A 288,358-nucleotide genomic window follows, 5' to 3' on the forward strand; every position below is an offset into this window, starting at 1 on the left:
CCAGGGGAGGATTACTACAGGGGGAACTACCAGGGGGGATTACTACAGGGGGAACTACCAGGGGAGTATTACCACTGGGGGAACTACCAGAGGGCGATTACCACTGGGGGAACTACCAGGGGGGGATTACTACAGGGGGCACTAAAAGGGGGGATTACCACTGGGGATACTACCAGGGGGGGATTACTACAGGGGGCACTAAAAGGGGGGATTACCACTGGGGGAACTACCAGGGGAGGATTACTACAGGGGGAACTACCAGGGGAGTATTACCACTGGGGGAACTACCAGGGGGGGATTACTACAGGGGGCACTACCAGGGGAGGATTACTACAGGGGGCACTAAAAGGGGGGATTACCACTGGGGGCACTACTAGGAGGGATTCCTACTGGGGGCACAACCAGGGGGAATTAGTACTGGGGGCACTACCAGCTGCTGCCATTTCCCACCCTAGGCTTATACTCGAGTCAATAAGTTTTCCCAGTTTTTTGTGGTAAAAGTAGGTACCTCGGCTTATATTCGGGTCGACTTATACTCGAGTATATACGGTAAGTATTTTTCTTTTGTTTCATTTTAGTGTGTATTTCGGAGGGGGGGCGCTCTATTACAAAGAAGGGGACTACTACTGGGGACACTACTGGGGGGATACTACTGTGGGCACTGCTTCAGGTGGGGGGGGACCAGTACTGGGGACTACTACTGGGTGGGAGATACTACTGGGGGCACTGCTTCGGGGGGGGACCACTACTGGGGGGGATACTACTGAAGGCACTGCCTCGGGGGGGACCACTACTGGGGGGGATACTACTGAGGGCACTGCTTCAGGGGGGACCACTACTGGGGGGGATATTACTGTGGGCACTGCATCGTGGGGGACCACTACTGAGGACTACCATTGGGGGGGATACTACTGTGGGCACTGTGTCATGGGGGACCACTACTGGAGACTACTACAGGGGGCACTGCATCAAGGGGGACTCCTACTGGTGGAACTATATAAAGGGCACTGTATAGGAGGGACTACTACTGGGGGCACTATATAAGGGGCTCACTACTGGGGGCACTGCACAGTGGGGACCACTACAGGGGGCACTGAAAAGGGAGAACCACTACAGGGGGCACTGCATAAGGGGGACAACTACTGGGGGCACTGTATAAGGGGCACTGTATATGGGGGATCACTACTGGGGGCCTGCATATGAGGGATCACTACTGGGGGCACTGTATAAGGGGAACTAGTGGGGGGCTGCTTAAGGGGGACCACTACAGGGGGCACTGTGTAAGGGGCACTGCATATGGGGGACCACTACTGGGGGCCTGTATAAGGGGAACTAATGGGGGGCTGCTTAAGGGGGACCACTACAGGGGGCACTGTGTAAGGGGCACTGCATAAGGGGGACCACTACTAGGGGCACTGCATAGGGTGGGACTGTATTAGGGGCACTGCATTAAGGTGCAAATGGAAAGAAATGTTCCCAGTGACAAGAAAGGGGTGTGTGTCATGTTGACACGCCCGATTTTTCAGTGGCCACCCCCATTTTTTTTGATGCGCGCGCCTGCGGGGCGCACACATATTTGGGGGGAGGGGCTCCATTTTCAAATTTGCCCTGGGGCTCCAAATACCCTAGTTACGCCACTGACTAAGGGGGAGGCTTAGGCACTAAGGGGGAAGAGTTCGGTTTTGGCACTTACCAGGAGGGTTAGGGTGCAGGTAGGGAGAGTTTGTAGTAGGGTACAAAAAACAAGGGTTAGGGTTAGGGGGTTAATAGGACAGGGGAACATTACTCACCGTTCCCCTGTCGGGATTTGAAACATTGGGATGCCGCTGTCAGTGTACTCACAGCCGGCACCCCATCCATCGGTATTTTGTACCGATTCCCTATTTTGTGCTAAGGGGAGATTATGATCTGGGGGAGGGGGGATCTGCTGTACTAGGGGGAGATGATCTATATAATTGGGGGTGGGTCTGCTGTACTAGGGGGAGATGTGGGGGGGGGGGCGGGGGATCTGCTGCACTAGGGGGAGATGATCCGTCTGTGGGGGGGGATCTGCTGTACTAGGGGGAGATGATCTGTCTGTGGGGGGGATCTACTGTACTAGGGGAGATGATCTGTATATGGGGGGGTCTGCTGTACTAGGGGGAGATGACCTGTCTGTGGGGGGGTCTGCTGTACTAGGGGAGATAATCTGTCTGGGGGGGGAATCTGCTGTACTAGGGGGAGATGATCTGTCTGTGGGGGATCATCTGATGTACTAGGGGGAGATGACCTGCCTGGGGGGGGGCGGGGGATCTGCTGCACCAGGGGGAGATGACCTGTCAATGGGGGGATCTGCTGTACTAGGGGGAGATGACCTGTCTATGGGGAGATCTGCTGTACTAGGGGGAGATAATCTGTCTGTGGGGGGGGATCTGCTGTACTAGGGGGAGATGATCTGTCTATGGGGGGAACTGCTGTACTAGGGGAAGATGATCTGTCTGTGGGGGGTAATCTGCTGTTCTAGGGGGAGATGATCTGTCTGTGGGGGGAATCTGCTGCACTAGGGGGAGATGATCTGTCTATGGGGGGGATCTGCTGTACTAGGGGGAGATGATCTGTCTGTGGGGGGGATCTGCTGTACTAGGGGGAGATGATCTGTCTGTGGGGGGGAATCTGCTGTACTAGGGGGAGATGATCTGTCTATGGGGGGGATCTGCTGTACTAGGGGGAGATGATCTGTCTATGGGGGGATCTGCTGTACTAGGGGGAGATTATCTGTCTGTGGGGGGGGGATCTGCTGTACTAGGGGGAGATGATCTGTCTATGGGGGGGATCTGCTGTACTAGGGGGAGATGATCTGTCTATGGAGGGGTCTGCTGTACTAGGGGGAGATGATCTGTCTGTGGGGGGGATCTGCTGTACTACGGGGAGATGATCTATCTGTGGGGGGGATCTGCTGTACTAGGGGGAGATGATCTGTCTGTGGGGGGGATCTGCTGTACTAGGGGGAGATGATTTGTCTGTGGGGGGGATCTGCTGTACTAGGGGGAGATAATCTGTCTGTGGGGGGGGATCTGCTGTACTAGGGGGAGATGACCTGTCTGTGGGGGGGGATCTGCTGTACTAGGGGGAGATGATCTGTCTATGGGGGGGATCTGCTGTACTAGGGGGAGATGATCTGTCTATGGGGGGGATCTGCTGTACTAGGGGGAGATGATCTGTCTGTGGGGGGATCTGCTGTACTAGGGGGAGATGGTCTGTCTGTGGGGGGATCTGCTGTACTAGGGGGAGATGATCTGCCTGGGGGGGGATCTGCTGTACTGGGGGAGATGATCTGTCTGTGGGGGGGATCTGCTGTTCTAGGGGGAGATGACCTGTCTGTGGGGGGATATGCTGTACTAGGGGGAGATGACCTGTCTGTGGGGGGGATCTGCTGTACTAGGGGGAGATGATCTGTCTGTGTGGGGGGGATCTGCTGTACTAGGGGAGATGATCTGTATATGGGGGGGGGATCTGCTGTACTAGGGGGAGATGACCTGTCTGTGGGGGGGATCTGCTGTACTAGGGGAGATAATCTGTCTGGGGGGGGGGGATCTGCTGTACTAGGGGGAGATGACCTGTCTGAGGGGGGATATGCTGTACTAGGGGGAGATGACCTGTCTATGGGGGGGATTTGCTGTACTAGGGGGAGATGATCTGTCTGTGGGGGGGATCTGCTGTACTAGGGGGAGATGATCTGTCTATGGGGGGGATCTGCTGTACTAGGGGGAGATGACCTGTCTGTGGGGGGATATGCTGTACTAGGGGGAGATGACCTGTCTGTGGGGGGGATCTGCTGTACTAGGGGGAGATGATCTGTCTGTGTGGGGGGGGATCTGCTGTACTAGGGGAGATGATCTGTATATGGGGGGGATCTGCTGTACTAGGGGGAGATGACCTGTCTGTGGGGGGGATCTGCTGTACTAGGGGAGATAATCTGTCTGGGGGGGGATCTGCTGTACTAGGGGGAGATGACCTGTCTGAGGGGGGATATCCTGTACTAGGGGGAGATGACCTGTCTATGGGGGGGATTTGCTGTACTAGGGGGAGATGATCTGTCTGTGGGGGGGATCTGCTGTACTAGGGGAGATAATCTGTCTGGGGGGGGAATCTGCTGTACTAGGGGGAGATGATCTGTCTGTGGGGGGGAATCTGCTGTACTAGGGGGAGATGATCTGTCTATGGGGGGGAATCTGCTGTACTAGGGGGAGATGACCTGTGTGTGGGGGGGGATCCGCTGTACTAGGGGAAGATGACCTGTCTGAGGGGGGATCTGCTGTACTAAGGGGAGATGATCTGCCTGTGGGGGAGGGTGATATTGTTTGCTAAGGGAACATAATGTGAGAGAAAGGGGGCCTATTCTGCGCTAGGGCAGGAGGACGTCACTGGGGAGGTGCAGAGTGTATGAACAAATATATTTTATTAAGATAAAATTGTTTGATATGGGAAATCCCCACTTTGTCCTGCCCCAAAACGTCTGTTACTATGTATTATCTGGTTGAACCTTTGTTGCATGATGATGACATTGGCTTTATTCCTACGCAAACAGAATAGTGAATACCGACTCAAGACACTGCCTGTCCAGGAAGGATCAATTTCTCCAGAGGTTCCGGCTGCAGAGGAACCATATGGGTAAGAAAATGCACATTCACATGCTCGCTGTGCTTATGACTGGGGGCATGGCTATCAGCTCCTGGAGCGGTGGGCATGCCCCCAGCATGAGAAAATGGGGGGAGTGGCTTGCGAGCGTGGAATTTTACAGTAGGACACACCCCTTGCAACTAGGCCCCACCCACTTTTTCACCTGCGCCTACGGCGCGCGGACCTCTTCCACAGTTTTTTCCAGGGCCACTTTAATTCCCAATCTGCCCCTGTACTGTGTATGTATGTGTGTATATATATATATATATATATATATATATATATATACACAAATCCTGCGTTTGTCCCTAAATACTGTGACCATTATCTCATATTGAGACGTTAATTAAATACAGGACTGTTTGTTTCAGACTGATTTGTAATAATCATATTTATATTTTTAAATATTTGCCTAAACTACAGTGAAAACAATAAAACATCTATTTGATATCAGATGTTTCCCACATCTGAGTATATAACGCGCATGAATTCAATAAACACGCAAACGTCTCTTCTGATTTTCTGCTGTGCGTCCTGGTGCCAGGAATGTGAACGATCCCATCTGTCCTGAGATCTGTAGAACAAAGAGAACTATTTATGTCTAAGAGAATGTATACTATTTTGTGTGTGTTCATCTATTAGGTTGCGTTCTATATTTACCCATTGTTTCGTGTGTCGTGGGTTATGCCAGGCAGCAAGTTGACTTACAAGTCAATTCAATATACTGTATACTATGATTATAGAAATAAATGGAAACATTGTAAAAGTAAACATTTTGAAATTGACAAATAACCATAATATAAGGCCCTGAATAACTAGTAACAATCCACCAATTATATAGTCCAGTGGATTCCAATAGCAGGCTAATATATTTATTAAAGACTTTGTATGTAGCCCCTGTGTACTATGCCACGCTTTACAGACAATATTTATTTATTCGCATCATTCCTTGCACAAGTGATACTTAGAATCTATTTCCCACACACATGGGATCATTTTATCAGAAGCCAATTAATCTATCAGTATGTGTCTGGAGTGTGGGAGGTAACACACACATGATGAGAACATACAAAATACACACAGAAAAGGTCCTGGTTGGGATTGAACTCCAGGGGGTTCATTTACTAATGATCGATATTGGATTTTGTTTGATTTCCATTCGATTTTGATATTAGAGATGTACTAAAGCCAAAATCGAATGTCAAATCGAACAGAAAACTGAATTTCACTCAAAATCGAATACAGGCAAAACATCGGTGATTTCCCATAGTAGAATATAGGATCCCTTCATTTACTAACATTTCATTTGCAAATCGAACGTAAATCGAACTTCAAATCCCCAAATGACTAGAATAAGAGAGACAGTCGATTTGAGCTTCTAAACACCCTCTTGTTCGCTGGAAATTGATTGTGATGCCCTTAACAGTTCCCAAAAGCATTTGGGGCAGCCTGACTGTATGAATAATGGTGTAATGGGGTGTAACTAACTCTCTGGGGGCCACATAGCAAAGGTGCATACAGGCCATACCCCCCCCCCCCCCCCACAATGGTGGGGTTCAGCCGACATAGCCTGGGTGAACAAAAAAAAGTTTTTTACAAAATTTTATGTATTTCCTGATGTATTCAATATATATATACAGGATATATATATATATATATATATATATTCATATAAATGTATATATACACATATATAGTGCAATCAATCCAAAGCGGCTCTCAGTGACTCAGTAGATAGATGTATTCTTTAATCCTGTAAAGAATACATCTATCTACTGAGTCGCTGAGTGCCGCCTTGGATTGATTGCACTACGTAGGGAATTATACCCCATGGAGGGCACCAGCACAAGTACTTTCCTTTAAAACTGACGGGAGGAGTGCCAGGGACTTGTTATACATATTATACACATTATATATATATATATATATATATATATATATATATATATTTATATATTTATATTGGTTATATAAACTACCCTTATCCTGCACTTATACAGAGAACTAAACCTAGCAGCTACTCATACAGAATACCCTGTTAGTGGGACAGGATATTATAGATAGAAAAAGGCATGTGAGAGAACACTTACGTAACTTTGCAGTTTATACTGGAGAATTAGGAAAAGGATAAACGCTTCAAAATACAACTATTGAAGTATAAAAACATTCACATATAAAAATCTAGTAGTTTTTGTGGACAAAAAGCTGTTGACACCCTTATAAAAACATAATACAATTTATTACAATAAAAAACATTTTGTACAGTACCAATACAATTTTAGACGTTGCTGATTAGGTTACAGGGTATTGTAAAACCCCTCTTTGGCCATAATAGTTATTTCTATTCTTAACTTGACAGTCTCATAGTTATTACTGTCCATAACTTCACAAATTCTTTAGCTCCTTCTAAAATGTTGTGACTCTCAATTCCTATTAATATCAATGTAAATAATTTTATGTATAGTATGTTGTTAAACTGTATATTGGAAATAAGTGGATAAAGGCCCTCATTCAGAGCCGTACGCTCTGAGCAGAGCGCACGCTCTGAATGAGGGCCGGCCTCCATGAAAATGGAGCGTCCTCCTGGACGCTCGTATAGCTGTGGGTCACCACCCACAGGCTATATGAGCGTGCATTTTGATGGCCGCGATGGTCGTGACCATCGCGACCATCGAAACTGCGAGCCGGAGCCTGCGGTTGAGGTTTTCAACCGCAAGCTCCGGAGTGATTTTGGCTCTATCAGAGCCAAAATCACTCCCACTGACATCACTAGTGATGTCAGTGGGCCGGCTTCTGACGGGAGGCGTTCCCATGGGAACGCCCCCGTCAGGGAGGCACGCCCCCGGCACGCCTACCAAAGGGGGCATGCTGTCAATCAACATCGACAGCACGCCCCCTTTGATCAGACACAGCGAGCGAAGGACTTTCCTTCGCTCGTCGCGTCTGGCGCATGCGCACGACGGAGCTCCCTCCGTCGTGCGCATGCTCAGTCCAGAACATCGATCCACTTGCGAGCGGACAGCCGCTCGCGAGTGGGTCTGAATCAGGCCCAATGTTCCTACTATTTGCATAATGTTCTGAATAAGGTTGTAAATTCCCTGTATGCAATAATTTGTGTGACACCCTTCTTATGGACTTTTTATGTTTAATTTTTAAGATTAACCCCTGAAGAAGTCTCCAAGGAGATGAAACGTGTAGGGTAACTATTTTTGATCTTAATTCTACATCACTACGAATACATGCTTTAAACCTAAGGGTGAATCATCCATGTTCAAGTTTTGGAACCCTGTAAACCTATTCGGCAACGTCTAAAATTGTATTGGTACTGTGCAAAATGTTTTTTTATTGTAATAAATTGTATTATGTTTTTATAAGGGTGTCAACATGTTTTTGTCCACAAAAACTACTAGGTTTTTATATGTGAATGTTTTTGTACTTCAATAGTAGTATTTTGAAGTATTTATCCAGAATGGCCTTTTCTTCATTCTCCAGTATAAACTGTAAAGTTACTGAAGCACTCTCTCAAAGACCTTATATATATATATATATATATATATATATATATATATATATATCCAAAAATGACCTGGACTCACATCAACTTCTTCGGGGTGCTACCCAAGGACCTATGTGGCCCCATAAATAATAACAAATTTCCGTAGAGGAAGGAAGCACTCGCCAATTAAAGTAATATATGTCCTTTATTGGTAATTGTAGTTCATCATATGTGAATGGATATAGCCATAGGTCTGGTCGACGTTTCGGTTCCAGATCGAACCTTTTTCAAGACATGAGTTAATGGCTCAAAGAAGCCAACCACATAAGTAACAATATTTAGATCTGTGGACAAGGAAAGAACACAATTGACAATGTCTACCAGGCTCCAATATATAATCATAAAAAAATGACTAACCATACACAGACAGATACAGAAACAGTGCACACATACATCCTGGGAACCGCAAAGCGTGCTATATAGCCGGCAATCCAATACCAAATGTATACTCCATAGTGTGAAACAAGTCCCAAATGAGAATAAGTTTAAATAGAAAATAATAAATAACCGCAATACACCAACTATAGTGTATTTAACATAAACACTAACCAAATAACATATGCAAGACTTACTACAGAATTTACCTTGACAACTGATCCAAAGGTAGATATCCTATGAAAAAATTATCTGTAAATACAAAGTAAATGACACTGGTAACCATCGAGGTCTACATATTAGAGGCACATACCGGAAAGGAGTATGATAATCATACCTGTGTGTATTTAAGGTGAACATAATGTATTTATGAAGAAATTATAAATCACTTTCACTTTTCTAGAGTGTGCACAAGTGTTTCCATTCTTTCCCCGTGTTAATTAGTGTGCATGTGATACACTTGGCCCAATAGGAAGTAATGAGGTTGAGTTCGATTTTGCATTCTATTTTAATGGGGATTTGAGGTTCGATTTTGGAAGGGATTTTATAAACTGAACACAAAATCCCTTCTTAAAATTGACCAAAATTGAATTTGATTTGAAAATCGACTGCAAAATAGTAAATGAGGGATTTGTTAAGGGATTTTGCAGTTCAATTTAAATTCGATTTCAGTCAATTGTATCAATTCATAAAATCGAATACCAAATCGAACTTTAGTAAATTTACCCCTAGGACTGTAAACCAACAGTGTTGAAAATCATGCACATAGCCCAAATCAAACAGTCACAGTTTGCTGGTAAACCTTGTTTCTATGATTCTTGTTGTAAATTGAACAGGAGTACAATGAAAAACACAAAGATTGAAAACAAATAGTCAGTCAATGCCAGGGGATAAGGACTTGGAGACTTGCCAGCCAATGCCAGGGGATAAGGACCAGAGGAACATCAAGCCAGTGCCAGGGGATAAGGACCAGGAGACTTGTCAGCCAATGCCAGGGGATAAGGACCAAAGGAACATCAAGCCAGTGCCAGGGGATAAGGACCAGGAGACTTGTCAGCCAATGCCAGGGGATAAGGACCAGAGGAACATCAAGCCAGTGACAGGGGATAAGGACCAGGAGACTTGTCAGCCAATGCCAGAGGATAAGGACCAGAGGAAAATCAAGCCAGTGCCAGGGGATAAGGACCAGAGGAATATCAAGCCAGTGCCAGGGGATAAGGACCAGGAGACTTGTCAGCCAATGCCAGGGGATAAGGACCAGAGGAACATCAATCCAGTGCCAGGGGATAAGGACCAGGAGACTTGCCAGCCAATGCCAGGGGATAAGGACCAGAGGAACATCAAGCCAGTGCCAGGGGATAAGGACCAGGAGACTTGTCAGCCAATGCCAGGGGATAAGGACCTGGAGACTTGCCAGCCAATGCCAGGGGATAAGGACCAGAGGAAAATCAAGCCAGTGCCAGGGGATAAGGACCAGGAGACTTGTCAGCCAATGCCAGGGGATAAGAACCAGGGGAACATCAAACCAGTGCCAAGAGGTAAGAACCAGGAGATATTCAAGCAAGTGCCAGGGGGTAAAAATCAGGACACTTGTCAGCCAATACCAAGGGATAAAAACCAGAAGAGCTGCCATCCAATGCCAGGTTATTAGAACCAGAAGAGCTGTCATCCAATGCCAGGTCATTAGAACCAGAAGAGCTGCCATCCAATGCCAGGTCATTAGAACCAGAGGAGCTGCCAGTCAAAGCCAGGTCATTAGAACCAGAAGACCTGCCATCCAATGTCAGGTTATTAGAACCAGAAGAGCTGCCAGCCAATGCCAAGTCATTAGAATCAGAAGAGATGCCAGCCAATGTCAGATCATTAGAACCAGAGGAGCTGCCAGCCAGTGCAAAGGATCCAGATGAGGCAGCCATTCTATGCCCACTACACTGGACAGAATAGGCAATGCCTGGAATTAGTGACACATAATGGGGGAAATAAAAATACCAGGCACTGAAAGTGAATAAGTGATAAGCCCAGGATTAATGCCAGTAGTATAGGACTAATACACTTCACGCATTTTACCTGTGTTGCATTGAGAGATGTTTGCCCAGGTAGGATAAACTTTATCATAGGGAAAACCACACAATAAAGCGTTGGATACACTGGAGATTTACCTAGTGGGTATGATCTGAAATCAGTGCTCTCTTCCATGTCACGACTCCCCCTAATCTGTCTTTTCTACATCATGTCTTAATATTTCTCCCAAAATAATGTGAAGTTTTCCTTTTACCGGACTCAGAGTTTAGATTCCTTCCTGTTATTAGCAAGTTCCATTTACACCGACAATGGATGTTTCCACAGCACTAATTAATTAAACCAACAAAATGGGATTTTAAGACCGCGTGGTAAATTTACACACCGCGTTTTGCTTTTAATATCATTGGCAATTTCAATTTTAGGGTTAAAACACGCTGAGACCAGTGGTTCAGTGGGGCATTTATTACCAAACTGCGGAGGGACCAGTAATACACTTAGGGGAAGATATAGGGGAGATTTAGGGCCTGATTCAGAGACATACGCAATGGTGATTTTCACGCAGATCCAGCTATAGTTTGCGCTTGTGCATGCGTAAAAGCCGCACTGCGCACGCCCTGCTATTGTCTTGAATTTCCGCATGCACAGAGAACCCATTTGCAAAGTGAGTGACAAGTAGTCAGTGTTTGGTGAAGGTAACGGGAGGTGATTAGAAAAACGCAGGCGTGTCCTACCATTTAAATGCCGCTACATGGGCATGCATATATTAGCCACTGCAATTACCTACACAGCATGAGAGCCCCCTGCGTGTCAGGAAAGTTCCAGATAAGGGCGAGATAGCTGCTCAATGTGCATCGATGTTACCGATATTTACGCAGGTAGGCGACGTCATACGCAGATGAGAAGGCAGCGGTGGGCGTCCTTATGCTCTGATAAGCTTTGGAACTATTAGCATATTTTCGCAATTGCATTCTGTGCGTAATTGCAGCTGTGATCGCATTAGCTTTCATCTCTAAATTAAGGTCCTTAGTTACATTTTGTTCTGAAGTTAAAAATGCCCCAAAATATCCATAAGAAATCATAAATTAATTTGTCAGAGACACCAATCTATAAAAAAATTAGTTCTGGAATCAGGCACATTTACTCTGCTGAGCAAAACAAAAGTTTTTCACATTCATTTGAATAAGCAATGTATTTCAGGGGGAGTACAAGACCCTTAGAAGCACAGATCCCGTAAAAAATTTATAGGAAAAGCTCTGTCACGGTTAGTGCTTGAGAATCACCTGACTCAGGTGTTGAACTGGATTCAGCGGAGACCGGCTTGCCTGGAACCATGGATGATGTAAATAGCTCTATTTGCATATGAATTATATGGCAGTGAGAACTGTCTTTGATGATAAATGACAGGAACAGGAAACTTGTAACGTTGGAGTGGAACCAGTAGAAAACTTGGAGGAACCGGACTGAGACCGGCAGGAAGGCTTGCTGAGCTGGACGGGGTACCAGTAGGTAGTCTTGCAGAATTGGACTGAGAACAAGTAGGATTTCCAGATGCACCAGGAATAGCTATTAGCAGGATTGCTGATTGAACTGGTCTGGAAACCAGCAGGATTTCTGGATGCAGCAGGTATAGCTATTAACAGGATTGCTGAATGAACTGGTCTGGGAACCAGCAGGATTTCTGGATATGCCAGTTATAGCGGTTTGCAGGATTACTAGATGAACTGGTCTGGGAACCAGCAGGTTTTCTGGATATGCCAGGTATTGCTATTAGCAGGATTGCAGAATGAACTGGTCTGGGGACCAGCAGGATTTCTGGATATGCCAGGTATTGCTGCCAGCAGGATTACTGGATAAACTGGTCTGGGAACCAGCAGGATTTCGTATGCACCAGGGTTTGCTGCCAGCAGAAGCCTGGGATATACTTGTACACAGGGAGACAGAAGTAGCACAATCTGTACATCACAGGAAGTAATAAGATGCTCAGGCCCAGAATGCTATTAGAGGAGGGTGTATATACCCAGGGTCTGGCAGGAATTGGTGGATACAGTTAGGTGGTCTGGCAGAAGCACTCAGTGGTGGAGGCACAACATGCAAAGGGAGCAATCATCTCTGCAGTACTGAGAGTCAGAACTACTCCTTTGATTCCAATCAAGACTAGCAGTGTTCACAGACAGGAAAGGACCCAGGTGAATAATCACTGTGGAAAGGAGAGCACAGTCCAAATGTATACACAGAAGTGTTGCAGCCAGCATGATCAGGACAGATCTCCCAGGTGAATTACACATACAGATCCACGGGACAGTTGACAGGGGTAAGTCTCAAGGCAAAAGGTGAAAAACTAGCTAGAGTTGTCCCAATCACAAGCAAGTTTTACATACTGGCCACTTATGATTGGTTGTGCAGGACTGACCTTCAAGCCATCTGAAAACAACGGAATGGGTGGAAAAGCAAGAAAATGCTACTATGTGTGTGTGTGGTGGGGAAAGTAGTGTTGGAGAGGAGTGCACTCCTGTGCTATCATCTCCTCTGTGCTGTGACCCTGCAGGATGATGTCATGGCGCATGCATTACCATGTGTTGAGTGTCACAGCGCTGAACATCTGTGAAGTACTTAGAAACTGATTACTGCTGTATATTACCTGCATTACTGCTGATATAACCACCGCTTTTTTCACTCCTGTGTACCTCCATTTCACATTACAACAAGTGGAAGTTCACTATGCAGATGCAGTTGAAGCGGGAGAACCAGTGGAAAATCACAAGTGATCCAGGTGACAATCCAATCCTAATGAAGTGGATAGGGCCATGGGTATCATAGGTCTAGTGATTGAACAGCATGTGCATTCCATAATTCACAGGAAAGTGTCAGCACATGACATGTGGATAGCCCTACGGGCAGCATATGAAGATAAAAATCTTAGGAGGAGGATAAACTTGAGATGGACACAGTACAGTACCAAACTGCATGCAGAGACATGAACAAGTACACTGACAAGATGTCTATACAGTATCTCAACAATTAACATCTGTAGGTTTCCAGGAGTGAGCACGTGTGACCCTATAACAGTCCTTACAGCCACAAAAGTTGGTACAATCACAGTACATCTGAAAATGAAAGGTGAAACCAAATCCAGAGACATTCAGAATGTGTTATTCGTACCAGATTTGTGGACAAACCTCATTTTCATAAGTGTCCTAGAAGATAAATAATTAAAGGTCAAGTTCACAGAGGACAAGTGTGTTGTGCAAAATAAAAGAGGGACTGTGATAGGAACAACACCCCGATACCAGCAACTATACATCCTAGACATAGAGGAGTGTTATGCAATGGAGGTCTATGATTCAAGCCAATCTACAGTATGGAGCTGTGGCACTGAAGCTAGGCCAGCTGGGGTATGATACTGTCCAGAATCTTCTTGATGGTATGGTCACAGGAATAGCTGTGAATGATACAGAGACCGGCATCTGAGGGCTGTATAATGGGTTATCAAACCTGTCCCTTCCCAAAGTCAGCAACCAGAGCTGAGGCACCACTAGCATTGGTGCATACAGATGTGTGTGGTCCAATGGAGGTAAAATCAATGAGTGGATATCGATATTTCCTGACATTTATAGATGACTTCATGAAAATGACACTTTTACTTAATCAAAGTCAGAAGTGAGGTAGTAAATAAAATTGCAGACTACAAGAGTTTGGTGGAAAATCAAATAAGTCAGAAGCTGAAAAATCTGACAATGGTGGTGAGTAAGAAGACAGCTAAATTATTAATTTTCATAAAGACATATATATGGCATTGAGCAACAGCTAACCATTGCATACACGCAAAATCAGAATGGTGTCAGTGAGCGTGCCAACCGTACATTTGTGGTGAGAGCACAGACTAAGCTGAGTGATGCAGGGCTAGAAATGTGTTTTTGCCTAAAAGCAGTGTCTACTGAAGTATACCTGAACAGTGCACCCACAGGAGCTGTGAAAAGGAAAACACAGCTAAACACATGATCTTAAAGTAAGCCAAACATCAATATTCTTAGAGTCTTTGGGTGTAGAGTGTATACACATATTTCTAAGTAGAAAAGTTATAAGCTGGATCCCAAGTCACTGGAGTGTATTATGCTGGGATACTGCCAAGAAAGTAAAGGATACAGACTATGGGACATTACAAACAAAAAGCTTATAAAATCCAGATATGTGGTGTTCCATGAAACAGCACCAACTAACATGAAGTTGGAATAAGAATTACATAAGAACATAAACATGTTACCCTGAAGAAACCAACAGATGGAAGTGTATCTGAGTAAGAGACTGCCAGTGTGAATACTCAATCACAGGGCATGAGTTCTGTCAGAAACAATTTAAGGAAACCCCCCTAGCAATTAATATGAGGAGTTTGCAAATATTGCTTTCTGTGAACCACAATGTATCCAAGATGCAAAGGTAAGCAAAGGAATGGAAATCAGCAATATTTAAAGAAATGTCATAATTTCATGACAGTGGTACATATACTGTTGTTAACAGGCTGAGTCACCGCAAGACAGTCAAGAACATGTTGGTCTTTTGTAAATTTTTAAATGCAGACAGAACCATTGGCCATTATAGAGCCCGTCTTGACTCAGAATTCTGAGTTGAAATCTTCTGGTCTGTGGCAAGCTACAGTACATTAAGTACATGCCATATCTGTCATGCATGATTTATCTTGTACCAATTAGGCTTTGACTTTCTTAAATGGAGAGTTAATTGAAGATATTTATAATGGAACCTCGAGAGTGTTACAATAAGGACATGTTTCAAGAGGGAAAAGTCTGTTTATTGAAGAAAGCATTGTATGATCTAAAGCTAAGTGGTGATTATTGGTGCATTAAGCTAGATGCTGTACTATTAGAGATGGAATTTGTGCGTTCAGAGTCTAATCACTGTCCATACAACAAAACAGTAGAGCAGAAACTGTTTATCATAGTCATGTACAGTATGTGGATGATCTGTTGCTAGAAAGTCAGGAGAAGGACATAGTCAGAGTCAATATCTTTTACAGCAAAAATTCAAGTTAAAAGACCTAGGACCTGCACATCACCTGTCAGGCTTAAGAACCTTACAACACTTGGAGACAGGAACTGTCACATTTGATCATCAGGGATATATTAAAGCAATACTTGCAAAGTATGCAATGTCAGATGCAAAAACAGTCAGTACTCCCATTGCCAAAGGCACAAAACTAACAAAGGCCATGCCACCAAAAAGTGAGGCAGAGATAGAGGACATGAGAAAAATTTCTTATCAGAGCACTGTTGGAAGTTTAATGTATACAAGTATAGGAACTCATCCAGACATGACACATGCAGTGAGTTGGGTGAACCTACAGTATATGCCACTAACCTTGGGAGACAATACTGGGCTGCAGTTAAAAACTCTGAGGGGTATATTTACTAAAGTGAGAGTATTTAGAAATGGAGATGTTGCCCATAGCAACCAATCAGATTCTACTTATTATTTATCTAGCACCTTCTAATAGATAATAGCTAGAATATGATTGGTTGTTATGGGCAACATCTCCACTTCCAAAAACACTCACTTTAGTAAATATACCTCCTAAAGTACCTAAATGGTTCAACTTCCTTGAATTTTTTTTTCAAAGTCTAGGAATTCTACATTTAATCTTTCAGTAATGCCACCTATGGATCAGATGAGGATGACCGTCTCCATACACGGGATGCTTGTTTGTACTGGCAGGTACAGCTGTCAGTTGGGCAAGCAGAAAGCAACCCACAGTTGCCCTACCCATCACTGGCGTGGAATACATGGCACTAACAGAAACTGCCAAGGAAGCACTATGTGAAAAAGGGGATTTAATTATGTGACACAATCCTGACACCGGAACGCCGGCTTAGGATTTATGACAGGCGTCAAGATACGGCCCTGCTAGTATATATATTGCGCATGCTTGATTAATGCCCAGGAGCATTTTATCAGAGGAGTGGGTCCGCGGGCAGTCTCTGTTGAGGCCCGACCCCCCTGGAAAGAAGAATTGCGCTGGTGCATGCAGAGAAGGCTCTGGTAATGTGGCATGTGTGCATGCCCGGTATCTCCGGTAAAATGGTTCTGACGCCTTTTTTTTCGGTGATATGACCCCGGCATCTGAAAGTCAAGTAAATTCTGTGGAATAGAAATGCCAGTTCCGAACCGGGAGAGACCCTTTTCCACCACGTTGCCGATCCAGATTATTCTCAGATCTGCGCCATTCACGCTGTAGACGGGTGCAGTGCCGCTGCTTGGAGATGACATCATCTCCTCCTTGTGCTGGAGTGCGGCTCTCCCTGCGCTGTAAACGGGACCAGGGTCGGACCCGTTTACACTGCAGCTCACCCTGGTCCTTCCCGTGTAAAACCCTGCTAGGTATCCGGGATGGATTCCTGGGTGACTGGACCCTGGTGAAGATGTTTCCACTGACGTAAATCCCGGATAGTTGCGCATTCATGTCCAATAACCCGGGGTCTTCAAGTCAGTGGAAAAGTGGTGTAAGAAGAAGCAGGAAAAGAGCTTTGGGCTCTTTGCCGATTAGTAATAGACACATATGATTGTTGCAGCTTTGTTTAAAATTGTTACATTCATGTATAAATTATAACAAGCGTTACAGACGGATGGTGTGTCTGAATAATATCTCAGTGTATCTCGTGACTGAAGAAAGCAAAGTCCTCCTGTCCCAACTTTGGACTTTGTAAAAATTGCATCATTGAAGGAGTAATTTAGACCAAAACGTTAGCAGAACTGTATGTTTTAGCAGCAGTGGTGAGTCCGGCCGTGCAGCCGGTGATCACAGCTGAAAGCCATCGTCACGAAGCATGAACTGAACTGGAAAATGTAAAAAAATAAAATATCAATGACATAAAAAGTATTTTATCTCATGATCTTAATATCACATTAACAGAATCTCCAAAAATAATGGAACGCACTCTGGGCGTGATTCAGAGCCGGACGCTATTTGCGGATGGTCGTTCCAAAAAAGGGGCCGGCTATTTAAATTTAGCGCTCGCTCTTTGCGGTTTGTTGATGCCTCTATGTCTGAGCGAGCGAACGGAAAATGCGCTCACTATTTTGCAAAGACGCCCCTTTGCCGTTCGCAACACACGTCATCTCCGCTATTTATTAGATTAATCTGGTACATCGAAAGGCATCTGAACTGCTCGCAGTGCTTGTGGTAGCTTTTTCTTACCGCTATCACTGCGAGCAGTTCAGGCTAAAAGACAACCAAGTGACGTGGTCGATGACGCTCCTTTACTAATTATGCACTCCCATTAAACGCCCTTTTGACCATTTGGCACGCCTGCGTTCGGATCTCCACTCCTCCGTTTTCAAGCACCTTCCCCTGTTACCACCCACAAACGGTACATTCTGTCAAACTAGCAGCCCCTCGCTGTTTTACGAGCGCACGACTTCCGACAGAAATGACTGGTTTGCGCATGCGCATTACGACCCATACGCATGCGCAGTTGTGCGAACATCTCATAGCGAACGAGCGGCCGCTTACGAACGGCTCTGAATCAGGCCCTCCATTCTATCCAGTTTATGTTCCTTAAATATACTGCTTTTCCACCGCCTCTGGCTGACATCTATTTAGTTTCTCAACTCTGTTTGCCGCTAAGATTCTACCAGACCCCACATGGGCAGATTTTCTATTACATCTGCCACAGTCCAGACAGTATGGGAACATTGATGGTGGAGCATTGATGTCAGAGACAACGTTATAACTTCCTATGTGTGCTATAAACAAGCCGCTCCATACAGCAGTTCTATGGAATCACTTAACTAAGACTGTTGTTCTTACAGACAAAGAGATTCTCAGCATATTCTGGTAACAAAGGGGTTAACAGGGCCCCAGGCCCCAGATGTTTACCTGCTAAAGCCCAGTTGCCTCTTCAGTCTGTTGCTGGGATGGGGATGGCCTGAGCCAGCTGCCCACAGTCTTGTGTGCTTAGCTCCATATTAATGCGCTGGTTACCCACGATACTCGGGTAGCTGATGTCAGCGTATCAGTAGGGTCCCTGGAGCGTGTCTGGACAAAGCCCATTATAGTGACGATTTGAAGACAGGTTTTTAAAAACAATAGTGACAGAATTAAACAAATGAATGGCGCGCATGGCTAGGTCCTTAGCTGTTCTCTTCCAAACAAAAGAAAATGCGCATATGGAGAAAGGCACGCTTTAATTAATCCGATGATCCCTTATTAAAGCTGCAGTCCCACTTACTGAAGCTGGCATACGCTGCCACTGACTTGCACGGAAAGCACTGGGAAGTGTCAGACCATTCTGGAGGCATATTAACCGTTCGCCACATCCTGGTGGTTCAGATGCTGATGATGCTGATGATAATAAAACTAAAGCTGACTAATTCAATTCATTTTGAAAGGTGCAGCACAGATAAATTGGAGTATTTTTATCCCATAAACCGTTCCATTGAATTATTTTATTCTGTAGAAAACGAAATCTTGTTTTTGTCGCTCTCCTCCACCCCCTGATTCAGTGCCGCTCGTAAGCGGACGCTCATTCGTTCCGAGCGATGTTTGCACAACTGCGCATGCGTACGGATCGTAATACGCATGCGCGAACCAGTCAGTGCGGCCGAAAATCGTTTGTTCGCTAAATAGCGAATGCCTGCTATTTTGAATGACAGGAGGAGGCGTATGTGGGTGGTAACAGGGGAAGGTGCTTGAAAATGGGGAGTGGAGATCCGAACGCAGGCGTGCTTAAAGGTCAAAACGGGCGTTTTATGGGTGTGCATAATTAATACAGCAGCGTCATTGACCACGTCACTGGGTTATTTTATAGTCAGAACTGCTCGCAAGATTGCGGTAGGGAAAACCAACCACAAGAATAGCGAGCAGTTCATACGCTGGTCGATGTACTCGATTAATCTAATAAATAGCGGACATGACGTAGGATGCGAGCGGCCAGGGGGCGTAGTTTTCCAAAAAACGACCGCAAGTTTTGTTCACTCGTTCAGACCTAGAGGCGTGAACAGACCGCAAAGAGCGAACGGTTCATTTGAATAGCCACCCCTTTTTTTTGAACGAGCGAGCGCAAATAGCGTCCGGCTCTGAATCAGGCCCTGATTTCTTACAGAAAATAAAAACACATATTTTGCACGACCTGCAGAAAATATGATGTCATTATGTCACGTTACAACTGAGGGTGAGATGTGCTGGGAGCTCGTTTTGTAAATACACCCCCAGCGTGTTTCAATTCTTATTCCTACACCCATTGCAACATCTAAAAGCAGCAAATCACTCTATAGACCAGTGGTCGGGGACCAGGGGTAAATTACCCCACATGGGGTAAAAATGAAGTTCCTGGGGGTAATGGACGGACAGCCGGGCATGCATATGATATATAATATAATAATATAGAATCAGTGGCAAACACAGGATTTTGAAAGGGGGGTTTCCAAATAATCAAGTGTTGTCAAAAAGAGGGTGTGGCCTCACTGTAAGGGGTGTGGTCTCACAATAAGGCATGTGGCCTCAAGCGGAAAGACTACCTTATGACTAAATTACATTAACATAACCATAGGTTCCAGATTTCCTAGTTGGTGCCCAGGGGTATTTATTACTGGCTGACACATGTTAAAGTATCCACAGATGGTGCTAATTATTTAATTTGTGATACTGAGAAGAACATGTAGCACTAGAACATTCTATTATATTACTATTTCTATTGTGGTTATGGCGTGGGCTGGGGAGGGGGTTTCCAGGCAGCCAGAAACCCCCCCGCGTTTGCCTATGAGAATGATTCATATGCATGCCCGGCTGTGCCGTAGGAAGGCTCTAAGCTGGAAGGGCTCCTTCCCTGCAGCGCCGCGTTAGCTGGAGGCTGGAGTTCTCTTCTGAACTCCAGCTTGCGCCTCTCTCCATGCGCACTATGGGCCTGATTCAGACCCAATCGCGAGCGGCTGTCCGCTCGCAAGTGGATCGATGGTGTGCACTGCGCATGCGCGAGACGCGACGAGCGAAGGACTTTCCTTCGCTCGTTGTGTCTGATCAAAGGGGGCGTGCTGTCGATGTTGATTGACAGCACGCCCCCTTTGGTGGGCGTGCTGGGGGCGTGCCTGCCAGATGGAGGCGTTCCCAAGGGAACGCCTACCGTCAGAAGCCGGCCCCACTGACATCACTAGTGATGTCAGTGGGAGTGATTTTGGCTCTGATAGAGCCAAAATCACTCCTGGCCTTGCGGTTGAGAAACTCAACCGCAGGCTTCTGCTCGCAGTGGCGATGGTCGCGATGGTCAAGACCATCGCGACCATCATCCTGCACGCTCGTATAGGCTGTGGGTGGTGACCCACAGCTATACGAGCGTCCAGGAGGATGCTCCATATTTATGGAGGTGGGCCCTGATTCAGAGCGAGCGCTCTGGTCAGAGCGTCCGGCTCTGAATCAGGGCCTATGTTCCCCCATATCTCCCATAGTTCCGAGGAGCAGCCGGACGTACAGGACGGTGGCGGATGCAGGAGCGGGGATTAAGGTAAGTGTTTTTTTTTTTGTACAAGCGGCACTACAGGGGCATTATATGGGGGCACTACTACAGTGGCATTATATGGGGGCACTACTACAGGGGCATTATATGGGGGTACTACTACAGGGGCATTATATGGGGGCACTACTATATGATTTCCTTACTTTTAAATCAAGGAGGTAACGTCGGCGTATCTAAATATATTTTGGGGTAAAAGGTAAAAAAGTTCCCTGACTCCTACTCTAGACAGATACCTGCATATATGTCTTCTGAGTTTGACCAAGACTGAACAGTGGGAGACAGACTCCGAATACCTGATTCATCTTAGGATGGAACTACAATGTTGCACACAAGCAGCTTTGCAATTCCAACCTTGTAATTAAGGTAATGCAGCATACGCCTCCTGCTTCCATTACTTATCCCAGCTGCGTTGTACAACGCAGCACAGGATAATCTGCAGAAACATTGGCCGGCTGAGTGACCCACGGGGTCACACAAGCCGCCCGCCGCAGATGAGAGAGAGAGGCCAGGAAATCTCCATCAGCCAATGTAGATCCTGGAATCCACCCCCCCCCCCCAATGACGGCAACACGCCATGGGAAACGGAGGCTGTCGCCACCCCCTCCTGCCCACAAATGGCAGCAGACTGTCGATCACTAAAAGTCTGCTGCCGCTCTGCATGCGCACGCGCAGGACCTGTAATGCGCAGTACGAGTCAGGCCGACCATCGCGAATCTGCGTTCACTGCTAAATCGGGCAAACTGCTCCCAGTGGGCGATATAAAGAGACACCTGTACAGTACATAGCGGGACTGAGAGGACATGTCGGCGGAGATATCAGATAAGCTGTTAGTGTAAGGGGTTATACGGCAAGGGGTTGTACGGCAAGGGGTTATACGGCACTGCACAATGTGAAAACGGCTTCAACATGGACATACAAATGTTTCATTAGTGCAACACAATACAACCATTCATTACAGGTTAGTCTGGTTATTCATTTGTTAATTTTCATGTTGTTTTCGCATTGTACAGAGCCTCTAATTTTTTTTTCTATGGAATCCTGTTTTCCATGTGTGTGTTTAGTATATATATATATATATATATATATATATATATATATATATATATATATATATATATATATATATAGAAAAAAGGGCACTCACCAGGTAGAAAATAAAGATAAAATCACATCTTGGGAACTTCATTAAAATTATCACCATAATGTCGAAGTTTCGATCCTCCCAGGGACCGTCATCAGGACAACTCAATCCAATGTGAACAGAACAACACCACAAAGCATTCTTAGTACCCACTGTCCCGTGCCTCTGATATACCCACTGTCCCGTGCCTCAGAGGCACGGGACAGTGGGTACTCAGCATGCTTTGTGGTGTTGTTCTGTTCACATTGGATTGAGTTGTCCTGATGACGGTCCCTGGGAGGATCGAAACGTCGACATTATGGTAATAATTTTAATGAAGTTCCCAATAAAGATGTGATTTTATCTTTATTTTATACCTGGTGAGTGCCCTTTTTTCTATTTTTGTATTTTTGATTCTGTTGCATCTTGAAGGAGCACCGCCTTCATATGTGACTCACAGTTAAAGCCTGGAGTGCGGACTTATGGAATTATATATATTATATATATATAAATTTAGTAATAGATTTATAATATATATAAGTTTCCGTATGTGCATTGTATAGTTAGAGTATTGACAATCTGACTGTCTGGTTGTGAATTGTGATCTCTGGCCCTGATTCAGAGCCGGACGCTCTGACAGAGCGCTCACTATGAATCAGGGCCGGTCTTTTTTTTTTTTTTCGAACGGCCTCCTGGCTGCTCGCATAGTTGTGGGTGACCACCCACAGCTATAGCGAGCGGCCAGGAAGATGGTCGCGATGGTCAAGACCATCGCAACCATCGGGCGAGACCCTTGTGGTAGGGTCTCGTTGCCACAAGCCCCAGAGAGATTTCAGCTCAAACAGAGCCGAAATCTCTCTCACTGACTTCACTCGTGAGGTCAGTGGGGCCGGCCCCAAACGGAAGCGTTCACATGGCAACGCCTCCGTATGGGCAGCCACTCCCCCGGCCCGCCCACCAAAGGGGACGTGCTGTCACTCAACATCGATAGCACGCCACCTTTGGTACGAGACCCGGAGCGTCGGATTGCCTATCGCTATCCGGGTCTCGCGCATGCGCACGACAGAGCCGGCTCCATCGTGCGCATGTGCTCTGGGCCACCATCGACCCAGTTGCGAGCGCTCAGTGCTTGCGACCAGGTCTGAATCAGGCCCTCTGTCTAAAGTTCTTGTCAACTTCTTCATTTCCTTCACAAATTCCTTATGGAGCTCAACAGAGGCCACTGGAGAACCATGATCTTCTGCCACTATAAGAGTGGTCTGCGACAGCAGGAGATTTTTGACCGACTGCGAGCTGCTTTTGGAGAGGAAGCACTGTCCTGTACTACTGTGTTTCTGTGCTTTGCAAAATTTTGGCACGGGAGACGGTCCCTGGAAGATGAGGAGCACTACGGCCGACCTGTGTCCGCCATCACCGAGGACAACATTGCTGGCGTGCAGGCTATAGTTGAGGTGGTCACCAGGGTGACTGTGGCCCAGTTAGAGAAAGAGGTAGGCATCTCATCTGGATTCTTTCACTCGATACTCCATGAAAAGCTTGTCCTGGACAAGGTTTCTGCACGCTGGGTGCCCCATCAGCTGACTAGAGAGCAGAAGGAATGCTGGCCAGGTTTGATGGCAGTCTCTCAAACTCTGTCTGGAAGATCATCAGTGGTGATGAATCCTGGACAATGCCGGCGATATTCTGTGCTGCACCAAGCACCATCCTGTGTTGCTGCCTCTTCCCTCCTCCGCTCCCTCCCCCTGAGCGTTTATCATCTGAATAACACCGGGTGGGAGGGAGGGCTTTTCCTGCACCCGCCGTATCCCATGGTGCTCTAGGGGCGACAGACCAGCTTGCCCATGCCTGGAGCCGCTACTGATCCTGCGCCGACAGCAGTTGGCACAGTGGACCCCCTGTTGGGGGTGCACCCCCACAGAAATTTCCACATGAGCGCAGCATGGCCAAGCAGATGGTGGCTGTTTTTGTGGCCAAGACTGCTCATGTAGCTACCATACCACTTGTGCAGCCGTGCACCATTACTGCCTGCCGTTTCCAGGCACCGTCCAAGAACTCGCACTCGTGGTGCCCTTCTCCATAACGACAATGCACCTGCCCACAAGTGGTGGATTTTCTCGCCCATGAATGCATTCAGGAGCTTGGTCATCTGCCGTACAGTCCAGACCTGGGCCCCTGCGACTTCTTCGTGTACCCACAAATCAAGCACAAGATGCATGGGATTAATTTTAAGTCCCCGGAAGCTGCAATGGAGACCTTCATCCAGCATGTAGAAGACATACCTGCTTTGGACTGGTCCAGCTGCTTCACCAAATGGTTTGAGTGCATGCAACTTTGCAGAGTTTACTCTGGTGAATACTTTGAAAAAATGTAATGTTCCCTTTGATTGTAAATATATATAATATTTATTTTGGTGCTGCTCATTGGATGCCAACATCAGCAGCCACAATGCATAACATAGAATCTGGAGTCTGGGAGGAGGGCACTCACTGCATCGTCACTGATAATACATAGCTGATTCAATTAAGCATTGTCCATACTGCAGCCTAGCAAAGTCGACACTTCGATTCCACCTGCATCTTCTTCAGGGTGGCTAAATGTTCAGCATAGCAGCAAAGATACAATATTATGGGCTCTAGTTACTACAATCCGCATATTGAATGCGGATTGTAGTGTGATATTACCGAGTGAATTCGCATTGCGAATTCAGGCAATATCACAGGGATTTACTATAAATCCCTTGCAGGGACAGAGCTTGCAATAAAGCTCTGTCCCTGCGGATCCCATCTGCACTCTAGTCGCGGTATTTTCGGAAAAAATACCGCGACTAAGAGCTCGCGCATGCGCCGACCCACCGTTGCTGCTACCCCCACCGACGCTAAGCCCCGCCCCCCGCAATTGCGGACCCCCGCGACCCCCTCCCTTCATTCATTACACTTACCTGCATCCTCCTGGCCTCCGGTGATCTTCTCCGGGCTTCCCGATCAGGTGATCTCCCATACTGCACTGGGGCCCAATCACCTGATGACCGGGCAGCAGTGCACTGTGGAAGACCAGCTGACCGGAGAGGAGCCATCACCGGAGGCCCGATCACCGGTCCCTGGATTCAGGTAAGGAAAAAAAAAATATTTACATTTTTTTTTCTTTTTTTTACAGCAATCAGATTGCGGTCTGTTTAGACCACACAGCTGATTACTGGTACCGGCTCCCGCCTCTGCTCTCCCCGTTAGAGCAGAGTGGGAGCCCAGTAACCGGGGGAGACCCTGGATAACGCCACCTCCAGGTGGCGTTATTATCACAGGGCTTCCCCCAGTATATTTTTACATTTTATTTTTAGTAACTTTGGTCGGATCACATTTCCCATTACAGTTATGGGAAATGCGATCTGCTTTACTAAAAATAAGTGATAATTAGGGGTTGGAGTAGAATTTTACTAATTCTACTCCAATTGCCCTGTAATAACCATAGGTGATACTAAAATAATGTGAAAACACAAAACTACCTTTATCACTTTATTTTAGTAAAAATAATGTTAATAAATAGAGCCCTATGGCACACATAAACATAGAAACATAGATTTTGACGGCAGATAAGAACCTCTTGGCCCATCTAGTCTGCCCCATTTTTAAACATACTGTTACCTCAACCCTTATTGATCCTTACTTCTTCTGAAGGATATCCTTATGTCTATCCCATGCATGTTTAAATTGCTCTACTGTCTTAGCCTCTACCACCTCAGTCTTAGCCTCTACCACCTCTGAAATCCTGATGAAGATTCATGTGGAGTTGAAATGTTGACTATGACCTGGAATAAATTTATGTAACCAAGAAAAATTAGGATTTGCTAATACAGGCCCTTCCCCGAAATGGAGGTAACCGAAAACTTTAGCTCAAAGAAGAGCAGAGAAAGTGGTGTTACATTGATATTAATTATTCCCATGCTCCGTCAGCACCAACTCTTGTGGTCGCCCAACCCAATGCGCCTTCATGCTAAATGTCCATTCCAAGGCAAGTATGGCGGAATAGAGAAGGAATAGTGGTGATTCTGTCGATGTCTAGTCCCAGGCAATATAAATAGAGGCAGAACAAGTTGTGTCACAGCCTCTGAAAGTCTGTGCCTGGTCATCTCTTACACCAGACACTCGCTGCACAGTGGTCTGTAGTGAGTAGGGCGTGAACTCGGCTACTCAACCTTGTGTCCCCTTGTTTATGTTGGTCAGTTTTCTACACTCTCTGGTGCTGCGGAGCACTTTGGTGCCTTCAATTCAACAACAACAATAAGAAGAATATTTATATCACCTCTAATGCTTGACTCATTTAGAACAAATGTATTACTTCTCTAAGCAATTAGAAGGTTGCTAGTGTGTTAAACATTCCAGCCATCATCCTTCCAAGGGCCTGAGGCCTGGCCAGATTAGTGTGTTGAAGCCTATCATCATGCCTAGCCAATGGAGATGCTTTCTCTGCCCCTTTCTCTTATTACTTTGACTCTGTATATTTTTTATTTATTTTTCTGTTTTCTTTTATTTTCTGTGCTCTATATGTTTGTAATTTGCAAAATATGCTGTAAGGGAGGAACTCCATTTCCATATAATGCGGGAGAGCTGAGCCTAGCTTAGGGCCATTCGTTTATTGCCCTGGTCATCTATGTAGTCTTTAAAATTCTTTATTTGGGTTGGAAGGGTTTTGGTAGTGTTTAGTGTAGCTTAGGGGGTTAGGGAGGGTATTTTTCTATTTAGGGATCCAAGTATGCCTGGATTGGATTTAGGCCATACAGGGTGGGGGGTTTCGGGGGTGGTTTGATTTATTTATTTTTTTTCATTTATTTTATGTATTCTATGATTTTTATATTAAGTTTGGTAATGTCGGGGTATCTGTACTATTTGTTATCATATTTGCATACTGTATTTCTTATATCTACGGATCTACAGACCTGAATGGCGCCTTCAGGTCGTTTTTGCTTTATATTTTGTGTTGAGAAGTACTCAACTTATCCTGTTATGTATGTACTATATTCTATATTTCACATTTGCCTCAATTCAATTATTCTGTACTTTATTTTATTTTTTTTTATTTTTTATTTATTTTTTTATTTTACTTTTGTTGATGGGTGTAAGTATCAAAAATGTCAATAAAAAAACTCAATTTAAAAAAAAAACATTCCAGCCATAAATGGCACTGGTTTCATTGATTGCTAGTATATTCTTTTGCATTCAGTGCTGGTTTTGCCTGTTAGGGGCATGGTGTGACCGGGGTAGGTCTATCATCATTTCAGGGTTTATTTTTGGATGATAAAATCATTCATTGGTAGGTACAAGTAGCTATTGAGGAGAGTAAGCTTCTGCATAGATCAGACTTCCCTGATGAAACAGCTTATTGATTAAAGGCGGAGAAACGCGTCAAGTTGGCGCTCACCAATCTGCTGTTCACCACAGTACTTTTTAGCACCCAAAGAGTTGCTATTTGGCTGTGCCACTTAGGGGGTGTTGGCAGCTGTAGCCTATAGACTACATTTTGCAAATTTAGCAGGAGATGGTTCCTCTCCTAGTAAATTACAGCCACCCATGCATGGTCAGTGGACCACTTATGCACAGTAGCATGCCGGGGGTCCCAATATAGTAGTGTAGTGACCACTAATATGATCATTTCACTACTAATACATCGCAGGGGCAGGCTCCTTTCGGAACCCCCGACCCTACATGTAATAATGTACAGTTATCGGGTCTAAAACCCCTTAATGTAGGTTTACGGGTGGAATTTTAACTATGGAGGTAGAGATATTGCAGATTGGTTTGTCTATCTCTCATTCGCTGTACAATTGGCATATCAGCAGCTGGGGGGACACAGAAGACTGGAAAACGTTAAAGTTTGCTTCCTGTAAGCAGCTGTGCTCCCTTGTTTATAAGCTAATACTAACATTGAGATACCGGAGAATTGCTTAAAGCCTAATCTTGCCATCTGCTTTCCTTGATTACTAATACCTGAGCATACCCGCCACGCCGTATGCGTGTAACACTCCAAGCCGCCATATGTGTGCCCGAGTTGTTAACATCTGCTCTGCTGGCATTTTTATTTTGTAGCCGTGATTATTCGTGGGTTGATTTTTAGGATATTGATTGGGTGACTACTGTGGCAAAATTATTTTTATATAGGATATTATAAAAAATAATGTAATTACACCAGATGCGCATTTATAATATATTGTGTATAATAAAATATTTTTCGCCTGACTGACAGCGCTTTTGTCCATACTGACCAGTCCGTGGCTTTTGATGTCACTGGAAAAGGTTTAGCCGTTTTCCATTGGTCTTTATTATTATTATTATTATCATTTATTTATATAGCGCCACAAGTGTTCCGCAGCGCCTTACAAAGTACATAAAGAAATAGGTGACCAGTACAATACAATACAGGACAAGGACATGGATAATATACATTGCTACATTAGCAATCATAACACCCAGATAAGCATCAGAGAATAAGCAACCAAGTGTTAGGTGCCCTGGTGGGGAGTAAGAAGTAGATGAAAGTGAAGTAGGGAGAAGCACAAGAGGGTAGCGGGCCCTGCTTGTAAGAGCTTACATTCTAAAAGGGGAGGGGCAGACAGACAGGGGTGACACAGATGGGGTAGACAGGGAGGAAGGAGCAATAATATTGTTTTGTTAGAAAATAATAATCATCATCTGGTCACATAGATACAAAATAAATGGTTAAGGCTGGCTACACAGGATGATACAACATGCTTGTGCAATTGGGCTGGCGTTGCACTCATTTTGCAGGTGTGACTCAAACACCGCCGCCAGTCCGTCAGAACTCGGAGCCACTGTCATTTTCAGGTTGCCATTAAGTCTGTAATCCTACTTACAATACACCACAAAAAAGTCCAATCTTTGGCTGGGCAATACCAATATCTGCTGCCGGTTACCATGGGAGCCAGTAATATTAGTGCTGCCACTGTCCATCCTGTCTATACAGTACATGGGAGCCAGTAATATTAGTGCTGCCACTTTCTATACTGTCTATACAGTACATGGGAGCCTGTATTATTAGTGCCGCCACTGTCCATCCTGTCTATACAGTACATGGGAGCCAGTAATATTAGTTACGCCACTGTCTATCCTGTCTATACAGTACATGGGAGCCAGTAATATTAGTGCTGCCACTGTCTATCCTCTCTATACAGTACATGGGAGCCAGTAATATTAGTGCCGCCACTGTCTATCCTGTCACTACAGTACATGGGAGCTAGTAATATTAGTGCCGCCACTGTCTATCCTGTCTATACAGTACATGGGAGCCAGTAATATTAGTGTTGCCACTGTCTATCCTGTGTATACAGTACATGGGAGCCAGTAATATTAGTGCTGCCACTTTCTATACTGTCTATACAGTACATGGGAGCCAGTAATATTAGTGTCGCCATTGTCTATCCTGTCTATACAGTACATGGGAGCCAGTAATATTAGTGTCGCCACTGTCTATCCTGTCTATACAGTACATGGGAGCGAGTAATATTAGTGCCACCACTGTCTATCCTGTCTATACAGTACATGGTAGCCAGTAATATTAGTGCTGCCACTTTCTATCCTGTGGATACAGTACATGGGAGCCAGTAATATTAGTGCTGCCACTTTCTATCCTGTGGATACAGTACATAGGAGCCAGTAATATTAGTGCTGCCACTGTCTATCCTGTCTATACAGTACATGGGAGCCAGTAATATTTGTGTCGCCACTGTCTATCCTGTCTATACAGTACATGGGAGCCGGTAATATTAGTGCTGCCACTGTCTATCCTGTGTATACAGTACATGGGAGCCAGTAATATTAGTGTCGCCATTGTCTATCCTGACTATACAGTACATGGGAGCCAGTAATATTAGTGCTGCCACTGTCTATCCTGTCTATACAGTACATGGGAGCCGGTAATATTAGTGCTGCCACTGTCTATCCTGTGTATACAGTACATGGGAGCCAGTAATATTAGTGTCGCCATTGTCTATCCTGTCTATAGAGTACATGGGAACCAGTAATATTAGTGCTGCCACTGTCTATCCTGTCTATAGAGTACATGGGAACCGGTAATATTAGTGCTGCCACTGTCTATCCTGTCTATAGAGTACATGGGAACCGGTAATATTAGTGCTGCCACTGTCTATCCTCTCTATACAGTACATGGGAGCCGGTAATATTAGTGCTGCCACTGTCTATCCTGTGTATACTGTACATGGGAGCCAGTAATCTTAGTGCTGCCACTGTCTATCCTGTGTATACTGTACATGGGAGCCAGTAATATTAGTGTCGCCACTGTCTATCCTGTCTATACAGTACATGGGAGCCAGTAATATTAGTGCTGCCACTGTCTATCCTGTGTATACAGTACATGGGAGCCAGTAATATTAGTGCAGCCACTGTCTATCCTGTCTATACAGTACATGGGAGCCAGTAATATTAGTGCAGCCACTGTCTATCCTGTCTATACAGTACATGGGAGCCAGTAATATTAGTGCCGCCACTGTCTATCCTGTCTATACAGTACATGGGAGCCAGTAATATAAGTGCTGTCACAGTCTATCCTGTCTATACAGTACATGGGAACCAGTAATATTAGTGCTACCACTGTCTATCCTGTGTATACAGTACATGGGAGCAAGTAATATTAGTGCTGCCACTGTCTATCCTGTGTATACAGTACATGGGAGCCAGTAATATTAGTGCTGTCACTGTCTATCCTGTCTATACAGTATATGGGAGCCAGTAATATTAGTGCTGCCACTGTCTATCCTGTCTATACAGTACATAGGAGCCAGTAATATTAGTGCTGCCACTGTCTATACTGTCTATACAGTATATGGGAGCCAGTAATATTAGTGCTGCCACTGTCTATCCTGTCTATACAGTACATGGGAGCCAGTAATATTAGTGCTGTCACTGTCTATCCTGTCTATACAGTATATGGGAGCCAGTAATATTAGTGCTGCCACTGTCTATCCTGTGTATACAGTACATGGGAGCCAGTAATATTAGTGCTGTCACTGTCTATCCTGTCTATACAGTATATGGGAGCCAGTAATATTAGTGCTGCCACTGTCTATCCTGTCTATACAGTACATGGGAGCCAGTAATATTAGTGCCGCCACTGTCTATCCTGTCTATACAGTACATAGGAGGCAGTAATATTAGTGCCGCCACTGTCTAGCCTGTCTATACAGTAGATAGGAGCCAGTATGTCACAGTTGGTGCTAGCGAGTTACCTGTATCAGGTGATGAGCTGGAATCACTGGAGACCGGCTGGACTGGAACCATGGTTAACATGAATAGCTCTTTATTATAAGAAGTGGGTAGCAGTGAGAACTGCCTTTGGTGATGAGTGACTGGAACTGGAAACTGGAGACGTTGGAATGAGACCAGAAGGAACTTGGAGGGACCGGACTGGGACCGGCAGGTAGGCTGACTGAGCTGGTCGGGGTACCAGTAGATGAGCCTGCAGATGGATGGTAGCACGGAAGCTACTTGGTACAGCTAACGAGCTGTGAGGTGAGTGGGCTTGGAGGAACCGGACTGGGACCGGCAGGAAGACTGGTATCTGGATGGCTACGTGGAGCGGCCGGTTAACCGTGGGTAGACGCTGGTAGCTGGGTGGCTACGTGGAGCGGCTGGATAGCCGTGGGTAGACGCTGGTAGCTGGGTAGCTACGTGGAGCGGCTGGATAGCCGTGGGTAGATGCTGGTAGCTGGGTGGCTACGTGGAGCGGCTGGATAGCCGTGGGTAGACGCTGGTAGCAGACTGGCTACGTGGAGCGGCTGGATAGCCGTGGGTAGACGTTGGTAGCTGGATGGCTTTGGGGAGCGGCTGGATAGCCGTGGGTAGACGCTGGTAGCATGGAAGCTACTTGGTGCGGCCTGGGAGCCGTGGGTGAGAGATGGTAGCGTGAAAGCTACTTGGTGCGGCCTGGGAACCGTGGGTGAGAGATGGTAGCGTGAAAGCTACTTGGTGCGGCCTGGGAACCGTGGGTGAGAGATGGTAGTGTGGAAGCTACTTGGTGCGGCCTAGGAGCCGTGTGGAGAAGCTGGTAGCGTGGAAGCTACTTGGTGCGGCCTGGGAACCGTGGGTGAGAGATGGTAGTGTGGAAGCTACTTGGTGCGGCCTAGGAGCCGTGTGGAGAAGCTGGTAGCGTGGAAGCTACGTGGAGTGGCCTGGGAGCCGTAGGTGAGAGTCTGGTAGCGTGGATAGCTGAATGCAGCAGGCTTACGGATAGCACTGGTCTAGGAACCAGCAGGAGCCTGGGACATGCTGGCACACAGAGGAACAGCTATAGCACAAGCAGTACACCACGGAACGTAACACGATGTTCAAGCACTGAGTGCTATTAGAGGAGGATCTATATACCTAGAGTCTGGCAGCGATTGGTGGATACAGACAGGTGGTCTGGCAGTGGCATTCAGAGTGGAGCAAGGCACAGCATGCAGAGGGAGTATTCATCTCTGCAGCTCTTGAGAAACAGGACCACACCTGTGATTCCAATTAAGACTAGCAATGCTCACAGACAGAGCAGGGTCCAGGTGTTTAATCAGTGTAGGGGTAGAACAGTCTGCACACACAGAGATGTTACAGCCAGCATGATTCAGCCAGAGCTGATGTCCCAGGAGAATTACAAACACAGATCCATGGAGCAGCTGGCAGAGGTAAGTCACAAAAGGTAAAAACTAGCCAGGATTGTGACAGTACCCCCCTCTTCAAGGGTGGACTCCGAACACCCAAATAAATACATAGGAGAACATGAAAAAATGAGACGCCCAGGAAACTGAAAAAGTTTCTTCCAAACATGACATTACAGGAGCTTCAAACATAGGAACACCATCACTCTAGAAACATCTCTTTAGACATCTTCTTAATTCTGCATTATTGGGATACCAGAAGTGGAAATTCTTCAAAGGGGATGATTCAAGACCTTAGTCGATTCTTCTTTCTGCTGCGAGAACGTTTTGTGCCAACCAATGGACATGGGATCTCTGGTAACTCCTGTGGAAACACATGACTGGAAAGGACAGGGTCAAATGGCAGATGGTTTTCAGGGAATGGAGAATTATCATATGCAGGATCAAGTTCAGACTCCGAGTCAGTATCTAAAGGTAAAATCGAAGGTTTAGTAGGACTTGAACATTGATAGGACTCCTGGGAGGAACTAAGTGAAATATAACCAATTTTGATGGTGTTTTGGGAGTTACCGCAGTATGAAGAGGACAAGGAGGTGGCCGCACATCTCATGTTCAGGGAAGTGGAGGACTCAGCAGAGGATGATTCTTTAGTAGCACCAACAGACTGCTTGGACCGATTTTCAGAACTAGAATTTCGTTTGACAGGTTTTAGACCAAATTCTTTAATAACAGCTTCACTGAAAGTCTTTGTTTTTAGAAGCACAGGATCTTTAGACTCGATGAGAGGATTGGCCCAGTCCAATGCCTTACCTCTAAAGGAAGAGAGAAGGTACTTAGTAAGGTTGGTAGGAGTGATACCACAAGCTGGATCTGCTTCCATGATTGCAGCATATTGCGTCAGTAATGCAAAGTATTGCGATAAGTCCCCATCAAAATATATGTATCCTGGAGTATCCAATGAAGTTTGTGTGTTCGAGGATTGTGGAGCACATTCAGGTGCAGGGCTGGAAGAGACTTGAGGATGCTCTGATTGTTGAGGAATCAAAACAACTGAAGTTGACAGCTGTTCGGTACTTGGACCAACTAAAGGAACTGGAAGGAGTCCTGAAGAGCCAGAGACAGCAGCTTCAACATTCGAGGCTGAGAACAGGCTACAGAAACTGTCATCCTCTGGAACGATATTTTCAGGAGATGCTGAACAGGAGCCATGATCAGGATTAGTAGTACATGACACTTCTCCCTGGGAACTGGAACCTGGACCCCACTCCTGGGGCATGAGACTTGAGACCACCTCCTGGGGTGCGATACTTGAGGCCCCTTGCTGGGGTGCGAGACTTGAAACCCCCTCCTGGGGTGCAAGACTTGAGACCCCCTCCTGGGGTGCGAGACTTGAGACCCCTTCCTGGGGTGCGAGACTTGAAACCCCCTCCTGGGGTGCGCGACCTGAGACCCCTTCCTGGGGTGCGAGACTTGAGACCCTCTCCTGGGGTTCGAGACTTGGGACCCCCTCTTGTAGTGAGAGACTTGGGACCCTCTCTTGGGGTGCGAGACTTGGGACCCCCTCTTGGGGTGCGAGACTTGGGACCCCCTCTTGGGGTGCGAGACTTGGGATCCCCTCTTGGGGTGAGAGACTTGGAACCCCCTCTTGGGGTGCGAAACTTGGGACCTCCTCTTGTGGTGTGAGACTTGGCACCCCCTCTTGGGGTGCGAAACTTGGGACCCCCTCTTGGGGTGTGAGACTTAAGGTCCCCTCCTGGAGTACAGAACTTGACACTCCCTGTTGGAGTATGGGACCCAAAATCCCCTTCTGGGGAAGCTGACTCGACTTTTCCTTTTGGGGTATGGAACATGAACCCCCCTTTTGGGATGCGAGGACAGAGACTTCCTCCTGGGATGAGTGACTCAAAACCCCTTCTTGGGTTACGAGACTTGAGGACCCTCCTGGGGTAGCCAACTGAAGTCCCCTACCAGACCAGACAGAATCCGGGTTGGGTCCGGAACAGGCAAAATCCGGGCTTGGACCGGAACAGGCAAAATCCGGGCTTGGACCGGAACAGGCAGAATCCGGGCCGGGACCGGAACAGGCAGAATCCGGGCCGGGACCGGAACAGGCAGAATCCGGGCCGGGACCGGAACAGGCAGAATCCGGGCCGGGACCGGAACAGGCAGAATCCGGGCCGGGACCGGAACAGGCAGAATCCGGGCCGGGACCGGAACAGGCAGAATCCGGGCCGGGACCGGAACAGGCAGAATCCGGGACGGGACCGGAACAGGCAGAATCCGGGACGGGACCAGAACAGGCATTGAGATGTTGACACATAGTTATACTGCTGGAATTGCAAAGGGGACAGCCTTTGAGAAAGTGGTCAAAAGCTCCACAATAGCGACAGAGATGTAAATCTTTACGCCGCTGGCGTTCAGCCACAGAGAGCTTGGAGCGCGGGTAACTTCAATGTCTCACTTTACTTGGCAAGGAAGAATCTTTGGTTCTTAGAGATTCCAAGACAGAGTTTTTAGTTGAGACAGAGGTAGCTCTAAGAAATTCAGGAATGATCTGAAAGATTTTGTTGAGTAGAGCCTGTAGCTGTTCCAGCAGTTGATGGAAAGTAGTTAGGGGTTCAGGTAAGATTTGGGTATCATCTAGCCGGTTAGTCAGAATTTGCAGAAGCTGTAGTACTTGATGCTGTACCGCCTCCTGTGAATCCAAACGAGTGATTAGGTTACGGAAAGCACTTGATCCAGGATTAAGTGCTTGATCCGCTACCATCGTTAGGCTTGAACATACTGTCACAGTTGGTGCTTGCGAGTTACCTGTATCAGGTGATGAGCTGGAATCACTGGAGGCCGGCTGGACTGGAACCATGGTTAACATGAATAGCTCTTTATTATAAGAAGTGGGTAGCAGTGAGAACTGCCTTTGGTGATGAGTGACTGGAACTGGAAACTGGAGACGTTGGAATGAGACCAGAAGGAACTTGGAGGGACCGGACTGGGACCGGCAGGTAGGCTGACTGAGCTGGTCGGGGTACCAGTAGATGAGCCTGCAGATGGATGGTAGCACGGAAGCTACTTGGTGCAGCTAAGAAGCTGTGAGGTGAGTGGGCTTGGAGGAACCGGACTGGGACCGGCAGGAAGACTGGTATCTGGATGGCTACGTGGAGCGGCCGGTTAGCCGTGGGTAGACGCTGGTAGCTGGGTGGCTACGTGGAGCGGCTGGATAGCCGTGGGTAGATGCTGGTAGCTGGGTAGCTACGTGGAGCGGCTGGATAGATGCTGGTAGCTGGGTGGCTACGTGGAGCGGCTGGATAGCCGTGGGCAGACGCTGGTAGCTGGGTGGCTACGTGGAGCGGCTGGATAGCCGTGGGTAGACGCTGGTAGCTGGGTGGCTACGTGGAGTGGCTGGATAGCCGTGGGTAGACGCTGGTAGCTGAGTGGCTACGTGGAGCGGCTGGATAGCCGTGGGTAGACGCTGGTAGCTGAGTGGCTACGTGGAGCGGCTGAATAGCCGTGGGTAGACGCTGGTAGCTGGGTGGCTACGTGGAGAGGCTGGATAGCCGTGGGCAGACGCTGGTAGCTCGGTGGCTACGTGGAGTAGCTGGATAGCCGTGGGTAGACGCTGGTAGCTGGGTGGCTACGTGGAGCGACTGGATAGCTGTGGGTAGACGCTGGTAGCTGAGTGGCTTCGTGGAGTGGCTGGATAGCCGTGGGCAGACGCTGGTAGCTGAGTGGCTACGTGGAGCGGCTGGATAGCCGTGGGTAGACGTTGGTAGCTGGATGGCTTTGGGGAGCGGCTGGATAGCCGTGGGTAGACGCTGGTAGCGTGGAAGCTACTTGGTGCGGCCTGGGAGCCGTGGGTGAGAGATGGTAGCGTGAAAGCTACTTGGTGCGGCCTGGGAACCGTGGGTGAGAGATGGTAGTGTGGAAGCTACTTGGTGCGGCCTAGGAGCCGTGTGGAGAAGCTGGTAGCGTGGAAGCTATGTGGAGTGGCCTGGGAGCCGTAGGTGAGAGTCTGGTAGCGTGGATAGCTGAATGCAGCAGGCTTACGGATAGCACTGGTCTAGGAACCAGCAGGAGCCTGGGATATACTGGCACACAGAGGAACAGCTATAGCACAAGCAGTACACCACGGAACGTAACACGATGTTCAAGCACTGAGTGCTATTAGAGGAGGATCTATATACCTAGAGTCTGGCAGCGATTGGTGGATACAGACAGGTGGTCTGGCAGTGGCATTCAGAGTGGAGCAAGGCACAGCATGCAGAGGGAGTATTCATCTCTGCAGCCCTTGAGAAACAGGACCACACCTGTGATTCCAATTAAGACTAGCAATGCTCACAGACAGAGCAGGGTCCAGGTGTTTAATCAGTGTGGGGGTAGAACAGTCTGCACACACAGAGATGTTACAGCCAGCATGATTCAGCAAGAGCAGATGTCCCAGGAGAATTACAAACACAGATCCATGGAGCAGCTGGCAGAGGTAAGTCACAAAAGGTAAAAACTAGCCAGGATTGTGATACAGTAATATTAGTGCCGCCACTGTCTATCCTGTCTACACAGTACATGGGAGCCAGAAATATTAGTGCTGTCACTGTCTATCCTGTCTATACAGTACATGGGAGCCAGTAGTATTAGTGCTGCCACTGTCTATACAGTACATGGGAGCCAGTAATATTAGTGCTACCACTGTCTATCCTGTCTATACAGTACATGGGAGCCAGTAATATTAGTGCTGCCACTGTCTATCCTGTGTATACAGTACATGGGAGCCGGTAATATTAGTGCTGCCACTGTCTATCCTGTGTATACAGTACATGGGAGCCAGTAATATTAGTGCTGCCACTGTCTATCCTGTCTATACAGTACATGGGAGCCTGTAATATTAGTGCAGCCACTGTCTATCCTGTCTATACAGTACATGGGAGCCAGTAATATTAGTGCTGCCACTGTCTATCCTGTCTATACAGTACATGGGAGCCAGTAATATTAGTGCTGTTACTGTCTATCCTGTCTATACAGTATATGGGAGCCAGTAATATTAGTGCTGTCACTGTCTATCCTGTCTATACAGTATATGGGAGCCAGTAATATTAGTGCTGCCACTGTCAATCCTGTCTATACAGTACATGGGAGCCAGTAATATTAGTGCCGCCACTGTTTATACTGTGTATACAGTACATGGGAGCCAGTAATATTAGTGCCGCCACTGTCTATCCTGTCTATACAGTACATGGGAGCCAGTAATATTAGTGCCGCCACTGTCTATCCTGTCTATACAGTACATGGGAGCCAGTAATATTAGTGCCGCCACTGTCTATCCTGTCTATACAGTACATGGGAGCCAGTAATATTAGTGCCGCCACTGTCTATCCTGTCTATACAGTACATGGGAGCCAGTAATATTAGTGCCGCCACTGTCTATCCTGTCTATACAGTACATGGGAGCCGGTAATATTAGTGCTGCCACTGTCTATCCTGACTATACAGTACATGGGAGCCAGTAATATTAGTGCCGCCACTGTCTATCCTGTCTATACAGTACATGGGACAGTACATGGGAACCAATAATATTAGTGCCGCCACTGTCTATCCTGTGGTGTTTTTCAGTCATGATGGTGGTTGGGGGGGAGGGACAGAGGGATTTTTCTTGAGACTGCAATCATTTAAAAGGTTATGACTCCTATAACTGGGGCTGTGGGTGAGTGGGTTCATCAGTAATGGCTTAGATACAGAATATGGCCCAATATTACTCCAGGTTATCACTACTACAAAGTCTATATGACACATGACTGCAGAGTTACCTGCTCACGTCATGTCACCTTGCACAATGCCAATATAACAACACATTAATGCATACTAGCCAACTCTCCCTCATTGTCGGGGAGACTCCCTGCAATAGTAACAATCTGAACATAGGAAACAGAAAATTGCCCCCCAGCACACTGCAGATAAATCAAAAATACTTGAATCCTACATGATAATAGAAATTCAGATGTATTTGTTTATATACATTTGCAAATATATGAATAAGCGCTTGGCCGACGTCAAGGCTCCTCTATACCAGCATCCCTAACATTAAGGGGTTCACGTCTTAGAAGCAAGGCACCCCAAAAACTTCCAGCCAAGGACCATCCCCAGGGCATCACAGGTCCTTGGCTGGAATTTTTTGGGGTGCCTTGCTTCTCGGACAGGAACCCCTTAATGTTAGAGATGCTGGTATAGAGGAGCCTTGACGTCGGCCCAGCGCTTATTCATATATTTGCAAATGTATGTAAAAACCAATACCTCTGAATTTGTATTATCATGTAGGATTCAAGTATTTTTGATATATCTGCAGTGTGCTGGGGGTGATAAGGTACCAGCCAATCAGCTCCTAACTGCCATCTCACAGGCAGTGTTTGAAAAATGACAGTTGGGAGCTGATTGGCTGGCACCTTATCACTTTTCACTCTGTCTCCTAACACTGCTTAGTATCTAGACCCCTGTATTTCACAATTAAAAAGAAACCGAATATATAACAATATAATAAATCATTTCTTCATAGATCGGTTTTCAGAAATCGAGGTTATATTGTTTTGGTGACTCATTTTAATCATGTGGTGCATACAATGACAGAATCCGCCATTTGCACAGTGCGTTGCGTGTAATAAGCTAGTACTGTAATATGGGCACATTAAGGTTCCTTAGGGCAGCAAAATTATTCCTGTAAATGTGTCACACATTTCTTGGAAAGTAATAACTTCACTAAGTTAATTTGGGCGTTTCAGACAATAGTTACAGAATTACTGGGTCATCGCTGCATCAGCTAATGTATCACAATAAATATTTCCCCATGGCAGAGACTAGAAGTTGTATAACCATTAGGTGGCGCTAAGTGACTGTCCTTCACCTACCCAGCACAAGGAGATGAGCCAGGCAGATGGGGACCTTGAGATACTGACATCTTTTGTTAGAATCTGGAAGCATGGAGACTGCTATTATTCACACATACTGTATATCTACATAGCTATTACACTGCTATTATTCACACATACTGTATATCTACATAGCTATTACACTGCTATTATTCACACATACTGTATATCTACATAGCTATTACACTGCTATTATTCACACATACTGTATATCTACATAGCTATTACACTGCTATTATTCACACATACTGTATATCTACATAGCTACTACACTGCTATTATTCACCCACACTGTATATCTACATAGCTACTACACTGCTGCATTACCAACCCCAACGTAATACACTCTGGATCAACATACATTTATCTATCTATCTATCTATCTATCTATCTATCTATCTCATATCTATCTATCTATGTCATATCTATCTATCTATCTATCTATCTATCTATCTATCTATCTATCTATCATATATATATATATATATATATATATATATATATGTACTGTATATTAGATATGTGGAATACGTGACACTACCCATGTAGCTATGGAGCAGCAGTATATATAAGAATCCTGCACAGTAGCCGGGGCTGTCATGCATCACCTAATATACATGTCATAGCTTCTGTAGGTGCCTGACCTGCAGCATAGATTGTAATAGACATACGGTATATACATTAAACATATATAAATATCATTATAGAGTCTGCATATGACAGAAGATTACGCAGGATCTCAGCACCCAGCCAGCCTGTGCCAGCAGCACTGCCCCTTCTCATGCCAGCAGCACTGCCCCTTCTCATGCCAGCAGCACTGCCCCTTCTCATGCCAGCAGCACTGCCCCTTCTCATGCCAGCAGCACTGCTCCTTCTCATGCCAGCAGCACTGCTCCTTCTCATGCCAGCAGCACTGCTCCTTCTCATGCCAGCAGCACCTCCCCCTTCTCATGCCAGCAGCACTGCTCCTTCTCATGCCAGCAGCACCTCCCCCTTCTCATGCCAGCAGCACCTCCCCCTTCTCATGCCAGCAGCACCTCCCCCTTCTCATGCCAGCAGCATCTCCCCCTTCTCATGCCAGCAGCATCTCCCCCTTCTCATGCCAGCAGCATCTCCCCCTTCTCATGCCAGCAGCACTGCCCCTTCTCATGTCAGCAGCACCTCCCCCTTCTCATGCCAGCAGCACTGCCCCTTCTCATGTATCATCTATCTATCTATCTATCTATCTATCTATCTATCTATCTATCTATCTATCTATCTATCTCATATCTATCTATCTCATATCTATCTATCTATATCATATCTATCTCATATCTATCTATCTATCTCATATCTATCTATCTATATCATATCTATCTCATATCTATCTATCTATCTATCTAATATCTATCTCATATCTATCTATCTTCTATCTATCTATCTATCTATATCATATCTATCTATCTATCTATCTATCTATCTATCTATCTATCTATCTATCTATCTATCTCATATCTATCTATCTATATCATATCTATCTATCTTCTATCTATCTATATCATATCTATCTCATATCTATCTATCCATCTTCTATCTATATCATATCTATCTCATATCTATCTATCTAATATCTATCTCATATCTATCTATCTTCTATCTATCTATCTATCTCATATCTATCTATCTAATATCTATCTCATATCTACCCGCATACACACTACAAATATCGGGAGGGGGATCCGCTGATATCGGGCAGATCGTCTGGATAATTGTATAGTGTATGCCCGGCATTAGCCTTGGATGGAGATAAAGTGGACGGAGATAAAGTACTAACCAATCAACTCCTGTCATTTTTCAAACACAGCATGTGACATGGCAGTTAGGAGCTGATTGGCTGGTACTTTAGCTCTGTCCACTTTATCTCCAACCAAGGCTTAGGACATAGGGCCTGATTCAGCGAGGAACGCACGCTAGCAGATGTACGCACCCGTCCGCTGTGAGAATATGCTAATCAATGCATACGCACGGAGATCGCAGCAGCACAAGATGCAGACGCCCAGCCCCATACTAAGCCGCCCATCTCCCTTTACTCACAGCCTGAGCAGTACGCAAGATCGGGTAAACATCAGTAACATCGAGAACCATCGGACTCATACGCACAATAGTGGTTGACCAGACCTGCCGCAGGATTTTGGCACACTGCGTGCAGTCTGCGTACCATAACCCGATCGCACTGGCTAGTTCACGCACGCGCAGTGCGATGCATGCACAGAGCAAAAACATTGGCCAAGTGCGTGCGTTCTCTCCTTTGCGTTCCTCGCTGAATCAGGCGCATAGTCACCCACCTGCACTCCCAGTGGCACGTTCCTGCTCCACCCCTGCCAGGCTAGGATCTACGCCATCTCCCTAGCAGTGGGAGCCTTTGGGGGCGGCGGGGGGCTCGGCTGCCTCTGGCACGCATGTTGGAGACCGGACAGCAAATTATTATATAAATATGACTAGGTGCAACCAGGCTTGGACTGGGCTGCCGGGAAATTGGGTAATTTCCCAGTGGGCCCCATTATGTAGTGGCCATGCCCCTTATTGTTAGGGGGTGGGGCTTAGCAGGCCCCTGCTCCAGACTGGTGTGCCCAGGGCCGACGAGAGCCGTGCCGGGTCCAGATGACAGGGGGCGTGGCCTATTCACGGGAGGCGAATAGAAAAAAAAACTATTATTTCAGCGCCGCAAAGCAGCGCTGCGTGCTGGGGAGGGGCGCGCTGTGTGCGTGCCCCTCAGCCCGGCACACAGCCAGTAGGGGAAGCGATCAGTGTGATCGCTTCCCCATAGGCATAGGAGACTGCTCCAGCTGCTGCTTTAGCAGCCATGAGCAGTCTCCCAGTGCAGTCCAGCACACAGCTGCATGTGCTGGGCTGCTGTGACTTAAGAGGTAGGGGGAGCGGTGTCAGACCCAGGCTTCTGCAGCAAGTCTGGATAATTTGTACCCGGTCCCCACCCCTCTCGGCGCCCCTGGCGGTGCCCTGCCAATTCTGCCCTCGGCAGTACTAAGTCTCACCCATGGCCAATTAAGCCCACTCACAGGCAGCTGAAGCTCCGCCCACTCACAGGCAGCTGAAGCTCCGCCCACTCACAGGCAGCTGAAGCTCCGCCCACTCACAGGCAGCCGAAGCTCCGCCCACTCGCAAAGGCCAAAGCTCCTACTGTTTACCCCCCACAGTCTTCCATCTGCAAACGAGCTGCAAACAACAAGTGATAAAACCCGCTGTGTGTGATAATGGTGCTCCAGCCAATCAGCTCCCAACTGTCATCTGTTTGATGAAAGTCAGGAGCTGATTGGCTGGAGCACCATTTATCATATGAAACAAGTTTTATCACTTGATGTGAATTATAAATCCCGTTGATAAATGAGGCCCAAGGTATGAATTTGTGCTACACAGAGCACAGAATCAGCGGCAGCCAGCACGGGCTCTGAAGCGCTGAAAGTTCCAGACGTGTTTAAACACAGTGCGTATTTTCAATAAATCGTTCTGCGCAGCAGCATCATGGGACACTTGTGGGTAGGGGGCCTGATTGAGCACAGATCGTAAATGCAACAGTGTTCACAGATCGAGCAATTGTTATCCACTGCGCATGCGTATAAGTAGCAATGTGTGCGCGCTGCGATCGCACTGCGGTTATGCATGCAGAGTGGAGTTCATCGCAGAATGAGTGACAGGCAGTCAGACTGTGTTCGGAAAAACGCAGGCGTACCTGTCCGTTTGAACACCGTTACATGGGCGTGCATAAATTAGCCACTGCAGCAGCATACGTAGCTTGTGTACTCATTGCGTGCGACGTAGCTTGTGTACTCATTGCGTGCGACGTAGCTTGCAGTTTCTGCAGCAGGTCAGAGCTGTTTTAAATGTGCGTGGCGGTCCGATGTGCGACGATGGTACCGATGTTTACGTAGAAGTGCGAAGGTGGACGGATGTGAGAAAGCAGAAGTCTTTATGCTGGCTGGGTTGTGGTAGGTATCAGCATTTTTTTTCACAGCTGCGTTGCGTACGAATTTGTAGTTGCGATCGCAATTTTGTTCCGCACTGACTTAGGCGCAGAGTCCAGAAGAAGGCGGAAGGAACAGGACAGACACAGGCGGCATAGAGAAACCAGTGTCTCAAGTTTAGTTAGAGTTGGGGACTAAGGACATTTATAAGACCCGCCAGGCACATACACATATTCCACATCCTCAGTGTTATTGTTACTGACATAAGAACTAACAACACAATGTATCATTTTGGGCTGTTTTGCAATTTATTGTGTCAACTCTTTCTTTGTGATTCCAAGCTGGCGATTCAGAAGTCTACGGGGTTAATCCAATTATACGCAATGTACTCGGTGGTGACGCGCCCTTGCCAGCTGAAGCACTGCGTCTAACTAACGTCGCTTGTTAAGGGGTTAATATATGTGCTGTGCTTTAAGCTTAGTGTCCTGAAACCCTTTGACTGTGACTCCTGCTCTGTCTGTGGCTGCAGCTGCCTGCATCAGTGTGCAAGGGTTGGTATAATGATATTATAAGACTATTAGGGGCATATTTATCACAATCCGCATCTCGGATTGTGTGTAATTGACTCTTCTCCTATAAATTATAGTAGTTGAAGGTAAGCTCTAACTATACCTGCCCCCCCTCATGAAACTAGCCACACCCCATGGGACAAACCACACCCCTTGTACTGACCACACCACACAGCACTGGTCCCGCACCCACATCACTAGTCACACCCCCTGTACTGACCACACCCACACATCACTAGTCACACCCCCTGTACTGACCACACCCACACATCACTAGTCACACCCCCTGTACTGACCACACCCACACATCACTAGTCACACCCCCTGTACTGACCACACCCACACATCACTAGTCACACCCCCTGTACTGACCACACCCACACATCACTAGTCACACCCCCTGTACTGACCACACCCACACATCACTAGTCACACCCCCTGTACTGACCACACCCACACATCACTAGTCACACCTCTACACAATAGGCCCTTAATAAATCGCAGCTCCAGGCCCATGTGGAACTTAGGCCCGCATTCAGAGCCACTCGCTATTTGCGGTCGTTCGTTCTAAAACAAGGGGTGGCTATTCAAATGAACCGTTCGCTAATTTCGGTCTGTTCACGCCTCTAAGTCTGAACGAGCAAGCAAAACTTGCAGTTGTAATTTTGAAAAATACGCCCCCTTGCCGCTCGCACCATACGTCATGTCCGCTATTTATTAGATTAATCGAGTACATCGAACAGTGTATGAACTGTTCGCTATTCTTGTGGCTGGTTTTTTTCAACCGCTATTTTGCGAGCAGTTCTGAGTAAAAAAAAAAACAAGTGACGTGATCAGTGACGCTGCTGTATTAATTATGCACTCCCTTAAAACGCCCGTTTTGACCTTTAAGCACGCCTGCGTTCGGATCTCCACTCCCCGTTTTCAAGCACCTTCCCCTGTTACCACCCACATACGCCTCCTTCTGTCACTCAAAATAGCAGGCATTCGCTATATAGCGAACAAACGATTTTCGGCCTCACTGACTGGTTCGCGCATGCGTATTAATATCCGTACGCATGCGCAGATGTGCGAACATCGGTCAGAACGAACGAGCGGCCGCTTACGAGCGGCTCTGAATTAGGGCCTTAATCTGGCACTGATCAGTACAAACCTTTCTCTAGTGTTTTAGAGGACTATCAGTCTATCGCTGGGTAGCTCCTCCTTCATCTATTTGCATATATTATTGCCACGCCTTTCTATTCACTGGGTACACACACTTTGGCAGATGGTTACACCCCTTCAGCAGTCTCCTACTATTGCAATCCCCTGGTGGGCGCTTCATGCCCCAGTCCGACACTGGGTGCAACTATTCTGTGATGCTGAAAACTAGAATTTGTATACTGTATACAACACCAGGCTGCAGCTTTTACACACACTAAGGTTCTCTGTGGCTCAGGCAGATGTGTGCATTTATTCCATGCACTGAGTGGTATGGTTGGGCTATGACAAGGACAAATTTAGCTAGCCAAACTTGCAAATGTTGATCGCGGGTTGCAATAATCGTCGGTAAGTTGATGGTGTGCTGGGTGTTCGATATCAATCATCCAACACACCAGGGAGGGTGCAGGACGATCAGCCATCAATATCGTATCGCTGGCTGATCGCTCCGTGTGTACAGAGCTTTACACAATCCAAGGTAAGTATTTTACAGAACAGTTTTGAAAATGTTGCTAATAGTAACAATGTGGCATCAAAGTTCAGTAACTAATTAAATAGCATTTTCAACCAAGTGAACATACAGACTCCCAGTGTGCTGTAAAACAATCATCGAATAAGTGAAGAGTATCGCGAGCGCAGCTAGACACCTCCAGAATGTGATGGTAGCATGAACCTATTATATTGTGCTCCAAACAAATCACTCTGGTTGGTTGTCAGGAGGGAATAAACACTGATCCATTTAACCCCTAATCGGAGAACAACCTCTTTCCTCACCTGGTGAAATGAGTTATACTGTAGAAGCAAAGAATATTCATCTGTATTTTATAATACATGAAAAATAACAAATAAAAACCAGTAACAAGTTATCAGACATTGATAAGTATGTATATGAAGGTTTGCATAAATATAAATAAAATCCAATAATAACCAAAATTTTAAATGAGTGTGAATAATCAAATTTAAAACACAGTTTAGATTTGAAATATCGACAGAATTAGTTTTTTTTTTAAAGTAGACTGGAGCACAGGAGCAGAATGCTATGAAGCAATACTAGAGCAGGTTTTCTGGATAGCACTGGAGCAGAATGCTGTGAAGCAATACTGGAGCAGGTACTGAACCAGGAGTCAGAGTACTGATTCTCAGAGAGAGCTGTTGTACTGGCAATGTGCTGTCAGCGGTTCCTGGTTTAAATAGGGCACCCTGACTGATGATAGGCTGTGTAAGACATGTGACAGGAGTGCTGGGGGCTGGTTAGACAAAATGCGTTATGTATACAGTCCAAGATGGTGGCACCCATGATGCAGAACAGCAGGAAAGGTGGGAGTGGAGCACCAGTCACATTTATGTGGGCCATACATCTACGCCCCCGATTCCCTATTCTGCCAATCCGACGTGCCGATCAAAAATGTAGATCCGCGGACATCGATGGTCGGTGATCTGATGGTGGATCGAGGGAAAACAGCATGTTAAAAATCCCAGACTCGCTGATATCGATAATTTGTTGGTCTGGTTCAGTAAATTGAGGATTTTCAACATGTAGGATTTTCATGATTCCCCAACCCCGGTAGAATTGAGAAATGGGACAATACATCTCAGATGTATGGGCCCCATTATAGAAAAGTGACCACAGGTCTTAGGAATGCCACATGCTGCCAACAGGGACACAGATGGCAATTAGGTGGCACCATCGGACGCAGTAACGGACACCCGGACCCCGATGTGTAACAAGCACCCACACTTTGAGGGCACTGTGCTCCTCATGAATACTGATCTAGGCACTGTTACTGTGGGTCTAATTCAGACCCGGTCGCAAGCACCCGGTCGATAGTTAGCCCTGCGCACGCGCAGCGGCCGCACTGCGTGTGCGCAAGCCCCGGAGCAAGAGAGAAACTCTCTTGCTCCGGAGCTCTCTACAAAAGGGGCGGCTGTCAATGTTGATCGACAGTTCGCCCCGTTTTGTAGGCAGGCCGGGGGGGTGGTTTCCAAAATGGAGACGTTCCTTAACGAACGCCTACCATTTTGTGGGTGGCCGCACTGACAGCGTCAGTGATGTCAGTGGGGAGTTTCCTGCTTTTTCAGAGCAGGAAGCTCCCTGGTGCTTGCGGCTGCCGAGACCCAACCTTAGGGTCTCCTCGCAAGCCCCAGTGGTCGTGATAGTGTTCACCATCGCGACCATCAACCTGGTCGGTCGTTAAGCTGTGGGTGGTAACCCACAGCTTACCTAACGACCAGGAGGCCACACTTCAAAAATGAAGAGGCCGCCCTCATTCAGAACGAGCGCTCGTTTCTTGTGACCGCCTCTGAATGAGGACCTGTATCCCCAAAAGTAGAGAGTGCCAGAAGTGGTTCTCCAATATTGTTACATAATATCCTTACGTTACAGTGTTTTGGGGACTAATGCAAGTTTAATACATTTCTATATTTGGATGAAGAAAAACTTGGAAGATATTAACACCATGCACAGAAATTCAATTTAGCCTAACCTTGACTATTTTAAAATGAACTGAATCCTAAATCGGCTCCACAAAGTTAGTACCTGCTTAATTGCACCAGCATAAATTAGTGAGAGAACATGATTCGATTCCCCACAGGATATTATAGCATTTAGAGGGCATTTTATAGGTGATTTTTGCACCAAATACTGTAAACCATGTTTGTCTCTGTTATTCCACAATAGGTTTCAGTATGTTTTGTCGACAATCACGTCAACAGTCATTATATAGACGCCATAATGTCGACGCTGTCAAAATCACAGGTGCATATTGTCTACACCTAATTAGACTCTTTATCAAGATACCGCCTTGATAAAGAGTCTAAGACTCGAAACACATTGACATTTGCAGGAATATTGCTGACCAGAACCAAAGTGACTTTAACAAAGGACACAAGGAAGGAGATTCCAAGTCTCACCAGCCTTTAAATTATACCGACAGGAAGGAGATTATGAGTCTCCCCAGCCTTTAATTTATACCGACAGGAAGGAGATTCCGAGTCTCCCCAGCCTTTTTATTATACGACAGGATGGAGATTCCGAGTCTCCCCAGGCATTATATTATACAGACAGGAAGTCGATTCTGAGTCTCCCCAGCCTTTAATTTATACAGACAGGAAGGAGATTCCGAGTCTCCCCAGCCTTTTTATTATACGACAGGAAGGAGATTCCGATTCTCTCCAGCCTTTATATTATACAGACAGGAAGGAGATTCTGAGTCTCCCCAGTTTTTATATTATACTGACAGGAAGGAGATTCCGAGTTTCCCCAGCCTTTATATTATACAGACAGAAAGGAGATTCCGAGTTTCCCCAGCCTTTATATTATACAGACAGAAAGGAGATTCCGAGTTTCCCCAGCCTTTATATTATACAGACAGAAAGGAGATTCAGAGTCTCATCAGTCTTTATATTATACAGACAGGAAGGAGATTCTAAGTCTCCCCAGCCTTTATATTATACAGACAGAAAGGAGATACCGAGTCTCCCCAGCCTTTATATTATACCGACAGGAAGGAGATACCGAGTCTCCCCAGCCTTTATATAATACAGACAGAAAGGAGATTCAGAGTCTCCCCAGCCTTTATATTATACAGACAGGAAGGAGATTCTAAGTCTCCCCAGCCTTTATATTATACAGACAGAAAGGAGATACCGAGTCTCCCCAGCCTTTATATTATACAGACAGAAAGGAGATACCGAGTCTCCCCAGCCTTTATATTATACCGACAGGAAGGAGATTCAGAGTCTCCCCAGCCTTTATATTATACAGACAGAAAGGAGATTCCGAGTCTTCCCAGCCTTTATATTATACCGACAGGAAGGAGATTCCGAGTCTCCCCAGTTTTTATATTATACTGACAGGAAGGAGATTCAGAGTCTCCCCAGTTTTTATATTATACTGACAGGAAGGAGATTCAGAGTCTCCCCAGCCTTTATATTATACTGACCCTTTGAAACTTTGCTCTGAAAATTCCTAATTGGTACTGTCTGAAATGAATCAATCCTGTCTATCTGTTTAAAACACATTCTACAAAAGCTATAAGTAAACATACCAACAGCAGGCTTGCAATATACCTTGAAACCTAATATTTTGTCAACCCAATATAATATTGGAGTTTTATTGGTTGTTATAAACTGTATTACAGATATTTAACTGTGTGCCAAGTGGTACACATCTACACATTCACACTATGCCTATCCATCTGCTTGTTGCAACAGTCATCATCATTATCAGCATCACGGTTCCACCAACCCTATACCCTGTCCAAGAGATCCATCTGAAATCAGGCAGATGGCTACGTGTGCACAGCTCAGCCTGTTTACAAATCCTCCACACAACTTAGGCTACGTGTGATCCCCATTCCCACGCAGATGAGCCCCAAGTGGAATGGTGGCTGAGACCTGTAAGACAGTAGATACGCATGCACTGTGCAAAAAGAAAAACAAATCACATGATCTGCCATCAAAATGGACGTACATTCAACTGGGCCTCTAATTGTGTTAACAGCACAACGGGGTCTAAACACATTGCACATTTAATATTTGTCCATGTTAATAATAGTATGCTACATTTGGAAAGGTCCTGTGGTATCTGCAGGCTATCTCTCCCTGGTACCAATCTGGTATTTATTTATAAAAATTTTTTTTAAAGTTGTCCCAAAATGATACAATGAAATAGTGCCCATGTGTGTCTGTCATAGCACCAACTCGCTCGGCAATATCAACTGAAGTGTTATCCATGTGCCGAGTGCGGAGACTCACCATGTATCACTAAGCACAGGTATATATGTGTTTAATTTTTTCCTGTCAGGGGCCATTGTGTTTTATTGCTTTACTATGGGGGCCAACGTGTTTTATTTATTTTTCCTGTTGGGGTAATTGTGTTTTTATTTTTATTTTTACTGTGGGGGCCAATGTGTTGTATTTATTTCCCTACTAGGGCCAATGTGTTTTATTTATTTCCTATCACGGCCAATGTGTTTTATTTATTTCTCTATTGGGGTCAATGTGATTGTTTGTTTCTTTTTTTCTTATTGGGGCCTATGTGGTTTTTTTTTTTTACTGTGAGGGGCCATTTTGTTTTAGTTTGTTTCCTATTTTTTTTTTTTCCTATCGGGGTCAGTGTGTTTTATTTTTTTCTGTGCTGGCTAATGTGTATTATTATTATTATTATTATTATTATTATTATTATTATGTATTCCTTATGGATATAGATGGGGGGGGCAAAATTAAATGCACAGGGAACTAACTGTTCATTTTATTCAATGATCAGAGGTTATTGTATCAGTTACATTATGTATGTGTTGATTTCATGGTATTTCAATAAAAAACAAAATAAAAAAAAAAAATGCACAGGGAACTTGTAGCCTTGGGGTCGGGGCTGTAACAGGGCCTTAATGTGCCCTGTGCCAGCCTCCTCTTTGTGTACGACATCATGATGTTGCGAATAGAGGGCGTGGCCATCCAGCAGTGCGCGGAGCATTTAGGAGAAGCTCTGTGCAGCGGTATACACGGCAGCACTTGCCTTTATCTCTCGGCAGACGCCTGGAGAGGCTCTGCTGCTGTGTTACTGGCTGCAGGGTGCCCCCCCAGGCAGTGCCTACATAGCTCTGCATTCTCTGCGACGCCACTGGTTGCACAACCCTAGTTACGGTCCTGTCCTGGGGCCAGCACTGATAGAGTCTATGGGCCGGCTTCTGAGTTAAGCAAAAAAATGGCAGTAACTTGGCACCATGGCAAAACCATGTTGTGCTGCAGGAGGGAGGGGAGGGGGGGGGGGGGGGGGTCAGATGTAAAATGTGCAGAGAGATTTGCTCTTTTTTGCTTTACTACCAGCTCACTTATTGCCAGTACACCTATGTATTGGTGAAAGGGTTAAAGCACTTAGATCAGGGACATCATACTTTGATCTCAGTTATAAAAGTGGGATCTGTAAGAAACAGCCTAATGGTGCATACACACGATCAGATTTTTCCTTCAGATATGAACGATAACGATTTAAAAATCGTTCAGTCGTTCATATCTGAAGGAAAATCGTTCATATCTGACATGCCTGAACGATGGACGATCAACGATGCGCGTTCCCGATGGTCAGATAACGATTTCTGACATCTGATGTGTTTGCAGTCAGACTTGGACGATTCCATTCATTTTAATGCAGTCAAAAATCGTTCAATCGTTCAAGTCGTTCATCTGACAAATCTGACAAGTCTGACAAATCTGACCGTGTGTATGCTCCATAAGACTGCAAAATGACTACTGTACATGGAGGGATAAAATATAATCTTGGGTAAGGAGCTTAGTGAATGAAGCGTGTGTCTCTAATATAGTCTTTGTTATCTGAGCCGCAGTGCTCCGGACTTACTTGTCTGACTTCCAGTTTTACAGATAATATGAATCAGGCATTTTAGTGGTGACGCGTTGGGGACATTTCCCATCCAAATCTTCTATAAGGCCCAAAGCCCCACGATGTACAGAGTCCGACATTCGGGCCAAACACTGCTGATTCCAGTTCCGCTGGGTGCGTAGGATTCATCAAACAGTTCTGAACCCTAATAGTAATATGATTTTATGGCATCAAGCGTTAGGTGGCGCATTCCTCATAGCTGCTAAAATGCTAATAATCATGCATTCAGTTTTAAATTTAAGGGGGGGAAATAATGGAGATAAAATAAGATGCTTAAAATATTTTGCTTTGAAGAATTTCCCTAAGTTCCTCGGAGTGGTTGCTCTCCACCTCTTGCCGAATCCAGTGCCGGCAGAGCGTTTATCTCATCACACCACGGGACATATAAAACACGGTAAGTAGCATCGCGATTTCTGGTTCAGCACAACCCCATATGTACTGTATGTAACATAGGGCCTGATTCAGACCCGGTTGCAAGCGCTGAGTGCCCGCAACCGGGTCGATGGTGGCCCAGAGCGCATGCGCGAGACCCGGATAGTGACGGGCAATCCGTCGCTCCGGGTCTCGCACCAAAGGGGCGTGTTGTCGATGTTGAGAGACACCACGCTCCATTTGGTGGGCGGGTCAGGGAAGTGGCTGCCCAGACGGAGTAGTTCCCATGGGAACGCCTCCCTTTGGGGCCGGCCCCACTGACATCACAAGTGATGTCAGACATCTCGCTGGGGCTTGCGGCAACGAGACCCTACCACAAGGGTCTCGTCGCAAGCCCGATGATGGTGTTGACCATCGCGATCATTATCATGGCCGCTCGCTATAGCTGTGGGTCACCCACAGCTATGCGCACGGCCAGGGGGCCGTTCTTAAAAAAAAAAAAAAAAAAAAAAAAAAAAAAAAAGGACCGGCCCTGATTCAGACTGACTCTGAATCAGGCCCATACAACACAGCAGAACTGACTTCCTCCACCTCACACTTGCCAACTCTCCCTGATTGTCAGGGGACTCACTTAAATAGTAGCAATCTCCCTAACAAGTCTAATAATCTCCCTGAATACACCGCACACCCATTATGTAGCTGTTATACAAAAAAGATAACAAAGTTCAAAAAGTGTAAATGGGATCATTAGTATCATTTTCCTGCATGGGGTATTAGGCACAATGATCCCTATGGTTAGATGTATTTTCTGATAAGTATAAGTGTGTTTTCATCAGAAAGTGGATCTTACTATCTGCTTTGGGGCTCATTTACATTTGGATGTAAGTCAGGTTTATGACACGCCTCTCAGATGTAGCAGTACACACCTATCACATGTATGACACGCCTCTCAGATGTAGCAGTACACGCCTATCACATGTATGACACGCCTCTCAGATGTAGCAGTACACACCTATCACATGTATGACATGCCTCTCAGATGTAGCAGTACACGCCTATCACATGTATGACACAACTCTCAGATGTAGCAGTACACACCTATCACATGTATGACACGCCTCTCAGATGTAGCAAGACATGCCTATCACATGTATGACACGTCTCTCAGATGTAGCAGGACATGCCTATCACATGTATGACACGCCTCTCAGATTTAGCAGTACACGCCTATCACATGTATGACACGCCTCTCAGCTGTAGCAGTGCATGCCTATCACATGTATAACATGCTTCTCAGATGTAGCAGTACACGCCTATCACATGTATGACATGCCTCTCAGATGTAGCAGGACAAGCCTATCACATGTATGACATGCCTCTCAGATGTAGCAGGACACGCCTATCACATGTATGACACGTCTCTCAGATGTAGCAGGACATGCCTATCACATGTATGACACGCCTCTCAGATGTAGAAGTACACGCCCACTTTACCACTGCGCTCATAAGTGCTGCTTTCACAATGTCCCTGAAATGCTTTTTCAAAATTAGGCAAGTATGCTCCACCTTTAATTTGTTACTGGATATGTCACCTCATTACCATGCGTGTGCCGCAGCGCTACCCTGCACTCAGCTGCTAAAATGACAGTTAGTAGCTGATTGGTTGCCCTGGGCAACTTCTCTACTTTATCTCTTTTTTTGATACATTTCCCCTATAGAGAGGTCAGGTAGGCGGCTTCTGTAGGCTGGCGGGAATAATATTTAGAGAACAAAAATGTAAAAAAATAAGTGTAACCCAGGTGGATATGTGTTTTTATTTATATATATATATATATATATATATATATATATATATGTGTGATTATATATCCTTATGTGTATCATACTCTATGTAAGAGGGTGGGTTGTATTCCCAGAGTGAGTGATTAAAAATTCCCCATTCAATTCATTTCAATAGGAATATACTATAAGGGGCGCATGGGAGAGAGGGAGCCTCGCGTGGGAAGCAGCGGGGAGAACCGTTAGCTGGACAGTTGGAGGACTAACGGCAATCTGAGTGAGCGCTACGGGTCCCCCACCAACGGGTCCTATAAGCTTTCCGGAGTTTCAGGGAAAAAGAAGAAACTTATAGCAGGGACGGGGATTAACCCACCTTTAAAGCCCACGGACGCAGTTGCCTAGCCTCGCAAGCCAGCCAGCCTGAGTGAGCCGTCATCTGGCTGGCGGCCCGGCACCATCCACCATCGCGACTGTTATCCCAGCCTGCGACCTCGGTCTCAGGTGCTCTGGGCCCCCCAAAGGCTTAATCTGGCCCTGGTGTAAAATTAAAGTTGTCCGGAATTTACCCTGCATGCAAAATAAATACATTCGTACCCCTTGCATTGCAGCATGGTTTGTTCCCGACGCAAACTGAATTACTCTCAACTCTGAACGAAATAGAGAGGGAGAGGGGGGGAGAGGGGGGGAGAAGGAGGGAGGGAAAGGGGGGGAGAGAGAGAGAGAGAGGGGAGAGGGAGAGGGTGGGGGAGAAGGAGGGAGGGATTGGGGGGAGAGAGAGGGGGAGGGGGGAAGAGGGGGGAGAGGGACAGAGGGAGAGGGGTGGAGAGAGAGGGAGAGGGGGGGAAAGAGGGAGGGAGAGGGAGGGGGGGAGAGAGAGATTAACTGAGGAGCAGTGATGAATATTCTGCATAAATAGAAAATAAAGGCAAATGCAATAGTCAAGAAAAGCAAACAAACAGCTTTACAGATTTGTTAATATGTAAGTACATCTGTTTCTAGACAGTTTTATAAAGATTCTCGGAGGCTGAATCACTGTATGAATTATTGAGATTAGGAAAAAGTGGCTACTTTTGTAAATGTATAATAACCATAGCATTCTATTTATTAATAATAATAATAATAGCAATAATAATAATAGTATTAATAGCAATAATAATAATAATAATAATAGCAATAATAATAATAGTATTAATAGCAATAATAATAATAATAGCAATAATAATAATAGTATTAATAGCAATAATAATAATAATAATAATAGTATTAATAATAATAATAGCAATAATAATAATAGTATTAATAATAATAATAATAATACTACTACTACTAGTAATAATAATAATAATAGTAATAATAATAATAATACTGCAGTATTATAATGTGTTTCTAATTCCATGCGTATAGTATTAAAGCAAATGGACAAATAGCCAAAAAGCTTGTAGGATATAAGAGTGCAGAGCAGATGTCACTCGGAGGGAATATTGTCATCTGCCTTCAGGCTGCCTTTGTTTAGGTCATGTGGAAAGGGTTACCAATAATTAATTGCAGTATTTTCTGCTATAAACTGTATATAGAGCACATTAATGTGTGTACTATAGTTTTATATTTAAATAATAGATGCATATATCATATATATTTATGACTCTCCTCTTACTGTGCGCATAATGTCCCCTCTGCTTTCTGAATGTAACAATAGAATTCAGATACCTCGGGCCCAGCTTTGCCCTATGGTTAGACTTAGGGCCGTGATTATAAAATGGATTAGTCAGGAATTGTAGGCAGAATAACCCCTTCATTTATGAAGGTAAGAATGGCGGCTTTAAAGAAAAATACCACACATCCATTTTATAGACAGAGAACGAAACCAGGTCTAGTTTACAGGACAAATAAAACATTCTTACATTAAACTAAAACAAAAAAAATTATATTCTATTGAGTTTCATGTTCTGTTGTCTTAAATAGGAGCTCAGGACGTGATTCAGAGCCGCTCGTAAGTGGCCGCTCGTTCGCTCCGAGCGATGTTCGCACAACTGCGCATGCGTATGGGTCGTAAATAATGCACATGCGCCAACCAGTCATTGCGGTCGGAAATCGTGTGTTCGCAAAATAGCGAGTGCCTGCTAATTTGAGTGACAGGATGAGGCGTTTGTGGGTGGTAACAGGGGAAGGTGCTTGAAAACGGGGAGTGGAAATCCGAACGCAGGCGTGCCAAACGGTCAAAACGGGCGTTTTAAGGGTGTGCATAATTAACAAAGCAGCGTCATCGACAACGTCACTTGGTTGTTTCTTAGCCTGAACTGTTCGCATGATTGCGGTAGGAAAATCCAACCATGAGCACTGCGAGCAGTTCAGACGCCTTTCGATGTACTCGATTAATCTAATAAATAGCGGAGATGACGTAGGATGCGAGCGGCCAGGGGGCGTCTTTACAAAATAGCGATCGCATGTTTCGTTCGCTCGCTCAGACATAGAGGCGTCAACAGACCGCAAAGAGCGAGCGCTCAATTTAAATAGTCGGCCCCTTTTTCTGAACGAGCGAGCGCAAATAGCGTCCGGCTCTGAATCAGGCCCTCTGTGCGGATGTGGCAGATAATAAATTGCCATCCCGGGTAGATGGAGAGTTGCATTTTATTATACAGTGAATTGTCCTCAATACTTACATTTTAGGTTTTAGATAAGTTTTTTACATTTTGGGTACATTCTTATTGGGTAAGTTCCCCTTCAAAATATATTGTAAAAGTAATTGAAGGAAAGTGATAAAAACAAAAAACAAAAACTTTACAAGATGAACCACAACTCACCAATGACACTTGGGGGTAAATGATTTATTAACTGGTGGGTTTTCAAAGTTACCGCAAATTGGTTACGTTGACCGATAGATTCAAAATAGCAATAAATGCTAAATCTTGCATAGCATTTATTTCTATTGTCATTTCAGGTCTATCTGTCAAAGGGGCCAGTTCAGCATTGCACGCAGATTCCTCATTATCGGGAATCTGCGCGTGCGCAGGACCCATTCTGTGAATGTGTGGAACGGGTCCTGCGTGGATGCATGCAGCCCCTTCTATGCCTCTGCCTGATTGACAGGAGAGCTGCGGGGGCAGGAACGGCCGGCGTTTCTGAAAATGTGGGCGTGTCCGCGCAGTTTTGCGGGAGTGGCAAGGCCAGGGGCTGCATCTGCGGATGTAGTTTCCTGGCCTCGCAAGCCAGCCAGCCTGAGTGAGCTGAGGCATAGTCAGCTGGCTGGCGCCATTCACCATCGCGACCATTATCCCAGCCTGTGACCTCGGTCGCAGTGCTGGGATCGCAAATGCAGCATGGGGTGTCAGACAGGGGGTGTCAGACAGGGGGTGTCAGACAGGGGGTGTCAGACAGGGGGTGTCAGAGGGTGTCAGACAGGGGGTGTCAGATAGGGGGTGTCCTACACTTCTTGCTGCATTTGCATGTTTGCAAGGACGAAATTGCAAAGCTGCCTGCGTGCAGTACTGAATCACCCAAAAAAGTCGCTGATGCAAAAGCAGCTTTGACTACCTTCTGGTTAGTACATATAACCCTAAAGGTGTCACATAGATGAAGACATTTATAGGATGGTACAAGCAGTATTTTAATAGAAACATATTAAAGTCTATATATAGAGGGAGATGCATTAAGCTCTGAGAGAGTTAAAGTGGAGCAACCAAAGCAGCTTCTGTCACGTCATAGACTGTACTAGATAAATGACTGTAAAACATTTAAAACCTGAAACACATTATACAAGTCTCCTTCATTACATGAGTGTTGTGTTTTACAATTTTGCAATATTTAGGAAAAAATGCGAATAATTCCCAGTGGTAGATTTACTGAGCACCAACTTATTTAACGGTTTGCAAACTGCCAAAGATTAGACGCGTTTATCAGAACCAAACTATGAGGAATGTTCAATAAGTAGGGTAGCAAAACCTCCGACGTGTGTAATGTTCTCTATCTCATTCTAACTTCCCACCAGGTTAGCCACCGCTTCCCCTCATGGCTATTAGGCAGTTCCTCATATCAGTCATACTGTCCCCACATCAGCTGTAAGATGGCGGGGCTGGCGGACACATGGTCACACATTGAGGTGCGTAATGTGATCAGATTTCTGCGTCCACTCTAAAGTGCACATCAGCAGCTGAAATTCACCGCCGACTTGTCCCAGTGTACTGTGATAACGTCATGTCATGGAAACAGGTTTGGTGCACTGCCTTTGATAATGGCAGGACAGATGTTTAAGATGTGCAAAGATCTGGCCGGCCAAGCACGTCCACCACAGATAATCTGTGCTGCACTGAAGGTCTGATTCAGGACAGACACAGTTGAGTTAGTGATATTGCTGAGGAACTGAACATCTCAGTGGCTGCTGTGCACAACATCGTTCATGAGCAACTTGGGTACAGGAAAAAGTGCTTATGCTGGGCCCCAAAGCAACTCACAGACGTTCACAAAACCAATAGGATGGGATTGTCTCTCGTGCACTTGACGCGGTACCTTGAGGAGAGAATGCATCTCCTGCAGCATATTGTTACAGGCGATGAAATGGGGGAGCATCATGTGACACCGGAGATGAAGCATCCATTAAACACTCATCCTCCCAGCTACAAAGAAATTCAAACCAACGCTGTGTTTTGGGACCACAAGTGCGTTTTTCTGGTTGATTTCTTCACCAAGGGAGATGCTGTGAATGCTGACCGCTATTGTGGCACATTGAGTCGGTTGCAGAGGGCAATTCATCAAAAATGGCCTGGGTTGCTGCAAACAGGCATCGAATTGCTACACAATGACGCCAAGCCACACTCACCCAGTTGCATGCGTGAGTTTTTACAGCGCTACCATTGGGAGGCACTGGTCCATCCTGCCTCCAGCCCAGATCTGGCACTGAGTGATTTCCATCTCTTTGGACCATTGAAGAAGCACCTGGGTGGAAGGTGATTCGCAACCAGTGGTGAAGTTCAGCAAGCCATCATGACCTGGATTCAGGGACTTGACACTGATTTCCTCTGTGTTAGGATAGATGCCTTGGTGTACCATTGGAACAAATGCTTAGACAAGTATGTGGAAAATAATCTGTACTAAGACCATACTATTGATTATATGTATATGTACGCATTGAATAAATTTGAGGTCTTGTTCCCTTATTTATTGAACCACCCTCGTACATTTACAGTCCTGAGGTTTGTAGGCTGAGAACTCAACCTACATCACTGCTTACAGAATTTATTGGAGATTACTAGATGACTGACAGTGCTTAACGAACGTATTGAGGATTACAGGATGGCTGACAATGCTTTCCGATCTTATTGGGGACTACTGGATTGCTGACACTGCTTACCGAACCTATTGGGGACTACTGGATGGCTGACACTACTTACAGAACCTATTGTGGAACACTGGACGGCTGACAGTGCTTACCGAACCTATTGAGGACTACTGGATTGCTGACACTGCTTTCAGATCCTATTGGGGACTACTGGATTGCTGACACTGCTTACCAAACCTATTGGGGACTACTGGATGGCTGACACTACTTACAGAACCTATTGGGGAACACTGGACGGCTGACAGTGCTTACCGAACCTATTGAGGACTACTGGATTGCTGACACTGCTTTCAGATCCTATTGGGGACTACTTGATTGCTGACACTGCTTACCTAACCTATTGGGGACTACTGGATGGCTGACACTACTTACAGAACCTATTGGGGAACACTGGGCGGCTGACGCTGTATACCATACCTATTGGGGACTACTGGATTGCTGACACTGCTTTCGGATCCTATTGGAGACTACTGGATGGCTGACACTGTTTACAAATCCTATTGGGGAACACTGGATGGCTGACGCTGCTTACTGTACCTATTGGGGACTACTGGATTGCTGATACTGCTTACCGAACCCATTGGGGACTACTGGAAGGCTAGCACTGCTTACAGATCCTATTGGGGACTACTGGACGGCTGACACTGCTTACAGATCCTATTGGGGACTACTGGATTGCTGACACTGCTTACAGATCCTATTGGGGACTACTGGATTGCTGACACTGCTTTTGGATCCTATTGGGGACTACTGGATGGCTGACTATGCTTACAGAACCTATTGGGGACTACTGGATGGCTGACACTGCTTACAGAACCTATTGGTGACTACTGGATGGCTGACACTGCTTACAGATCCTATTGGGGACTACTGGATGGCTGACACTGCTTACAGAACCTATTGGTGACTACTGGATGGCTGACACTGCTTACAGATCCTATTGGGGACTACTGGATGGCTGCCACTGCTTTCGGATCCAATGGGGGACTACTGGATGGCTGCCACTGCTTACAGATCCTATTGGGGACTACTGGATTGCTGACACTGCTTACAAAACCATATTATTCTTTTGGTACAAGACTGTGTATACTGTAGACGAGCACACTATTTATTATTAACTGGTAGATTTTCAAAGTATTTAAAACACAAATTTGAAGGGCAATTTTATGAAAAAAATACTTCATTGTGATCTACCATCTCCGCCTTTAAAACCACCCATACCGCATTATCCTACATTATCTTGAAGACAAGTTTAAATTTTAAAATTCTACCAAAATACCCCCCCCCCCCCCCCCCTTCCTTTCTCTCTTCCCCAACTAATAGAAATGCTGGGTGTGCCGCCATGGTAGACCTGCTTACCTGCACTGGAATTGGCTGCTTATCCTGTTTGGTGTAATCTCCTGCATGTACCGAGCTGAGGCTGCAAATTAGTCCCCTCTCGGTGCAGAGTGTAATATGACCCTTGTTTACCAAGCTCCAAAGAGCTTTGCATCTTAGATCTTGGCCCCCTTGTGCCTATGGAGGCAATATCACCGGCAGCCTCCATCCTCCTGCCCATCGTATTTTTCGTGTGCAAATGTGCAGTGTCCAAGCTGGCAGTACAGTGATGGCGACAGCTTCTAGTCGGGATAGTCTCTGCCAGGGTCGCTGCCCCAGCAAGAGCTTTTTAATTAATTGAAATAACAAAAATAAGAATAAAATTTCCTTATCTCCGCAAAAGGGAATGATAGATTATAGGGTCTACTTGCGGGGAAATGATAATTATGCCACTTAGGGATAAATTTACTAAAGTGAGAGTTTATAGAAGTGGAGATGTTGCCCATAGCAACCAATCAGTTTCTAGTTATTATCTTCTAGAAGGTGCTAGTTAAATGTTAAGTAGAATCTGATTGGTTGCTATGGGCAACATCTCTACTTCTAAAAACTCTCACTTTAATAAATTTCCCCCTTGGGGTCTGAGGGCCTGATTCAGCAAGGAACGCAGTTGCTGATATGCACGCCATCAGCCGATTGTTGCGTACTGCGCGTGCATCGCAGTGTGCGTGCGCAAACTAGCCATTGCAATCGGGACCGCGATCTCAGGGGCTACGCAGACCCATGGGAGAGTGGCAGGAAGTGTAGTTTGTGGGTGGTAACGGGTGGGGGGTTGGTCGGGTGAACGTAGACGTGCCAGTACGTTGGGACGGCGTTGCATGGGCGTGCATAAATTAGCCACTGCGATGCTATACGCAGTCTGAGGCCTCATAGCGTGCGCAGAAGTAACTCCTGAGTGAGGTCTGACCTTCCTTACCTGTGTGTATGGGTCCGATGTTACCGATTATTTAGCTATGTTACCCTGGTATACGGATGTGAGTAAGGGGAAGTGGGCGTCCTTATGTCAGGCTGCGATTGCAATGCGAATGCAAACATTTACATATCACCGCTGATATTAGCACCTGCGCTGCGTGCGTATTAGCAGAATAGCGATCTGTAGTGAATCAGGCCCTGAGTCAGATGCAACGGCGTTCCTGCCTATGGGCCTGATTCAGAGCCGGTCGCTATTTGCGGTCGTTCGTTCAACAAAAAGGGGGTGGCTATTCAAATGAACCGTTCGCTGTTTGCGGTCTGTTGACGCCTCTATGTCTGAACGAGGGAACAAAACTTGCGTTTGTAATTTTGAAAAAGACGCCCCCTGGCCGCTCGCATCCTACGTCATGTCCGCTATTTATTAGATTAATCGAGTACATCGCCCAGCGTATGAACTGCTCGCTATTCTTGTGGTTGGTTTTTGCTACCACAAATTTGCGAGCAGTTCTGGCTATAAAATAACCCAGTGACGTGGTCAGTGACGCTGCTGTATTAATTATGCACACCCATAAAACGCCCGTTTTGACCTTTAAGCACGCCTGCGTTCGGATCTCCACTCCCCGTTTTCAAGCACTTTCCCCTGTTACCACCCACATACGCCTCCTCCTGTCACTCAAAATAGCAGGCATTCGCTATATAGCGACCAAATGATTTTTGGCCACACTGACTGGTTCGCGCATGCGTATTAAAAAACCGTACGCATGCGCAGATGGGCGAACATCGCTCGGAACGAGCGTACTGCCGCTTACGAGCAGCTCTGAATCAGGCCCTATGTCTTTTGCCACACGCACGTCTGCGACCTTATGCAAATGCCACTACAGACCCCTTCCATGGTTTATGGATGTGCCAGTGTCTATAGAAGCTGAATTACCATTTGGAGCGCCTTTGATTCTTGCACCAGCAGGTGCAGATTTACCATCCGTGTATGGCCTTCAGTGTGAGCGAGTAAGCAGCAGTGCATGCAATCACGCCATTAACACGCCTGTAACACGCCCATAACACGCCTGTAAGATGGTCCATCTCCAAGCATCTGAATAGCCAGGAACTTCCCAGTACTTATCCGTGTGTGCTCCTGAAATAGCAACTGCTACTCTGTACGAACACAATCGGAACGCATGCACTGTGCGACTTAAGCAATTATTTTGCTTCTGCGCACGTGTCTTACTCCATGAGAATCACAATTGCCCCCGACTCGGAATCAGGCCGTTAGTATCCCCAACGCCAGATTCTATTAGTTATGGAGTTTTTAGGAAGTTTATTGACAGTTTTTTGTTGCTATTCTATTTGCTTTGAGCTCTGTGTAGAACAGACCTGCTCTGACTATAAGGAAACACCTCCCGGTAGCTCCACGAACGCTAGCTCTTATAGGAAATTGTGGTGATTATCACTAGGTACTGACACGCGATGACACCTCTCACGCCTATCACTTGTCCACTGTCATCTCCAGCTGACACGTAGCTGTCCCAGTGCCCGTCACTAGCAGTAATCAGTGCGGCTCTTGGCTAAGGCCAGAGGACTGGATGGCAGGAGAATAAATGGTTACCTTTGGAGATGTTGCTCTAGTTTATAGGTTCTTTATGGGAAAATCGATAAACGGCAGAAAGAGGTTAGATGCAATATAGATAACAGGATTATTTAGGTAGGGGAAAGGATTAAATAGATAAGAGCATTATAGTCATGTACAATATAGGATTATACAGCTCAAGAGATAATAGACAGTGAGTGATAGTATTAGTGGGACGGTCAGTGTGATACTGGAGATGGGTTACCCGTCCAGTGTTTGGTTGCACACATAGGCAAACGCAGGGGGGGTTTCCGTCTGCCTGGAAACCCCCCTCCCCAGCACACACCATGACCACAGTAGAAATAGTAATATAATACAAGGTTACTAGAGCTGCATGTTCTTCTCAGTATCACAAATGAAATAATTAGCACCACCTGTGGATCTTTTAACATGTATCAGCCAGTAATAAATACACCTGTGCACTAACGGTATGGAAAACATGCACTGTTAGGGGTGCACTGCTATAGACCACCAATAGGGTTAATTATTAATACTGTATAATAATACACTGTCCAGTGCATAATGAGACCAATATGTACATCTATGACCAGGGCAGTGCTAGGGTCTTCTGCTGCTCCCCCAGACTCCCAGACTTGCTCCAATGCTCTGGAATGGTGACACATCTAAAATAAATATATTCAGCTCAGACAGGATGGTCCTACTGCCGCATCTAATGGCTTACTGTGATCACTGGTCCTGTATATGCTGGAATTATGACACACAATACACTATGTATGACACATATAATGGGTTACTGTGATCACTGGTCCTGTATATGCTGGAATTATGACACACAATACACTATGTATGACACATATAATGGGTTACTGTGATCACTGGTCCTGTATATGATGGAATTATGACACACAATACACTATGTATGACACATATAATGGTTTACTGTGATCACTGGTACTGTATATGCTGGAATTATGACACACAATACACTATGTATGACACATATAATGGGTTACTGTGATCACTGGTCATGTATATGCTGGAATTATGACACACAATACACTATGTATGACACATATAATGGCTTACTGTGATCACTGATCCTGTATATGCTGGAATTATGACACACAATACACTATGTATGACACATATAATGGGTTACTGTGATCACTGGTCCTGTATATGCTGGAATTATGACACACAATACACTATGTATGACACATATAATTGGTTACTGTAATCACTGGTCCTGTATATGCTGGAATTATGACACACAATACACTATGTATGACACATATAATGGGTTACTGTGATCACTGGTCATGTATATGCTGGAATTATGACACACAATACACTATGTATGACACATATAATGGCTTACTGTGATCACTGATCCTGTATATGCTGGAATTATGACACACAATACACTATGTATGACACATATAATGGGTTACTGTGATCACTGGTCCTGTATATGCTGGAATTATGACACACAATACACTATGTATGACACATATAATGGGTTACTGTAATCACTGGTCCTGTATATGCTGGAATTATGACACACAATACACTATGTATGACACATATAATGGGTTACTGTGATCACTGGTCCTGTATATGCTGGAATTATGACACACAATACACTATGTATGATACATATAATGGGTTACTGTGATCACTGGTCCTTTATATGTTGGAATTATGACACACAATACACTATGTATGACACATATAATGGGTTACTGTGATCACTGGTCCTGTATATGTTGGAATTATGACACACAATACACTATGTATGACACATATAATGGGTTACTGTGATCACTGGTCCTGTATATGCTGGAATTATGACACACAATACACTATGTATGACACATATAATGGGTTACTGTAATCACTGGTCCTGTATATGCTGGAATTATGACACACAATACACTATGTATAACACATATAATGGGTTACTGTGATCACTGGTCCTGTATATGTTGGAATTATGACACACAGTACACTATGTATGACACATATAATGGGTTACTGTGATCACTGGTCCTGTATATGCTGGAATTATGACACACAATACACTATGTATGACACATATAATGGGTTACTGTGATCGCTGGTCCTGTATATGCTGAAATTATGACACACAGTACACTATGTATGACACATATAATGGTTACTGTGATCGCTGGTCCTGTATATGCTGGAATTATGACACACAATACACTATGTATGACACATATAATGGTTACTGTGATCGCTGGTCCTGTATATGCTGGAATTATGACACACAATACACTATGTATGACACATGTAATGGGTTACTGTGATCACTAATCCTGTATATGCTGGATATATGACACACAATACACTATGTATGACACATGTAATGGGTTACTGTGATCACTGGTCCTGTATATGCTGGAATTATGACACACAATACACTATGTATGACACATATAATGGGTTACTGTGATCACTGGTCCTGTATATGCTGGAATTATGACACACAATACACTATGTATGACACATATAATGGGTTACTGTGATCACTGGTCCTGTATATGCTGGAATTATGACACACAATACACTATGTATGACACATATAATGGGTTACTGTGATCGCTGGTCCTGTATATGCTGGATATAAGACACACAATACACTATGTATGACACATATAATGGGTTACTGTGATCACTGGTCCTGTATATGCTGGAATTATAACACACAATACACTATGTATGACACATATAATGGGTTACTGTGATCCCTGGTCCTGTATATGCTGGAATTATGACACACAATACACTATGTATGACACATATAATGGGTTACTGTGATCCCTGGTCCTGTATATGCTGGAATTATGACACACAATACACTATGTATGACACATATAATGGGTTACTGTGATCCCTGGTCCTGTATATGCTGGAATTATGACACACAATACACTATGTATGACACATATAATGGGTTACTGTGATCACTGGTCCTGTATATGCTGGAATTATGACACACAATACACTATGTATGACACATATAATGGGTTACTGTGATCGCTGGTCCTGTATATGCTGGAATTATAACACACAATACACTATGTATGACACATATAATGGGTTACTGTGATCGCTGGTCCTGTATATGCTGGAATTATAACACACAATACACTATGTATGACACATATAATGGGTTACTGTGATCACTGGTCCTGTATATGCTGGAATTATGACACACAATACACTATGTATGACACATATAATGGGTTACTGTGATCACTGGTCCTGTATATGCTGGAATTATGACACACAATACACTATGTATGACACATATAATGGGTTACTGTGATCACTGGTCCTGTATATGCTGGAATTATGACACACAATACACTATGTATGACACATATAATGGGTTACTGTGATCACTGGTCCTGTATATGCTGGAATTATGACACAATACACTATGTATGACACATATAATGGGTTACTGTGATCACTGGTCCTGTATATGCTGGAATTATGACACACAATACACTATGTATGACACATATAATGGGTTACTGGGGAGGCAATCGGGAAGCCGACTGCCTAAATACCGGCAGCCGGCTTCCCGACTGTCTTATCCCGGCATGGGTGAAATGCCGGGCGTCTAGATATAGACGCCCGCTTTTCCCCGACGCTGGGAGACCGGCGCCCGGCATCACGATCGTACTGATGCCGGGCGCCGCGAGCGGACAGCCGCGGGGGGGAGGGTTAGGTTTAGGGGGAGGGAGGGTTAGGGTTAGGCACCCCCGGGGGGGACTTAGGGTTAGGCACCCCCCCGGGGGACTTAGGTTTAGGCAGCGGGGAAGGGGGTGGTTAGGGTTAGGCACTTAGAGGGGGGATTAGGGTTAGGCACTTAGAGGGGGGATTAGGGTTAGGCACTTGGGTGGGAAGTTAGGGTTAGGCACCCCTAAGGAGGGTTAGGGTTAGGGGGGTTAGGTTAGGTTAGTGGATACTTACCTATCCACGATCGGGATTTCCAGCGCTGTCGGCCTTCCGCTGCATCGCACTCTGCTTCTGTCGGGCTGCCGCTGACAGGAATCGAACCGCCGGCCATGCGGCTGACGGTATTTCATACCAATTCCGGTTACTGTGATCACTGGTCCTGTATATGCTGGAATTATGACACACAATACACTATGTATGACACATATAATGGTTACTGTGATCGCTGGTCCTGTATATGCTGGAATTATGACACACAATACACTATGTATGACACATATAATGGTTACTGTGATCGCTGGTCCTGTATATGCTGGAATTATGACACACAATACACTATGTATGACACATATAATGGTTACTGTGATCGCTGGTCCTGTATATGCTGGAATTATGACACACAATACACTATGTATGACACATATAATGGTTACTGTGATCACTGGTCCTGTATATGCTGGAATTATGACACACAATACACTATGTATGACACATATAATGGGTTACTGTGATCACTGGTCCTGTATATGCTGGAATTATGACACACAATACACTATGTATGACACATATAATGGGTTACTGTGATCACTGGTCCTGTATATGCTGGAATTATGACACACAATACACTATGTATGACACATATAATGGGTTACTGTGATCACTGGTCCTGTATATGCTGGGATTATGACACACAATACACTATGTATGACACATATAATGGGTTACTGTGATCACAGGTCCTGTATATGCTGGAATTATGACACACATTACACTATGTATGACACATATAATGGGTTACTGTGATCACTGGTCCTGTATATGCTGGAATTATGACACACAATACACTATGTATGACACATATAATGGTTACTGTGATCGCTGGTCCTGTGTGTGCTGGAATTATGACACACAATACACTATGTATGACATATATAATGGGTTAATGTGATCACTGGTCCTGTGTGTGCTGGAATTATGATACCCAATACACTATGTATGACACATAGAATAGGTTACTGTGATCACTGGTCCTGTATATGATGGAATTATGACACACAATACACTATGTATGACACATATAATGGGTTACTGTGATCACTGGTCCTGTATATGCTGAAATTATGACACACAATACACTATGTATGACACATATAATGGCTTACTGTGATCGCTGGTCCTGTATATGCTGGAATTATGACACACAATACACTATGTATGACACATGTAATGGGTTACTGTGATCGCTGGTCCTGTATATGCTGGAATTATCACACACAATACACTATGTATGACACATATAATGGTTACTGTGATCACTGGTCCTGTATATGATGGAATTATGACACACAATACACTATGTATGACACATATAATGGGTTACTATGATCACTGGTCCTGTATATGATGGAATTATGACACACAATACACTATGTATGACACATATAATGGGATACTGTGATCACTGGTCCTGTATATGCTGGAATTATGACACACAATACACTATGTATGACACATATAATGGGTTACTGGGGAGGCAATCGGGAAGCCGACTGCCTAAATACCGGCAGCCGGCTTCCCGACTGTCTTATCCCGGCATGGGTGAAATGCCGGGCGTCTAGATATAGACGCCCGCCTTTCCCCGACGCTGGGAGACCGGCGCCCGGCATCACGATCTTACTGATGCTGGGCGCCACGAGCGGACAGCCGCGGGGGGGAGGGTTAGGTTTAGGGCTCCCGGGGGGGACTTAGGGTTAGGCACCCCCCCCCGGGAGGGTTAGGGTTAGGCTAGGGGGAGGGAGTTTTAGGGTTAGGCACCCCCGGGGGGGACTTAGGGTTAGGCACCCCCGGGGGGGACTTAGGTTTAGGCAGCGGGGAAGGGGGTGGTTAGGGTTAGGCACTTAGAGGGGGGATTAGGGTTAGGCACTTGGGGGGGAAGTTAGGGTTAGGCACCCCTAAGGAGGGTTAGGGTTAGGGGGGTTAGGTTAGGTTAGTGGATACTTACCTATCCACGATCGGGATTTCCAGCGCTGTCGGCCTTCCGCTGCATCGCACTCTGCTTCTGTCGGGCTGCCGCTGACGGGAATCGAACCGCCGGCCATGCGGCTGACGGTATTTCATACCAATTCCGGTTACTGTGATCACTGGTCCTGTATATGCTGGAATTATGACACACAGTACACTATGTATGACACATATAATGGTTACTGTGATCACTGGTCCTGTATATGCTGGAATTATGACACACAGTACACTATGTATGACACATATAATGGTTACTGTGATCACTGGTCCTGTATATGCTGGAATTATGACACACAATACACTATGTATGACACATATAATGGTTACTGTGATCACTGGTCCTGTATATGATGGAATTATGACACACAATACACTATGTATGACACATATAATGGGTTACTATGATCACTGGTCCTGTATATGATGGAATTATGACACACAATACACTATGTACGACACATATAATGGGTTACTGCGATCCCTGGTCCTGTATATGCTGGAATTATGATACACAATACACTATGTATGACACATATAATGGGATACTGTGATCACTGGTCCTCTATATGCTGGAATTATGACACAATACACTATGTTTGATACATATAATGGGTTACTGTGATCACTGGTCCTGTATATGCTGGATATATGACACACAATACACTATGTATGACACATATAATGGGTTACTGTGATCGCTGGTCCTGTGTATGCTGGAATTATGACACATAATACACTATGTATGACACATATAATGGGTTACTGTGATCGCTGGTCCTGTATATGCTGGAATTATTACACACAATACACTATGTATGACACATATAATGGGTTACTGTGATCGCTGGTCCTGTATATGCTGGAATTATGACACACAATACACTATGTATGACACATATAATGGGTTACTGTGATCGCTGGTCCTGTATATGCTGGAATTATTACACACAATACACTATGTATGACACATATAATGGGTTACTGTGATCGCTGGTCCTGTATATGCTGGAATTATTACACACAAATTCAATACACTATGTATGACACATATAATGGCTTACTGTGATCACTGATCCTGTATATGCTGGAATTATGACACACAATACACTATGTATGACACATATAATGGCTTACTGTGATCACTGATCCTGTATATGCTGGAATTATGCAACACAATATACTTTGTCTGTAACATATTAAAGCTGGATAAGTGCTAATTCTACCCTCTTCATGGACTCGCCACACTTGCTCTAAAATCCAGTATTTGGAAACCCCCCTCTAGAAATCCTGCGTTTGCCACTGGCACAGGCACTTTTTTGTGGACCAATGATGCATTTAGACATTAATGTAATTCGTCTTCCATCCCAGTAATTCTCTATACATTTTCTTAGTAAACAGATAATCTGTGGGCGTTGTATAAAATCAGGTCGTCGGGAGAGATGGCCACGGTCCCGCTAAACGTTTTATACTGTGGAGTTTCCTTACAGTAATAATACACTTGCACAAATAGCCATGTACTGTATACAGAATAAAACTTCATTAAAGAACAGACGGAACCATATGATCATATAATGTCTGATTGCGCTGTGAAGGAATTACCTGCGCACAGACCCAGATGTCTGGGGAAGCCATAACTGCCAGGGGGGCAGGGTTTATGGTATGCGCTCCATGTTGGGTACATATAGTATAAACATGAATTTGTTCCATGGAGAATTTTTTTTTTTAAAACTGCGTATAGCACTTCTATTAATTCGTCATATTGGTGACTATTATTTTTCCTGGGTTTGTGGAAAAGTCACATAGGATCGGGACTGGGGATTAGTCATAGTTGCCTATTCTTCCGAACGTTGCGGCAGGCTCACGAAATTTCAGGTAACCCCTCCACACCCCCAGAAGAGTAGACATATCTCCTGCATCCTGCCCCTTTCTAGTGAAGTGGGCAGGATGGGGAGATTTTATGGGGAGTTTTCGGGTCCTTCATTAGGGGGCAGGACTAAAATGACGCAAATCTCGTCATTTAGTCCCATCCCCTACTCATGGACCCGCGAATCGCTGCCTTTTCCCCACCCCCCGGAGATGTCAACAGAATCTCATCTCTGGGCTTCTCCCGGGGAGGAGATTTGTAACGTCGGCAGTATGGGGTCAGGGGTCAGTGTTAGGTGATTTTGGCCACTCACATCAGCCCCTGCCCAGTGGAGCTTACACTCTAAATTCCCTAACAAATGGACACACACATACACACTAGGGTTAATTATTTTGTCATAAACCAATGAACCTGTCAGCAGGTTTTGGAAATGTGGAGGAAATCGAAACATGCACAGGGAAACATACAAACTCCTCACAGATAGTGACTTGCAGGGGAGATGTATCAAACCTTGGAGAGAGATAAAGTGGAGAAGTTGCCCAAAGCCACCAATCAGCTCTAAACTTACATAGACTGTTCTAGATAAATGACAGAAGCTGATTGGGCAATTTCTCCAATGTATCTCTCTCCGAGGCTTGATAGATCTCCCCCTTTGGGCTCTATTTATCAACATTATTTTTACTAAAATAAAGTGATAAAGGCTGTTCTGTGTTTTCATACCCTTTTCACATTATGTTAGTATCACCTATAGTTATTACAGGGCAATTGGAGTAGAATTCATAAAATTCTACTCCAAGCCCTAAGTTTCACTTATTTTTAGTAAAGCAGATCACATTTCCCATAACTGTAATGGGAAATGTGATCTGACCATAGTTACTAAAAATAAATTTGGAAAAAAAAACGGGGAAAGCCCTGTGATAATAACGCCACCTGGAGGTGGCGTTATCCAGGGTCTCCGCCGGTTACCGGCCTCCTGCCCTGCTCTAACGGGGAGAGCAGAGCCGGGAGTCGGTCCCTGTAATCAGCTGTGTGGTCTAAACAGACCGCAAGCTGATTACTGTAAAAAAAATAGTAAAAAAAAAAATTACTTACCTGGCTCCAGGGACCGGTGATCGAGCCTCCGGAGATGACTCCCCTCCGGTCAGCTGGTCTCCCATAGTGCACTGCTGCCCGGTCATCAGGTGATCGGGCCCCAGTGCAGTATTGGAGATCACCTGAACGGAGGAATGGAGAACATCACCGGAGGCCCGGAACATGTAGGTAAGTGTAAGTAAGGGAGGGGGGGTTGCGGGAGGGGGAGGGTCGCGGGGGGTCCGTGATCGTGGGGGGCGGGGCTTAGCGCCAGGGGCGTAGCAGTGGCGACCGGTCGGCGAATGCGCGGGCACTTAATCATGGTATTTTTTGCAAAAATATCGTGATAAGGCTCCGAAGGGGATTAACAGGGACAGAGCTTTATCGCAAGGTCTGTACCTGTAAGGGATTTGTAGTAAATCCCTGTGATATTGCCTAAATTCACAATGCGAATTCACTCTGTAATATCACACTACAATCTGCATTACCAATGAGGATTGTAGTAAATAGAGCCCTTTATGAGAATTAAACCCAAGACCTTGGTGCTGTGAGGCAGTAGTGTTATCCATTGCACCACTATACTGTCTAATAATAATAAATAATAATATTTATTATCATTATTATTATAAACATGCATACATGGTGAATATAAAGCTGGTTGATTTCTCTATATATTACTTCTATTGTAAAGTGATATGGGGGCCTATTCATCAACACTAAAATAACGTTTTTAAGGACATTTTCCTTAATTAAGACACTTAACACAGGATATATCACTGATATCTCCTGGCTAAGTCCGCCCGCGTTAATTTGCACACTCCCCATACATTAGTACATTAGTACGGGGACATTAGTATGGGGACATTAGTATGGGGATATTAGTACATTAGTACGGGGACATTAGTACGGGGACTTTAGTATGGGGATATGGAAATTCTGGTATTCAGCAAATTCTGAAAATTATGTATTTTCGGAATTTGATGGTGTTACTATCCGCCAGTGTGAGGTGACGTAGAGCGGGTTATACTTACCTGCTGTCAGCTGCGCAGGTCCTCCTCAGCTCCCTTCGCAGCTGTAGGCAGTACTGCGTATGCCCTGCTTTTACGGATGTAACAGCGCATGCGCAGCACTGATTACAGCTGCGGTAAGTTAGAGAAGATAGAGAAAAGTATCTATTTACCGAAAAGCTGTCATCGCAAAAATGACAGCTTTTCGAAATAGTTATAGGAAGGAGGAATGATGATCTCCATGCGAGTTCTAAACCTAATTACCTCCATCAAATGTTTAGTAATGATGAATAGGCCCCATAGTGTTATTATGGAGACGGTGCAGACGGACTATACAGATGAAAAGAAAACAAGGCTTAGGAGGTGGAATATGTAAATCCAGTGAAGTTGTTACCCCTTGTGCTCCAGTGTTTCACTTGGCCCAGACCGTTATATTACACACGCTCCTGTATTACGCAAACAAAACATTATTCAGACACAAGTAACATAAGCACAAGTGGAAATGCAGAGAAAGGTTAGTTCTGAAATATAAATATACTGTATATATAATAGGCAGGGCCGTAACTAGGGTGGTGCGGCTGGTGCCACCACACAGAGCGCAGGATGCCCTGAGACGGAAATGGCCAGCCACCCACCAACATTTTTATTTGCCGAGCCCCCCGCTGCTATGTATATCACGGGCCAGTTCCTTCACAGTAGCCCCTGCCTGTCTGTCATTTTGCCTCAGCTCCGCCTCCCCTTCCTACTCCGCCTCCTACTTCCTGTAGGGTATGGGAGACATCATGAAGTCTCCTCTCCGCACTCCCACAGTGGCGCTGGCAAGAATAAGGAGCAGTTGTATCTGGGCACACAGGGACAGCGCCAAGCAGGGTCCGGTCCAGGTAGTACTCCAGTGACACTGACAGTGTCAGTCCAACTCCGGGAGGGGGCAGTCAGGTTGGGCAAGCAGGGGGGCATGGCATGGTAGAGGGGGGGGCGCGGCCGGGGATACAACCCGACAATGGGGGTGGAACTGGGGGCGTGGCAACGGAATCACGGCATTTTAACCCTGGCACAGCTACACATTGACAAGATTTTCGGCATTGTGAAACGGGGCAGAGTCATGATGACCCGATTCAGCGCGATCGGTGGCCGGCCGGGAAGTTTAAATAATTTACCGGGGGGCCGGGAGTTGCACCCATTTTTCGGGAGGCTCCCGGCCAAATCAGGAGAGTAGGTAAGTATGCGCCAAACACAGGTGTCAGTCACTCAGCCTGAGCCTGGTCATAGAGTCCTATTAACCAGGTGATTGCTGCTAACTGCATATAGGAGAGAGACCCAGGGAGCGGGGAGGGGGAGGGGGTTACAACAATAACATCATCATATTTAAATTAAAACACAGGATCATCTTGTGTCCTCATTTAAATAAGCTTGGCAAACAAGAAGACATTGGCCCTCATTCTGAGCCGTACGCTCTGAGCAGAGCGCACGCTCTGAATGAGGGCCGGCCTCCATGAAAATGGAGCGTCCTTCTGGACGCTCGTATAGCTGTGGGTCACCACCCACAGGCTATACGAGCGTGCATTTTGATGGCCGCGATGGTCGAGACCATCGCGACCATCGAAATTGCGAGCCGGAGCCTGCGGTTGAGGTTTTCAACCGCAAGCTCTGGAGTGATTTTGGCTCTATCAGAGCCAAAATCACTCCCACTGACATCACTAGTGATGTCAGTGGGCCGGCTTTTGACGGGAGGCGTTCCCGTGGGAACGCCCCCGGCAGGGAGGCACGCCCCCGGCACGCCTACCAAAGGGGGCGTGCTGTCAATCAACATTGACAGCACGCCCCCTTTGATCGGACACAACGAGCGAAGGACTTTCCTTCGCTCGTCGCGTCTGGCGCATGCGCACGACGGAGCTCCCTCCGTCGTGCGCATGCTCAGTCCAGAACATCGACCCACTTGCGAGCGGACAGCCGCTCGCGAGTGGGTCTGAATCAGGCCCATTGTTCTATATTTGGTTGTCAACTGCTACATTATATCCTTATACTTAGCACAGTATGGATAATTTTAATATTGATATAATATCTCGCACAGGCACCGGAATGTCTACTTACGGCTCTGATAATAGGTTACTGACACTTTATCACTGGATCAGTTTTAAAAAGTAACCCACTGTATCCGGGCCATGAGATCTATATACAGTATGTATATGGATTGTCCAGTCCTTGCGGAAATCCTTAACTAATGGTATTGATCACCTGAGTGTTTAGAGATGAGCGATTGGCTGGTAACGATGCTGCCATTATACGCGCAGTCCTGCACAAGACGGATTGTACTATATCGGAGAAATCTGCTCCTGTGTTACCTATTGATCGTGGGAATGGCTGATTCACTGTATATATTTATAGCTCATTTGTATTACAGAGAAGTGGTATAATGAGCCGCCCAAACTCTAATCATAATCACTACCAAATGCCTATGCAGTTAAAAATAAATAATGCAACGCCGCAAATCAGTAACAAAAAGATCAAGGGCCTGGATTTTTCCGCAGCGCGATGGCGTCTTCATGCTAATGTTGCGGCCAATGGATTTCGCACACAGACGCCCACTGTCTTTGGCGCTAATCCGCCGCTGTGCATAAAAAGATGCAGCATTGCAGATTGCACCAGCCTTATGAAGGCGCAGAATGTCCGTTATAATATTGTCTCCGAAATCAGCTCAACTGCGCAAAGAAGCAGCATTAGTGTAGAGTAAAATTCTGAATAAGCCCCACATAGTGTAATGATTTGCTACAAACATGTATCAACCTCCAGCCCACCTAAGGATCACGACACTGGTTTCCTTTAGGTGCCTTTAGATTAAAAAATACATTGCTGCAGGAATTGAATCAGCATAGGGGACATAACTCATCTTACATGACCCCTAAAGGACAAGGACACTGGGAACGCATCCAAAGTAATATAAAGGAAACCATGGCAATGTATATCTAAGGCCATCTCATAAACTACCGGTGATTGGTCTAAGTCACACATCTCATTACTTAGCAACAGCAATGAACTGTATGCAGCTACCGTCATCCCTACCAGCATGGTCATGTTACACCTGTGTTCACCTATCTCATATCACACGATCACGGACCTATAGTATTAGTCTCTGTTCGCATTATTTTATAAAGCACTAGGCGTATTGCATGGCCCGAATCATGATATAACAGTAAAGATGTCTAAGAGGTAAACTGCCAGCGTTGTAATAGTGTTTGCAGATTGCTGTACAAGCGTCACTGTGGCAGGAGGGTATAGAGTACACATAACACGTGTCAGACGTTGTAGCGTAGACAAAGTCTTTGTTTAAGGTAAATTAGACTGAATATATATTTTGGCTGTAAATCGAGCACTCTCTCAATTTGGGCCATATTCAATTAGAGGCGAAAAGTCAGAATCCGCGGAAAAGTATCGCTAATGACATCATTTCGCCAGGCGGAAAGTTTCCTCCGCCTTCAATTCCAAAGATTTTTAGTGTACGCGAAAAGTAAATGCTATGTAATCGGTGGAAAAGTTTCGCCTATGAATAGCAGGCGGAAAAAAGTGCAGAATTGCGGTTTTGGGGTGCAAACTTCGGGAAACCCCCCTGCACCCTTGGGGCAGTCACCCATAGATAAACTGTGTCAAAAAAAATTAAAAATACTTTCGAACACCCCAAAAAAGTACTTTCATTCTGGGGGCGAAAAAGTTCAAAGTTGGGAGTCAAACTTAAAAACTAGCGAAACAGACTTCTGGAGGGTCCCCAAGTATGGGGCAGGTGTTTTTTTTTATTGCAGGTGCTTGCGGAAGGTGGATTTTTACGTCATTTAAATCTTCACTTTAGCAACTTAAAAATATGCTAGCACCCATTTTCATGTACCCCAAAATTGCTGGGTGTACTTATTTTCACAAAAAAATACTGCTTAATGCTATTATTCACCACTTGTGTTACTGCGCTAATTGGCACCAATTGACACAACTTAAGTACCCCAAATACCTTCATTAGGGCTAATCTGGGACATCTATAGTGATTCCCAATGTTAGTGCATCTTTTGGGGGCTGTCAGGCTGAGTTCCCCATTTTTTACAGGACTTTTCACCTGTTTCAGTTTCGCCAGGTGCCGTTTTCGAATCCTTTCTAATTGAATACAGCGAATAGCGGGAGCGTGCCCGATACTTTTCGGCATGCAAAACACGTGATGTAGGTGAAAAGTCCGGCATGCGAAAAAGTATCGCAGGTGCGAAACTAATTGACTACGGCCCTTTGTTGGCTAAAACAGGGGAACTCCCCCATGATTATACAGGTAATTGTTCTGCAACGCCAAAATCAAAACATACACTGGCCATTAGGGAGTACGGCTGCTTTGCTGTCATAGGCATTTAGGAAGCGAATCCGGAGGTGCGCTACACAACACCACGGTTCTGCACCAGTGCACCGCGATGCTCAGACCTGCGTCTTTGTAATTAGCGAGAAACATCCGCAAACTTAGAGGCGCTGGGCCAGAATTGGTAGGAAAATTGGAGTTAATTACGCACAAAATAACTGCACAGAAAACGATCATATTTCCGTACATACACAGAGCTGCATTTCTACATGCGTCTGCTTCTGCGGCTGCACATCCGCATATTTGTGCATTTGCTTTCTGAGCAGATTATATTGCAAATATACGTTGCGCGCATCAGACCCAAAGGGGCCTATTTATAAAATAATATTTGTGGGATATTTGCAGCAAATATTAAGGTTCCCCCGAATGTAACATGGAGTGACTGCAGCGTTTAGCTCCAATATCTGCCGTGCTCCATCCATGTCTGACAGCAGAATCAGCCCCAATAGGTTTCCAAGCCTCAGATGTTATCAGTCTATAGGCTACAGATTGCAGAAGTGACCAGGAGAGAATTCCCGTAGGAACCGTCCTGGCAGTGGGCGCTGCACATGTGCGTCAGCAAGTGTACATGCTCAGTAGCGCTGCGGGGTCCAGAAATAGGAGTGCGGTGCTTGTATTAGCGACCCCTTCACGTCTATCACATCGCCAGTGCCACTGCCAGTGCCTCCCCAGCCATTTACCTCACCGCACGTCACTGCCAGTGCCTCCCCAGCAATTTACCTCACCGCACCTCACTCCCAGTGTCTCCTCAGCCATTTACCTCACCACACCTCACAGCCAGTGCCTCCCCAGCCATTTACCTCTCCGCACATCACTGCCAGTGCCTCCCCAGCCATTTACCTCACCACACCTCACTGCCAGTGCCTCCCCAGCCATTTACCTCACCGCACATCACTGCCAGTGCCTCCCCAGCCATTTACCTCACCGTACGTCACTGCCAGTGCCTCCCCAGCCATTTACCTCACCGCACGTCACTGCCAGTGTCTCCTCAGCCATGTACCTCACCACACATCACTGCCAGTGCCTCCCCAGCCATTTACCTCACCGCACGTCACTGATTTTTACATGTGCCTGCACGCTTTGCGGCAGTGGGTAAATGCCCTACAACACTATATAATAATAACACAACTAAATGCGCACTGTGGTAGTTCTCTACAGCAGGACGCAGTGAAATACATCTCGCCATGAATAGCCCCTTATCACACAGATCAGCCCGGAATGTAGCACTCCCTGACCTGCTTAATCTGGCATGAACAATATCTGCTAATGGTACAGTTGTGGGCACCAATATAAGCTCTGCATTGTGTCGCTTTAGTATAAGTGGAAACAAGGGGTAGAATTTATCTCGTTGCCTCAGGCCGGAGCCTGGCGTGGAGCAAACCTGAGAGGAAACAGCTGCTCTGGGTGACTTTACAGAAGGGCGACTGCGTACACTTGGCAGCACCACCCTGCGCCCATAACGCAGCATCCTAATGCCAGTTGCCCCTTAAAGATTTCCCCGCAACGGCCCCAATTAACAGATTGGAGAGTTTCTCTGGCACTAAGAGGGGCTTAAACCCAGGACGATTTTTTTCCTTTTTATTTTCCGTGTGTAATTCCGCAGCGCAGGAAAAACAGAATAGTTCATAAAATAAAGTCACACGGGGATTATGACAATAAAATAAATAGAGTGTGCGCCAAAAGCCAAACAAGCCGCTTTCTGCTCCTACCTGCTCCATTTATTTTAACTAGTGCGGTATTTATAGAACACAAAACAGCAGGGAGTGGGGGATGGAAATGCGTTCCCACTCGTTAGGGAATGACTAAATGACTCATAAACGCAGAAATTAAATACACTCTCTGCCTGTTAGAGGCTGGAGCTGCCATCAGATATTCTGCTACAAGCAGCCTGTTATCTGGGGTTGGCAGAAGTATTGTGCGGCCTCTGTTACAGAGAATTGTTTCGCTCCCCTGGCGTCTCCTTCCACCTTACTGTGCCTAATCTTTTGTCTGGCAGCCTTTGTTCCGTCCAGCGTCCCTGCGCCTGCTTGTGTCTGTCTGTTCTGCTTTGGGTTTGACTTTTTCATCTCCCTTTGTCTCTAGTTGTCTCTTCTGAATGTGACAGTCATTGTGTCCGCCTCCTGTTCCCTCATTACTCTCTTCGCGTGGTGTTAATCTCTTTCCTAGCTGTCTCTTTTCCTATCGCCCCTTCTGCCTGTTTTCCTGCTGGATTAAAGTCATGATTTTCTTGCCCCTTATATTCCTGGTGTGGCTTTATTTTATCCCCAGTGGGAGCTTCGCAAAGGGTCACTTGCGAAAGTTACAAAATGCACGCCCACAGCGCAGATACAAGCCCAATAGGCAGGGGTGTAACACAATCAGGCCCATTTATCATGGTGTATTTGAGGAATAATCCCCGATAACACCTCAAATACTAAGTATTCCCCGTATGTATTAAGGAGGGACCGCAGCAGCTACCGCTGGCAGCCGCATCCCCGATAGGTTTCTATGGGGGATGCGATGCTGCCAAATTTACCAATATCCAGAATGCAATGCTTTCCCCATATTGGCTCCCGCAGCTAACACCAACTGAAGATGACTTTAGCCGCTGTAGCCTATGGGCTACAGCACGCGCTATTAGTCGGAACCCTCCCCGGCTATGGCGGATTCACGGGACTGCGCATGCGCACCACCCCCTGCACTGGCTGGCAGCTCTCCGGAGACATCTCCTTGCATGACCTGAATGGTACATCGCCCATGAATGCGATCATGGGCGTTACTGGCAAAATGGGCGCCAATGTCTCATACTGGGAGGAGCTTGCCCGATTGGGGAGAACCTCTGTGGATGTGTCCTTGGCGCATGAGCTTAATTTAATTTTGATTCGTTGAATATTTAAATACATATGTATTGAAAAGACACAATAGCAGCAGTACTAGCATACGGACTAGTTTTACCCATGCGAGCTGCTGCGATAAAGAAGTATCTAATCTCTAAACAGTTACCCAGCACTCAAATTAAAATATTCCCTGATAAGAAGGTGGATAACTTGTGGGAAGGAGAAGGACACTAAATGAACTTAACAAAGTTTATAGAGTACAACCTGGGCATAATAGAAATAATGTATACGCCTTGCTTAGAACAAGTCACAGGGCCTTCCACTGTGCAGCTCCAGTACTGACAGGTGTGAACACTGAGGGGCTCATTCTATGTCGGTCATACGTCCAGTCCGTAAGCACAAAGTGCACTCTTCAGTGCTGCACCTGGGGCCCATAGTCAATTGGCCAATTCCGATTCACGCTCTCCAATTCAACGATCTTCAAAAATCCAACATGTTAGGAATCCCAGATTCACTGATTACAATTTTTGGGTCGGAATCCTCGAATTGATCATTTCCAACATGTCAGATTTTGACTATTGTTGGATACAATCATCCGGAAAAGCGGAGCATTGTGCCGATATAGATTCTTGATGTAGGAGCTCCTTAAAGGTCATATTAACTCTGCAGTATTCCCTAGGGGGATCAAGCCTGTGTATGAACAAAATGCCCCCCTCCCCGCCGGTCCTGGGACTACCTGTCCCGTGCTGCCAGCACTAGGGCTATTCTCACAGCACTCTACAGTAGGTGTGTGGGTTTGTCCCTGGCACGCCAGTGCCGCAGCATCACGGCTCGCCCTACCATCTCCTGCCCACAGTGATGTCACTGAACAGCGGGCAGGGACCTGGATACTGAGAGCTGTGCACATCTTAATGATGGGCGGCCGTGGCTCTCCTGGCTGCCTCCTGGGGGGTATTTGGTCTCTTCAGTCCATGTCGGCAACCAAATGTTCTTTTTTTACATTGGCCGAATCATAGTCTAGTGCATATTCAGTCCTCAGGACTCCAAGCAGTGCATGTTTTCCAGGTCTCCTCACAGAATCACAAGTGAGATATTAGCTCCACCTGTAGATCTTTTAAAATGTGTCAGTGACTAATGAATACACCTGTGCTCCTGATGGGTGACCTGCAAAACGTGACCTGAGTGGGTTCCTGAGGACCGTGTTTGAGAACCACTGGTCTAGCGTATGGTATGTTATCACGTATCTTACAATATAAGCTTACCTTACACATATTCTAACTAGGGATGAACGTGCAAACTCGAACCTATCCGAGCCTGCACATCCCTACTTCTAACAGCATATTACGCAAATTACATATCTTATCATCACCGTTTATAACTATATATTGGTGATAAATTGCATCCGAAACTACATGAGTGCCCTGTATATAGGAGTCTAAGCATGTTCTAAGTTTGGAGCGTTCACAGAAAGCGTATATAAAGGTTCATCCCTGAAGCAACCACGGTCCTTAAATTTCCTTGAAGATGGGATTGGATCCTATCTGCACTGACAATTGTGAGGGTGCTCAAGTCTCTAGTATCAGCCTAATTTATTGCCTGCATAGCGGTCTGGGACTCCTGGTTTCTACTACTGCGCTCAACAACGACGAATCGCCTCTAATGTGCTTCCTGCTTCTGTCGCATTTACCTGGGTAACAAGGGTCCATTTATGGCAGCTATTGGCGCTGAACACTGACATCTACCCGTGTAAGGATCTGTATGACCTGGATTCACATCTCAGCTGATCATGTGAATTGGACGTGTCTATTTGCATTAATCCCTGGTTTTGAGAACTATACTTTTATATACAGAGGGCGGATGTACTAAGCATTGCATTATGGATGCGGTACATCCCACCACTTATCTGGTACATACCGGAGTTAATAACGCAGATATGAACCTAGAATTGCAATTATATATATATATATATATTAGTTTTATGGTTCAATAATAATGTATGTTTTATTATATTTTTTACCGTCTGACTCCCTGAGTTCATTATAATTTATTTATATTAAGTTACCACAGCGCCATCTACTTTAGTTTTATCTATTTTCTAAAGACACTTTAAGGAGGTATTCCACAGATACTGTTCTTACACCAGAAAGACTTGTGGGTACATGTAATAGCCTGCGCCATCCAGGCATCCGACAGTTTCCGGCAGGTCTGCCCCCATGTTTTAAAGGGGAAATCGTTTAAATGGCAAAACCAGGGTATCACTATGTACATTTCACCCAAATTAATAGGAATATTCAAACTCTCAAAGGTGATTAATTCTAAAAATATAAATATCATTCTGCGATGCTGTACAGCAAATCCTGTCTGCATCATTATCGTTTTACATGTAATCATCTATATACAGCTGGTTTCTGATCCATGTAATATTTACACATATTACTTTATGGTATTTTTATACCTCTCTTCCAATAAATTATCTCTATTAACACTTATTTATCCCATCATCATTCTTTGCCTCCTCTTAGGGTGAACACTCATGGGCGCTCAGTGTGTGCCAGTGGTACAATCAGGGTGGCGGTGTTTGCTTGTAGTACAGAGATGTCTGTGCCCAGCTTCAGCACATGTGCGGTGTGTATACACCAAGACAGTGACCGTTCTGGCAAGTGGCGTAGGTCAAATCTGCACCATCACCGTAGTATCCAAGCAGTGTTCCTCACTCCTATGACAGGTGCATAATACTTCAGTGAAGATCTTATATTTGGGCTGTTTTTGCCGCTATCTCTAAACTAAATTTCCTCTATATGACGGCAAAAAAAGTAGCAAAATTGTAGGAAATAACTGTATCGGTCATTGTTGGTGAAATGCGTTGTAACTGCTGGTGAAATGCGTCGGTCACTGCCAGTACAACATGCCTATTTTACATGCTGGCCACACATTGTGGGGCTGCATTGAGATTAGGGGGTCCTGGGGATGGCGAGGCCCAGGGGGTCCTGGTGAGAGACAAGGGGGCCTGGAGAAGGAGAGACATGGGGCCCTGGAGACAAAGAGACACAGAGAGCCTGGAGAACCACAGGGAGGGCCTAGGGATGGAGACAGTGGGGGGGTCTGGAGTAACACAGGGGAGCCTGGAGAGACACAGAGAACCTGGAGAACCACAGGGGGGCCTAGGTATGGAGACATTGGGGGGCCTAGGGATGGAGACATTGGGGGGGTCTGGAGTAACACAGGGGAGCCTGGAGAGACACAGAAGTTTGATCAGGGAAATTCACATTTTTCCTGCACAAAAGCTTCTGTGACTACAGTATATATTATCTGGTTATGATGGTGACATTAGTTATATTTCTACATAAACAGGCATCTTCCAGACAATGTGATCTCCTACATGAGTAGTGAATACCGGCTGAAGACACTGCCCAGTGAGGCTCATATTCCTCAGAGGTTCCCCGTTGCGGAGAAACCACCATATTGGTAAGAAAAGACTTTCAAACTGACTGGGGCCCCAAAAACCCTCTGAGGGGTGACACCAAGGTGACAGGAGCCGGGTGCTGCATTGTAGCATTAAGTGCAGCACTCTGCTCCTGACAGTGTGAGGGAGCCGGCACTGCACAGTGCTCACCCGTACTCCTGGTACCCCCCCACCACACCGGACCACTGGGGTTCGGGTGGCAAGGCCACACCACTTCCCAAGTAACCACGCCCCTTGTCCATGAGGCCACGCCCCCTTTCCAGCGGCCACACAAGCTCCCTCCCCACACAGAGTAACACCATGGGGACAGATGCCACTGGTGTGTGTGTGTGATACTGTTTTCCAAGAAATAGCAACACAATATCTGACATGCTAAACCTGGGACCACCCATTACCAGAGCTCTAGTTTCGCCTATAGTGGTAGAGAACAATGACTAATAACTGATTTAGGTCTACATAACCCATGGTCACAAATTCAAAGCTTCTCAATCAGTCCACACAGCTACAGTAAGCACTCCTATATACACTATGCTGCTGCGGCTAAATACTGACAACATGGACTAAAATATATATTAATACAGTCATTATTCCCTACCTTGGTTCCTTTGGGGCCTATTCATCAACACTAAAATAACGTTTTTAAGGACATTTTCCTTAAATAACGTTATTTTAGTGTTCATGAAGCCACTTAGCACAGGAGATATCACAGATATCTCCTTGCTAAGTTCCTCTGCGTTAATTTTCACACTCCCCAAACATTAGTACATTAGTATGGGGGATATGGAAATTATGGTATTCATCAAATTCCGAAAATTATGTATTTTCGGAATTTGATGGAGTTACTATTCGCCACTGTGAGGTGGCAAATAGCAGGACAGACTTACCTGCTTCCAGCTGTGCAGGTCCCCTGGCGTCTCCTTCCGGCGCTCTGGTGCATCCTCTGGCTCCGTCTGCAATGCTGACATTGGCCCTCATTCAGAGCCGTACGCTCTGAGCAGAGCGCACGCTCTGAATGAGGGCCGGGCTCCATTTTCATGGAGCATCCTCCTGGACGCTCGTATAGCTGTGGGTCACCACCCACAGGCTATACGAGCGTGCATTGTGATGGTCGCGATGATCGAGACCATCGCGACCATCGAATTTGCGAGCCGGAGCCTGCGGTTGAGGTTTTCAACCGCAAGCTCCGGAGTGATTTTGGCTCTATCAGAGCCAAAATCACTCCCACTGACATCACTAGTGATGTCAGTGGGCCAGCTTCTGACGGGAGGCGTTCCCGTGGGAACGCCCCCGTCAGGGAGGCACGCCCCCGGCACGCCCACCAAAGGGGGCGTGCTGTCAATCAACATTGACAGCACGCCCCCTTTGATCGGACACAACGAGCGAAGGACTTTCCTTCGCTCGTCGCGTCTGGCGCATGCGCACGACGGAGCTCCCTCCGTCGTGCGCATGCTCAGTCCATAACATCGACCCACTTGCGAGCGGACAGCCGCTCGCGAGTGGGTCTGAATCAGGCCCATTGTGTTCTACCAGCAGAACACAATAAAGTTTAGAAGAAAAAAAAATTTTTTTTTTTTTTCTAAACTGTACTGTGTGCTGCTGGGAGACCACATGACAGACCAGCAGGACGGAGCCGGAGGCGCTGCAGCGGGCAGGTAAGTGCTGGACGGGGGGAGGTGAGAGGAGGGGGGAGGTGGCGCGCACAAACTTACCGCAGCTGTAAGTAGTGCTGCGCATGCGCTGGGTTTACGATTGTAACAGCGCATGCGCAGCACGGATTCCAGCTGCGGTAAGTTAGTGTAGAGAGGGATAACTGTCTATTTCCTGAAAAGCTGTCATCACAAAAATGACAGGTACCGGAATATATAGTTATGGAGAGGAGGAATGATGTATCCTCCGGTAATTAGGTAGAACTCCATGTCAATTCTAAACCTAATTACCTCCCTCGATATTTTAGGTATGATGAATAGGCCCCTTTGTGAGATTTAGGTAAAAGTTTTATAATATTTCTATGCATTACATATAACGTTGATGGAGTGTTATATAGTTATTATATTATCTGATGGTTTACAATAGTGACTATTACTATTATTATCTAATTTATGCACAGATGTGTCCTCATACATACATTGCTGCAGTCCTGCCATGTAGCCCCTCTTGGCGCACCATGTTCTGTGCTTGCAGCCGGGATCTTTATTTCACCTTTTTTGCCGAAAATGCATCTTAGTCGCAATGCGCTGTACTAGGGCGCACCAGGAGACCTTACTGATTAAGTTCATATGCAACACTTATATATCTGTGTGCAACTGAGTCTGTATAATGAAGAACAATTGAACTTGGCGTGGAAAAGAGAAGCGTCCGCTGCATCGTAGCACTTCACATAGATTCAGAGACTTAGGGCCTGATTCAGACCTGTTCGCTATCTGCGTACACTCGCTGGATGTGTACGCAAATTTGTCAAAGTGATGCCACGGGAAGCGAAGGCTCGCCAAGGCATAAGCACGCCCACCATGTCTTAGCGAGCAGCCACTTTGTCTGAGCATACGCCCACCAGCACACGTCATCTCCAGGGAGTGTATTAAAACATTGGTACATCGAGCACCATCGGATGTGAACGCAGTGCTTGCGGTAGCTTTACCCTACCGCAATCATTGTGAGGAAATCAGTGTAATAAAAATGGCTGGTGACGTGTACTATGACGCTGCCTGTTAATTATGCACGCCTCTAAAACGGCGTTAGAACACTCAGGCACGCCTGCGTTCGCAAATCCAACCCCCCGTTATTAGTGTCCTGCTCCGGTTACCCGGAGTGGGGGGCACCAAATCACAATACTTACTTCTCCTTCAGTGCCGCAGATATCACCAGGAACATGGCGCTGGCACCATGTTTTCAGAGATCACTGGCACAGTACCAACGGTACTACTCCATCTGCACTGCTACTGTTTAGTTTATATAATATTCCGGGAGAGATGTACTAAGTATTGTCTCCGCGATGCGGTACATCCCCCCTGACTTCGCATACATACCGCGGTTCATTACCGCGGTATGTACCAAGGATTTCGCAAAGGACAGCTCTCCCGATAAGAGCTGTTCTGTGCGTTGCTGCCGGGGGAGGAACTCTCGGGAAGAACACCCAGAAGTCCTTCTGCGCATATGCTGAAGGCCGCGGGCTGCGGGGGCTCATGGGAGGGATCCGATTGGATCCCTCCCAGCCAGGAGCGTCGCATTAAGAAGCCCATGGGCTTCTCTTGGGCAATACCACCTGAAGATGGCGTTAGTTACTTAGCGGTGCGAAGCAGCAGAATGCTTAGTAAATACGGGCAATGTGGTAAAACCCCGCATTTTCCCCTTTAGTACATCTCTCCCTCCTCATGGGAGACAAAAAAAATGTCACCGTGTTGGCACATGTATGTCAGACCTAATGTGTATGGCGCACATCACTGTTTACCTCAAATGTCATTAGCAGTCTAGTTAATATATATATATATATATTCACACATCTATATTTTTTATTTTTAAGAAAATATCATACATGATCTAAATATTTTAATATACACATTTATAATTTACACATATATTTATATACTGTACATATATGTATACACAAACACTGCATATATATATACACACACACACACACACACACACACAGTATATATATATAAATTAGGGGTGAGCGGGTTCGGATTTCTGAAATCCGAACCCCCCCGAGCCCCCCCGATCCCAGGCAGATCCGAGTCAGGCTCGACTTTTCCCGCCTGACTCGGATCTGAAATCGAGGCAAAACGTCATCATCCCGCCTTCCGAGTCTCGAGGGTTTTGGATCCTATATAAGGTACCCGCGTCGGCGCCATTTTCTCACTCGGCTGTGGACAGTGAAGAGGGAGGGTGGGAGTTAGCTCTGGCTGGGCTGTGTAGAGTAGTGCAGAGTAGTGTTGTGCTGCGCTGTGCTGCTGTTGTCCACTACTTCAAAGTCCATAGGGGCTGGCTGTGTTGTGTTGTGCAGTCAGTTCTCCATAGGGGCTGTGTCCACTCCAAAGTCCTGTGCAGTGTCCCAGTCCTAAAGGGGTGCTGTAGCATTGTCCAGGGGGTGATCGGTCCATCAGGGGTGCTCCCCCCAAGTGCTAAAAAAATAATATTTTTTGTGTGTTTGTGAATTGTGTGTGCAGTAGCCGCACGTGCATCAACAAAGTAGTGCCAAGCGTGCGCCTGTGTCATAAGTAAAGGGCCGGCTGGCTTGACCGTTAAAGGGTGCTGTAACCCCCAAAGTACACTCCAAACCAAATAACAAAATATTTTTTCTGTGTTTGTGAATTGTGAGCGCAGTAGCCACACGTGCATCAACAAAGTAGTGCCAAGCGTGCGCCTGTGTCATAAGTAAAGGGCCGGCTGGCTTGACCGTTAAAGGGTGCTGTAACCCCCAAAGTACACTCCAGTCCAAACCAAAAAAAAAATTATTTTCTGTGTTTGTGAATTGTGTGCGCAGTAGCCGCACGTGCATCAACAAAGGAGCAGCGCCAAGCGTGCGCCTGTGTCCCATAAGTAAAGAGCCGGCTGGCTCATTTCTTAAAGGCTGGTGTAACCCACAAAGTGCACTACTCTCCAGCAAAAATAAAAAAATATTTTCTGTGTTTAGCCGCACGTATATATCAAATCGATATAACATAAATGGAGGACCAAACTTTCTCTGATAAAAATAAAATAGAGAAAGATCAAGAACCACTTCCTCCTAGTGCTGAAGCTGCTGCCACTAGTCATGACATAGACGATAACATGCCATCAACGTCGTCTGCCAAGGCCGATACCCAATGTCATAATAGAGGGCACATACAATCCCAAATGACAAAGTTCAGGAAAATGACCTTGAAAAAAACTTTTAAATCAGCTGAAGAGAAACGTAAACTTGCCAATATGCCATTTACGACACGGAGTGGCAAGGAACGGCTAAGGTCGATCCCTAGTATGTTCATGACTAGTGGTTCAGCTTCACATGACGATGGAAGCCCTCCTCCCACTAAAAAAATCAAAAGAGTTAAGCTGGCAAAAGCACAGCGAAGAACTGTGCTTTCTAAGAAGATATCACAAATCCCCAAGGAGTGGTGGTTGCGAAGCCTGACCTTCCCAGCACTGGACGGGAAGAGGTGGCTCTTTCCACCATTTGCACTCCCCCTGCAAGTGCTGAAAGGAGCACCCACAGTCCACTTGCTGATATGCAAATTGAAGATGTCACTGTTGAAGTACAACAGGATGAGGATACTGGTGTAGCTGGCGCTGAGGAGGAAGTTGGCGAGGAGGATTCTGATGGTGATGTGGTTTGTTTAAATCAGGCTCCGGAGGAGACAGTTATTGTCCGTGGGATGAAAAAGCCCATCACGGTCATGCCTGGGCAGAAGACCAAACATTCCACCTCTTTGGTCTGGCAATATTTCTATCCAAATCCGGACAACAACTGTCTTGCCATATGTACCTTAAAGGTGGAATAAGTAGGGGTAGGGACGTTAACCATCTAGGAACATCCTCCCTTATACGGCACCTGCAGCGCGTTCATAATAAGTTACTGTCAAGTTCAGAAACTTTGGCTAAGACCGTAAGCAGTCCAGGGACACCTAAATCCTATTGTCCTGTTATATCCAAGCGCCTGCAAACCACACCTTCAACTCCCTCCTCGTCAATTTCCTCCTTAGTCAGGATCGGAAGTAGTCCTGCAGGCCATGTCACTGGCATGACTGACTCTCCTATCGGGGATTCCTCCGAAGGATCCTGCATTGCTACACCTCCTGCTGCCTTGCTGGAGGTAGTGTGTCCCCGGTTCCAAATCCCGTCTAGATTCCACTTCACTAGGCAGGCGATACCGAGACTGTACAGAAACGTCAGAAAAAGTGTCCTCAGTGTCCTGAAAAATGCCATGGTACCCAATGTCCACTTAACCACGGACATGTGGACAAGTGGAACAGGGCAGACTAAGGACTATATGACTGTGACAGCCCACTGGGTAGATGTATCACCTTACGCAGCAACAGCAGCAGCGTCACCAGTCGCAGCATCTCAGAAACGCCAGCTCGTTCCAAGGCAGGCTACGCTGTGTATCACCGGTTTCAGTAAGAGGCACACCACCGACAACCTCTTAGAGAAACTGAGGGAAATCATCGCCCAGTGGCTTACCCCACTTAGACTCTCCTGGGGATTTGTGATATCTGACAACGCCACCAATATTGTGCGGGCATTACATCTGGGCAAATTCCAGCACGTCCCATGTTTTGCTCACACAATAAACTTGGTGGTGCAGAATTTTCTGAAAAGCGACAGGGGCATGCAGGAGACGCTTTGGGTGGCCCGAAAAATTTCTGGCCACTTTCGCCATTCAGCGACTGCGTGCCGAAGACTGGAGCGCCAGCAAACACTCTTGAACCTGCCCCGCCATCACCTGAAGCAAGAGGTTGTGACGCGGTGGAACTCAACCCTCTATATGCTTCAGAGGATGGAGGAGCAGCAAAAGGCCATTCAAGCCTATACATCCACCTATGACATAGGCAAAGGAGGGGGTATGCACCTGACTCAAGCGCAGTGGAGAATGATTTCCGTGTTGTGCAAGGTTCTCCAGCCCTTCGAACTTGCCACACGTGAAGTCAGTTCAGACACTGCCAGCTTGAGTCAGGTCATTCTCCTCATCAGGCTTTTGCAGAAGCAGCTGGAGAAAGTGAAGGAGGAGCTAAGACGGAGCGATTACGCTCGGCATGTGGGACTTGTGGATGAAGCCCTTCATTCGCTTTGCCAGGATTCCAGGGTGGTCAATCTGTTGAAATCGGACCACTACATTTTGGCCACCGTGCTCGATCCTAGGTTTAAAGCCTATGTGGTGTCTCTCTTTCCGGCCGACACAAGCCTGCAGAGGTGCAAAGACCTGCTGGTGAACACACTGTCAGCTGAAGCGGAACGTGACATGTCAACAGCTCTTTCTTCATTTTCTCCCGCAACTGGGGCTGCCAGGAAAAAACTTAGGTATCCTAAGCAACCCGCTGGTGGTGATGCAGGGCAGGCAGGACCAAGTTTGGACATCTGGTCTGGACTGAAGGACCTGACAACAATTTCTGACATGTCTACTGTCACTGCATATGATACTGTCACCATTGACAGAATGGTGGAGGATTACATCGGTGACAGCATCCAAGTAGGCATGTCAGACAGTCCATACCTGTACTGGCAGGAAAAAGAGGCAATTTGGAGGCCCCTGTACAAACTGGCTCTATTTTACCTGAGTTGCCCCCCCTCCAGTGTGTACTCCGAAAGAGTGTTTAGTGCAGCCGGGAACCTTGTCAGCGAAAGGCGTAGGAGGTTGCTTCCACAGAATGTGGAGAAGATGATGTTCATCAAAATGAATTATCAGCTCTTCCAGGGAGACCAGCCTCCAGAACGTACAGAGGGACCTGTGGTGGTGGATTCAAGTGGGGACGAGTTAATACTTTGTGAGGATGAGGATGTACACACTGAAGAGGGAGAGGAATCGGTGGATGAGGAGGATGAGGATGACATCTTGCCTCCGTAGAGCCAGTTTGTGCAGGGACATGTTAATTGCCAGCTTGTTTTGTGGGGGCCCAAACGAACCAATCATTTCAGCCACAGTTGTGTGGCAGACCCTGGCGCTGAAATGATTGGTTTGTTAAAGTGTGCATGTCCTGTTTATACAACATAAGGGTGGGAGGGAGGCCCCAAGGACAATTCCATCTTGCACCTCTTTTTTTTCTTTGCACTATGTACAGTTTGGGGCCTAGTTTTTCAAACTGCCATTCTGTCTGCCACTGCAGTGTCACTCCTAGATGGGCCACGTGTTTGTGCCGCCCACTCGTGTCGCTTAGCATAGTCATCCAGCTACCTCGGTGCAACCTTTTGGACATAAAAACACTATTGTGAGGTGTGAGGTGTTCAGAATAGACTGGAAATGAGTGGAAATTAAGGTTATTGAGGTTAATAATAGCATAGGGGCAGAAAAACCTACAAATTCTGTGATTTTAGCTGTTTTTATGCTTTTTTTCAAAAAAATACAGATCCAAAACACAAAACCCAGAACCCAAAACACGGAAGGGTGGTTTTGGCAAAACCAATCCAGATCCAAAACACGAAGAAAGATCCAGATCCAAAACCAAAACACAAAACACGAAAAGTGGCCGGTGCACACCCCTAATATATATATATATATATATATATACACACACACACACACAGTATATATATATATATATATATATATACACACACACACACACACACACACACACACACTCACTATATATATATATTTCAGCCTCAGTCTGCAGTGCATTGCATCTTAACATTGAATATATATGTATAACAGCAGCAATCAGCAGGGCTGCCCGCTCACCTCTAGAGTCTGTCACCCTGCCAGCTCCTTCGTGGAGCTGCTCAGCTGATCCTGCAGGACGCGGTAATAGCGGGGCTGCAGTGGCACCTTTCTGAGCAGCTGCACAGAGGAGGCACCAGGTCACTAGTGTGCAGCGCAGGGAGGTGAAGCATTCCACTGCGCTGCCATGTTTATGCATTATATCATGACGGCGGCAAACTTTGCTGCGGCTGGGAGGGTGGGGGGGGTCGAGGCTCGTCCCTGGGGGCGGGGCTTCAGACGTCAAACTGACAGAGTGCGGTTTACAATAACTGGATAGCTGGGGGGAAGGCCGACTATTCTCCCTGCACGCTGGGTGTGCTGGCGGCCCCGCTGTAGTACAATTGTACCGGCCCGGGGGGCAGATGGCACCCTGCCCCCCAGCCCGCCACTGGACTGGGGGCAGCTTTTCAGGCATACGCTGCGCTTGTGGGACTGGGGGCAGCTTTTCAGGCATACACTGCGCTTGTGGGACTGGGGGCAGCTTTTCAGGCATATACTGCGCTTGTTGGACTGGGGGCAGTTTTTCAGGCATACACTGCGCTTGTGGGGCTGGGGGCAGCTGTTCAGGCATACACTGCGCTTGTGGGACTGGGGGCAGCTTTTCAGGCATACACTGCGCTTGTGGGACTGGGGGCAGCTTTTCAGGCATACACTGCGCTTGTGGGACTGGAGGCAGCTTTTCAGGCATACACTGCGCTTGTGGGACTGGGGGCAGCTTTTCAGGCATACACTGCGCTTGTGGGGCTGGGGGCAGCTGTTCAGGCATACACTGCGCTTGTGGGACTGGGGGCAGCTTTTCAGGCATACACTGCGCTTGTGGGACAGGGGGCAGCTTTTCAGGCATACACTGCGCTTGTGGGAGTGGGGGCAGCTTTTCAGGCATACACTGCGCTTGTGGGAGTGGGGGCAGCTTTTCAGGCATACACTGCGCTTGTGGGACTGGGGGCAGCTTTTCAGGCATACACTGCGCTTGTGGGACTGGGGGCAGCTTTGCAGGCATACACTGCGCTTGTGGGACTGGGGGCAGCTTTTCAGGCATACACTGCGCCTGTGGGACTGGGGGCACCTTTTCAGGCATACACTGCGCTTGTGGGACTGGGGGCAGCTTTTCCGGCATACACTGCGCTTGTGGGACTGGGGGCAGCTTTTCAGGCATATACTGCGCTTGTGGGACTGGGGGCAGCTTTTCCGGCATACACTGCGCTTGTGGGACTGGGGGCAGCTTTTCCGGCATACACTGCGCTTGTGGGACTGGGGGCAGCTTTTCAGGCATACACTGCGCTTGTGGGACTGGGGGCAGCTTTTCAGGCATACACTGCGCTTGGGGGACAGGGGGCAGCTTTTCAGGCATACACTGCGCTTGGGGGACAGGGGGCAGCTTTTCAGGCATACACTGCGCTTGTGGGAGTGGGGGCAGCTTTTCAGGCATACACTGCGCTTGTAGGACTGGGGGCAGCTTTTCAGGCATACACTGCGCTTGTAGGACTGGAGGCAGCTTTTCAGGCATACACTGCGCTTGTGGGGCTGGGGGCAGCTGTTCAGGCATACACTGCGCTTGTGGGGCTGGGGGCAGCTGTTCAGGCATACACTGCGCTTGTGGGACTGGGGGCAGCTTCTCAGGCATACACTGCGCTTGTGGGACTGGGGGCAGCTTTTCAGGCATACACTGCGCTTGTGGGACTGGGGGCAGCTTTTCAGGCATACACTGCGCTTGTGGTACTGGGGGCAGCTTTTCAGGCATACACTGCGCTTGTGGTACTGGGGGCAGCTTTTCAGGCATAAACTGCGCTTGTGGGACTGGGGGCAGCTTTTCAGGCATACACTGCGCTTGTGGGACTGGGGGCAGCTTTTCAGGCATATACTGCGCTTGTGGGACTGGGGGCAGCTTTTCAGGCATACACTGCGCTTGTGGGACTGGGGGCAGATTTTCAGGCATACACTGCGCTTGTAGGACTGGGGGCAGCTTTTCAGGAATACACTGCGCTTGTAGGACTGGGGGCAGCTTTTCAGGAATACACTGCGCTTGTGGGACTGGGGGCAGCTTGCAGGCATACACTGCGCTTGTGGGACTGGGGGCAGCTTTTCAGGCATACACTGCGCTTGTGGGACTGGGGGCACCTTTTCAGGCATACACTGCGCTTGTGGGACTGGGGGCAGCTTTTCCGGCATACACTGCGCTTGTGGGACTGGGGGCAGCTTTTCAGGCATATACTGCGCTTGTGGGACTGGGGGCAGCTTTTCCGGCATACACTGCGCTTGTGGGACTGGGGGCAGCTTTTCAGGCATACACTGCGCTTGTGGGACTGGGGGCAGCTTTTCAGGCATACACTGCGCTTGTGGGACTGGGGGCAGCTTTTCAGGCATACACTGCGCTTGTGGGACTGGGGGCAGCTTTTCAGGCATACACTGCGCTTGTGGGACTGGGGGCAGCTTTTCAGGCATACACTGCGCTTGTGGGACTGGGGGCAGATTTTCAGGCATACACTGCGCTTGTGGGACTGGGGGCAGCTTTTCAGGCATACACTGCGCTTGTGGGACTGGGGGCAGCTTTTCAGGCATACACTGCGCTTGTGGGACTGGGGGCACCTTTTCAGGCATACACTGCGCTTGTGGGACTGGGGGCAGCTTTTCCGGCATACACTGCGCTTGTGGGACTGGGGGCAGCTTTTCAGGCATATACTGCGCTTGTGGGACTGGGGGCAGCTTTTCCGGCATACACTGCGCTTGTGGGACTGGGGGCAGCTTTTCAGGCATACACTGCGCTTGTGGGACTGGGGGCAGCTTTTCAGGCATACACTGCGCTTGTGGGACAGGGGGCAGCTTTTCAGGCATACACTGCGCTTGTGGGACTGGGGGCAGCTTCTCAGGCATACACTGCGCTTGTGGGACTGGGGGCAGCTTTTCAGGCATACACTGCGCTTGTCGGACTGGGGGCAGCTTTTCAGGCATACACTGCGCTTGTCGGACTGGGGGCAGCTTTTCAGGCATACACTGCGCTTGTGGGACTGGGGGCAGCTCTTCAGGCATAAACTGCGCTTGTGGGACTGGGGGCAGCTTTTCAGGCATACACTGCGCTTGTGGGACTGGGGGCAGCTTTTCAGGCATACACTGCGCTTGTGGGACTGGGGGCAGCTTTTCAGGCATATACTGCGCTTGTGGGACTGGGGGCAGCTTTTCAGGCATACACTGCGCTTGTGGGACTGGGGGCAGCTTCTCAGGCATACACTGCGCTTGTGGGACTGGGGGCAGCTTCTCAGGAATACACTGCGCTTGTGGGACTGGGGGCAGCTTTTCAGGCATACACTGCGCTTGTGGGACTGGGGGCAGCTTTTCAGGCATACACTGCGCTTGTGGGACTGGGGGCAGCTTTTCAGGCATACACTGCGCTTGTGGGACTGGGGGCAGCTTTTCAGGCATACACTGCGCTTGTGGGACTGGGGGCAGCTTTTCAGGCATACACTGCGCTTGTGGGACTGGGGGCAGCTTTTCAGGCATACACTGCGCTTGTGGGACTGGGGGCAGCTTTTCAGGCATACACTGCGCTTGTGGGACTGGGGGCAGCTTTTCAGGCATACACTGCGCTTGTGGGACTGGGGGCAGCTTTTCAGGCATACACTGCGCTTGTGGGACTGGGGGCAGCTTTTCAGGCATACACTGCGCTTGTGGGACTGGGGGCAGCTTTTCAGGCATACACTGCGCTTGTGGGACTGGGGGCAGCTTTTCAGGCATACACTGCGCTTGTGGGACTGGGGGCAGCTTTTCAGGCATACACTACGCTTGTGGGACTGGAGGCAGCTTTTCAGGCATACACTGCGCTTGTGGGACTGGAGGCAGCTTTTCAGGCATACACTGCGCTTGTGGGACTGGAGGCAGCTTTTCAGGCATACACTGTGCTTGTGGGGCTGGGGGCAGCTGTTCAGGCATACACTGCGCTTGTGGGACTGGGGGCAGCTTTTCAGGCATACACTGCGCTTGTGGGACTGGGGGCAGCTTTTCCGGCATACACTGCGCTTGTGGGACTGGGGGCAGCTTTTCCGGCATACACTGCGCTTGTGGGACTGGGGGCAGCTTTTCAGGCATACACTGCGCTTGTGGGACTGGGGGCAGCTTTTCAGGCATACACTGCGCTTGTGGGACTGGGGGCAGCTTTTCAGGCATACACTGCGCTTGTGGGACAGGGGGCAGCTTTTCAGGCATACACTGCGCTTGTGGGACTGGGGGCAGCTTCTCAGGCATACACTGCGCTTGTGGGACTGGGGGCAGCTTTTCAGGCATACACTGCGCTTGTCGGACTGGGGGCAGCTTTTCAGGCATACACTGCGCTTGTCGGACTGGGGGCAGCTTTTCAGGCATACACTGCGCTTGTGGGACTGGGGGCAGCTCTTCAGGCATAAACTGCGCTTGTGGGACTGGGGGCAGCTTTTCAGGCATACACTGCGCTTGTGGGACTGGGGGCAGCTTTTCAGGCATACACTGCGCTTGTGGGACTGGGGGCAGCTTTTCAGGCATATACTGCGCTTGTGGGACTGGGGGCAGCTTTTCAGGCATACACTGCGCTTGTGGGACTGGGGGCAGCTTCTCAGGCATACACTGCGCTTGTGGGACTGGGGGCAGCTTCTCAGGAATACACTGCGCTTGTGGGACTGGGGGCAGCTTTTCAGGCATACACTGCGCTTGTGGGACTGGGGGCAGCTTTTCAGGCATACACTGCGCTTGTGGGACTGGGGGCAGCTTTTCAGGCATACACTGCGCTTGTGGGACTGGGGGCAGCTTTTCAGGCATACACTGCGCTTGTGGGACTGGGGGCAGCTTTTCAGGCATACACTGCGCTTGTGGGACTGGGGGCAGCTTTTCAGGCATACACTGCGCTTGTGGGACTGGGGGCAGCTTTTCAGGCATACACTGCGCTTGTGGGACTGGGGGCAGCTTTTCAGGCATACACTGCGCTTGTGGGACTGGGGGCAGCTTTTCAGGCATACACTGCGCTTGTGGGACTGGGGGCAGCTTTTCAGGCATACACTGCGCTTGTGGGACTGGGGGCAGCTTTTCAGGCATACACTGCGCTTGTGGGACTGGGGGCAGCTTTTCAGGCATACACTGCGCTTGTGGGACTGGGGGCAGCTTTTCAGGCATACACTACGCTTGTGGGACTGGAGGCAGCTTTTCAGGCATACACTGCGCTTGTGGGACTGGAGGCAGCTTTTCAGGCATACACTGCGCTTGTGGGACTGGAGGCAGCTTTTCAGGCATACACTGTGCTTGTGGGGCTGGGGGCAGCTGTTCAGGCATACACTGCGCTTGTGGGACTGGGGGCAGCTTTTCAGGCATACACTGCGCTTGTGGGACTGGGGGCAGCTTTTCAGGCATACACTGCGCTTGTGGGACTGGGGGCAGCTTTTCCGGCATACACTGCGCTTGTGGGACTGGGGGCAGCTTTTCAGGCATACACTGCGCTTGTGGGACTGGGGGCAGCTTTTCAGGCATACACTGCGCTTGTGGGACTGGGGGCAGCTTTTCAGGCATACACTGCGCTTGTGGGACTGGGGGCAGCTTTTCAGGCATACACTGCGCTTGTGGGACTGGAGGCAGCTTTTCAGGCATACACTGCGCTTGTGGGACTGGAGGCAGCTTTTCAGGCATACACTGCGCTTGTGGGAGTGGGGGCAGCTTTTCAGGCATACACTGCGCTTGTGGGAGTGGGGGCAGCTTTTCAGGCATACACTGCGCTTGTAGGACTGGAGGCAGCTGTTCAGGCATACACTGCGCTTGTGGGGCTGGGGGCAGCTGTTCAGGCATACACTGCGCTTGTGGGACTGGGGGCAGCTTTTCCGGCATACACTGCGCTTGTGGGACTGGGGGCAGCTTTTCAGGCATACACTGCGCTTGTGGGACTGGGGGCAGCTTTTCAGGCATACACTGCGCTTGTGGGACTGGGGGCAGCTTTTCAGGCATAAACTGCGCTTGTGGGACTGGGGGCAGCTTTTCAGGCATACACTGCGCTTGTGGGACTGGGGGCAGCTTTTCAGGCATACACTGCGCTTGTGGGACTGGGGGCAGCTTTTCAGGCATATACTGCGCTTGTGGGACTGGGGGCAGCTTTTCAGGCATATACTGCGCTTGTGGGACTGGGGGCAGCTTTTCAGGCATACACTGCGCTTGTGGGACTGGGGGCAGCTTTTCAGGCATACACTGCGCTTGTGGGGCTGGGGGCAGCTTTTCAGGCATACACTGCGCTTGTGGGGCTGGGGGCAGCTTTTCAGGCATACACTGCGCTTGTGGGACTGGGGGCAGCTTTTCAGGCATACACTGCGCTTGTGGGGCTGGGGGCAGCTGTTCAGGCATACACTGCGCTTGTGGGACTGGGGGCAGCTTTTCAGGCATACACTGCGCTTGTGGGACAGGGGGCAGCTTTTCAGGCATACACTGCGCTTGTGGGACAGGGGGCAGCTTTTCAGGCATACACTGCGCTTGTGGGAGTGGGGGCAGCTTTTCAGGCATACACTGCGCTTGTGGGAGTGGGGGCAGCTTTTCAGGCATACACTGCGCTTGTGGGACTGGGGGCAGCTTTGCAGGCATACACTGCGCTTGTGGGACTGGGGGCAGCTTTGCAGGCATACACTGCGCTTGTGGGACTGGGGGCACCTTTTCAGGCATACACTGCGCTTGTGGGACTGGGGGCAGCTTTTCCGGCATACACTGCGCTTGTGGGACTGGGGGCAGCTTTTCCGGCATACACTGCGCTTGTGGGACTGGGGGCAGCTTTTCCGGCATACACTGCGCTTGTTGGACTGGGGGCAGCTTTTCCGGCATACACTGCGCTTGTGGGACTGGGGGCAGCTTTTCAGGCATACACTGCGCTTGTGGGACTGGGGGCAGCTTTTCAGGCATACACTGCGCTTGTGGGACTGGGGGCAGCTTTTCAGGCATACACTGCGCTTGTGGGACTGGGGGCAGCTTTTCAGGCATACACTGCGCTTGTGGGACTGGGGGCAGCTTTTCAGGCATATACTGCGCTTGTGGGACTGGGGGCAGCTTTTCCGGCATACACTGCGCTTGTGGGACTGGGGGCAGCTTTTCAGGCATACACTGCGCTTGTGGGACTGGGGGCAGCTTTTCAGGCATACACTGCGCTTGTGGGAGTGGGGGCAGCTTTTCAGGCATACACTGCGCTTGTGGGACTGGAGGCAGCTTTTCAGGCATACACTGCGCTTGTGGGACTGGGGGCAGCTTTTCAGGCATACACTGCGCTTGTGGGGCTGGGGGCAGCTGTTCAGGCATACACTGCGCTTGTGGGACTGGGGGCAGCTGTTCAGGCATACACTGCGCTTGTGGGACTGGGGGCAGCTTTTCAGGCATACACTGCGCTTGTGGGACTGGGGGCAGCTTTTCAGGCATACACTGCGCTTGTGGGACTGGGGGTAGCTTTTCAGGCATTTACTGCGCTTGTGGGAGTGGGGGCAGCTTTTCAGGCATACACTGCGCTTGTGGGACAGGGGGCAGCTTTTCAGGCATACACTGCGCTTGTGGGAGTGGGGGCAGCTTTTCAGGCATACACTGCGCTTGTGGGACAGGGGGCAGCTTTTCAGGCATACACTGCGCTTGTGGGACTGGGGGCACCTTTTCAGGCATACACTGCGCTTGTGGGACTGGGGGCACCTTTTCAGGCATACACTGCGCTTGTGGGACTGGGGGCAGCTTTTCCGGCATACACTGCGCTTGTGGGACTGGGGGCAGCTTTTCAGGCATACACTGCGCTTGTGGGTCTGGGGGCAGCTGTTCAGGCATACACTGCGCTTGTGGGACTGGGGGCAGCTGTTCAGGCATACACTGCGCTTGTGGGACAGGGGGCAGCTTTTCAGGCATACACTGCGCTTGTGGGACTGGGGGCAGCTTTTCCGGCATACACTGCGCTTGTGGGACTGGGGGCAGCTTTTCAGGCATACACTGCGCTTGTGGGACTGGGGGCAGCTTTTCCGGCATACACTGCGCTTGTGGGACTGGGGGCAGCTTTTCCGGCATACACTGCGCTTGTGGGACTGGGGGCAGCTTTTCAGGCATACACTGCGCTTGTGGGACTGGGGGCAGCTTTTCAGGCATACACTGCGCTTGTGGGACTGGGGGCAGCTTTTCAGGCATACACTGCGCTTGTGGGACTGGGGGCAGCTTTTCAGGCATACACTGCGCTTGTGGGACTGGGGGCAGCTTTTCAGGCATATACTGCGCTTGTGGGACTGGGGGCAGCTTTTCCGGCATACACTGCGCTTGTGGGACTGGGGGCAGCTTTTCAGGCATACACTGCGCTTGTGGGACTGGGGGCAGCTTTTCAGGCATATACTGCGCTTGTGGGACTGGGGGCAGATTTTCAGGCATACACTGCGCTTGTGGGACTGGGGGCAGATTTTCAGGCATACACTGCGCTTGTGGGACTGGGGGCAGATTTTCAGGCATACACTGCGCTTGTGGGACTGGGGACAGCTTTTCAGGCATATACTGCGCTTGTGGGACTGGGGGCACCTTTTCAGGCATACACTGCGCTTGTGGGACTGGGGGCAGCATTTCAGGCATACACTGCGCTTGTGGGACTGGGGGCAGCTTTTCAGGCATACACTGCGCTTGTGGGACTGGGGGCAGCTTTTCCGGCATACACTGCGCTTGTGGGACTGGGGGCAGCTTTTCCGGCATACACTGCGCTTGTGGGACTGGGGGCAGCTTTTCAGGCATACACTGCGCTTGTGGGACAGGGGGCAGCTTTTCAGGCATACACTGCGCTTGTGGGACAGGGGGCAGCTTTTCAGGCATACACTGCGCTTGTGGGACTGGGGGCAGCTTCTCAGGCATACACTGCGCTTGTGGGACTGGGGGCAGCTTTTCAGGCATACACTGCGCTTGTGGGACTGGGGGCAGCTTTTCAGGCATACACTGCGCTTGTCGGACTGGGGGCAGCTTTTCAGGCATACACTGCGCTTGTCGGACTGGGGGCAGCTTTTCAGGCATACACTGCGCTTGTGGGACTGGGGGCAGCTTTTCAGGCATACACTGCGCTTGTGGGACTGGGGGCAGCTTTTCAGGCATACACTGCGCTTGTGGGACTGGGGGCAGCTTTTCAGGCATACACTGCGCTTGTGGGACTGGGGGCAGCTTTTCAGGCATACACTGCGCTTGTGGGACTGGGGGCAGCTTTTCAGGCATACACTGCGCTTGTGGGACTGGAGGCAGCTTTTCAGGCATACACTGCGCTTGTGGGACTGGAGGCAGCTTTTCAGGCATACACTGCGCTTGTGGGACTGGGGGCAGCTTTTCAGGCATACACTGCGCTTGTGGGGCTGGGGGCAGCTGTTCAGGCATACACTGCGCTTGTGGGACTGGGGGCAGCTGTTCAGGCATACACTGCGCTTGTGGGACTGGGGGCAGCTGTTCAGGCATACACTGCGCTTGTGGGACTGGGGGCAGCTTTTCAGGCATACACTGCGCTTGTGGGACTGGGGGTAGCTTTTCAGGCATTTACTGCGCTTGTGGGAGTGGGGGCAGCTTTTCAGGCATACACTGCGCTTGTGGGAGTGGGGGCAGCTTTTCAGGCATACACTGCGCTTGTGGGACAGGGGGCAGCTTTTCAGGCATACACTGCGCTTGTGGGAGTGGGGGCAGCTTTTCAGGCATACACTGCGCTTGTGGGACAGGGGGCAGCTTTTCAGGCATACACTGCGCTTGTGGGACTGGGGGCACCTTTTCAGGCATACACTGCGCTTGTGGGACTGGGGGCACCTTTTCAGGCATACACTGCGCTTGTGGGACTGGGGGCAGCTTTTCCGGCATAGACTGCGCTTGTGGGACTGGGGGCAGCTTTTCAGGCATACACTGCGCTTGTGGGTCTGGGGGCAGCTGTTCAGGCATACACTGCGCTTGTGGGACTGGGGGCAGCTGTTCAGGCATACACTGCGCTTGTGGGACAGGGGGCAGCTTTTCAGGCATACACTGCGCTTGTGGGACTGGGGGCAGCTTTTCAGGCATACACTGCGCTTGTGGGACTGGAGGCAGCTTTTCAGGCATACACTGCGCTTGTGGGACTGGAGGCAGCTTTTCAGGCATACACTGCGCTTGTGGGACTGGGGGCAGCTTTTCAGGCATACACTGCGCTTGTGGGGCTGGGGGCAGCTGTTCAGGCATACACTGCGCTTGTGGGACTGGGGGCAGCTGTTCAGGCATACACTGCGCTTGTGGGACTGGCGGCAGCTTTTCAGGCATACACTGCGCTTGTGGGACTGGGGGCAGCTTTTCAGGCATACACTGCGCTTGTGGGACTGGGGGTAGCTTTTCAGGCATTTACTGCGCTTGTGGGAGTGGGGGCAGCTTTTCAGGCATACACTGCGCTTGTGGGAGTGGGGGCAGCTTTTCAGGCATACACTGCGCTTGTGGGACAGGGGGCAGCTTTTCAGGCATACACTGCGCTTGTGGGAGTGGGGGCAGCTTTTCAGGCATACACTGCGCTTGTGGGACAGGGGGCAGCTTTTCAGGCATACACTGCGCTTGTGGGACTGGGGGCACCTTTTCAGGCATACACTGCGCTTGTGGGACTGGGGGCACCTTTTCAGGCATACACTGCGCTTGTGGGACTGGGGGCAGCTTTTCCGGCATACACTGCGCTTGTGGGACTGGGGGCAGCTTTTCAGGCATACACTGCGCTTGTGGGTCTGGGGGCAGCTGTTCAGGCATACACTGCGCTTGTGGGACTGGGGGCAGCTGTTCAGGCATACACTGCGCTTGTGGGACAGGGGGCAGCTTTTCAGGCATACACTGCGCTTGTGGGACTGGGGGCAGCTTTTCCGGCATACACTGCGCTTGTGGGACTGGGGGCAGCTTTTCAGGCATACACTGCGCTTGTGGGACTGGGGGCAGCTTTTCCGGCATACACTGCGCTTGTGGGACTGGGGGCAGCTTTTCCGGCATACACTGCGCTTGTGGGACTGGGGGCAGCTTTTCAGGCATACACTGCGCTTGTGGGACTGGGGGCAGCTTTTCAGGCATACACTGCGCTTGTGGGACTGGGGGCAGCTTTTCAGGCATACACTGCGCTTGTGGGACTGGGGGCAGCTTTTCAGGCATACACTGCGCTTGTGGGACTGGGGGCAGCTTTTCAGGCATATACTGCGCTTGTGGGACTGGGGGCAGCTTTTCCGGCATACACTGCGCTTGTGGGACTGGGGGCAGCGTTTCAGGCATACACTGTGCTTGTGGGACTGGGGGCAGCTTTTCAGGCATATACTGCGCTTGTGGGACTGGGGGCAGATTTTCAGGCATACACTGCGCTTGTGGGACTGGGGGCAGATTTTCAGGCATACACTGCGCTTGTGGGACTGGGGGCAGATTTTCAGGCATACACTGCGCTTGTGGGACTGGGGGCAGCTTTTCAGGCATATACTGCGCTTGTGGGACTGGGGGCACCTTTTCAGGCATACACTGCGCTTGTGGGACTGGGGGCAGCTTTTCAGGCATACACTGCGCTTGTGGGACTGGGGGCAGCTTTTCAGGCATATACTGCGCTTGTGGGACTGGGGGCAGCTTTTCCGGCATACACTGCGCTTGTGGGACTGGGGGCAGCTATTCCGGCATACACTGCGCTTGTGGGACTGGGGGCAGCTTTTCAGGCATACACTGCGCTTGTGGGACAGGGGGCAGCTTTTCAGGCATACACTGCGCTTGTGGGACAGGGGGCAGCTTTTCAGGCATACACTGCGCTTGTGGGACTGGGGGCAGCTTCTCAGGCATACACTGCGCTTGTCGGACTGGGGGCAGCTTTTCAGGCATACACTGCGCTTGTCGGACTGGGGGCAGCTTTTCAGGCATACACTGCGCTTGTGGGACTGGGGGCAGCTTTTCAGGCATACACTGCGCTTGTGGGACTGGGGGCAGCTTTTCAGGCATACACTGCGCTTGTGGGACTGGGGGCAGCTTTTCAGGCATACACTGCGCTTGTGGGACTGGGGGCAGCTTTTCAGGCATACACTGCGCTTGTGGGACTGGGGGCAGCTTTTCAGGCATACACTGCGCTTGTGGGACTGGGGGCAGCTTTTCAGGCATACACTGCGCTTGTGGGACTGGAGGCAGCTTTTCAGGCATACACTGCGCTTGTGGGACTGGAGGCAGCTTTTCAGGCATACACTGCGCTTGTGGGACTGGGGGCAGCTTTTCAGGCATACACTGCGCTTGTGGGGCTGGGGGCAGCTGTTCAGGCATACACTGCGCTTGTGGGACTGGGGGCAGCTGTTCAGGCATACACTGCGCTTGTGGGACTGGGGGCAGCTTTTCAGGCATACACTGCGCTTGTGGGACTGGGGGCAGCTTTTCAGGCATACACTGCGCTTGTGGGACTGGGGGTAGCTTTTCAGGCATTTACTGCGCTTGTGGGAGTGGGGGCAGCTTTTCAGGCATACACTGCGCTTGTGGGAGTGGGGGCAGCTTTTCAGGCATACACTGCGCTTGTGGGACAGGGGGCAGCTTTTCAGGCATACACTGCGCTTGTGGGAGTGGGGGCAGCTTTTCAGGCATACACTGCGCTTGTGGGACAGGGGGCAGCTTTTCAGGCATACACTGCGCTTGTGGGACTGGGGGCACCTTTTCAGGCATACACTGCGCTTGTGGGACTGGGGGCACCTTTTCAGGCATACACTGCGCTTGTGGGACTGGGGGCAGCTTTTCCGGCATACACTGCGCTTGTGGGACTGGGGGCAGCTTTTCAGGCATACACTGCGCTTGTGGGTCTGGGGGCAGCTGTTCAGGCATACACTGCGCTTGTGGGACTGGGGGCAGCTGTTCAGGCATACACTGTGCTTGTGGGACAGGGGGCAGCTTTTCAGGCATACACTGCGCTTGTGGGACTGGGGGCAGCTTTTCAGGCATACACTGCGCTTGTGGGACTGGGGGCAGCTTTTCAGGCATACACTGCGCTTGTGGGACTGGAGGCAGCTTTTCAGGCATACACTGCGCTTGTGGGACTGGGGGCAGCTTTTCAGGCATACACTGCGCTTGTGGGGCTGGGGGCAGCTGTTCAGGCATACACTGCGCTTGTGGGACTGGGGGCAGCTGTTCAGGCATACACTGCGCTTGTGGGACTGGGGGCAGCTTTTCAGGCATACACTTCGCTTGTGGGACTGGGGGCAGCTTTTCAGGCATACACTGCGCTTGTGGGACTGGGGGTAGCTTTTCAGGCATTTACTGCGCTTGTGGGAGTGGGGGCAGCTTTTCAGGCATACACTGCGCTTGTGGGAGTGGGGGCAGCTTTTCAGGCATACACTGCGCTTGTGGGACAGGGGGCAGCTTTTCAGGCATATACTGCGCTTGTGGGAGTGGGGGCAGCTTTTCAGGCATACACTGCGCTTGTGGGACAGGGGGCAGCTTTTCAGGCATACACTGCGCTTGTGGGACTGGGGGCACCTTTTCAGGCATACACTGCGCTTGTGGGACTGGGGGCACCTTTTCAGGCATACACTGCGCTTGTGGGACTGGGGGCAGCTTTTCCGGCATACACTGCGCTTGTGGGACTGGGGGCAGCTTTTCAGGCATACACTGCGCTTGTGGGTCTGGGGGCAGCTGTTCAGGCATACACTGCGCTTGTGGGACTGGGGGCAGCGTATCAGGCATACACTGCGCTTGTGGGACAGGGGGCAGCGTATCAGGCATACACTGCGCTTGTGGGAGTGGGGGCAGCTTTTCAGGCATACACTGCGCTTGTGGGAGTGGGGGCAGCTTTTCAGGCATACACTGCGCTTGTGGGAGTGGGGACAGCTTTTCAGGCATACACTACGCTTGTGGGGCTGGAGGCAGCTTTTCAGGCATACACTGCGCTTGTGGGGCTGGGGGCAGCTGTTCAGGCATACACTGCGCTTGTGGGACTGGGGGCAGCTGTTCAGGCATACACTGCGCTTGTGGGACTGGGGGCAGCTGTTCAGGCATACACTGCGCTTGTGGGACTGGGGGCAGCTTCTCAGGCATACACTGCGCTTGTGGGACTGGGGGCAGCTTTTCAGGCATACACTGCGCTTGTGGGACTGGGGGCAGCTTTTCCGGCATACACTGCGCTTGTGGGACTGGGGGCAGCTTTTCCGGCATACACTGCGCTTGTGGGACTGGGGGCAGCTTTTCCGGCATACACTGCGCTTGTGGGACTGGGGGCAGCTTTTCAGGCATACACTGCGCTTGTGGGACTGGGGGCAGCTTTTCAGGCATACACTGCGCTTGTGGGACTGGGGGCAGCTTTTCAGGCATACACTGCGCTTGTGGGACTGGGGGCAGCTTTTCAGGCATACACTGCGCTTGTGGGACTGGGGGCAGCTTTTCAGGCATACACTGCGCTTGTGGGACTGGGGGCAGCTTTTCAGGCATACACTGCGCTTGTGGGACTGGGGGCAGCTTTTCAGGCATACACTGCGCTTGTGGGACTGGGGGCAGCTTTTCAGGCATACACTGCGCTTGTGGGACTGGGGGCACCTTTTCAGGCATACACTGCGCTTGTGGGACTGGGGGCAGCTATTCAGGCATACACTGCGCTTGTGGGACTGGGGGCAGCTTTTCCGGCATACACTGCGCTTGTGGGACTGGGGGCAGCTTTTCCGGCATACACTGCGCTTGTGGGACTGGGGGCAGCTTTTCAGGCATACACTGCGCTTGTGGGACTGGGGGCAGCTTTTCCGGCATACACTGCGCTTGTGGGACTGGGGGCAGCTTTTCAGGCATACACTGCGCTTGTGGGACTGGGGGCAGCTTTTCAGGCATACACTGCACTTGTGGGACTGGGGGCAGCTTTTCAGGCATACACTGCGCTTGTGGGAGTGGGGGCAGCTTTTCAGGCATACACTGCGCTTGTGGGACAGGGGGCAGCTTTTCAGGCATACACTGCGCTTGTGGGAGTGGGGGCAGCTTTTCAGGCATACACTGCGCTTGTGGGACAGGGGGCAGCTTTTCAGGCATACACTGCGCTTGTGGGACTGGGGGCACCTTTTCAGGCATACACTGCGCTTGTGGGACTGGGGGCACCTTTTCAGGCATACACTGCGCTTGTGGGACTGGGGGCAGCTTTTCCGGCATACACTGCGCTTGTGGGACTGGGGGCAGCTTTTCAGGCATACACTGCGCTTGTGGGTCTGGGGGCAGCTGTTCAGGCATACACTGCGCTTGTGGGACTGGGGGCAGCTGTTCAGGCATACACTGCGCTTGTGGGACAGGGGGCAGCTTTTCAGGCATACACTGCGCTTGTGGGACTGGGGGCAGCTTTTCAGGCATACACTGCGCTTGTGGGACTGGAGGCAGCTTTTCAGGCATACACTGCGCTTGTGGGACTGGAGGCAGCTTTTCAGGCATACACTGCGCTTGTGGGACTGGGGGCAGCTTTTCAGGCATACACTGCGCTTGTGGGGCTGGGGGCAGCTGTTCAGGCATACACTGCGCTTGTGGGACTGGGGGCAGCTGTTCAGGCATACACTGCGCTTGTGGGACTGGGGGCAGCTTTTCAGGCATACACTTCGCTTGTGGGACTGGGGGCAGCTTTTCAGGCATACACTGCGCTTGTGGGACTGGGGGTAGCTTTTCAGGCATTTACTGCGCTTGTGGGAGTGGGGGCAGCTTTTCAGGCATACACTGCGCTTGTGGGAGTGGGGGCAGCTTTTCAGGCATACACTGCGCTTGTGGGACTGGGGGCAGCTTTTCAGGCATACACTGCGCTTGTGGGACTGGGGGCAGCTTTTCAGGCATACACTGCGCTTGTGGGACTGGGGGCAGCTTTTCAGGCATACACTGCGCTTGTGGGACTGGGGGCAGCTTTTCAGGCATACACTGCGCTTGTGGGACTGGGGGCAGCTTTTCAGGCATACACTGCGCTTGTGGGACTGGGGGCAGCTTTTCAGGCATACACTGCGCTTGTGGGACTGGGGGCACCTTTTCAGGCATACACTGCGCTTGTGGGACTGGGGGCAGCTATTCAGGCATACACTGCGCTTGTGGGACTGGGGGCAGCTTTTCCGGCATACACTGCGCTTGTGGGACTGGGGGCAGCTTTTCAGGCATACACTGCGCTTGTGGGACTGGGGGCAGCTTTTCCGGCATACACTGCGCTTGTGGGACTGGGGGCAGCTTTTCAGGCATACACTGCGCTTGTGGGACTGGGGGCAGCTTTTCAGGCATACACTGCACTTGTGGGACTGGGGGCAGCTTTTCAGGCATACACTGCGCTTGTGGGAGTGGGGGCAGCTTTTCAGGCATACACTGCGCTTGTGGGACAGGGGGCAGCTTTTCAGGCATACACTGCGCTTGTGGGAGTGGGGGCAGCTTTTCAGGCATACACTGCGCTTGTGGGACAGGGGGCAGCTTTTCAGGCATACACTGCGCTTGTGGGACTGGGGGCACCTTTTCAGGCATACACTGCGCTTGTGGGACTGGGGGCACCTTTTCAGGCATACACTGCGCTTGTGGGACTGGGGGCAGCTTTTCCGGCATACACTGCGCTTGTGGGACTGGGGGCAGCTTTTCAGGCATACACTGCGCTTGTGGGTCTGGGGGCAGCTGTTCAGGCATACACTGCGCTTGTGGGACTGGGGGCAGCTGTTCAGGCATACACTGCGCTTGTGGGACAGGGGGCAGCTTTTCAGGCATACACTGCGCTTGTGGGACTGGGGGCAGCTTTTCAGGCATACACTGCGCTTGTGGGACTGGAGGCAGCTTTTCAGGCATACACTGCGCTTGTGGGACTGGAGGCAGCTTTTCAGGCATACACTGCGCTTGTGGGACTGGGGGCAGCTTTTCAGGCATACACTGCGCTTGTGGGGCTGGGGGCAGCTGTTCAGGCATACACTGCGCTTGTGGGACTGGGGGCAGCTGTTCAGGCATACACTGCGCTTGTGGGACTGGGGGCAGCTTTTCAGGCATACACTTCGCTTGTGGGACTGGGGGCAGCTTTTCAGGCATACACTGCGCTTGTGGGACTGGGGGTAGCTTTTCAGGCATTTACTGCGCTAGTGGGAGTGGGGGCAGCTTTTCAGGCATACACTGCGCTTGTGGGAGTGGGGGCAGCTTTTCAGGCATACACTGCGCTTGTGGGACAGGGGGCAGCTTTTCAGGCATATACTGCGCTTGTGGGAGTGGGGGCAGCTTTTCAGGCATACACTGCGCTTGTGGGACAGGGGGCAGCTTTTCAGGCATACACTGCGCTTGTGGGACTGGGGGCACCTTTTCAGGCATACACTGCGCTTGTGGGACTGGGGGCACCTTTTCAGGCATACACTGCGCTTGTGGGACTGGGGGCAGCTTTTCCGGCATACACTGCGCTTGTGGGTCTGGGGGCAGCTGTTCAGGCATACACTGCGCTTGTGGGACTGGGGGCAGCGTATCAGGCATACACTGCGCTTGTGGGACAGGGGGCAGCGTATCAGGCATACACTGCGCTTGTGGGAGTGGGGGCAGCTTTTCAGGCATACACTGCGCTTGTGGGAGTGGGGGCAGCTTTTCAGGCATACACTGCGCTTGTGGGAGTGGGGGCAGCTTTTCAGGCATACACTACGCTTGTGGGGCTGGAGGCAGCTTTTCAGGCATACACTGCGCTTGTGGGGCTGGGGGCAGCTGTTCAGGCATACACTGCGCTTGTGGGACTGGGGGCAGCTGTTCAGGCATACACTGCGCTTGTGGGACTGGGGGCAGCTGTTCAGGCATACACTGCGCTTGTGGGACTGGGGGCAGCTGTTCAGGCATACACTGCGCTTGTGGGACTGGGGGCAGCTTCTCAGGCATACACTGCGCTTGTGGGACTGGGGGCAGCTTTTCAGGCATACACTGCGCTTGTGGGACTGGGGGCAGCTTTTCCGGCATACACTGCGCTTGTGGGACTGGGGGCAGCTTTTCCGGCATACACTGCGCTTGTGGGACTGGGGGCAGCTTTTCCGGCATACACTGCGCTTGTGGGACTGGGGGCAGCTTTTCAGGCATACACTGCGCTTGTGGGACTGGGGGCAGCTTTTCAGGCATACACTGCGCTTGTGGGACTGGGGGCAGCTTTTCAGGCATACACTGCGCTTGTGGGACTGGGGGCAGCTTTTCAGGCATACACTGCGCTTGTGGGACTGGGGGCAGCTTTTCAGGCATACACTGCGCTTGTGGGACTGGGGGCAGCTTTTCAGGCATACACTGCGCTTGTGGGACTGGGGGCAGCTTTTCAGGCATACACTGCGCTTGTGGGACTGGGGGCAGCTTTTCAGGCATACACTGCGCTTGTGGGACTGGGGGCAGCTTTTCAGGCATACACTGCGCTTGTGGGACTGGGGGCAGCTTTTCAGGCATACACTGCGCTTGTGGGACTGGGGGCAGCTATTCAGGCATACACTGCGCTTGTGGGACTGGGGGCAGCTTTTCCGGCATACACTGCGCTTGTGGGACTGGGGGCAGCTTTTCAGGCATACACTGCGCTTGTGGGACTGGGGGCAGCTTTTCCGGCATACACTGCGCTTGTGGGACTGGGGGCAGCTTTTCAGGCATACACTGCGCTTGTGGGACTGGGGGCAGCTTTTCAGGCATACACTGCGCTTGTGGGACTGGGGGCAGCTTTTCAGGCATACACTGCGCTTGTGGGACTGGGGGCAGCTTCTCAGGCATACACTGCGCTTGTGGGACTGGGGGCAGCTTTTCAGGTATACACTGCGCTTGTGGGACTGGGGGCAGCTTTTCAGGCATACACTGCGCTTGTGGGACTGGGGGCAGCTTTTCAGGCATACACTGCGCTTGTGGGACTGGGGGCAGCTTTTCAGGCATACACTGCGCTTGTGGGACTGGGGGCAGCTTTTCAGGCATACACTGCGCTTGTGGGACTGGGGGCAGCTTTTCAGGCATACACTGCGCTTGTGGGACTGGGGGCAGATTTTCAGGCATATACTGCGCTTGTGGGACTGGGGGCAGCTTCTCAGGAATACACTGCGCTTGTGGGACTGGGGGCAGCTTTTCAGGCATACACTGCGCTTGTGGGACTGGAGGCAGCTTTTCAGGCATACACTGCGCTTGTGGGGCTGGGGGCAGCTTTTCAGGCATACACTGCGCTTGTGGGGCTGGGGGCAGCTGTTCAGGCATACACTGCGCTTGTGGGGCTGGGGGCAGCTGTTCAGGCATACACTGCGCTTGTGGGGCTGGGGGCAGCTTTTCAGGCATACACTGCGCTTGTGGGGCTGGGGGCAGCTTTTCAGGCATACACTGCGCTTGTGGGGCTGGGGGCAGCTGTTCAGGCATACACTGCGCTTGTGGGACTGGGGGCAGCTTTTCAGGCATACACTGCGCTTGTGGGACTGGGGGCAGCTTTTCAGGCATACACTGCGCTTGTGGGGCTGGGGGCAGCACAGTGGATGTGAGTGATGAGCAGGGTGAGCAGGACTGGAGGGAGTGGATGAGGGGGGAGGCACTACGCTAGTGAGACATAAGTAAGAGGATGCACAAGCAGCACATTCTGCGACAGCCCACAGAGGGTCGGGGGTGTTACACATGATTAGTTGTGTATAAAAAGCTGCCCTATCCCACGGTCTCACCTCTTAGTGAAATGTTGGGACAGCGTGCAAAGCTATGGAGGTCACAAAATGGGGAACAAATCTGAACATGATATTATTTTTCCCAAGAAGCGGACCTGTGCATCACCTGAACTCCTCTGCCACACAATGTGGGAGGCTGCCCAGTGCAGTGCATCACCTGACCTCCTCCGCCACACAATGAGGGAGGCTGCGCAGTGCTGTGCATCACCTGACCTCCTCCGCCACACCTGACCTCCTCCGCCACACATTGAGGGAGACTGCGCAGTGCTGTGCATCACCTGACCTCCTCCGCCACACAATGAGGGAGGCTGCTCAGTGCTGTGCATCACCTGACCTCTTCCGCCACACAATGAGGGAGGCTGTGCAGTGCTGTGCATCATCTGATCTCCTCTGCCACAAAATGAGGGAGGCTGCTCAGTGCTGTGCATCACCTGACCTCCTCCGCCACACAATGAGGGAGGCTGCGAAGTGCTGTGCATCACCTGACCTCCTCCGCCACACAATGAGGGAGGCTGCGCAGTGCTGTGCATCACCTGACCTCCTCCACCACACAATGAGGGAGGCTGCGCAGTGCTGTGCATCACCTGACCTCCTCCGCCACACAATGAGGGAGGCTGCTCAGTGCTGTGCATCACCTGACCTCCTCCGCCACACAATGAGGGAGGCTGCGCAGTGCTGTGCATCACCTGACCTCCTCCGCCACACAATGAGGGAGGCTGCGCAGTGCTGTGCATCACCTGACTTAATCCGCCACACAATGAGGGAGGCTGCGCATGGCTGTGCAACACCAGACCTCCTCCGCCACACAATGAGGGAGGCTGCGCAGTGCTGTGCATCATCTGACCTCCGCCACACAATGAGGGAGGCTGCTCAGTGCTGTGCATCACCTGACCTCCTCCGCCACACAATGAGGGAGGCTGCGCAGTGCTGTGCATCACCTGACCTCCTCCGCCACACAATGAGGGAGGCTGCGCAGTGCTGTGCATCACCTGACTTCCTCCGCCACACAATGAGGGAGGCTGCGCAGGGCTGTGCATCATCTGACCTCCGCCACACAATGAGGGAGGCTGCGCAGTGCTGTGCATCACCTGACCTCCTCCGCCACACAATGAGGGAGGCTGCTCAGTGCTGTGCATCACCTGACCTCCTCCGCCACACAATGAGGGAGGCTGCGCAGTGCTGTGCATCACCTGACCTCCTCTGCCACACAATGAGGGAGGCTCCTCAGTGCTGTGCATCACCTAACCTCCGCCACGCAATGAGGGAGGCTGTGCATGGCTGTGCATCACCTGACCTCCTCCGCCACACAATGAGGGAGGCTGCTCAGTGCTGTGCATCACCTGACCTCCTCCGCCACACAATGAGGGAGGCTGCGCAGTGCTGTGCATCACCTGACCTCCTCCGCCACACAATGAGGGAGGCTGCGCAGTGCTGTGCATCACCTGACCTCCTCCGCCACACAATGAGGGAGGCTGCTCAGTGCTGTGCATCACCTAACCTCCTCCGCCACACAATGAGGGAGGCTGCGCAGTGCTGTGCATCACCTGACCTCCTCCGCCACACAATGAGGGAGACTGCGCAGTGCTGTGCATCATCTGACCTCCTCCGCCACACAATGAGTGAGGCTGCTCAGTGCTGTGCATCACCTGACCTCCTCCGCCACACAATGAGGGAGGCTGCGCAGTGCTGTGCATCTCCTGACCTCCTCCGCCCCACAATGAGGGAGGCTGCTCAGTGCTGTGCATCACCTGACCTCCTCCGCCACACAATGAGGGAGGATGCGCAGTGCTGTGCATCACCTGACCTCTTCCCCACACAATGAGGGAGGCTGCGCAGTGCTGTGCATCACCTGACCTCCTCCGACACACAATGAGGGAGGCTGCGCAGTGCTGTGCATCACCTGACCTCCTCCGCCACACAATGAGGGAGACTGCGCAGTGCTGTGCATCATCTGACCTCCTCCGCCCCACAATGAGTGAGGCTGCTCAGTGCTGTGCATCACCTGACCTCCTCCGCCACACAATGAGGGAGGCTGCGCAGTGCTGTGCATCACCTGACCTCCTCCGCCCCACAATGAGGGAGGCTGCTCAGTGCTGTGCATCACCTGACCTCCTCCGCCACACAATGAGGGAGGCTGCGCAGTGCTGTGCATCACCTGACCTCCTCCGCCGCACAATGAGGGAGGCTGCTCAGTGCTGTGCATCACCTGACCTCCTCCGCCACACAATGAGGGAGGCTGCGCAGTGCTGTGCATCACCTGACCTCCTCCGCCACACAATGAGGGAGGCTGCTCAGTGCTGTGCATCACCTAACCTCCGCCACGCAATGAGGGAGGCTGTGCATGGCTGTGCATCACCTGACCTCCTCCGCCACACAATGAGGGAGGCTGCTCAGTGCTGTGCATCACCTAACCTCTGCCACGCAATGAGGGAGGCTGTGCATGGCTGTGCATCACCTGACCTCCTCCGCCACACAATGAGGGAGACTGCGCAGTGCTGTGCATCATCTGACCTCCTCCGCCACACAATGAGTGAGGCTGCTCAGTGCTGTGCATCACCTGACCTCCTCCGCCACACAATGAGGGAGGCTGCGCAGTGCTGTGCATCACCTGACCTCCTCCGCCACACAATGAGGGAGGTCGCTCAGTGCTGTGCATCACCTAACCTCCGCCACACAATGAGGGAGGCTGTGCATGGCTGTGCATCACCTGACCTCCTCCGCCACACAATGAGGGAGGCTGCTCAGTGCTGTGCATCACCTGACCTCCTCCGCCACACAATGAGGGAGGCTGCGCAGTGCTGTGCATCACCTGACCTCCGCCACACAATGAGGGAGACTGCGCAGTGCTGTGCATCATCTGACCTCCTCCGCCACACAATGAGTGAGGCAGCTCAGTGCTGTGCATCACCTGACCTCCTCCGCCACACAATGAGGGAGGCTGCGCAGTGCTGTGCATCACCTGACCTCCTCCGCCACACAATGAGGGAGGCTGCGCAGTGCTGTGCATCACCTGACCTCCTCCGCCACACAATGAGGGAGGCTGCTCAGTGCTGTGCATCACCTGACCTCCGCCACACAATGAGGGAGGCTGTGCATGGCTGTGCATCACCTGACCTCCTCCGCCACACAATGAGGGAGGCTGCGCAGTGCTGTGCATCACCTGACCTCCTCCGCCACACAATGAGGGAGGCTGCTCAGTGCTGTGCTTCACCTGACCTCCTCCGCCACACAATGAGGGAGGCTGTGCAGTGCTGTGCATCACCTGACCTCCTCCGCCACACAATGAGGGAGGCTGCTCAGTGCTGTGCATCACCTGACCTCCTCCGCCACACAATGAGGGAGGCTGCGCAGTGCTGTGCATCACCTGACCTCCTCCGCCACACAATGAGGGAGGCTGTGCAGTGCTGTGCATCACCTGACCTCCTCCACCACACAATGAGGGAGGCTGCGCAGTGCTGTGCATCACCTGACCTCCTCCGCCACACAATGAGGGAGGCTGCGCAGTGCTGTGCATCACCTGCCCTCCTCCGCCACACAATGAGGGAGGCTGCGCAGTGCTGTGCATCACCTGACTTCCTCCGCCACACATTGAGGGAGGCTGCTCAGTGCTGTGCATCACCTGACCTCCTCCGCCACACAATGAGGGAGGCTGCGCAGTGCTGTGCATCATCTGACCTCCTCCGCCACACAATGAGGGAGGCTGCGCAGTGCTGTGCATCACCTGACCTCCTCCGCCACGCAATGAGGGAGGCTGCGCAGTGCTGTGCATCACCTGACCTCCTCCGCCACACAATGAGGGAGGCTGCGCAGTGCTGTGCATCACCTGACCTCCGCCACACAATGAGGGAGGCTGCGCAGTGCTGTGCATCACCTGACCTCCTCCGCCACACAATGAGGGAGGCTGTGCATGGCTGTACATCACCTGACCTCCTCCGCCACACAATGTGGGAGGCTGCGCAGTGCTGTGCATCACCTGACCTCCTCCGCCACACAATGAGGGAGGCTGCGCAGTGCTGTGCATCACCTGACCTCCTCCGCCACACATTGAGGGAGGCTGCGCAGTGCTGTGCATCACCTGACCTCCTCCGCCACACAATGAGGGAGGCTGCTCAGTGCTGTGCATCACCTGACCTCCTCCGCCACACAATGAGGGAGGCTGCTCAGTGCTGTGCATCACCTGACTTCCTCCGCCACACAATGAGGGAGGCTGCGCAGTGCTGTGTATCACCTGACCTCCGCCACACAATGAGGGAGGCTGTGCATGGCTGTGCATCATCTGACCTCCTCCGCCACACAATGAGGGAGGCTGCGCAGTGCTGTGCATCACCTGACCTCCTCCGCCACACAATGAGGGAGGCTGCGCAGTGCTGTGCATCACCTGACCTCCTCCGCCACACAATGAGGGAGGCTGCGCAGTGCTGTGCATCTCCTGACCTCCTCCGCCACACAATGAGGGAGGCTGTGCATGGCTGTACATCACCTGACCTCCTCCGCCACACAATGTGGGAGGCTGCGCAGTGCTGTGCATCACCTGACCTCCTCCGCCACACAATGAGGGAGGCTGCGCAGTGCTGTGCATCACCTGACCTCCTCCGCCACACATTGAGGGAGGCTGCGCAGTGCTGTGCATCTCCTGACCTCCTCCGCCCCACAATGAGGGAGGCTGCTCAGTGCTGTGCATCACCTGACCTCCTCCGCCACACAATGAGGGAGGCTGCTCAGTGCTGTGCATCACCTGACCTCCTCCGCCACACAATGAGGGAGGCTGCGCAGTGCTGTGCATCACCTGACCTCCTCCGCCACACAATGAGGGAGGCTGCGCAGTGCTGTGCATCACCTGACCTCCTCCGCCACACAATGAGGGAGGCTGCTCAGTGCTGTGCATCACCTAACCTCCTCCGCCACACAATGAGGGAGGCTGCGCAGTGCTGTGCATCACCTGACCTCCTCCGCCACACAATGAGGGAGACTGCGCAGTGCTGTGCATCATCTGACCTCCTCCGCCACACAATGAGTGAGGCTGCTCAGTGCTGTGCATCACCTGACCTCCTCCGCCACACAATGAGGGAGGCTGCGCAGTGCTGTGCATCTCCTGACCTCCTCCGCCCCACAATGAGGGAGGCTGCTCAGTGCTGTGCATCACCTGACCTCCTCCGCCACACAATGAGGGAGGATGCGCAGTGCTGTGCATCACCTGACCTCTTCCCCACACAATGAGGGAGGCTGCGCAGTGCTGTGCATCACCTGACCTCCTCCGACACACAATGAGGGAGGCTGCGCAGTGCTGTGCATCACCTGACCTCTTCCGCCACACAATGAGGGAGGCTGCTCAGTGCTGTGCATCACCTGACCTCCTCCGCCACACAATGAGGGAGGCTGCGCAGTGCTGTGCATCACCTGACCTCCTCCGCCACACAATGAGGGAGACTGCGCAGTGCTGTGCATCATCTGACCTCCTCCGCCCCACAATGAGTGAGGCTGCTCAGTGCTGTGCATCACCTGACCTCCTCCGCCACACAATGAGGGAGGCTGCGCAGTGCTGTGCATCACCTGACCTCCTCCGCCCCACAATGAGGGAGGCTGCTCAGTGCTGTGCATCACCTGACCTCCTCCGCCACACAATGAGGGAGGCTGCGCAGTGCTGTGCATCACCTGACCTCCTCCGCCACACAATGAGGGAGGCTGCTCAGTGCTGTGCATCACCTGACCTCCTCCGCCACACAATGAGGGAGGCTGCGCAGTGCTGTGCATCACCTGACCTCCTCCGCCACACAATGAGGGAGGCTGCTCAGTGCTGTGCATCACCTAACCTCCGCCACGCAATGAGGGAGGCTGTGCATGGCTGTGCATCACCTGACCTCCTCCGCCACACAATGAGGGAGGCTGCTCAGTGCTGTGCATCACCTAACCTCTGCCACGCAATGAGGGAGGCTGTGCATGGCTGTGCATCACCTGACCTCCTCCGCCACACAATGAGGGAGACTGCGCAGTGCTGTGCATCATCTGACCTCCTCCGCCACACAATGAGTGAGGCTGCTCAGTGCTGTGCATCACCTGACCTCCTCCGCCACACAATGAGGGAGGCTGCGCAGTGCTGTGCATCACCTGACCTCCTCCGCCACACAATGAGGGAGGTCGCTCAGTGCTGTGCATCACCTAACCTCCGCCACACAATGAGGGAGGCTGTTCATGGCTGTGCATCACCTGACCTCCTCCGCCACACAATGAGGGAGGCTGCTCAGTGCTGTGCATCACCTGACCTCCGCCACACAATGAGGGAGGCTGCGCAGTGCTGTGCATCACCTGACCTCCGCCACACAATGAGGGAGACTGCGCAGTGCTGTGCATCATCTGACCTCCTCCGCCACACAATGAGTGAGGCAGCTCAGTGCTGTGCATCACCTGACCTCCTCCGCCACACAATGAGGGAGGCTGCGCAGTGCTGTGCATCACCTGACCTCCTCCGCCACACAATGAGGGAGGCTGCGCAGTGCTGTGCATCACCTGACCTCCTCCGCCACACAATGAGGGAGGCTGCTCAGTGCTGTGCATCACCTGACCTCCGCCACACAATGAGGGAGGCTGTGCATGGCTGTGCATCACCTGACCTCCTCCGCCACACAATGAGGGAGGCTGCGCAGTGCTGTGCATCACCTGACCTCCTCCGCCACACAATGAGGGAGGCTGCTCAGTGCTGTGCTTCACCTGACCTCCTCCGCCACACAATGAGGGAGGCTGTGCAGTGCTGTGCATCACCTGACCTCCTCCGCCACACAATGAGGGAGGCTGCTCAGTGCTGTGCATCACCTGACCTCCTCCGCCACACAATGAGGGAGGCTGCGCAGTGCTGTGCATCACCTGACCTCCTCCGCCACACAATGAGGGAGGCTGTGCAGTGCTGTGCATCACCTGACCTCCTCCACCACACAATGAGGGAGGCTGCGCAGTGCTGTGCATCACCTGACCTCCTCCGCCACACAATGAGGGAGGCTGCGCAGTGCTGTGCATCACCTGCCCTCCTCCGCCACACAATGAGGGAGGCTGCGCAGTGCTGTGCATCACCTGACTTCCTCCGCCACACAATGAGGGAGGCTGCTCAGTGCTGTGCATCACCTGACCTCCTCCGCCACACAATGAGGGAGGCTGCGCAGTGCTGTGCATCATCTGACCTCCTCCGCCACACAATGAGGGAGGCTGCGCAGTGCTGTACATCACCTGACCTCCTCCGCCACACAATGTGGGAGGCTGCGCAGTGCTGTGCATCACCTGACCTCCTCCGCCACACAATGAGGGAGGCTGCGCAGTGCTGTGCATCACCTGACCTCCTCCGCCACACATTGAGGGAGGCTGCGCAGTGCTGTGCATCACCTGACCTCCTCCGCCACACAATGAGGGAGGCTGCTCAGTGCTGTGCATCACCTGACCTCCTCCGCCACACAATGAGGGAGGCTGCTCAGTGCTGTGCATCACCTGACTTCCTCCGCCACACAATGAGGGAGGCTGCGCAGTGCTGTGTATCACCTGACCTCCGCCACACAATGAGGGAGGCTGTGCATGGCTGTGCATCATCTGACCTCCTCCGCCACACAATGAGGGAGGCTGCGCAGTGCTGTGCATCACCTGACCTCCTCCGCCACACAATGAGGGAGGCTGCGCAGTGCTGTGCATCACCTGACCTCCTCCGCCACACAATGAGGGAGGCTGTGCATGGCTGTGCATCACCTGACCTCCTCCGCCACACAATGAGGGAGGCTGCGCAGTGCTGTGCATCACCTGATCTCCTCTGCCACACAATGAGGGAGGCTGCGCAGTGCTGTGCATCACCTGACCTCCTCCGCCACACAATGAGGGAGGCTGCGCAGTGCTGTGCATCACCTGACCTCCTTCGCCACACAATGAGGGAGGCTGCTCAGTGCTGTGCATCACCTGACCTCCTCCGCCACACAATGAGGGAGGCTGCGCAGCGCTGCGTAGCCCATACTCTGCGGGACGGAAACACATTACTCCCACTTACTCTATTAAAGCAAAGAAAGTCACACTGTATGCAAGAAGCTCCTGTTATACACCAGTGTCTTTTTTTGTTGCACTTACACTTGTGAACTGACATTATCCACCTTAGAGCCAACAGTAAGTACAACCGGGCGATGGAGGGAAATCTCTCTGCAGGTGAGAAATATGTCCACCCAGAGGTCGCACTGAATTGTCACATCTGTAATGCTGGGTAAACATTGGGCGATATATCAGGGGTTCAATTGGACGCCCGATATACAGTATCATGTGTGCGCCGGTCACTGTGTACAGACAATGGCAGATATATCTGCTCACCTTGCTGTGTGTACGGGCGGCCAGCTGATCACTCGTACACTTGCTGCAGAAGCCGCCGGGAATGGGGTCACGATGCAACCCCCGGCCAGTGGGACCGCAGCTGATGGTTGTTCAGTGTGTATAAACAACTATTATCTGCAGATATATCTGTCAGGTGTGTACAATGTGGCAGTGAAATGGTTAAATAACTCTCTTTATAAAGGCGCCATGTTGACTCCCACAGTATGCCCTACTGTTGCTATGGAACCAGCACCAGCAATAAAAAGAGAATAGGAAATGTAACCGGCCTTTTATCACATCAATCTCTTCCTTGAGAAGACCCAAGGTTATAAACATCTTCATATGCAAGGAACTATCTGCCCTTGCCCTAGAATGACAAGCAGTGCATTTCAGCATCGCCATCTCACTATGAGATGAAACATGAAAATACACAGGTAAAACAACAGCCGACCGTTCATTTCCTGCAGACTAATCCTGTATCTAGGGGTGAGGGCTGCTTGGCAAAGTGAGAGAGTTCATCAAAATGTCTAGACTGCTGCGTTGTGATGTCATGATGCACTTCTTGGCCAAAACATCATGGAGGCTCCCTAACGGAGACCAGAGCCCGGACATAAGGCAAGGCTGGGGCAGTTTGCAGAGAGCCTTCCCCAGCGTCGCGCGTACACAGGTTTAACATTTGTGCCCAGTTACAGCCCTTCTGCAGACTTCACACTCGGGAACTAAATGTCTAGTTTCACCTATGGCAGGGAGTTAGGGCTAGGCATTAGGGGGAAGGTTAGGGTTAGGCTATGGGAGGGGAGGGTTTGGCTGCAGCAGGGGGAAGTTTAGTGTTAGGCTACGGGAGGGGAGGGTTAGGCTGCAGCAGGGTGGAGTTTAGTGTTAGGCTACGGGAGGGGAGGGTTTAGCTGCAGCAGGGGGGAGTTTAGTGTTAGGCTACGGGAGGGGAGGGTTTGGCTGCAGCAGGGGGGAGTTTAGTTCTAGACTACAGGAGGGGAGGGTTAGGCTGTAGCAGAGGGAAGTTTAGTGTTAGGCTACGGGAGGGGAGGGTTTGGCTGCAACAGGGGGGAGTTTGGCTGCAGCAGGGGGGAGTTTAGTGTTAGGCTATGGGAGGGGAGAGTTTGGCTGCAGCAGGGGGGAGTTTAGTGTTAGGCTATGGGAGGGGAGGGTTTGGCTGCAGCAGGGGGAAGTTTAGTGTTTGGCTACGGGAGGGGAGGGTTAGGCTGCAGCAGGGTGGAGTTTAGTGTTATGCTACGGGAGGGGAGGGTTTGGCTGCAACAGGGGGGAGTTTAGTGTTAGGCTATGGGAGGGGAGGGTTTGGCTGCAGCAGGGGGGAGTTTAGTGTTAGGCTACGGGAGGGGAGGGTTTGGCTGCAGGGGGGAGTTTAGTGTTAGGCTATGGGAGGGGAGGGTTAGGCTTCAGCAGAGGGAAGTTTAGTGCCATAATATTAGTATTTTGGATTAGTCATTCACCAGGTTGCTAGCTATTGTGCAGAGATTTTGCTTCTCTCTTCTACTCTCCCCCCGTTATCATTTTTTCCTATCTCCCCCTGTTATTCCCTGTTTCTACTATCTCCCTGTTACAAGCCTCCGCTGCGTCTTGTTGGACAATAGTGCTCTGGCAGTTCTCTCAAGATCATTGCTAGGAGACATAAACGCCGCCTTGCTACTCCATGAAGTCCTCCTACCTGGCTGCTTCATCATCTCTGCCTTGACTGGATTTGTTCCATCTCCTTTTTCTTGTCCGCTTGTTGGTAGCTCAGATGACGGTGATACCGTCCAGTACGTGCCTTCCGGTTCCTGTATGCAGAGATCATACTCGTGTGTCTTCTCCATTCCAGCCTGTGTCCCAGCAGTGTCAGCTTCTTGCCAGTCTTGAGCGGTATAGCGGCTACCAACATCTCGGCAGCTTCTACCGCACCTTTGCATCGGAGTGTTCCATCTACTACCAGCAACAGCGGCAGTCTCAGTTGCACTCCAGCGTCTGAGTGGACAATCTCTCATTTTCATCTTCACAGTTTCAGCCACAACACTGTGCCCATGTACTCTTGTTTGGCCTCTCTTCAGTCTCAGCCACACCTCAGTGTCTGAGTGCCCATTCTGGTATTACGTCACGGCGGTCACTATCACCTACCAGCAGCAAGATAGACTTTTTATTATCTAAATCCCTGCTGCATCAGCCCTCAAGGCTGCAACCAGCCAAGTACACATCAGCCCTCAAGGCTGCAACCAGCCAAGTACACATCAGCCGTCAAGGCTGCAACCAGCCAAGTACACATCCACCCTCAAGGCTGCAACCAGCCAAGTACACATCAGCCCTCAAGGCTGCAGCCAGCCAAGTACACATCAGCCCTCAAGGCTGCAACCAGCCAAGTACACATCAGCCCTCAAGACAGCAACCAGCCAAGTATTTTTCTGCCCTCAAGGAAGCACCCAGCCAAGTACACATCAGCCCTCAAGGCTGCAACCAGCCAAGTACATATCTGCCCTCAAGGCAGCACTCAGCCAATTACATATCAGTTCTCAAGGCTGCAACCAGCCAAGTACACATCAGCTTTCAAGGTTGCAAGTTGGCCATCAGGCCACACTCCAGTCAAGTACACTCCAGTCCTCAAAGCCTCTTTATTAATTGACTCAATCAATCAAATCTTCTAAGCTTCTATATCAATTGACTTTTCAAAGCTTCATTATCAATAGACCCCTCAAAGCTTCCTATCAATTCACACCTCTAATCATGAGCTTTTTATTCCTGATAAACTATCTCCAGTAAATCATTACATTATCACCGGCACACTACAGGAATAGAGAAGCCATATGTTGATATCATGGAGCCCACTCAAAATCCGGCCCAAGTCCTTGCTGCACAGATTCAGGCTTTAACCCAAAAGAACTTTCTCTCCAGGTTGAAGATTCACGAGCAACTTCCGCTTAGGCTGCCATTTGTGAACCCAAATTGAATTTGCCTGATCGTTTTTCTGGTAAACGCAAAGACTTTTTGAACTTTAAAGAGAGCTGAAAGCTATAATTCAGGCTGTGACCAAGATCTTCCGGTTGTGGAGCCCAACGAGTGGGTATTGTTATGTCTCTGCTCCAAGGAGATCCTCAAACCTGGGCCTTTGGTCTCCCCTCCACTCATGTAGCGCTTCAATCTGTGGACTCTTTCTTCTTTACACTTGGGCTTCTTTATGATGATCCTGCTATGGCTGAAACTAGCCTTCGATCCTTACAACAGAAACAGAGAGCAGCTGAAGACTATTGCACAGAATTTTGCAAGTGCTCAGTTGATTGTGGATGGAACGATTTCGCGCACCAGAGTCAGTTTAATTTGGGTCTCCAGTAAAGTACACTCCAGTCCTCAAAGCTTCTTTATTAATTGACTCAATCAATCGAATCTTCTAAGCTTCTATATCAATTCACACCTCTAATCATCAAATTTTTATTCCTGGTAAACTTTCTCCACTAAATCATTACATTACCCGTGTTATTCCCCTGTTTCTCCTATCTCCCCCCTGTTATTCCCCTGTTTCTCCTTTCTCCACCTGCTATTCTCGTTTCCCCTATCTTCCCGTTATTCCCTTGTTTCTCCTATCTCTCCCTTTTATTCCTCTGTATCTATTCTATCACCCGATGTTATTCCCGTTTCTCCTGTCTCCCTGTTATTCCCTTGTTTCTCCTATCTCCCCCCTGTTATTCCCCTGTATCTCCTATCTCCCCCCTGTTATTAACCTGTTTCTCCTCTCTCCCTGTTATTCCCGTTTCTCCTATCTCCCTGTTATTCCTCTGTTTCTCCTACCTCCCCCTTTTATTCCTGTTTCTCCGCTCTCCCCCTGTTATCCCCATTTTTTCCTCTTTCCCCGTTATTCCCATTTCCCCTATCTTCCCGTTATTCCCTTGTTTCTTATATCTCTCCCTTTTATTCCTCTGTCTCTTCTATCTCCCCGTTATTCCCGTTTCTCCTATCTCCCAATGTTATTCCTCTGTTTCTCCTATCTCCCCAGTATTCCCCTATCTCCCCCTGTTATTCCCGTCTCCCCTATTTCCCTGTTATTCCCTTGTTTCTCCTAACTCTCATTTTATTCCTCTGTTTCTTCTATCTCCTGTTATTCTTGTTTCTCCTCTCCCCCGTTATTCCTGTTTCTCCTATCTTCCAATGTTATTCCCTTGTTTCTCCTATCTCCCCCCTGTTATCCCCCTGTTTCTCCTATCTCCCCCCGTTATTCCTGTTTCTCTTCTCTCCCCCATTATTCCCCTGTTTCTCCCATCTCACACCTGTTATTCCCATTTCTCCTCTCTCCCCCGTTATTCCCGTTTCTCCTATCTCCCCCCTGTTATTCCCGTTTCTCCCATCTCACCCCTGTTATTCCCCTGCTTCTCCTACCTCCCCCCTGTTATTCCCGTTTCTCCTCTCCCACCTGTTATTCCCCTGTTATTCCCCTATTTCTCCTATCTCCCCCCTGTTATTCCCATTTCTCCCATCTCACCCCTGTTATTCCCCTGTATCTCCTATCTTCCCCGTTATTCCCCTGTTTCTCCTCTCCCCCTCTTATTCCCCTGTTTCTCCTCTCCCCCTGTTATTCCCCTGTTTCTCCCATCTCCCTCTGTTACTCCCCTGTTTCTCCCATCTCACCCGTTATTCCCCTGTTTCTCCTATCTCCCCGTTATTCCCCTGTTTCTCCTATCTCCCCCTGTTATTCCCGTTTCTCCTCTCCCCCTCATTCCCCTGTTTCTCCTCTCCCCCCTTTTATTCCCCTGTTTCTCCTATCTCCCCCTGTTATTCCCGTTTCTTCTCTACCCCCTGTTATTCCCCTGTTTCTCCTCTCCCCGTTATTCCCCTGTTTCTCATCTCCCCCTGTTATTCCTGTTTCTCCTGTCTCCCCCCTGTTATTCCCCCATTTCTCCTCTCCCCACTGTTATTCCCCTGTTTCTCCTCTCCCCCTGTTATTCCCCTGTTTCTCCTCTCCCCCCTGTTATTCCCGTTTCTCCTCTCCCCTGTTATTCCCCTTTTTCTCCTATCTCCCCCTGTTATTCCCCTGTATCTCCTATCTCCCCCTTGTTCCCCTGTTTCTCCTATCTCCCCCTGTTATTCCCCTGTTTCTCCTCTCCCCCTGTTATTCCCCTGTTTCTCCTATCTCCCCCCTGTTATTCCCCTGTTTCTCCTCTCCTCCCTGTTATTCCTGTTGTTCCTCTCTCCCCCCTGTTATTCCCCTGTTTCTCCTCTCCCCCTGTTATTCCCCTGTTTCTCCTCTCTCCCCCATTATTCCCCTGTTTCTCCTATCTCCCCTCTGTTATTCCCCTGTTTCTCCTCTCCCCCCTGTTATTTCCCTGTATCTCTTATCTCCCCCTGTTATTTCCCTGTATCTCCTATCTCCCCCGTTATTCCCCTGTTTCTCCTCTCTCCCCCCTGTTATTCCCCTGTTTCTCCTCTCCTCCCTGTTATTCCCGTTTCTCCTCTCTCCCCCCTGTTATTCCCGTTTCTCCTCTCCCCCTGTTATTCCCTTGTTTCTCCTCTCCCCCTGTTATTCCCCTGTTTCTCCTCTCTCCCCCATTATTCCTCTGTTTCTCCTATCTCCCTACTGTTATTCCCCCGTTTCTCCTCTCCACACTGTTATTCCCGTTTCTCCTATCTCCCCCCTGTAATTCCCCTGTTTCTCCCATCTCCCCCCTGTTATTCCCCCATTTCTTCTCTCCCTACTGTTATTCCCGTTTCTCCTCTCCCCACTGTTATACCCGTTTCTCCTATCACTCCCTGTTATTCCCCCGTTTCTCCTATCTTCCCCACGTTCCCGTTTCTCCTCTCTCCCTTGTTATTCCCATTTCTCCTCTCTCCTACATTACTCCCCTGTTTCTCCCTTCTCACCCTGTTATTCCCCTGTTTCTCCTCCCCCCTGTTATTCCCCTGTTTCTCCTCTCCCCCGTTATTCCCGTTTCTCCTATCTCCCCCCGTAATTCTTGTTTCTCCTCTCCCCACTGCTATTCTCCTGTTTCTCCTCTCCCCCCTGTTATTCCCCTGTATCTCCTATCTCCCCCCTGTTGTTCCCCTGTTTCTCCAACTCCCCCCTGTTATTCCCCTGTTTCTCCTCTCCTCCCTGTTATTACCATTTCTCCTCTCTTCCCCCTGTTATTCCCGTTTCTCCTCTCCCCCTGTTATTCCCCTGTTTCTCCTCTCCCCCTGTTATTCCCCTGTTTCTCCTCTCTCCCCCATTATTCCCCTGTTTCTCCTATCTCCCCCCTGTTATTCCCCCGTTTCTCCTCTCCACACTGTTATTCCCGTTTCTCCTATCTCCCCCCTGTTATTCCCCTGTTTATCCCATCTCCCCCCTGTTATTCCCCCATTTCTCCTCTCCCTACTGTTATTCCCGTTTCTCCTCTCCCCACTGTTATTCCCCCGTTTCTCCTATCTCCCCACGTTGTTCCCGTTTCTCCTCTCTCACCCGTTATTCCCGTTTCTCCTCTCTCCCCCATTATTCCCCTGTTTCTCCCTTCTCCCCCTGTTATTCCCCTGTTTCTCCTCCCCCCTGTTATTCCCCTGTTTCTCCTCTCCCCCCTGTTATTCCCCTGTTTCTCCTATCTCCCCCCGTTATTCCCCTGTTTCTCCTCCCCCCTGTTATTCCCCTGTTTCTCCTCTCCCCACTGTTATTCCCCTGTTTCTACTCTCCCCCCTGTTATTCCCCTGTTTCTCCTATCTCCCCCCTGTTATTCCTGTTTCTCCTCTCCCCCCTGTTATTCCCCTGTTTCTCCTATCTCCCCCCTGTTATTCCCCTGTATCTCCTCTCCCCCCTTGTTATTCCCCCACTTCCCCTCCCCCCGTTATTCCCGTTTCTTCTCTCTCCCCGTTATTCCCCTGTTTCTCCTCTCCCCCCTGTTATTCCTGTTTCTCCTCTCTCCCCCATTATTCCCCTGTTTCTCCTATTTCCCCCCTGTTATTCCCCTGTATCTCCTATCTCCCCCCTGTTATTCCCCTGTTTCTCCTCTCTCTCCCCCCCATTATTCCCCTGTTTCTCCTCTCCCCCCCGTTATTCCCCTGTATCTCCTATCTCCCCCCTGTTATTCCCCTGTTTCTCCTCTCTCCCCCCCCCTGTTATTCCCCTGTTTCTCCTCTCTCCCCCCCGTTATTCCCCTGTTTCTCCTCTCTCCCCCCTGTTATTCCTGTTTCTCCTATCTCCCCCCCATTATTCCCGTTTCTCCTCTCCCCCCCGTTATTCCCCTGTTTCTCCTATCTCCGCCCTGTTATTCCCCTGTTTCTTCTCTCTCCCCCCTGTTATTCCTGTTTCTCCTCTCTCCCCCATTATTCCCCTGTTTCTCCTATTTCCCCCCTGTTATTCCCCTGTATCTCCTATCTCCCCCCTGTTATTCCCCTGTTTCTCCTCTCTCTCCCCCCCATTATTCCCCTGTTTCTCCTCTCCCCCCCGTTATTCCCCTGTATCTCCTATCTCCCCCCTGTTATTCCCCTGTTTCTCCTCTCTCCCCCCCCTGTTATTCCCCTGTTTCTCCTCTCTCCCCCCCGTTATTCCCCTGTTTCTCCTCTCTCCCCCCTGTTATTCCTGTTTCTCCTATCTCCCCCCCATTATTCCCGTTTCTCCTCTCCCCCCCGTTATTCCCCTGTTTCTCCTATCTCCGCCCTGTTATTCCCCTGTTTCTTCTCTCTCCCCCCTGTTATTCCTGTATCTCCTATCTCCCCCCTGTTATTCCCCTGTATCTCCTATCTCCCCCCTGTTATTCCTCTGTTTCTCCTCTCTCTCCCTCCGTTTTTCCCCTGTTTCTGCTCTCTCCCCCCATTATTCCCCTGTTTCTCCTCTCCCCCCGTTATTCCTGTATCTCCTATCCCCCTCCTGTTATTCCCCTGTTTCTCCTATCTCCCCCCTGTTATTCCCCTGTATCTCCTATCTCCCCCCAGTTATTCTTCTGTTGCTCCTCTCTCCCCCCCCTGTTATTCCCCTGTATCTCCTATCTCCCCCCTGTTATTCCCCTGTTTCTCCTCTCTCTCCCCCCGTTATTCCCCTGTTTCTCCTCTCTCCCCCCGTTATTCCCCTGTTTCTCTTCTCTCCCCCCTGTTATTCCCCTGTTTCTCCTATCTCCCCCCTGTTATTCCCCTGTATCTCCTATCTCCCCCCTGTTATTCCCCTGTTTCTCCTCTCTCCCCCCGTTATTCCCCTGTTTCTCCTCTCTCCCCCCCCGTTATTCCCCTGTTTCTCCTCTCCCCGTTATTCCCCTGTTTCTCATCTCCCCCTGTTATTCCCGTTTCTCCTATCTCCCCCCTGTTATTCCCCCATTTCTCCTCTCCCCACTGTTATTCCCCTGTTTCTCCTCTCCCCCTGTTATTCCCCTGTTTCTCCTCTCCCCCCTGTTATTCCCGTTTCTCCTCTCCCCTGTTATTCCCCTTTTTTCCCCCTATCTACCCCTGTTATTCCCCTGTATCTCCTATCTCCCCCTTGTTCCCCTGTTTCTCCTATCTCCCCCTGTTATTCCCCTGTTTCTCCTCTCCCCCCTGTTATTCCCCTGTTTCTCCTATCTCCCTGCTGTTATTCCCCTGTTTCTCCTCTCCTCCCTGTTATTCCTGTTTCTCCTCTCTCCCCCCTGTTATTCCCGTTTCTCCTCTCCCCCTGTTATTCCCCTGTTTCTCCTCTCCCCCTGTTATTCCCCTGTTTCTCCTCTCTCCCCCATTATTCCCCTGTTTCTCCTATCTCCCCCCTGTTATTCCCCCGTTTCTCCTCTCCACACTGTTATTCCCATTTCTCCTATCTCCCCCCTGTAATTCCCCTGTTTCTCCCATCTCCCCCCTGTTATTCCCCCATTTCTCCTCTCCCTACTGTTATTCCCGTTACTCCTCTCCCCACTGTTATACCTGTTTCTCCTATCACTCCCTGTTATTCCCCCGTTTCTCCTATCTTCCCCCGTTGTTCCCGTTTCTCCTCTCTCCCTCGTTATTCCCGTTTCTCCTCTCTCCCCCATTACTCCCCTGTTTCTCCCTTCTCCCCCTGTTATTCCCTTGTTTCTCCTCCCCCCTGTTATTCCCCTGTTTCTCCTCTCCCCCCTGTTATTCCCATTTCTCCTATCTCCCCCCGTTATTCTTGTTTCTCCTCTCCCCACTGTTATTCCCCTGTTTCTCCTCTCCCCCCTGTTATTCCCCTGTATCTCCTATCTCTCCCCTGTTGTTCCCCTGTTTCTCCTATCTCCCCCCTGTTATTCCCCTGTTTCTCCTCTCCTCCCTGTTATTCCCATTTCTCCTCTCTCCCCCCTGTTATTCCCGTTTCTCCTCTCCCCCTGTTATTCCCCTGTTTCTCCTCTCCCCCTGTTATTCCCCTGTTTCTCCTCTCCCCCCCGTTATTCCCCTGTTTCTCCTATCTCTGCCCTGTTATTCCCCTGTTTCTTCTCTCTTCCCCCTGTTATTCCTGTATTTCCTATCTCCCCCATGTTATTCCCCTGTATCTCCTATCTCCCCCCTGTTATTCCCCTGTTTCTCCTCTCTCTCCCCCCGTTATTCCCCTGTTTCTCCTCTCTCCCCCCATTATTCCCCTGTTTCTCCTCTCTCCCCCGTTATTCCTGTATCTCCTTTCTCCCCCCTGTTATTCCCCTGTTTCTCCTATCTCCCCCCTGTTATTCCCCTGTATCTCCTATCTCCCCCCTGTTATTCCCCTGTTGCTCCTCTCTCCCCCCCCTGTTATTCCCCTGTATCTCCTATCTCCCTCCTGTTATTCCCCTGTTTCTCCTCTCTCTCCCCCCGTTATTCCCCTGTTTCTCCTCTCTACCCCCATTATTCCCCTGTTTCTCCTCTCTCCCCCCTGTTATTCCTGTATCTCCTATCTCCCCCCTGTTATTCCCCTGTTTCTCTTATCTCCCCCCTGTTATTCCCCTGTATCTCCTATCTCCCCCCTGTTATTCCCCTGTTGCTCCTCTCTCCCCCCCTGTTATTCCCCTGTTTCTCCTCTCTCCCCCCCGTTATTCCCCTGTTTCTCCTCTCTCCCCCCCCGTTATTCCCCTGTTTCTCCTCTCCCCCCCCCCGTTATTCCCCTGTTTCTCCTATCAGTTACCGCCATTTCTCACATCTTAGAATATGCAGAGAGTCTGCTAACAACATACTCTGACCGGTTCTACCAGAACTATAAGTCACTTGCCAGATCCACTATATATGTACTTTATTTGTGCTCTGGGCAGGGGGGGGGTGTATTGGCTGAATAATACATCACCTATGCTATATGGATGATAAGATTACAAGGGTGTTGTAAAATAAGAGAAGTTATTAATATGCCGGCTGGCGGCTGCCCCAACCCTTCCCTTCTGCTTAATTGAGTTCAGCGTGACAGTGCTGAGCCAATATCCCCCAGATGTCAGTGTTTGCTCTCCCCTTTTATATTATTACGATGTGCAGACATGTTGGAATTGGTACCTTAGGTTAGAAGTATTTTTAGAATGATTGATTAATGACATCACATAACTGACCAGACCTCACTGATTGCTGCACAGTAAGATTAAGTTTTGCTCATATGTTACAATGAATATGAGACCGGCAGGACCTTATGTGATGATTGGATTCTTGTGACAGGGCTGTTTAACTTGGAAAGTCACAGCAATCTGCCAGTTAGATGCATTTCTAGAACATAATGTCACTTACACACACACACACACACACACACACACACACACACACACACACACACACACACACACACACACACATATTGTGATAGAAGCACTGGAGAAGTTAGGGATGGCGTGTATGCGTGTCCCCGGGTTTTGTCATATATGTTTTAAACTCCCAGGAAAAGTCTGTTGTACCAAACAGATTTGAGTGTTGGCTTCTGGTAAAAGCTGGATAATGGGTCCTGGGGGTGTGGTTGTGAGAGAGATGGGAGGGCTCCATCCACAGGGCCGCTTTGGGTGTTGGGACTTTCAGCCTGAGAGCAGGCTAATGAGTGATTACACCTGGAAGTGGCTCATAAGAGCTATATAATGTCTTGGTGCAGTATCTCACACCTGGGAGAGCAGGCCCGCAGGTTAGCTTGCTCTGAGACACTGGGCCTGATTCAGACACGCTCGCGAGCGCTCGCAAGCAGGTCGATGGCGGGTCGCAAGCGGGTCTCATGCGCAAGACCCGTATAGCGACGGACAAGCCGTTGCTCCGGGTCTCGTACCAAAGGGGACGTGCTGTCAATGTTGAGTGACTGCACGCCCTTTGGTGGGTGGGCCGGGGTTGTGGCTGGCCAGACGGAGGCGTTCCCATGGGAACACCTACCGTCTGGGGTCGGCCCCACTGACATCACAAGTGATGTCAGTGGGAGTGCTTTCAGCTCTGGTAGAGCCAAAAGCACTCTAGGGCTTGCGGCAACGAGACCCTACCATAAGGGTCTCGTCGCAAGCCCGATGGTCGCGATGGTCTTGACCATCACGACCATCTTCCTGGCCGCTCGCTATAGCTTTGGGTGGTCACCCACAGCTATGGGAGTGGCCAGGAGGCCGCTCTAAAAACACCGAAGGCTGGCCCTGATTCAGAGCGAGCGCTCTGTCAGAGCGTCTGGCTCTGAATCAGGCCCACTGTTTGATACAAACCTGAAGGTATTGTGGACGTGAACTTGTTTTAGTGTTCTGTTAGTGAGGGAACCTACTGTCTAATTAGAGCCCACATGGGATAGGATTTATTTTATGTTTTGTATATTTGATTATTGGTGTTGCACAATAAAAACTGGCGCCAACCAGCTTGCACGAAAACCCACGACTGGAATGCTGTTTCCTGGCCGCTGTGTGTAAGGAGGTGTCCATCTACCCCAGGAGAGGGACCCCCTTCCCTGATCATATCACAATATATATGTATTGAAGAAATGAAACAATTCTGATGTTTATGTAATATAATAAGAATAATGGTAATAGTTATAATATTTGTATAGCATTTTTCTCCCAATAGGACTCAAAGTGCTTTACATTTGCATACAAAAGCACAAGATACAAAATAAGCTTAACAGAAAGAGAATTGTATTTTATAATTTAAAGTGACAATAGTGAAACGCGTTAGAAACAGGTGAGTTTCTAAGTCTGTTTTTAAGGTTTCTGGTGTGGAGTCCTCTCTAACTGCAACCCCTAAATGAATGAAGATAGATTGTAGATACTGCTAATCAGTGATATGCGCTGAGGTCAATGGTTAGTATCGTAGCCAGATTTACTGCATATACCAAACCATATACAGGCCATCCCCTCTGCAAGCAACACAGTAATGGGCAGCAATCACGGCCTTATAGGCGGACAGTCCTGAGATTAAATTACCAAAGCAGTAACACAGGGCTCACAGTGCGAGGGGCAGGCGCAGAGATGTTTACCCCCCACGCTATCTCCCAGCCTCTAGCAGATGATGCTGAGTCTAGACTGGAGGGGAGGAAAGATTGGAAAGATAGAGAGTGGGTACAGACCCAGGGAGTGTGAGAGGATGGAACCAGATAGAGGGTAGATAACAGAACCCTAGAGGACATAAAACTGAGAGAGGAAGAGGGGTATAGGGGAGGGGGAGAGGAGTCAGACTGTGGAATGTGAGGGAAGAGAGTGGCAGAGTGTGTGTGTGAAGTGAGGAGAGATGGAGGGGTTCACCAGTAACGAAATAGATGCACAATGTAAAATGTTTATAGCCCCTTTGGAAATGTTTAGGCATGGGCAGGTCTCAGAACAGCTTTTAATGAGGAGGAGCCCGAGTGGTTGCTGTGGGTCCAGGGTTCACATCTCATGCTACAATCTCTTCCCATAGTGCTTCTGCCGACCAATCACACTGACCCCTCCCGCTGCTCCAATTGCAGGCAGAGTAGCGTGGGCTCAAGGCACCCCCCCTCTCAGTGAGGCAGTGCAATAGCTGCCTCCCCTACTGCATTTCTTTTTTAGCAGACTTATTGGCCATAGTGCGACCCCACCTCGCGATCCACACACTTTCTGCCAACCAGAGGGGAGGCACAGCTGGTCATTGCCTCACCTCTCATCTCTTCCTGGAGCACCGCAAATTGTGCAAGTTTTGATTATAAAAATTATTACATTCATACAAAGAAAATATTTATAATTTATAATTATCTTCTTTGTATTATTGTAATCAATTCTTATAAAGTTAGAAATATCATCTTTGTATTATTCTAATCATTTTTAAAGTCAAATCTCTGAAGTAGGACAGGTGAGGCTCTGCCTCCCCTGCTTACCCGGAACTGTACGTCACTGCTGCTAATAGTCCTTCATCTGCAAATAGAAGAAAGCGAGCAGGGGCAGTAAGGAATCAGAAGCTGCGTCAGGTACCTTGGACCCTGGTTATGTTGGGCTTTGAAAGTAAGTAAGCCAATCCTGAAATAGATCCTCCATCTTACAGGCAGTAATGAAGAAAGTAGTGAATAGGTGTATGTGTGAGGTCTTGGGTTCGATTCCCACTATGGCCCTAACTGTCTGGAGTTTGTATATTCTCCCTGTGCTTGCGTGGGTTTCCTCCGGGAGCTCCGGTTTCCTCCCACACTCCAAAAATATACTGGTAGGTTAATTGGCTCCCCACAAAATTGACCCTAGTGTGTGTGAGCATGTGATAGGGAATATAGAGTGTAAGCTCCACTGGGGCAGGGGCAGATGTGAGTGGTATATAAATAACTGGTAATAATAATAATAATAATAATAATAATAATAATAATAATAATAATGTGTCAGAAACGGGACTGGTTAGGTAACAGCCTGGCCGCTGCCATCTGTACCAGCTGCAAGCGGTGCAATTCTTCTACTGGTAGACCCAGGTAGAGGGCGTTGCAGTAGTCTAGGCGTGATGATACAGATGCATGTATGTTGTAGGCAGATCAACGGAGGGAATTAAGCGCTTGATTCTGGCTGTGTTCCTCAGATGAAAGAATGAGGATTTGATTGTGGCTAATACCTGATGTTTCCGTGTTTTGTAAATCTGAACCACAATTGTAAGTCCTGCAGGTTGGCTATGCTGCAGCCTTGTCCTTTGATTGTGAGCTACTACCATAAGGACCTCTGGCCCTGATTCAGACCCGGACGCTCTGACAGAGCGCTCGCTCTGAATCAGGGCCGTCCCTCCTTCATTTTGGAGCGGCCTCCTGGCCGCTCGCATAGCTGTGGGTGACCACCCACAGCTATAGCGAGCGGCCAAAATGATGGTCGCAATGGTCAAGACCATCGCGACCATCGGGCATTTGCGACGAGTCCCTTGCGGTAGGGTCTCACTGCCGCAAGCCCTGGAGTGCTTTTGGCTCTATCAGAGCCAAAAGCACTCCCACAGACATCACTAGTGATGTCAGTGGGGCCAGACCCAGACGTTAGGCGTTCCCATGGGAGGACCAAAGTGCCGACCCCCCCTCAGTGACAGGAGCTGGGTGGTGCACTGTACTATTACATGCAGCACTAGGCTCCTGACACAGTGAGGGAGCCGGCACTGCACACAGAGTGGTCCCCCCCTCGGAGTGATTACAACGGGGGTTCAGGCTGTGAGCCCACTCCCCCTAGTTGTGAGGCCACACCCCCTACCCACGAGGCAACACCCCTTTATGCAGGCAAGAAACGGTAATCTATTACTTTTGTTTGTCACAGTATTGCTCTTTAGATGGCGAGATCAATGCGGTTCCCATTGCTGGCATTGCTGGCCGCAGCGAAACCTTCCAGGCACTGACGGGTCCCCGCCGGGTGAACGTGTTGCGCACAGATGGACCTCGCGCATGCGCATTACACAGAAACCCTTCGTTGAGCGGAGGACCTCGCCGATGAGAGGAGGACTTCGCTGGACCTTGCCGGAGGGGTAGGTATTGATGAATACCAGTGGCATTTTCGTGTTTTGGTTTTGGATCTGGATCTTTCTTCGTGTTTTGGATCTGGATTGGTTTTGCCAAAACCACCCTTCCGTGTTTTGGGTTCTGGGTTTTGTGTTTTGGATCTGTATTTTTTTTTAAAAAAGCATAAAAACAGCTTAAATCACAGAATTTGTAGGTTTTTCTGCTCCTATGCAATTATTAACCTCAATAACCTTCATTTCCACTCATTTCCAGTCTATTCTGAACACCTCACACCTCACAATATTGTTTTTATGGCCAAAAGATTGCACCGAGGTAGCTGGATGACTATGCTAAGCGACACGAGTGGGCGGCACAAACACGTGGCCCATCGAGGAGTGACACTGCAGTGGCAGACAGGATGGCAGTTTGAAAAACTAGGCCCCAAACAGTACATAGTGCAAAGAAATAAAAGAGGTGTGAGATGGAATTGTCCTTGGGCCCTCGCACCCACCCTTATGTTGTATAAACAGGACATGCACACTTTAACAAACCAATAATTTCAGCGCCAGGGTCTGCCACACAACTGTGGCTGAAATGATTGGTTCGTTTGGGCCCCCACAAAACAAGCTGGCAATTAATGTGTCCCTGCACAAACTGGCTCTACAGAGGCAAGATGTCGTCCTCATCCTCCTCATCCACCGATTCCTTGGATAAAACAGGAAAAACGGATTTAGGTGTCCCTGGACTGCTTACGGTCTTAGCCAAAGTTTCTGAACTTGACAGTAACTTTTTATGAACGCGCTGCAGGTGCCGTATAAGGGAGGATGTTCCTAGGTGGTTAACGTCCCTACCCCTACTTATTTCACCTTTACATATGGTACATATGGCAAGACAGTTGTTGTCCGGATTTGGATAGAAATATTGCCAAACCAAAGAGGTGGAATGTTTGGTCTTCTGCCCAGGCATGACCGTGATGGGCTTTTTCATCCCACGGACAACAACTGTCTCCCCCGGAGCCTGATTTAAACAAACCACATCACCATCAGAATCCTCCTCGCCAACTTCCTCCTCAGCGCCAGCTACACCAGTATCCTCATCCTGTTGTACTTCAACAGTGACATCTTCAATTTGCATATCAGCAAGTGGACTGTGGGTGCTCCTTTCAGCACTTGCAGGGGGCGTGCAAATGGTGGAAAGAGCCACCTCTTCCCGTCCAGTGCTGGGAAGGTCAGGCATCGCAACCTCCACCACACTTGGACTCTCCTTGGGGATTTGTGATATCTTCTTAGAACGCACAGTTCTTTGCTGTGCTTTTGCCAGCTTAACTCGTTTGATTTTTTTAGCGGGAGGAGGGCTTCCATCGTCATGTGAAGCTGAACCACTAGTCATGAACATAGGGAAAGACCTTAGCCGTTCCTTGCCACTCCGTGTCGTAAATGGCATATTGGCAAGTTTACGTTTCTCTTCAGATGATTTAAATGTTTTTTTCAAGGTCATTTTCCTGAACTTTGTCATTTGGGATTGTATGTGCCCTCTATTATGACATTGGGTATCGGCCTTGGCAGACGACGTTGATGGCATGTTATCGTCTATGTCATGACTAGTGGCAGCAGCTTCAGCACTAGGAGGAAGTGGTTCTTGATCTTTCCCTATTTTATTTTTATCAGAGACAGTTTGGTCCTCCATTTATGTTATATTGATATATACGTGCGGCTAAGGCGCACACAAACACAGAAAATTATTTTTTATTTTTGTTGGAGACTAGTGCACTTTGTGGGTTATACCACCCTTTAAGAAATGAGCCAGCCGGCCCTTTACTTATGGGACACAGGCGCACGCTTGATGCTGCTCCTTTGTTGATGCACGTGCAGCCACAGTGCACACAATTCACAAACACAGAATTTTTTTTTTTATTTTGTTTGGAGTGCCCTTTGGGGGTTACAGCACCCTTTAACGGACAAGCCAGCCGGCCTTTTACTTATGGGAAACAGGCGCATGCTTGGCGCTGCTCCTTTGTTGATGCACGTGCAGCCACAGTGCACACAATTCACAAACACAGAAAAATTTTTTTTATTTTGTTTGGAGTGCCCTTTGGGGGTTACAGCACCCTTTAGCGGTCAATCCAGTCGGCCCTTTATTTATGGGACACAGGCGCACGCTTGGCACTACTTTGTTGATGCACGTGCGGCTACTGCGCACACAATTCACAAACACAAAAAAATATTATTTTTTTTTGCACTTGGGGGGAGCACCCCTGATGGACAGAGCACCCCTTTAGGACTGGGACACTGCACAGGACTTTGGAGTGGACACAGCCCCTATGGACAACTGACTGCACAACACAGTCCAGCCAGCCCCTATGGACTTTGAAGTAGTGGACACAGCCCCTATGGACAACAGAAGCACAGCGCAGCACAGCACTACACTACACTACACAGCCCAGCCAGCCCTAACTCCCACCCTCCCTCTTCACTGTCCACAGCCGAGTGAGAAAATGGCGCCGACGCGGGTATCTTATATAGGATCCAAAACCCGCGAGACCCGGAAGGCGGGATGATGACGTTTTGCCTCAATTTCAGATCTGAGTCAGGCGGGAAAAGTGGAGCATGACTCGGATCGGCCTCGGATCGGGGGGGCTCGTGGGGGGTTCGGATTTCAGAAATCCGAACCCGCTCACCCCTAATAAAAACTGACGCTGGTATTAAGCTTTTTAGTTAAATGAGGTCCTTTATCTGCAAACTCATTGCAACCTGACTGGGAGAGGGTTTCATCAGATGGCAGATATACTGTTTAGCAAAGCATTCCCGCTTTATGATAAAGCTGAGCTGGCCTATGCCATCATCTTACTTGACAGGAGCTCTGTTTTCTTACCGATGATTGTGGATTGGTATTCTTCAATATGAATGATTAGTTTTAGCTTATCCTCCACCAGGATAGTCTTCCTCCATCATCTTTCAAGTCTACGACTGTCGTTTTTACAGCGCCAGACCCCCCGGCCGACGTGGGACCCAGGAGAGGTGAGTAATACTATTTGTGCAGGGTGTGCGGTGCGGGGCCCCCCTGGACCCAGGGGCCCGTGTGCCCCACACACCCTGCACCCATTATAGATACGCCCCTGCCACGGAGAGATCCAGATTTGTTACAAGAGCCAGGAGAGTCATACTCTTTCTTGAAGGATCCCTGGTCAACCCCATGGGCAAAGCTCTGTTTTGAGGGGTTGTGACTGAGAACCAATTTGAGTGGTGGTCTGACCGCGTAATCCATTCTTAGAGAACACTTGCATTATCCCACATACGTTCTGAGGAGACCGGGGGGTAAATTTACTAAAGTGCAGGGTTATAATAGTAGAGCTGTTGTCCATAGCAACCAATCAGATTGGAGCAATCATTTAAAAGGCGCATTCTAGATAATGTCAGTTAGAATCTGACAATGAAGATACTTATTCAGTCTCAGCGCTGGATGTTCTGATCCTTGCTGAATCAGGCCCATAGCGCTATTGGGAAGATTGTCTGCAAAATGGGGGCAAATGTATATAGCAATATATAGATAAAATTTGGGGAAACCCTGGTGCAAGCTGCAGGCCTTCGGTGCAGACATACTGTTTATTTAATCAGAATAATAACCAAAAGCGTCTGACATAGAACTCACTGCAGTGGCTTCAACAAGAAAGAGAAAGTCCTGCATTGGACCAGTCGGTATGCACTCGGGAAGCCGGCAGACCTAATCCCGACAGCTGGCTTCCCGACTGTCATATCCCGGCAAAGGTCTAAAGACAGGCGTCGATATGCCGACGCCTGTCATTAGACATACGCCGGGATCCCGATCGAAGGGACGCCGGGCGCGGATAGCCGCGCTTAGGTTTAGGGTTCCCGGGGGGGACTTAGGGTTATGCACCCCCCCGGGAGGTTAGGTTTAGGCTAGGGGAAGGGGGGGTTAGGGTTAGGCACCCCCCCGGGAGGTTAGGTTTAGGCTAGGGGAAGGGGGGGTTAGGGTTAGGCACCCCCGGGGGGAGGTTAGGGTTAGGCACCCCCCGGGGGACTTATGTTTAGGCAGCGGGGAAGGGGGGTTTAGGTTTAGGCACTTAGAGGGGGGATTAGGGTTATGTACTGGTGGAGAGGTTAGGGTTAGGCACCCCTAAGGGAGGATTAGGGTTAGGGGGTAGAATTAGGTTAGCTAATACTTACCTGAGGACGATTGGGATTTCCACTGCTGCCAGGATGCTGGTGTCGGGATTGCGTCCGGCAGTAAATTATACCGATTCCGACCAGTCCACACCTCAATCCCACTGACAGCCTTTGGAAAAAAACAATTATTGCTACTAACCATTAAACCTAATGGTGCCTGAGCAATATATCAGAGAAGAATGAATGAAAATTGCATTGTCCACACATGTAACACTAGTAGAAAGAAATGTACCCAAATATCCAAATTATCCAAAGGCTCATCTGTAATTATATCTAAAGATTAGACAACTAAGGCATAAAAGAAGGGGTGATTACTTATTCTTGGCACTTCTCTTATACAGTGTATGTTAAATGATGTAGGCCAGTGGTTCCCACACCTTTTCAGTTCAAGACACACTGGGCCTGATTTAGACCCGCTCGCAAGTGGGTCGATGGCCTGGCAGTGCGCACATGCGGCATGCGCACTGCACATGCCCCTGAGCGAGTGAGAAATCACTCGCTCCGGGGCTCGCAGTAAAACGGGGCGGCTGTTGATGTTGATCGACAGCTCGCCCCGTTTTGTAGGCGGGGTGGGGGGGGTGGCTGGACAAACTGAGGAGTTCCCGAAGGAACACCTGCCTTTTTGTGGGCGGCCCTACCGACATCACAAGTGATGTCAGTATTGAGGTTCCGGCTCTATTAGAGCCGGAAGCTCACTGGGGCTTGCGGCAGACGACACAAGAGTCTCGTCGCTAGCCCGATGGTCGCGATGGTTGCGACCATCTCAACCATCACCTGGCCGCTCGCAAAAGCTGTGGGTGGTCACCCACAGCTTAGCGAGCACCCAGGTTGCCGGTTTTAAAAGAAAAGGCGGCCGTCCTGATTCAGAGCGAGCGCTTGCTTTTTGCGAGCGGCTCTGACTCCGGTCCACTGTGCGCTGCGGAGGCCACTCTGGAACATTTATTGAAGAGACTAAACTGATATTTGATTCCTACCTTTATTAACTTCTAAACACAAACCTCTAACAAGGGGGTCAAACACTGGGTACACTTGGAGATCATTCCCCAAGTGTACCCATTTAGGGTTTAATTGCCTCCATGCTACAACCTTCAGTTACTAGTTTTGCTTAATGACGTAACGTTGGTATCAGAAATAATTAAATAAAAGCAACTACATGCAGATCCGCACACATATAAATATAAAGCAAGCAAATAAGTCAGAGCAGTGACAAAGAGATATAAACCCTGTAATAAATAATAAATAACATGGCTGCAAATGTTTCAATATAAATTCTAGGCAGAGGTTGCCGGCTATACACCGGTGTGTACACATAATAATGGCTGCTTTATAATGTATATTATCCTTCAATGATAGGGCTGGCACAAGGGCCCACTCGCAACGGTGACAGCTACGAAACCAAGTACGGTTCGGGGAAGCTATCAACATTTAGGTGTAGATGTATCAAAGCTTGGAGAGATGAAGTGGAGAGAGATAAAGTACAAACCAATCAGCTCCTGTCATTTTTCAAACGCAGCCTATGAGAAGACAGCTGGAAGCAGATTGGCTGGCAGCTTATCACTTTTCACTCTGTCTCCTAACACTGCTTAGTAAATAGACCCCAAAGTACCAATCAATCAGCTCTAAACTGTCATTTTTAAGGCTGTGCTTGAAAATGGACAGTTAAAAGCTGAATGGTTGGTACTTTATTTCCACTTTATCTTTCTACAAGGTTTGATAAACCTTCCCCATAGTTCATTATCTATATGCAGAAATGAGCTTTTGTATTGCAGGTGGAGATATGTAAATTAACGTTGAAGAGCAGATATATCACGTTTAGGAGAGTCTTCCAGTTTTAGCAGGGGGAAGCAGAGCTTATTTTCCCCTACAAAGTTACCTGACTCAGAGCTGGATTAAGGAAGGGGGGGGGCAGGGGCCAAAGCATGTCAGGGCCGGCATTGCTGGAGGAGAGTGTGGGTTCAGGCTGATGACCCCTCGGATCTCCCAGCCAGTGATCCAAGGAGTCTGAAATCAGTTGAACCGCCTGTTACCTCAGACTCCTCGGATCACTGGCTGAGAGATCTAAGGAGTCATCAGGTGTCTCCGCCCCTCCCCAGTGTTCAGCTTCTCCTGTCCTTCAGTCCAGCAGCAGTCAGCAGCTGGCTCTGCAGCGGCCACAGAAGCTGACAACCGGCATTACACGGGCACCACAGTCAGACTCAGAGGAGCCAGCTTTGAACCTGTGAGTGCTGCCTGGGGGTGAAGGGGGGGGAGGGAAGGGGGGATCAGCCAACGGGGGGAGTGGTGCTGATTGTGGAGGGGTAAGAAACAGCAGCAGTGGAGCATGAGTGGTAGAAAGGAAGCACTAAGCACAGACCCTATGGGATGTCTGTGAATGGGGAAACAGGGGAACAAACATTAAACATCCACTGCCTCTCTCTAGTCACCTATTACCTCTCCCTAGTGACCCTCTGCCTTCCCCTGTCACCCTCTGCCTCCCACTGCCTCTATCTAGTCACCTATTACCTCTCCCTAGTGACTCTCTGCCTTTCTCTGCTGCCCTCTGCCTTCCCCTGTCACACTCTGCCTCCCACTGCCTCTCCCTGCCTCCCACTGTCTCTCCCTGCCACCCACTGCCTCTCCCTGCCTCCCACTGTCTCTCCCTGCCACCCACTGCCTCTCCCTGCCACCCACTGTCTCTCCCTGCCACCCACTGCCTCTCCCTGCCTCCCACTGTCTCTCCCTGCCACCCACTGCCTCTCCCTGCCTCCCACTGTCTCTCCCTGCCACCCACTGCTTCTCCCTGCCACCCACTGTCTCTCCCTGCCACCCACTGCCTCTCCCTGCCTCCCACTGCCTCTCCCTGCCTCCCACTGTCTCTCCCTGCCACCCACTGTCTCTCCCTGCCTCCCACTGTCTCTCCCTGCCACCCACTACCTCTCCCTGCCACCCACTGCCTCTCCCTGCCTCCCTGCCTCCCACTGCCTCTCCCTGCCACCCACTGCCTCTCCCTGCCTCCCACTGTCTCTCCCTGCCTCCCACTGCCTCTCCCTGCCTCCCACTGCCTCTCTCTAGTCACCTATTACCTCTCCCTAGTGACTCTCTGCCTTTCTCTGCTGCCCTCTGCCATCCCCTGTCACACTCTGCCTCCCACTGCCTCTCCCTGCCTTCCACTGTCTCTCCCTGTCACCCACTGTCTCTCCCTGTCACCCACTGCCTCTCCCTGCCTCCCACTGTCTCTCCCTGCCACCCACTGCCTCTCCCTGCCTCCCACTGTCTCTCCCTGCCACCCACTGCCTCTCCCTGCCACCCACTGTCTCTCCCTGCCTCCCACTGCCTCTCCCTGCCTCCCACTGTCTCTCCCTGCCACCCACTGCCTCTCCCTGCCACCCACTTCCTCTCCCTGCCTCCCTGTCTCCCACTGCCTCTCCCTGCCTCCCACTTCCTCTCCCTGCCTCCCACTGCCTCCCCCGCCTCCCACTGCCTCTCCCTGCCACCCACTGCCTCTCCCTGCCACCCACTGCCTCTCCCTGCCACCCACTGTCTCTCCCTGCCTTCCACTGTCTCTCCCTGCCTCCCACTGTCTCTCCCTGCCTCCTACTGCCTCTCTCTGCCTCCCACTGCCTCTCCCTGCCTCCCACTGTCTCTCCCTGCCATCCACTGCCTCTCCCTAGTCACCTATTACCTCCCTAGTGACTCTCTGCCTTCCCCTGTCACACTCTGCTGCCCCCTGCCTCCCTTTATCACCCACTGCCGCCCTCTGCCTCCCTTTATCACCCACTGCCACCATCTGCCTCCCTTTATCACCCACTGCCTCCCTCTGCCTCCCTTTATCACCCACTGCTGCCCTCTGCCTCCCTTTATCACCCACTGCCACCATCTGCCTCCCTTTATCACCCACTGCCACCATCTGCCTCCCTTTATCACCCACTGCCACCCTCTGCCTCCCTTTATCACCCACTGCCACCATCTGCCTCCCTTTATTACCCACTGCCTCCCTCTGCCTCTCTTTATCACCCACTGCCGCCCTCTGCCTCCCTTTATTACCCACTGCCTCCCTCTGCCTCCCTTTATCTCCCACTGCCGCCCTCTGCCTCCCTTTATTACCCACTGCCACCTCTGGGCCCTGTCACATCCTGTTCTGTTTTAATTCTTTCTATATCCTGTTACTTTTTGTAATGTAGTACAGATAAGATACAGGAAGTCAACTTTTAATCTAACTTCAAGTGCTATTAGCCCCCCCCCCCCCCCCCAGTAATTTGATTAGTATACAAGGTGCTGACAAGGGGGAATTCCAGAGGAATGGGGGCAGGCCCCCTTATCATAAGTGCACGGGCCCACTGAAGGCTTAATCCGGCCCTGACCTGACTTGTGTATGTTGTCCAAGCATCGGCCTATGTCTTCCTCACCAACATGGTGCACTTTATCTGCGCACAAATAGCTATGTAATAAAGAATATTACAATGGACGAATGTGACATGTAAGGACAGCCACAATACCCAATTGCTCTCATGACTCAACACATAATGAAGAGACAAAGCCAAATTTGGGACTAACTGTAGCCCAAAAGTCATTGTAGGCAGAACTTTGGCATTTGTTCTATAGCCGGAATTAGCATTACACAAGCCAGAAAGTGAGGATGTTTCTTCTTGTAATGTGCCTGATGGACAAATAGGTGCATTTAACCAAAAAGAAATTTACAGCATCATTAATGATCTTTATTGTTGTCATACAAGCATTGGGGGAATAATGCCTGTACTAGCTTTTAGGTAATATAATATATAACACACTTGCAGATTCCTTTCCTAATAATAAATAATACACTTGTAGATTCCTTTCCTAATAATATATAATAAACTTGCAGATTCCTTTCCTAATAATATATAATAAACTTGTAGATTCCTTTCCTAATAATATATAATAGACTTGTAGATTCCTTTCCTAATAATATATAACACACTTGCAGATTCCTTTCCTAATAATATATAACACACTTGTAGATTCCTTTCCTAATAATATATAATACACTTGCAGATTCCTTTCCTAATAATATATAATAAACTTGCAGATTCCTTTCCTAATAATATATAATACACTTGCAGATTCCTTTCCTAATAATATATAACACACTTGTAGATTCCTTTCCTAATAATATATAATAAACTTGCAGATTCCTTTCCTAATAATATATAATAAACTTGCAGATTCCTTTCCTAATAATATATAACACACTTGCAGATTCCTTTCCTAATAATATATAATACACTTGCAGATTCCTTTCCTAATAATATATAATACACTTGTAGATTCCTTTCCTAATAATATATAATAAACTTGCAGATTCCTCTCCTAATAATTAATAATACACTTGTAGATTCCTCTCCTAATAATATATAATAAACTTGCAGTTTCCTTTCCTAGACATAAAAATCCACTGATTGGATTGATATAGGAAGTGGACCTCAGACTGCACACCTTGAACATATATATACATAATCGGAGGTGCTACCTGTGGAGACAATTGATATATGCGCAAAAAGAAGAAATACAAATGCTCAACTCCAAATTAACTAATTGTATATAAATAAATACATTTTTGCAGTGAATAGAGGTTTTTGGCATAATCTTGGCCAAGGTTATGGGCCTACCCACCACATCCGGGTAACCTCTGTCGGGTAGGTCCCTAACATACTAAGATTCGAATCCAGAGCGCAGGATACCCCCAAACTGACCCCGCTAAGCCACCCCAGGGCACCGCCATAGTTAGAAAAGTGCAGTGTAAAAGAGATAGGGCTTTGGACCTGCGATCACATGGATAGGATAGGCTACATAGCAGTCTGTGCACAGGGCACACAGTGACATTGGTGTGAGTGGTGGGTGAATAGGATAGGTTACATAGCAGTCTGTGCACAGGGCACACAGTGACATTGGTGTGAGTGGTGGGTGAATAGGAGAGGTTACATAGCAGTCTGTGCACAGGGCACACAGTGACATCGGTGTGAGTGGTGGATGAATAGGATAAGTTACATAGCAGTCTGTGCACAGGGCACACGGTGACATAGGTGTGAGTGGTGGGTGAATAGGATAGGTTACATAGCAGTATGTGCACAGGGCACACAGTGACATTGGTGTGAGTGGTGGGTGAATAGGAGAGGTTACATAGCAGTCTGTGTACAGGGCACACAGTGACATAGGTGTGAGTGGTGGGTGAATAGGATAAGTTACATAGCAGTCTGTGCACAGGGCACACAGTGACATTGGTGTGAGTGGTGGGTGAATAGGATAGGTTACATAGCAGTATGTGCACAGGGCACACAGTGACATTGGTGTGAGTGGTGGGTGAATAGGAGAGGTTACATAGCAGTCTGTGCACAGGGCACACAGTGACATTGGTGTGAGTGGTGGGTGAATAGGAGAGGTTACATAGCAGTCTGTGCACAGGGCACACAGTGACATTGGTGAGATAGGTGTGGCACCATGCGTGTGGCTGGTAAGGGGTGGGGGGAGACGTGCTTTGTGCCCAACGGTCACATGAATAGGATAGGCTACATAGCAGTCTGTGCACATGGCACACAGTGACATTGGTGAGAGTGGTGGGTGAAGGTGCTGCTGCCACCAGTCTGTATAGCGCTGTTGGTCACGACGGCCACTCCCGTGACAGGACCGCTATGCAGAGCAATACAACTAGAACACCTCAAATTATATTTTTTAAGCAGAAGCGATTTAATCATGGACAAAGCCCCCGACAACAGCTAGTAAATAATATGTATGCTCTGAGTTTTAGAAATCTTATTTTACAATAAGAAAGTGAAAGAACTGTGACTTACCTGTGAAGACGAGCAGTCTGCCTTCATAATTTACTCCAGTATTTCACCCTGGCTGGATACTGTTAAAAGGATGTAGAAACAGTAACAATGGTAATGGGCAGGGACGCAGCTCTCAGGCTGACTCACACCTGCATGTGCCCATTATAAGCTCAGGTCCATTTGCCAGTAAGGATCTCTGCTATTGGTTTAGTCTTGCGTGCCATCACTCAGCGTGTACACACATAACACAGTAAGTGACTGTTACTAGTGTCTAAATGCTAAATGAAGAGGAGAGATCATATATTTTGGACACTGCTGTGTTACTCCAGATACTGCAGGTGAGTATTAGTTTTTTTGGGCCTTATTCAGTAAGGATCACGATTACGCACACAGGGCCTGATTCAGAGCCGCTCGTAAGTGGCCGCTTGTTCACTCTGAGCGATGTTCGCACATCTGCGCATGCGTATGGGTCATAATGCGCATGCGCCAACAAGTCAGTGCAGTCAGAAATCGTGTGTTCGCAAAATTGCGAGTGCCTGCTAATTTGAGTGACAGGATGAGGCGTTTGTGGGTGGTAACAGGGGAAGGTGCTTGAAAACGGGGAGTGGAGATCCGAACGCAGGCGTGCCAAACGGTCAAAATGGGCGTTTTAAGGGTGTGCATAATTAACAAGGCAGCATCATCGACCACGTCACTAGGTTGTTTCTTAGCCTGAACTGCTCGCATGATTGCGGTAGGAAAATCCAACCACAAGCACTGCGAGCAGTTCAGACGCCTTTCGATGTACTCGATTAATCTAATAAATAGCGGAGATGACGTAGGATGCGAGCGGCCAGGGGGCGTCTTTACAAAATAGCGAGCGCATGTTTCGTTCGCTTACTCAGACATAGAGGCGTCAACAGACCGCAAAGAGCGAGCGCTCAATTTAAATAGCCGGCCCCTTTTTCAGAACGAGTGAGCGCAAATAGCGTCCGGCTCTGAATCAGGCAAACAGTCTCACTGCGAACATATGCTAATGATTGCAATCGCTATGCCATCGCAGCACTGCACAAGGACACCCACCTTACCTTACACACATCCGTAATACTTAGCAAGACCTAGATACCATCAGTAACATGGAGTACCATCACAGCCGCTCGCGAGTGGGTCTGAATCAGGCCCTCTGACCTTACTCAGGAATTACTAACCTCATCACACGCAGTGACTACACAAGACTGAGACACCATCAGTAACATGGAGTACCATCACATCCTCACACACACTTACACAGGCTCTGACCTTACTCAGGAATTACTAACCTCATCACACGCAGTGACTACACAAGACTGAGATACCATCAGTAACATGGAGTACCATCACAGCCTCACACACACTTACACAGGCTCTGACCTTACTCAGGAATTACTAACCTCATCACACACAGTGACTACACAAGACTGAGACACCATCAGTAACATGGAGTACCATCACATCCTCACACACACTTACACAGGCTCTGACCTTACTCAAGAAATACTAACCTCATCACACACAGTGACTACATAAGACTGAGACACCATCAGTAGCATGGAGTACCATCACATCCTCACACACACTTACACAGGCTCTGACCTTACTCAGGAAATACTAACCATCACACGCAGTGATTACACAAGACTGAGACACCATCAGTAACATGGAGTACCATCACATCCTCACACACACTTACACAGGCTCTGACCTTACTCAGGAATTACTAACCTCATCACACACAGTGACTACATAAGACTGAGACACCATCAGTAACATGGAGTACCATCACAGCCTCACACACACTTACACAGGCTCTGACCTTACTCAGGAATTACTAACCTCATCACACACAGTGATTACACAAGACTGAGAAACCATCAGTAACATGGAGTACCATCACATCCTCACACGCACTTACACAGGCTCTGACCTTACTCAGGAATTACTAACCTCATCACACGCAGTGACTACACAAGACTGAGACACCATCAGTAACATGGAGTACCATCACATCCTCACACTCACTTACACAGGCTCTGACCTTACTCAGGAATTACTAACCTCATCACACGCAGTGACTACACAAGACTGAGACACCATCAGTAACATGGAGTACCATCACATCCTCACACACACTTACACAGGCTCTGACCTTACTCAGGAATTACTAACCTCATCACACACAGTGAATAAATAAGACTGAGACACCATCAGTAACATGGAGTACCATCACAGCCTCACACACACTTACACAGGCTCTGACCTTACTCAGGAATTACTAACCTCATCACACACAGTGACTACATAAGACTGAGACACCATCAGTAACATGAAGTACCATCACAGCCTCACACTCACTTACACAGGCTCTGACCTTACTCAGGAATTACTAACCTCATCACACACAGTGACTACACAAGACTGAGACACCATCAGTAACATGGAGTACCATCACAGCCTCACACACACTTACACAGGCTCTGACCTTACTCAGGAATTACTAACCTCATCACACACAGTGATTACACAAGACTGAGAAACCATCAGTAACATGGAGTACCATCACAGCCTCACACACACTTACACAGGCTCTGACCTTACTCAGGAATTACTAACCTCATCACACACAGTGACTACACAAGACTGAGATACCATCAGTAACATGGAGTACCATCACAGCCTCACACACACTTACACAGGCTCTGACCTTACTCAGGAATTACTAACCTCATCACACACAGTGACTACACAAGACTGAGACACCATCAGTAACATGGAGTACCATCACATCCTCACACACACTTACACAGGCTCTGACCTTACTCAGGAATTACTAACCTCATCACACACAGTGACTACATAAGACTGAGACACCATCAGTAACATGGAGTACCATCACAGCCTCACACACACTTACACAGGCTCTGACCTTACTCAGGAATTACTAACCTCATCACACACAGTGATTACACAAGACTGAGAAACCATCAGTAACATGGAGTACCATCACATCCTCACACGCACTTACACAGGCTCTGACCTTACTCAGGAATTACTAACCTCATCACACGCAGTGACTACACAAGACTGAGACACCATCAGTAACATGGAGTACCATCACATCCTCACACACACTTACACAGGCTCTGACCTTACTCAGGAATTACTAACCTCATCACACGCAGTGACTACACAAGACTGAGAAACCATCAGTAACATGGAGTACCATCACATCCTCACACACACTTACACAGGCTCTGACCTTACTCAGGAATTACTAACCTCATCACACACAGTGAATAAATAAGACTGAGACACCATCAGTAACATGGAGTACCATCACAGCCTCACACACACTTACACAGGCTCTGACCTTACTCAGGAATTACTAACCTCATCACACACAGTGACTACATAAGACTGAGACACCATCAGTAACATGAAGTACCATCACAGCCTCACACTCACTTACACAGGCTCTGACCTTACTCAGGAATTACTAACCTCATCACACACAGTGATTACACAAGACTGAGAAACCATCAGTAACATGGAGTACCATCACAGCCTCACACACACTTACACAGGCTCTGACCTTACTCAGGAATTACTAAGCTCATCACACACAGTGACTACACAAGACTGAGACACCATCAGTAACATGGAGTACCATCACAGCCTCACACACACTTACACAGGCTCTGACCTTACTCAAGAATTACTAACCTCATCACACACAGTGACTACACAAGACTGAGACACCATCAGTAACATGGAGTACCATCACATCCTCACACACACTTACACAGGCTCTGACCTTACTCAGGAATTACTAACCTCATCACACACAGTGACTACATAAGACTGAGACACCATCAGTAACATGGAGTACCATCACAGCCTCACACACACTTACACAGGCTCTGACCTTACTCAGGAATTACTAACCTCATCACACACAGTGATTACACAAGACTGAGAAACCATCAGTAACATGGAGTACCATCACAGCCTCACACACACTTACACAGGCTCTGACCTTACTCAGGAATTACTAACCTCATCACACACAGTGAATAAATAAGACTGAGACACCATCAGTAACATGGAGTACCAACACAGCCTCACACACACTTACACAGGCTCTGACCTTACTCAGGAATTACTAACCTCATCACACACAGTGAATAAATAAGACTGAGACACCATCAGTAACATGGAGTACCATCACAGCCTCACACACACTTACACAGGCTCTGACCTTACTCAGGAATTACTAACCTCATCACACACAGTGACTACATAAGACTGAGACACCATCAGTAACATGAAGTACCATCACAGCCTCACACTCACTTACACAGGCTCTGACCTTACTCAGGAATTACTAACCTCATCACACACAGTGACTACACAAGACTGAGACACCATCAGTAACATGGAGTACCATCACAGCCTCACACACACTTACACAGGCTCTGACCTTACTCAGGAATTACTAACCTCATCACACACAGTGATTACACAAGACTGAGAAACCATCAGTAACATGGAGTACCATCACAGCCTCACACACACTTACACAGGCTCTGACCTTACTCAGGAATTACTAACCTCATCACACACAGTGACTACACAAGACTGAGATACCATCAGTAACATGGAGTACCATCACAGCCTCACACACACTTACACAGGCTCTGACCTTACTCAGGAATTACTAACCTCATCACACACAGTGACTACACAAGACTGAGACACCATCAGTAACATGGAGTACCATCACATCCTCACACACACTTACACAGGCTCTGACCTTACTCAGGAATTACTAACCTCATCACACACAGTGACTACATAAGACTGAGACACCATCAGTAACATGGAGTACCATCACAGCCTCACACACACTTACACAGGCTCTGACCTTACTCAGGAATTACTAACCTCATCACACACAGTGATTACACAAGACTGAGAAACCATCAGTAACATGGAGTACCATCACATCCTCACACGCACTTACACAGGCTCTGACCTTACTCAGGAATTACTAACCTCATCACACGCAGTGACTACACAAGACTGAGACACCATCAGTAACATGGAGTACCATCACATCCTCACACACACTTACACAGGCTCTGACCTTACTCAGGAATTACTAACCTCATCACACGCAGTGACTACACAAGACTGAGAAACCATCAGTAACATGGAGTACCATCACATCCTCACACACACTTACACAGGCTCTGACCTTACTCAGGAATTACTAACCTCATCACACACAGTGAATAAATAAGACTGAGACACCATCAGTAACATGGAGTACCATCACAGCCTCACACACACTTACACAGGCTCTGACCTTACTCAGGAATTACTAACCTCATCACACACAGTGACTACATAAGACTGAGACACCATCAGTAACATGAAGTACCATCACAGCCTCACACTCACTTACACAGGCTCTGACCTTACTCAGGAATTACTAACCTCATCACACACAGTGATTACACAAGACTGAGAAACCATCAGTAACATGGAGTACCATCACAGCCTCACACACACTTACACAGGCTCTGACCTTACTCAGGAATTACTAAGCTCATCACACACAGTGACTACACAAGACTGAGACACCATCAGTAACATGGAGTACCATCACAGCCTCACACACACTTACACAGGCTCTGACCTTACTCAAGAATTACTAACCTCATCACACACAGTGACTACACAAGACTGAGACACCATCAGTAACATGGAGTACCATCACATCCTCACACACACTTACACAGGCTCTGACCTTACTCAGGAATTACTAACCTCATCACACACAGTGACTACATAAGACTGAGACACCATCAGTAACATGGAGTACCATCACAGCCTCACACACACTTACACAGGCTCTGACCTTACTCAGGAATTACTAACCTCATCACACACAGTGATTACACAAGACTGAGAAACCATCAGTAACATGGAGTACCATCACAGCCTCACACACACTTACACAGGCTCTGACCTTACTCAGGAATTACTAACCTCATCACACACAGTGAATAAATAAGACTGAGACACCATCAGTAACATGGAGTACCAACACAGCCTCACACACACTTACACAGGCTCTGACCTTACTCAGGAATTACTAACCTCATCACTCACAGTGACTACATAAGACTGAGACACCATCAGTAACATGGAGTACAATCACAGCCTCACACACACTTACACAGGCTCTGACCTTACTCAGGAATTACTAACCTCATCACACACAGTGACTACACAAGACTGAGACACCATCAGTAACATGGAGTACCATCACATCCTCACACACACTTACACAGGCTCTGACCTTACTCAGGAATTACTAACCTCATCACACACAGTGAATACATAAGACTGAGACACCATCAGTAACATGGAGTACCATCACAGCCTCACACACACTTACACAGGCTCTGACCTTACTCAGGAATTACTAACCTCATCACACACAGTGATTACACAAGACTGAGAAACCATCAGTAACATGGAGTACCATCACAGCCTCACACACACTTACACAGGCTCTGACCTTACTCAGGAATTACTAACCTCATCACACACAGTGACTACACAAGACTGAGAGACCATCAGTAACATGGAGTACCATCACATCCTCACACACACTTACACAGGCTCTGACCTTACTCAGGAATTACTAACCTCATCACACACAGTGATTACACAAGACTGAGATACCATCAGTAACATGGAGTACCATCACATCCTCACACACACTTACACAGGCTCTGACCTTACTCAGGAATTACTAACCTCATCACACACAGTGATTACACAAGACTGAGAAACCATCAGTAACATGGAGTACCATCACAGCCTCACACACACTTACACAGGCTCTGACCTTACTCAGGAATTACTAACCTCATCACTCGCAATGACTACACAAGACTGAGACACCATCAGTAACATGGAGTACCATCACATCCTCACACACACTTACACAGGCTCTGACCTTACTCAGGAATTACTAACCTCATCACACGCAGTGACTACACAAGACTGAGAAACCGTCAGTAACATGGAGTACCATCACAGCCTCACACACACTTACTCAGGCTCTGACCTTACTCAGGAATTACTAATCTCATCACAGGCAGTGATTACACAAGACAGAGAAACCATCAGTAACATGGAGTACCATCACATCCTCACACTACTAACCTCATCACACGCAGTGACTACACAAGACTGAGACACCATCAGTAACATGGAGTACCATCACATCCTCACACACACTTACACAGGCTCTGACCTTACTCAGGAATTACTAACCTCATCACACACAGTGACTACATAAGACTGAGACACCATCAGTAACATGGAGTACCATCACAGCCTCACACACACTTACACAGGCTCTGACCTTACTCAGGAATTACTAACCTCATCACACACAGTGATTAAATAAGACTGAGACACCATCAGTAACATGGAGTACCATCACAGCCTCACACACACTTACACAGGCTCTGACCTTACTCAGGAATTACTAACCTCATCACACACAGTGACTACATAAGACTGAGACACCATCAGTAACATGAAGTACCATCACAGCCTCACACACACTTACACAGGCTCTGACCTTACTCAGGAATTACTAACCTCATCACACACAGTGATTACACAAGACTGAGAAACCATCAGTAACATGGAGTACCATCACAGCCTCACACACACTTACACAGGCTCTGACTTTACTCAGGAATTACTAACCTCATCACACACAGTGACTACACAAGACTGAGAGACCATCAGTAACATGGAGTACCATCACATCCTCACACACACTTACACAGGCTCTGACCTTACTCAGGAATTACTAACCTCATCACACGCAGTGACTACACAAGACTGAGACACCATCAGTAACATGGAGTACCATCACATCCTCACACACACTTACACAGGCTCTGACCTTACTCAGGAATTACTAACCTCATCACACGCAGTGACTACACAAGACTGAGATACCATCAGTAACATGGAGTACCATCACAGCCTCACACACACTTACACAGGCTCTGACCTTACTCAGGAATTACTAACCTCATCACACACAGTGACTACACAAGACTGAGACACCATCAGTAACATGGAGTACCATCACATCCTCACACACACTTACACAGGCTCTGACCTTACTCAGGAATTACTAACCTCATCACACGCAGTGACTACACAAGACTGAGACACCATCAGTAACATGGAGTACCATCACATCCTCACACACACTTACACAGGCTCTGACCTTACTCAGGAATTACTAACTTCATCACAAGCAGTGACTACACAAGACTGAGATACCATCAGTAACATGGAGTACCATCACAGCCTCACACACTTACACAGGCTCTGACCTTACTCAGAAATTACTAATCTCATCACACACAGTGACTACACAAGACTGAGACACCATCAGTAACATGGAGTACCATCACATCCTCACACACACTTACACAGGCTCTGACCTTACTCAGGAAATACTAACCATCACACGCAGTGATTACACAGGACTGAGACACCATCAGTAACATGGAGTACCATCACATCCTCACACACACTTACACAGGCTCTGACCTTTCTCTGAAAATACTAACCTCATCACACACAGTGACTACACAAGACTGAGACACCATCAGTAACATGGAATACCATCACAGCCTCACACACACTTACACAGGCTCTGACCTTACTCAGGAATTACTAACCTAATCACAGGCAGTGATTACACAAGACTGAGACACCATCAGTAACATGGAGTACCATCACATCCTCACACACACTTACACAGGCTCTGACCTTACTCAGGAAGTACTAACCTCATCACACGCAGTGACTACACAAGACTGAGACACCATCAGTAACATGGAGTACCATCACATCCTCACACACACTTACACAGGCTCTGACCTTACTCAGGAATTACTAACCTCATCACACGCAGCGACTACACAAGACTGAGAAACCATCAGTAACATGGAGTACCATCACAGCCTCACACACACTTACACAGGCTCTGACCTTACTCAGGAATTACTAACCTCATCACACACAGTGAATAAATAAGACTGAGACACCATCAGTAACATGGAGTACCATCACAGCCTCACACACACTTACACAGGCTCTGACCTTACTCAGGAATTACTAACCTCATCACACACAGTGACTACATAAGACTGAGACACCATCAGTAACATGAAGTACCATCACAGCCTCACACACACTTACACAGGCTCTGACCTTACTCAGGAATTACTAACCTCATCACACACAGTGATTACACAAGACTGAGAAACCATCAGTAACATGGAGTACCATCACAGCCTCACACACACTTACACAGGCTCTGACCTTACTCAGGAATTACTAACCTCATCACACACAGTGACTACACAAGACTGAGAGACCATCAGTAACATGGGGTACCATCACATCCTCACACACACTTACACAGGCTCTGACCTTACTCAGGAATTACTAACCTCATCACACGCAGTGACTACACAAGACTGAGACACCATCAGTAACATGGAGTACCATCACATCCTCACACACACTTACACAGGCTCTGACCTTACTCAGGAATTACTAACCTCATCACACGCAGTGACTACACAAGACTGAGATACCATCAGTAACATGGAGTACCATCACAGCCTCACACACACTTACACAGGCTCTGACCTTACTCAGGAATTACTAACCTCATCAAACACAGTGACTACACAAGACTGAGACACCATCAGTAACATGGAGTACCATCACATCCTCACACACACTTACACAGGCTCTGACCTTACTCAGGAATTACTAACCTCATCACACACAGTGACTACATAAGACTGAGACACCATCGGTAACATGGAGTACCATCACAGCCTCACACACACTTACACAGGCTCTGACCTTACTCAGGAATTACTAACCTCATCACACGCAGTGACTACACAAGACTGAGATACCATCAGTAACATGGAGTACCATCACATCCTCACACACACTTACACAGGCTCTGACCTTACTCAGGAATTACTAACCTCATCACACACAGTGATTACACAAGACTGAGAAACCATCAGTAACATGGAGTACCATCACAGCCTCACACACACTTACACAGGCTCTGACCTTACTCAGGAATTACTAACCTCATCACACACAGTGACTACATAAGACTGAGACACCATCAGTAACATGGAGTACCATCACAGCCTCACACACACTTACACAGGCTCTGACCTTACTCAGGAATTACTAACCTCATCACACACAGTGATTACACAAGACTGAGAAACCATCAGTAACATGGAGTACCATCACAGCCTCACACACACTTACACAGGCTCTGACCTTACTCAGGAATTACTAACCTCATCACACACAGTGTATACACAAGACTGAGAGACCATCAGTAACATGGAGTACCATCACATCCTCACACACACTTACACAGGCTCTGACCTTACTCAGGAATTACTAACCTCATCACACACAGTGATTACACAAGACTGAGATACCATCAGTAACATCGAGTACCATCACATCCTCACACACACTTACACAGGCTCTGACCTTACTCAGGAATTACTAACCTCATCACACACAGTGATTACACAAGACTGAGAAACCATCAGTAACATGGAGTACCATCACAGCCTCACACACACTTACACAGGCTCTGACCTTACTCAGGAATTACTAACCTCATCACTCGCAATGACTACACAAGACTGAGACACCATCAGTAACATGGAGTACCATCACATCCTCACACACACTTACACAGGCTCTGACCTTACTCAGGAATTACTAACCTCATCACACGCAGTGACTACACAAGACTGAGACACCGTCAGTAACATGGAGTACCATCACAGCCTCACACACACTTACTCAGGCTCTGACCTTACTCAGGAATTACTAACCTCATCACACACAGTGACTACACAAGACTGAGATACCATCAGTAACATGGAGTACCATCACAGCCTCACACACACTTCCACAGGCTCTGACCTTACTCAGAAATTACAAACCTCATCACACACAGTGACTACACAAGACTGAGACACCATCAGTAACATGGAGTACCATTACATCCTCACACACACTTACACAGGCTCTGACCTTACTCAGGAAATACTAACCATCACACGCAGTGATTACACAAGACTGAGACACCATCAGTAACATGGAGTACCATCACATCCTCACACACACTTACACAGGCTCTGACCTTTCTCTGAAAATACTAACCTCATCACACACAGTGACTACACAAGACTGAGACACCATCAGTAACATGGAGTACCATCACATTCTCACACACACACTTACACAGGCTCTGACCTTACTCAGGAATTATTACCCTCATCACACGCAGTGACTACACAAGACTGAGACACCATCAGTAACATGGAGTACCATCACATCCTCACACACACTTACACAGGCTCTGACCTTACTCAGGAATTGCTAACCTCATCACACACAGTGACTACACAAGACTGAGACACCATCAGTAACATGGAGTACCATCACAGCCTCACACACACTTACACATGCTCTGACCTTACTCAGGAATTACTAACCTCATCACACACAGTGATTACACAAGACTGAGAAACCATCAGTAACATGGAGTACCATCACAGCGTCACACACACTTACACAGGCTCTGACCTTACTCAGGAATTACTAACCTCATCACACGCAGTGACTACACAAGACTGAGAGACCATCAGTAACATGGAGTACCATCACATCCTCACACACACTTACACAGGCTCTGACCTTACTCAGGAATTACTAACCTCATCACACGCAGTGACTACACAAGACTGAGACACCATCAGTAACATGGAGTACCATCACATCCTCACACACACTTACACAGGCTCTGACCTTACTCAGGAATTACTAACCTCATCACACGCAGTGACTACACAAGACTGAGATACCATCAGTAACATGGAGTACCATCACAGCCTCACACACACTTACACAGGCTCTGACCTTACTCAGGAATTACTAACCTCATCACACACAGTGACTACACAAGACTGAGACACCATCAGTAACATGGAGTACCATCACATCCTCACACACACTTACACAGGCTCTGACCTTACTCAAGAAATACTAACCTCATCACACACAGTGACTACATAAGACTGAGACACCATCAGTAACATGGAGTACCATCACAGCCTCACACGCACTTACACAGGCTCTGACCTTACTCAGGAATTACTAACCTCATCACACACAGTGACTACACAAGACTGAGAGACGATCAGTAACATGGAGTACCATCACATCCTCACACACACACTTACACAGGCTCTGACCTTACTCAGGAATTACTAACCTCATCACACACAGTGACTACACAAGACTGAGATACCATCAGTAACATGGAGTACCATCACAGCTTCACACACACTTACACAAGCTCTGACCTTACTCAGGAATTACTAACCTCATCACACACAGTGACTACACAAGACTGAGACACCATCAGTAGCATGGAGTACCATCACATCCTCACACACACTTACACAGGCTCTGACCTTACTCAGGAAATACTAACCATCACACGCAGTGATTACACAAGACTGAGACACCATCAGTAACATGGAGTACCATCACATCCTCACACGCACTTACGCAGGCTCTGACCTTACTCAGGAATTACGAACCTCATCACACGCAGTGACTACACAAGACTGAGACACCATCAGTAACATGGAGTACCATCACATCCTCACACACACTTACACAGGCTCTGACCTTACTCAGGAATTACTAACCTCATCACACGCAGTGACTACACAAGACTGAGAAACCATCAGTAACATGGAGTACCATCACAGCCTCACACACACTTACACAGGCTCTGACCTTACTCAGGAATTACTAACCTCATCACACACAGTGAATAAATAAGACTGAGACACCATCAGTAACATGGAGTACCATCACAGCCTCACACACACTTACACAGGCTCTGACCTTACTCAGGAATTACTAACCTCATCACACACAGTGACTACACAAGACTGAGACACCATCAGTTACATGGAGTACCATCACAGCCTCACACACACTTACACAGGCTCTGACCTTACTCAGGAATTACTAACCTCATCACACACAGTGATTACACAAGACTGAGAAACCATCAGTAACATGGAGTACCATCACAGCCTCACACACACTTACACAGGCTCTGACCTTACTCAGGAATTACTAACCTCATCACACACAGTGACTACACAAGACTGAGATACCATCAGTAACATGGAGTACCATCACAGCCTCACACACACTTACACAGGCTCTGACCTTACTCAGGAATTACTAACCTCATCACACACAGTGACTACATAAGACTGAGACACCATCAGTAACATGGAGTACCATCACAGCCTCACACACACTTACACAGGCTCTGACCTTACTCAGGAATTACTAACCTCATCACACACAGTGATTACACAAGACTGAGAAACCATCAGTAACATTGAGTACCATCACATCCTCACACGCACTTACACAGGCTCTGACCTTACTCAGGAATTACTAACCTCATCACACGCAGTGACTACACAAGACTGAGACACCATCAGTAACATGGAGTACCATCACATCCTCACACACACTTACACAGGCTCTGACCTTACTCAGGAATTACTAACCTCATCACACGCAGTGACTACACAAGACTGAGAAACCATCAGTAACATGGAGTACCATCACATCCTCACACACACTTACACAGGCTCTGACCTTACTCAGGAATTACTAACCTCATCACACACAGTGAATAAATAAGACTGAGACACCATCAGTAACATGGAGTACCATCACAGCCTCACACACACTTACACAGGCTCTGACCTTACTCAGGAATTACTAACCTCATCACACACAGTGAATAAATAAGACTGAGACACCATCAGTAATATGGAGTACCATCACATCCTCACACACACTTACACAGGCTCTGACCTTACTCAGGAATTGCTAACCTCATAACACACAGTGACTACACAAGACTGAGACACCATCAGTAACATGGAGTACCATCACAGCCTCACACACACTTACACATGCTCTGACCTTACTCAGGAATTACTAACCTCATCACACACAGTGATTACACAAGACTGAGAAACCATCAGTAACATGGAGTACCATCACAGCGTCACACACACTTACACAGGCTCTGACCTTACTCAGGAATTACTAACCTCATCACACGCAGTGACTACACAAGACTGAGAGACCATCAGTAACATGGGGTACCATCACATCCTCACACACACTTACACAGGCTCTGACCTTACTCAGGAATTACTAACCTCATCACACGCAGTGACTACACAAGACTGAGACACCATCAGTAACATGGAGTACCATCACATCCTCACACACACTTACACAGGCTCTGACCTTACTCAGGAATTACTAACCTCATCACACGCAGTGACTACACAAGACTGAGATACCATCAGTAACATGGAGTACCATCACAGCCTCACACACACTTACACAGGCTCTGACCTTACTCAGGAATTACTAACCTCATCAAACACAGTGACTACACAAGACTGAGACACCATCAGTAACATGGAGTACCATCACATCCTCACACATACTTACACAGGCTCTGACCTTACTCAGGAATTACTAACCTCATCACACACAGTGACTACATAAGACTGAGACACCATCGGTAACATGGAGTACCATCACAGCCTCACACACACTTACACAGGCTCTGACCTTACTCAGGAATTACTAACCTCATCACACGCAGTGACTACACAAGACTGAGATACCATCAGTAACATGGAGTACCATCACATCCTCACACACACTTACACAGGCTCTGACCTTACTCAGGAATTACTAACCTCATCACACACAGTGATTACACAAGACTGAGAAACCATCAGTAACATGGAGTACCATCACAGCCTCACACACACTTACACAGGCTCTGACCTTACTCAGGAATTACTAACCTCATCACACACAGTGACTACATAAGACTGAGACACCATCAGTAACATGGAGTACCATCACAGCCTCACACACACTTACACAGGCTCTGACCTTACTCAGGAATTACTAACCTCATCACACACAGTGATTACACAAGACTGAGAAACCATCAGTAACATGGAGTACCATCACAGCCTCACACACACTTACACAGGCTCTGACCTTACTCAGGAATTACTAACCTCATCACACACGGTGACTACACAAGACTGAGAGACCATCAGTAACATGGAGTACCATCACATCCTCACACACACTTACACAGGCTCTGACCTTACTCAGGAATTACTAACCTCATCACACACAGTGATTACACAAGACTGAGATACCATCAGTAACATCGAGTACCATCACATCCTCACACACACTTACACAGGCTCTGACCTTACTCAGGAATTACTAACCTCATCACACACAGTGATTACACAAGACTGAGAAACCATCAGTAACATGGAGTACCATCACAGCCTCACACACACTTACACAGGCTCTGACCTTACTCAGGAATTACTAACCTCATCACTCGCAATGACTACACAAGACTGAGACACCATCAGTAACATGGAGTACCATCACATCCTCACACACACTTACACAGGCTCTGACCTTACTCAGGAATTACTAACCTCATCACACGCAGTGACTACACAAGACTGAGACACCGTCAGTAACATGGAGTACCATCACAGCCTCACACACACTTACTCAGGCTCTGACCTTACTCAGGAATTACTAACCTCATCACACACAGTGACTACACAAGACTGAGATACCATCAGTAACATGGAGTACCATCACAGCCTCACACACACTTCCACAGGCTCTGACCTTACTCAGAAATTACAAACCTCATCACACACAGTGACTACACAAGACTGAGACACCATCAGTAACATGGAGTACCATTACATCCTCACACACACTTACACAGGCTCTGACCTTACTCAGGAAATACTAACCATCACACGCAGTGATTACACAAGACTGAGACACCATCAGTAACATGGAGTACCATCACATCCTCACACACACTTACACAGGCTCTGACCTTTCTCTGAAAATACTAACCTCATCACACACAGTGACTACACAAGACTGAGACACCATCAGTAACATGGAGTACCATCACATTCTCACACACACACTTACACAGGCTCTGACCTTACTCAGGAATTATTACCCTCATCACACGCAGTGACTACACAAGACTGAGACACCATCAGTAACATGGAGTACCATCACATCCTCACACACACTTACACAGGCTCTGACCTTACTCAGGAATTGCTAACCTCATCACACACAGTGACTACACAAGACTGAGACACCATCAGTAACATGGAGTACCATCACAGCCTCACACACACTTACACATGCTCTGACCTTACTCAGGAATTACTAACCTCATCACACACAGTGATTACACAAGACTGAGAAACCATCAGTAACATGGAGTACCATCACAGCGTCACACACACTTACACAGGCTCTGACCTTACTCAGGAATTACTAACCTCATCACACGCAGTGACTACACAAGACTGAGAGACCATCAGTAACATGGAGTACCATCACATCCTCACACACACTTACACAGGCTCTGACCTTACTCAGGAATTACTAACCTCATCACACGCAGTGACTACACAAGACTGAGACACCATCAGTAACATGGAGTACCATCACATCCTCACACACACTTACACAGGCTCTGACCTTACTCAGGAATTACTAACCTCATCACACGCAGTGACTACACAAGACTGAGATACCATCAGTAACATGGAGTACCATCACAGCCTCACACACACTTACACAGGCTCTGACCTTACTCAGGAATTACTAACCTCATCACACACAGTGACTACACAAGACTGAGACACCATCAGTAACATGGAGTACCATCACATCCTCACACACACTTACACAGGCTCTGACCTTACTCAAGAAATACTAACCTCATCACACACAGTGACTACATAAGACTGAGACACCATCAGTAACATGGAGTACCATCACAGCCTCACACGCACTTACACAGGCTCTGACCTTACTCAGGAATTACTAACCTCATCACACACAGTGACTACACAAGACTGAGAGACGATCAGTAACATGGAGTACCATCACATCCTCACACACACACTTACACAGGCTCTGACCTTACTCAGGAATTACTAACCTCATCACACACAGTGACTACACAAGACTGAGATACCATCAGTAACATGGAGTACCATCACAGCTTCACACACACTTACACAAGCTCTGACCTTACTCAGGAATTACTAACCTCATCACACACAGTGACTACACAAGACTGAGACACCATCAGTAGCATGGAGTACCATCACATCCTCACACACACTTACACAGGCTCTGACCTTACTCAGGAAATACTAACCATCACACGCAGTGATTACACAAGACTGAGACACCATCAGTAACATGGAGTACCATCACATCCTCACACGCACTTACGCAGGCTCTGACCTTACTCAGGAATTACGAACCTCATCACACGCAGTGACTACACAAGACTGAGACACCATCAGTAACATGGAGTACCATCACATCCTCACACACACTTACACAGGCTCTGACCTTACTCAGGAATTACTAACCTCATCACACGCAGTGACTACACAAGACTGAGAAACCATCAGTAACATGGAGTACCATCACAGCCTCACACACACTTACACAGGCTCTGACCTTACTCAGGAATTACTAACCTCATCACACACAGTGAATAAATAAGACTGAGACACCATCAGTAACATGGAGTACCATCACAGCCTCACACACACTTACACAGGCTCTGACCTTACTCAGGAATTACTAACCTCATCACACACAGTGACTACACAAGACTGAGACACCATCAGTTACATGGAGTACCATCACAGCCTCACACACACTTACACAGGCTCTGACCTTACTCAGGAATTACTAACCTCATCACACACAGTGATTACACAAGACTGAGAAACCATCAGTAACATGGAGTACCATCACAGCCTCACACACACTTACACAGGCTCTGACCTTACTCAGGAATTACTAACCTCATCACACACAGTGACTACACAAGACTGAGATACCATCAGTAACATGGAGTACCATCACAGCCTCACACACACTTACACAGGCTCTGACCTTACTCAGGAATTACTAACCTCATCACACACAGTGACTACATAAGACTGAGACACCATCAGTAACATGGAGTACCATCACAGCCTCACACACACTTACACAGGCTCTGACCTTACTCAGGAATTACTAACCTCATCACACACAGTGATTACACAAGACTGAGAAACCATCAGTAACATTGAGTACCATCACATCCTCACACGCACTTACACAGGCTCTGACCTTACTCAGGAATTACTAACCTCATCACACGCAGTGACTACACAAGACTGAGACACCATCAGTAACATGGAGTACCATCACATCCTCACACACACTTACACAGGCTCTGACCTTACTCAGGAATTACTAACCTCATCACACGCAGTGACTACACAAGACTGAGAAACCATCAGTAACATGGAGTACCATCACATCCTCACACACACTTACACAGGCTCTGACCTTACTCAGGAATTACTAACCTCATCACACACAGTGAATAAATAAGACTGAGACACCATCAGTAACATGGAGTACCATCACAGCCTCACACACACTTACACAGGCTCTGACCTTACTCAGGAATTACTAACCTCATCACACACAGTGAATAAATAAGACTGAGACACCATCAGTAATATGGAGTACCATCACATCCTCACACACACTTACACAGGCTCTGACCTTACTCAGGAATTGCTAACCTCATAACACACAGTGACTACACAAGACTGAGACACCATCAGTAACATGGAGTACCATCACAGCCTCACACACACTTACACATGCTCTGACCTTACTCAGGAATTACTAACCTCATCACACACAGTGATTACACAAGACTGAGAAACCATCAGTAACATGGAGTACCATCACAGCGTCACACACACTTACACAGGCTCTGACCTTACTCAGGAATTACTAACCTCATCACACGCAGTGACTACACAAGACTGAGAGACCATCAGTAACATGGAGTACCATCACATCCTCACACACACTTACACAGGCTCTGACCTTACTCAGGAATTACTAACCTCATCACACACAGTGACTACACAAGACTGAGACACCATCAGTAACATGGAGTACCATCACATCCTCACACACACTTACACAGGCTCTGACCTTACTCAGGAATTACTAACCTCATCACACGCAGTGACTACATAAGACTGAGACACCATCAGTAACATGGAGTACCATCACAGCCTCACACACACTTACACAGGCTCTGACCTTACACAGGAATTACTAACCTCATCACACGCAGTGACTACACAAGACTGAGATACCATCAGTAACATGGAGTACCATCACATCCTCACACACACTTACACAGGCTCTGACCTTACTCAGGAATTACTAACCTCATCACACACAGTGACTACACAAGACTGAGACACCATCAGTAACATGGAGTACCATCACATCCTCACACACACTTACACAGGCTCTGACCTTACTCAGGAATTACTAACCTCATCACACGCAGTGACTACACAAGACTGAGACACCGTCAGTAACATGGAGTACCATCACAGCCTCACACACACTTACACAGGCTCTGACCTTACTCAGGAATTACTAATCTCATCACAGGCAGTGATTACACAAGACAGAGAAACCATCAGTAACATGGAGTACCATCACATCCTCACACTACTAACCTCATCACACGCAGTGACTACACAAGACTGAGACACCATCAGTAACATGGAGTACCATCACATCCTCACACACACTTACACAGGCTCTGACCTTACTCAGGAATTACTAACCTCATCAAACACAGTGACTACACAAGACTGAGAGACCATCAGTAACATGGAGTACCATAACATCCTCACACACACTTACACAGGCTCTGACCTTACTCAGGATTTACTAACCTCATCACACACAGTGACTACACAAGACTGAGACACCATCAGTAACATGGAGTACCATCACATCCTCACACACACTTACACAGGCTCTGACCTTACTCAGGAATTACTAACCTCATCACACACAGTGACTACACAAGACTGAGAAAGCATCAGTAACATGGAGTACCATCACAGCCTCACACACACTTACACAGGCTCTGACCTTACTCAAGAATTACTAACCTCATTACACGCAGTGATTAGACAAGACTGAGATACCATCAGTAACATGGAGTACCATCACATCCCCACAGACACTTACACAGGCTCTGTCCTTACTCAGAAATTACTAACCTCATCACACTCAGTGACTACACAAGACTGAGAAACCATCAGTAACATGGAGTACCATTACATCCTCTCACACACTTACACAGGCTCTGACCTTACTCAGGAATTACTAACCTCATCACACACAGTGATTACACAAGACTGAGACACCATCAATAACATGGAGTACCATAGCATCCTCACACACACTTACACAGGTTCTGACCTTACTCAGGAATTACTAACCTCATCACATGCAGTGATCACACAAGACTGAGACACCATCAGTAACATGGAGTACCATCACAGCCTCACACACACTTCCACAGGCTCTGACCTTACTCAGAAATTACAAACCTCATCACACACAGTGACTACACAAGACTGAGACACCATCAGTAACATGGAGTACCATTACATCCTCACACACACTTACACAGGCTCTGACCTTACTCAGGAAATACTAACCATCACACGCAGTGATTACACAAGACTGAGACACCATCAGTAACATGGAGTACCATCACATCCTCACACACACTTACACAGGCTCTGACCTTTCTCTGAAAATACTAACCTCATCACACACAGTGACTACACAAGACTGAGACACCATCAGTAACATGGAGTACCATCACATTCTCACACACACACTTACACAGGCTCTGACCTTACTCAGGAATTATTACCCTCATCACACGCAGTGACTACACAAGACTGAGACACCATCAGTAACATGGAGTACCATCACATCCTCACACACACTTACACAGGCTCTGACCTTACTCAGGAATTGCTAACCTCATCACACACAGTGACTACACAAGACTGAGACACCATCAGTAACATGGAGTACCATCACAGCCTCACACACACTTACACATGCTCTGACCTTACTCAGGAATTACTAACCTCATCACACACAGTGATTACACAAGACTGAGAAACCATCAGTAACATGGAGTACCATCACAGCGTCACACACACTTACACAGGCTCTGACCTTACTCAGGAATTACTAACCTCATCACACGCAGTGACTACACAAGACTGAGAGACCATCAGTAACATGGAGTACCATCACATCCTCACACACACTTACACAGGCTCTGACCTTACTCAGGAATTACTAACCTCATCACACGCAGTGACTACACAAGACTGAGACACCATCAGTAACATGGAGTACCATCACATCCTCACACACACTTACACAGGCTCTGACCTTACTCAGGAATTACTAACCTCATCACACGCAGTGACTACACAAGACTGAGATACCATCAGTAACATGGAGTACCATCACAGCCTCACACACACTTACACAGGCTCTGACCTTACTCAGGAATTACTAACCTCATCACACACAGTGACTACACAAGACTGAGACACCATCAGTAACATGGAGTACCATCACATCCTCACACACACTTACACAGGCTCTGACCTTACTCAAGAAATACTAACCTCATCACACACAGTGACTACATAAGACTGAGACACCATCAGTAACATGGAGTACCATCACAGCCTCACACGCACTTACACAGGCTCTGACCTTACTCAGGAATTACTAACCTCATCACACACAGTGACTACACAAGACTGAGAGACGATCAGTAACATGGAGTACCATCACATCCTCACACACACACTTACACAGGCTCTGACCTTACTCAGGAATTACTAACCTCATCACACACAGTGACTACACAAGACTGAGATACCATCAGTAACATGGAGTACCATCACAGCTTCACACACACTTACACAAGCTCTGACCTTACTCAGGAATTACTAACCTCATCACACACAGTGACTACACAAGACTGAGACACCATCAGTAGCATGGAGTACCATCACATCCTCACACACACTTACACAGGCTCTGACCTTACTCAGGAAATACTAACCATCACACGCAGTGATTACACAAGACTGAGACACCATCAGTAACATGGAGTACCATCACATCCTCACACGCACTTACGCAGGCTCTGACCTTACTCAGGAATTACGAACCTCATCACACGCAGTGACTACACAAGACTGAGACACCATCAGTAACATGGAGTACCATCACATCCTCACACACACTTACACAGGCTCTGACCTTACTCAGGAATTACTAACCTCATCACACGCAGTGACTACACAAGACTGAGAAACCATCAGTAACATGGAGTACCATCACAGCCTCACACACACTTACACAGGCTCTGACCTTACTCAGGAATTACTAACCTCATCACACACAGTGAATAAATAAGACTGAGACACCATCAGTAACATGGAGTACCATCACAGCCTCACACACACTTACACAGGCTCTGACCTTACTCAGGAATTACTAACCTCATCACACACAGTGACTACACAAGACTGAGACACCATCAGTTACATGGAGTACCATCACAGCCTCACACACACTTACACAGGCTCTGACCTTACTCAGGAATTACTAACCTCATCACACACAGTGATTACACAAGACTGAGAAACCATCAGTAACATGGAGTACCATCACAGCCTCACACACACTTACACAGGCTCTGACCTTACTCAGGAATTACTAACCTCATCACACACAGTGACTACACAAGACTGAGATACCATCAGTAACATGGAGTACCATCACAGCCTCACACACACTTACACAGGCTCTGACCTTACTCAGGAATTACTAACCTCATCACACACAGTGACTACATAAGACTGAGACACCATCAGTAACATGGAGTACCATCACAGCCTCACACACACTTACACAGGCTCTGACCTTACTCAGGAATTACTAACCTCATCACACACAGTGATTACACAAGACTGAGAAACCATCAGTAACATTGAGTACCATCACATCCTCACACGCACTTACACAGGCTCTGACCTTACTCAGGAATTACTAACCTCATCACACGCAGTGACTACACAAGACTGAGACACCATCAGTAACATGGAGTACCATCACATCCTCACACACACTTACACAGGCTCTGACCTTACTCAGGAATTACTAACCTCATCACACGCAGTGACTACACAAGACTGAGAAACCATCAGTAACATGGAGTACCATCACATCCTCACACACACTTACACAGGCTCTGACCTTACTCAGGAATTACTAACCTCATCACACACAGTGAATAAATAAGACTGAGACACCATCAGTAACATGGAGTACCATCACAGCCTCACACACACTTACACAGGCTCTGACCTTACTCAGGAATTACTAACCTCATCACACACAGTGAATAAATAAGACTGAGACACCATCAGTAATATGGAGTACCATCACATCCTCACACACACTTACACAGGCTCTGACCTTACTCAGGAATTGCTAACCTCATAACACACAGTGACTACACAAGACTGAGACACCATCAGTAACATGGAGTACCATCACAGCCTCACACACACTTACACATGCTCTGACCTTACTCAGGAATTACTAACCTCATCACACACAGTGATTACACAAGACTGAGAAACCATCAGTAACATGGAGTACCATCACAGCGTCACACACACTTACACAGGCTCTGACCTTACTCAGGAATTACTAACCTCATCACACGCAGTGACTACACAAGACTGAGAGACCATCAGTAACATGGAGTACCATCACATCCTCACACACACTTACACAGGCTCTGACCTTACTCAGGAATTACTAACCTCATCACACACAGTGACTACACAAGACTGAGACACCATCAGTAACATGGAGTACCATCACATCCTCACACACACTTACACAGGCTCTGACCTTACTCAGGAATTACTAACCTCATCACACGCAGTGACTACATAAGACTGAGACACCATCAGTAACATGGAGTACCATCACAGCCTCACACACACTTACACAGGCTCTGACCTTACACAGGAATTACTAACCTCATCACACGCAGTGACTACACAAGACTGAGATACCATCAGTAACATGGAGTACCATCACATCCTCACACACACTTACACAGGCTCTGACCTTACTCAGGAATTACTAACCTCATCACACACAGTGACTACACAAGACTGAGACACCATCAGTAACATGGAGTACCATCACATCCTCACACACACTTACACAGGCTCTGACCTTACTCAGGAATTACTAACCTCATCACACGCAGTGACTACACAAGACTGAGACACCGTCAGTAACATGGAGTACCATCACAGCCTCACACACACTTACACAGGCTCTGACCTTACTCAGGAATTACTAATCTCATCACAGGCAGTGATTACACAAGACAGAGAAACCATCAGTAACATGGAGTACCATCACATCCTCACACTACTAACCTCATCACACGCAGTGACTACACAAGACTGAGACACCATCAGTAACATGGAGTACCATCACATCCTCACACACACTTACACAGGCTCTGACCTTACTCAGGAATTACTAACCTCATCAAACACAGTGACTACACAAGACTGAGAGACCATCAGTAACATGGAGTACCATAACATCCTCACACACACTTACACAGGCTCTGACCTTACTCAGGATTTACTAACCTCATCACACACAGTGACTACACAAGACTGAGACACCATCAGTAACATGGAGTACCATCACATCCTCACACACACTTACACAGGCTCTGACCTTACTCAGGAATTACTAACCTCATCACACACAGTGACTACACAAGACTGAGAAAGCATCAGTAACATGGAGTACCATCACAGCCTCACACACACTTACACAGGCTCTGACCTTACTCAAGAATTACTAACCTCATTACACGCAGTGATTAGACAAGACTGAGATACCATCAGTAACATGGAGTACCATCACATCCCCACAGACACTTACACAGGCTCTGTCCTTACTCAGAAATTACTAACCTCATCACACTCAGTGACTACACAAGACTGAGAAACCATCAGTAACATGGAGTACCATTACATCCTCTCACACACTTACACAGGCTCTGACCTTACTCAGGAATTACTAACCTCATCACACACAGTGATTACACAAGACTGAGACACCATCAATAACATGGAGTACCATAGCATCCTCACACACACTTACACAGGTTCTGACCTTACTCAGGAATTACTAACCTCATCACATGCAGTGATCACACAAGACTGAGACACCATCAGTAACATGGAGTACCATCACAGCCTCACAAACACTTACACAGGCTCTGACCTTACACAGGAATTACTAACCTCATCACATACACTGAGTACACAAGACTGAGAGTCTATCAGTAACATGGAGTACCATCACAGCCTCACACACACTTACACAGGCTCTGACCTTACTCAGGAAATACTAACCATCACACACAGTGACTACACAAGTCTCAGAGACCATCAGTAACATGGAGTACCATCACATCCTCACACACACTTACACAGGCTCTGACCTTACTCAGGAATTACTAACCTCATCACACACAGTGACTACAAAAGACTGAGAAACCATCAGTAACATGGAGTACCATCGCAGCCTCACACACACTTACACAGGCTCTGACCTTACTTAGGAATTACTAACCTCACCACATGCAGTGATTACACAAGACTGAAAACCCATCAGTATCATGGACTACCATCACAGCCTCACACACTTACACAGGCTCTGCCCTTACTCAGGAATTACTAACCTCATCACACACAGTGATTACACAAGACTGAGACACCATCAGTAACATGGAGTACCATCACTTCCTCACACAGTGAAACAGGTTCTGACCTTACTCAGGAATTACTAACCTCATCACACACAGTGATTACACAAGACTGAGACACCATCAGTAACATGGAGTACCATCACTTCCTCACACAGTGAAACAGGTTCTGACCTTACTCAGGAATTATTAACCTCATCACACACAGTGACTACACAAGACTGAGAAACCATCAGTAACATGGAGTACCATCACATCCTCACACACACTTACACAGGCTCTGACCTTACTCTGGAATTACTAACCTCATCACACGCAGTGATCACACAAGACTGAGACACATTCAGTAACATGGAGTACCATCACAGCCTCACACACACTTACACAGGCTCTGCCCTTACTCAGGAATTACTAACCTCATCACACACAGTGATTACACAAGACTGAGACACCATCAGTAACATGGAGTACCATCACAGCTTCATACACACTTACACAGGCTCTGACCTTACTCAGGAATTACTAACCTCATTACACGCAGTGAGTGCACAAGCTGCGCATGGCATCACCACCCCCAAATGGTACTTCCTGTCAGAGTAGAAAGCTTGTTGCACGGTACCTCCCTGTGAGAGGCACATGTGTTCCAATGTAAATATTAAATAAATAAATAAAAATACATCAGCTCATCATCCAGGTCATTATTCATAGAGAATAAAGGTGCAAAATGAGTGCAGGATATGCGCCTGTGTTTATCTGCGCCACCGCCATTGTCCCGCCTACCACATCCAACATAGGAGGGGAAATGCATGATGAGGGAGGATGTGGATGATGGGAGGGGAGGAGAAGCTATTTGGGGTGAGAAGTTGTGGTGCAAAAGGAAAATTAATAGTGGGGGCAGATGGGATGGGAGGACACAAACACAAGGTGGGTGGACCAATAATGTGGAAACAGATGCTCAGGAAAAATTAGTGATCAGAGAGAAAAACACATGGGGAGAGAGATGGGGAGACATTGATATACATACACAAAGGGTACAGGGCAGAGACACGCCTGGGAATCAGAGGCAAACATGGGGAGCCTGATAGAGGCATATACAGTATGAGGAGGCACGCAGAGGCACTTTTGGGGGTAGAGTCACATATAGGGAGGCAGGGGAAGACACAAATTGGGAAGGTGAAGGAAGACGCATGTAAAAATCAGCATGGCCACACACATCACTAGGGGTATGACCACACATCACTAGGGGCATGGCCACACATCACTAGGGGCATGGCCATGCTGCAATGGGCACCTCTGCTCAACACCTCCATTTTCTAGGCACTCTTGGTGCATGCCCAGCATTCGGAGAGCTGTTGGGCTGCCCCTGATCACTCACAAGCCGGCACCGGTAGCCAGGGTACATCACTGTACAGTATCTGCCACATTCCCCTTCCCTGCTTCCAGACTCTGCATCTGCCACACTCCCCTTCCCTGCTTCCAGACTCTGCATCTGCCACACTCCCCTTCCCTGCTTCCAGACGCTGCATCTGCCGCACTCCCCTTCCCTGCTTCCAGACTCTGCATCTGCCACACTCCCCTTCCCAGCTTCCAGACTCTGCATCTGCCACACTCCCCTTCCCTGCTTCCAGACGCTGCATCTGCCGCACTCCGCTTCCCTGCTTCCACGCTCTGCATCTGCCGCTCTCCCCTTCCCCGCTTCCAGACTCTGCATCTGCCGCACTCCCCTTCCCCGCTTCCAGACGCTGCATCTGCCGCACTCCGCTTCCCCACTTCCACACTCTGCATCTGCCGCACTCCCCTTCCCCGCTTCCACACACTGCATCTGCCGCACTCCCCTTCCACGCTTCCAGACTCTGCACCTGCCGCACTCCCCTTCCCCGCTTCCAGACTCTGCACCTGCCGCACTCCCCTTCCCCGCTTCCAGACTCTGCACCTGCCGCACTCCCCTTCCCCGCTTCCAGACTCTGCACCTGCCGCACTCCCCTTCCCCGCTTCCAGACTCTGCACCTGCCGCACTCCCCTTCCCCGCTTCCAGACTCTGCACCTGCCACACTTCCCTTCCCCGCTTCCAGACTCTGCACCTGCCACACTCCCCTTCCCCGCTTCCAGACTCTGCACCTGCCACACTCCCCTTCCCTGCTTCCAGACTCTGCACCTGCCACACTCCCCTTCCCTGCTTCCAGTCTCTGCACCTGCCACACTCCCCTTCCCTGCTTCCAGACTCTGCACCTGCCACACTCCCCTTCCCTGCTTCCAGACTCTGCACCTGCCACACTCCCCTTCCCTGCTTCCAGACTCTGCATCTGCCACACTCCCCTTCCCTGCTTCCAGACTCTGCATCTGCCACACTCCCCTTCCCTGCTTCCAGACTCTGCATCTGCCACACTCCCCTTCCCTGCTTCCAGACTCTGCATCTGCCACACTCCCCTTCCCTGCTTCCAGACTCTGCATCTGCCGCACTCCCCTTCCCGCTTCCACACTCTGCATCTGCCGCACTCCCCTTCCCCGCTTCCAGACTCTGCACCTGCCGCACTCCCCTTCCCCGCTTCCAGACTCTGCACCTGCCGCACTCCCCTTCCCCGCTTCCAGACTCTGCACCTGCCGCACTCCCCTTCCCCGCTTCCAGACTCTGCACCTGCCGCACTCCCCTTCCCCGCTTCCAGACTCTGCACCTGCCGCACTCCCCTTCCCCGCTTCCAGACTCTGCACCTGCCACACTTCCCTTCCCCGCTTCCAGACTCTGCACCTGCCACACTCCCCTTCCCCGCTTCCAGACTCTGCACCTGCCACACTCCCCTTCCCTGCTTCCAGACTCTGCACCTGCCACACTCCCCTTCCCTGCTTCCAGTCTCTGCACCTGCCACACTCCCCTTCCCTGCTTCCAGACTCTGCACCTGCCACACTCCCCTTCCCTGCTTCCAGACTCTGCACCTGCCACACTCCCCTTCCCTGCTTCCAGACTCTGCATCTGCCACACTCCCCTTCCCTGCTTCCAGACTCTGCATCTGCCACACTCCCCTTCCCTGCTTCCAGACTCTGCATCTGCCACACTCCCCTTCCCTGCTTCCAGACTCTGCATCTGCCACACTCCCCTTCCCTGCTTCCAGACTCTGCATCTGCCGCACTCCCCTTCCCTGCTTCCACACTCTGCATCTGCCGCACTCCCCTTCCCTGCTTCCACATTCTGCATCTACCAGGTGTAGCCTGAATGTCAGTGCAGTGGCAGCTCATTTAGGTACAAAATACAAGGCCCCATAGCAATTGTTCCCTCTGCACATTATTGTGAGATACCTACAAGTTGGTTGGTGCATAGCGGATGTGAGGGAAGAGGTTAGTGCACACATTGAATCCAAACCAGAGTAGGTTTTATTAAAGTTAAAAGAATACAGATGATAGGAGCAGTCAATATGATAATGTATCAATCTCTCTTGGACTAAGTACTGTACAGCCGTACAGCACAGTGATCCTCCAATAACACAGTGACAGGCTGGGCACATGCAGAACCTTTTATTAAGCCAAGCAAACAAGTCTAGCGCCTGCAATTGAATCACCCTGACCTTTAAGTCTGGTGACTCAGACATGTAAATGTTATTGAGGCTGTTGAGTCAAGCACATAAACACTCAGTTAGGAGACAGCTTTTAGCGTTTAACCGTTCAACTACATGTCAACACATCAACCGGCAATGAGTAACCATCCTCGCTTAGAGATATCTCTTGTTACGAGTTCTAAATATCAAACTTTCTTAAAACTTCCAATACATAATGAAACATAAGAAAAGAATCATGCAATAATAATTACAAACATCATTAATCATATTTTACAAGACGCACTCAGTGCTTGTGATGTAAGTCCTTCTGTTGAAGGTAAACCAACTGTTGGTTATTTTATGATATACCTGACTATCTTGCATAAATCCTCTTGAGCTGCGGTGTTCTGCCTATAACAACCGTATTCCCTTAGGAAACAATACTCACTGGTACTGAGATGCTGCCAGGTCTTAAACTCAGAGTAGTAGAGGTTTATACAAATAACAGGTGATCACATGAACAAGGCTGGAATAGTAGAAAACCACTAGCAATACAATGAGGCTAATAGTCCAACATGTGTGTAGATAAAAACAGCAGGAACTAGTAAAAGCAGACTGTAACATGTGATAGCAAACAACTATGGTTACAAAAGTAATTAAAGGTGATACTTAGTAGTAGATGTTTTGTAAGAAGCATGAGACCAGAGATCAGAACGGCTAGGCACATGGCAACGCAGGAATCCAACAGAACTAAATACACCAGGGTCAGCAGACTAACTTCAAGCAAGAAGCTATAACCAGCTAAGATTAACCTGGCTTGAAACCCTATAATAGGGAAATTGCCAATGCAAAGCAGCCAGGGAGCCCAGCCCCCTTAATGAGAGAGCCAGTGCAGCTGTTACAATGCATGTACAACAGTGTCCTGGCTGCTAGGCGACAGCCGGGGCCAGAACTCCCTGAGGCTGCCCTGATTCCCCGTCACCTAGCAACCATCAGGACCTTCGGCTAATGCGGGATTATGGTTATCCAAGTACCAACATGCGGGGAGACGTGTTGGAACCACTAGTTATTCTGTAAAAGACAATATTATTTATTCTACTTTTGACACAATCAACCCGCCACCCACCTTTATTGAAGGGTCCCCACCTCCTCAGAGATCCCCGGCCTAGGCCGACTAGTGTGGGATGGCAATGCTTTGGTGGGGGGACTCCATGAAGTGGATCCCACGGCTGTGGCATTACAACCCTGCTATAAAGAGTCCAGTGCTAGTTGTGCATAATACAGGGGACCCCTACTCATTTTGTCCCCTGTATTTCCAACAAACAAGACTGGTTCACTGAGCCTGGTGCTGGTAAATGAAAATACAGGGGACCTCTACATCTTTTCTCTCCTGTGTTTTCACAACCAGGACCTGCTCAGAAAGCTCAGAGCTGGTTGTGCTTTTAGAGGGGGACACCACATAGTTTTCTTTTTTTTTTTACACTTCTATAGGTTATTACACACAGAAGCATGCACGGATCTCACTGATATGTACATGTTTCTGTGTAACTTGCACCTGCTCAGATTATACTAGCTAGCCTGGAGAAGGTCCATTATTTTGCAAGTTTCAGGTCACTCGCATCCAGATGTTTTGCCATTGTGAGGATACAACTCAGCCAATGTAATAGAGTGCGAGTGCCTAATGACAGGGGAGAACACTTCACCGTAGTCGATTCTGGACCTTTGACTAAATCCCTATGCAACAAAGTGAGTCTTGTAATGGGCAATTGATCTGTCTGTATTTAGCTTTCTACAGAAAATCCACTTGTTTTTAATTATTTTCAGGTGTGTTGGTCTGTTCACAAGAGCCCAAGGACCTCATTCAGAGGCGGTCGTTGCGGCCGCTCGGTCGTACGCCTAACGATCGAGAATCTCTTTAAACATTAATCATACGGCCGGCCGATCGCAACCAAGCTGACGCCCATACATGAACAAAGCACCTCCTCTAGCCAATGAGTGATAGCAGCTAACGATTGAGTCGATCGTTGTCAGTCGTTGTCTGTCGCTGTATGTTCATTTTCTTCTGATGGTTGCGGCCGCTTGATGCACACATGTCATGTTTCCAATTCGCTATCGATCAGCTTGTTGCTATCTACTTGTCAATTATGTAATTAGTGTTCTAAAGTTTTTGTTTTTTTTCTTAATCCCTTCCAATTGGTGTGAAAACTTTATTGTTCAAATGTCATTCAGGTCATGCTGATGTCTTTCTGCTAGTGCATTTTTTGAACTAAAATGTTTTAAACCTGTTTTTTGGTTGATAATGTTTTGTTGTTGTGAAATGCTTGAGAAACTTAACATTATGAATGTTAGTTTGTGTAATTTTGCATATTTAAATTTGCATTCGCACATAAAGGGCTTGAGCCAATCCGAGTTGCTATTATGAATATTGTTTTTTGGTCACATGAATAATGCTTTGTCCAATAGAAATAATTTTTTTAAAAATATGGTTATTTTTAGCCAATAATTTTTCTGGTTATCCATTTATAATTGTTGTTTACTGTAAAACCTGCCATTGCCATCATGAGAGCTGCAGCATTTACACGTGCGGAGCTGATGGTGCTGGTGGAAGTAATTGACAGGCGTCTGGGCCATCTTGATCCCCCTGTTCGGAATATCCTCAAAAGGCAGGCTTACGCAGTTGTCCGGCGCCGGCTGCGTGCGCTCGGATTTCGGCGCAATATCGGACCTCTGTCGGCGTTCGCCACAGATATTACTAAGTCTGCGGGCACAAATACGCCGGAGTAAGTATGCATTTGCATTTTATTTTATTTTTTGTGAAGCTTTTTTTCCAGTTTTTAAAAAAATCTAACTAGTGTATGTTTACCTATTGTTCAGTTTGAGGTAAATACATTCCTTTATATTTTTGTATGTTTTGGGGTTTTTTTTGCTAAATTTGTTTTTTTGGAGGGTTATTGCTTAACTAAAATTTGGACTTGTCATTTTTCGATTCTTAGGACAGCAGTGTAGATGGAGCAGGAGACGTCGTCGTGGACGCAATCTGGCCCAAAATTCCCCTCCTAACCCCTCCCCTTCCCAAACCATCTCTCTCTCCCTGCCACCATACTCCCCAAGTAACCCTCCCTACCTGGGCCACAATTCTGAAAGTGGCCCTCCCTCTCCTGCCCACTCATCCCCAAATTCCCCTCCTCACCCAGGCTCTTCGGGGAACATAATAGGTACAAAATTGGCTGCGCTCAATTAATCACACTTAATATGTCTATTATGAACCAGGCTTGAGTATAAAATCTAAAAATAATTTAATCAGACAATCTCATACAAATATATAGTATTCGGTACCTATGTGGAACATATATTTGTTCCTACTATAAAATTACAAACATACATATACAAAACATATAATTAGTATCAGAAAAAAAGGAGATTTGATAGGTGTAATCAATTTTCCTGGTTAGGTTGTTACCAGGTAAAAAACAAATATTTCTCTTATGTATAGATAAGCTGTATCTGTGGCAATTTTAAAGTTAGTGCAACAGTTTGATATATTGTTGCTATAATTCTGCAACATGCAGTGAGCTCACCCGATTTCCTGGCTGGTGCGATAGCCTGTGATCTGCAGATCAAAAAATGTCAGTATTCCACGTATGTTACTGTATAAATCCCGGTGGCTGCAGCATATACCTTCATGTGCCCGTTATTGGATAGAGAACTTTCTCCCTTTCATCGCGGGATCTCTCAGTGGTGTTGCTCCGCTCCGTGTCAGGTAATGTATGGCTGCTGATGGAGCCACCGGCCGGCTTAGCTGTACAATCACTTGGGAGCGGGAGCTTCCACTGTGACTGCAAGCACCCGCTTGGTGCTTGCAGTGGGTTTTTGCCAAGTTTTTTTTAATTAGGCAAAACAAATACAATTTGATTTTGAATTAGTTTTTTTTTTGTTTGTTGAAAAAAACACATTTAGACATTATCACTAAATACCTGCCATTTTATTTTGGATTTGCTAGGCCTCAAAATTTGTAAGAATCAAAATAATAATTTTATGGGGTATACATCATCTTCATTGTGTCCCACACACTTTGTAGGTCACAAATTAAACTGAAATTGAGCAATGTTTGTGCCTCATATTTTGACCAATTATTAAATGTTATACTCTTCTACTCTACAGATCCACCTATGCTTTTTGCCTTTTTGAGGGAGGAGCTGCAAAATCTCCACGAAATTTTAGACAATGCACAAAACAGCATTGGAAATATCATACAGGCCTTGGACCTTGCTGGAGCTTGATTTGTTTAAAATTTAATTTTAATTTACGAATACATTTCTGAAAATTTACATATTTTGTTCTCCTTTTTTAAAATATAAACATGTGTAATCCAAGCGTATAAATGGGTTTTGCCCTTAATGTTTTCATAATATTGTTTATTTTTTTGGCCAATTTAAATTCAAAAGATTTTATATGTATCTTTGTACTCCCAAAAATGTTGGTGCTTTTTCCCAAAAAACAGACTTGATACAACATTGTTAGGCATACACAATAATATATCCAAGAAAAATGTTTAAAATTGTACACCCAAAATTCAACGCACAAAGATATCGACATTCAGGAACTAATTTTTGGCAAACTTGTTTAATGTGTGTTTTTGATGCATTTTTTTAAATAAAAAAAAACAAAAAACATTGTGTACACAATGTAAATCTTTTTACCAAACAAAATCAAGACCTGTTCAAAAAGGCCAAACACATGGTTGTTCAAGCCAGGAAAAGGGTTGTCGTTTATCCAAGCATAGTCAAGGGCATTCACAATGTGTTATTTTGGTTATTTTGTTGTTGTCATTGTGGTAGGGTATAGGGATAAAAAAAAAAAAATTGTAACATGTTGATTGCTTAAAACTACAAAAAAACAAAAGTGAAAAATACTGACGAATATGACAGTTTTTTATATTTGTTTCAACATAATTTAGCAACATATACCTAAAATAACGAGCCACAACATCATTGCGTATGGCCTCCCCAGACAGTCTCACACCACCTACCTCCTGGGGGCCATCCTCAGGCAAGGCATACTCTGGCTGCATGGGTACTCGACTCCTTATTGCAATGTTGTGAAATATCCCACACAGGACCACAATCTGAGAAACCATATCTGGTGAGTACATGAGTGCGCCACCAGAGTGGTGAAGACATCTGAACCGGCCCTTTAAAAGGCCAATACAGCGCTCCTCCACCTGCCTGGTGGCAGTAAATGCGGCATTAAATTGAGTTTGTGGCTCTGGTGTGGGTGTCAAATAAGGAGTCAGCAGCCAGGGTATGCAAGGATATCCACTGTCGCCTGTTGGAAATGAGACACCATAAGTTTTTTGAAGGACCAAAAAAATTTGACAAAAAACCCCACTAGTAACATACTGTATTTTGACTTACCAAGAAGCCACGCATCACCAGCTTGCAGTCTTGCTAATTTGGGCCAAATCCCTGAATGCTGTATGACGTATGCATCATGTGAGCAGCCTGGAAACTTTGCATTCAAGGAGAGGATCTGGAGGGAGGCATCACATAGCACCATCACATTCATTGAATATAAATGTTTACAGTTCCTAAATATGTATTCATTGTGTGCAGGTGGCTGAAGTGCTATGTGAGTGCCATCCACTACCCCTATGACATGTGGATAGCCTGCAATGTCCATAATCTTCTGATTAACCACAACAAGGGTTTCTGTATCCAAAGGCATACTAATAAATTGTGCTAGATGATTAAAAAAATGCATCTAGCACATGCCTCAGGATCCTGGAGAAGGATGGCTGGGAGAGGCCACCCACCAGACCCACAGTGGTCTGGAAGGACACTGAGGCATAGAAATGTAACACCGCCAACAACTGTGTTAGTGGTGGTATTGCTGTAGGAATGTGAATCTGACTTTCTAGATCATTCTTTATTATTGAAAGAGTGTCTAGGATAATTGTTGGAGGGAGGCGATAAGTGGTTAACACCACATCATCAGGCATTCCAAAAAGGGTGACACGTGTTCTAAATATCTTGGGCCTTGCATGCCTCCTATGCCTATGCTGAGGAGGAGGATGAGGTAGGTTTGGGTGTGGCAACATGGCTATGATAAGCCAGCCCACATCGCTCTGAATTGTTGATTTTTGGAAATTTAGTGGTGCTGATCTTGAAACTTCAAAATAAAATACAAAATACTTAGATTAGTCATAATGTAGCATATTCTCACAGAGTTTGGCAGTGCCATCTTCTGGAACACCTACATGTGTTTTTTAGGTTAGAAATAAAATAATAATAATTTGAGGATAAAAATTATTATTTTTTTTAAACATTTTATTTAGTAAAGCAATGCATATTATCAAACAGTATACAAAACAGTCAAGAAAAATGACAATAAATGTTAGTACAAATTGTGTCTTTTCAGAGATACATTAAATAAATCAAATATTGCATGACAAACACTGTTTTCTACAGTTTACCTTCATGAAAAGGGAAACATATGGAACAGACAATACAACAAACAAAAAATAAAAAGAAATACATTTCAAAAAAGAAATATAACAAAAGATGTCTTTGTTAGCTCGCCTATTTCCGTCCCCACTTTACCTCCTCGAGCAGTACCCTTGAAAATTTTGTCTATAAACTAATATCTATAATCCAGATTCACAAAACAATTGGAGGATCATTATCTACCATACGCTGCATGAACCATATAGTATTTGAAAATGAGATACATATCTGTGTTTTAACAGCTGTAGAAAGGGTTACAATGTAACTCTCCCAAACTGCGAAGAAAGCTAAAAATTATTTTAAAGGAAGTAGAAATACAACACAACTAGATTACTTGTTTTTATGTGCTAACAAATCGAATTTCAACCCCCCCCCCAAAAAAAACAGAAAAAAAAAAAAAAAAAACCATGAGTCACATACACTTGCCTAGAACCACTAAAGAATGGGTAGGAAAACTCCTAAAGAAATTTGAAAAAAGAACATTTTTTTTTTAACAAAAACAAAATTAAAAAATAAACATGTCATGCACACAATGGAATGATGTTTGCAGGAGTCAGATACACTTACCGGAGTCTGAATCCAATGATGTGTTCTACTATACTCCTCTCTACTTCAAACAACCCAAGCAGCAAAACAACAAAATACCACCAAATGACAACCAGCAAAAACTAACCACCAACAACGCACAAGTAAGGGATCATTTGGCTTGGCCTTAAATAAGGCCAGAAATTACCCATTGATTAATACAATGTACTGTATTGTAGTAGACAATACAATGTACTGAAACTGAATTTTCCCCTTCAAAATATGAAAAATCCAATTATCTGGAATGCAGGATTCATATTTGCTACAGCTATGCTTTCTACGTAGGGAAACGTGGATGCAAAAACAACCAATCCATGGATGCGCTCACATCTCCACCAACCCCCGCAGTGATTAATTAATGCAGTACAGATATGCTTTCTGCGTAGGGAAATGTGGATCCAAAAACAACCAATCCATGGATGCGCTCACATCTCCAACAACCCCCGAAGTGATTAATTAATGCAGTACAGATATGCTTTCTGCGTAGGGAAACGTGGATGCAAAAACAACCAATCCATGGATGCGCTCACATCTCCACCAACCCCCGCAGTGATTAATTAATGCAGTATAGGTATGCTTTCTGCGTAGGGAAATATGGATGCAAAAACAACCAATCCATGGATGCGCTCGCATGTATAAATAGTGCTCACAAACACAATACTCTTCATGTTTTAACAAACTCAGGAAAAATGACTACCGAGGAGCAGACCAGAGCACACCACACACAAGTAAGTTTGTTAATCAATGTTTGCAATTGTCACTTTAACAGTTTATAATAAATAAACATGCATCCTAAAAAATGAATAATACTTACATTTTGTGGGGGCAGTGAATCCAGAAAACCCTACAGAGGAGGAGGCTGGGCCAAGCCATCGAAGGGTGCGTAAGCCACCATTTTCCCGGGCAGAGATGGAGACATTGGTGACAATGACTATGGAAAATCTAGTCCATGCACCTAGAAATATGGGGGCTGGAGCAAAAGACAGGATTTGGGAAGAGATAACCAGGGCTGTCAATGCTGTTTGGACAACAGATAGATCCGTTAAAGTGGTCAAAAAAAGGTAAGGATTTTATATTGTGAGTGTTGTGAAGTAAAAATTATTTAAAAAACCATGGACTAACCATGAGAAATTATCTTTACACACTGTCAGATGGACGGACTTCAAGTATAATTTGAAGAGGAAGTTATGGAGTAGTGTGGACCATGCTGCGGGGACAGGAGCTCAGCTTGATGCGTTTGGAGGCGTTGGCTGAGGGATGTGTGGCGGAAGAGGAGATAGTCGGCGTGTCCACTATGGACACTGACATGGCCGACTTTAACGCTCCACATGTGCAAGAATGTAAATATTGAGTGTCCAAAAAACATTGAAAGATAAAACAAGAGTGACTCTAAAAAATAACAAAAATTAACAATAAATACTGTGTTTTTTTCAGACTCAGAGGAGGTAGTGCCTGCTCCTCAGGTGAGGCCTGGGTCCAGCACAGATGGCGACTCTGCAGGGGAGGATCCAAATTATCCATCTGGGGACCCTGTGGAGACTACTCCAGGGGCACCATTTGCCCCAGCACTGTCTCTCCTCACCGAGTTGGTCGGCCAAATTCAGGAGGACAGATCTGTTCTCCTGAGGATGGAGACCACTCTGGTGAGGACTGATGGCAGTTTGCAGAGGGAGACCTGTGCTGCGGCCCTGGTTCGTTTGGCCAATGGCCATGAGCAGGCAAACCAACTTGCCATGATGAAGCGAGACTCCCTTCCTCCCAGGACCACCACCTCTGGCAGCCCAACAGCCACCCCCCAAGTATGGCGAGCCCTATGCCTAGGCCAGAGACAATTCCATCTACCTCTGGCCAGGCCAGTCGGCATGTTACACGCCAGTCGGCTGTTCATAACTTACCTCTTCCTCTGAAACGACCTAAACGGCGAAAGTAGCCCTGGTTAGCTCATCCATCACCTGTTGATGTCCAGTCCCTATATTTGAAGTCACCAATGTCTCTATTTTTTTTTTTTTTTTAAATATATTTTTATGGCTAATAATGGCAAATGTTTATTTTCAATTTATTTAAAATGCATGGGTTGAATGCAGAATTAAAAAAAAACTTGATTAACATGTGCAAAAAATTGGTCATTTTTGAAAAATGTAAAGTATACATGGATTAAAAAGCATGGTATCTGAAAACCCTGTTGCGGCAAAAAAAAATATATTTGTTCTTTTAACCAAACTAAAAACCCTAAGGCAGACACAATTAGTTAAAACTTGTATAAACATTTCACAAATGCAAACGCAGCTGAATCATTTACTAGCCAATTAGCAGTATTAATAGTAACAACTAACGATTATTAGCTGCTTGCATTGTGTGGTTCAAAATAGAAACATCACTCCTAACATCAGTTACATTTGCTTCTCTCGATTGTACTGTGTGGCTTGTGGGAGCTCCTTCCCTACCTTAAGCTGGACAATCATCCTGCTCGTAGAGTGACGTTTTACTACTTGCGACCTTCTAGGTCGGTCGAAGCAGGTAATTTATGTACGCCCCTAAAACGCCCTGAAAACGGTGACGAACGCCTGCGTTTTCAGACCACCACCCCCGTCACCACCCACAAACGGCCTTTCATGTCAATCAACTCTCGAAAGCCACTTCCAGCTCGTAAGCCGTACGATAGACAGCATTTGTGATCGGAAGAGCTCGTACGCACATGTGCACATCTAGCTGTACGCATGCGTGGTTTGGAAACCATCGGAAACGTACGACCGAGCGACCACAACGACCCCCTCTGAATGAGGTCCCATGTCCCATTTTCATTTAGAGATGCCATTTCCTTATCTACAGCAGACTTTGTGACTCTGAGAATGCAATATTGACAAATTCCTCACTATACCTCTTTGGGGGTTCCCTTTATTTTGTCTTGTTGAAATCCTTGTTTGCTGTTGGCTTTCAAGGTTTAAAGTCTCTGGGTTATAAGTATTGGTACTCACAGGTAGTTCATGCATTACACATTTCTCAGGCACTTTTGATTCATGAACTATGACCTCTTGGGATTTAACCATTTTTTGTTAACAGTGTCCCAAAGACTGTATCCTTTGCTCTCAAAACAATATCCATGAAAAAATAGTCTTGTGATTTATAGTCTAACTTGCACCTTCTTTCTCTTGGAATATGTACATAAGCTTTGCAACCAAATACTCTTAAGTGACTTATGTCAGGGTTCACACCAGTCCACATTTCAATCAGTGTTTTCCCTTTCACTGTAATAGTGGGTGCATTGTTCTTTAGAGAATATGCTGTTTAAACTTCTTTTCAAGGCTAGCATCGTTCATCACTGCATGGGTTCTTTCCACTGTAGGGTCTGATTCAGCAAGTAAAGCAGTTGCAAAGACATACGCTATCGTTCGATTGTTGCGCTCTGCGGATGCATCACAGTACACGTGCGCGAACTAGCAATTGCAAACAGAATTGTGTTTGCAGAGACTACACAGACCCAGAGCAGACTGATTGACAGGAAGTGCCGTTTGTGGGTGGTGATGGATGGGGGGGTGTGGTCGGGTGAAAGCAGGCGTGCCAGTGCGCTTCCACGCCGTTGCAGGTGCGTGCATATATTAGCCATTGCATAGCTATAGGAAGTAAAAGCACTGATTGCGTATGTGGCTGTTAGCAATTTCTGAGTAAGGTCAGGGCCTGTGCATGTGTGCCTGTGGGTCCGATGTTACCGATTATTTCGCTATGTTGCCCTAGTATACAGATGTGAGTAAGGGAAAGTGGGCATCCTTACGTCTGGCTGCGTTCGCAATGTGAATGCAAACATTTACATATCACCGCTGATATTAGCAGCTTCGGTGCGTGCGTATAAGCAGAATTGCGTTCCGTAGTGAATCAGGCCCACAGTACGATTTGCATGCTCACTTACACCATTTTGTTCTTTTGTATATGCCATGGTTAGCTGATGCTTCATCCCATATTTTCTCATGAAGTTCAAAAAACTTTAGTTTGTTTTGGACCTCTCCTCCACTGTCGGATCAAGTCTTCAGTTTGTAATCCGTTTGAGTTTCTACTAAATTTTTGTAGTCCGCAATTTTGTGTATCACGTCACTTTTTGGTCTTTGGAAGTACACATGGGTCATCCTTGTAAAATCATCTATTAGTGTCATGAAATGCCTGAATCCACTAATTGATTCATATTATTCACAAGGACCACGTACATCAGTGTGCACCAATGTTAGCGGTGCCTCAGCTCTAGTTGCTGATTTCGGAAAGGGGCATCGGGTTTGCTTACCCTTGATTTAACGCTCCTGATGATCAGGATTGACACTATTCCTTCTTGAAGTTTTGTACATTTTCATATCCTAAATGTCCCAATCGCTTAAGCCGCAGTTCCATAGTTTGGATAGAGGACCTGATTCAGAGCTGAACGCTCTGACCAGAGCGCTCGCTCTGAATCAGGGCCCTCCTCCAGGAAATTGGAGCGGCCTCCCGGCCGCTCGTATAGCTGTGGGTGACCACCCACAGCATATGCGAGCGGCCAAAAAGATGGTCGCGATGGTCTTGACCATCGCGACCATCGGACTTGCGACGGAGACCCTGTGGTAGGGTCTCCCTGCCACAAGCCCTGGAGTGATTTTGGCTCTATCAGAGCCAAAATCACTCCCACTGACATCACTAGTGATGTCAGTGGGGCCGGCTTCAGACGGTAGGCGTTCCCATGGGAACGCCTCCGTCTGGCAGGCATGCCCCCGACACGCCCACCAAAGGGGGCATGCTGTCAATCAACATCGACAGCACGCCCTCTTTGGTGCGAGACCCGGAGCGATGGAAAGCCCGTCGCTCCCCGGGTCTCGCGCATGCGCACGACAGAGCTCCCTCAGTCGTGCGCATGCGCAGTGGGGAACATCGACCCGCTTGCGAGCGTCCTGACGCTCACAAGCGGGTCTGAATGACCCCCAGAGTCAGCAGAGTCAGCAGCAGCCATCACATAACACTGTTCAGTATCTAATACATACAGGGGTATTCAATATGGGTGCGATAACATCGTTTTTGCGTTAATATCGGATGTATGACGTCATTATCGCAGGTTTTACTTTTACACCGTATTCAATTTCAAAGACTTATCGCAGTTTTGAAAAGTCTTTGATAAAAAACGGGGATAAGTTTTCACCATTGAATAGGTGTCGAAAAAAAGTGCAGAATTGGGGTTTAGGGGTGCAGGCTTAAAAAAAATACCTTACCTTAACGCAGAAAAAAACTCCGATATGAAACGTTAACTTCGACAGTGAAGTTAACGTTTCATATTGAATACCCCTCATAGAGTTACTGGCACCGGGTAGCAGTAATTATTATTATCCCTTTCTTATTGCGCACAGTACACTTGCCTTCTGCGAAGTTGATTTAGTAGTTTTTATTCTCCAGGATACTGATGTCGATTAAGTTAGTTCCAAGGTCTTGTAGAAATAAAACTTCTTTAATATCTGACTACAGTTTTGCCTTTGATTTTTAGGTTCACTGTAATTTTCCCGACTTTAGATGATGTGAGGACTTTGTCTCTGATTCTTCTGACTGTGATGGGTTCACATTCACTCAATGAGTTTTTTCATTGCACCTAAAATGTTTAGTGACCCCCGAGTCCATATACCAGCAGTCTCTACTATGACTGTCAGATATGTTTAAAGCTGACTCGCTTTTGTTATGACGCTATTCCTGCATACCACTTTGGTCTTTTAGTTTTCAATTTGAAGCCTTGTGCCAACTTTGTACTTTGTTTTTTATAAAGTAAGTGTCCTTAGTATATAAGGCAGATGCACAGATGCACCACTATGATCTGTGTGTTAACCCTTTATTAAAAAAAAAAATACACACATGAGCCAGTGGGGACTTAGGACCTCATTCAGAGTTGGTCGTTGCGGCCGCACGGTCATAAGGGAAAAGGGGCCGGATATGCAAATGATTCACTCGCAAGTTGCGTCCTTAAGATCGGATCGTTAGCTGGCCAACCAAGGGGAGGATGCGGCCGTAAGACAAAAAATACGCCCCCTTCTCGTACGCATTACACATCATCTCTGGCCATATAAGGATTAATCAAGACCATCGGTAACCATTGGAACTGGTCGTAGAGCTTAAGGTTGACCATACCCTCTCTTAAGCACTACAATCAGGTCAGTGTACAAACCACCCATGTCACGTGTGCCGTGACACTACTTTGTTAATTATGCATTCCCATAAAACGCTGTTCGCATAATTAGGCACGCCTGCATTCAGATCTCCACTCCCCCGTTTTCAAGCACCTTCCCCTGTTACCACCCACAAACGCCTCATTCTGTCACTCAAACTACTGACCTGGCTGTGTTCAAGGAGAGAGAAATTTCTGAACGTAGCAACTAGATTACTTGTTTTTATGTGCTAACAAATCGAATTTCAAACCCCCCCCCCAAAAAAAACAGAGAAAAAAAAAAAAAAAACCATGAGTCACATACACTTACCTAGAACCACTAAAGAATGGGTAGGAAAACTCCTAAAGAAATTTGAAAAAAGAACATTTTTTTTTTAACAAAAACAAAATTAAAAAATAAACATGTCATGCACACAATGGAATGATGTTTGCAGGAGTCAGATACACTTACCGGAGTCTGAATCCAATGATGTGTTCTACTATACTCCTCTCTACTTCAAACAACCCAAGCAGCAAAACAACAAAATACCACCAAATGACAACCAGCAAAAACTAACCACCAACAACGCACAAGTAAGGGATCATTTGGCTTGGCCTTAAATAAGGCCAGAAATTACCCATTGATTAATACAATGTACTGTATTGTAGTAGACAATACAATGTACTGAAACTGAATTTTCCCCTTCAAAATATGAAAAATCCAATTATCTGGAATGCAGGATTCATATTTGCTACAGCTATGCTTTCTACGTAGGGAAACGTGGATGCAAAAACAACCAATCCATGGATGCGCTCACATCTCCACCAACCCCCGCAGTGATTAATTAATGCAGTACAGATATGCTTTCTGCGTAGGGAAATGTGGATCCAAAAACAACCAATCCATGGATGCGCTCACATCTCCAACAACCCCCGAAGTGATTAATTAATGCAGTACAGATATGCTTTCTGCGTAGGGAAACGTGGATGCAAAAACAACCAATCCATGGATGCGCTCACATCTCCACCAACCCCCGCAGTGATTAATTAATGCAGTATAGGTATGCTTTCTGCGTAGGGAAATATGGATGCAAAAACAACCAATCCATGGATGCGCTCGCATGTATAAATAGTGCTCACAAACACAATACTCTTCATGTTTTAACAAACTCAGGAAAAATGACTACCGAGGAGCAGACCAGAGCACACCACACACAAGTAAGTTTGTTAATCAATGTTTGCAATTGTCACTTTAACAGTTTATAATAAATAAACATGCATCCTAAAAAATGAATAATACTTACATTTTGTGGGGGCAGTGAATCCAGAAAACCCTACAGAGGAGGAGGCTGGGCCAAGCCATCGAAGGGTGCGTAAGCCACCATTTTCCCGGGCAGAGATGGAGACATTGGTGACAATGACTATGGAAAATCTAGTCCATGCACCTAGAAATATGGGGGCTGGAGCAAAAGACAGGATTTGGGAAGAGATAACCAGGGCTGTCAATGCTGTTGGGACAACAGATAGATCCGTTAAAGTGGTCAAAAAAAGGTAAGGATTTTATATTGTGAGTGTTGTGAAGTAAAAATTATTTAAAAAACCATGGACTAACCATGAGAAATTATCTTTACACACTGTCAGATGGACGGACTTCAAGTATAATTTGAAGAGGAAGTTATGGAGTAGTGTGGACCATGCTGCGGGGACAGGAGCTCAGCTTGATGCGTTTGGAGGCGTTGGCTGAGGGATGTGTGGCGGAAGAGGAGATAGTCGGCGTGTCCACTATGGACACTGACATGGCCGACTTTAACGCTCCACATGTGCAAGAATGTAAATATTGAGTGTCCAAAAAACATTGAAAGATAAAACAAGAGTGACTCTAAAAAATAACAAAAATTAACAATAAATACTGTGTTTTTTTCAGACTCAGAGGAGGTAGTGCCTGCTCCTCAGGTGAGGCCTGGGTCCAGCACAGATGGCGACTCTGCAGGGGAGGATCCAAATTATCCATCTGGGGACCCTGTGGAGACTACTCCAGGGGCACCATTTGCCCCAGCACTGTCTCTCCTCACCGAGTTGGTCGGCCAAATTCAGGAGGACAGATCTGTTCTCCTGAGGATGGAGACCACTCTGGTGAGGACTGATGGCAGTTTGCAGAGGGAGACCTGTGCTGCGGCCCTGGTTCGTTTGGCCAATGGCCATGAGCAGGCAAACCAACTTGCCATGATGAAGCGAGACTCCCTTCCTCCCAGGACCACCACCTCTGGCAGCCCAACAGCCACCCCCCAAGTATGGCGAGCCCTATGCCTAGGCCAGAGACAATTCCATCTACCTCTGGCCAGGCCAGTCGGCATGTTACACGCCAGTCGGCTGTTCATAACTTACCTCTTCCTCTGAAACGACCTAAACGGCGAAAGTAGCCCTGGTTAGCTCATCCATCACCTGTTGATGTCCAGTCCCTATATTTGAAGTCACCAATGTCTCTATTTTTTTTTTTTTTTTAAATATATTTTTATGGCTAATAATGGCAAATGTTTATTTTTTATAAAATTATGCAGCCATTCAATTTATTTAAAATGCATGGGTTGAATGCAGAATTAAAAAAAAACTTGATTAACATGTGCAAAAAATTGGTCATTTTTGAAAAATGTAAAGTATACATGGATTAAAAAGCATGGTATCTGAAAACCCTGTTGCGACAAAAAAAAATATATTTGTTCTTTTAACCAAACTAAAAACCCTAAGGCAGACACAATTAGTTAAAACTTGTATAAACATTTCACAAATGGAAACGCAGCTGAATCATTTACTAGCCAATTAGCAGTATTAATAGTAACAACTAACGATTATTAGCTGCTTGCATTGTGTGGTTCAAAATAGAAACATCACTCCTAACATCAGTTACATTTGCTTCTCTCGATTGTACTGTGTGGCTTGTGGGAGCTCCTTCCCTACCTTAAGCTGGACGATCATCCTGCTCGTAGAGTGACGTTTTACTACTTGCGACCTTCTAGGTCGGTCGAAGCAGGTAATTTATGTACGCCCCTAAAACGCCCTGAAAACGGTGACGAACGCCTGCGTTTTCAGACCACCACCCCCGTCACCACCCACAAACGGCCTTTCATGTCAATCAACTCTCGAAAGCCACTTCCAGCTCGTAAGCCGTACGATAGACAGCATTTGTGATCGTAAGAGCTCGTACGCACATGTGCACATCTAGCTGTACGCATGCGTGGTTTGGAAACCATCGGAAACGTACGACCGAGCGACCACAACGACCCCCTCTGAATGAGGTCCCATGTCCCATTTTCATTTAGAGATGCCATTTCCTTATCTACAGCAGACTTTGTGACTCTGAGAATGCAATATTGACAAATTCCTCACTATACCTCTTTGGGGGTTCCCTTTATTTTGTCTTGTTGAAATCCTTGTTTGCTGTTGGCTTTCAAGGTTTAAAGTCTCTGGGTTATAAGTATTGGTACTCACAGGTAGTTCATGCATTACACATTTCTCAGGCACTTTTGATTCATGAACTATGACCTCTTGGGATTTAACCATTTTTTGTTAACAGTGTCCCAAAGACTGTATCCTTTGCTCTCAAAACAATATCCATGAAAAAATAGTCTTGTGATTTATAGTCTAACTTGCACCTTCTTTCTCTTGGAATATGTACATAAGCTTTGCAACCAAATACTCTTAAGTGACTTATGTCAGGGTTCACACCAGTCCACATTTCAATCAGTGTTTTCCCTTTCGCTGTAATAGTGGGTGCATTGTTCTTTAGAGAATATGCTGTTTAAACTTCTTTTCAAGGCTAGCATCGTTCATCACTGCATGGGTTCTTTCCACTGTAGGGTCTGATTCAGCAAGTAAAGCAGTTGCAAAGACATACGCTATCGTTCAATTGTTGCGCTCTGCGGATGCATCACAGTACACGTGCGCGAACTAGCAATTGCAAACAGAATTGTGTTTGCAGAGACTACACAGACCCAGAGCAGACTGATTGACAGGAAGTGCCGTTTGTGGGTGGTGATGGATGGGGGGGTGTGGTCGGGTGAAAGCAGGCGTGCCAGTGCGCTTCCACGCCGTTGCAGGTGCGTGCATATATTAGCCATTGCATAGCTATAGGAAGTAAAAGCACTGATTGCGTATGTGGCTGTTAGCAATTTCTGAGTAAGGTCAGGGCCTGTGCATGTGTGCCTGTGGGTCCGATGTTACCGATTATTTCGCTATGTTGCCCTAGTATACAGATGTGAGTAAGGGAAAGTGGGCATCCTTACGTCTGGCTGCGTTCGCAATGTGAATGCAAACATTTACATATCACCGCTGATATTAGCAGCTTCGGTGCGTGCGTATAAGCAGAATTGCGTTCCGTAGTGAATCAGGCCCACAGTACGATTTGCATGCTCACTTACACCATTTTGTTCTTTTGTATATGCCATGGTTAGCTGATGCTTCATCCCATATTTTCTCATGAAGTTCAAAAAACTTTAGTTTGTTTTGGACCTCTCCTCCACTGTCGGATCAAGTCTTCAGTTTGTAATCCGTTTGAGTTTCTACTAAATTTTTGTAGTCCGCAATTTTGTGTATCACGTCACTTTTTGGTCTTTGGAAGTACACATGGGTCATCCTTGTAAAATCATCTATTAGTGTCATGAAATGCCTGAATCCACTAATTGATTCATATTATTCACAAGGACCACGTACATCAGTGTGCACCAATGTTAGCGGTGCCTCAGCTCTAGTTGCTGATTTCGGAAAGGGGCATCGGGTTTGCTTACCCTTGATTTAACGCTCCGGATGATCAGGATTGACACTATTCCTTCTTGAAGTTTTGTACATTTTCATATCCTAAATGTCCCAATCGCTTAAGCCGCAGTTCCATAGTTTGGATAGAGGACCTGATTCAGAGCTGAACGCTCTGACCAGAGCGCTCGCTCTGAATCAGGGCCCTCCTCCAGGAAATTGGAGCGGCCTCCCGGCCGCTCGTATAGCTGTGGGTGACCACCCACAGCATATGCGAGCGGCCAAAAAGATGGTCGCGATGGTCTTGACCATCGCGACCATCGGACTTGCGACGGAGACCCTGTGGTAGGGTCTCCCTGCCACAAGCCCTGGAGTGATTTTGGCTCTATCAGAGCCAAAATCACTCCCACTGACATCACTAGTGATGTCAGTGGGGCCGGCTTCAGACGGTAGGCGTTCCCATGGGAACGCCTCCGTCTGGCAGGCATGCCCCCGACACGCCCACCAAAGGGGGCATGCTGTCAATCAACATCGACAGCACGCCCTCTTTGGTGCGAGACCCGGAGCGATGGAAAGCCCGTCGCTCCCCGGGTCTCGCGCATGCGCACGACAGAGCTCCCTCAGTCGTGCGCATGCGCAGTGGGGAACATCGACCCGCTTGCGAGCGTCCTGACGCTCACGAGCGGGTCTGAATGACCCCCAGAGTCAGCAGAGTCAGCAGCAGCCATCACATAACACTGTTCAGTATCTAATACATACAGGGGTATTCAATATGGGTGCGATAACATCGTTTTTGCGTTAATATCGGATGTATGACGTCATTATCGCAGGTTTTACTTTTACACCGTATTCAATTTCAAAGACTTATCGCAGTTTTGAAAAGTCTTTGATAAAAAACGGGGATAAGTTTTCACCATTGAATAGGTGTCGAAAAAAAGTGCAGAATTGGGGTTTAGGGGTGCAGGCTTAAAAAAAATACCTTACCTTAACGCAGAAAAAAACTCCGATATGAAACGTTAACTTCGACAGTGAAGTTAACGTTTCATATTGAATACCCCTCATAGAGTTACTGGCACCGGGTAGCAGTAATTATTATTATCCCTTTCTTATTGCGCACAGTACACTTGCCTTCTGCGAAGTTGATTTAGTAGTTTTTATTCTCCAGGATACTGATGTCGATTAAGTTAGTTCCAAGGTCTTGTAGAAATAAAACTTCTTTAATATCTGACTACAGTTTTGCCTTTGATTTTTAGGTTCACTGTAATTTTCCCGACTTTAGATGATGTGAGGACTTTGTCTCTGATTCTTCTGACTGTGATGGGTTCACATTCACTCAATGAGTTTTTTCATTGCACCTAAAATGTTTAGTGACCCCCGAGTCCATATACCAGCAGTCTCTACTATGACTGTCAGATATGTTTAAAGCTGACTCGCTTTTGTTATGACGCTATTCCTGCATACCACTTTGGTCTTTTAGTTTTCAATTTGAAGCCTTGTGCCAACTTTGTACTTTGTTTTTTATAAAGTAAGTGTCCTTAGTATATAAGGCAGATGCACAGATGCACCACTATGATCTGTGTGTTAACCCTTTATTAAAAAAAAAAATACACACATGAGCCAGTGGGGACTTAGGACCTCATTCAGAGTTGGTCGTTGCGGCCGCACGGTCATAAGGGAAAAGGGGCCGGATATGCAAATGATTCACTCGCAAGTTGCGTCCTTAAGATCGGATCGTTAGCTGGCCAACCAAGGGGAGGATGCGGCCGTAAGACAAAAAATACGCCCCCTTCTCGTACGCATTACACATCATCTCTGGCCATATAAGGATTAATCAAGACCATCGGTAACCATTGGAACTGGTCGTAGAGCTTAAGGTTGACCATACCCTCTCTTAAGCACTACAATCAGGTCAGTGTACAAACCACCCATGTCACGTGTGCCGTGACACTACTTTGTTAATTATGCATTCCCATAAAACGCTGTTCGCATAATTAGGCACGCCTGCATTCAGATCTCCACTCCCCCGTTTTCAAGCACCTTCCCCTGTTACCACCCACAAACGCCTCATTCTGTCACTCAAACTACTGACCTGGCTGTGTTCAAGGAGAGAGAAATTTCTGAACGTAGCAGCTAATTTGCGCACGCGCATTGCAAACTTTACGCATGCGCAGTTTAGCGAACATTGGTGGCGTATGACCGTGCGGCCGCAATGACCGACTCTGAATGAGGTCCTTTGTCCCTGATTCAGAGCCGGATGCTCTGACAGAGCACTCGCTCTGAATCAGGGCCGGTCCTCTGGTTTTTTAGAGAGGCCTCCTGGCCGCTCGCATAGCTGTGTGTGACCACCCACAGCTATAGCTCGCGGCCAGGAATATGGTCGCGATGGTCGCGACCATCGGGCTTGCGACAAGACCCTTGTAGTAGGGTCTCGTTGCCGCAAGCTCTAGAGTGCTTTCGGCTCTATCAGAGCCAAAAGCACTCCCACTGGCATCACTTGTGATGTCAGTGGGGCCAGCCCCAGACGGTAGACGTTCCCATGGGAAAGCCTCCGTCTGGCCAGCCACGCCCCTGGCCCGCCCACCAAAGGGGGCGTGCTGTCACTCAATATCGACAGCATGCCCCCTTTTTTACGGCTTGCCCGTCGCTATCCGGGTCTCGTGCAAGCGCACGACAGAGCCGGCTCCATTGTGTGCATGCGCACTGGGCCAACATTGACCCGCTTGCGAACACTCAGTGCTCGCGAGTGGGTCTGAATCAGGCCCTGAATGTCCAGACAGGCTGGCACTTGTTGTTCCAGGAGTGCCTGCATGCCGGGGCAGGCTTGCTGGGACCTGTAGTCCTACTGTGAAGAACACTATTTTTATCATCTATTTTTAACACATTTAACCCTGCACCCTCCGCCACCAGGTTGTTATATCCACCCCAGCACTGGTTATAGGAAAATAAGGGGAAACCCTTGTTGATTTTTCACCCTACTTTCCTGTACCAGACCAGGCTGAGAGGTCCAGGGCTGGTTATAAATTTATGGAAGGGGCCCACTCAATGTTTTTTTTAACTCTTTCTTTACTTGTAACCCTAAGAAGCCTGCACAGATCATAGTGATCTGAGCAGTGATTCTCACAAACTTGTCTGCCACACTATATGGCGTCCGATCCGGCCGGATCGGATGACATGTCGGCAACATCGTCTAGTATGTACACTGAATGTCGCTGAAGATGCGCGCTCCCACGCATCGTCAGCGACAACCCCCGTCGGACCTACATGCAGTTGGCTGGGTACACATTGTTAAATGTGTACCCAGTACCCAGCCGACTGCATGTAGGTCCAACTGCCGATGTCACTGATGATGGCCATCTTAAGCGACATTGAGTGTACACACTAGACGATCTCTTTTCAAACACGTAGTTGTCCTTTACGCAGTGTTTTGAGTTGCACATATTTAAAGATATTCAGGCACTTGCACACCTGAGGTCTTCCAGCAACAATTAACTTGCACATGTGCTGTAGCTTGGTTTTTATAACATTAAAGTGTGGAGATTGTGAGCATGAGGCCCCCCCGACAAGAGCAGAACCCAGCAGCTACACTGAGCTGGTCACACCATAGCAGGGGTATGATCTTGGATCATAGTTGCGCCCCCTAGTGCATGAAGCCCTGTCCTTTGTAGCAGGGTTCTAGCTCCCCCTTAAGCTGATTTATTGGTACCTACGGTTGGACTTACTGTTGAGAATGAAGAGCACTACTGTGCAGACTTCATGTTGATCCTCCGGTGAAGCTTCATTTCCTATTCCAAGATAGCTACCTATCAAATTACTTCCCATGCTCCGCTACCCGCTACCCGAATCCGCACTCACTCACCAGCTGGTGAGCTGTTTGTCTCCCCGTTCCGCTCCATATACTATTGTGTGTAACAGTGAGTACAGCTATACACATTATCCCTGCAATAAAACCACTACACTGGTTAAGCAACTGGACTGTTCGTAGCCTTGGCATCCGCTGGTGTGTACAGAAACTCTGCAACATCACAAACTGTACACACACAGGACCTGATTCAGACCTGCTTGCAAGCGCTGAGCGCTCGCAAGTGGGTCGATGTTGCCCAAGTGCGCATGCGCACGATGGAGGCAGCTCTGTCGTGCGCATGCGCGAGATCCGAATAATGATGGCCAAGCCGTCGTTATGGATCTCGCACCAAAGGGGGCGTGCTGTCGATGGTGATTGACAGCACGCCCCCTTTGGTGGGCGTGGCTGCCCAGACGGAGGCGTTCCCATGGGAACGCCTACCGTCTGGGGCCGGCCCCACTGACATCACTAATGATGTCAGTGGGAGTGCTTTTGGCTCTGCCAAAAGAACTCCAGGGCTTGCGGCAGCGAGACCCTACCTCAAGGGTCTCGTCGCAAGCCTGATGGTCTCGATGGTCTTGACCATCGCGACCGTCTTCCTGGCCGCTTGCTATAGCTGTGGGTGGTCACCCACAGCTATGCGAGCGGCCAGGAGGCCGCTCCAAAAAGGAGGAGGGACGGCCCTGATTCAGAGCGAGCGCTCTGTCAGAGCGTCCGGCTCTGAATCAGGGCCAGATTTCCAACACTTCATCACTAAATCTGGTGACATGAACAGTTTAAGTCAGTGGTTCCCAAACTGTGTGCCGTGGCACCCTGGGGTGCCTCAGGGCACTCGCAGGGGTGCCTCCAGTTGGTGATCCAGTACCAAATTAAAAAGCATTTTATCGGTGTGATAGGCAAAATCAGTCCTTATGACTGGCAATCAAAAAAATATGTGGACAAAAAGAAGCACAGCCCCGTCACCCACCACACAACTGACATAGAAGCACATTTAATTATTGCTGAATTTCTCTATAAGAAACTTTTGGCCCACAGGTTCCGTGAACAAATGATGATCCTCTAGGGCGCTGTGATTCGAAAAAGTGTGGGAACCCCTGGTTTAAGTAAAACATGGAAGCAGGGACAGATGGGAAGATTGCAAACGTCTACAATGTAACCAAATGACTGTATCATAGAGGATAAAGCGTAAAATCATAAGAGTATTATTCTGGGATAATCACATTGACATTTGTAATGCTGCTTATTCCAAGATGATTATGTGCTTAAGCCAAACAGAAACGTATTGAAGCAAATCATTGTAGATTAGGTGAGAGGCTTTACCTGAAGCACTTCCTACGGGTTCAGCTTATCATACATCCTGAACGACAAGTAACAACGCACATTTTGGACAATGCTCACATCTCGCGGCAGATCGTTATAGAAGCAGACGATTACCCTCAGACTGCTGCTCCCACTGTACAATACTGAGGATCACTCGTTTTACTGCCATCATTTCTTTGAAAGTAAAACATTAACATTCAACTATTCCATTAATGTTCCGTGAAAATGTGGCCGCTGGGCGCTATTGGTAGTCAGGGATCATCACCAGAGCAAAGGTACTAGTTCTTACATTTACAAAACACACATATGCACAAAGCAAGACTCGGGGCATATTTATTAATATGTGTGGTCTGCCCCCGATAGTAAGGATTCTATATGGCCGCACTTCTCAGCAATAAGCAATCTTTATGTGTCTGTATGTAGTGCTCTGAGTGGCTCTGATAGGACCCCATCCCGGCGATCAGTAGGAGCAAAGTTATTGCGATCACTATATATATATATTTTTTCTTTTTTTTTGCAGTGAATCAGCTTGCGGTCTGTTTAGACCACACCGCTGATCACTGGGGCCGGCTCCGGGCTCTGCTCTGCCCATTAGAGCAGAGCAGGAGTCCGGTAACCGGGGGAGACCCTGGATAACGCCACCTCCAGGTGGCGTTATTATTATCACAGGGCTTTCCCCGGTATTTTTCACATTTTATTTTTAGTAACTCTGGTTGGATCACATTTCCATTACAATTATGGGAAATGTGATCTGATTACTAAAAATAAGTGATACTTAGGGGTTGGAGTAGAATTTTACGAATTCTACTCCAATTGCCCTGTAATAACTATAGGTGATACTAACATAATGTGAAAAGGGTGTGACAACACAAAACAGCCTTTATCACTTTACTTTAGTCAAAATAATGTTAATAAATAGAGCCCATAGTCAGCGATCACAGATTGCCAACATCACAGCCCTGCTCTATGGCTCCATAGGAAAATGCTGGAGGATAAGAACATGCTGGGGCAGAGGCGAGTCTGCAGTCCCATGAGATACCACCATCACTGCCGCAGCGCCATCCAATGCGTCCCAGAGCGCGGGGATGTACAGTACGACCCTGTGACTGCGTCAGGGAAAGCCCACCTGCCTATGACTGCAGGAGACGATGCCAGGGAAGTGCTTAGTGACACTGCCCAGCAATTACCTTATTATCGGACACTTCACGGCAGAATTGTATTGTATAGGAATGGGGTAATGTGACTGAGGCTATTACTATTATCACTGTCCAGACATGTCCTCTATGTGTACCCTGCGCGCATACAGGGCCGGATTAAGGGCCGGATTCAGAGCCGCTCGTAAGCGGCCGCTCGTTCATTCCGAGCGATGTTTGCACAACTGCGCATGCGTACGGATCTTAATACGCATGCGCGAACCAGTCAGTGCGGCCGAAAATAGTTTGTCCGCTAAATAGCGAATGCCTGCTATTTTGAGTGACATGAGGAGGCGTATGTGGGTGGTAACAGGGGAAGGTGCTTGAAAACGGGGAGTGGAGATCCGAACGCAGGCGTGCTTAAAGGTCAAAACGGGCGTTTTATGGGTGGGCATAATTAATACAGCAGCGTCATTGACCACGTCACTTGATTATTTTATAGTCAGAACTGCTCGCAAGATTGTGGTAGGAAAAACCAACCACAAGAATAGCGAGCAGTTCATACGCTGGTCAATGTACTCGATTAATCTAATAAATAGCGGACATGACGTAGGATGCGAACAGCCAGGGGGCGTAGTTTTCCAAAAAACGCCCGCAAGTTTTATTCGCTCGTTCAGACCTAGAGGCGTGAACAGACCGCAAAGAGCGAACGGTTAATTTTAATAGCCACCCCTTTTTTCTGAACGAGCGAGCGCAAATAGCATCCGGCTCTGAATCAGGCCCTAAGGCTGTGGGGGCTCCCTCCAAGTCACATGGAGCCGACACCCCCCGATATTCCCACACTGTGCCTAAACCCCAAACCCCCCCCCTCCCCCCGCCCCAAACCACATGAAGCCTACTCCCTCTCTCCTCTAGAAAGCCCCACATGCAGTAGAATAGCCCTGGAACGGGTGCCGCTGGACACCTGTTCTCGGCAGAGTCACATCCACCCTGCGTGGGGGCCACGGGGCGACCGCCTGTATCCCCCCCACTTAATGCATAATACTGTTTCCTCCTGACATAAACCTGGAACATATACTACATCCATGATTCTTGGGGCACCTCCTGGTTCGGTCTCATTATATATTGGGACTCTCATTGCTTAGAGCATACCTGCCGACTTTCTGGCTGCTCCTTCCGGGAGGGAGCAGCCAGATCGGCAGGACAGGGGGGGCGTGGCAGGTACAATGGGGAGTTGCCGGGCGGGTGACATCACTTGAAGGTGTGGTGGGGGCGGGGCCACGCAATCGCGTCAGTTTGGCCCCGCCCCCGCTATGCAATGCCGATAAAATAGGCATTGTGTAGCAGGGGGTGCGGCCAAAATGACGCATATCACGTCACCGCCCCCCCCCCTGCGGGGGTTGCAGGGGTCATTGCGGGTTGGGCGGCAGCCGGGAGAATTGCCTGCCTTCCCGGGTGGTTGGGAGTGGCACCTGATTTTCGGGAGGCTCCCGACCAAATCGGGAGGGTAGGCAAGTATGGCTTAGAGTTAAGACCACCCTTAGAAGAAGCACCGTGACGTGACAAGTGGTTTATCATATATTTACAAATGACAAATATGTGTAACTAAGCTTCTGCATTGTATAGTTTGCTTCTTACTGGCTTATAGCTGTGCGCTTCATACTGGCTTATAGCGGTGAGCTTCTTACTGGCTTATAGCTGTGCGCTTCATACTGGCTTATAGTGGTGCGCTTCTTACTGGCTTATAGCTGTGCGCTTCATACTGGCTTATAGCGGTGCGCTTCTTACTGGTTTACAGCAGTGCGCTTCTTACTGACTTATAGCGGTGCGCATCTTACTGACTTATAGCGGTGCGCTTCTTACTGGCTTGTAGCAGTGCGCTTCTTACTGGTTTATAGCTGTGCGCTTCTTACTGGTTTATAGCTGTGCGCTTCTTACTGGCTTGTAGCAGTGCGCTTCTTACTGGTTTATAGCTGTGCGCTTCTTACTGGTTTATAGCAGTGCGCTTCATACTGGCTTATAGCGGTGCGCTTCTTACTGGTTTACAGCAGTGCGCTTCTTACTGACTTATAGCGGTGCGCTTCTTACTGACTTATAGCGGTGCGCTTCTTACTGGCTTGTAGCAGTGCGCTTCTTACTGGTTTATAGCTGTGCGCTTCTTACTGGCTTGTAGCAGTGCGCTTCTTACTGGTTTATAGCTGTGCGCTTCTTACTGGTTTATAGCAGTGCGCTTCTTACTGGTTTATAGCTGTGCGCTTCTTAATGGCTTATAGCGGTGCGCTTCTTACTGGTTTATAGCTGTGCGCTTCTTACTGGCTTACAGCAGTGCGCTTCTTACTGGCTTACAGCAGTGCTCTTCTTACTGGCTTGTAGCAGTGCGCTTCTTACTGGTTTATAGCTGTGCGCTTCTTACTGGCTTATAGCTGTGCGCTTCTTACTGGTTTATAGCTGTGTGCTTCTTACTGGCTTATAGCTGTGCGCTTCTTACTGGCTTACAGCAGTGCTCTTCGTACTGGCTTGTAGCAGTGCGCTTCTTACTGGTTTATAGCTGTGCGCTTCTTAAAGGCTTATAGCAGTGCGCTTCTTACTGGCTTATAGCAGTGCGCTTCTTACTGGTTTATAGCTGTGCGCTTCTTAAAGGCTTATAGCTGTGCGCTTCTTCCTGGTTTATAGCTGTGCGCTTCTTCATGGCTTATAGCTGTGCGCTTCTTACTGGCTTACAGCAGTGCGCTTCTTACTGGTTTATAGCTGTGCGCTTCTTAATGGCTTATAGCTGTGCGCATCTTACTGGTTTATAGCTGTGCGCTTCTTCATGGCTTATAGCTGTGCACTTCATTCTGGCTTATAGCTGTGCGCTTCATTCTGGCTTATAGCTGTGCGCTTCATTCTGGTTTATAGCTGTGCGCTTCATTCTGGTTTATAGCTGTTCGCTTCTTTCTGGCTTATAGCTGTGCGCTTCTTACTGGTTTATAGCTGTGCGCTTCTTCATGGCTTATAGCTGTGCGCTTCATTCTGGCTTATAGCTGTGCGCTTCATTCTGGCTTATAGCTGTGCGCTTCTTTCTGGCTTATAGCTGTGCGCTTCTTACTGGCTTATAGCTGTGCGCTTCTTACTGGTTTATAGCTGTGCGCTTCTTTCTGGCTTATAGCAGTGCGCTTCTTACTGGCTTATAGCTGTGAGCTTCTTTCTGGCTTATAGCTGTGCGCTTCTTACTGGCTTGTAGCAGTGCGCTTCTTAATGGCTTATAGCTGTGCGCTATTTACTGGTTTATAGCTGTGCGCTTCTTAATGGCTTATAGCTGTGCGCTTCTTTCTGGCTTATAGCTGTGCAAGTATGGCTTAGAGTTAAGACCACCCTTAGAAGAAGCACCGTGACGTGACAAGTGGTTTATCATATATTTACAAATGACAAATATGTGTAACTAAGCTTCTGCATTGTATAGTTTGCTTTTTACTGGCTTATAGCTGTGCGCTTCTTACTGGCTTATAGCTGTGCGCTTCTTACTGGCTTATAGCTGTGCGCTTCTTACTGGTTTATAGCTGTGCGCTTCTTTCTGGATTATAGCTGTGCGCTTCTTACTGGCTTATAGCGGTGCGCTTCTTACTGGCTTACAGCAGTGCGCTTCTTACTGACTTAGAGCGGTGCGCTTCTTACTGGCTTACAGCAGTGCGCTTCTTACTGACTTATAGCGGTGCGCTTCTTACTGGCTTATAGCTGTGCGCTTCTTACTGGCTTGTAGCAGTGCGCTTCTTACTGGTTTATAGCTGTGCGCTTCTTAATGGCTTATAGCAGTGCGCTTCTTACTGGTTTATAGCAGTGCGCTTCTTACTGGTTTATAGCTGTGCGTTTCTTAATGGCTTATAGCTGTGCGCTTCTTACTGGTTTATAGATGTGCGCTTCTTAATGGCTTATAGCTGTGCGCTTCTTACTGGCGTATAGCCGTGCGCTTCTTTCTGGCTTATAGCCGTGCGCTTCTTACTGGCTTATAGCTGTGCGCTTCTTACTGGCTTGTAGCAGTGCGCTTCTTAATGGCTTATAGCTGTGCGCTTTTTACTGGCTTATAGCTGTGCGCTTCTTACTGGCTTATAGCTGTGCGCTTCTTACTGGCTTATAGCTGTGCGCTTCTTACTGGTTTATAGCTGTGCGCTTCATACTGGCTTATAGCGGTGCGCTTCTTACTGGCTTACAGCAGTGCGCTTTTTACTGGCTTATAGCGGTGAGCTTCTTACTGGCTTATAGCTGTGCGCTTCATACTGGCTTACAGCGGTGCGCTTCTTACTGGCTTACAGCGGTGCGCTTCTTACTGACTTATAGCGGTGCGCTTCTTACTGGCTTACAGCGGTGCGCTTCTTACTGACTTATAGCGGTGCGCTTCTTACTGGCTTATAGCTGTGCGCTTCTTACTGGATTGTAGCAGTGCGCTTATTACTGGTTTATAGCTGTGCGCTTCTTACTGGTTTATAGCAGTGCGCTTCTTTCTGGTTTATAGCTGTGCGCTTCTTAATGGCTTATAGCGGTGCGCTTCTTACTGGTTTATAGCTGTGCGCTTCTTACTGGCTTACAGCAGTGCGCTTCTTACTGGCTTACAGCAGTGCTCTTCTTACTGGCTTGTAGCAGTGCGCTTCTTACTGGTTTATAGCTGTGCGCTTCTTGCTGGCTTATAGCTGTGCGCTTCTTACTGGTTTATAGCTGTGTGCTTCTTACTGGCTTATAGCTGTGCGCTTCTTACTGGCTTACAGCAGTGCTCTTCGTACTGGCTTGTAGCAGTGCGCTTCTTACTGGTTTATAGCTGTGCGCTTCTTAAAGGCTTATAGCAGTGCGCTTCTTACTGGCTTATAGCAGTGCGCTTCTTACTGGTTTATAGCTGTGCGCTTCTTAAAGGCTTATAGCTGTGCGCTTCTTCCTGGTTTATAGCTGTGCGCTTCTTCATGGCTTATAGCTGTGCGCTTCTTACTGGCTTACAGCAGTGCGCTTCTTACTGGTTTATAGCTGTGCGCTTCTTAATGGCTTATAGCTGTGCGCATCTTACTGGTTTATAGCTGTGCGCTTCTTCATGGCTTATAGCTGTGCGCTTCATTCTGGCTTATAGCTGTGCGCTTCATTCTGGCTTATAGCTGTGCGCTTCATTCTGGTTTATAGCTGTGCGCTTCATTCTGGTTTATAGCTGTTCGCTTCTTTCTGGCTTATAGCTGTGCGCTTCTTACTGGTTTATAGCTGTGCGCTTCTTCATGGCTTATAGCTGTGCGCTTCATTCTGGCTTATAGCTGTGCGCTTCATTCTGGCTTATAGCTGTGCGCTTCTTTCTGGCTTATAGCTGTGCGCTTCTTACTGGCTTATAGCTGTGCGCTTCTTACTGGTTTATAGCTGTGCGCTTCTTTCTGGCTTATAGCAGTGCGCTTCTTACTGGCTTATAGCTGTGAGCTTCTTTCTGGCTTATAGCTGTGCGTTTCTTACTGGCTTGTAGCAGTGCGCTTCTTAATGGCTTATAGCTGTGCGCTATTTACTGGTTTATAGCTGTGCGCTTCTTAATGGCTTATAGCTGTGCGCTTCGTTCTGGCTTATAGCTGTGCAAGTATGGCTTAGAGTTAAGACCACCCTTAGAAGAAGCACCGTGACGTGACAAGTGGTTTATCATATATTTACAAATCACAAATATGTGTAACTAAGCTTCTGCATTGTATAGTTTGCTTTTTACTGGCTTATAGCTGTGCGCTTCTTACTGGCTTATAGCTGTGCGCTTCTTACTGGCGTATAGCTGTGCGCTTCTTACTGGTTTATAGCTGTGCGCTTCTTTCTGGCTTATAGCTGTGCGCTTCTTACTGGCTTATAGCGGTGCGCTTCTTACTGGCTTACAGCAGTGCGCTTCTTACTGACTTATAGCGGTGCGCTTCTTACTGGCTTACAGCAGTGCGCTTCTTACTGACTTATAGCGGTGCGCTTCTTACTGGCTTATAGCTGTGCGCTTCTTACTGGCTTGTAGCAGTGCGCTTCTTACTGGTTTATAGCTGTGCGCTTCTTAATGGCTTATAGCAGTGCGCTTCTTACTGGTTTATAGCAGTGCGCTTCTTACTGGTTTATAGCTGTGCGTTTCTTAATGGCTTATAGCTGTGCGCTTCTTACTGGTTTATAGATGTGCGCTTCTTAATGGCTTATAGCTGTGCGCTTCTTACTGGCGTATAGCCGTGCGCTTCTTTCTGGCTTATAGCCGTGTGCTTCTTACTGGCTTATAGCTGTGCGCTTCTTACTGGCTTGTAGCAGTGCGCTTCTTAATGGCTTATAGCTGTGCGCTATTTACTGGTTTATAGCTGTGCGCTTCTTACTGGTTTATAGCTGTGCGCTTCTTAATGGCTTATAGCTGTGCGCTTCTTACTGGTTTATAGCTGTGCGCTTCTTAATGGCTTATAGCTGTGCGCTTCTTACTGGTTTATAGCTGTGCGCTTCTTACTGGCTTACAGCAGTGCGCTTCTTACTGGCTTACAGCAGTGCTCTTCTTACTGGCTTGTAGCAGTGCGCTTCTTACTGGTTTATAGCTGTGCGCTTCTTACTGGCTTATAGCTGTGCGCTTCTTACTGGTTTATAGCTGTGCGCTTCTTACTGGCTTATAGCTGTGCGCTTCTTACTGGCTTACAGCAGTGCTCTTCGTACTGGCTTGTAGCAGTGCGCTTCTTACTGGTTTATAGCTGTGCGCTTCTTAATGGCTTATAGCAGTGCGCTTCTTACTGGCTTATAGCAGTGCGCTTCTTAATGGCTTATAGCTGTGCGCTTCTTACTGGCTTATAGCTGTGCGCTTCTTACTGGTTTATAGCTGTGCGCTTCTTCATGGCTTACAGCTGTGCGCTTCTTACTGGCTTACAGCAGTGCGCTTCTTACTGGCTTATAGCTGTGCGCTTCTTCATGGCTTATAGCTGTGCGCTTCTTCATGGCTTATAGCTGTGCGCTTCATTCTGGCTTATAGCTGTGCGCTTCTTACTGGCTTATAGCTGTGCGCTTCTTACTGGTTTATAGCTGTGCGCTTCTTTCTGGCTTATAGCCGTGCGCTTCTTACTGGTTTATAGCCGTGCGCTTCTTAATGGCTTATAGCCGTGCGCTTCTTTCTGGCTTATAGCCGTGCGCTTCTTTCTGGCTTATAGCCGTGCGCTTCTTACTGGCTTATAGCTGTGCGCTTCTTACTGGCTTGTAGCTGTGCGCTTTTTACTGGTTTGTAGCTGTGCGCTTCTTAATGGCTTATAGCTGTGCGCTTCTTTCTGGCTTATAGCTGTGCGCTTCTTAATGGCTTATAGCTGTGCGCTTCTTTCTGGCTTATAGCTGTGCGCTTCTTACTGGTTTATAGCTGTGCGCTTCTTTCAGGCTTATAGCTGTGCGCTTCTTACTGGTTTATAGCTGTGCGCTTCTTAATGGCTTATAGCTGTGCGCTTCTTTCTGGCTTATAGCTGTGCGCTTCTTTCTGGCGTATAGCTGTGCGCTTCTTTCTGGCTTATAGCTGTGCGCTTCTTACTGGCTTATAGCTGTGCGCTTCTTTCTGGCTTATAGCTGTGCGCTTCTTACTGGCTTATAGCTGTGCGCTTCTTACTGGCATATAGCGGTGCGCTTCTTACTGGCTTATAGCGGTGCGCTTCTTACTGGCATATAGCGGTGCGCTTCTTACTGGCTTATAGCGGTGCGCATCTTACTGACTTATAGCGGTGCGCTTTTTACTGGCTTATAGCGGTGCGCTTCTTACTGACTTATAGCTGTGCGCTTCTTACTGGCTTATAGCAACGCGCTTCTTACTGGCTTATAGCAGTGCGCTTTTTACTGGCTTATAGCTGTGCGCTTCTTACTGGCTTATAGCTGTGCGCTTCTTACAGGCTTATAGCAGTGCGCTTCTTACTGGTTTATAGCTGTGCGCTTCTTTCTGGCTTATAGCTGTGCGCTTCTTACTGGCTTATAACTGTGCGTTTCTTTCTGGCTTATAGCTGTGCGCTTCTTACTGGCTTATAGCTGTGCGCTTCTTACTGGTTTATAGCTGTGCGCTTCTTAATGGCTTATAGCAGTGCGCTTCTTACTGGCTTAGAGCAGTGCGCTTCTTAATGGCTTATAGCTGTGCGCTTCTTACTGGCTTACAGCTGTGCGCTTCTTACTGGTTTACAGCTGTGCGCTTCTTCATGGCTTACAGCTGTGCGCTTCTTACTGGCTTACAGCAGTGCGCTTCTTACTGGCTTATAGCTGTGCGCTTCTTCATGGCTTATAGCTGTGCGCTTCTTCATGGCTTATAGCTGTGCGCTTCATTCTGGCTTATAGCTGTGCGCTTCTTACTGGCTTATAGCTGTGCGCTTCTTACTGGTTTATAGCTGTGCGCTTCTTTGCTGTGCGCTTCTTACTGGCTTATAGCTGTGCGCTTCTTTCTGGCTTATAGCAGCGCGCTTCTTACTGGCTTATAGCTGTGCGCTTCTTACTTGCTTAGAGCAGTGCGCTTCTTACTGACTTACAGCAGCGCGCTTCTTACTGGCATATAGCAGTGCGCTTCTTACTGGCTTATAGCAGTGCGCTTCTTACTGGCTTATAGCAGTGCGCTTTTTACTGGCTTAAAGCAGTGCATAGCAGTGCGCTTCTTACTGACTTATAGCAGTGCGCTTCTTACTGGCTTATAGCTGTGCGCTTCTTACTGGCTTATAGCAGCGCGCTTCTTCCTGACTTATAGCAGCGCGTTTCAAACTGACTTATAGCAGCGCGCTTCTTACTGGCTTATAGCAGTGCGCTTTTTACTGGCTTATAGCAGTGCGCTTTTTACTGGCTTATAGCAGTGCATAGCACTGCGCTTCTTACTGGCTTACAGCAGCGTGCTTATAACTGGCTTATAGCAGTGCGATTCATACTGGCTTATAGCAGTGCGCTTTTTACTGGCTTATAGCAGTGCATAGCAGTGCGCTTCTTACTGACTTATAGCTGCGCGCTTCTTAATGGCTTATAGCAGTGCGCTTTTTACTGGCTTATAGCAGTGCGCTTCTTACTGACTTATAGCAGTGCGCTTTTTACTGGCTTATAGCAGTGCGTAACAGTGCGCTTCTTAATGGCTTATAGCAGTGCACTTCTTACTGGTTTATAGCTGTGCGCTTCTTACTGGTTTATAGCTGTGCACTTCTTAATGGCTTATAGCTGTGCGCTTCTTACTGGTTTATAGCTGTGCGCTTCTTTCTGGCTTATAGCAGTGCGCTTCTTACTGGCTTATAGCTGTGAGCTTCTTTCTGGCTTATAGCTGTGCGCTTCTTACTGGCTTGTAGCAGTGCGCTTCTTAATGGCTTATAGCTGTGCGCTATTTACTGGTTTATAGCTGTGCGCTTCTTAATGACTTATAGCTGTGCGCTTCTTTCTGGCTTATAGCTGTGCAAGTATGGCTTAGAGTTAAGACCACCCTTAGAAGAAGCACCGTGACGTGAGAAGTGGTTTATCATATATTTACAAATGACAAATATGTGTAACTAAGCTTCTGCATTGTATAGTTTGCTTTTTACTGGCTTATAGCTGTGCGCTTCTTACTGGCTTATAGCTGTGCGCTACTTACTGGCTTATAGCTGTGCGCTTCTTACTGGTTTATAGCTGTGCGCTTCTTTCTGGATTATAGCTGTGCGCTTCTTACTGGCTTATAGCGGTGCGCTTCTTACTGGCTTACAGCAGTGCGCTTCTTACTGACTTAGAGCGGTGCGCTTCTTACTGGCTTACAGCAGTGCGCTTCTTACTGACTTATAGCGGTGCGCTTCTTACTGGCTTATAGCTGTGCGCTTCTTACTGGCTTGTAGCAGTGCGCTTCTTACTGGTTTATAGCTGTGCGCTTCTTAATGGCTTATAGCAGTGCGCTTCTTACTGGTTTATAGCAGTGCGCTTCTTACTGGTTTATAGCTGTGCGTTTCTTAATGGCTTATAGCTGTGCGCTTCTTACTGGTTTATAGATGTGCGCTTCTTAATGGCTTATAGCTGTGCGCTTCTTACTGGCGTATAGCCGTGCGCTTCTTTCTGGCTTATAGCCGTGCGCTTCTTACTGGCTTATAGCTGTGCGCTTCTTACTGGCTTGTAGCAGTGCGCTTCTTAATGGCTTATAGCTGTGCGCTTTTTACTGGCTTATAGCTGTGCGCTTCTTACTGGCTTATAGCTGTGCGCTTCTTACTGGCTTATAGCTGTGCGCTTCTTACTGGTTTATAGCTGTGCGCTTCATACTGGCTTATAGCGGTGCGCTTCTTACTGGCTTACAGCAGTGCGCTTTTTACTGGCTTATAGCGGTGAGCTTCTTACTGGCTTATAGCTGTGCGCTTCATACTGGCTTACAGCGGTGCGCTTCTTACTGGCTTACAGCGGTGCGCTTCTTACTGACTTATAGCGGTGCGCTTCTTACTGGCTTACAGCGGTGCGCTTCTTACTGACTTATAGCGGTGCGCTTCTTACTGGCTTATAGCGGTGCGCTTCTTACTGGCTTGTAGCAGTGCGCTTCTTACTGGTTTATAGCTGTGCGCTTCTTACTGGTTTATAGCAGTGCGCTTCTTTCTGGTTTATAGCTGTGCGCTTCTTAATGGCTTATAGCGGTGCGCTTCTTACTGGTTTATAGCTGTGCCCTTCTTACTGGCTTACAGCAGTGCGCTTCTTACTGGCTTACAGCAGTGCTCTTCTTACTGGCTTGTAGCAGTGCGCTTCTTACTGGTTTATAGCTGTGCGCTTCTTGCTGGCTTATAGCTGTGCGCTTCTTACTGGTTTATAGCTGTGTGCTTCTTACTGGCTTATAGCTGTGCGCTTCTTACTGGCTTACAGCAGTGCTCTTCGTACTGGCTTGTAGCAGTGCGCTTCTTACTGGTTTATAGCTGTGCGCTTCTTAAAGGCTTATAGCAGTGCGCTTCTTACTGGCTTATAGCAGTGCGCTTCTTACTGGTTTATAGCTGTGCGCTTCTTAAAGGCTTATAGCTGTGCGCTTCTTCCTGGTTTATAGCTGTGCGCTTCTTCATGGCTTATAGCTGTGCGCTTCTTACTGGCTTACAGCAGTGCGCTTCTTACTGGTTTATAGCTGTGCGCTTCTTAATGGCTTATAGCTGTGCGCATCTTACTGGTTTATAGCTGTGCGCTTCTTCATGGCTTATAGCTGTGCGCTTCATTCTGGCTTATAGCTGTGCGCTTCATTCTGGCTTATAGCTGTGCGCTTCATTCTGGTTTATAGCTGTGCGCTTCATTCTGGTTTATAGCTGTTCGCTTCTTTCTGGCTTATAGCTGTGCGCTTCTTACTGGTTTATAGCTGTGCGCTTCTTCATGGCTTATAGCTGTGCGCTTCATTCTGGCTTATAGCTGTGCGCTTCATTCTGGCTTATAGCTGTGCGCTTCTTTCTGGCTTATAGCTGTGCGCTTCTTACTGGCTTATAGCTGTGCGCTTCTTACTGGTTTATAGCTGTGCGCTTCTTTCTGGCTTATAGCAGTGCGCTTCTTACTGGCTTATAGCTGTGAGCTTCTTTCTGGCTTATAGCTGTGCGCTTCTTACTGGCTTGTAGCAGTGCGCTTCTTAATGGCTTATAGCTGTGCGCTATTTACTGGTTTATAGCTGTGCGCTTCTTAATGGCTTATAGCTGTGCGCTTCTTTCTGGCTTATAGCTGTGCAAGTATGGCTTAGAGTTAAGACCACCCTTAGAAGAAGCACCGTGACGTGACAAGTGGTTTATCATATATTTACAAATGACAAATATGTGTAACTAAGCTTCTGCATTGTATAGTTTGCTTTTTACTGGCTTATAGCTGTGCGCTTCTTACTGGCTTATAGCTGTGCGCTTCTTACTGGCGTATAGCTGTGCGCTTCTTACTGGTTTATAGCTGTGCGCTTCTTTCTGGCTTATAGCTGTGCGCTTCTTACTGGCTTATAGCGGTGCGCTTCTTACTGGCTTACAGCAGTGCGCTTCTTACTGACTTATAGCGGTGCGCTTCTTACTGGCTTACAGCAGTGCGCTTCTTACTGACTTATAGCGGTGCGCTTCTTACTGGCTTATAGCTGTGCGCTTCTTACTGGCTTGTAGCAGTGCGCTTCTTACTGGTTTATAGCTGTGCGCTTCTTAATGGCTTATAGCAGTGCGCTTCTTACTGGTTTATAGCAGTGCGCTTCTTACTGGTTTATAGCTGTGCGTTTCTTAATGGCTTATAGCTGTGCGCTTCTTACTGGTTTATAGATGTGCGCTTCTTAATGGCTTATAGCTGTGCGCTTCTTACTGGCGTATAGCCGTGCGCTTCTTTCTGGCTTATAGCCGTGTGCTTCTTACTGGCTTATAGCTGTGCGCTTCTTACTGGCTTGTAGCAGTGCGCTTTTTAATGGCTTATAGCTGTGCGCTATTTACTGGTTTATAGCTGTGCGCTTCTTACTGGTTTATAGCTGTGCGCTTCTTAATGGCTTATAGCTGTGCGCTTCTTACTGGTTTATAGCTGTGCGCTTCTTAATGGCTTATAGCTGTGCGCTTCTTACTGGTTTATAGCTGTGCGCTTCTTACTGGCTTACAGCAGTGCGCTTCTTACTGGCTTACAGCAGTGCTCTTCTTACTGGCTTGTAGCTGTGCGCTTTTTACTGGTTTGTAGCTGTGCGCTTCTTAATGGCTTATAGCTGTGCGCTTCTTTCTGGCTTATAGCTGTGCGCTTCTTAATGGCTTATAGCTGTGCGCTTCTTTCTGGCTTATAGCTGTGCGCTTCTTACTGGTTTATAGCTGTGCGCTTCTTTCAGGCTTATAGCTGTGCGCTTCTTACTGGTTTATAGCTGTGCGCTTCTTAATGGCTTATAGCTGTGCGCTTCTTTCTGGCTTATAGCTGTGCGCTTCTTTCTGGCGTATAGCTGTGCGCTTCTTTCTGGCTTATAGCTGTGCGCTTCTTACTGGCTTATAGCTGTGCGCTTCTTTCTGGCTTATAGCTGTGCGCTTCTTACTGGCTTATAGCTGTGCGCTTCTTACTGGCATATAGCGGTGCGCTTCTTACTGGCTTATAGCGGTGCGCTTCTTACTGGCATATAGCGGTGCGCTTCTTACTGGCTTATAGCGGTGCGCATCTTACTGACTTATAGCGGTGCGCTTTTTACTGGCTTATAGCGGTGCGCTTCTTACTGACTTATAGCTGTGCGCTTCTTACTGGCTTATAGCAACGCGCTTCTTACTGGCTTATAGCAGTGCGCTTTTTACTGGCTTATAGCTGTGCGCTTCTTACTGGCTTATAGCTGTGCGCTTCTTACAGGCTTATAGCAGTGCGCTTCTTACTGGTTTATAGCTGTGCGCTTCTTTCTGGCTTATAGCTGTGCGCTTCTTACTGGCTTATAACTGTGCGTTTCTTTCTGGCTTATAGCTGTGCGCTTCTTACTGGCTTATAGCTGTGCGCTTCTTACTGGTTTATAGCTGTGCGCTTCTTAATGGCTTATAGCAGTGCGCTTCTTACTGGCTTAGAGCAGTGCGCTTCTTAATGGCTTATAGCTGTGCGCTTCTTACTGGCTTACAGCTGTGCGCTTCTTACTGGTTTACAGCTGTGCGCTTCTTCATGGCTTACAGCTGTGCGCTTCTTACTGGCTTACAGCAGTGCGCTTCTTACTGGCTTATAGCTGTGCGCTTCTTCATGGCTTATAGCTGTGCGCTTCTTCATGGCTTATAGCTGTGCGCTTCATTCTGGCTTATAGCTGTGCGCTTCTTACTGGCTTATAGCTGTGCGCTTCTTACTGGTTTATAGCTGTGCGCTTCTTTGCTGTGCGCTTCTTACTGGCTTATAGCTGTGCGCTTCTTTCTGGCTTATAGCAGCGCGCTTCTTACTGGCTTATAGCTGTGCGCTTCTTACTTGCTTAGAGCAGTGCGCTTCTTACTGACTTACAGCAGCGCGCTTCTTACTGGCTTATAGCAGTGCGCTTCTTACTGGCTTATAGCAGTGCGCTTCTTACTGGCTTATAGCAGTGCGCTTTTTACTGGCTTAAAGCAGTGCATAGCAGTGCGCTTCTTACTGACTTATAGCAGTGCGCTTCTTACTGGCTTATAGCTGTGCGCTTCTTACTGGCTTATAGCAGCGCGCTTCTTCCTGACTTATAGCAGCGCGTTTCAAACTGACTTATAGCAGCGCGCTTCTTACTGGCTTATAGCAGTGCGCTTTTTACTGGCTTATAGCAGTGCGCTTTTTACTGGCTTATAGCAGTGCATAGCACTGCACTTCTTACTGGCTTACAGCAGCGTGCTTATAACTGGCTTATAGCAGTGCGATTCATACTGGCTTATAGCAGTGCGCTTTTTACTGGCTTATAGCAGTGCATAGCAGTGCGCTTCTTACTGACTTATAGCAGCGCGCTTCTTAATGGCTTATAGCAGTGCGCTTTTTACTGGCTTATAGCAGTGCGCTTCTTACTGACTTATAGCAGTGCGCTTTTTACTGGCTTATAGCAGTGCGTAACAGTGCGCTTCTTAATGGCTTATAGCAGTGCACTTCTTACTGGTTTATAGCTGTGCGCTTCTTACTGGTTTATAGCTGTGCACTTCTTAATGGCTTATAGCTGTGCGCTTCTTACTGGTTTATAGCTGTGCGCTTCTTCATGGCTTATAGCTGTGCGCTTCATTCTGGCTTATAGCTGTGCGCTTCATTATGGCTTATAGCTGTGCGCTTCATTCTGGTTTATAGCTGTTCGCTTCTTTCTGGCTTATAGCTGTGCGCTTCTTACTGGTTTATAGCTGTGCGCTTCTTCATGGCTTATAGCAGTGCGCTTCATTCTGGCTTATAGCTGTGCGCTTCTTACTGGTTTATAGCTGTGCGCTTCATTCTGGCTTATAGCTGTGCGCTTCTTACTGGCTTATAGCTGTGCGCTTCTTTCTGGCTTATAGCAGTGCGCTTCTTACTGGTTTATAGCCGTGCGCTTCTTAATGGCTTATAGCCATGCACTTCTTTCTGGCTTATAGCCGTGCGCTTCTTACTGGCGTATAGCCGTGCGCTTCTTTCTGGCTTATAGCCGTGCGCTTCTTACTGGCTTGTAGCAGTGCGCTTCTTACTGGCTTATAGCTGTGCGCTTCTTACTGGCTTGTAGCAGTGCGCTTCTTACTGGCTTATAGCTGTGCGCTTCTTACTGGCTTGTAGCAGTGCGCTTCTTACTGGCTTATAGCTGTGCGCTTCTTACTGGTTTATAGCTGTGCTCTTCTTAATGGCTTATAGCTGTGCGCTTCTTTCTTGCTTATAGCTGTGTGATCCTTACTGGTTTATAGCTGTGCGCTTCTTAATGGCTTATAGCTGTGCGCATCTTTCTGTCTTATAGCTGTGCGCTTCTTTCTGGCTTATAGCTGTGCGCTTCTTACTGGTTTATAGCTGTGCGCTTCTTTCAGGCTTATAGCTGTGCGCTTCTTACTGGTTTATAGCTGTGCGCTTCTTAATGGCTTATAGCTGTGCGCTTCTTTCTGGCTTATAGCTGTGCGCTTCTTTCTGGCGTATAGCTGTGCGCTTCTTTCTGGCTTATAGCTGTGCGCTTCTTACTGGCTTATAGCTGTGCGCTTCTTTCTGGCTTATAGCTGTGCGCTTCTTACTGGCTTATAGCTGTGCGCTTCTTACTGGCATATAGCGGTGCGCTTCTTACTGGCTTATAGCGGTGCGCTTCTTACTGGCATATAGCGGTGCGCTTCTTACTGGCTTATAGCTGTGCGCATCTTACTGACTTATAGCGGTGCGCTTTTTACTGGCTTATAGCGGTGCGCTTCTTACTGACTTATAGCGGCGCGCTTCTTTCTGGCTTATAGCAGTGCGCTTTTTACTGGCTTATAGCTGTGCGCTTCTTACTGGCTTATAGCTGTGCACTTCTTACTGGCTTATAGCAGTGCGCTTCTTACTGGTTTATAGCTGTGCGCTTCTTTCTGTCTTATAGCTGTGCGCTTCTTACTGGCTTATAACTGTGCGTTTCTTTCTGGCTTATAGCTGTGCGCTTCTTACTGGTTTATAGCTGTGCGCTTCTTAATGGCTTATAGCAGTGCGCTTCTTACTGGCTTAGAGCAGTGCGCTTCTTAATGGCTTACAGCTGTGCGCTTCTTACTGGCTTACAGCTGTGCGCTTCTTACTGGTTTACAGCTGTGCGCTTCTTCATGGCTTACAGCTGTGCGCTTCTTACTGGCTTACAGCAGTGCGCTTCTTACTGGCTTATAGCTGTGCGCTTCTTCATGGCTTATAGCTGTGTGCTTCTTCATGGCTTATAGCTGTGCGCTTCATTCTGGCTTATAGCTGTGCGCTTCTTACTGGCTTATAGCTGTGCGCTTCTTACTGGTTTATAGCTGTGCGCTTCTTTGCTGTGCGCTTCTTACTGGCTTATAGCTGTGCGCTTCTTTCTGGCTTATAGCAGCGCGCTTCTTACTGGCTTATAGCTGTGCGCTTCTTACTTGCTTAGAGCAGTGCGCTTCTTACTGACTTACAGCAGCGCGCTTCTTACTGGCTTATAGCAGTGCGCTTCTTACTGGCTTATAGCAGTGCGCTTCTTACTGGCTTATAGCAGTGCGCTTTTTACTGGCTTAAAGCAGTGCATAGCAGTGCGCTTCTTACTGACTTATAGCAGTGCACTTCTTACTGGCTTATAGCTGTGCGCTTCTTACTGGCTTATAGCAGCGCGCTTCTTCCTGACTTATAGCAGCGCGTTTCAAACTGACTTATAGCAGCGCGCTTCTTACTGGCTTATAGCAGTGCGCTTTTTACTGGCTTATAGCAGTGCGCTTTTTACTGGCTTATAGCAGTGCGCTTTTTACTGGCTTATAGCAGTGCATAGCACTGCGCTTCTTACTGGCTTACAGCAGCGTGCTTATAACTGGCTTATAGCAGTGCGATTCATACTGGCTTATAGCAGTGCGCTTTTTACTGGCTTATAGCAGTGCATAGCGGTGCGCTTCTTACTGACTTATAGCAGCGCGCTTCTTAATGGCTTATAGCAGTGCGCTTTTTACTGGCTTATAGCAGTGCGCTTCTTACTGACTTATAGCAGTGCGCTTTTTACTGGCTTATAGCAGTGCGTAACAGTGCGCTTCTTAATGGCTTATAGCAGTGCACTTCTTACTGGTTTATAGCTGTGCGCTTCTTACTGGTTTATAGCTGTGCACTTCTTAATGGCTTATAGCTGTGCGCTTCTTACTGGTTTATAGCTGTGCGCTTCTTCATGGCTTATAGCTGTGCGCTTCATTCTGGCTTATAGCTGTGCGCTTCATTATGGCTTATAGCTGTGCGCTTCATTCTGGTTTATAGCTGTTCGCTTCTTTCTGGCTTATAGCTGTGCGCTTCTTATTGGTTTATAGCTGTGCGCTTCTTCATGGCTTATAGCTGTGCGCTTCATTCTGGCTTATAGCTGTGCGCTTCTTACTGGTTTATAGCTGTGCGCTTCATTCTGGATTATAGCTGTGCGCTTCTTACTGGCTTATAGCTGTGCGCTTCTTTCTGGCTTATAGCAGTGCGCTTCTTACTGGTTTATAGCCGTGCGCTTCTTAATGGCTTATAGCCATGCACTTCTTTCTGGCTTATAGCCGTGCGCTTCTTACTGGCGTATAGCCGTGCGCTTCTTTCTGGCTTATAGCCGTGCGCTTCTTACTGGCTTGTAGCATTGCGCTTCTTACTGGCTTATAGCTGTGCGCTTCTTACTGGCTTGTAGCAGTGCGCTTCTTACTGGCTTATAGCTGTGCGCTTCTTACTGGCTTGTAGCAGTGCGCTTCTTACTGGCTTATAGCTGTGCGCTTCTTACTGGTTTATAGCTGTGCTCTTCTTAATGGCTTATAGCTGTGCGCTTCTTTCTTGCTTATAGCTGTGTGATCCTTACTGGTTTATAGCTGTGCGCTTCTTAATGGCTTATAGCTGTGCGCATCTTTCTGTCTTATAGCTGTGCGCTTCTTTCTGGCTTATAGCTGTGCGCTTCTTACTGGTTTATAGCTGTGCGCTTCTTTCAGGCATATAGCTGTGCGCTTCTTACTGGTTTATAGCTGTGCGCTTCTTAATGGCTTATAGCTGTGCGCTTCTTTCTGGCTTATAGCTGTGCGCTTCTTTCTGGCGTATAGCTGTGCGCTTCTTTCTGGCTTATAGCTGTGCGCTTCTTACTGGCTTATAGCTGTGCGCTTCTTTCTGGCTTATAGCTGTGCGCTTCTTACTGGCTTATAGCTGTGCGCTTCTTACTGGCATATAGCGGTGTGCTTCTTACTGGCTTATAGCAGTGCGCTTCTTACTGGCATATAGCGGTGCGCTTCTTACTGGCTTATAGCGGTGCGCATCTTACTGACTTATAGCGGTGCGCTTTTTACTGGCTTATAGCGGTGCGCTTCTTACTGACTTATAGCGGCGCGCTTCTTACTGGCTTATAGCGGCGCGCTTCTTTCTGGCTTATAGCAGTGCGCTTTTTACTGGCTTATAGCTGTGCGCTTCTTACTGGCTTATAGCTGTGCGCTTCTTACTGGCTTATAGCAGTGCGCTTCTTACTGGTTTATAGCTGTGCGCTTCTTTCTGTCTTATAGCTGTGCGCTTCTTACTGGCTTATAACTGTGCGTTTCTTTCTGGTTTATAGCTGTGCGCTTCTTACTGGCTTATAGCTGTGCGCTTCTTTCTGGCTTATAGCTGTGCGCTTCTTACTGGCTTATAGCAGCGCGCTTCTTACTGGCTTACAGCAGTGCGCTTCTTACTGACTTACAGCAGCGCGCTTCTTACTGGCTTATAGCAGTGCGCTTCTTACTGGCTTATAGCAGTGCGCTTCTTACTGGCTTATAGCAGTGCGCTTTTTACTGGCTTAAAGCAGTGCATAGCAGTGCGCTTCTTACTGACTTATAGCAGTGCGCTTCTTACTGGCTTATAGCTGTGCGCTTCTTACTGGCTTATAGCAGCGCGCTTCTTCCTGACTTATAGCAGCGCGCTTCAAACTGACTTATAGCAGCGCGCTTCTTACTGGCTTATAGCAGTGCGCTTTTTACTGGCTTATAGCAGTGCGCTTTTTACTGGCTTATAGCAGTGCATAGCACTGCGCTTCTTACTGGCTTACAGCAGCGTGCTTATAACTGGCTTATAGCAGTGCGATTCATACTGGCTTATAGCAGTGCGCTTTTTACTGGCTTATAGCAGTGCATAGCAGTGCGCTTCTTACTGACTTATAGCAGCGCGCTTCTTAATGGCTTATAGCAGTGCGGTTTTTACTGGCTTATAGCAGTGCGCTTCTTACTGACTTATAGCAGTGCGCTTTTTACTGGCTTATAGCAGTGCGTAACAGTGCGCTTCTTAATGGCTTATAGCAGTGCACTTCTTACTGGTTTATAGCTGTGCGCTTCTTACTGGTTTATAGCTGTGCGCTTCTTAATGGCTTATAGCTGTGCGCTTCTTACTGGTTTATAGCTGTGCGCTTCTTCATGGCTTATAGCTGTGCGCTTCATTCTGGCTTATAGCTGTGCGCTTCATTATGGCTTATAGCTGTGCGCTTCATTCTGGTTTATTGCTGTTCGCTTCTTTCTGGCTTATAGCTGTGCGCTTCTTACTGGCTTATAGCTGTGCGCTTCTTCATGGCTTATAGCTGTGCGCTTCATTCTGGCTTATAGCTGTGCGCTTCTTACTGGTTTATAGCTGTGCGCTTCATTCTGGCTTATAGCTGTGCGCTTCTTACTGGCTTATAGCTGTGCGCTTCTTTCTGGCTTATAGCAGTGCGCTTCTTACTGGTTTATAGCCGTGCGCTTCTTAATGGCTTATAGCCGTGCACTTCTTTCTGGCTTATAGCCGTGCGCTTCTTACTGGCGTATAGCCGTGCGCTTCTTTCTGGCTTATAGCCGTGCGCTTCTTACTGGCTTGTAGCAGTGCGCTTCTTACTGGCTTCTAGCTGTGCGCTTCTTACTGGCTTGTAGCAGTGCGCTTCTTACTGGCTTATAGCTGTGCGCTTCTTACTGGCTTGTAGCAGTGCGCTTCTTACTGGCTTGTAGCTGTGCGCTTCTTACTGGTTTATAGCTGTGCTCTTCTTAATGGCTTATAGCTGTGCGCTTCTTTCTTGCTTATAGCTGTGCGATCCTTACTGGTTTATAGCTGTGCGCTTCTTAATGGCTTATAGCTGTGCGCATCTTTCTGTCTTATAGCTGTGCGCTTCTTTCTGGCTTATAGCTGTGCGCTTCTTACTGGTTTATAGCTGTGCGCTTCTTTCAGGCTTATAGCTGTGCGCTTCTTACTGGTTTATAGCTGTGCGCTTCTTAATGGCTTATAGCTGTGCGCATCTTTCTGGCGTATAGCTGTGCGCTTCTTTCTGGCTTATAGCTGTGCGCTTCTTACTGGCTTATAGCTGTGCGCTTCTTTCTGGCTTATAGCTGTGCGCTTCTTACTGGCTTATAGCTGTGCGCTTCTTACTGGCATATAGCGGTGCGCTTCTTACTGGCTTATAGCGGTGCGCTTCTTACTGGCATATAGCGGTGCGCTTCTTACTGGCTTATAGCGGTGCGCATCTTACTGACTTATAGCGGTGCGCTTTTTACTGGCTTATAGCGGCGCGCTTCTTACTGCCTTATAGCGGCGCGCTTCTTACTGGCTTATAGCGGTGCGCTTTTTACTGGCTTATAGCTGTGCGCTTCTTACTGGCTTATAGCTGTGCGCTTCTTACAGGCTTATAGCAGTGCGTTTCTTACTGGTTTATAGCTGTGCGCTTCTTTCTGGCTTATAGCTGTGCGCTTCTTACTGGTTTATAGCTGTGCGCTTCTTTCAGGCTTATAGCTGTGCGCTTCTTACTGGTTTATAGCTGTGCGCTTCTTAATGGCTTATAGCTGTGCGCTTCTTTCTGGCTTATAGCTGTGCGCTTCTTTCTGGCGTATAGCTGTGCGCTTCTTTCTGGCTTATAGCTGTGCGCTTCTTACTGGCTTATAGCTGTGCGCTTCTTTCTGGCTTATAGCTGTGCGCTTCTTACTGGCTTATAGCTGTGCGCTTCTTACTGGCATATAGCGGTGCGCTTCTTACTGGCTTATAGTGGTGCGCTTCTTACTGGCATATAGCGGTGCGCTTCTTACTGGCTTATAGCTGTGCGCATCTTACTGACTTATAGCGGTGCGCTTTTTACTGGCTTATAGCGGTGCGCTTCTTACTGACTTATAGCGGCGCGCTTCTTTCTGGCTTATAGCAGTGCGCTTTTTACTGGCTTATAGCTGTGCGCTTCTTACTGGCTTATAGCTGTGCACTTCTTACTGGCTTATAGCAGTGCGCTTCTTACTGGTTTATAGCTGTGCGCTTCTTTCTGTCTTATAGCTGTGCGCTTCTTACTGGCTTATAACTGTGCGTTTCTTTCTGGCTTATAGCTGTGCGCTTCTTACTGGTTTATAGCTGTGCGCTTCTTAATGGCTTATAGCAGTGCGCTTCTTACTGGCTTAGAGCAGTGCGCTTCTTAATGGCTTATAGCTGTGCGCTTCTTACTGGCTTACAGCTGTGCGCTTCTTACTGGTTTACAGCTGTGCGCTTCTTCATGGCTTACAGCTGTGCGCTTCTTACTGGCTTACAGCAGTGCGCTTCTTACTGGCTTATAGCTGTGCGCTTCTTCATGGCTTATAGCTGTGTGCTTCTTCATGGCTTATAGCTGTGCGCTTCATTCTGGCTTATAGCTGTGCGCTTCTTACTGGCTTATAGCTGTGCGCTTCTTACTGGTTTATAGCTGTGCGCTTCTTTGCTGTGCGCTTCTTACTGGCTTATAGCTGTGCGCTTCTTTCTGGCTTATAGCAGCGCGCTTCTTACTGGCTTATAGCTGTGCGCTTCTTACTTGCTTAGAGCAGTGCGCTTCTTACTGACTTACAGCAGCGCGCTTCTTACTGGCTTATAGCAGTGCGCTTCTTACTGGCTTATAGCAGTGCGCTTCTTACTGGCTTATAGCAGTGCGCTTTTTACTGGCTTAAAGCAGTGCATAGCAGTGCGCTTCTTACTGACTTATAGCAGTGCACTTCTTACTGGCTTATAGCTGTGCGCTTCTTACTGGCTTATAGCAGCGCGCTTCTTCCTGACTTATAGCAGCGCGTTTCAAACTGACTTATAGCAGCGCGCTTCTTACTGGCTTATAGCAGTGCGCTTTTTACTGGCTTATAGCAGTGCGCTTTTTACTGGCTTATAGCAGTGCATAGCACTGCGCTTCTTACTGGCTTACAGCAGCGTGCTTATAACTGGCTTATAGCAGTGCGATTCATACTGGCTTATAGCAGTGCGCTTTTTACTGGCTTATAGCAGTGCATAGCGGTGCGCTTCTTACTGACTTATAGCAGCGCGCTTCTTAATGGCTTATAGCAGTGCGCTTTTTACTGGCTTATAGCAGTGCGCTTCTTACTGACTTATAGCAGTGCGCTTTTTACTGGCTTATAGCAGTGCGTAACAGTGCGCTTCTTAATGGCTTATAGCAGTGCACTTCTTACTGGTTTATAGCTGTGCGCTTCTTACTGGTTTATAGCTGTGCACTTCTTAATGGCTTATAGCTGTGCGCTTCTTACTGGTTTATAGCTGTGCGCTTCTTCATGGCTTATAGCTGTGCGCTTCATTCTGGCTTATAGCTGTGCGCTTCATTATGGCTTATAGCTGTGCGCTTCATTCTGGTTTATAGCTGTTCGCTTCTTTCTGGCTTATAGCTGTGCGCTTCTTATTGGTTTATAGCTGTGCGCTTCTTCATGGCTTATAGCTGTGCGCTTCATTCTGGCTTATAGCTGTGCGCTTCTTACTGGTTTATAGCTGTGCGCTTCATTCTGGATTATAGCTGTGCGCTTCTTACTGGCTTATAGCTGTGCGCTTCTTTCTGGCTTATAGCAGTGCGCTTCTTACTGGTTTATAGCCGTGCGCTTCTTAATGGCTTATAGCCATGCACTTCTTTCTGGCTTATAGCCGTGCGCTTCTTACTGGCGTATAGCCGTGCGCTTCTTTCTGGCTTATAGCCGTGCGCTTCTTACTGGCTTGTAGCATTGCGCTTCTTACTGGCTTATAGCTGTGCGCTTCTTACTGGCTTGTAGCAGTGCGCTTCTTACTGGCTTATAGCTGTGCGCTTCTTACTGGCTTGTAGCAGTGCGCTTCTTACTGGCTTATAGCTGTGCGCTTCTTACTGGTTTATAGCTGTGCTCTTCTTAATGGCTTATAGCTGTGCGCTTCTTTCTTGCTTATAGCTGTGTGATCCTTACTGGTTTATAGCTGTGCGCTTCTTAATGGCTTATAGCTGTGCGCATCTTTCTGTCTTATAGCTGTGCGCTTCTTTCTGGCTTATAGCTGTGCGCTTCTTACTGGTTTATAGCTGTGCGCTTCTTTCAGGCATATAGCTGTGCGCTTCTTACTGGTTTATAGCTGTGCGCTTCTTAATGGCTTATAGCTGTGCGCTTCTTTCTGGCTTATAGCTGTGCGCTTCTTTCTGGCGTATAGCTGTGCGCTTCTTTCTGGCTTATAGCTGTGCGCTTCTTACTGGCTTATAGCTGTGCGCTTCTTTCTGGCTTATAGCTGTGCGCTTCTTACTGGCTTATAGCTGTGCGCTTCTTACTGGCATATAGCGGTGCGCTTCTTACTGGCTTATAGCAGTGCGCTTCTTACTGGCATATAGCGGTGCGCTTCTTACTGGCTTATAGCGGTGCGCATCTTACTGACTTATAGCGGTGCGCTTTTTACTGGCTTATAGCGGTGCGCTTCTTACTGACTTATAGCGGCGCGCTTCTTACTCTCTTATAGCGGCGCGCTTCTTTCTGGCTTATAGCAGTGCGCTTTTTACTGGCTTATAGCTGTGCGCTTCTTACTGGCTTATAGCTGTGCGCTTCTTACTGGCTTATAGCAGTGCGCTTCTTACTGGTTTATAGCTGTGCGCTTCTTTCTGTCTTATAGCTGTGCGCTTCTTACTGGCTTATAACTGTGCGTTTCTTTCTGGTTTATAGCTGTGCGCTTCTTACTGGCTTATAGCTGTGCGCTTCTTTCTGGCTTATAGCTGTGCGCTTCTTACTGGCTTATAGCAGCGCGCTTCTTACTGGCTTACAGCAGTGCGCTTCTTACTGACTTACAGCAGCGCGCTTCTTACTGGCTTATAGCAGTGCGCTTCTTACTGGCTTATAGCAGTGCGCTTCTTACTGGCTTATAGCAGTGCGCTTTTTACTGGCTTAAAGCAGTGCATAGCAGTGCGCTTCTTACTGACTTATAGCAGTGCGCTTCTTACTGGCTTATAGCTGTGCGCTTCTTACTGGCTTATAGCAGCGCGCTTCTTCCTGACTTATAGCAGCGCGCTTCAAACTGACTTATAGCAGCGCGCTTCTTACTGGCTTATAGCAGTGCGCTTTTTACTGGCTTATAGCAGTGCGCTTTTTACTGGCTTATAGCAGTGCATAGCACTGCGCTTCTTACTGGCTTACAGCAGCGTGCTTATAACTGGCTTATAGCAGTGCGATTCATACTGGCTTATAGCAGTGCGCTTTTTACTGGCTTATAGCAGTGCATAGCAGTGCGCTTCTTACTGACTTATAGCAGCGCGCTTCTTAATGGCTTATAGCAGTGCGGTTTTTACTGGCTTATAGCAGTGCGCTTCTTACTGACTTATAGCAGTGCGCTTTTTACTGGCTTATAGCAGTGCGTAACAGTGCGCTTCTTAATGGCTTATAGCAGTGCACTTCTTACTGGTTTATAGCTGTGCGCTTCTTACTGGTTTATAGCTGTGCGCTTCTTAATGGCTTATAGCTGTGCGCTTCTTACTGGTTTATAGCTGTGCGCTTCTTCATGGCTTATAGCTGTGCGCTTCATTCTGGCTTATAGCTGTGCGCTTCATTATGGCTTATAGCTGTGCGCTTCATTCTGGTTTATTGCTGTTCGCTTCTTTCTGGCTTATAGCTGTGCGCTTCTTACTGGCTTATAGCTGTGCGCTTCTTCATGGCTTATAGCTGTGCGCTTCATTCTGGCTTATAGCTGTGCGCTTCTTACTGGTTTATAGCTGTGCGCTTCATTCTGGCTTATAGCTGTGCGCTTCTTACTGGCTTATAGCTGTGCGCTTCTTTCTGGCTTATAGCAGTGCGCTTCTTACTGGTTTATAGCCGTGCGCTTCTTAATGGCTTATAGCCGTGCACTTCTTTCTGGCTTATAGCCGTGCGCTTCTTACTGGCGTATAGCCGTGCGCTTCTTTCTGGCTTATAGCCGTGCGCTTCTTACTGGCTTGTAGCAGTGCGCTTCTTACTGGCTTCTAGCTGTGCGCTTCTTACTGGCTTGTAGCAGTGCGCTTCTTACTGGCTTATAGCTGTGCGCTTCTTACTGGCTTGTAGCAGTGCGCTTCTTACTGGCTTGTAGCTGTGCGCTTCTTACTGGTTTATAGCTGTGCTCTTCTTAATGGCTTATAGCTGTGCGCTTCTTTCTTGCTTATAGCTGTGCGATCCTTACTGGTTTATAGCTGTGCGCTTCTTAATGGCTTATAGCTGTGCGCATCTTTCTGTCTTATAGCTGTGCGCTTCTTTCTGGCTTATAGCTGTGCGCTTCTTACTGGTTTATAGCTGTGCGCTTCTTTCAGGCTTATAGCTGTGCGCTTCTTACTGGTTTATAGCTGTGCGCTTCTTAATGGCTTATAGCTGTGCGCATCTTTCTGGCGTATAGCTGTGCGCTTCTTTCTGGCGTATAGCTGTGCGCTTCTTTCTGGCTTATAGCTGTGCGCTTCTTACTGGCTTATAGCTGTGCGCTTCTTTCTGGCTTATAGCTGTGCGCTTCTTACTGGCTTATAGCTGTGCGCTTCTTACTGGCATATAGCGGTGCGCTTCTTACTGGCTTATAGCGGTGCGCTTCTTACTGGCATATAGCGGTGCGCTTCTTACTGGCTTATAGCGGTGCGCATCTTACTGACTTATAGCGGTGCGCTTTTTACTGGCTTATAGCGGCGCGCTTCTTACTGCCTTATAGCGGCGCGCTTCTTACTGGCTTATAGCGGTGCGCTTTTTACTGGCTTATAGCTGTGCGCTTCTTACTGGCTTATAGCTGTGCGCTTCTTACAGGCTTATAGCAGTGCGTTTCTTACTGGTTTATAGCTGTGCGCTTCTTTCTGGCTTATAGCTGTGCGCTTCTTACTGGCTTATAACTGTGCGTTTCTTTCTGGCTTATAGCTGTGCGCTTCTTACTGGCTTATAGCTGTGCGTTTCTTTCTGGCTTATAGCTGTGCGCTTCTTACTGGCTTATAGCAGCGCGCTTCTTACTGGCTTATAGCTGTGCGTTTCTTACTGGCTTACAGCAGCGCGCTTCTTACTGACTTACAGCAGCGCGCTTCTTACTGGCTTATAGCAGTGCGCTTCTTACTGGCTTATAGCTGTGCGCTTCTTACTGGCTTATAGCAGCGCGCTTCTTCCTGACTTATAGCAGCGCGTTTCAAACTGACTTATAGCAGCGCGCTTCTTACTGGCTTATAGCAGTGCGCTTTTTACTGGCTTATAGCAGTGCGCTTTTTACTGGCTTATAGCAGTGCATAGCACTGCGCTTCTTACTGGCTTACAGCAGCGTGCTTATAACTGGCTTATAGCAGTGCGATTCATACTGGCTTATAGCAGTGCGCTTTTTACTGGCTTATAGCAGTGCATAGCGGTGCGCTTCTTACTGACTTATAGCAGCGCGCTTCTTAATGGCTTATAGCAGTGCGCTTTTTACTGGCTTATAGCAGTGCGCTTCTTACTGACTTATAGCAGTGCGCTTTTTACTGGCTTATAGCAGTGCGCTTCTTACTGGCTTATAGCTGTGCGCTTCTTACTGGCTTATAGCAGTGCATAGCACTGCGCTTCTTACTGGCTTACAGCAGCGTGCTTATAACTGGCTTATAGCAGTGCGCTTCTTACTGGCTTATAGCAGTGCGCTTTTTACTGGCTTAAAGCAGTGCATAGCAGTGCGCTTCTTACTGACTTATAGCAGTGCGCTTCTTACTGGCTTATAGCTGTGCGCTTCTTACTGGCTTATAGCAGCGCGCTTCTTCCTGACTTATAGCAGCGCGCTTCAAACTGACTTATAGCAGCGCGCTTCTTACTGGCTTATAGCAGTGCGCTTTTTACTGGCTTATAGCAGTGCGCTTTTTACTGGCTTATAGCAGTGCATAGCACTGCGCTTCTTACTGGCTTACAGCAGCGTGCTTATAACTGGCTTATAGCAGTGCGATTCATACTGGCTTATAGCAGTGCGCTTTTTACTGGCTTATAGCAGTGCATAGCAGTGCGCTTCTTACTGACTTATAGCAGCGCGCTTCTTAATGGCTTATAGCAGTGCGGTTTTTACTGGCTTATAGCAGTGCGCTTCTTACTGACTTATAGCAGTGCGCTTTTTACTGGCTTATAGCAGTGCGTAACAGTGCGCTTCTTAATGGCTTATAGCAGTGCACTTCTTACTGGTTTATAGCTGTGCGCTTCTTACTGGTTTATAGCTGTGCGCTTCTTAATGGCTTATAGCTGTGCGCTTCTTACTGGTTTATAGCTGTGCGCTTCTTCATGGCTTATAGCTGTGCGCTTCATTCTGGCTTATAGCTGTGCGCTTCATTATGGCTTATAGCTGTGCGCTTCATTCTGGTTTATTGCTGTTCGCTTCTTTCTGGCTTATAGCTGTGCGCTTCTTACTGGCTTATAGCTGTGCGCTTCTTCATGGCTTATAGCTGTGCGCTTCATTCTGGCTTATAGCTGTGCGCTTCTTACTGGTTTATAGCTGTGCGCTTCATTCTGGCTTATAGCTGTGCGCTTCTTACTGGCTTATAGCTGTGCGCTTCTTTCTGGCTTATAGCAGTGCGCTTCTTACTGGTTTATAGCCGTGCGCTTCTTAATGGCTTATAGCCGTGCACTTCTTTCTGGCTTATAGCCGTGCGCTTCTTACTGGCGTATAGCCGTGCGCTTCTTTCTGGCTTATAGCCGTGCGCTTCTTACTGGCTTGTAGCAGTGCGCTTCTTACTGGCTTCTAGCTGTGCGCTTCTTACTGGCTTGTAGCAGTGCGCTTCTTACTGGCTTATAGCTGTGCGCTTCTTACTGGCTTGTAGCAGTGCGCTTCTTACTGGCTTGTAGCTGTGCGCTTCTTACTGGTTTATAGCTGTGCTCTTCTTAATGGCTTATAGCTGTGCGCTTCTTTCTTGCTTATAGCTGTGCGATCCTTACTGGTTTATAGCTGTGCGCTTCTTAATGGCTTATAGCTGTGCGCATCTTTCTGTCTTATAGCTGTGCGCTTCTTTCTGGCTTATAGCTGTGCGCTTCTTACTGGTTTATAGCTGTGCGCTTCTTTCAGGCTTATAGCTGTGCGCTTCTTACTGGTTTATAGCTGTGCGCTTCTTAATGGCTTATAGCTGTGCGCATCTTTCTGGCGTATAGCTGTGCGCTTCTTTCTGGCGTATAGCTGTGCGCTTCTTTCTGGCTTATAGCTGTGCGCTTCTTACTGGCTTATAGCTGTGCGCTTCTTTCTGGCTTATAGCTGTGCGCTTCTTACTGGCTTATAGCTGTGCGCTTCTTACTGGCATATAGCGGTGCGCTTCTTACTGGCTTATAGCGGTGCGCTTCTTACTGGCATATAGCGGTGCGCTTCTTACTGGCTTATAGCGGTGCGCATCTTACTGACTTATAGCGGTGCGCTTTTTACTGGCTTATAGCGGCGCGCTTCTTACTGCCTTATAGCGGCGCGCTTCTTACTGGCTTATAGCGGTGCGCTTTTTACTGGCTTATAGCTGTGCGCTTCTTACTGGCTTATAGCTGTGCGCTTCTTACAGGCTTATAGCAGTGCGTTTCTTACTGGTTTATAGCTGTGCGCTTCTTTCTGGCTTATAGCTGTGCGCTTCTTACTGGCTTATAACTGTGCGTTTCTTTCTGGCTTATAGCTGTGCGCTTCTTACTGGCTTATAGCTGTGCGCTTCTTTCTGGCTTATAGCTGTGCGCTTCTTACTGGCTTATAGCAGCGCGCTTCTTACTGGCTTATAGCTGTGCGCTTCTTACTGGCTTACAGCAGCGCGCTTCTTACTGACTTACAGCAGCGCGCTTCTTACTGGCTTATAGCAGTGCGCTTCTTACTGGCTTATAGCAGTGCGCTTCTTACTGGCTTATAGCAATGCGCTTTTTACTGGCTTAAAGCAGTGCATAGCAGTGCGCTTCTTACTGACTTATAGCAGTGCGCTTCTTACTGGCTTATAGCTGTGCGCTTCTTACTGGCTTATAGCAGCGCGCTTCTTACTGGCTTATAGCTGTGCGCTTCTTACTAGCTTACAGCAGTGCGCTTCTTACTGACTTACAGCAGCGCGCTTCTTACTGGCTTATAGCAGTGCGCTTCTTACTGGCTTATAGCAGTGCGCTTCTTACTGGCTTATAGCAGTGCGCTTCTTACTGGCTTATAGCTGTGCGCTTCTTACTGGCTTATAGCAGCGCGCTTCTTCCTGACTTATAGCAGCGCGCTTCAAACTGACTTATAGCAGCACGCTTCTTACTGGCTTATAGCAGTGCGCTTTTTACTGGCTTATAGCAGTGCGCTTTTTACTGGCTTATAGCAGTGCATAGCACTGCGCTTCTTACTGGCTTACAGCAGCATGCTTATAACTGGCTTATAGCAGTGCGATTCATACTGGCTTATAGCAGTGCGCTTTTTACTGGCTTATAGCAGTGCATAGCAGTGCGCTTCTTACTGACTTATAGCAGCGCGCTTCTTAATGGCTTATAGCAGTGCGCTTTTTACTGGCTTATAGCAGTGCGCTTCTTACTGACTTATAGCAGTGCGCTTTTTACTGGCTTATAGCAGTGCGTAACAGTGCGCTTCTTAATGGCTTATAGCAGTGCACTTCTTACTGGTTTATAGCTGTGCGCTTCTTACTGGTTTATAGCTGTGCACTTCTTAATGGCTTATAGCTGTGCGCTTCTTACTGGTTTATAGCTGTGCGCTTCTTCATGGCTTATAGCTGTGCGCTTCTTACTGGCTTGTAGCAGTGCGCTTCTTACTGGTTTATAGCTGTGCGCTTCTTAATGGCTTATAGCAGTGCGCTTCTTACTGGTTTATAGCAGTGCGCTTCTTACTGGTTTATAGCTGTGCGTTTCTTAATGGCTTATAGCTGTGCGCTTCTTACTGGTTTATAGATGTGCGCTTCTTAATGGCTTATAGCTGTGCGCTTCTTACTGGCGTATAGCCGTGCGCTTCTTTCTGGCTTATAGCCGTGTGCTTCTTACTGGCTTATAGCTGTGCGCTTCTTACTGGCTTGTAGCAGTGCGCTTCTTAATGGCTTATAGCTGTGCGCTATTTACTGGTTTATAGCTGTGCGCTTCTTACTGGTTTATAGCTATGCGCTTCTTAATGGCTTATAGCTGTGCGCTTCTTACTGGCGTATAGCTGTGCGCTTCTTACTGGTTTATAGCTGTGCGCTTCTTTCTGGCTTATAGCTGTGCGCTTCTTACTGGCTTATAGCGGTGCGCTTCTTACTGGCTTACAGCAGTGCGCTTCTTACTGACTTATAGCGGTGCGCTTCTTACTGGCTTACAGCAGTGCGCTTCTTACTGACTTATAGCGGTGCGCTTCTTACTGGCTTATAGCTGTGCGCTTCTTACTGGCTTGTAGCAGTGCGCTTCTTACTGGTTTATAGCTGTGCGCTTCTTAATGGCTTATAGCAGTGCGCTTCTTACTGGTTTATAGCAGTGCGCTTCTTACTGGTTTATAGCTGTGCGTTTCTTAATGGCTTATAGCTGTGCGCTTCTTACTGGTTTATAGATGTGCGCTTCTTAATGGCTTATAGCTGTGCGCTTCTTACTGGCGTATAGCCGTGCGCTTCTTTCTGGCTTATAGCCGTGTGCTTCTTACTGGCTTATAGCTGTGCGCTTCTTACTGGCTTGTAGCAGTGCGCTTCTTAATGGCTTATAGCTGTGCGCTATTTACTGGTTTATAGCTGTGCGCTTCTTACTGGTTTATAGCTGTGCGCTTCTTAATGGCTTATAGCTGTGCGCTTCTTACTGGTTTATAGCTGTGCGCTTCTTAATGGCTTATAGCTGTGCACTTCTTACTGGTTTACAGCTGTGCGCTTCTTACTGGCTTACAGCAGTGCGCTTCTTACTGGCTTACAGCAGTGCTCTTCTTACTGGCTTGTAGCAGTGCGCTTCTTACTGGTTTATAGCTGTGCGCTTCTTACTGGCTTATAGCTGTGCGCTTCTTACTGGTTTATAGCTGTGCGCTTCTTACTGGCTTATAGCTGTGCGCTTCTTACTGGCTTACAGCAGTGCTCTTCGTACTGGCTTGTAGCAGTGCGCTTCTTACTGGTTTATAGCTGTGCGCTTCTTAATGGCTTATAGCAGTGCGCTTCTTACTGGCTTATAGCAGTGCGCTTCTTAATGGCTTATAGCTGTGCGCTTCTTACTGGCTTATAGCTGTGCGCTTCTTACTGGTTTATAGCTGTGCGCTTCATGGCTTACAGCTGTGCGCTTCTTACTGGCTTACAGCAGTGCGCTTCTTACTGGCTTATAGCTGTGCGCTTCTTCATGGCTTATAGCTGTGCGCTTCTTCATGGCTTATAGCTGTGCGCTTCATTCTGGCTTATAGCTGTGCGCTTCTTACTGGCTTATAGCTGTGCGCTTCTTACTGGTTTATAGCAGTGCGCTTCTTTCTGGCTTATAGCCGTGCGCTTCTTACTGGTTTATAGCCGTGCGCTTCTTAATGGCTTATAGCCGTGCGCTTCTTTCTGGCTTATAGCTGTGCGCTTCTTAATGGCTTATAGCTGTGCGTTTCTTTCTGGATTATAGCTGTGCGCTTCTTACTGGTTTATAGCTGTGCGCTTCTTTCAGGCTTATAGCTGTGCGCTTCTTACTGGTTTATAGCTGTGCGCTTCTTAATGGCTTATAGCTGTGCGCTTCTTTCTGGCTTATAGCTGTGCGCTTCTTTCTGGCGTATAGCTGTGCGCTTCTTTCTGGCTTATAGCTGTGCGCTTCTTACTGGCTTATAGCTGTGCGCTTCTTTCTGGCTTATAGCTGTGCGCTTCTTACTGGCTTATAGCTGTGCGCTTCTTACTGGCATATAGCGGTGCGCTTCTTACTGGCTTATAGCGGTGCGCTTCTTACTGGCATATAGCGGTGCGCTTCTTACTGGCTTATAGCGGTGCGCATCTTACTGACTTATAGCGGTGCGCTTTTTACTGGCTTATAGCGGTGCGCTTCTTACTGACTTATAGCTGTGCGCTTCTTACTGGCTTATAGCAACGCGCTTCTTACTGGCTTATAGCAGTGCGCTTTTTACTGGCTTATAGCTGTGCGCTTCTTACTGGCTTATAGCTGTGCGCTTCTTACAGGCTTATAGCAGTGCGCTTCTTACTGTTTTATAGCTGTGCGCTTCTTTCTGGCTTATAGCTGTGCGCTTCTTACTGGCTTATAACTGTGCGTTTCTTTCTGGCTTATAGCTGTGCGCTTCTTACTGGCTTATAGCTGTGCGCTTCTTACTGGTTTATAGCTGTGCGCTTCTTAATGGCTTATAGCAGTGCGCTTCTTACTGGCTTAGAGCAGTGCGCTTCTTAATGGCTTATAGCTGTGCGCTTCTTACTGGCTTACAGCTGTGCGCTTCTTACTGGTTTACAGCTGTGCGCTTCTTCATGGCTTACAGCTGTGCGCTTCTTACTGGCTTACAGCAGTGCGCTTCTTACTGGCTTATAGCTGTGCGCTTCTTCATGGCTTATAGCTGTGCGCTTCTTCATGGCTTATAGCTGTGCGCTTCATTCTGGCTTATAGCTGTGCGCTTCTTACTGGCTTATAGCTGTGCGCTTCTTACTGGTTTATAGCTGTGCGCTTCTTTGCTGTGCGCTTCTTACTGGCTTATAGCTGTGCGCTTCTTTCTGGCTTATAGCAGCGCGCTTCTTACTGGCTTATAGCTGTGCGCTTCTTACTTGCTTAGAGCAGTGCGCTTCTTACTGACTTACAGCAGCGCGCTTCTTACTGGCTTATAGCAGTGCGCTTCTTACTGGCTTATAGCAGTGCGCTTCTTACTGGCTTATAGCAGTGCGCTTTTTACTGGCTTAAAGCAGTGCATAGCAGTGCGCTTCTTACTGACTTATAGCAGTGCGCTTCTTACTGGCTTATAGCTGTGCGCTTTTTACTGGCTTATAGCAGCGCGCTTCTTCCTGACTTATAGCAGCGCGTTTCAAACTGACTTATAGCAGCGCGCTTCTTACTGGCTTATAGCAGTGCGCTTTTTACTGGCTTATAGCAGTTTGCTTTTTACTGGCTTATAGCAGTGCATAGCACTGCGCTTCTTACTGGCTTACAGCAGCGTGCTTATAACTGGCTTATAGCAGTGCGATTCATACTGGCTTATAGCAGTGCGCTTTTTACTGGCTTATAGCAGTGTATAGCAGTGCGCTTCTTACTGACTTATAGCAGCGCGCTTCTTAATGGCTTATAGCAGTGCGCTTTTTACTGGCTTATAGCAGTGCGCTTCTTACTGACTTATAGCAGTGCGCTTTTTACTGGCTTATAGCAGTGCGTAACAGTGCGCTTCTTAATGGCTTATAGCAGTGCACTTCTTACTGGTTTATAGCTGTGCGCTTCTTACTGGTTTATAGCTGTGCACTTCTTAATGGCTTATAGCTGTGCGCTTCTTACTGGTTTATAGCTGTGCGCTTCTTCATGGCTTATAGCTGTGCGCTTCATTCTGGCTTATAGCTGTGCGCTTCATTATGGCTTATAGCTGTGCGCTTCATTCTGGTTTATAGCTGTTCGCTTCTTTCTGGCTTATAGCTGTGCGCTTCTTACTGGTTTATAGCTGTGCGCTTCTTCATGGCTTATAGCTGTGCGCTTCATTCTGGCTTATAGCTGTGCGCTTCTTACTGGTTTATAGATGTGCGCTTCATTCTGGCTTATAGCTGTGCGCTTCTTACTGGCTTATAGCTGTGCGCTTCTTTCTGGCTTATAGCAGTGCGCTTCTTACTGGTTTATAGCCGTGCGCTTCTTAATGGCTTATAGCCATGCACTTCTTTCTGGCTTATAGCCGTGCGCTTCTTACTGGCGTATAGCCGTGCGCTTCTTTCTGGCTTATAGCCGTGCGCTTCTTACTGGCTTGTAGCAGTGCGCTTCTTACTGGCTTATAGCTGTGCGCTTCTTACTGGCTTGTAGCAGTGCGCTTCTTACTGGCTTATAGCTGTGCGCTTCTTACTGGCTTGTAGCAGTGCGCTTCTTACTGGCTTATAGCTGTGCGCTTCTTACTGGTTTATAGCTGTGCTCTTCTTAATGGCTTATAGCTGTGCGCTTCTTTCTTGCTTATAGCTGTGTGATCCTTACTGTTTTATAGCTGTGCACTTCTTAATGGCTTATAGCTGTGCGCTTCTTTCTGGCTTATAGCTGTGCGCTTCTTACTGGTTTATAGCTGTGCGCTTCTTTCAGGCTTATAGCTGTGCGCTTCTTACTGGTTTATAGCTGTGCGCTTCTTAATGGCTTATAGCTGTGCGCTTCTTTCTGGCTTATAGCTGTGCGCTTCTTTCTGGCGTATAGCTGTGCGCTTCTTTCTGGCTTATAGCTGTGCGCTTCTTACTGGCTTATAGCTGTGCGCTTCTTTCTGGCTTATAGCTGTGCGCTTCTTACTGGCTTATAGCTGTGCGCTTCTTACTGGCATATAGCGGTGCGCTTCTTACTGGCTTATAGCGGTGCGCTTCTTACTGGCATATAGCGGTGCGCTTCTTACTGGCTTATAGCGGTGCGCATCTTACTGACTTATAGCGGTGCGCTTTTTACTGGCTTATAGCGGTGCGCTTCTTACTGACTTATAGCGGCGCGCTTCTTACTGGCTTATAGCGGCGCGCTTCTTTCTGGCTTATAGCAGTGCGCTTTTTACTGGCTTATAGCTGTGCGCTTCTTACTGGCTTATAGCTGTGCACTTCTTACTGGCTTATAGCAGTGCGCTTCTTACTGGTTTATAGCTGTGCGCTTCTTTCTGTCTTATAGCTGTGCGCTTCTTACTGGCTTATAACTGTGCGTTTCTTTCTGGCTTATAGCTGTGCGCTTCTTACTGGTTTATAGCTGTGCGCTTCTTAATGGCTTATAGCAGTGCGCTTCTTACTGGCTTAGAGCAGTGCGCTTCTTAATGGCTTATAGCTGTGCGCTTCTTACTGGCTTACAGCTGTGCGCTTCTTACTGGTTTACAGCTGTGCGCTTCTTCATGGCTTACAGCTGTGCGCTTCTTACTGGCTTACAGCAGTGCGCTTCTTACTGGCTTATAGCTGTGCGCTTCTTCATGGCTTATAGCTGTGTGCTTCTTCATGGCTTATAGCTGTGCGCTTCATTCTGGCTTATAGCTGTGCGCTTCTTACTGGCTTATAGCTGTGCGCTTCTTACTGGTTTATAGCTGTGCGCTTCTTTGCTGTGCGCTTCTTACTGGCTTATAGCTGTGCGCTTCTTTCTGGCTTATAGCAGCGCGCTTCTTACTGGCTTATAGCTGTGCGCTTCTTACTTGCTTAGAGCAGTGCGCTTCTTACTGACTTACAGCAGCGCGCTTCTTACTGGCTTATAGCAGTGCGCTTCTTACTGGCTTATAGCAGTGCGCTTCTTACTGGCTTATAGCAGTGCGCTTTTTACTGGCTTAAAGCAGTGCATAGCAGTGCGCTTCTTACTGACTTATAGCAGTGCGCTTCTTACTGGCTTATAGCTGTGCGCTTCTTACTGGCTTATAGCAGCGCGCTTCTTCCTGACTTATAGCAGCACGTTTCAAACTGACTTATAGCAGCGCGCTTCTTACTGGCTTATAGCAGTGCGCTTTTTACTGGCTTATAGCAGTGCGCTTTTTACTGGCTTATAGCAGTGCATAGCACTGCGCTTCTTACTGGCTTACAGCAGCGTGCTTATAACTGGCTTATAGCAGTGCGATTCATACTGGCTTATAGCAGTGCGCTTTTTACTGGCTTATAGCAGTGCATAGCGGTGCGCTTCTTACTGACTTATAGCAGCGCGCTTCTTAATGGCTTATAGCAGTGCGCTTTTTACTGGCTTATAGCAGTGCGCTTCTTACTGACTTATAGCAGTGCGCTTTTTACTGGCTTATAGCAGTGCGTAACAGTGCGCTTCTTAATGGCTTATAGCAGTGCACTTCTTACTGGTTTATAGCTGTGCGCTTCTTACTGGTTTATAGCCGTGCACTTCTTAATGGCTTATAGCTGTGCGCTTCTTACTGGTTTATAGCTGTGCGCTACTTCATGGCTTATAGCTGTGCGCTTCATTCTGGCTTATAGCTGTGCGCTTCATTATGGCTTATAGCTGTGCGCTTCATTCTGGTTTATAGCTGTTCGCTTCTTTCTGGCTTATAGCTGTGCGCTTCTTACTGGTTTATAGCTGTGCGCTTCTTCATGGCTTATAGCTGTGCGCTTCATTCTGGCTTATAGCTGTGCGCTTCTTACTGGTTTATAGCTGTGCGCTTCATTCTGGATTATAGCTGTGCACTTCTTACTGGCTTATAGCTGTGCGCTTCTTTCTGGCTTATAGCAGTGCGCTTCTTACTGGTTTATAGCCGTGCGCTTCTTAATGGCTTATAGCCATGCACTTCTTTCTGGCTTATAGCCGTGCGCTTCTTACTGGCGTATAGCCGTGCGCTTCTTTCTGGCTTATAGCCGTGCGCTTCTTACTGGCTTGTAGCATTGCGCTTCTTACTGGCTTATAGCTGTGCGCTTCTTACTGGCTTGTAGCAGTGCGCTTCTTACTGGCTTATAGCTGTGCGCTTCTTACTGGCTTGTAGCAGTGCGCTTCTTACTGGCTTATAGCTGTGCGCTTCTTACTGGTTTATAGCTGTGCTCTTCTTAATGGCTTATAGCTGTGCGCTTCTTTCTTGCTTATAGCTGTGTGATCCTTACTGGTTTATAGCTGTGCGCTTCTTAATGGCTTATAGCTGTGCGCATCTTTCTGTCTTATAGCTGTGCGCTTCTTTCTGGCTTATAGCTGTGCGCTTCTTACTGGTTTATAGCTGTGCGCTTCTTTCAGGCATATAGCTGTGCGCTTCTTACTGGTTTATAGCTGTGCGCTTCTTAATGGCTTATAGCTGTGCGCTTCTTTCTGGCTTATAGCTGTGCGCTTCTTTCTGGCGTATAGCTGTGCGCTTCTTTCTGGCTTATAGCTGTGCGCTTCTTACTGGCTTATAGCTGTGCGCTTCTTTCTGGCTTATAGCTGTGCGCTTCTTACTGGCTTATAGCTGTGCGCTTCTTACTGGCATATAGCGGTGCGCTTCTTACTGGCTTATAGCAGTGCGCTTCTTACTGGCTTATAGCAGTGCGCTTTTTACTGGCTTATAGCAGTGCGCTTTTTACTGGCTTATAGCAGTGCATAGCACTGCGCTTCTTACTGGCTTACAGCAGCGTGCTTATAACTGGCTTATAGCAGTGCGATTCATACTGGCTTATAGCAGTGCGCTTTTTACTGGCTTATAGCAGTGCATAGCAGTGCGCTTCTTACTGACTTATAGCAGCGCGCTTCTTAATGGCTTATAGCAGTGCGGTTTTTACTGGCTTATAGCAGTGCGCTTCTTACTGACTTATAGCAGTGCGCTTTTTACTGGCTTATAGCAGTGCGTAACAGTGCGCTTCTTAATGGCTTATAGCAGTGCACTTCTTACTGGTTTATAGCTGTGCGCTTCTTACTGGTTTATAGCTGTGCGCTTCTTAATGGCTTATAGCTGTGCGCTTCTTACTGGTTTATAGCTGTGCGCTTCTTCATGGCTTATAGCTGTGCGCTTCATTCTGGCTTATAGCTGTGCGCTTCATTATGGCTTATAGCTGTGCGCTTCATTCTGGTTTATTGCTGTTCGCTTCTTTCTGGCTTATAGCTGTGCGCTTCTTACTGGCTTATAGCTGTGCGCTTCTTCATGGCTTATAGCTGTGCGCTTCATTCTGGCTTATAGCTGTGCGCTTCTTACTGGTTTATAGCTGTGCGCTTCATTCTGGCTTATAGCTGTGCGCTTCTTACTGGCTTATAGCTGTGCGCTTCTTTCTGGCTTATAGCAGTGCGCTTCTTACTGGTTTATAGCCGTGCGCTTCTTAATGGCTTATAGCCGTGCACTTCTTTCTGGCTTATAGCCGTGCGCTTCTTACTGGCGTATAGCCGTGCGCTTCTTTCTGGCTTATAGCCGTGCGCTTCTTACTGGCTTGTAGCAGTGCGCTTCTTACTGGCTTCTAGCTGTGCGCTTCTTACTGGCTTGTAGCAGTGCGCTTCTTACTGGCTTATAGCTGTGCGCTTCTTACTGGCTTGTAGCAGTGCGCTTCTTACTGGCTTGTAGCTGTGCGCTTCTTACTGGTTTATAGCTGTGCTCTTCTTAATGGCTTATAGCTGTGCGCTTCTTTCTTGCTTATAGCTGTGCGATCCTTACTGGTTTATAGCTGTGCGCTTCTTAATGGCTTATAGCTGTGCGCATCTTTCTGTCTTATAGCTGTGCGCTTCTTTCTGGCTTATAGCTGTGCGCTTCTTACTGGTTTATAGCTGTGCGCTTCTTTCAGGCTTATAGCTGTGCGCTTCTTACTGGTTTATAGCTGTGCGCTTCTTAATGGCTTATAGCTGTGCGCTTCTTTCTGGCGTATAGCTGTGCTCTTCTTTCTGGCGTATAGCTGTGCGCTTCTTTCTGGCTTATAGCTGTGCGCTTCTTACTGGCTTATAGCTGTGCGCTTCTTTCTGGCTTATAGCTGTGCGCTTCTTACTGGCTTATAGCTGTGCGCTTCTTACTGGCATATAGCGGTGCGCTTCTTACTGGCTTATAGCGGTGCGCTTCTTACTGGCATATAGCGGTGCGCTTCTTACTGGCTTATAGCGGTGCGCATCTTACTGACTTATAGCGGTGCGCTTTTTACTGGCTTATAGCGGCGCGCTTCTTACTGCCTTATAGCGGCGCGCTTCTTACTGGCTTATAGCGGTGCGCTTTTTACTGGCTTATAGCTGTGCGCTTCTTACTGGCTTATAGCTGTGCGCTTCTTACAGGCTTATAGCAGTGCGTTTCTTACTGGTTTATAGCTGTGCGCTTCTTTCTGGCTTATAGCTGTGCGCTTCTTACTGGCTTATAACTGTGCGTTTCTTTCTGGCTTATAGCTGTGCGCTTCTTACTGGCTTATAGCTGTGCGCTTCTTTCTGGCTTATAGCTGTGCGCTTCTTACTGGCTTATAGCAGCGCGCTTCTTACTGGCTTATAGCTGTGCGCTTCTTACTGGCTTACAGCAGCGCGCTTCTTACTGACTTACAGCAGCGCGCTTCTTACTAGCTTACAGCAGTGCGCTTCTTACTGACTTACAGCAGCGCGCTTCTTACTGGCTTATAGCAGTGCGCTTCTTACTGGCTTATAGCAGTGCGCTTCTTACTGGCTTATAGCAGTGCGCTTCTTACTGGCTTATAGCTGTGCGCTTCTTACTGGCTTATAGCAGCGCGCTTCTTCCTGACTTATAGCAGCGCGCTTCAAACTGACTTATAGCAGCAGGCTTCTTACTGGCTTATAGCAGTGCGCTTTTTACTGGCTTATAGCAGTGCGCTTTTTACTGGCTTATAGCAGTGCATAGCACTGCGCTTCTTACTGGCTTACAGCAGCATGCTTATAACTGGCTTATAGCAGTGCGATTCATACTGGCTTATAGCAGTGCGCTTTTTACTGGCTTATAGCAGTGCATAGCAGTGCGCTTCTTACTGACTTATAGCAGCGCGCTTCTTAATGGCTTATAGCAGTGCGCTTTTTACTGGCTTATAGCAGTGCGCTTCTTACTGACTTATAGCAGTGCGCTTTTTACTGGCTTATAGCAGTGCGTAACAGTGCGCTTCTTAATGGCTTATAGCAGTGCACTTCTTACTGGTTTATAGCTGTGCGCTTCTTACTGGTTTATAGCTGTGCGCTTCTTAATGGCTTATAGCTGTGCGCTTCTTACTGGTTTATAGCTGTGCGCTTCTTCATGGCTTATAGCTGTGCGCTTCATTCTGGCTTATAGCTGTGCGCTTCATTATGGCTTATAGCTGTGCGCTTCATTCTGGTTTATAGCTGTTCGCTTCTTTCTGGCTTATAGCTGTGCGCTTCTTACTGGTTTATAGCTGTGCGCTTCTTCATGGCTTATAGCTGTGCGCTTCATTCTTGCTTATAGCTGTGCGCTTCTTACTGGTTTATAGCTGTGCGCTTCATTCTGGCTTATAGCTGTGCGCTTCTTACTGGCTTATAGCTGTGCGCTTCTTTCTGGCTTATAGCAGTGCGCTTCTTACTGGTTTATAGCCGTGCGCTTCTTAATGGCTTATAGCCGTGCACTTCTTTCTGGCTTATAGCCGTGCGCTTCTTACTGGCGTATAGCCATGCGCTTCTTTCTGGCTTATAGCCGTGCGCTTCTTACTGGCTTGTAGCAGTGCGCTTCTTACTGGCTTATAGCTGTGCGCTTCTTACTGGCTTGTAGCAGTGCGCTTCTTACTGGCTTGTAGCTGTGCGCTTCTTACTGGCTTGTAGCAGTGCGCTTCTTACTGGCTTATAGCTGTGCGCTTCTTACTGGTTTATAGCTGTGCTCTTCTTAATGGCTTATAGCTGTGCGCTTCTTTCTTGCTTATAGCTGTGCGATCCTTACTGGTTTATAGCTGTGCGCTTCTTAATGGCTTATAGCTGTGCGCTTCTTTCTTGCTTATAGCTGTGCGCTTCTTTCTGGCTTATAGCTGTGCGCTTCTTACTGGTTTATAGCTGTGCGCTTCTTAATGGCTTATAGCTGTGCGCTTCTTTCTGGCGTATAGCTGTGCGCTTCTTTCTGGCGTATAGCTGTGCGCTTCTTTCTGGCTTATAGCTGTGCGCTTCTTACTGGCTTATAGCTGTGCGCTTCTTTCTGGCTTATAGCTGTGCGCTTCTTACTGGCTTATAGCTGTGCGCTTCTTACTGGCATATAGCGGTGCGCTTCTTACTGGCTTATAGCGGTGCGCTTCTTACTGGCATATAGCGGTGCGCTTCTTACTGGCTTATAGCGGTGCGCATCTTACTGGCTTATAGCGGTGCGCTTTTTACTGGCTTATAGCGGTGCGCTTCTTACTGACTTATAGCGGTGTGCTTTTTACTGGCTTATAGCGGTGCGCTTCTTACTGGCTTATAGCTGTGCGCTTCTTACAGGCTTATAGCAGTGCGTTTCTTACTGGTTTATAGCTATGCGCTTCTTACTGGCTTATAACTGTGCGTTTCTTTCTGGCTTATAGCTGTGCGCTTCTTACTGGCTTATAGCTGTGCGCTTCTTTCTGGCTTATAGCTGTGCGCTTCTTACTGGCTTATAGCAGCGCGCTTCTTACTGGCTTATAGCTGTGCGCTTCTTACTGGCTTATAGCAGTGCGCTTCTTACTGACTTACAGCAGCGCGCTTCTTACTGGCTTATAGCAGTGCGCTTCTTACTGGCTTATAGCAGTGCGCTTTTTACTGGCTTAAAGCAGTGCATAGCAGTGCGCTTCTTACTGACTTATAGCAGTGCGCTTCTTACTGGCTTATAGCTGTGCGCTTCTTACTTGCTTATAGCAGCGCGCTTCTTCCTGACATAGCAGCGCGCTTCACACTGACTTATAGCAGCGCGCTTCTTACTGGCTTATAGCAGTGCGCTTTTTACTAGCTTATAACAGTGTGCTTTTTACTGGCTTATAGCAGTGCATAGCACTGCGCTTCTTACTGGCTTACAGCAGCGTGCTTATAACTGGCTTATAGCAGTGCGATTCATACTGGCTTATAGCAGTGCGCTTTTTACTGGCTTATAGCAGTGCATAACAGTGCGCTTCTTACTGACTTATAGCAGCGCGCTTCTTAATGGCTTATAGCAGTGCGCTTTTTACTGGCTTATAGCAGTGCGCTTCTTACTGACTTATAGCAGTGCGCTTTTTACTGGCATATAGCAGTGCGTAACAGTGCGCTTCTTAATGGCTTATAGCAGTGCACTTCTTACTGGTTTATAGCTGTGCGCTTCTTACTGGTTTATAGCTGTGCGCTTCTTAATGGCTTATAGCTGTGCGCTTCTTACTGGTTTATAGCTGTGCGCTTCTTCATGGCTTATAGCTGTGCGCTTCCTTATGGCTTATAGCTGTGCGCTTCATTCTGGTTTATAGCTGTTCGCTTCTTTCTGGCTTATAGCTGTGCGCTTCTTACTGGTTTATAGCTGTGCGCTTCTTCATGGCTTATAGCTGTGCGCTTCATTCTGGCTTATAGCTGTGCGCTTCTTACTGGCTTATAGCTGTGCGCTTCTTTCTGGCTTATAGCAGTGCGCTTCTTACTGTTTTATAGCCGTGCGCTTCTTAATGGCTTACAGCCGTGCACTTCTTTCTGGCTTATAGCCGTGCGCTTCTTACTGGCGTATAGCCGTGCGCTTCTTTCTGGCTTATAGCCGTGCGCTTCTTACTGGCTTGTAGCAGTGCGCTTCTTACTGGCTTATAGCTGTGCGCTTCTTACTGGCTTGTAGCAGTGCGCTTCTTACTGGCTTATAGCTGTGCACTTCTTACTGGCTTGTAGCAGTGCGCTTTTTACTGGCTTAAAGCAGTGCATAGCAGTGCGCTTCTTACTGACTTATAGCAGTGCGCTTCTTACTGGCTTATAGCTGTGCGCTTCTTACTGGCTTATAGCAGCGCGCTTCTTCCTGACTTATAGCAGCGCGTTTCAAACTGACTTATAGCAGCGCGCTTCTTACTGGCTTATAGCAGTGCGCTTTTTACTGGCTTATAGCAGTGCGCTTTTTACTGGCTTATAGCAGTGCATAGCACTGCGCTTCTTACTGGCTTACAGCAGCGTGCTTATAACTGGCTTATAGCAGTGCGATTCATACTGGCTTATAGCAGTGCGCTTTTTACTGGCTTATAGCAGTGCATAGCAGTGCGCTTCTTACTGACTTATAGCAGCGCGCTTCTTAATGGCTTATAGCAGTGCGCTTTTTACTGGCTTATAGCAGTGCGCTTCTTACTGACTTATAGCAGTGCGCTTTTTACTGGCTTATAGCAGTGCGTAACAGTGCGCTTCTTAATGGCTTATAGCAGTGCACTTCTTACTGGTTTATAGCTGTGCGCTTCTTACTGGTTTATAGCTGTGCACTTCTTAATGGCTTATAGCTGTGCGCTTCTTACTGGTTTATAGCTGTGCGCTTCTTCATGGCTTATAGCTGTGCGCTTCATTCTGGCTTATAGCTGTGCGCTTCATTATGGCTTATAGCTGTGCGCTTCATTCTGGTTTATAGCTGTTCACTTCTTTCTGGCTTATAGCTGTGCGCTTCTTACTGGTTTATAGCTGTGCGCTTCTTCATGGCTTATAGCTGTGCGCTTCATTCTGGCTTATAGCTGTGCGCTTCTTACTGGTTTATAGCTGTGCGCTTCATTCTGGATTATAGCTGTGCGCTTCTTACTGGCTTATAGCTGTGCGCTTCTTTCTGGCTTATAGCAGTGCGCTTCTTACTGGTTTATAGCCGTGCGCTTCTTAATGGCTTATAGCCATGCACTTCTTTCTGGCTTATAGCCGTGCGCTTCTTACTGGCGTATAGCCGTGCGCTTCTTTCTGGCTTATAGCCGTGCGCTTCTTACTGGCTTGTAGCATTGCGCTTCTTACTGGTTTATAGCTGTGCGCTTCTTACTGGCTTGTAGCAGTGCGCTTCTTACTGGCTTATAGCTGTGCGCTTCTTACTGGCTTGTAGCAGTGCGCTTCTTACTGGCTTATAGTTGTGCGCTTCTTACTGGTTTATAGCTGTGCTCTTCTTAATGGCTTATAGCTGTGCGCTTCTTTCTTGCTTTTAGCTGTGTGATCCTTACTGGTTTATAGCTGTGCGCTTCTTAATGGCTTATAGCTGTGCGCATCTTTCTGTCTTATAGCTGTGCGCTTCTTTCTGGCTTATAGCTGTGCGCTTCTTACTGGTTTATAGCTGTGCGCTTCTTTCAGGCTTATAGCTGTGCGCTTCTTACTGGTTTATAGCTGTGCGCTTCTTAATGGCTTATAGCTGTGCGCTTCTTTCTGGCTTATAGCTGTGCGCTTCTTTCTGGCTTATAGCTGTGCGCTTCTTACTGGCTTATAGCTGTGCGCTTCTTTCTGGCTTATAGCTGTGCGCTTCTTACTGGCTTATAGCTGTGCGCTTCTTACTGGCATATAGCGGTGCGCTTCTTACTGGCTTATAGCGGTGCGCTTCTTACTGGCATATAGCGGTGCGCTTCTTACTGGCTTATAGCGGTGCGCATCTTACTGACTTATAGCGGTGCGCTTTTTACTGGCTTATAGCGGTGCGCTTCTTACTGACTTATAGCGGCGCGCTTCTTACTGGCTTATAGCGGCGCGCTTCTTTCTGGCTTATAGCAGTGCGCTTTTTACTGGCTTATAGCTGTGCTCTTCTTACTGGCTTATAGCTGTGCGCTTCTTACTGGCTTATAGCAGTGCGCTTCTTACTGGTTTATAGCTGTGCGCTTCTTTCTGTCTTATAGCTGTGCGCTTCTTACTGGCTTATAACTGTGCGTTTCTTTCTGGCTTATAGCTGTGCGCTTCTTACTGGTTTATAGCTGTGCGCTTCTTAATGGCTTATAGCAGTGCGCTTCTTACTGGCTTAGAGCAGTGCGCTTCTTAATGGCTTATAGCTGTGCGCTTCTTACTGGCTTACAGCTGTGCGCTTCTTACTGGTTTACAGCTGTGCGCTTCTTCATGGCTTACAGCTGTGCGCTTCTTACTGGCTTACAGCAGTGCGCTTCTTACTGGCTTATAGCTGTGCGCTTCTTCATGGCTTATAGCTGTGCGCTTCTTTGCTGTGCGCTTCTTACTGGCTTATAGCAGTGCGCTTCTTTCTGGCTTATAGCAGCGCGCTTCTTACTGGCTTATAGCTGTGCGCTTCTTACTTGCTTAGAGCAGTGCGCTTCTTACTGACTTACAGCAGCGCGCTTCTTAATGGCTTATAGCAGTGCGCTTTTTACTGGCTTATAGCAGTGCGCTTCTTACTGACTTATAGCAGTGCGCTTTTTACTGGCTTATAGCAGTGCGTAACAGTGCGCTTCTTAATGGCTTATAGCAGTGCACTTCTTACTGGTTTATAGCTGTGCGCTTCTTACTGGTTTATAGCTGTGCACTTCTTAATGGCTTATAGCTGTGCGCTTCTTACTGGTTTATAGCTGTGCGCTTCTTCATGGCTTATAGCTGTGCGCTTCATTCTGGCTTATAGCTGTGCGCTTCATTATGGCTTATAGCTGTGCGCTTCATTCTGGTTTATAGCTGTTCACTTCTTTCTGGCTTATAGCTGTGCGCTTCTTACTGGTTTATAGCTGTGCGCTTCTTCATGGCTTATAGCTGTGCGCTTCATTCTGGCTTATAGCTGTGCGCTTCTTACTGGTTTATAGCTGTGCGCTTCATTCTGGATTATAGCTGTGCGCTTCTTACTGGCTTATAGCTGTGCGCTTCTTTCTGGCTTATAGCAGTGCGCTTCTTACTGGTTTATAGCCGTGCGCTTCTTAATGGCTTATAGCCATGCACTTCTTTCTGGCTTATAGCCGTGCGCTTCTTACTGGCGTATAGCCGTGCGCTTCTTTCTGGCTTATAGCCGTGCGCTTCTTACTGGCTTGTAGCATTGCGCTTCTTACTGGTTTATAGCTGTGCGCTTCTTACTGGCTTGTAGCAGTGCGCTTCTTACTGGCTTATAGCTGTGCGCTTCTTACTGGCTTGTAGCAGTGCGCTTCTTACTGGCTTATAGTTGTGCGCTTCTTACTGGTTTATAGCTGTGCTCTTCTTAATGGCTTATAGCTGTGCGCTTCTTTCTTGCTTTTAGCTGTGTGATCCTTACTGGTTTATAGCTGTGCGCTTCTTAATGGCTTATAGCTGTGCGCATCTTTCTGTCTTATAGCTGTGCGCTTCTTTCTGGCTTATAGCTGTGCGCTTCTTACTGGTTTATAGCTGTGCGCTTCTTTCAGGCTTATAGCTGTGCGCTTCTTACTGGTTTATAGCTGTGCGCTTCTTAATGGCTTATAGCTGTGCGCTTCTTTCTGGCTTATAGCTGTGCGCTTCTTTCTGGCTTATAGCTGTGCGCTTCTTACTGGCTTATAGCTGTGCGCTTCTTTCTGGCTTATAGCTGTGCGCTTCTTACTGGCTTATAGCTGTGCGCTTCTTACTGGCATATAGCGGTGCGCTTCTTACTGGCTTATAGCGGTGCGCTTCTTACTGGCATATAGCGGTGCGCTTCTTACTGGCTTATAGCGGTGCGCATCTTACTGACTTATAGCGGTGCGCTTTTTACTGGCTTATAGCGGTGCGCTTCTTACTGACTTATAGCGGCGCGCTTCTTACTGGCTTATAGCGGCGCGCTTCTTTCTGGCTTATAGCAGTGCGCTTTTTACTGGCTTATAGCTGTGCTCTTCTTACTGGCTTATAGCTGTGCGCTTCTTACTGGCTTATAGCAGTGCGCTTCTTACTGGTTTATAGCTGTGCGCTTCTTTCTGTCTTATAGCTGTGCGCTTCTTACTGGCTTATAACTGTGCGTTTCTTTCTGGCTTATAGCTGTGCGCTTCTTACTGGTTTATAGCTGTGCGCTTCTTAATGGCTTATAGCAGTGCGCTTCTTACTGGCTTAGAGCAGTGCGCTTCTTAATGGCTTATAGCTGTGCGCTTCTTACTGGCTTACAGCTGTGCGCTTCTTACTGGTTTACAGCTGTGCGCTTCTTCATGGCTTACAGCTGTGCGCTTCTTACTGGCTTACAGCAGTGCGCTTCTTACTGGCTTATAGCTGTGCGCTTCTTCATGGCTTATAGCTGTGCGCTTCTTTGCTGTGCGCTTCTTACTGGCTTATAGCAGTGCGCTTCTTTCTGGCTTATAGCAGCGCGCTTCTTACTGGCTTATAGCTGTGCGCTTCTTACTTGCTTAGAGCAGTGCGCTTCTTACTGACTTACAGCAGCGCGCTTCTTACTGGCTTATAGCAGTGCGCTTCTTACTGGCTTATAGCAGTGCGCTTCTTACTGGCTTATAGCAGTGCGCTTTTTACTGGCTTAAAGCAGTGCATAGCAGTGCGCTTCTTACTGACTTATAGCAGTGCGCTTCTTATTGGCTTATAGCTGTGCGCTTCTTACTGGCTTATAGCAGCGCGCTTCTTCCTGACTTATAGCAGCGCGTTTCAAACTGACTTATAGCAGCGCGCTTCTTACTGGCTTATAGCAGTGCGCTTTTTACTGGCTTATAGCAGTGCGCTTTTTACTGGCTTATAGCAGTGCATAGCACTGCGCTTCTTACTGGCTTACAGCAGCGTGCTTATAACTGGCTTATAGCAGTGCGATTCATACTGGCTTATAGCAGTGCGCTTTTTACTGGCTTATAGCAGTGCATAGCACTGCGCTTCTTACTGACTTATAGCAGCGCGCTTCTTAATGGCTTATAGCAGTGCGCTTTTTACTGGCTTATAGCAGTGCGCTTCTTACTGACTTATAGCAGTGCGCTTTTTACTGGCTTATAGCAGTGCGTAACAGTGCGCTTCTTAATGGCTTATAGCAGTGCACTTCTTACTGGTTTATAGCTGTGCGCTTCTTACTGGTTTATAGCTGTGCACTTCTTAATGGCTTATAGCTGTGCGCTTCTTACTGGTTTATAGCTGTGCGCTTCTTCATGGCTTATAGCTGTGCGCTTCATTCTGGCTTATAGCTGTGCGCTTCATTATGGCTTATAGCTGTGCGCTTCATTCTGGTTTATAGCTGTTCGCTTCTTTCTGGCTTATAGCTGTGCGCTTCTTACTGGTTTATAGCTGTGCGCTTCTTCATGGCTTATAGCTGTGCGCTTCATTCTGGCTTATAGCTGTGCGCTTCTTACTGGTTTATAGCTGTGCGCTTCATTCTGGCTTATAGCTGTGCGCTTCTTACTGGCTTATAGCTGTGCGCTTCTTTCTGGCTTATAGCAGTGCGCTTCTTACTGGTTTATAGCCGTGCGCTTCTTAATGGCTTATAGCCATGCACTTCTTTCTGGCTTATAGCCGTGTGCTTCTTACTGGCGTATAGCCGTGCGCTTCTTTCTGGCTTATAGCCGTGCGCTTCTTACTGGCTTGTAGCAGTGCGCTTCTTACTGGCTTATAGCTGTGCGCTTCTTACTGGCTTGTAGCAGTGCGCTTCTTACTGGCTTATAGCTGTGCGCTTCTTACTGGCTTGTAGCAGTGCGCTTCTTACTGGCTTATAGCTGTGCGCTTCTTACTGGTTTATAGCTGTGCTCTTCTTAATGGCTTATAGCTGTGCGCTTCTTTCTTGCTTATAGCTGTGTGATCCTTACTGGTTTATAGCTGTGCGCTTCTTAATGGCTTATAGCTGTGCGCATCTTTCTGTCTTATAGCTGTGCGCTTCTTTCTGGCTTATAGCTGTGCGCTTCTTACTGGTTTATAGCTGTGCGCTTCTTTCAGGCTTATAGCTGTGCGCTTCTTACTGGTTTATAGCTGTGCGCTTCTTAATGGCTTATAGCTGTGCGCTTCTTTCTGGCTTATAGCTGTGCGCTTCTTTCTGGCGTATAGCTGTGCGCTTCTTTCTGGCTTATAGCTGTGCGCTTCTTACTGGCTTATAGCTGTGCGCTTCTTTCTGGCTTATAGCTGTGCGCTTCTTACTGGCTTATAGCTGTGCGCTTCTTACTGGCATATAGCGGTGCGCTTCTTACTGGCTTATAGCGGTGCGCTTCTTACTGGCATATAGCGGTGCGCTTCTTACTGGCTTATAGCGGTGCGCATCTTACTGACTTATAGCGGTGCGCTTTTTACTGGCTTATAGCGGTGCGCTTCTTACTGACTTATAGCGGCGCGCTTCTTACTGGCTTATAGCGGCGCGCTTCTTTCTGGCTTATAGCAGTGCGCTTTTTACTGGCTTATAGCTGTGCGCTTCTTACTGGCTTATAGCTGTGCGCTTCTTACTGGCTTATAGCAGTGCGCTTCTTACTGGTTTATAGCTGTGCGCTTCTTTCTGTCTTATAGCTGTGCGCTTCTTACTGGCTTATAACTGTGCGTTTCTTTCTGGTTTATAGCTGTGCGCTTCTTACTGGCTTATAGCTGTGCGCTTCTTTCTGGCTTACAGCAGCGCGCTTCTTACTGGCTTACAGCAGTGCGCTTCTTACTGACTTACAGCAGCGCGCTTCTTACTGGCTTATAGCAGTGCGCTTCTTACTGGCTTATAGCAGTGCGCTTCTTACTGGCTTATAGCAGTGCGCTTTTTACTGGCTTAAAGCAGTGCATAGCAGTGCGCTTCTTACTGACTTATAGCAGTGCGCTTCTTACTGGCTTATAGCTGTGCGCTTCTTACTGGCTTATAGCAGCGCGCTTCTTCCTGACTTATAGCAGCGCGCTTCAAACTGACTTATAGCAGCGCGCTTCTTACTGGCTTATAGCAGTGCGCTTTTTACTGGCTTATAGCAGTGCGTTTTTTACTGGCTTATAGCAGTGCATAGCACTGCGCTTCTTACTGGCTTACAGCAGCGTGCTTATAACTGGCTTATAGCAGTGCGATTCATACTGGCTTATAGCAGTGCGCTTTTTACTGGCTTATAGCAGTGCATAGCAGTGCGCTTCTTACTGACTTATAGCAGCGCGCTTCTTAATGGCTTATAGCAGTGCGCTTTTTACTGGCTTATAGCAGTGCGCTTCTTACTGACTTATAGCAGTGCGCTTTTTACTGGCTTATAGCAGTGCGTAACAGTGCGCTTCTTAATGGCTTATAGCAGTGCACTTCTTACTGGTTTATAGCTGTGCACTTCTTACTGGTTTATAGCTGTGCGCTTCTTAATGGCTTATAGCTGTGCGCTTCTTACTGGTTTATAGCTGTGCGCTTCTTCATGGCTTATAGCTGTGCGCTTCATTCTGGCTTATAGCTGTGCGCTTCATTATGGCTTATAGCTGTGCGCTTCATTCTGGTTTATTGCTGTTCGCTTCTTTCTGGCTTATAGCTGTGCGCTTCTTACTGGTTTATAGCTGTGCGCTTCTTCATGGCTTATAGCTGTGCGCTTCATTCTGGCTTATAGCTGTGCGCTTCTTACTGGTTTATAGCTGTGCGCTTCATTCTGGCTTATAGCTGTGCGCTTCTTACTGGCTTATAGCTGTGCGCTTCTTTCTGGCTTATAGCAGTGCGCTTCTTACTGGTTTATAGCCGTGCGCTTCTTAATGGCTTATAGCCGTGCACTTCTTTCTGGCTTATAGCCGTGCGCTTCTTACTGGCGTATAGCCGTGCGCATCTTTCTGGCTTATAGCCGTGCGCTTCTTACTGGCTTGTAGCAGTGCGCTTCTTACTGGCTTCTAGCTGTGCGCTTCTTACTGGCTTGTAGCAGTGCGCTTCTTACTGGCTTATAGCTGTGCGCTTCTTACTGGCTTGTAGCAGTGCGCTTCTTACTGGCTTGTAGCTGTGCGCTTCTTACTGGTTTATAGCTGTGCTCTTCTTAATGGCTTATAGCTGTGCGCTTCTTTCTTGCTTATAGCTGTGCGATCCTTACTGGTTTATAGCTGTGCGCTTCTTAATGGCTTATAGCTGTGCGCATCTTTCTGTCTTATAGCTGTGCGCTTCTTTCTGGCTTATAGCTGTGCGCTTCTTACTGGTTTATAGCTGTGCGCTTCTTTCAGGCTTATAGCTGTGCGCTTCTTACTGGTTTATAGCTGTGCGCTTCTTAATGGCTTATAGCTGTGCGCTTCTTTCTGGCGTATAGCTGTGCGCTTCTTTCTGGCGTATAGCTGTGCGCTTCTTTCTGGCTTATAGCTGTGCGCTTCTTACTGGCTTATAGCTGTGCGCTTCTTTCTGGCTTATAGCTGTGCGCTTCTTACTGGCTTATAGCTGTGCGCTTCTTACTGGCATATAGCGGTGCGCTTCTTACTGGCTTATAGCGGTGCGCTTCTTACTGGCATATAGCGGTGCGCTTCTTACTGGCTTATAGCAGTGCGCATCTTACTGACTTATAGCGGCGCGCTTTTTACTGGCTTATAGCGGCGCGCTTCTTACTGCCTTATAGCGGCGCGCTTCTTACTGGCTTATAGCGGTGCGCTTTTTACTGGCTTATAGCTGTGCGCTTCTTACTGGCTTATAGCTGTGCGCTTCTTACAGGCTTATAGCAGTGCATTTCTTACTGGTTTATAGCTGTGCGCTTCTTTCTGGCTTATAGCTGTGCGCTTCTTACTGGCTTATAACTGTGCGTTTCTTTCTGTCTTATAGCTGTGCGCTTCTTACTGGCTTATAGCTGTGCGCTTCTTTCTGGCTTATAGCTGTGCGCTTCTTACTGGCTTATAGCAGCGCGCTTCTTACTGGCTTATAGCTGTGCGCTTCTTACTGGCTTACAGCAGTGCGCTTCTTACTGACTTACAGCAGCGCGCTTCTTACTGGCTTATAGCAGTGCGCTTCTTACTGACTTATAGCAGTGCGCTTCTTACTGGCTTATAGCAATGCGCTTTTTACTGGCTTAAAGCAGTGCATAGCAGTGCGCTTCTTACTGACTTATAGCAGTGCGCTTCTTACTGGCTTATAGCTGTGCGCTTCTTACTGGCTTATAGCAGCGCGCTTCTTACTGGCTTATAGCTGTGCGCTTCTTACTAGCTTACAGCAGTGCGCTTCTTACTGACTTACAGCAGCGCGCTTCTTACTGGCTTATAGCAGTGCGCTTCTTACTGGCTTATAGCAGTGCGCTTCTTACTGGCTTATAGCAGTGCGCTTCTTACTGGCTTATAGATGTGCGCTTCTTACTGGCTTATAGCAGCGCGCTTCTTCCTGACTTATAGCAGCGCGCTTCAAACTGACTTATAGCAGCGCGCTTCTTACTGGCTTATAGCAGTGCGCTTTTTACTGGCTTATAGCAGAGCGCTTTTTACTGGCTTATAGCAGTGCATAGCACTGCGCTTCTTACTGGCTTACAGCAGCATGCTTATAACTGGCTTATAGCAGTGCGATTCATACTGGCTTATAGCAGTGCGCTTTTTACTGGCTTATAGCAGTGCATAGCAGTGCGCTTCTTACTGACTTATAGCAGCGCGCTTCTTAATGGCTTATAGCAGTGCGCTTTTTACTGGATTATAGCAGTGCGCTTCTTACTGACTTATAGCAGTGCGCTTTTTACTGGCTTATAGCAGTGTGTAACAGTGCGCTTCTTAATGGCTTATAGCAGTGCACTTCTTACTGGTTTATAGCTGTGCGCTTCTTACTGGTTTATAGCTGTGCGCTTCTTAATGGCTTATAGCTGTGCGCTTCTTACTGGTTTATAGCTGTGCGCTTCTTCATGGCTTATAGCTGTGCGCTTCATTCTGGCTTATAGCTGTGCGCTTCATTATGGCTTATAGCTGTGCGCTTCATTCTGGTTTATAGCTGTTCGCTTCTTTCTGGCTTATAGCTGTGCGCTTCTTACTGGTTTATAGCTGTGCGCTTCTTCATGGCTTATAGCTGTGCGCTTCATTCTGGCTTATAGCTGTGCGCTTCTTACTGGTTTATAGCTGTGCGCTTCATTCTGGCTTATAGCTGTGCGCTTCTTACTGGCTTATAGCTGTGCGCTTCTTTCTGGCTTATAGCAGTGCGCTTCTTACTGGTTTATAGCCGTGCGCTTCTTAATGGCTTATAGCCGTGCGCTTCTTTCTGGCTTATAGCCGTGCGCTTCTTACTGGCGTATAGCCGTGCGCTTCTTTCTGTCTTATAGCCGTGCGCTTCTTACTGGCTTGTAGCAGTGCGCTTCTTACTGGCTTATAGCTGTGCGCTTCTTACTGGCTTGTAGCAGTGCGCTTCTTACTGGCTTGTAGCTGTGCGCTTCTTACTGGCTTGTAGCAGTGCGCTTCTTACTGGTTTATAGCTGTGCGCTTCTTACTGGTTTATAGCTGTGCTCTTCTTAATGGCTTATAGCTGTGCGCTTCTTTCTTGCTTATAGCTGTGCGATCCTTACTGGTTTATAGCTGTGCGCTTCTTAATGGCTTATAGCTGTGCGCTTCTTTCTTGCTTATAGCTGTGCGCTTCTTTCTGGCTTATAGCTGTGCGCTTCTTACTGGTTTATAGCTGTGCGCTTCTTAATGGCTTATAGCTGTGCGCTTCTTTCTGGCGTATAGCTGTGCGCTTCTTTCTGGCGTATAGCTGTGCGCTTCTTTCTGGCTTATAGCTGTGCGCTTCTTACTGGCTTATAGCTGTGCGCTTCTTTCTGGCTTATAGCTGTGCGCTTCTTACTGGCTTATAGCTGTGCGCTTCTTACTGGCATATAGCGGTGCGCTTCTTACTGGCTTATAGCGGTGCGCTTCTTACTGGCATATAGCGGTGCGCTTCTTACTGGCTTATAGCGGTGCGCATCTTACTGGCTTATAGCGGTGCGCTTTTTACTGGCTTATAGCGGTGCGCTTCTTACTGACTTATAGCGGTGCGCTTTTTACTGGCTTATAGCGGTGCGCTTCTTACTGGCTTATAGCTGTGCGCTTCTTACAGGCTTATAGCAGTGCGTTTCTTACTGGTTTATAGCTATGCGCTTCTTACTGGCTTATAACTGTGCGTTTCTTTCTGGCTTATAGCTGTGCGCTTCTTACTGGCTTATAGCTGTGCGCTTCTTTCTGGCTTATAGCTGTGCGCTTCTTACTGGCTTATAGCAGCGCGCTTCTTACTGGCTTATAGCTGTGCGCTTCTTACTGGCTTATAGCAGTGCGCTTCTTACTGACTTACAGCAGCGCGCTTCTTACTGGCTTATAGCAGTGCGCTTCTTACTGGCTTATAGCAATGCGCTTTTTACTGGCTTAAAGCAGTGCATAGCAGTGCGCTTCTTACTGACTTATAGCAGTGCGCTTCTTACTGGCTTATAGCTGTGCGCTTCTTACTTGCTTATAGCAGCGCGCTTCTTCCTGACATAGCAGCGCGCTTCACACTGACTTATAGCAGCGCGCTTCTTACTGGCTTATAGCAGTGCGCTTTTTACTAGCTTATAGCAGTGTGCTTTTTACTGGCTTATAGCATTGCATAGCACTGCGCTTCTTACTGGCTTACAGCAGCGTGCTTATAACTGGCTTATAGCAGTGCGATTCATACTGGCTTATAGCAGTGCGCTTTTTACTGGCTTATAGCAGTGCATAACAGTGCGCTTCTTACTGACTTATAGCAGCGCGCTTCTTAATGGCTTATAGCAGTGCGCTTTTTACTGGCTTATAGCAGTGCGCTTCTTACTGACTTATAGCAGTGCGCTTTTTACTGGCATATAGGAGTGCGTAACAGTGCGCTTCTTAATGGCTTATAGCAGTGCGCTTCTTACTGGTTTATAGCTGTGCGCTTCTTACTGGTTTATAGCTGTGCGCTTCTTAATGGCTTATAGCTGTGCGCTTCTTACTGGTTTATAGCTGTGCGCTTCTTCATGGCTTATAGCTGTGCGCTTCATTATGGCTTATAGCTGTGCGCTTCATTCTGGTTTATAGCTGTTCGCTTCTTTCTGGCTTATAGCTGTGCGCTTCTTACTGGTTTATAGCTGTGCGCTTCTTCATGGCTTATAGCTGTGCGCTTCATTCTGGCTTATAGCTGTGCGCTTCTTACTGGCTTATAGCTGTGCGCTTCTTTCTGGCTTATAGTAGTGCGCTTCTTACTGGTTTATAGCCGTGCGCTTCTTAATGGCTTACAGCCGTGCACTTCTTTCTGGCTTATAGCCGTGCGCTTCTTACTGGCGTATAGCCGTGCGCTTCTTTCTGGCTTATAGCCGTGCGCTTCTTACTGGCTTGTAGCAGTGCGCTTCTTACTGGCTTATAGCTGTGCGCTTCTTACTGGCTTGTAGCAGTGCGCTTCTTACTGGCTTATAGCTGTGCGCTTCTTACTGGCTTGTAGCAGTGCGCTTCTTACTGGTTTATAGCTGTGCTCTTCTTAATGGCTTATAGCTGTGCGCTTCTTTCTTGCTTATAGCTGTGCGATCCTTACTGGTTTATAGCTGTGCGCTTCTTAATGGCTTATAGCTGTGCGCATCTTTCTGTCTTATAGCTGTGCGCTTCTTTCTGGCTTATAGCTGTGCGCTTCTTACTGGTTTATAGCTGTGCGCTTCTTTCTGGCTTATAGCTGTGCGCTACTTACTGGTTTATAGCTGTGCGCTTCTTAATGGCTTATAGCTGTGCGCTTCTTTCTGGCCTATAGCTGTGCGCTTCTTACTGGCGTATAGCTGTGCGCTTCTTTCTGGCGTATAGCTGTGCGCTTCTTACTGGCTTATAGCTGTGCGCTTCTTTCTGGCTTATAGCTGTGCGCTTCATTCTGGCTTATAGCTGTGCGCTTCTTACTGGCTTATAGCTGTGCGCTTCTTTCTGGCTTATAGCAGTGCGCTTCTTACTGGTTTATAGCCGTGCGCTTCTTAATGGCTTACAGCCGTGCACTTCTTTCTGGCTTATAGCCGTGCGCTTCTTACTGGCGTATAGCCGTGCGCTTCTTTCTGGCTTATAGCCGTGCGCTTCTTACTGGCTTGTAGCAGTGCGCTTCTTACTGGCTTATAGCTGTGCGCTTCTTACTGGCTTGTAGCAGTGCGCTTCTTACTGGCTTATAGCTGTGCGCTTCTTACTGGCTTGTAGCAGTGCGCTTCTTACTGGTTTATAGCTGTGCTCTTCTTAATGGCTTATAGCTGTGCGCTTCTTTCTTGCTTATAGCTGTGCGATCCTTACTGGTTTATAGCTGTGCGCTTCTTAATGGCTTATAGCTGTGCGCATCTTTCTGTCTTATAGCTGTGCGCTTCTTTCTGGCTTATAGCTGTGCGCTTCTTACTGGTTTATAGCTGTGCGCTTCTTTCTGGCTTATAGCTGTGCGCTACTTACTGGTTTATAGCTGTGCGCTTCTTAATGGCTTATAGCTGTGCGCTTTTTTCTGGCCTATAGCTGTGCGCTTCTTACTGGCGTATAGCTGTGCGCTTCTTTCTGGCGTATAGCTGTGCGCTTCTTACTGGTTTATAGCTGTGCGCTTCTTCATGGCTTATAGCTGTGCGCTTCATTCTGGCTTATAGCTGTGCGCTTCTTACTGGCTTATAGCTGTGCGCTTCTTTCTGGCTTATAGCAGTGCGCTTCTTACTGGTTTATAGCCGTGCGCTTCTTAATGGCTTACAGCCGTGCGCTTCTTTCTGGCTTATAGCCGTGCGCTTCTTACTGGCGTATAGCCGTGCGCTTCTTTCTGGCTTATAGCCGTGCGCTTCTTACTGGCTTGTAGCAGTGCGCTTCTTACTGGCTTATAGCTGTGCGCTTCTTACTGGCTTGTAGCAGTGCGCTTCTTACTGGCTTATAGCTGTGCGCTTCTTACTGGCTTATAGCTGTGCGCTTCTTACTGGTTTATAGCTGTGCTCTTCTTAATGGCTTATAGCTGTGCGCTTCTTTCTTGCTTATAGCTGTGCGATCCTTACTGGTTTATAGCTGTGCGCTTCTTAATGGCTTATAGCTGTGCGCATCTTTCTGTCTTATAGCTGTGCGCTTCTTTCTGGCTTATAGCTGTGCGCTTCTTACTGGTTTATAGCTGTGCGCTTCTTTCTGGCTTATAGCTGTGCGCTACTTACTGGTTTATAGCTGTGCGCTTCTTAATGGCTTATAGCTGTGCGCTTCTTTCTGGCCTATAGCTGTGCGCTTCTTACTGGCGTATAGCTGTGCGCTTCTTTCTGGCGTATAGCTGTGCGCTTCTTACTGGCTTATAGCTGTGCGCTTCTTTCTGGCTTATAGCTGTGCGCTTCTTACTGGCTTATAGCGGTGCGCATCTTACTGACTTATAGCGGTGCGCTTTTTACTGGCTTATAGCGGTGCGCTTCTTACTGACTTATAGCGGTGCGCTTCTTACTGGCTTATAGCAGTGCATAGCAGTGCGCTTCTTACTGGCTTCCGCAGCGCGCTTATAACTGGCTTATAGCAGTGCGCTTTTTACTGGCTTATAGCAGTGCATAGCAGTGCGCTTCTTACTGACTTATAGCAGCGCGCTTCTTACTGGCTTACTGGCTTATAGCAGTGCGCTTCTTACTGACTTATAGCAGTGCGCTTTTTACTGGCTTATAGCAGTGCGTAGCAGCGTGCTTCTTACTGGCTTATAGCAGTGCGCTTCTTACTGGCTTACAGCAGAGTGCTTCTTACTGGCTTATAGCAGCACGCTTCTTACTGGCTTATAGCAGTGCACTTTTTTCTGGCTTATAACAGTGCGCTTCTTACTGGCTTATAGCAGTTCGCAGCAGTGCACTTCTTACTGGCTTATTACTGTGCGCTTCTTACTGGCTTATAGCAGCGCGCTTCTTACTGACTTATAGCAGTGCGCTTCTTACTGGCTTATAGCAGCGTGCTTCTTACTGACTTATAGCAGCATGCTTCTTACTGGCTTATAGCAGCGCGCTTCTTACTGACTTTTAGCAGCACGCTTCTTACTGGCTTATAGCAGTGCACTTTTTACTGGCTTATAGCAGTGTGCTTTTTACTGGCTTATAGCAGTGCGCTTTTTACTGGCTTATAGCAGTGCATAGCACTGCGCTTCTTACTGACTTATAGCAGTGCGCTTCTTACTGGCTTATAGCTGTGCGCTTCTTACTGACTTACAGCAGCGTGCTTCATACTGACTTATAGCAGTGCACTTCATACTAGCTTATAGCAGTGCGCTTTTTACTGGCTTATAGCTGCGCGCTTCTTACTGGCTTATAGCAGTGCGCTTTTTACTGGCTTATAGCAGTACACTTTTTACTGGCTTATAGCAGTGCATAGCAGTGCGCTTCTTACTGACTTATAGCAGCGCGCTTCTTACTGGCTTATAGCAGTGCATAGCAGTGCGCTTCTTACTGACTTATAGCAGCGCGCTTCTTACTGGCTTTTAGCAGTGCGCTTTTTACTGGCTTATAGCAGTGCGCTTCTTACTGGCTTGCAGCAGTGCATAGCAGTGCGCTTCTTACTGGCTTATAGCTGTGCGCTTCTTACTGGCTTATAGCAGCGCGCTTCTTACTGGCTTATAGCAGTGCGCTTCTTACTGGCTTATAGCTGTGCGCTTCTTACTGGCTTATAGCAGCGCGCTTCTTACTGGTTTATAGCAGCGTGCTTCTTACTGACTTATAGCAGCGCGCTTCTTACTGGCTTATAGCTGTGCGCTTCTTCCTGGCTTATAGCAGCGCGCTTCTTACTGGCTTATAGCTGTGCGCTTCTTACTAGCTTACAGCAGTGCGCTTCTTACTGACTTACAGCAGCGCGCTTCTTACTGGCTTATAGCAGTGCGCTTCTTACTGGCTTATAGCAGTGCGCTTCTTACTGGTTAATAGCAGTGCGCTTCTTACTGGCTTATAGCTGTGCGCTTCTTACTGGCTTATAGCAGCGCGCTTCTTCCTGACTTATAGCAGCGCGCTTCAAACTGACTTATAGCAGCGCGCTTCTTACTGGCTTATAGCAGTGCGCTTTTTACTGGCTTATAGCAGTGCGCTTTTTACTGGCTTATAGCAGTGCATAGCACTGCGCTTCTTACTGGCTTACAGCAGTGCGCTTCTTACTGGCTTATAGCTGTGCGCTTCTTACTGGCTTATAGCAGCGCGCTTCTTACTGGTTTATAGCAGCGTGCTTCTTACTGACTTATAGCAGCGCGCTTCTTACTGGCTTATAGCTGTGCGCTTCTTCCTGGCTTATAGCAGCGCGCTTCTTACTGGCTTAGCTTACAGCAGTGCGCTTCTTACTGACTTACAGCAGCGCGCTTCTTACTGGCTTATAGCAGTGCGCTTCTTACTGGCTTATAGCAGTGCGCTTCTTACTGGCTTATAGCAGTGCGCTTCTTACTGGCTTATAGCTGTGCGCTTCTTACTGGCTTATAGCGGTGCGCTTCTTACTGGCATATAGCGGTGCGCTTCTTACTGGCTTATAGCGGTGCGCATCTTACTGGCTTATAGCGGTGCGCTTTTTACTGGCTTATAGCGGTGCGCTTCTTACTGACTTATAGCGGTGCGCTTTTTACTGGCTTATAGCGGTGCGCTTCTTACTGGCTTATAGCTGTGCGCTTCTTACAGGCTTATAGCAGTGCGTTTCTTACTGGTTTATAGCTATGCGCTTCTTACTGGCTTATAACTGTGCGTTTCTTTCTGGCTTATAGCTGTGCGCTTCTTACTGGCTTATAGCTGTGCGCTTCTTTCTGGCTTATAGCTGTGCGCTTCTTACTGGCTTATAGCAGCGCGCTTCTTACTGGCTTATAGCTGTGCGCTTCTTACTGGCTTATAGCATTGCGCTTCTTACTGACTTACAGCAGCACGCTTCTTACTGGCTTATAGCAGTGCGCTTCTTACTGGCTTATAGCAGTGCGCTTCTTACTGGCTTATAGCAATGCGCTTTTTACTGGCTTAAAGCAGTGCATAGCAGTGCGCTTCTTACTGACTTATAGCAGTGCGCTTCTTACTGGCTTATAGCTGTGCGCTTCTTACTTGCTTATAGCAGCGCGCTTCTTCCTGACATAGCAGCACGCTTCACACTGACTTATAGCAGCGCGCTTCTTACTGGCTTATAGCAGTGCGCTTTTTACTAGCTTATAGCAGTGTGCTTTTTACTGGCTTATAGCAGTGCATAGCACTGCGCTTCTTACTGGCTTACAGCAGCGTGCTTATAACTGGCTTATAGCAGTGCGATTCATACTGGCTTATAGCAGTGCGCTTTTTACTGGCTTATAGCAGTGCATAACAGTGCGCTTCTTACTGACTTATAGCAGCGCGCTTCTTAATGGCTTATAGCAGTGCGCTTTTTACTGGCTTATAGCAGTGCGCTTCTTACTGACTTATAGCAGTGCGCTTTTTACTGGCATATAGCAGTGCGTAACAGTGCGCTTCTTAATGGCTTATAGCAGTGCACTTCTTACTGGTTTATAGCTGTGCGCTTCTTACTGGTTTATAGCTGTGCGCTTCTTAATGGCTTATAGCTGTGCGCTTCTTACTGGTTTATAGCTGTGCGCTTCTTCATGGCTTATAGCTGTGCGCTTCATTATGGCTTATAGCTGTGCGCTTCATTCTGGTTTATAGCTGTTCGCTTCTTTCTGGCTTATAGCTGTGCGCTTCTTACTGGTTTATAGCTGTGCGCTTCTTCATGGCTTATAGCTGTGCGCTTCATTCTGGCTTATAGCTGTGCGCTTCTTACTGGCTTATAGCTGTGCGCTTCTTTCTGGCTTATAGCAGTGCGCTTCTTACTGGTTTATAGCCGTGCGCTTCTTAATGGCTTACAGCCGTGCACTTCTTTCTGGCTTATAGCCGTGCGCTTCTTACTGGCGTATAGCCTTGCGCTTCTTTCTGGCTTATAGCCGTGCGCTTCTTACTGGCTTGTAGCAGTGCGCTTCTTACTGGCTTATAGCTGTGCGCTTCTTACTGGCTTGTAGCAGTGCGCTTCTTACTGGCTTATAGCTGTGCGCTTCTTACTGGCTTGTAGCAGTGCGCTTCTTACTGGCTTATAGCTGTGCGCTTCTTACTGGTTTATAGCTGTGCTCTTCTTAATGGCTTATAGCTGTGCGCTTCTTTCTTGCTTATAGCTGTGCGATCCTTACTGGTTTATAGCTGTGCGCTTCTTAATGGCTTATAGCTGTGCGCATCTTTCTGTCTTATAGCTGTGCGCTTCTTTCTGGCTTATAGCTGTGCGCTTCTTACTGGTTTATAGCTGTGCGCTTCTTTCTGGCTTATAGCTGTGCGCTACTTACTGGTTTATAGCTGTGCGCTTCTTAATGGCTTATAGCTGTGCGCTTCTTTCTGGCCTATAGCTGTGCGCTTCTTACTGGCGTATAGCTGTGCGCTTCTTTCTGGCGTATAGCTGTGCGCTTCTTACTGGCTTATAGCTGTGCGCTTCTTTCTGGCTTATAGCTGTGCGCTTCTTACTGGCTTATAGCGGTGCGCATCTTACTGACTTATAGCGGTGCGCTTTTTACTGGCTTATAGCGGTGCGCTTCTTACTGACTTATAGCGGTGCGCTTCTTACTGGCTTATAGCAGTGCATAGCAGTGCGCTTCTTACTGGCTTCCGCAGCGCGCTTATAACTGGCTTATAGCAGTGCGCTTTTTACTGGCTTATAGCAGTGCATAGCAGTGCGCTTCTTACTGACTTATAGCAGCGCGCTTCTTACTGGCTTACTGGCTTATAGCAGTGCGCTTCTTACTGACTTATAGCAGTGCGCTTTTTACTGGCTTATAGCAGTGCGTAGCAGCGTGCTTCTTACTGGCTTATAGCAGTGCGCTTCTTACTGGCTTACAGCAGAGTGCTTCTTACTGGCTTATAGCAGCACGCTTCTTACTGGCTTATAGCAGTGCACTTTTTTCTGGCTTATAACAGTGCGCTTCTTACTGGCTTATAGCAGTTCGCAGCAGTGCACTTCTTACTGGCTTATTACTGTGCGCTTCTTACTGGCTTATAGCAGCGCGCTTCTTACTGACTTATAGCAGTGCGCTTCTTACTGGCTTATAGCAGCGTGCTTCTTACTGACTTATAGCAGCATGCTTCTTACTGGCTTATAGCAGCGCGCTTCTTACTGACTTTTAGCAGCACGCTTCTTACTGGCTTATAGCAGTGCACTTTTTACTGGCTTATAGCAGTGTGCTTTTTACTGGCTTATAGCAGTGCGCTTTTTACTGGCTTATAGCAGTGCATAGCACTGCGCTTCTTACTGACTTATAGCAGTGCGCTTCTTACTGGCTTATAGCTGTGCGCTTCTTACTGACTTACAGCAGCGTGCTTCATACTGACTTATAGCAGTGCGCTTCATACTAGCTTATAGCAGTGCGCTTTTTACTGGCTTATAGCTGCGCGCTTCTTACTGGCTTATAGCAGGGCGCTTTTTACTGGCTTATAGCAGTACACTTTTTACTGGCTTATAGCAGTGCATAGCAGTGCGCTTCTTACTGACTTATAGCAGCGCGCTTCTTACTGGCTTATAGCAGTGCATAGCAGTGCGCTTCTTACTGACTTATAGCAGCGCGCTTCTTACTGGCTTTTAGCAGTGCGCTTTTTACTGGCTTATAGCAGTGCGCTTCTTACTGGCTTGCAGCAGTGCATAGCAGTGCGCTTCTTACTGGCTTATAGCTGTGCGCTTCTTACTGGCTTATAGCAGCGCGCTTCTTACTGGCTTATAGCAGTGCGCTTCTTACTGGCTTATAGCTGTGCGCTTCTTACTGGCTTATAGCAGCGCGCTTCTTACTGGTTTATAGCAGCGTGCTTCTTACTGACTTATAGCAGCGCGCTTCTTACTGGCTTATAGCTGTGCGCTTCTTCCTGGCTTATAGCAGCGCGCTTCTTACTGGCTTATAGCTGTGCGCTTCTTACTAGCTTACAGCAGTGCGCTTCTTACTGACTTACAGCAGCGCGCTTCTTACTGGCTTATAGCAGTGCGCTTCTTACTGGCTTATAGCAGTGCGCTTCTTACTGGTTAATAGCAGTGCGCTTCTTACTGGCTTATAGCTGTGCGCTTCTTACTGGCTTATAGCAGCGCGCTTCTTCCTGACTTATAGCAGCGCGCTTCAAACTGACTTATAGCAGCGCGCTTCTTACTGGCTTATAGCAGTGCGCTTTTTACTGGCTTATAGCAGTGCGCTTTTTACTGGCTTATAGCAGTGCATAGCACTGCGCTTCTTACTGGCTTACAGCAGCATGCTTATAACTGGCTTATAGCAGTGCGATTCATACTGGCTTATAGCAGTGCGCTTTTTACTGGCTTATAGCAGTGCATAGCAGTGCGCTTCTTACTGACTTATAGCAGCGCGCTTCTTAATGGCTTATAGCAGTGCGCTTTTTACTGGCTTATAGCAGTGCGCTTCTTACTGACTTATAGCAGTGCGCTTTTTACTGGCTTATAGCAGTGCGTAACAGTGCGCTTCTTAATGGCTTATAGCAGTGCACTTCTTACTGGTTTATAGCTGTGCGCTTCTTACTGGTTTATAGCTGTGCGCTTCTTAATGGCTTATAGCTGTGCGCTTCTTACTGGTTTATAGCTGTGCGCTTCTTCATGGCTTATAGCTGTGCGCTTCATTTTGGCTTATAGCTGTGCGCTTCATTATGGCTTATAGCTGTGCGCTTCATTCTGGTTTATAGCTGTTCGCTTCTTTCTGGCTTATAGCTGTGCCCTTCTTACTGGTTTATAGCTGTGCGCTTCTTCATGGCTTATAGCTGTGCGCTTCATTCTGGCTTATAGCTGTGCGCTTCTTACTGGTTTATAGCTGTGCGCTTCATTCTGGCTTATAGCTGTGCGCTTCTTACTGGCTTATAGCTGTGCGCTTCTTTCTGGCTTATAGCAGTGCGCTTCTTACTGGTTTATAGCCGTGCGCTTCTTAATGGCTTATAGCCGTGCGCTTCTTTCTGGCTTATAGCCGTGCGCTTCTTACTGGCGTATAGCCGTGCGCTTCTTTCTGGCTTATAGCCGTGCGCTTCTTACTGGCTTGTAGCAGTGCGCTTCTTACTGGCTTATAGCTGTGCGCTTCTTACTGGCTTGTAGCAGTGCGCTTCTTACTGGCTTGTAGCTGTGCGCTTCTTACTGGCTTGTAGCAGTGCGCTTCTTACTGGCTTATAGCTGTGCGCTTCTTACTGGTTTATAGCTGTGCTCTTCTTAATGGCTTATAGCTGTGCGCTTCTTTCTTGCTTATAGCTGTGCGATCCTTACTGGTTTATAGCTGTGCGCTTCTTAATGGCTTATAGCTGTGCGCATCTTTCTGTCTTATAGCTGTGCGCTTCTTTCTGGCTTATAGCTGTGCGCTTCTTACTGGTTTATAGCTGTGCGCTTCTTTCAGGCTTATAGCTGTGCGCTTCTTACTGGTTTATAGCTGTGCGCTTCTTAATGGCTTATAGCTGTGCGCTTCTTTCTGGCGTATAGCTGTGCGCTTCTTTCTGGCGTATAGCTGTGCGCTTCTTTCTGGCTTATAGCTGTGCGCTTCTTACTGGCTTATAGCTGTGCGCTTCTTTCTGGCTTATAGCTGTGCGCTTCTTACTGGCTTATAGCTGTGCGCTTCTTACTGGCATATAGCGGTGCGCTTCTTACTGGCTTATAGCGGTGCGCTTCTTACTGGCATATAGCGGTGCGCTTCTTACTGGCTTATAGCGGTGCGCATCTTACTGGCTTATAGCGGTGCATAGCAGTGCGCTTCTTACTGACTTATAGCAGCGCGCTTCTTACTGGCTTTTAGCAGTGCGCTTTTTACTGGCTTATAGCAGTGCGCTTCTTACTGGCTTGCAGCAGTGCATAGCAGTGCGCTTCTTACTGGCTTATAGCTGTGCGCTTCTTACTGGCTTATAGCAGCGCGCTTCTTACTGGCTTATAGCAGTGCGCTTCTTACTGGCTTATAGCTGTGCGCTTCTTACTGGCTTATAGCAGCGCGCTTCTTACTGGTTTATAGCAGCGTGCTTCTTACTGACTTATAGCAGCGCGCTTCTTACTGGCTTATAGCTGTGCGCTTCTTCCTGGCTTATAGCAGCGCGCTTCTTACTGGCTTATAGCTGTGCGCTTCTTACTAGCTTACAGCAGTGCGCTTCTTACTGACTTACAGCAGCGCGCTTCTTACTGGCTTATAGCAGCGCGCTTCTTCCTGACTTATAGCAGCGCGCTTCAAACTGACTTATAGCAGCGCGCTTCTTACTGGCTTATAGCAGTGCGCTTTTTACTGGCTTATAGCAGTGCGCTTTTTACTGGCTTATAGCAGTGCATAGCACTGCGCTTCTTACTGGCTTACAGCAGCATGCTTATAACTGGCTTATAGCAGTGCGATTCATACTGGCTTATAACAGTGCGCTTTTTACTGGCTTATAGCAGTGCATAGCAGTGCGCTTCTTACTGACTTATAGCAGCGCGCTTCTTAATGGCTTATAGCAGTGCGCTTTTTACTGGCTTATAGCAGTGCGCTTCTTACTGACTTATAGCAGTGCGCTTTTTACTGGCTTATAGCAGTGCGTAACAGTGCGCTTCTTAATGGCTTATAGCAGTGCACTTCTTACTGGTTTATAGCTGTGCGCTTCTTACTGGTTTATAGCTGTGCCCTTCTTAATGGCTTATAGCTGTGCGCTTCTTACTGGTTTATAGCTGTGCGCTTCTTCATGGCTTATAGCTGTGCGCTTCATTCTGGCTTATAGCTGTGCGCTTCATTATGGCTTATAGCTGTGCGCTTCATTCTGGTTTATAGCTGTTCGCTTCTTTCTGGCTTATAGCTGTGCGCTTCTTACTGGTTTATAGCTGTGCGCTTCTTCATGGCTTATAGCTGTGCACTTCATTCTGGCTTATAGCTGTGCGCTTCTTACTGGTTTATAGCTGTGCGCTTCATTCTGGCTTATAGCTGTGCGCTTCTTACTGGCTTATAGCTGTGCGCTTCTTTCTGGCTTATAGCAGTGCGCTTCTTACTGGTTTATAGCCGTGCGCTTCTTAATGGCTTATAGCCGTGCACTTCTTTCTGGCTTATAGCCGTGCGCTTCTTACTGGCGTATAGCCGTGCGCTTCTTTCTGGCTTATAGCCGTGCGCTTCTTACTGGCTTGTAGCAGTGCGCTTCTTACTGGCTTATAGCTGTGCGCTTCTTACTGGCTTGTAGCAGTGCGCTTCTTACTGGCTTGTAGCTGTGCGCTTCTTACTGGCTTGTAGCAGTGCGCTTCTTACTGGCTTATAGCTGTGCGCTTCTTACTGGTTTATAGCTGTGCTCTTCTTAATGGCTTATAGCTGTGCGCTTCTTTCTTGCTTATAGCTGTGCGATCCTTACTGGTTTATAGCTGTGCGCTTCTTACTGGTTTATAGCTGTGCGCTTCTTTCAGTCTTATAGCTGTGCGCTTCTTACTGGTTTATAGCTGTGCGCTTCTTAATGGCTTATAGCTGTGCGCTTCTTTCTGGCGTATAGCTGTGCGCTTCTTTCTGGCGTATAGCTGTGCGCTTCTTTCTGGCTTATAGCTGTGCGCTTCTTACTGGCTTATAGCTGTGCGCTTCTTTCTGGCTTATAGCTGTGCGCTTCTTACTGGCTTATAGCTGTGCGCTTCTTACTGGCATATAGCGGTGCACTTCTTACTGGCTTATAGCGGTGCGCTTCTTACTGGCTTATAGCGGTGCGCTTCTTACTGGCATATAGCGGTGCGCTTCTTACTGGCTTATAGCGGTGCGCATCTTACTGGCTTATAGCGGTGCGCTTTTTACTGGCTTATAGCGGTGCGCTTTTTACTGGCTTATAGCTGTGCGCTTCTTACAGGCTTATAGCAGTGCGTTTCTTACTGGTTTATAGCTATGCGCTTCTTACTGGCTTATAACTGTGCGTTTCTTTCTGGCTTATAGCTGTGCGCTTCTTACTGGCTTATAGCTGTGCGCTTCTTTCTGGCTTATAGCTGTGCGCTTCTTACTGGCTTATAGCAGCGCGCTTCTTACTGGCTTATAGCCGTGCGCTTCTTACTGGCTTATAGCAGTGCACTTCTTACTGACTTACAGCAGCGCGCTTCTTACTGGCTTATAGCTGTGCGCTTCTTACTGGTTTATAGCTGTGCGCTTCTTCATGGCTTATAGCTGTGCGCTTCATTTTGGCTTATAGCTGTGCGCTTCATTATGGCTTATAGCTGTGCGCTTCATTCTGGTTTATAGCTGTTCGCTTCTTTCTGGCTTATAGCTGTGCCCTTCTTACTGGTTTATAGCTGTGCGCTTCTTCATGGCTTATAGCTGTGCGCTTCATTCTGGCTTATAGCTGTGCGCTTCTTACTGGTTTATAGCTGTGCGCTTCATTCTGGCTTATAGCTGTGCGCTTCTTACTGGCTTATAGCTGTGCGCTTCTTTCTGGCTTATAGCAGTGCGCTTCTTACTGGTTTATAGCCGTGCGCTTCTTAATGGCTTATAGCCGTGCGCTTCTTTCTGGCTTATAGCCGTGCGCTTCTTACTGGCGTATAGCCGTGCGCTTCTTTCTGGCTTATAGCCGTGCGCTTCTTACTGGCTTGTAGCAGTGCGCTTCTTACTGGCTTATAGCTGTGCGCTTCTTACTGGCTTGTAGCAGTGCGCTTCTTACTGGCTTGTAGCTGTGCGCTTCTTACTGGCTTGTAGCAGTGCGCTTCTTACTGGCTTATAGCTGTGCGCTTCTTACTGGTTTATAGCTGTGCTCTTCTTAATGGCTTATAGCTGTGCGCTTCTTTCTTGCTTATAGCTGTGCGATCCTTACTGGTTTATAGCTGTGCGCTTCTTAATGGCTTATAGCTGTGCGCATCTTTCTGTCTTATAGCTGTGCGCTTCTTTCTGGCTTATAGCTGTGCGCTTCTTACTGGTTTATAGCTGTGCGCTTCTTTCAGGCTTATAGCTGTGCGCTTCTTACTGGTTTATAGCTGTGCGCTTCTTAATGGCTTATAGCTGTGCGCTTCTTTCTGGCGTATAGCTGTGCGCTTCTTTCTGGCGTATAGCTGTGCGCTTCTTTCTGGCTTATAGCTGTGCGCTTCTTACTGGCTTATAGCTGTGCGCTTCTTTCTGGCTTATAGCTGTGCGCTTCTTACTGGCTTATAGCTGTGCGCTTCTTACTGGCATATAGCGGTGCGCTTCTTACTGGCTTATAGCGGTGCGCTTCTTACTGGCATATAGCGGTGCGCTTCTTACTGGCTTATAGCGGTGCGCATCTTACTGGCTTATAGCGGTGCATAGCAGTGCGCTTCTTACTGACTTATAGCAGCGCGCTTCTTACTGGCTTTTAGCAGTGCGCTTTTTACTGGCTTATAGCAGTGCGCTTCTTACTGGCTTGCAGCAGTGCATAGCAGTGCGCTTCTTACTGGCTTATAGCTGTGCGCTTCTTACTGGCTTATAGCAGCGCGCTTCTTACTGGCTTATAGCAGTGCGCTTCTTACTGGCTTATAGCTGTGCGCTTCTTACTGGCTTATAGCAGCGCGCTTCTTACTGGTTTATAGCAGCGTGCTTCTTACTGACTTATAGCAGCGCGCTTCTTACTGGCTTATAGCTGTGCGCTTCTTCCTGGCTTATAGCAGCGCGCTTCTTACTGGCTTATAGCTGTGCGCTTCTTACTAGCTTACAGCAGTGCGCTTCTTACTGACTTACAGCAGCGCGCTTCTTACTGGCTTATAGCAGCGCGCTTCTTCCTGACTTATAGCAGCGCGCTTCAAACTGACTTATAGCAGCGCGCTTCTTACTGGCTTATAGCAGTGCGCTTTTTACTGGCTTATAGCAGTGCGCTTTTTACTGGCTTATAGCAGTGCATAGCACTGCGCTTCTTACTGGCTTACAGCAGCATGCTTATAACTGGCTTATAGCAGTGCGATTCATACTGGCTTATAACAGTGCGCTTTTTACTGGCTTATAGCAGTGCATAGCAGTGCGCTTCTTACTGACTTATAGCAGCGCGCTTCTTAATGGCTTATAGCAGTGCGCTTTTTACTGGCTTATAGCAGTGCGCTTCTTACTGACTTATAGCAGTGCGCTTTTTACTGGCTTATAGCAGTGCGTAACAGTGCGCTTCTTAATGGCTTATAGCAGTGCACTTCTTACTGGTTTATAGCTGTGCGCTTCTTACTGGTTTATAGCTGTGCCCTTCTTAATGGCTTATAGCTGTGCGCTTCTTACTGGTTTATAGCTGTGCGCTTCTTCATGGCTTATAGCTGTGCGCTTCATTCTGGCTTATAGCTGTGCGCTTCATTATGGCTTATAGCTGTGCGCTTCATTCTGGTTTATAGCTGTTCGCTTCTTTCTGGCTTATAGCTGTGCGCTTCTTACTGGTTTATAGCTGTGCGCTTCTTCATGGCTTATAGCTGTGCACTTCATTCTGGCTTATAGCTGTGCGCTTCTTACTGGTTTATAGCTGTGCGCTTCATTCTGGCTTATAGCTGTGCGCTTCTTACTGGCTTATAGCTGTGCGCTTCTTTCTGGCTTATAGCAGTGCGCTTCTTACTGGTTTATAGCCGTGCGCTTCTTAATGGCTTATAGCCGTGCACTTCTTTCTGGCTTATAGCCGTGCGCTTCTTACTGGCGTATAGCCGTGCGCTTCTTTCTGGCTTATAGCCGTGCGCTTCTTACTGGCTTGTAGCAGTGCACTTCTTACTGGCTTATAGCTGTGCGCTTCTTACTGGCTTGTAGCAGTGCGCTTCTTACTGGCTTGTAGCTGTGCGCTTCTTACTGGCTTGTAGCAGTGCGCTTCTTACTGGCTTATAGCTGTGCGCTTCTTACTGGTTTATAGCTGTGCTCTTCTTAATGGCTTATAGCTGTGCGCTTCTTTCTTGCTTATAGCTGTGCGATCCTTACTGGTTTATAGCTGTGCGCTTCTTACTGGTTTATAGCTGTGCGCTTCTTTCAGTCTTATAGCTGTGCGCTTCTTACTGGTTTATAGCTGTGCGCTTCTTAATGGCTTATAGCTGTGCGCTTCTTTCTGGCGTATAGCTGTGCGCTTCTTTCTGGCGTATAGCTGTGCGCTTCTTTCTGGCTTATAGCTGTGCGCTTCTTACTGGCTTATAGCTGTGCGCTTCTTTCTGGCTTATAGCTGTGCGCTTCTTACTGGCTTATAGCTGTGCGCTTCTTACTGGCATATAGCGGTGCACTTCTTACTGGCTTATAGCGGTGCGCTTCTTACTGGCTTATAGCGGTGCGCTTCTTACTGGCATATAGCGGTGCGCTTCTTACTGGCTTATAGCGGTGCGCATCTTACTGGCTTATAGCGGTGCGCTTTTTACTGGCTTATAGCGGTGCGCTTTTTACTGGCTTATAGCTGTGCGCTTCTTACAGGCTTATAGCAGTGCGTTTCTTACTGGTTTATAGCTATGCGCTTCTTACTGGCTTATAACTGTGCGTTTCTTTCTGGCTTATAGCTGTGCGCTTCTTACTGGCTTATAGCTGTGCGCTTCTTTCTGGCTTATAGCTGTGCGCTTCTTACTGGCTTATAGCAGCGCGCTTCTTACTGGCTTATAGCCGTGCGCTTCTTACTGGCTTATAGCAGTGCACTTCTTACTGACTTACAGCAGCGCGCTTCTTACTGGCTTATAGCAGTGCGCTTCTTACTGGCTTATAGCAGTGCGCTTCTTACTGGCTTATAGCAATGCGCTTTTTACTGGCTTAAAGCAGTGCATAGCAGTGCGCTTCTTACTGACTTATAGCAGTGCGCTTCTTACTGGCTTATAGCTGTGCGCTTCTTACTTGCTTATAGCAGCGCGCTTCTTCCTGACATAGCAGCGCGCTTCACACTGACTTATAGCAGCGCGCTTCTTACTGGCTTATAGCAGTGCGCTTTTTACTAGCTTATAGTAGTGTGCTTTTTACTGGCTTATAGCAGTGCATAGCACTGCGCTTCTTACTGGCTTACAGCAGCGTGCTTATAACTGGCTTATAGCAGTGCGATTCATACTGGCTTATAGCAGTGCGCTTTTTACTGGCTTATAGCAGTGCATAACAGTGCGCTTCTTACTGACTTATAGCAGCGCGCTTCTTAATGGCTTATAGCAGTGCGCTTTTTACTGGCTTATAGCAGTGCGCTTCTTACTGACTTATAGCAGTGCGCTTTTTACTGGCTTATAGCAGTGCGTAACAGTGCACTTCTTAATGGCTTATAGCAGTGCACTTCTTACTGGTTTATAGCTGTGCGCTTCTTACTGGTTTATAGCTGTGCGCTTCTTAATGGCTTATAGCTGTGCGCTTCTTACTGGTTTATAGCTGTGCGCTTCTTCATGGCTTATAGCTGTGCGCTTCATTATGGCTTATAGCTGTGCGCTTCATTCTGGTTTATAGCTGTTCGCTTCTTTCTGGCTTATAGCTGTGTGCTTCTTACTGGTTTATAGCTGTGCGCTTCTTCATGGCTTATAGCTGTGCGCTTCATTCTGGCTTATAGCTGTGCGCTTCTTACTGGCTTATAGCTGTGCGCTTCTTTCTGGCTTATAGCAGTGCGCTTCTTACTGGTTTATAGCCGTGCGCTTCTTAATGGCTTATAGCCGTGCGCTTCTTTCTGGCTTATAGCCGTGCGCTTCTTTCTGGCTTATAGCTGTGCGCTTCTTACTGGCTTGTAGCAGTGCGCTTCTTACTGGCTTATAGCTGTGCGCTTCTTACTGGCTTGTAGCAGTGCGCTTCTTACTGGCTTATAGCTGTGCGCTTCTTACTGGCTTGTAGCAGTGCGCTTCTTACTGGCTTATAGCTGTGCGCTTCTTACTGGTTTATAGCTGTGCTCTTCTTAATGGCTTATAGCTGTGCGCTTCTTTCTTGCTTATAGCTGTGCGATCCTTACTGGTTTATAGCTGTGCGCTTCTTAATGGCTTATAGCTGTGCGCATCTTTCTGTCTTATAGCTGTGCGCTTCTTTCTGGCTTATAGCTGTGCGCTTCTTACTGGTTTATAGCTGTGCGCTTCTTTCTGGCTTATAGCTGTGCGCTACTTACTGGTTTATAGCTGTGCGCTTCTTAATGGCTTATAGCTGTGCGCTTCTTTCTGGCCTATAGCTGTGCGCTTCTTACTGGCGTATAGCTGTGCGCTTCTTTCTGGCGTATAGCTGTGCGCTTCTTACTAGCTTATAGCTGTGCGCTTCTTTCTGGCTTATAGCTGTGCGCTTCTTACTGGCTTATAGCGGTGCGCATCTTACTGACTTATAGCGGTGCGCTTTTTACTGGCTTATAGCGGTGCGCTTCTTACTGACTTATAGCGGTGCGCTTCTTACTGGCTTATAGCAGTGCATAGCAGTGCACTTCTTACTGGCTTCCGCAGCGCGCTTATAACTGGCTTATAGCAGTGCGCTTTTTACTGGCTTATAGCAGTGCATAGCAGTGCGCTTCTTACTGACTTATAGCAGCGCGCTTCTTACTGGCTTACTGGCTTATAGCAGTGCACTTCTTACTGACTTATAGCAGTGCGCTTTTTACTGGCTTATAGCAGTGCGTAGCAGCGTGCTTCTTACTGGCTTATAGCAGTGCGCTTCTTACTGGCTTACAGCAGAGTGCTTCTTACTGGCTTATAGCAGCACGCTTCTTACTGGCTTATAGCAGTGCACTTTTTTCTGGCTTATAACAGTGCGCTTCTTACTGGCTTATAGCAGTTCGCAGCAGTGCACTTCTTACTGGCTTATAGCTGTGCGCTTCTTACTGGCTTATAGCAGCGCGCTTCTTACTGACTTATAGCAGTGCGCTTCTTACTGGCTTATAGCAGCGTGCTTCTTACTGACTTATAGCAGCATGCTTCTTACTGGCTTATAGCAGCGCGCTTCTTACTGACTTTTAGCAGCACGCTTCTTACTGGCTTATAGCAGTGCACTTTTTACTGGCTTATAGCAGTGTGCTTTTTACTGGCTTATAGCAGTGCGCTTTTTACTGGCTTATAGCAGTGCATAGCACTGCGCTTCTTACTGACTTATAGCAGTGCGCTTCTTACTGGCTTATAGCTGTGCGCTTCTTACTGACTTACAGCAGCGTGCTTCATACTGACTTATAGCAGTGCGCTTCATACTAGCTTATAGCAGTGCGCTTTTTTCTGGCTTATAGCTGCGCGCTTCTTACTGGCTTATAGCAGTGCGCTTTTTACTGGCTTATAGCAGTACACTTTTTACTGGCTTATAGCAGTGCATAGCAGTGCGCTTCTTACTGACTTATAGCAGCGCGCTTCTTACTGGCTTATAGCAGTGCATAGCAGTGCGCTTCTTACTGACTTATAGCAGCGCGCTTCTTACTGGCTTTTAGCAGTGCGCTTTTTACTGGCTTATAGCAGTGCGCTTCTTACTGGCCTGCAGCAGTGCATAGCAGTGCGCTTCTTACTGGCTTATAGCTGTGCGCTTCTTACTGGCTTATAGCAGCGCGCTTCTTACTGGCTTATAGCAGTGCGCTTCTTACTGGCTTATAGCTGTGCGCTTCTTACTGGCTTATAGCAGCACGCTTCTTACTGGTTTATAGCAGCGTGCTTCTTACTGACTTATAGCAGCGCGCTTCTTACTGGCTTATAGCAGTGCGCTTTGGGTATCTTTTGTGTGTTTCTTTTCTCATATACCGCTGTAGCGGAACTGGACGCATTTTACAGTAGAATGTTTATAAACAATGCGTCCAACTCTGCACGAGTGCCTGCATTTGCGCAGTGATTACCGGCCACCCAGTCAGTCTCTACTTTGGGAGAAGTTCCTGACCTTACTGAGGAGTAGAGGAGGACATGGCAATGACATCTCCTGCAATAGCGCTGCCAATCACCAATACGTGTATGGGGATAATCTGTGCTCACCAGGGCAATAACTATATGGGGGCACAGGTGAGGCACTGTAAGGCAAATAAGCCGGAGGCCAACAGGCAACATCCCGTTCTAGACTCTCCCCTCGACTGCTAATAAGAGCAGTTCTGGCTCCTGCTTATTATGCAATGAAGCTAAACCACAATAAGTGAAACACACCTACTCTTCTTATAAATACCCCAATAACTGAAACGCGCCTACTCTTCTTATAAATACCCCAATAACTGAAACGCACCTACTCTTCTTATATATACCCCAATAACTGAAACGCACCTACTCTTCTTATAAATACCCCAATAACTGAAACGCACCTACTCTTCTTATATATACCCCAATAACTGAAACGCACCTACTCTTCTTATATATACCCCAATAACTGAAACGCACCTACTCTTCTTATATATACCCCAATAACTGAAACGCACCTACTCTTCTTATATATACCCCAATAACTGAAACTCACCTACTCTTCTTATAAAAACCCCAATAACTGAAATACACCTTTTTTTTCTAGGATAACAGGTGTTCAGGTCCCATAAATGCACAGACAATTAGCGTCTAAATTCTGAGCATTTATAGCAAAGCTTGAAAAAAAACAACAACACATTTTACAAATAGTTTATACCCCAGTTATGCTCATTGGAGTATTTGCAGCTCTAAATGAATCAGTGTACAGCATAGGCCTAACTCTGCAATGGGATAGTACATCCTGATCGGCTTTGTGTAATGGTAGCACAGTGTACGTTTCACATCTGTAAGGGAACTGTGACATATTTACTTTCTGTAGGTTTCTGCCAGCTGGAAGAAAGGAGAAAAACTATTTTCCTTATCTGCTTCCACCCCCACACGGGTCTTCCTGTCCCTCTTCCTGACCAGCTGTCCATGAATGGCAGGAACGGAGGTCCTGAGTCAGGAGAAAGGCCAGTATGTAAACATTCCCATCTCCCAGGACTGCGGAAACAAAAACTCTACTGGAATAAAAGAGGGCTCTACGCGTTACAGCTCCAGATGTATAGGAGAGAATTAGAGGCATCTACTAAAGTTAGCACATGTTAAAATCATGAGAGCGGCGCTGTAAATCTATAGGTAAGGGCTTGTATTTGATTCATTGCTGTCCTGGCAACAAACATAAATCCCCCCAAAAAAATTTCCAATTCCTAACATTTGCAACTTATGGTGCATACACACGGTCAGATTTTTCTTCAGATCTGAACGATAACGATTTCAAAAATCGTTGAATCGTTCATATCTGAAGGAAAATCTGACTATCTGACATGTCTGAATGATGAACGATGAACGATGCACGTTCCCGATGGTCAGATAACGATATCTGACATCTGATGTGTTTGCAGTCAGTTTTGGACGATTCCATTCATTTTAATGCAGTCAAAAATCGCTCGTAGTTCAAATCGTTTGCAAAATCGTTGGTCAAATTGTTCAACTTTTCATCTGACACATCTGACCGTGTGTATGTTCCATTACAGTGCACTTTTGGAGTACCGATGTGTCCTCACTGACATCCTAAAATTGCACCAAATAGCCGTTTGCTACTACTAGAAAATGTGACTATGCCTCGCCATGTGCCCCTCCACACAGCTCTGTACTGAATGTGCATCTTAATTGCTCCACAAATGCACCAAAAGTACAATGCACCAGTGCCCTAAACGCCAGCATTGGCTTTGCAGGCAGCAGCGGTTCACGACATGGACTGTAACCTGTAAAAAGGCAAAAGACAAGAGGGGGGATGGAGCAAAGTCAGAAATGCAGCCAAACCCCCCAAAATGCAGTTTTCGGGGGACTGACCGAATTTATCATATGCGCCAAGCACCGGAATACAATACATTCTGGGGCTTGGATACGGTGGGTAACACTATTTTCAGATGGCATTACCCTATAGAAGCCTATGGGCTTCCATTCGTGGCTTTCCTCCTGGGAGGGATCCAATCGGACTCCTCCCAGCACCCGCCGCGGTGCGCATCCTTCTGCACATGTGACCTGGATGTCCCTCACTCGCAAAAGGCAGCTCTTACCGAGAGAGCTGCGTTTTGCGTCTCTTCTTGCATACCGGTGTAAATAACGCCAGCATGCACACGAAGAGTGGCGAGGCGTATCGCATTTTGAATGCAAAGAGTCATGCATCCCGCCCAGAGGGTTGATATGAGTAAGCAGCGCAAATGCACTGCACCACGCAGCGTTCTTCCCAGTGAGCGACATTATGCCAACTCCGCTGCGATAAAAACACAAATCCTAAACGCCCAGTACACTATAAGCGACTTTGGATGCAGCTGCGATGCGACACAGATGCTAAATTAAAGTACGAAAGCCTGAGAGTAGCTACTTCCGGCAGAGCGTCTAAAGGTGCCCATACACGGTAAGATATTTTACACAATATGGACAGTTTCAACAGGTTGGTCAGGCCAGTCTTACGAAAATAGGTGTATTTTGTGTATTCTGCGACCCCGATACACATCCCTGCCGTCCTCTAGTTGGATCGCAGATCAGATGGTTTTGCAGAGACATCTACGATCTTTTGAGTACAATGTGATACACATGTATGCATCTTATGCTGTGATCGTAACGATCAGTCATACACCATTTCCCCACATCTTATCCTATGATCGTAACTATCAATCGTACACCATTTCCCCACATCTTATCCTATGATCATAACTATCAATCGTACACCATATCACATCCTATGATGGTAACGCTCATTCGTACACCATTTCACCACATCTTATCATACGATCGTAACGATCAGTCGTACACCATTTCACCACATCTTACCCTACGATCATAACGATCAGTCGTACACCATTTCACCACATCTTATCCTATGATCGTAACTATCAATCGTACACCATTTCCCCACATCTTATCCTATGATCGTAACTATCAATCGTACACCATTTCACCACATCTTATCCTATGATCGTAACTATCAATCGTACACCATATCACATCCTATGATGGTAACGCTCATTCGTACACCATTTCACCACATCTTATCATACGATCGTAACGATCAGTCGTACACCATTTCACCACATCTTACCCTACGATCATAACGATCAGTCGTACACCATTTCACCACATCTTATCCTATGATCGTAACGATCAATCGTACACCATTTCCCCACATCTTATCCTATGATCGTAACTATTAATCGTACACCATTTCACCACATCTTATCCTATGATCGTAACTATCAATCGTACACCATATCACATCCTATGATGGTAACGCTCATTCGTACACCATTTCACCACATCTTATCCTACGATCATAATGATCAGTCGTACACCATTTCACCACATCTTATCCTACGATCATAACGATCAGTCGTACACCATTTCACCACATCTTATCCTACGATCATAACGATCAGTCGTACACCATTTCACCACATCTTATCCTACGATCATAACGATCACTCGTACACCATTTCACCACATCTTATCCCATGATCGTAATGATAAATCGTACACCATTTCCCCACATCTTATCCTATGATCGTAATGATCAATCGTACACCATTTCCCCACATCTTATCCTATGATCGTAATGATCAATCGTACACCATTTCACCACATCTTATCCTATGATCGTAACGATCAATCGTACACCATTTCACCACATCTTATCCTATGATCGTAACGATCAATCGTACACCATTTCACCACATCTTATCCTATGATGGTAACGATCAATCATACACCATTTCACCACATCTTATCCTATGATAGTAACGACCAATCATACACCATTTCACCACATCTTATCCTATGATCGTAACGACCAATCGTACACCATTTCCCCACATCTTATCCTATGATCGTAATGATCAATCGTACACCATTTCCCCACATCTTATCCTATGATCGTAATGATCAGTCGTACACCATTTCACCACATCTTATCCTATGATTGTAACAATCACTCGTACACCATTTCACCACATCTTATCCTATGATGGTAAAGATCAACCGTACACCAATTCACCACATCTTATCCTATGATCGTAACAATCAATCGTACACCATATCTTATCATATGATCGTAACGATCAGTCATACACCATTTCACCACATCTTATCCTATGATTGTAACGATCAATCGTACACCATTTCACCACATCTTATCCTATGATCGTAACTATCAATCGTACACCATTTCACCACATCTTATCCTATGATCGTAACGATCAATCATACACCATTTCACCACATCTTATCCTATGATCGTAACGATCAATCGTACACTATTTCACCACATCTTATCCTATGATCGTAACGATCAATCGTACACCATTTCACCACATCTTATCCTATGATCGTAACGATCAATCGTACACCATTTCCCCACATCTTATCCTATGATCGTAACGATCAGTCGTACACCATTTCACCACATCTTATCCTATGATCGTAACTATCAATCGTACACCATTTCACCACATCTTATCCTATGATCGCAACAATCACTCGTACACCATATCTTATCATATGATCATAACGATCAGTCATACACCATTTCACCACATCTTATCCTATGATCGGAATGATCAATCGTACACCATTTCTCCACATCTTATCCTATGATCATAATGATCAATCGTACACCATTTCACCACATCTTATCCTATGATTGTAACAATCACTCGTACACCAATTCACCACATCTTATCCTATGATCGTAACGATCATCGTACACTAATTCACCACATCTCATCCTATGATCGTAACGATCATCGTACACCAATTCACCACATCTTATCCTATGATCATAACGATCAATCGTACACCATTTCACCACATCTTATCCCATGATCGTAATGATCAATCATATACCATTTCACCACATCTTATCCTATGATCATAATGATCAATCGTACACCATTTCACCACATCTTATCCTATGATCGTAACGACCAATCGTACACCATTTCACCACATCTTATCCTATGATAGTAACGACCAATCGTACACCATCTCACCACATCTTATCCTATGATCATAACGATCAATCGTACACCATTTCACCACATCTTATCCTATGATCGTAACGATCAATCGTACACCATTTCACCACATCTTATCCTATGATCGTAATGATCAATCGTACACCATTTCACCACATCTTATCCTATGATCGTAACTATCAATCATACACCATTTCACCACATCTTATCATATGATCGTAATGATCAATCGTACACCATATCACCACATCTTATCCTACGATCGTAACGATCAGTCGTACACCATTTCACCACATCTTATCCTATGATCGTAATGACCAATCGTACACCATTTCACCACATCTTATCATATGATCATAACGATCAGTCATACACCATTTCACCACATCTTATCCTATAATCATAGTGATCAATCATACACCATATCACCACATCTTATCCTACGATCGTAACGATCAGTCGTACACCATTTCACCACATCTTATCCTATGATCGTAACGATCAATCGTACACCATTTCACCACATCTTATCATATGATCGTAATGATCAATCGTACACCATTTCACCACATCTTATCCTATGATCGTAATGATCACTCGTACACCATTTCACCACATCTTATCCTATGATCGTAATGATCAATCGTACACCATTTCACCACATCTTATCCTATGATCGTAACAATCACTCGTACACCAATTCACCACATCCTATGAAAAATTTCAAGGGAAGAATTTCAAGGGCAATCGTACAACACATCTTACCAACTCTGAATCGCACCGTGTACGGGGGCCTTCAGTCATGCCATATGGAGCAAAAACAATGGTTGATTGAGGACACATCTGTACACAATAAGTTGATGCTTTCTTTCTGGTCCTGGTTATTGTAGTTTCCATAGTCACAGAAAATAGAGAAAAAATTTTAAATTGTCAAATTTTATGTATTTTTTTCTATTATCCTAATGGCTATTTAGCATTCTGATAACTTTTACCATATTTCTCCTCCCATAGCCTCCCAGCCTTTCTGCACCATATATTACAGCTTTTCACCTTGAAATGTATAGATATTTTAATCCCTGCAGGATTTTGTATCATGTTATCTGCAATGCATTGGGATCACCGGGAATAGTTTTCTTTTTGCACTTTCCACCAAAAAACCCCCAAAACAAATAGGGCCAGAAGCAGGGGTGGGATGTTCTTTTATATTTTTTATTTGTAACTTTTTTTCATTTTTCTAAAAAAGAACCTGAAGATCTAATAGGACTCCCTTTTCCCCCAGCACAAAGTAGATTCCAAACTCAAGTCTCTAGTGGTGGCTTAACTGGTACAGCCATCGGTGTCTTCTGGGTCTGACGGTGACATCCTCATGACTTCCAGCTCATTGTGCAGAGTATTACTAATCTCTAACTATAACCTACTTCTCCCGTTATTACCTACCCTAAACCTCCTGCTGGTGCCTAATGCTAACCCTCCCCTTCCACAGCCTAACCCTAGCCCACCAGTCCCTGAAAAATTTCAACATTCTGCAGATACCAACATATTCAATGTTGACATTGTAAATGTCAGCATTGCAACTACATCCCTATCCATATGATAGTGGCAGGAGAAGGTATGGATGGATGTCCAGACGGCTTCCTTGCACAGTTCTTTCACGACAGTCTGAGGCTATTTGCTGAAGATGATGGTGCCATCGCTCATGACGAGTGGGCTCTTGGTACCTCTGCCACTTTATGCCCATTCCTCTAGTAGGCCTGTACGATTAGTTTCTGATTCTTGGATGGGGCATGTCCTTTCCAGTGTCATCTTAGAATCACAAATAGATGTCCGAGTTCCTCATAACCTTCGCCCTGGATAAATATATAGTCATTGCTCTTACCAAACCTAGCGAATGTGGTTTCATCTCCTGTTCATCCATCAGTTGTGTGTAAATGAGGGTAACATAACCCCTTTGCTGCGATGGGTTTTCTCAGTACTCCGTTGAGAAAATTTTCGACTTTTGCTCTGGTAACATTACATAACCAATATCAGTCTTTTATTTTTGTCCAGAAGACTATAGAAATCAGTGGTTCCCAAAGAATCTAGAGCCCCAGCATTTTTTATCATGGCACCCCTAGGCCAAAGGTTTCTTATTGAGAACTGTATCAACCTTATTAAATTAAGTATATTGTGCTTAGGTTTAGTTATGTGGTGGGGGACAGGGTTGTGTTTCTGTTTGTCCACATATTTTATCATTGGCGGTCACCAGCACTGGTGTAGCCTACCACATTGACCATAAATAATTTGATTTGGTCCTGGACCACCAACCTGTGGCACCCCTGCAAGTTCCCCGCAGCCCCCTAAAGTGCCACAACACCCAGTTTGAGGACCACTGCTTTAATTGATCAGAAAATACCAGTAGTCTTTTTGTTCCGCCTTCAGTGGCTGACATGGAGGACTGGTGTGGAAATAAATATGTTAATATAACTATTAATTATAAAATATTATATAAATAGGAATGCGGAGGAGCTGCATTTCCCTGCATTCGAATAAGACAATGATCAGAGACCCAGAAACTGAGGTTCAAGACGAAAACTCCAGATGGTGTCCAGTGATGATAAAAGTGCTTGTGAAATGTTGGTTTAAAAGAATATGGTCTATTCAAAAGTGTAAATCTAACACCTATTTATAACCATCCTAACAGTAAGATGGGTTTAATGTTACATGTATTGCATTAAAATTAGAATTACAGGTATATGACAAATTATTTTAGTGTAAACATTCATGGAACAATTTTTTAAATATGTTTTCACAATTCAGGACTCAGCTAAAAGACAAATATAATCATAATGATTATAATAAAAATATGTTTATGAATTTTATGTAAGAGGAAAAACTAAAAACTAAATAACATCCGAAGTAATTGCATTTTCCACTTCAGCCTAAAACTTTGGAACAAGTGACATTTAAAGCAGTTTCCGAAACAGAATTTAATCAAAGTGCATCGTTATAAATATTTAAATACAATAAAACTTCACCAGGCAAGATTCTTGGAAATCATTTAAATTGATTGCAGAATTCCAGGAATATGAGCAACTTAATTTGAAAGACGCTGTTATGCATAAAAATAAATAACAATAACTATAAATCCTGCCAACACTGGCATTCTATTTCTTGAAAAATTACTTATTTCCAGCTTTGTTAGAAGCAAATAAAAAATAAATGCATTGCTTTTTACAGCATTATACTTGGAAAAAAAATACAGAATATTTAACAAATAAAAGCACCAATACTTAAACGTTTTTCAAAACAAAGGGAACTTCAATGTGAAATTCATAAACAGCAACAAAATAAGGAAAATCGAGTTACTATGTGGTGCACTTAGAGACCTTCTGTTACATTCATTTTTATAAAATAACACAATGTTATTAGTATGCATTAAAATTCATCCTACTGGAGTTTTCATGATGATTTGGATAAATATGATATATATTAAAGAATGAGCAAAAAAGTTTCAAAATAACATGTAGTAAAAGGATTTAAAAATCCGTGTCCACTGTGTATTTTCGGTTGTCCAGTATGAAGAGATCACAAACCTTTGGTTGACAGTGTTCAAACAGTATAATTATATTATATTATAAAATAATATATAATCTACTGTGGTAACATTTTGAGTGAGTGGTAGTACCTCATTATAGACTGTAAAATATTAGGAGAAATTATAATTTAAAATATATGGATGAACTGTTATGAGATGAGACGGACTATATTACATTTGAAGAATTTGTACACTGATGCGGGATTATTCCAATTTACGTGTTTGCGTTCAATGAGAAATTGTCTAATTCGGTTATCTGCATAATATGCCATTACTATGACAACTGTAAAATAATAATTTGCTGCAAAACCTATTTTACCACTTTTGGATTGTTACATTCAACATCAATATCCATAATTATTTATCCGGCGCAAACACAAATTATACTTTGATTTTTGTCAATAAAAAGACTCTGAAATTTCTTGAAAATACTATTAGTGTGCTTATTTCTCCTCACACAGCAAAGACAATATATCCATAGTGGCCAAAAAAAATATTTACATCGAGTATGATGCCAGGATAAAGGAGGCCAAGCACTTTTTTTGGTATTTAAAAAGTTCTGCAATGTTTATTCTGGAAGTGGCTGGGCTTAATGATGTCATGGCGGATCAAATGTAATGACATAATCAAGCGTCGCTCCCCGAGTATTTGACCAACAACCATATAGGGGAGCCCCCATTTGAAATTCTGCAGTGCTTAGGATGAGTCCCACTCATCCTTAGCAGTAAAATATATATACTTATAAAGAAGCTATTAAAATAAATCTCCATTAACCCAATATTTTAACTTCAATATTTCAGGCTACCAGTGTATACAAACTAAAGGCTTGATAAAGAGAAACATATAATTTAAATAAATGCCCCAGTCTATGGCAGTATGTTTTAGTTATAACTATGCCCTCGCTTCTCACCACAGAATGGGGGAGGTCAATGTCGCTTGGCTACTGTCTGTCACCACAGCCAAATGGAGGTCTCTGGTTAGCAGTAAGTCCCTCCTCCAAAATTCCCTGCAGCTCTACAAGACCCCACACTAGATTCTTCCTGGGACCCTCTGAATAGTCATTACAGGAAACGAGAACACATTGTAGAATTAGGAGCAGGAGAGGAATACTTCCTCCCATCTGTCTGGTCCATTCTATCACAATGTTCTAATTTGGACACCAAATTATTGCAGTGTGTTTGATGATTGAATCAGTGATGAGGGGGAGGGTGTGCAGGGGGGGGGGACCTAGTCTCTGATGCCTGTACAGAGCAATGCTGCTTTCTTAGACTTACCTCATTTGAGAACTGCTCTGTTTGCCACCCTTCAATTTAATACATTTCACTTGGTCATAAGAAAATAAAATATATTATGTCAACGGAAACCATCCTGATCCTACAGTTAAGAAAAGTAAAACAAATATTTGAATATTATATAGAGACTAGCTGTTGTACCCAGTTTCACCTGGGTAGATCTTTATTTTCAATTCCTTCATACCATTTTAACTTATATGCTTGGTTTATTTTATGCCTCTGGTGTAACGGAGCGGGCTAGCATCAAGATTAAGTGCGGTAAACCTCGAAAATGAACTAGAACAGTTGCCCAGCCTCCACCAGTTTGCATAAACCATCATAAGTAAAGGGTTGGGATATGTCAAGGATGGAGCTGGTGTAGTCGCCCCCATCGCTGTCATGGGACATGATGGAGAACTCCTCCCAGTTGTCCACTATATGTCTCACAATTAGTTCACGCACCTCTCTAGCCATTAGCTGAGTGTCATACATGATATAGAGGAATAACCAGAACAGGCAGGCTCCATCTCCTGTGATGGGGACAATGGTGTGAGACACCAACTCCCTTTCAACATTGAAAAACCCAATTACCATGTTCGAGAAAATGAAAAATCCAAATACAAAGTATCCAAGCGGAAAAAAACAAATCCTTAGCAGTGGAGGTTCTAGAGGCGGGGCTGCAGCGCAGTCCAATATTCAAATAGGGGAGCTACACCAACTGTCACTCCTACTGCTGCCAAACGTCACTGGCAGTTGGTGTGGCACACCTTTATTAATATTGAACTGCGTTGTAGCCCCACCTCTGAAACAGCCACTCAACCCAGCCCAGCTTACAGTCCTTCAGCACTTGGGACATGTTGCTTTGTCACCCAATCACCTCGGTCGAGAGGAACATTTTACCACTTTCACCCCCTTAAGGGGTTGAATTTCTAAAAATCCCTGCTTATTGGGTGCTTACATCATGGAAGGAATATACTCTCCGAATTTCATGTTTCTAGGTCCAGGGGTTTGGGACACACACACATATACACACATGGAATTATGTTGTAAACAAAAAAAATGTAAAACAAATCAAAATGTGTTTTATATTTTAGATTCCTCAAAGTAGCCCCCTTTTACTTGGATGACAGCTTTGCACACTCTTGGCATTCTCTCAGTAAGCACCATGAGGTGTCTCCTGGAATGGTTTTCCAACAGTCTTGAAGGAGTTCCCTGAGGTGCTGAGCACTTGTTTGCTGCTTTTCCTTCACTCTGCGGTCCAATTCATCCCAAACCAGCTCAATTGGGTTTAGGTCAAGTGATTGTGGAGGCCAGATCATCTGACGCAGCACTCCACCACTTTCCTTCTTGGTCAAGTAGCCCAGAAAGCGCAAACCAGATGGGGTCACATGGCGCTGCAGAATGCTGTGGTAGCCATGCTGGCTAAGTGTGCCTTGAATTTTGAATAAATCACCAACAGTGTCACCAGCAAAGCACCACCACACCACCTCCTCCATGCTTCACAGTGGGAACCACACAAGCAGAAACCATCTGCTCACCTTCTCTGCGTCTCACAAAGATACGCTGGTTGGAAACAAAAATCTCAAATTTGGACTCATCAGACCAAAGTACAGATTTCCACTGGTCTAATGACCATTCCTTGTCTTTCTTGGCCCAAACAATTCTCTTCTTCTTGTTGCTCATCCTCAGTAGTGGCTTCTTTGAAGCAAGGAATACGAACATGAAGGCCTGATTCACGCAGTCTCCTCTGAACAGTTGATGTTGAGATTTGTCTGCTACTTGAACTCTGTGAAGAATTTAAGTGGTCTCTAATCTGAGGTGCTGTTAAGTAGCGGTTTCTGAGGCTGGTAACTCTAATGAACTTATCCTCTGCAGCAGATGTAACTCTTGGTCTTCCTTTCCTGGGGCGGTCCTCATGAGAGCCAGTTTCATCATAGCATTTGATGGTTTTTGCACCTGCACTTGAGGATACATTCAAAGTTCTTGAAATTTTCCGTATCGACTGACCGTCATGTCTTAAAGTAATGATGGACTGTAGTTTCTCTTTATTGACTTGAGTGGTTGGTGCCATAATATGGATTACAACAGTAGTCAAATAGTGGTGTCCACTATGTACTAACCCTACCTCTGCACAACACAACTGATGGTCTCAAACACATTAAGAAGGCAAGTAATTTCACAGATTGACTATTGACAAGGCACACCTGTTAATTCACAACCATTCCAGGAGATTACCTAATGAAGCAGAATGAGAGAATGCCAAGAGTGTGCAAAGCGGTCATCCAAACAAAAGGGGGCTACTTTGAGGAATCTAAAATATAAAACATACTTTGATTTAACACTTTTTTGTTTACATAAAACCATTGAATGAGAAGGTGTGTCCAAACTTTTGACTGGTACTGTATATATAAGGGGTTTGGGCAGGGTGTTGAATAGTCAGTCAGGACACTGCACAGGGGGAAGAAACATTTTATCCATTTTCACCCCCTTAGGAGTTGAATTTAGAAAAATCCCTGCATAGTGGGCACCTACGTTATGGAAGGCATATACTCGCCGTGTTTCAGTTTCTAGGTCCAGGGGTTTGGAATTGGCGCTGAGGAGTCAGTCAGGAATATATATATATATATATATATATGAATATATGAACCTATAAGCACATGATCTCTAAACCCCATCTACTCTAAGTGTGACTTTCAGAACAGGTCAGGTGTATTATAGTGTAATAATAACATGTCCACATGCAGAAAATGGTTAGCTGTTAGAATATCAAAGTGTGTGTAACAAGTATATACTTAAATTGCAAGCCTTTTGGAGCCCTAAATACTGTAGCTGATTAAAAGATTATAAGAACTTGGAAATAATACTGTATATATGCAATATCCATGGTAAACATCTACACTCTAGTTAATAATGATAAACAAGCCTGTATGTGCTACACGATGTCCTTCACATTGATCAGCTTGTAATTTAGGTTTAGTGGTACTTTCATTTATAAATAACATCAATTACATCTATTTTATGCAAATGTTACCCTTAAACACATCTCCGTATTCTGTGTGCACACCTGTTGTTATGAGTTTCTGTGCCCACCATATAGTAAGTGGGTTAAAAAAAGCACACGAGACATGTAGTAATTTCCAGGCCAAACACATTCTACTGTTTATTACACGTTACATTCTTAAATAAAAATGCGTCACATAACATTTTTGCATAGATATCTTACAATATACCAATTTAAAAAAGAATTATGAAACAGACCAGTAACAAAAATAAATTTTTTTCTTCATTAATAATTTTGTAACATTAACATACCACCATCATATAATACAAATAATATTTTATTTAAATCTTAAGACTTTGTACAGCAAAAAAAGACAAAAGTAATATATTCATATATATATATATATATATATAAAAAAAACTAACAAAAAAAAAAGTAAAAAAAATAAAACCACAAATAAAACTCATAAAAGGGAGAACGGAGAGCTAGAAATTGGGTATTTCTGAGATATAGGAGAAATACCATAAAAGGCCTGAGAGAATATAATTGAGGGTCTCTCCATAAGCACTTGTTCGACACGCCTGGCCATAATAAGACAGAAATATCCTAAAATTATAGTGCAAAAATTAAATTCCTTCAAGCTATTTTTTCCCAAGTTTGAAAAGCTTTCAGAATTTTTTCTCATATTTGCATTTTTATATTTAAGCACACAAGTGCTTTTAAAATGTGCAATCCAAATTAGCAATACATCTTGGCAATGTAGAGGGAGACAACACATCAAGGACCAAGTTACTGGAGCTATACCGAGCCTTAGGGCAATTTACAGTCCACTTATCTAAATGGACTATAATTTGTCATCTGTAAAGATGATACTGTGTATACCAATCATCTCACAGGTCATTACATTATTTTTTATTCTAGTTATATATATATTCAGTAACAAGCTTTTTGCATACAATTACTTGCTTAATCAACAATGTTATCCGCAAATGTATCATATAAAATGACAGCACTTCTCAATACAGCCACCTTGGCAAATCCGTTACAATTCTGCAGCTGTTTTGGTCCTGAATAAGTAAATTTAGTTTGGATCACAAGCAATATGTGATACCTTATAGCAAACCAACACAAAAAGCATCATTTAAGACCAAAAGTTGAATTTATCTACTAGTTTTAATTAAATATTTGAAGAAAAAAACCCTGTTTAGTACCAGAAGTGTGTGTAAAGGATCCACTGAAATAGGACTATTAAAAGGCTGAAAATGAATCATTTTGATCATGATTTTACAGAAAATGTGCAGTTTTATAAACGAATCCTCTCAGATTGGTTCTATTAATGAATAGACAGCAGGGACAGCCGATCACGGCTGACAAACGTCATTTATAAGACGCTTTAAAAAGTTTTCTGTGAAAATGTTGTACTTGGTCTTTAAAAAACAGGTAATAGTTAACTAAATGGTATCAGCAACCAGAAGCATAACAATTTAACATGATACTAACAACATACAACAAGACACGCTATTTCTTGAACTAATAAAGTGATGGTATTTGTTGGTTTTTGTACTGAAGAAGAGAATTTTAATGTCGCATTTATCCGTTTCTGAAGAGGGGGAAAAAAAAGCTGGAAGAAAAACAAGACGACTCCGAACTGCCCTGAAAGTTACGTCTGATATAGAATTGTAACAACTTTTCGACCATATAAAGTGAATTATAAAAGAAAATCAGAGTGTATACATGACATGAAGGCAACACAAAAGTAAACGTATGGTGATTCCACATCCTTCTCTTCCCAGAACAACCTTGGCAATATGATATAGGATTCTAGGTTAAATAAATCACAAGTTGGGTGCAACTGTATTAGCAGATATAATAAGCTAAACTACCCACAAAATCACTGGTGTAACCATTAAATAAGTTCTATGAAAGAAAGTAGTTACAGTAGAACAGTACAGTCACTTCCTTTCTACAGTTTATTAAAAAAATTCTGAATGGTCTGCAACTTTTTTTTTTTTTGCAGACACAAAATAGGCCTGAAAAGGGAGCATTTAAAGAGATTATTCGCCATTAACTTTCCAGTGCCGCAAGACCGAACAATACATTGCATTGCTGGCCCTTCTGTTAAATTAATGGGGTAAGAAAAGAAAAACTGCTTCAGGATTCTACGCATCCTATCTAACTAGACAACTCCACTCTTGGAATCAAAAATAAGGCAGCAGAAGTATCCCCATCTCACCGGATACCCGCTTACCAAGAGAGTTACCAATAGGGGAGTTTACAAAAGCACGCAAGTCGCATTCATTCATCCGAGGGAAGGCGGAGGGTTCGCCACCTATCTGGGTACTCTTGTCTCAATACAAGATTGAAAAAGTGCAACATTTATGGAATACTACACTAGGCGTCATCTTAAAGTGATCATTTTAGGGTACACTTAGGAGGGTGAAGAACAAAAAACCTAGAAAGCAAGTGAGTGAACCCTTAATACATTGACAAACTTCCTCTTAACTGACTGGGAATGTGGAGTATGTTGAGAATAGAGCAGGAAGTGTTAGGATCTGGGTGGACTCTATAGCCATAGAGAGACTGATGGCTCTCTCTATAGGCTAATCATAAAGAAAATTTGCTAATGCAATCAACATAAATGGGCTTCCTGAAAGCTTTCTATCAGCTCTTTGCAGACAGCACATAGAACCGAAATGGAATGCCGCTAAGAATTGTTGTATTACTAATTTTGTATATGAAAAGGCAAATACACACAAATATGTCTAGGTCAGAGCTTATCTGTGTGACACCAACACTGGGTTAGCAGCACAGAAGCTCGAGTGCCTGCAGACAGGGATTGCTGCATACTGGGAGAGGCAGCCCCTGATATTGTGAGGCCTGGCAGGTGGAACT

The 288,358-nt window shown here is 47.3% G+C and overlaps 1 protein-coding gene across 1 annotated transcript; it reads left to right on the top strand.

Annotated features, from left to right (window-relative positions):
- The first annotated feature begins 23,481 nt into the window (after nt 1–23,481).
- Nucleotides 23,482–179,857, top strand: LOC148477116 (protein GVQW3-like). The gene is made up of 2 exons (XM_088457203.1): nt 23,482–23,857; nt 179,739–179,857. Exons 1-2 carry the CDS (start codon nt 23,482–23,484, stop codon nt 179,855–179,857), a joined length of 495 nt encoding a protein of 164 aa, XP_088313329.1.
- The last annotated feature ends 108,501 nt before the right edge of the window (nt 179,858–288,358 follow it).

Source organism: Taudactylus pleione, unplaced genomic scaffold (genome assembly GCF_031769625.1).
Source record: "Taudactylus pleione unplaced genomic scaffold, aTauple2 ptg000746l, whole genome shotgun sequence".
Lineage (NCBI taxonomy): Eukaryota > Metazoa > Chordata > Amphibia > Anura > Myobatrachidae > Taudactylus > Taudactylus pleione.

What these genes read in the sequence shown, in the direction of transcription:
- LOC148477116 (XM_088457203.1), top strand. Translation starts at nt 23,482, where the DNA reads ATGATCTTCTGCCACTATAAGAGTGGTCTGCGACAGCAGGAGATTTTT. An exon ending in GCAGAAGGAATGCTGGCCAG is followed by an intron (nt 23,858 to 179,738) that starts GTTTGATGGCAG and finishes TCTACTCTACAG; the next exon opens with ATCCACCTATGCTTTTTGCC.